The sequence below is a fragment of the Salminus brasiliensis genome, chromosome 2 (assembly GCF_030463535.1).
Source record: "Salminus brasiliensis chromosome 2, fSalBra1.hap2, whole genome shotgun sequence".
In the NCBI taxonomy this organism is placed as follows: domain Eukaryota; kingdom Metazoa; phylum Chordata; class Actinopteri; order Characiformes; family Bryconidae; genus Salminus; species Salminus brasiliensis.
Window position 1 is genome coordinate 45,384,490 of NC_132879.1, and position 250,104 is coordinate 45,634,593.

A 250,104-nucleotide genomic window follows, 5' to 3' on the forward strand; every position below is an offset into this window, starting at 1 on the left:
GCTGCTGTCGTCCCAGCGCAGGGCCTCCTTAAAAGGCCTATGGAACATGGCTGCCATAGCATGAGTCAGAAAGAGAGAGGGAGGGAGGGAGAGAAAGAGAGAGAGGACCACACACACACACACACACACACACACAGCCCTGAACGGGAGGCCCACTACCTCCCTTACTCTCCCTCCCTCTCCTTCTATGAATTTAAGGAATGAATGTTAAGGACTGAAGTGATCCCTCACAGAGTATTAGGTCTTCCCCTGCAAAGAGACTTTTTCCATTTTTATTTTTCTGGAATTTCCAGAAAATTAGAAACTACATTTGCTACAAGTGTATGGTTGTAATGGCACACACAGTGTAAAGAAACACTATGTAGCATTTTTACCTTACAATAACAGCTTAAAAATCATTGTGATGCTCTTCTGACCTATAATAAGGAGAATAGCGTGGCTGTCATTGCTACTCCAGGCTTGGTACACTGATAACTGCACATGTAAGTAACTTCGGTTAAGTGAGCAGGAGTCATACTTGTCCTGTAACATGACTGAACTACGTCAGCCCAAATGCTTCTTTCACTTTTAGTGATGGGTCTGCATCTCTCAGCTTGCCCATAAAAAAAGAAAACGTGTACTTTAGTGTTGGCTCAAAGCACTAATTCCACCTCCCCACTGTAGGGGGAGTCCAGGAGTAAGAAATGCCAATTTTCCATAGTGTTGCTTTAATGTATTTGCATAGTGCACACAGCTTGCAAACTCAATACACTTACATTTATGGGATTTGCCTGATGCTCTTCTTCTCCAGAGCATCTTACATTTGAGTCATAATTACACAGATATGTTATTGGTGTTTGCGCCAGGAAAGGCTGTGCCATTATGCTACACCAATCAAAAGGATAACGTGTGTATGTATCTTCATGTTTTATTCGAAGTGCAGATCTTAATATTTATATTTATTTGAATTTAAAAATGTTCAAAATAGCTTTCTAATTCCATGCGACACAGTTTAGTGTGTCTTAGATCAATAAAGGTTCTCTAAAGCCACCCTTAACAAAATAATCCCCATTATTCACAGCCTCTAAAATCCATGCCCATATTTGGAACTCATTGACAAAGCAAGGTTTTTGTTTTTTTTAAGTTGTCCCTACTGTTTTTACTGTTTAATGTTGTAAACCTGATTCATTTGACCCGTGTATGTTTTTTTGACAACCTCATCAGAAATACCCTCAAAGAAGCCAAAAATCCTCATCAGGTGAGGCTACTCAAGATTCTTTAGGTAGCTAGAATGAGTTTCTTTAAGTAGCTGGTGTCATTATAGTGTTAAAGTTTAGTAGCAGGTGTAATTACAGCACCTGTTAACCTGCTTGAAGCATGAAAGCAGCAACATTCATATTTCAACTACTTTCAACTTTAGAGTTCAGACAATCTGGTGGCATTTGAGATAAAAAAAAAATACATTTTAGGCAGGACAGTAAGTAATGAGTTTGGAATGGTTTGTTAACCAGAGTGTATGACTGTGGTGATTTTCAAGAAAAGACAAAAACAAACAAACAACAAACTTTTTGCAATACCGAAATCCAACCTAGTTAGTCCCCCCTATTATGGCCATAACTACAGAATCACAGCAACTTCAGAGGCCTGCTGATTAATTAACAGCCCTGTTATGTGAGTGTGGATGCATGCATATCATAAGCTCTGCCCCATCCTTACCTGCTTTACTCATAAAAGTAGTGAATGGACATCAAGCACTCTTAGAGGTACAGGCAATGACAGTACTGTAGTTTGATGCACTGTTCAAAGGTAGTCATAAACAATGGGGACAGCTCTCTAGCCAAGTCAAGCGCTGTGACTGTGTTTTTATTGTGGACTGTGTTTACATTGGGGAGCCCCAGTATGAGAACTGCATTGCCAAAAGCCAGTGTGTAAATGAGGAGAGAATACAGACCAGCATGCCATTTTATTGGGTCATTGGGTATACTAGTCAAAATGTGGTGTTAAGAGGTTATTTATTATATACATATTATTTCTTTCATATTTCCAGCAAATACAGATACCAGTAAGTAAATACAGTAAGACAGTTTTAAAGGACCCATATCCTACATGCTTGTGGGTACTTTATTTATCCCCCATCCTGAGTTTTACTTATGACGTTTGTGTGGATTATTTACTTGATTGGCAAAGATGTAACATTAGTTAGTGAATAGCCAGAGCTAAACTGCTACGCTGAGTGGGGCAGATATATGTAAATGCGCTGGTTTGTTTCAACAGCTTAGTTTCTATATGGAATGTATAAAGTGGGGAGCTTTGATAGTTTTATAGTATTTAATATTATTTACATCAAACTCTTTTATGAAAAATAGGAAAATTCAGTTTTTCATGATATGTGCCCTTTAAATGCATGAGGGCTTTAATGCTCTGTTCAGTCATGTTATACAAAAATCTTAAATCGAATCCCTGACGTGTACAAAAACAACAGGTTGTAAGTTCATATTAAGAGCACAAATACAAATGTAGAAACTTAAATTCTGTACAGCCATGATATCCAAGTTCTCCATATAGTGGCACTGCACAGCTGATTTGAGTGGCAGTGTCACCATATGGAGAGCAACAGCCAGTGAATTTAAAGCAGCAAGCACTTTCCTTTCCACGTTCATAAAATCCAGTGTTGTCTGTCCTTTAAAGAAAACTTGTCCTCAAGACCTCTCTTGTTGGAAATGGAGAAATATAATATTACAGTAATCAAGACCTTTACTCAAACGATGCCATGCCCTGTAAAGATGTCATCACCCTCAGAATCGCTACTCCGCTGTAAGAGGATACTGTTCTTTTTATTTTTTACACAGTGAGTCCACTGCCAAACACATTTGTCTTAGACAATGAAGAGATGTTTCCCACTTATCCCACCAAACAGTGGCACCAGGCATTATTCAAGTGGCTTTGAATGTGACAGACTATGTTTCATTACACATCCCGATTACATGAGAGCCCCATTCTCTCAATAGGACCTCAGGGCACGTCGCTGACAAATCTAAGATATAAAAAGAAGTCTGAAGCTGAAGCTTGTGAGCATGGCAGATTGAGGCTTATTAGGCACCAGTCCAATGCCTATTGACTTGTTTGCCTATTGAGTTGTGCTTAGCTCCAGAACATTTCCAGTAGGCTTCAGTGGTTCCAGTAGGCTCAGCTCCACGGGTCTGAGCGGTGCTGCTGGTTGTAGTTCTGAAGTTTAATCTGATCCTGGATCTGGTTAATCAGGACCTGAGAGAGCAGAATTCCCACCAGCTGTGAAAGAAGAGTGAACTCAGTTATTTTGGCTGAGATACTAGTCATTGAGAGAATACACAGGGGGCCTAAGCTTGGACTATAAATTCAGACAGAACTATTAAAATTATTACAATTTTACTATTTACTATTTTCCTATAGGTTTATAACCTAACAGTAATGTAATTACTATATAATTACCAATTGGACTGGCTTCTAATATTACCTAATAATAAATAGTGATAACTGTATTATGAATGTAACATGGTTTACATTCATTGGTATCTCTACTGAACAGTAGATTGCATGCAATCCCGCGATCATTATTAGATTAATAGTCTATGATATACATTTTCCAAGTGTTGCTTGTTCAGTTAATGAATTGGTGATGTTTGTAGAGCCTGGAAGTGGCATCTTTTCTATTGTATACATGATTGAACAAACTGTAGATCCATAGAATGATTGTGCAAAAGAATAGTTAAATCAATAAAAAAGGTATGTGCATGTGAAAGTGAAAAAATAACAATAATTTCTGTAATACAGTAAAGTCAATACGCGTTTGGACAGTGACACAATTTTCAACCCTTCAGTTTTAAATCAAGGGGGTTAATATAAATATTGCAATAACTCTTTAGGAATTCCAACCATTTTTACATATTTCCTCTTTTTTCACAGGCAGAAAAGTAATTGGACTATTTACTGATATGTAATTTAATAGCCAGGTATGGTCTGTTCCTTTGTTATTTCATGAAAAAATGAAGGAGACAAAGGTCTGAAGCGCTGAACGTATTTGGTAGAGTGTTGAGAGGTGTTGCTACATGTGAGGGAGGTCATTATTAGGCCAAAAAACAACCCTATCAGAGTGATAGCACAACTTTCTGGAATGACCAAATCAATAATTCGGTACATTCAGAAAAATAAAAAAGGTACTAGCGATCTCAGCAAAACTAGAGACCTGGAGGAAACCAGAAGACAACTAAAGTAGACAAACTAAAGTAGACAAAAAAAATCCCTTCATAACATCCAGTCAAGTCAAGGGAGTAGGCATATCACGGTTACAGTCTACAATCAAGAAACACATTAATAAATATAAATACAGAATGTTTACCTGATTGCAAAGCAATGTTAACACTCAAGAACAAGAAAGGTAAGACTAGACTGATAGAAGACATCTTCAAAAACCTGCCCAGTTCTGGATCAAGATAGTTTGGATAGATGAAAGCCAGATTAACTTGAATATGTGGGAGTAATATGTAGAGGTTACTTATCTGAAGCATACCACATCATCTGTTAAACATGGTGAAGACACTGTTATGGCATGGGCATGTATGGCTGCCACTGGAACTTTGGAGTCACTGATGTTTATTCATAATAAGACTGTTAATACACTGTGTGCACAATTATTAGGCAAGTCTTCTTTTTGAGGATTATTGTTATTAATCACCAACTACAGTGCTCTCGGTTAATCCAAAATGTTAATAAACCTCAAATATGAATGTTTAAGAAAGAAAAAGTGAGGTTTTGGTTTTCTTAGGAGAATATCTATATGTGCACAATTTTTGGGCAACTATTATTATGCAGCTAAATGCACACATTTTCCCATCTCACTTAATTTTCATCTGTTCAAGTGAGAATTATAAAGAAACAACTTAAAACTTTCCAACAAACATTAAAATCAGTGACCGATATAGCCACCCTTCTTTTCAATAACAGTGACAAGCCTTCCATTCATGGAGTCAGCAACCACAGCCTCCCAGACACTGTTCAGAGAGATGTACTGTTTTTCTTCACTGTAAATCTCCCATTTTAGAATTGCCCACAAGTTCTCAATGGGGTTCAGGTCAGGTGAGGAAGGGGGCCATGTCATATGTTTTTCATCTTTAATGCCTTTATTTTCTAGCCATGCAGAGGAGTACTTGGATGCATGTGATGAAGCATTGTCCTGCATAAAAATCATTGTCTTTTTGAAAGATGCAGACTTCGTCCTGTACCACTGCTTAAAGAAAGTGCCCATCCTCAACCCGAAAAGGTCCCACCAGCTCATCTTTAATAATACCAGCCCATACCAGTACCCCACCTCCATATTGCTGGGGTCTGACACAAAATGGAGCTCTGTGCCCGTTACTGATCCAGCCACGAGCCCATCCACCTGGTCCGTCCATTTCATCAGTCCATAAAATCTGTCTCTGAGCCCTGAACATCTTGTACTTCTTGGTACTCCAGGTAGGTTGCAGTTCTGGAATATGACAGAACTGGAAGATAACGGGTTCCTGGTAGCTTCATGCTTGATTCTTCTCAAATCCTTGGCAGTTAATTTGCGTCTTTTTTCTGAACATGTTTCTTGCGAGCCTTATGACTATTTGCAACAAAACAATTGATGGTTCTGTGATCTCGCCCCAATATCTTAACAATTTTAAAAGTGTTGCATCCCTCTGAGAAACGTTTGGTAACTTTTCATAGTCAGTTAAATCTCTTTTTTGACCCATTTTGCCTAAAGAAAAAAACTGCCTAATAATCGTGCACACCTTGATATAGGGTGTTGACCTCTTTAGGCCACACCCTCTCTCATTACACAGACACCATTAAGCATTCAAGTTTATCCAGCTTGGAGTTTAATATGCCTAAGAAAAATAATATGGTCAAAATACCCACTTGCCCAATAATTGTGCACACAGTGTAGAAGTAGTGGAAGGAATTCTGAAGTGTGTAGAGATATAGACGTTCTGCTCAGATACAGTCAAATTCTGCAAAACTTACAGGGCAGCTCTTCACAGTACAGATGGATAATGATTTAAAACATATCCCAAAAGCAACCCAAGAGCTGCTTTAAGGAACGTGAATGGAAAGTTCTTAAATGGCAGCTTGATTCAGATATCTGACCTCAAGCCAAATGAGCAGCTTTTCACTTACTGAAGAAAAAACTGAAGTCAGTTGAGTTGAGTCAGTTTGAGCAGCACCTGAGGGCCTGCTCAAAAAGCATCTCAAGGTAAGGAACTTGGGTTGCCCATGTCACTTCAGACAGTCATTGACTGTGAATGATTAAAAATACTTATATATAAATACTTATAATGATTTGTTTGTCCAATTAATTCTGTGCATGAAAAAATGAAGGATTGGAAAAATTCCTAAAGAGTTAATGCAATATTTCATGAACACCTTACTTTATAGTTAAGACTTAGGGCAGCGGTGAGGAACTCCAGTCCTGGAGGGCCAGATTCCCACACAGTTTTGTGCTTTTCCTGATCAGTTACACCTGATTCAACTAGTAGGTGTGCTAAAGCAGGAAAGTCAGCAGTCAAATATGCTGAACTCCGGAAACTCAACAAGTTTAGTAAATGTATTTGTATTTTCATGTTTTTGTTTTCCACTTGAAGACATCTTACCTGAGGAATGGCCAGGCCCAGTGCTACGCCTCCCAACAGAAACAGGTTGCTGTGAATCCAGTTGACTAGTTTGTCGATGCAGCCATTGGTGTTGATGAAGGCGTCAGCTTGAAGGTGATCTAACGCCTGCATCCCATGCCCACACATGGTGTTTATAACGTTCTGTGACCAGAAAGACAATAAAGAGTGTAAAACAACATGATCACTCTTAAATACCAAATACATCCTTAAATACAATATGCTGTAGAGGTAACTGAGGTAACTGTGGAGTTCCTACACCTAATAGTGGCATAATAGTGGTTTTAGGATGTTTAGTTTTTTTTTAAATCTACAGTTAATATACAGTACAGAAAATAATATATGCAACTATTTGTCTAGGAAGTAGGGGTTTATAAACAATACATTATGATATGAAGTGTATTAGCTTAATAAAAGCTCTCCTTTACAGTATCCTTTCAATATCCAGTTTAGACACTTCCTTCATTAAAGTAAACCAGTGGGGCTGCTAGTAGAATAGCACAGATCCAAACAGAATTCAGCAACCAAACCTGCGTTCTACTGAAATCAGTTGTTCTTTTTAAACAATATACCTGTTTATTTGCATTAATAATAATAATTAAAATAGTATTCACAGAAACACACTTACTGCAGGTTCAATATTTCCGGACAATTGAGTATTAAGGAGTAGTATTAAAGTATTAAAGAGTCAAATAAAAAACAAACAAACTGTCTATTCACTCCAAAATCCACACAGTTCACATATGAAATATAATAAATGTATCATTTTTATGATGGCACTTATTTTATTTATATTTCCACCTATCCTGTCTGCAACAACTTAGCCCCACTCATTCACACCTAAGTTAGGAGAAGTGTTTCAGCCTGGACCAGTGGTCCCCAAACTTGCTGCTGGAAAGCTTTCTTAACCTAGACGTTGTATCCAACCCTAATTCACCCCCTACAACTAATGACGGCCTTCTGAAGTTCTTGACTGGCTAAATGGGGTGTGTTTAATTTGGGTTGGAACTGAAACCTGCAGGAAGGTAGCTCGCCAGAAGGCAGGGTGGAGAACATTTGGCCTAGACTGCTTTTTAAATAAAATGGCAAGCAGAACAGGGCTCATTTACATATAAATAAAAAGTCTTAAAAGCACAGTAGTAATAAAAAAAAGCCATGTTGTAAAATGGTCACGTATAAAAATGAATCACGTGACTATTTTTCTGTTTAGACAAAATCCTTGTATCTCCATTTTTGCTGTTTTTCACTTTTTGGCACAGTTTGAATTTGGTAATTGATATTTACATTGTGTTAAAACTGTATAATGAATGGACCAATTGAAATGCTCCCAGAAATTGTTTTACATTGACTTCCACTAAACATTAAGAAGGTTGCCATTTTGGAGGGATGAGGTTTTTGCATGATAGCGACTATAAACTCACAAAAACATCCTAAAAGAACAAAATAAAATACAAGAACCGTGAAGGTCATGGGCACTTTAGAATGTAATCTAGGCTTTTCTGCATAACACAGTTAAACTAAGGCCTTGTCCCTCATAACACAGTATCACAGTATTTCCAGACATTACCACGAGAAAGCAGGCTTAGTCAAGACTAATCAGACCACAGAAAAATGTTTGGCCTGCTATTGCTTACCTCATCTTTAGAGATCAGACAGCAGGAGAAAGGCACAGCACAGCGCTCTCTGCTCGGGTTGTCATCGGTGCAGTTAAAATATATGTTTCGTGACCAGTCCTTGTATGAAGTGCCACCACAGCAGGCAAACTAATCACACATAACAAGACAGGAGGAGGTCCCCATTGTTTTCACTAGTTATGGACAATGTAATGACACATTCATTGACTAAAGCCATAAAAAGAACAAAGAAAGCACAAAGACTGAGACTCAACCTCTTTTTGTCCAAAATCAATGAGGTTTTGAAGGTCCAGATCATCTCTGTAATGCAGGATTGCATTGTTAATCATTTCGGTCACTTTATGGCGTACCTGCAAAACATGGGAACAATATATATATATAATGCACATTGCAATGCAATCCTGCATGAATGTCTGCATCCCAGTATAGTGTTGTGGTTGCACAGCTATGCTAAATTAATATAGACAGCAGGGGGCGCTTTTTTAACATAAGATTTATTTGAGAGGATTTATTTTTACACCCCCCCCCCAAAAAAAGGGTTGTTCAAGTATTCTTTAGTAAAGTTAATGGTTCTTTATACAATTATAACACCATTAATAAATTGTCAGATTTCATAACATAATAAAATCGGAAACTTTAAAAATGTAGCTTCTAAAAATAGTTATGAACAACATATGACAGCATTTTTTTATGAGGATATACAATATGCTGTTCTAAGTATATTGTGAATATCTTTAGTGCTTTAAGAACAATTTCTTTGTAGTGAGTGTAATTAGATGAAGAGCCACAGATTTTGAATATAAATCACTGTATGTCCTACATGTTTCAGTATGGGAGAGTATATGAAAGGCCGTTTTTTTAAGAATCTACTGCTACCAGTACATTTTGTCTTCATGTCAAAATATTGTAATAAATAACATGTATTGTGAAATGGTCTTTAATTTTGCGATTTAACATTATTACCATATCGCCCCCCATTATTAGAAAGCACTCTATTTTTTTGTTGTTTTTGTAATACATTTATTTGTTGTTTTGTTTTCCTTTTTCTTCCATTTTGGTACTGCCAATTAACTTCCCCTAGCACTAGCAATGCTCCCGACACTAGGAGTGTCTCCTCTGAAACATGTAAAGCCAGGCACCGCCTCTTTTCGAACATAGCTGGACAGCCAACACACTCAGAGGATAGCACCAAGTCCCCAGCTCCACCGCACAAGCTAACAGATGCCTGTGCTGACAAACATTGCTTAAGAATGATGACGGGAGAGAGCGCCATCTACCCACTCAGAGAGAGCACAGCCTTTGTGCTCTCTCTAAATCTGCTGATGGCAAAGAGGCATGGCTCAGGATTTGAACTCGCAACTCCGGGGCCATAGTGGTAGCGCATTAGACTGAGCCACTAAGCCACTAAATTTTCCACTGAGCCACTAAATTTTCAGATCTACTTTCAAAACATCCTCTGGGGATCAGCAGGCAAACACAGAACACAGACTTGTCAGAGCCAGTTTTCAGTTTTCTGTAATTGTTCTTAGACTATTAAGGTGCATTTATACTTGTAGTTTGGTTCTCTTGTCCAGACCAAAGCAAAAAATCATACATTGTTGAATTTGGTTCAATCTGGTTTAATTAGCATTCACACTGACACAAGCGAGAAGATGTGAACAGAAGTGAATTGGATCAATTTTAGGATTTTCTGACAACTGCACGTTCTGACTATGTCTTATTATGGCTTGTGGGTTATATGTGTCCCTTTTTGCTAAAAAAAAAATGCATAAAGTGTATAGGTAATAAATTACTTGATCATATATTTGACTGTAAACACTGCGAATACATTTGACACTGATTACTGCACAGAGAGTCAAAAGTTCTGTAGAAGCATATATTTTACCTTGTCTGAAAAGACAAAACCCAAAATTCCAGCAGCCAGTTGCAGCAGAAAGAGGATCGTCAAGCAGATGCAGAACTGCAGGGAGAGGAGAGATGTTCACACATAACTTCCAATTCAGTTTTCAGACACCTAAGCATCAACTTGGATTTACAATTCGTCCACAACTCTAAGAAGCATCAAGCTGACAGCTGATTTTTTTTTGGTTGTCGAGGCTTTATTTAAGGTCGGTCTCGTTCTTATGCTTTGGTTCATAAAGCCTGACTGTTTTCCTGGGAACTAAAACGGACCGTTTGCAGGAGGCAGATGTTTTCTCGGAGAGAACCCACGCAGCCGCAGAAAGTGAGGAAGAACATGAGAACTCCAACAATCATCAGCAGGATGGAGGGGTCCACAGTCAAACAGGCCATAGCCGTCTCTGCACAAAATAAAGAAAGGCTGATGTTAGCATTCAGCGGTGGCTTAGACTTCAGTGGTGGTGAAAGGCATTATGACAGGGCACTTACATAACATAAGAAATGAAACCACAAAAACATGGTGGGAAAATACCAAACTATTCATTCTCTGTGAAACTGAAAGAGAGTTACAGGACTGGGACTTCTTTAGACTGAAGTTTAAAACAACCATGTTTTCAAACTTAGTGGCATTAACTGCTTACTGCCAAGCAGACATGTTGTTTCCTACACTTCAGGGAATGAAGACAGAACTTCCATTACTGGGGAAAAATAAGCATTAATACAATTATTGGCCCATTTAAGTAATAAGTAAGTAAGTCAGCAATTTCATACTGGTGATTTTAATCTGCAGGGATGAAACGAACACAACCGAACACATTTTGAAATTTTATGTTAATATGTTTTTAATAGTTGGAGCCAAATTAAAAAAAAATTAATAGAGGAAACCTAACATTTCCGCTAAAAATTAAACTGTAGACTAAGGCTCTGCTGCTTGCCAATAATTCAGCTGAAAGTGGAGTAAGTTACTTACAGTTTACAGTTCACTATTTACAATTTAATGGTGTTTGGACAAATTAACTAAGCGTAATTTAAATACATGAAAATATTTGCACCAAAATAAATATGTATAAGTATTAAGTAAGACTGCTAGAAACTCTGGCAATGCAATTTTTGGCGATAAAACAAAACAGCAAATATCAGCACAATACGATTTCTATAAAAAAAATATTTCTATAACATCTATTGTCATTTTAACTGAGTGTGTGAGTAAAATGCACCACAAAGTGAGCCTGTCTGGAATAATATATGTGGGGTAAAACTAACCCTACTAAGTCCTTTACAGTCTGGCTAGCTCTCACTGTGAGCACTTTATGTACAGCACTATATAACAGCCAATAACAGGGTGATTAAAATATATATATTTTTATTTTATAAAGCTACAGTACTTTACAGTACTTCCACAGGGTGGCAGACTAGGCAAACACTGCACAATTCGATATCAATCATTCAATAAATGTTAAACCTCCAGTCTAAAACCAACTGCAAATGTTAAACTGCTGTGAATCAGGACAGAGAAGCATTAGCAGGTTAGCATTAGCACAGCACAAATACAAAGTATGGCTGACTGAAATGCCACAAATTCCAGCTTGGCTACCAGTCCACCGAGTATCAGACAGCCTGCTGAGCTAACTGCTGAGCTCCCGACACAAGTGGGCGAAGTCGGGCGATTGGTATTGGAGTAAAACAAAGGCAAAATAAGACCATGAGGCCATATTTGGACTCATATTCAGCTATATAGGCTTAGATAAGTTCTTGCTAGCTAAACACCACACCACAACCACCAAGACCACCGTATTCGACACAGATCGAATTTGGCCTTTAACCCATCTGTGCAATGAACACACACTTACACAGTAGTGATCAAACAGAGAGCACACTTGCCCAGAGAGGTGGGCAGCCATTGCTGCGGCACCCGGGGAGTAGAGAGGGCGAAGGGCCTTGTTCAAGGGCCCACCAGTGGCATCGAGCCCACAACCCTGTCATTAATAGCACAGTGCTCTAACCGCTGAGCCACTGCTGCCCAAACACACCATATTCTAGCTAATGGAGTTGCTAAACTGTCAACTATGGTGGCCTCTCTCCCCCCCACCTGTTGTCAGAGTGTGACATCACCAATCAGTGAGCACCCACAGCGTCCCCTACCTTGTGTCTCTCTTAATTGCACATGGGGGAATGAGCTTAATTGGCCATGTACTAGATAGAAAATAATGTGACTGATATACCACCCTCATTTTGAGATACCATCAATATTAAATACTGCAGTATATAGTATAGTATGGTAAAAAAAAATCTGCATGTAATCATGCTACGGTAATGTCAGAAACTAAAAAGCATGTTTTACTTAAATCTCCTTAACTATATAAAAATGTTACTCTCCCCTTCGATGAAAATAACCCCTAGTTCACCTCAATCTGCTTGCCTCAAAAATAAATCACAGGTCTGTTCCCTCTACTGTCTACTGTATCCTCAAAAAAATCCAAAAAATAAGCACAGCTGATGTATATAATTGACTCTTTTGGTGGTATGCATGTGTTTACACTAATCAAAGATGAGTTTAATAGCAGCTCTTATAATGGTACAGTATTATGACTATGAGTTCATCATATCAGCTCACCATGTTTAGTTATCCTGGCGAACACACCAATGGACATCAGCACCAGTGAGATAATCTGTTATGAAATGGAGAGAGAGAAAGAGAGACAGACATTAATTAGGCAGGCTGTATTAGGAGGCTTATCAGAAAAAGAAAAATACCCTTTACTGATTTACAGGTTGTACACTTAAAGGTTGTTTGTGATTAAAAGTGGAACTAAAAGTGGTTCTTTTATGGCCTCACTTAAAAAAAACCCTTTACAGCACCTTTATTTTTAGGAGTGTACATTTGTAGGAGTATAAATATACTGTCACCTCATAAACTGGATATAATGCACTAGTCCGGATGCAGATGCTGTGATTGCTGTGACTGGATTTAAATGCATATACAATTCTCATATTAATAAGATATATTGCATCAATTAAAAAAACTTGTTGGAATTGTGTTGCAATGAGGAAATGAGTAGTGTATGAAATCTCCCAGGTAGTACATTTGGACACAGTTAACATGAATTGCAGTGAATAACAGGACATTGCACAACATCATTTGTATCTTCTTCATAGCTTTCCAGGGAGTGGTAAGCTTTGTTGCAATATGTTGTTTATGTGTGCTCTCACAATGTCAAACACACAGTTTCTGGCATCTGTGTGTAACCTCTGAACCGTGTTGGGTTTGTCTTTTACTGCGTGTTTCAGTACTGGTTTTGACATGCCCCCTGTCGACTAGACTATTCAGTTCTCTCTGGAAAATCCATAAGCCATCCTAAAGGCTGTTTCATTCCCCTAATGGCTCAAGTGAAGTTTCATAGTTTGGCGAATCGTGTGAACACACATGCTGACTTGGTCAGTAAAACTTTCTCAGAAATCACTGGGACGTGAAGCTTTTCAAACCCAAACAAACAGTGGATAAAGCTGTCCAGAAAATGATAACATTTAAATTAAATAACATTATTTTTACATATAAATTAAATAACATTATCCCAGTGTGACCACATTTGCTGTGGTCACACTGGGACCTAGATGTGGGCATTTTGCTTAAATTGCAGGTTGCCTAGTTGAGAAAACAGGGAAAGCCAATATTTCGATTTTACAAAAGCAGAGTTTCTAAAAGCAGCAAGTCAAAATTGCCCTGAGTTTGTTTTTGTGTAAAAAAATTACGGCAGACAGAAGAGCATGAAAACTAACTGTCCCATGAGTGTATACTGATCCTGTAGCTGGACTTGAGCAGCTGGAAATCTAAGGTAAGTACAGCAAAGAGAGAAAGAGAAAGACATATATATATATATATATATATAGAGAGAGAGAGAGAGAGAGAGATGAGTATGCACCACAGGACAGTAAGCGAGCGAGAGAGTGAAAGTGTGACGAGGTGAGAGAACAAGCAAAATATGTGAACTCAAGGTGGAGTAAACATTATCTAGTTAGTGCAAACAGGAACAACTAAAAGAATAGCTAATAGAAGTGATGAAAACAGGTGGTGGCTCATTATCATTTAAAGGACCGTTCTGAACAGAGCTCATACTCCGCAATGACAAGGAAGCAGTTTAGAGGAGCGTGTTTGGTTAACACAGGAAGTGTTACTTTCACAGCCTTGGACGTAATTTTGAGATCTCACTGAAACACAAAGTCCTGAATTATAGCTAATAAAACAAGGCGAGGTAACTTTACTTTGACACTGTGAACCTCTCACCGACACAGAACAGAGAGCGGTAAACCTAGATGCATCCATGTTTCAATTCACCCTATAAAATGGCCAAGTTCCTTAACACAAGGCAGTGCTCACAGCCATGGCTTCCTAACTCAGCTCTCAGGTTACTAAGGCTTTTCTTTTGGTGAAAAAGCTGGGAATGAGATCTCGGCCTAGCACAAGGTGCTGCATGTAGTGTAGTGTCTAACACCATTCTTACAGTGATTTCACTCATTTCTGACTGTACTCTGACTGCAGGGTTTAATTTCTGCAGGACGTTTTAGTTTACGTATGCTGTAAGTGCCTGTATTTGGAACATTCATTTTGTGTTAACCTGTTTATTTGTGTCACTGTGCACTATTTTCGGATTCTGTGGTCTAGTTTCGTGTCAGAGAGTCAATTCTATCATCATTTCGAATGCATTTTACACATGACAGACTCCAGGTCAGATTAAATGGGAAGAAAAATTCCTTGAGGGCTTGTCCAGTAGGTTTTCACAAGCTTCAGCTTGTCCTGTTTCCAAAAAAGGTACATACCACTGCGTATCACATTATTATTTAGTGTCAGCTTATTCAGACAGTTCAGAGAAGTTAATTACTGAATTAGTAAATCTCATTTGTTCAGTCTTCTGCTACATGATAGGCTCTGTTACGCATTATTAAGATTAAATATCTCAGTTCTTTGATATCATTGCCATTTTTTTTTCGAACTTTCCTCTAGAAAATATAATTTGGATGATCAAATCCCACCCATAGTCTATCTAAGTCAACTCAAGTGAAGGAAATCACTGGCTACAATAGCTAGCCTATTCATGTGGATTTCAATGTGAAATCGTCATTTGTGTTCCTGTAAAGCCACCCAAACGTTTAAGCAGAAAGCATTCACACCACACTGATTTGCCATTTTTCACTTGCACAAGGTTTCTCTTTACTGTCCACAGTTTTACAAGCATGAGTAAAATGAGCCTTGGCCTTTTACTAGTAGCTAACTGTTTCAAACTAATATATAATAACCAGTAAATTTATAAAGGTCTCTGCGTTTAGTTTTTCTATCCTTTTATTTTTCACATTGTGGGTTGAATTCTCTCACTGAGGAGGCATTATTCATCTGGACCCTTTATTTGTGAACTACAGAATAAAAAGTGAAAGGCCGCATGGGGCCCACTCCCCCCCTTCCACCCCCAAAAAACTCAGTGTTGCACTATCAGCATATGAATAAATGAGACTTGCTGCTTAGCAACAGCAACAAGTTCAAAAAGAGGTTGTTAAAAGCAGACTGGCAGAATCCACAGCCAAGAGAAAAGGAGTTTTGTTCTAGGATGCCAGTGTAAGTTCATTACGATTCTAACGAGATAAACTCCATCTTATACAGCGCACATAGTGTCATAGGTTGACTTCAAAGTCCAAGCAGATCCAGGTCAAGGCCTGGTCAACATCCCTCACGATAAATACTTGGACGAGGCCTTTGCAGGTCTTTGGTTATCAGCCACACAAAGCAGTGCAAGTTCCAGATGTCCTGTGGCAGCATATCTGACTCCATAAGAAGCAGGCTTGGTGCTGGCAGGCCAGGCTGATGACTGTAGTTACTGCAGATTAGTACACATTTAAAAAGACCTTCATAACAGGCACGTACAAGACTGTACACGCTCGGCAGGTTCAGTATCTTAACTTCACTGTCTGGTGCACTCCAGAGGAGGATGGGTTTCTCTTTCAAGATCTGATTGCTCACACAGTTTCTTTCTTATGCTCTAAAAATTGCATTTTTTCACTGGATGGGCAATTTTTATGATGTAAATATAATACTATGATATACAATATGTCATATACAGATGATTAAAGTTGAGTTCAATTGATTTTTTTGTACTGTGACATACTATGATGTCATTTATAATAACAGAACTACCTAGCACGCATGCAGGCCTGATCAATAACAATAACACGGTATCTGCCTTTTATGCATTTTACTGTGTTTCTAACCCTACAGACATCAATGTTATATTCCTTTGCGATGACAATCTAGGTATTTACAGCATACAGAATACAGTGCTAGAATGGGTCTTTGACTCATAACAGTGGAGGAACCGTTTTGGTGCTATATAGAACTCTTTTTAAGGGGTCTGTTAAAGAAGAACCTACAAGTGGTTTTCAATAAACTAATGCATCCAAATTAGATGTTATATGAACGACTGCCATTAATAAAGAACACTTAAGGAGCCCTTTTTGTCAGAGTGTAGAAAGGCGTCATTACTTTATCATGTAAACAAGGAGATTCCTTAAAGATTCTTACATATTTTCCTCACTTGTATATGATGGTTTGTCAATTTTTATGTATCGTATGGCATTGGAAAATGTTCCTGTATTGGTTCATCCATCGTAATAGGCCTCCATGTCAAAGGGGTGGGCAATATGACAATATATTTTTTTGTAATGTGATCAATTTATGTTTTTATTGCTTATCTGAGCATTGTGGATTAAAGAGCACTGACCAATCGCATGATTCATCACAAAAAAATGTATTAGTCCTGTTTAATTAGACAGCAGTGGTACAGCAGACTCACTCACTATAAATCACTGTACTCAGTATGGGAAGGTACTTGAATGGCAGCTTATAAGAATCGGACACTTCTGGTGCTTTTTGTCTATATGTTGAAATATTGCGAAAAAATGTTAAGGTAAGGTGAAACAGTCTTTAAATATAGTGATATTATGTTTTATCCTGTTGCCCACTCCTATTACATAGCACTAAAACATTCCTTGACCCTTTTTGGTGCTACATAGAACCATTTTACCAAGGGTTCTCTAACAAACCATATACAACTGGTCCATTTAACCAGGCAAAGACTGATTTAAGCATTTAAATGGTTCTTTTTATATAAAGAACCCTTAAAGAAGCCCTCTTTTAATGTAGCTACACAATCTGCATGTAAATGACACGGGACAGTAGCAGTGGCTTTGAAAGCAGCCCTTGACACTGAACCTGCCTAACACGTACCTGGTCTTTTCCCAATCACCCAGACATTCAGCAAATAATGCCTAATGCCAAAAGCCCACTACACCTTCAAATCTGCTGCTCTCTGGAAGTCTATGGGCATTAATGATTATCCGGAGAGCACGAGGAAAAGCTCAATCTTTAACCCAAACCGTGCTGTTCGGGTCATTTGAGAGGGCCACGACCTACTTTACTAGCACCACCACGGAACTCCAAAGCTAGATAATGAGGTAAGCGGGAAAGTTCTGCTCAGCTAACTAACTAACCTACTCACCCAGAAGATCGTGTTAAAGAAGAAGAGCAGATACTTCACAGCCGGACTGACGAAGTTGAACTCTTCGTCGTTCTGCGGCACTCTAGCTGTTCTCCCCATGATGAACCGAGCCGCTTATCTTCAGGTGAAAGGCTCTTCTGTCAAAGTCAAGCGCGAACCCGAGCCTGTAGATCTCCAGTCTTCTCATCCCTTTCGTTCCTCCACTTGTCGGAGACACACGGCGGTGGCGCGCCCTCCCCCGCAGCTATGCATTTTCTCTGTGAGAGACTGAAGTGAACAGAGGGAGTCTCAGCTCAGTGCGACTGCGGGTTAAAAAAAAAGGAGCGTTTCCTGCTTGGCTGAGGTTGAGTTCGAGCATTGATGTGGGCGTTTCTGCACTTTTGGGCGCTTGAGATCAAACGCAGCATCTTCTGCCTCTCTGTCTGTCTGTCTGTCTGTCTGTCTGCAAGTGCAGTGTGCTTACTTACTTACTCACTCTACTCTTAGTCCACTGTTGCATTAACTTTTGTGAATTAACTTAAAACTTAAACTTAAAAAATACAATTAATCTACACTTTTGCTCCCTTTTAGTATTTAGGATCCAATTGACTTGACTTGTTTGTTGTCTTTGACAATGCAGGACACACCCTCTATATCTGAAAGAGCAGGAACTCGCTCTGCAAGGCCGGGAGGGGGGGGGGGGGGGGTAGGGGTGAATGGGTATGGGAGGGTGTGAAGGGGTGGGGGTTGTCAAGTAAGAGCCACTAGTGGGCCTTAATCCCCTCAGCACAATAATATTATTTAAAAAGGAAGTAATCAATATGAATTAATGCTTCATTCGTTTTAATCAGTGAAACTGGGGGGATACAGCAAAACAACTGGATAGAAGCAAGAGTTAAAGAAGTCAGTTACTGCATTGTCACTGAATAATGAATGGACCAATAGAAATGCTCCAAAAAGATCCAAAAGGATCATATATATATATATATATATATACTCACAGTACTTGTGGACCTTCTCCAGGCTTTCATTCCCTAAGCAACTGCTTATACCATGAAAAAATGGCCTCGCTGCACAATTATACAGTGTCATACACTGTTAGTGATGTGTCTCCATACCAAACTATTTAGACAAATACCTGACTTACATGTCATCTTTTTTAACACCATTTATCTGAAGTGAATGGTTTACTGAACACTCAGATGTACAGCTTTCTCCTATCCCAAACACAGACAGTCAACCCAGACATGCTTGGTGTCAAGTTTTCTTTTTTGGTTGTCCACTGCCACCACGAGGCTAAATTAATAGAAGTCCATCAATGGAATGAGGTTTTGGGTGACACAGACTGTCTGTCCAGCCTACATCCTATATACTTCTGTACTAAATAGTTCACTATCTTTAGAAATGCATTCTTCCATTAGAATTGTAGTACAGAGCACAGCATGGTACAGCATAGCGAATACTTTTGCAGGCAAACAGGGTTTTCTATTTGCAAGAAACCGCTACCTGAAAACACTTTGCTACCTACTTAAGCCTTCTCTTGCTTTGTAGACATTCATTATTTTAATAGTAGAGTACTAGGCAGCTGCCTAGAGGAGCCCATGGTTGTGGACTGTTGGGACAGGATTGTTTGAGTTTGTTGAGTATTTCCAAAGCTTTGGAATTTGCCCTTTCCTAACAATGTTAGTATAATGAAGTATAGTATAGTAGTATGCAGTTTTGGAGGCAATTATATGATAGATCTGAAAAGAACAGGTTGCTCATCCATGCTCTGGGCTGCTTTGCTTCGTCTGGCACTGAAACCTGCAGCGTGTGCAGGGCAAGATGGACTCAATTAAGTATCAGGAAATCCTAGGAGAAAACATTATGCCTTCTATGAGGAAGCTGAACATTGGCTGTCAATGAACCTTTCAACAGGACAGTGATTTTAAGCATACCTCAATGTCCACCAAGGCTTGGTTTCAGAAGAAGTCCTGGAAGATTCTTTCATCACAGTTGCCTGACCTGAACCCCATAGAACATCTGAGGTGATATTTGATATTTGAAGAAGGTGGTTGCAGCATGCAAAAACCCAAGAATGTAAGTTCTTCTATACAGCTTTCATTATGTGTTAGCTACATCAGCCTCATACTTTTATTGAATCACTAAAGAAACTAACATTGGACAACAAATGTGTGTATAAAAATTCTGTTAACACAATGGTTCCTTTAAGGGAACATGTCACTCATCATAAATGGTGTGATAGAGACTGAATAAACTCATAAAGAGGGCCGGCTCTGTCCTGGGGTGCTTCTTAGACCCAGTGCAGGTGGTGGGAGACAGGAGGATGGACATGCTGAAGAACAGCTCCCACCCCATACACAAGACTCTGGCAGCCCTGGGCAGCTCCTTTAGTGACAGGCTGCTTTAAGTGTTCCCCAAAGTGTGTGAAGGAGCGGTATCGCAGGTCCTTCCTTCCTGGTGCCGTCAGACTCCACAACCAGCACTGCTTCCAGCGGACCACATACACACACACTTAAACTAGGTCCCTCAATGTAAAAATAAAATGTGCAATTAAGAGTCATTTGCAATTACCTGTAAATAATCTGTAAATAATATTGTTATTGTTTTTTACTTCTATTATTTATATTATGTATATATTGGTAATTTATCTATGTTTTTGCATCTGAGTGTCTTGCTATCCCTTTTCTGCTGTGACACTGAGAATTTCCCCACTGTGGGACTAGGGGAATAAGGATTATCTTATCTTATCTTAGTTTTTTTTGTGTTTACTTGGCCTGTAATTAATTAATGGATTAATAATCAACATATCAATGGTAATTAATCAGTGGATATCTAGTTTACAAGTTACATGTTAGGATATACAATTTTTTCAGTGCCCCCTAAATGGCCTTGAGTTTACCCTTGACATCATGATTTAGGTCACTAACGCTTAGTGCGCACAAGTCCTGCAGACAGGACTGAATTCAATAATGAAAGGTGCAGGAATAAATGAAGAAGCATTTTCTGAAAGCATGGCAATTTCATTGAATATAAGCCTCAGAAAAGAGGGCCCTCTTGAGGCCAAGGACTTTCACAAGTTGGACCCATTTTGCAAGGCCATCTGATCGCCAGCTGGCTATCCTTCACTGGTCTGATGAGGCTACTGCTGGACAGAGTGCCTGTGGAAGAATGAGCTCCTTGTTGCACTTTGTGTGTCTTTGTGTGGCACTCCCAAAGCAGCCCATTGTGTACCTGCTGGGGTTCTTTGGTTGCTCGTCTCTCTCTTTCTCCTTCCTTTCTCTTAGCACCGGGAGTAATGAAATGTAAAAAGGCAACAACCTCACTACTGTTATTGATGAGGATTTTGTGCGCTGTTGGCTAAATGTTGCATTGTGGTTTGAGAGGCTAATGCTGCTTTGTCCAGCTGTATAGATAATATATCATACACAATATGTGCAAAAGTACATACTACACCTTAAAAATATCTGAATTTTATGGAAGTTTTTTTTGTATAGAAAATCATGTAAAATTACAGAGATACAGAAAATGAACAACCTGAACGTTATTGTATGTTTTTTGCCAATAATACAAATAATTATTTTTTCTTTTTTAGTACAATTTATTTATTATTATTATTATTATTATTATTATTATTAACACATTTTTCTAAAATGAAAATAATGATCTGTAATTAAACAGGCAGGTAACAATATAAAGATGTATTGTCCATACTAAAAATTGCTTTTCTTTTGGGTAAATATTCTAATTCAATTTCAATTCAGCGAAAAAACAATATTTTTAAAAAATTATTATTTCTGCAGAGGAATAAATAATATAAAATAAAAACAAAATAAAATAAAAATAAAAATGCGTGCCAGTGTTCCCTCTCATGCTATCACAGAATTATTCTGTCAGTGTTTGATAGGTAGTTCATTTGGTTGCAGAACATTTAGCCCTGTCACTTTATTAAAGGTGGTTGCCTGTAATAATTCACAAAAACATCTGTAAAATAAAGGCATTCTGCAGAAAAGTCAGCAAATTGTTTTTAAAATTGGTTTTTCTACTGATTTTGAATTAGAAGATCTTCAATTATGCAGCCGTTGCTGACACAGCCGTACAAAACCACAGCGAATATAATGTGACAAATTTATAAAATAAGTCAAATGCCATCTTGAGGGACATAACATCCCAAACATCAGCCTTTGGGGCAGAAGAATTGTGTTCTCTAGAGTGTCTCTGATCCAAAACTAACCATCCAAAATCAATACCTGACCTCAAAAATGCTCTTGTGGCTTTAATGCAATCAGATCCTCTCAGCAATGTTCCAACATTTTGCTTCTCAAAAAAGTACAGGATGTTATTGCAGCGAAAGGGGGCGAATTTATTAAATGTCCTCGACTGCAGAAGAACCTTTAGTTTAGTTTTCTCCTAATTTTGGAGTAAAGAGTGATGGAGTAGCAAGGTTTGGGAGGGGGGGCATGCCTGAAGCTCCTTCTCCAACCAATGTAACATCCTATACATTTACATCTCTACCTTTTATGTCCTGTGATGAAATTCCAGCATCGTACCACCACCCCATTTCCACCCTGTTCCTCATTCTCCTCTGTCAGTCCTACTTCTGTTTGTTTGACTTTCTGGTAGTTCCATCATCCATCATAAGCTGTAGTACTACTACATCTAATGCTCTCTAGGAACTTCCAGGTGAAAGTACAGACCATCTGTTGCTTAAATACCATAATGCTTACTAATGTTGTGGTTGGGGTGTGGTAGGTGAAGAACAGACACAACAGGCAACAATACAAACTTCTCAACTGGCAATTTATTAGATAAAAGAAAACACAATGCTCACATAGTTGCTTTTGATGACACTTCATTGTAGCACCAACTGAAGAGCATCGGTTGTTCTAGATTAATTAGTTTATTTTATGCTTTGAAACACAGTAGGCAAAGGTGAATCGGTCTTACAACTTCTGGTTACACCATTGCTACAGTACTTTGAGTCCAACCAGTCACTTCTGTGAGTAGTTTTAGTCCCATTTGAATCTTGGAGAAACTTAGGAGTACACAACATAGAACTGCTGCTTTACAGTTGAGCTAAATCGTATATATACTTGATGTTTTGGTCAGATCTCATGTTGAATGCACTTCAGTACTAGTACATTTTACTACAGGTAACTGTCAATTAAATTTTGTTAGTTAGTGTTAGGAATGTTTAAGAAATTGGGGAAAAACTACATGTCTTAAATTGCTGTTCTAAAAGCCTTTCAGAAGCTGCCAAACAGCATCTAAACGGTCCTGTTACCCACAGTTTTCATATTCTCATGGTCCTTTCTTTACTGTTTATAATAAATGAGCCTGTGCGGATTGCAAGTCTCACTGTTTGAGGACAGGTAGCTCATTGGGTTTGAAGAAGGCTTGAGACATTCCCATGGCATAAATGTATACTTTGGAATCCACCACTATTTTCTCTTTCTTCAGCAGCTCTAAAAACCATAGAAGACAGAATGATAAAAAGGTAAATCATTAAAGTGATACAGAGAGAGACCAAGCTGAGGTTAATAAATCAAGTACTGCCTCTGATTAATACCTCTGAACTATTAAACACAGAACTACAGTGCCATGCAAAAGTATTAATTTAAAAGCCAAAGTTTTAGTCTGGATTGAAATAAATACTTATTGATAGATTATTACACTTTTTCACTATATCCTATAAAACAAACTGAAAAAGCATGCTTGCTTAGTATTCTAAGCACTCTCAAATACATAAGTACGCATCCAGGAACGATTCTGGGCTTGTTATCACTAGTTTACTTGCACACCGAGGAATTCCATACGAACTATGGTTCGATTGACTGCAGACAAGGAGCTGTTCTCATAGGAGAAGGTTTTTGGTCATGTAGGTGACAAGTTGAGGCGGTCATGTGACAAAATTATCCAATCACACAACCATACACACACACACACACACAGCACCAGGAGCAGACAGCTTCCACACACACACTGCACCAAAGTCTACTTGAAGCAAACCCCAGACAACCCAATTTCGGGGAAACCAGAGATTGGTTCTCTTGGCCGCTCTATGGCTTAAAAACAGCTTTTACACTTGACCAAACCAACCAAACCTTCAGTGCAGGTACTCCCAGGTCCAAAAAAAAAAGTAGTGTGAAAACACAATAAGACTGTTTGAGAGAGGGATGTTTCTAACCGCTTTGCACTGTTTGCTCCAGGTTGGTCAGATGACATTTTCAAGCATTGCCACAGATTCTTAACAGGACAGATATCTGGACTTTGACTTGGCTATTGCCAAACGTTCACCTCTTTGTTGTTTAACCACTCTTCTGTTGCATTGACCTAGTGCTTGATTGCAACGAACCTGTGCGGATTGCAAGTACATTTTCACGCTTGTGCAAAAATGTGAAATTTTTCAAAGCCTTTTTTTTTTTTTAGAATGTATTTTGCACCATTCTGCAGTCATAAAATTTGAACAAAATGCCCAGTCCCCACTGAGGCAATGCATCCCCACAGAATGATGCAGTCACCAGAATACTTCACTTTTAGGCTGATTCTTGTTGAAGAATAAGCAGAATCAGGTTTGCATCATATGCAGTGTTTGTTTTTTGGCCATAAAACATTTTGGTAAACTCTTCTTCAGTAATATCTTTTTTCTTCCTTTCCAATATTCAGGGTTTTTTCTAGAACAGGTGATTACTAAAAGGGGGTTGTATATTTGCAAGGCACTATGCGCTAAATCTGAATTGTATAAGTTAATGCAACTTATAGAGCAGAAGGGAAAAAGAAGGATACTCACCATCAATTTTCCTCTGAAATTCATCTAAAGGTAAAAGAATTACTTCCACAAACTCTAAAAACAGAAGTAAAAGTGAAATATTACATCAGCAGGGTTATTTCATACATATTTATGTATATTTAAGATGAATAAAACTTACCTCCATCACCTTAAAAATAAACAAAAAAAAAAATTGAGAGAATGAGTGAGGCTGTGGTCACAATCACTGAATAAACATTCATAAATGATAAAAATCAAGAAAATATTAATAAAAAATATAAATTGTATGAAAGTAGGTTTGAATATAAATAGTCAAGGCCTCACCCAGCTGCTGGGTGGGATTTATGTTTTCCATATCATCACCATTGATGTTCACCATCACAATGTGTGTGGTACAGTTAGAAAGGCCTGGATCAAGACATGTGACTGGTGGAGCAAGATAAAGACAGAAAGAGTCAAAACATAAACAAACAGATACTTTTCATTTTCAATTAATACAATCATTAATTCCCTACAACAGGCTAAATACCTGGAGTGACTCCCACAACCTCTCCTGTGTAACCTGTTTCCTCCTTCAGCTCTCTCAATGCAGCAGTCTCAGCATTCTCATTATCATCAACAAGACCTGAAAACATGCACAATAAATCACAGGGTTGACATGAAAAAACATGCTTTGTATAATCATTACTTTTTCAATAGGAGTTGAAGGTCTAATGACAGATATATACACTGCTTTTCTGACCTGCAGGAAACTCCAGAGTATGGCATCCCATTGGTGGTCTGAACTGCTTCACCAGGACAACGCAGTCTTTGTGCAGGGTCCTTTTCAGTAGTGCGATGATCCCCACACCTTTAGATCAACACAACATGTCACAAACATGCATCACATGAATCTTTCATGTAAGTGGCTTTGGAGAAAACGAAAGCACGAACCATCTGCAGCACTATTGGTTGGTCTTGTCGTTCTCTTTGCTGTCTCCCATGTTCTGGAGGCAGAGAATCGAGAAAACTATCATTAAAGAAATAGCTTGACCAAATATTTTATTAACATGATTAATCACTTGGCCCAGATTCAGTCGATCAACTCATACATGTCTAATATCTTGAATTTGCTTTTTGAGTTAAGAACTCAAAGAAGATACTTTGCTAATGCTCCTAACAAACACTGGACTTAGACTGTCACCAATCTCATCTCCAAAAGTACACGCCCGAAAATGCAGCTTAATAACATATCTAGAGCTCCATTTGTTTGGTGCTTTGGAACAGTATGACTTACTTTAGTCTATAAACACAATAACAAACTTCTTTGCACAGAGGTTTATTGTTGTTTTTACAGACTAATGTAAGCCAAAATAAAGAAGCACTCGTCAGACACCAAAAATGTCTTGGCTAATCAGCTGCATCTGGGGTACATAATAAATCATGTTCATTTGACTTTTCATCAAATTACAAAGAGAGTTTGGTAAATGATGGTAAAAAACACTAACTATGACCACTTTTACTAGATAAAACCAAACGTTTAATAAGTAGACCTCAAGAACAGAAGTAAAATATATGAAATAAATCAAACAACAAAAATACAAAACAAGAAACACATAAAACGTAGAAAAATGTCACTTTTAAATGGGATGATCAACTACCTACATATATTACTGTTCGGACGCAAGAACATAAGCAGGGTTTCATGCAGAATTTTCTTACAGAGATCTCTGCTATTTTAATATAGTTTAATTTCAGATTTTAACTATGATTAGTTATGATATATATTTGAATATAAGTAATAATATCAGATCTACAAGTCCATTCTGATTAGTCGTATTGATGAAACTACATATCCTTAATCTAATCTATAGACATTGTACTGTCTAGTACAATGTAGAACTGTACTGATCTGTACTGATCTGTATTCATGGATATGTGGACCTGAACTTTTTTTCTAATCATAATTACAGTGTAGATATTTCTTAGTCTTGTACTTACAAGTTAAATATCTTTAACTGGACTTCTTCTAGTAAAAATGTAACTATAGATAAGAGAGTGAGATTCCATAGAAACCAATCAATGATAACACACGATTAGTTAAATTACCTGTAGAAGATGTGATCCTGGCTAGTTAGTACAGCTTCATAGGTTAGTAGATCTGATATCATTACTAGTAATGGTTAGTTAGCTATAGCTAGCTTGCATCGTTGGTGGGCTGTATGCTAGGAAAAGGACTTGCCAAAGGGAGCAGAGTAAGTGAAAGTGATTGCAGATCGATACCTTGTACTTCCAGACGGGTCCACATATGTGGTCTTCTCGAGCTTCACCCATTTCCCAGTCGCGATTACCTAACAGCAGCACATTCATATAGTCAATTAGAGCAGTCCTGAAACATGTAGCACTAGCTAAATATTTCATACAGTCAGTCGGACACTGGAATATGTGTGGATGTCATCGTTACCTCCTCTTTGGTTACATGCGGTTCTACCGTTTCTTTCTTCGGACAACTCATCCTGTCTCTGCGCTCTGGAGAGTCCTGACACTGCAAACACGGGCCTAACTCTGGACGTACAACACAGAATTAAGTCATTAGGAAACCTGGCTATGGGTTAGTGACCCCTTCGCCACAGTAACTTAGGATAGATAACTTGCAGGTCCACACTGTGGAGGGGTAGTTAGCTAAATACATGGGCGGCAGCTTTAAAACAACAAGGCCATTTTACCATACCCCAAAAGCCGAACCACTCAAAACACAACAGCACTACACGGCGAGCCTTTAAAAACGCAATGAAATCGCAGCGGAATGAGAGAAAAATGAGTGTAAATGAAAACCCTGCTGTCACTCACATGTACTCACTGCAGTCTACCGCCCAGTCACAAGTTGGAGTGTAATTTGAAGCGTCCGCCCTCGTGTGTATCCTGAAAATACTTCCCCACATGAGCCAAACTCCTTACAGTTTTCCTCTCTAAGCGAATATGTTGGCGTCCAGACTTATTTTAGGACTAAATGTCTGTAGTCAACCCGTACGTATAGCTTACGTGCTTTTTAAATATTAATAATAGAAATATAGGAACGATTGATTTGGGACTGCTAGACCCGCTTTAACGGTGCACACGTTAACCCGTTTGTGTAGCCGTTAGCAGCATGAAGAAAGAGCAGGTTGTAAATAGCCAGTTCTCTGTTTGGTACCCTTTATTTAAGAAGCACACCATTAAAAGGTAAGGTCTTTTTGTTGTGATTGTTGCTAACGCTATGTAGATTAGCTTAGTTGTTTTTTCTGGAAGAAGAAAAAAAGGAAAGGCTTAGTTAAACTTAGCTAGCCTCCTTAGCACGCGCCGGTGAGATGCGTGGGTTTGAGTTTATGAGTGGAAGTGCTGAATAAAAGTCTGGGGTCTGATGATAGTGTCGCACTTGCATACCAAGCAATATGCCTGACATGTAAAGCAGGCTCTAATGTACTGTTTTGTGTGTTTTCTAGCCTGATTCTCCCTCTTCCCCAGAATGTAATTGACTATCTCTTGGATGACGGGACTCTTGTGGTTTCTGGAAGGTGAGTGCTTTCGAGATCATGCTGTTAGTGTGGAGTTTATTCATTGATCTGTTGTGCAACCTGTTACACTGTAGTCCACACATGTCAACATACGTCAAGCTCAGGTTTTCTTGCTGTACGTGCTGTGTGTGTGTGTGTGTGTGTGTGTGTATATAGCTAGAGTACTGAAGAGTGCAGAAGTGTTAGACACCTTTTAGCTCATTACTTAAAAGCATTTGTTTCAGCAGTAAGAGTGTTTTTGCATGCAAGAACTTCACATCACACTAGGACGACAGACACTGTTACTGTAACCTCTCATTTTAAAGAAAGTCCCCCAATTCCAAAACCAGCTTACAAGATCAGACATTCTTATACACTGATTTGTTGAACCAGGTATTGGATAATAATTAATGTAAATAATCATAGACTCTCATGAAAAGAGCACATCGATGTACAACCACTACTTTTTTGTATCTTTTACTTTTTCTAATAAATAATTTGTATTTATTGTAATATTAGTGGTTTACTAAGCAAATAAGCACATACTGCCTTCATAAGGAGCTTTATCCATTTAAATGACATTGTCCTTGTACTGTTATCTTTATTTAACCTTTTGATCTAATTTGCAGTTGTGAGAACAACAATCAGTGTTCACAGACCAACAACAGTGACTCTGAAGAAGAAGAAGATATTCAGGTAAAGGTTGAGAATTTCCCCACTGCGGGACTAATAAAGGACTATCTTATCTTATCTAATTATTCAGATGCCCATAACTAATTATTTTTGCCAAGGGTACTCAGTGGGTTTTCACAAAATTAAAAAAAACATTAGAATTGAGATGCCTGTTGCTTTAAGATTAATAAATGTAAATAATCGTTCTCATTGGCTGTTCTGTTTTGCATATTATTCAAAAAGCAGCTTAGAGAGTTAAGCTGCTGTAGGCAGGATAGGTGCATAAATGCACATACATTTGTTTTTGTGAATCATTAAAACAACAAATTCAGCAGGCAGTTATGTGTGCTAAATGTATGTGTAACTTAAAACTGTTTACATCATCAGAAGCATTATTGTACAACAAAGGTTTTTAATTAAATTGCTATCTTAATATGAATGGAATTAGTTTTTATCCCCCAAGAATGGACATTTTTCATGAGCACTGATGTAAATTGAAAGATATTGCAGAATTACTTTTCATTTAGAAAAGGGCGATGTATTTAAGTAGTCGTCTTTACAGCCACACAAGTAAAAACCTTGACAGAGTTGGGGGAAATGAGCAGAACTATGTTATTGGAACAAATAACTAGCTTGTTACTTGCTAATTTCTGACTGTAGAGTAGAAAAAATATTAAGGTTTTGCTTAGCTCAGTTTATTTTTTCCAGTGGCATGAATTCTTTCTCCTTTTTCAGTGGTCTGATGATGAGACAACTACAGTTGCCACGGTAAGTGTTACCCTGCCACCCCATTATCCAGGACTGAGCTCTGTATCATGCCAGGCTTAAAGCAACACAGCATTTTCACCTTGAAATAACAGCCTCAAAATAATGTTAATGCTCCACTCACCTGTAACGGGGAGAATGAGGCTGCTATTGCTGCCACACCGGGCTCAGCATACTGCTATGCTTCGCTATGAAGCTTGGAGAAGAGTGGGACAACGCTTGCAAGAATGACATGACTTTAAGTAACCCAAGTCATCTTTGTGTTAAATCTTGTTGTATTACTCAGTCCACCTAATTCTTTAACTTCCGATGCCAGTTCTGTATCTCTCAAATGCATACAGTTCTGCAGTTCTGTCAACAAATGCATGTGTAAAGCATGAATATATCCTGGCTGTTGGGGGAGCCCAAGAGCAGGACATCAATTCTTGCATCATGTTGCTTTAACAAAAAACACACAGGCCTAGTCTTCTGTTTAAACGTTGGAAAAGACAGATCTGTTGTTTTGTGGTGTGTGTGTGTGTGTGTGTGTGTGTGTGTGTGTGTGTGTGTGTGTGTGTGTGTGTGTGTGTGTGTGTGTGTGTGTATATATAGTTTACTAAGCATTATCTCTCCTAGTACTTACTAAGTGGTTTTCTTTGCCTTTTCACAGGCACCAGAATTCCCAGAATTTACCATAAAGGTGCAGGAAGCAATAAACACACTGGGTGGACGCATCTTTCCCAAACTGAACTGGAGTGCACCACGGGTGAGCAGATCATACCATCATTTTAACAAAGCATTTTCATTTTTTCACTGCGTTACCGCAGACCATAATAAAGCAGATAACCCTTATGTCTCTCTGTCCTCGTTCACTCCTGTAGGATGCCAACTGGATTGCCTTGAACAGCTCTTTGCAGTGTCAGAGTCTCAGTGACATCTTCCTTCTTTTTAAAAGTTCAGACTTCATCACGCATGACCTCACACAGCCGTAAGTGAACAAAGCCAGGGTCTTTCTGCGGCTTAGCAACCTACACTATAAGGCTATTAAAAAATTATCCTGCGTTTGTTGTCTCTATTGTCCAGAGAAGGCTGGTGACCGCCCACCTCATCCCCAATTCCCCCAACTCATCATAATAGTATTAGATGGAGCTCCAAAATCCCAATGTTCAATTCTGGGCTGGTGGGCTTTATACCCCACTAGCCCATTTGCTCCAGAGAGTCCTATACTATTGGCAGTACTTCTCTACATGAACTGGACAAGGCAATGCTGTAATCCTTGCCATTGTGTACAGTGGTTCATTAACACTTGTGATGCTAACTACATTTCTCCTTTCTTTGACAGGTTTCTCCACTGCAGCGATGACTCCCCAGACCCTGTCATAAACTATGAGGTGCAGCTCACACACATGCACATTGTGGAATTGTTTTCTCAGTAGTATCCACTAAAGCATAGTCAGGTTCTTCATAGTCCTGAGGTGTATAGGTTAAAACCCTTGGGGTCCAGGGTCTATGGTTGTGTGTGATAACTACATGGTCTATTAGTTACATTAACCTTTAAATTAATTACCAATGCCAAAAATTCCAAACTAGGACTATAACCAGTGAGGCTACACTGCCATATCAAAATAGAGTGCTGAGTTATTAATCACATGATTGTGGGTTGTGGTAATACACATAAGGTTACCATCTCACAGCAGCTTTTATTTACAATTGTAATAGGACTGCAATGTGTGTGGTGTCCACTAGAGGCCAGTAGATACTTTTAATAAGTACATAAACAAGTTGTGGAAAGTTTCGTTGCAATGTTTGTGAATGGAGCTCTTAAATCGTATTAGTGCTGACACAGGTTATTAGAGAAGAGTATAGAGTAAACGCAAGGATGTCTTCTACTAGTTTCTGAAAGGCAGAATTTTAAGTCAAAGGTGCACTGTTCCTGAAATGCACAAAGAAGTGACTCAGTTGCTGGCAATTGTGGACTCTAAAGTCCAAACATTCATGGATTGATCGCTTTAGGGGATCTGTAAGAGAATAGAGCATACTGAAAGAGTTTGAGACGCCCTGTTCTATAAAAATGTGACTCAATGATTTTAATTGCAGGACTGTATTTACTTTCATGACATCTTGCAACAAATAATCTTTTTTTATTGACTGCATTCTGGTGATAAGCCATGGCAAGGAAATAAATATGATAATAGAACTGCTGACAGAGATATTCTTCCCTTCATAATTATGCTGAAGAATGTTGTAAATATTTATCTGGGTTGTTATTGGGTGAGGGAGATCCACAAACCTATAGAAGCCATTGTAATGGTTGGCTTGGGTTGCAATACTTGTATGAATGTTAGTCATGTATTTAACTCTATATGCAAGTACACAATTTCAACATGCATATTTTGTATAAGCATTTCCATCATTTTGGCCATGTTTGTAGAATCATTTTTTTTCCTCCACTGGACTCTGGACAATTGGAGTAACTTTTGTCCACTCTTTTCTAGCTGGTGCTAAGAAAATGGAGCGAGCTTATTCCAGGAGGGGAGTTCCGCTGCTTTGTGAAGGAGAACAAGCTTATTGGTAGGAGGTCTACACTATATCTATATCTATATCTATATATATATATATATATATATATATATATATATATATATATATATATTTTTTTTTTTTTTTTTTTTTTTTTTTTTTTTTTTTTTTTTGTCCCATGATTTTAATGGTGCCCTAGAATGGAAAGCTGTATTTACCTTGAGTGATGAAAGGTCTGTACATGGAAACCTTAAACACTGCTGTCTCTTTATTAACAAAAAAATCAAAAAATCAAGACTGACCAATTCCAAAACCCCAACACTGTTTTACTGTATTACAACTTTTGACACCTTATATTTATGCCCCCAAAATGAACATACACCCAGCCCACTAGCGGAAAACCTGCTAGCTCTAGTGAATGCTGATGAATGTAAGGTTTATTATAAAGCGGTAGCCAGAAGCTAATTTGTTAGCCTAGAGTTCATATACGCTTAAGGCTCATTTATGCTTAATGGTTAAATACAGATGTGGATGGAGCCTTCTATTCGTGCTCATTTAGTCTGTATTTGTGCACGTTCTCTGAAAGCTTACAGATCTGAATGGAATGGAGCAATACCACAAGATATTGTAGGGGCAGTGTAGCAAAAAAGCGAAAGACGCCCACTGTCAACAAGAACAAGAAACCTTTTACACCATTTTCAAATTTGTGCATGTGCATTGTACAATGCTGTATGATGTAGTGTAAGTCAGTTTTTTCGAACTGTCAGTGTAACATTGCAGAGCAGCCAACATGCTCTAAAGAAAAGGGTCCCCAGCTCTGTCGCACCAGCTGACACACACCTGTGCTGACAAACACCGCTTAAGAATAATAAGGGGAGAGGGTGTGATCTACTCATTGCCAACTGTGCTCTCTTAGACTGGCAGTGCAGTAGACTGAGTGATTCTGTAGCCATGTTAACTTCAGAGCTTCTTGATTAGTCTGTTAAAAGAAAGCGTCAGAATGATCTGGGTGTGCTTTCAGAGTTCTAATAGCACTACTGATCTCAGTATTGGAACCATTTCTACGATAACTATGTAAAATCTTCTTAGCCATATGGATGTACTCATGCTGAGCTGTATCTGTGGTTTGCTATTGTTCATAGGCATCTCTCAGAGAGACTACACCCAACATTACCAGCACATCTCCAAACAAGAAGCAAGTATTTCATCCTCCATACTGCAGTTCTTCAGGGACCACATTCAGCACCAGTTTCCTGACGAGGACTGTGAGTTACCTTTGTTGGATTAGAGATGGGGAATGGGCAAATCATGAAAATGTTTGGCAAGTTTTGCAAAAGTAGTAATGTTTTTTTGTTTTTTGTTTTTTTTTTTGTTTTTTCCCCAATTATTTTGCAGTTGTCCTGGATGTTTACAGAGACAGCATGGTGAGGACCAAAACATAAATGCATTTGTCATAAAATATGAATCACAATTGTCTGTCTTATTGTGTGCTGGACAGTTGAGGAAAGTCTTGCTGTGCTTGTGTTTCTTCTTACAGGGGCGTGTGTGGCTGATTGACTTTAACCCATTTGGTGAGGTTACAGACTCTCTGCTCTTCACCTGGGAGGAGCTAACATCTGGAAACAACCTTACAGCAAGTGACACAGAAGCACTACAGGTACAAGATACCTATTTAACTAGTTACCTGCACATCAACCTTATCATGCACGCGCTGAACACAACTACGTCACATTGTGTAGGTATATCTGTGGGTGATCAAAAAGCGCATACTGAGAAAAGGAAACATCAACATCAGTGTGTTTTGGGATGACTTGGATGGAAAGAAAATCAAAAATGGAATCTATGTGAAATTTGTTGTTAAAGCATAGTTCTATAGTGTACAGAATGAGGTTGTTGAGCATGTTCTGAGGGTGAATTGTATGATCTCAGGATGGTCCCGCTTTCCGGTACACCACCAGTGAAGTGACTGTCCAGCCAAGTCCGTGTTTGTCCTACAGAATCCCACGAGACTTCTTGGATCTGTCCACTGGAGAAGACTCATATAAGCTGATTGATTTCCTCAAATTGGTGAGTGAGACTGAAAGCAGGAGAAAGGAAAACAGGTGGCAACAGCACAAGATGACTTACATGTACAAAAAGGCAATTCTGCACATGAAGTTTTGGTCTTCGCCAGTGAAGATGCTCTTTTTATATAGTTAAATATATTTCTATCTATTATTCCTCCACTGAAAACCTCCCTCCCTCACCCATTTTCCTCTTTCCTCTGCATGCGTTTATAAGAAATGTCGAGTTGGATTGACGTAAAAGTCCTGATCTGACTTGTCAGACTGACTGGCATTGCTGTGTGTCGGATATGTGTCAGACTTCAAAAACAACATGGCCCAAATTGGAACCAAAATTTATTTCTTTATTTTGGCCATTCTCACTGCCACACAAATAACCTATCTATGACACGTATTGATGACCGGGTTATTGATGACAGGGTTGTGGGTTCGACACCCGGGCTCAACAAGCTCCTTGAGCAAGGCCCCTTAACCCTCTCTGCTCGGTGATGCAGCAATGGCTGCCCACCGCTCTTGGCATGTGTGGTAGTGTTTGATCTTTTGTGTGTGTGTGTGTTCACTGCACGGATGGGTTAAAAGTGGAGGCCAAATTCCATCTCTCTTGTCTTGGTGTTTTTCTAGTCATGCTGTGTTAACATGCTATCAGAATTATGGTAAATGTGAGTTCCTGACTTGGACGTTGCACATGAACACCACATCTCTTTTTAACAGTGCTGCTGCTGTTAATAGTTGTTTAATCAGATTATTTTAATCTGTAATTTGTGTGCATTTAACTTGATATACAACAATGTTTAGTTTTCTATCTATAGCAAATTAACTACTCTGCTATTGTTGTGCAAGTTATATCAGCCGCCATTTTTCATGTTGCTTCAACAACAAAACACTTGGACATGAACGCAGCATTATTCCATCTAATTGTACATAAAAAACAGGCTGTTCTTCAGTGAATGACCTTTCCATCATACTTTTCTCTTCATTGCAGAAAAAGGGTCAGCAAGAGGAGGAGGAGGAGTCTGATAGTGAGGCTGAGCCTCATGTGGACACTACATGAGTTGAAGGAGCAGTGGTACAAGTGACCAACTGATTTCCCATGGTTTACACAGCGCTTATTCTTTTCCCAACATAGATTTTCTGCTCTGTATGTTCATTAGGGACATGTAGTCACTTTTTTCAAATCAAATTATGAACAATACTGTAGACCTGCATGGCTTAAAGTAAAGAGGGAACTTACCTGAAGTGTGTAGCCTATCAAAATGTCCTACAATGCTGCAATGTTACTCGAGTGGTTCTTGTATAAGGTTGTAACTGTGCATTTCAAGGATGAAGGACAAGACTAGGAATCTTGTGTCTCTGAGACAAAGAGGAATTTCTGACCATTATGTCAGATTCTATTTCTCTGCTGGACTTCTTAAGCAGCCCACAGGAACATGAGCTGGGCCTTGTTGCAGACAGTTGTGTGTCCCATGCTTTTGGGACTGTGTTAAGAAAGTAAATTATGAAGTAATATTAGTGAGATGATTATGATATTTAATCAGCACGGCCCAAACAATTTTGTTTATAGACTGTATACTTGTACATTTAATGATTTGCCCATTTGTTTCAAATAAAAGTCATATTTGCATAATTAAATGCTGTAATATTGTCACCTCACTGAACGATCACACCTCAAACACACTCGCTTGGAACTGTTTGTAGTAGAGCTGCTCCAAGTCACATTTTAGCACATCAGAATTTTATTTATGAATCATTTTTGTCTATAAAAAATACAGATTTATCTATTTCTCTATCTATCTATCTATCTATCTATCTACCTACATATAAACGCACACAAAGATCAGCCATTACATTAGGACCACTGACAGGTAAAATGAAACCTTGATTCTCTTCATCTACAGTGGCATCTGTCAAGGGGGTGGGGAGATTTTTATTTTTAGGACAGCTGGTGAACTGATGACAGGGACGCAGGCACCTAAGGCTCGTTGAACTGATCCATGGAGGCTCCACCTTACAACTTACAGGGCTTAAAGTTTCTGCCGCTAATGTCTTGGTGCTAGATACCAAAGGATGCCTTCAGAGGTCTTGTGGAGTCCATGTCTCTAATGGTCTACTCAAGATCAACTCAATATTAGGCAGGTGGTGTAGTTAAAGAATATTTTCTTGGGCAGAAGGAATTGTGATCAAGCAAAAAGAAACAGAAATAAATTTTATATAAGTTGTGATTTTTAAAAATCATCTTAAGGACACCCATTATCATTTGAAGTATTTATTTTATACCAAATATCTAGTTTCTTCAAAGCTTTTGCACAATCACAGCCTTTGGGAAAGTGGAGCAAAGTTGCTGAAGTTTAAGCACTTCTAGGTCTTTTCCCCAATTTAATATTTAGATTTTTACAATTTCTTGATTGTTTCTATTTCAATAGTTTCATATGTTTTGAAATTTAGTTAAAAGCTTGTTTTTAATGTTTATAAAAAAAATTCTATTTACTGCTACATTGCTGAATGCTACATTTCAAGCCCCAATGTTGGGTTTTAAATTGCTTAGCCTTAAAAAATAAAATAAAATAAAATAAATAAACAACAACAACAAAAATTATACATTTATTTTGTACACTTATTTACTTGGGGACCAATGATGTGATTCATTGCAAGATATTCACTTAACCCCTATAACCCATAACAGGGTTAACATGTGAACACAAAAAAAGACATTAAGATTTTTAATGTATTTTAATATTTTAATGTCTATTTAATGATGAAGCAGAAATAACAAAATATATATTACAATAAAAAAAAAACGTTTTCAAAATCAGAGATGTTTTTAGCCAATGTTATAGCTTTAATATGACCACTTAGAAGATTATTAATTGGAGTGGATTACAGGTTTGTGTGCTAAAGAAATGAAGTGTTTGTTACTTATTTATATAAAATGCCTCCATCCTCTTAACCCCTGCCCCCCATCCTCTGCGTGTCCAGCCTCCCGTCACAAGAACGGTCTTCAGAAATCTCCACATTGAGGAGCGTTTTGGAAAAGCTCAGTTTTTAGTGACCAAAAGTGGCATTTTCATGTGAACTGGAGGTGAAAAGTATCCGGATAACTGTGAACCGTGAATGCCTCCTCCCTACATAGTGAACTACAGTAGTGCTAAAAGTGTGTCTACACGCAGACAGCAGTATGTAGACACTGTTCTGTTATAAATACACAATCTGATGACTCGTACTCTACACTAAAGAGGGACTAGTGTGTAATTTGGGACCAAAGCTCAGTTTTCTTCCTCCGTGGTGTTTAGGTGTCTCTCTGGATGGGAGCCCTGTGTGCTGCCACACATGCAAGCGTTTTCACCTCAACTGTGTGGACGGGGATAGAAATATCTGGATACGTGTGATCAGGGATTCGTGTTGTAAACAGTTACATTTTTAACTTCATCACATGCAAATTTGGAAAATAGGTCCTCAGGGCTTATTCGGCTGTTCCTGATTTTTTTTATATATATATATTTTTTTTGGCGATTTTTCTTCGGAGAAATTCGGAAAGTGTCTTATAAAGTGTGTAGAAGCGTACATGTTCAATAGATTTGCATTTTTTTTTATGAAACGTGAGCAACTTCGTTATGGTAAAATAATGTAATTTAATGAGGCTGTGTCGCATTTCACCGTAAACGGAGCAATTAGTATGTCTAGCATTAGCATATCCTTCCGCCAAATTACAGCTCCTTATCAGTCAGCTCTCGTTAGATCACAGTAACGAGCTCCACTCAGTCTGCATTTCCCTCTCCAGATTTATTTCTGGTCCGTTTGTTTTTGTTATTGTATTTCCTATTCTTTATAGCGACGGCGTTCAGCGGAGTGATGCAGTGTTTGTTATCAGAGAGCTGGTAGAGGAGAGTTACCGCTTAAGAATGTCCACCGGGTTTGTCAGACACCAGAGGGCGCTCCTGAGCGAGCCCACTCACCAGGAATAGGTTATTATGGAGCATTTCAGCAACATCATAGTTTCTTCTTAAGTGTTTAATAATTTTTATAATGAACTAAAAAAAAAACAACTTCATCAAATGCTTCAACACTGCGGACACTTTAAAAAAAAAAGCTTTACAACTGCAGGTATAAGACCAGTTATAGAGTCAGCCCAAAATGCCAAAACACGTTTGCTGTAGAAAAATGAAATAACCCAAGTATGTGTTCTTTGCTTTTCTTTTTTTAGTGAAATACATAATTCTACTTTCCAAAATTAGAGAAAAATCCTGTACAAGTAGTAGACTATTTTAACGTTTTGGGCCCTATCTTAGACCCTGCTCACCCTGGTCGCGATGCTCATTGCTATCTTACACCACCAGTCTATTTTCACGCCTTCCGCCTGCACTGTTTAAACAGCAACAGGGTCAAAAACAACCAAAAATATTTACTTATTAATATTTAATTTAATTCAACCTGGTCAACAAACTCTTCTCAGTTAGCCAACTGTCTCTGTGAGATAGCTCTATGTTATCTCATCCCTCGACAACAGTCATTTTTAGGCCCTTCCACCTGCGTCTTAAATAGCAATGGGGCTTGCAGATTTATCTACGCCAATCGGTGTAGTGGTCTCGAAAGTATGTGTTGTTCAGGTAAATTTCTGGTTGTATTGCTATCTTGGCGGAAAACACTGGTGCACCACTGACTGAAAACAACCTAGGCAGACATAAACAGTCAGACGTTCATTGCTGTCATGGCAGTGTATCAACACAGGCGCGTGCCCAACGTGTACACACCCTACTTTACACTATTGAAATAGCAATCCTCTATAGACCGCATCTGGCTCTCTGGCTTCCAGAGACACGCTGGTTGGTTAATTGCACATTCCACCCAAAACACACCTATGATTAATGAATAGACCTAATAAATAACTTTTGTGCGTTTTGAGCCATGGAAGCCTACTTTTCTTGTTGTTCTGACAGCAAAGACACACAGACACTGACCCTAAATCAAGCTGTGTGGTGCATGGTTGGCATCTTGCCTAAAGATTGCTAAAATAGGGCCCTTGAAGATTTTAGTTTCTCTCTATTTACCCACATTTATTAAGGACTCGCTCGCAGGCTCCCTCTGCCGCTTTGCAGGCCTTAAACCCTCTCTGCTGTTATCACAATATAACACTGTTATAATGCTTCTCAACCAATTAGCTTGCATTACCTAGTGCATGATACCTTATATAATAATTTACTGAACATATGTCACTGTAGAAATTCAGGAATGCATTCATGCCATCTGAGGAAGAAAAGGAAAACAAAATCCACACAGGGAACTTGAGAAAATGAGAATTCAAAAACCTTTTATTAGAACAACAGCAGATATAAAGGTTCTACTGCAGACACTCATAACGTGTGCTTCAACGACAAATAGTATGCACCTCTCACACATCAATAATAAATTAATCTTAAAAGAAGAACAACAACAACAACAACAAAACAAAAGAAATAAACCCCCTCGAAACAAATTCGACTTATTACGCAGTGGATCAAGGCCTGGTGGTGGTGGTACAAATTGGGGCCCAGAGCTGTGGACGTGACCAGTCTGCTGGTGTAGTCAGCATGAGGACTAGAGGACGTCACAAAGAAGACACTCGTGTCTCTGATGAAGAAGTGACGCTGAAGAGTGTGCGAAGCCGATCCCCGAGTTTTTCAACTTTGAATGTCTTGCTCTTTACTCTTTTGCATCTGAGGAGTACATTTCAGCCCCCCCCCACTCTCGAACAGAGCCTGAAATGCAGGTTGGGGAACCAAAGGGGATTTTAAAATGTTTGGATGTGTAACAAACAAGAGGAGGAGCGGATATGGCAGTCTACTGCTCACCATGTCCCCTTATGGCCTTTGATCTTATAAAACATCATCATAAAGACACCCGCCCCATCCCAAAGTGGGTTGCCCTGCCAAAGTTTTTTTTATTTTTTATTTTAATTCCCCTGCAGACAGAAAACCCACATTACCCAGAGTTCATGTTTGTGTGACCGGTACAGGGCGAGGTTCCATAAACAGGTCCCTATCCACCCAAGCTGTGGCAAGAGTCTCATGTTTGGTGATGCCTAGTAATCGCTAACCACAGTGCCAGTTTAATGGATCTGTAAAATTCGACCCAAATGTCCTCTGTGTTCACCTTGTCAGGAAGAGGGAGGCAGCCAGTGAAAGCCACACTGAAACAAACAACCTAATAGTCCTTTTTTTTAGCACTGTGAGAGCAAGGTGATGAAAAGAACAAAGCAATCTGAAGTTTAAAAATCAACAGAATAATCAAACGGCTAAAGAAAACAAACAAAAACAAACTAAAGCATTGATGTATACTGTAGATCATGAAGCAAAACACAGATTATGAGACTAGTCTTCAAATCTGAATGCCAGAATCAAACAGAAGGGCCGGCTTTTCCATGGTTAAAAACAGGAAGGCCGGAACCCCTTGCATGTAGGGAGTACATGTTAATGAAAACGTAAGAGGTAAGAAAGTGAGCCAGAATGGATATATCTTAAGGCCTGTGTAGTGAGTCTGTGTCCTGGCCTTTGTTCCTGTGAACCCGGCCTCTGAACTCCGGCCTATGGCTTTGCCAGAAACACTCTGCCAGTGGCTCGCCCTGCCAATGGCTACTCCTGTGGAGACTAGCGGAATGAGGCCTTTTCTGTTAGCAGCTGATCCAGAGACCTAGATCTATACTACAATCCAGAGTGTGTTCCCCAGAAGCATCATCGCATTACCAGCATGGTAGTTGAATCACTCATACAAGGTTCTCTGATGTTCCGGTAAAGAAAAACAAACAAACAAACAAAAAAAAGCCCTTGCCGTGCACCTCCATGTGACACTGCAAACACTGTATGGAGCAATATATGTAGTTCAGGCTACATTGTGTTTGAGGAACCTAACCTTAGGTCGCTCAATCCACTCCAAACCCTGTTTCCTCTCAAGATTTTCTGCTTACTTTTTCTCTTATTTTCCCCCCTTGTTCTTTATTTTCCCAACAAGGTCTTATTAAGCAGACCCACAATCCTTTGCTCTTTATCAATACTATTATATAATTATTTATTTTTTTGTTTTTTTTTTATGTTTGTATAAATCTATATAACCCAAATTTAGAAATCTTATTTACATGAGGAAAAAAACCTTTTTATAACAGTTACAACCATATGCACCTTTAAACTGGAAAAAAGCCCTCACAACTGCCTTCAACCCCTATGGTCTTTTTTTCTTTCTTTTGCAAGTTAATTCAAACAGCATGTGATCAAACCAAAGTGTCTCTTTACAAATCTTAAGAAGGAAACTGTGTTTCAATATTTCTGCCTATCTATCCTCAACCTGTGTCCACTGAATCATGTGATGCATTTTATTTAAAGATGTGGGAAAATAAAGAGAGAAGAAATAAGGAAAAACGAACAGAAAATCAAAGCAAATGACACAAACGGAAACCATAGAGAAAATGGTGAAAACCTTGTCCTTCAGTGTTGCCCTCTGTGCTTGAGCGAGGCAGGCGAGAAGGGCAGAGTTGTTACTGGCGGTGGTGGTGGTAAGGGAGGGGAGTCTCTTGTTCCCCCCCACTGGTGCGCGTTGGCACTGCGGCGCAAGCTCACAGGGCGCCTTCTTCTGCACAGCCTCCTCCAGCCGTGTAACGGAACTCCTGAAGGTTGGACACGCCGTGGAAATGCACAAAGGCCCCTGCTACCACCAAGATATGGAACAGCTGGTGCGAGTGAAACTGTGGAACAGGAGAACAGGAACAAGATGAAATCCCACTATATTTTTATATAATTCATATGAAACCACAATTACAGTCTACACCTTTATCCAGTTTTTATATGAGGTCATATAAGGCCCACATTATAGTAAATACTAATGTACATTTTATATATATGGCCATATTAGTACTTATAGCCAGTTTTAATATACAGCCATATAATTCCCATTTTATAGTTTTAATATACAGCCACATAAACCCCATTTTATAGTCTACACCTTTATACAGTTTTTAAGGCAATATAAGCCCACGTTTAAATTATATTTTCTGGTTTAATATATGGCAATTAGAGGCCCATATTTACTACATACTTTTGTCATTTTATTTTAACATAAGGCCATCTATAAGGCTAGGCCCAAGACAAGGAGAGGTAGTATATAAATATACAAGTATGTATGTATGTATGTATATCATACAGACACACATTCTACTGTTTACCAGCCTGCAGCAGAGCAGGAGATACAGAGTCATTTATTAACAACAGATTTGTTAGCAGCCATTTCTTCTACCTTCATAATTAACAAGCTGAAAGTCATTAGGCCTCTTCATTTTGACAGGATTAGCGGTTATAATTACTTAACCTAACTCTCATTAATGACATTTGGAAAAAAATCCTGCTGCTACGCCTCTGTACTGTTTGGATTACTTTGTAAGCCATGTATCATCGAGTCTATGTGCACTCACCCAAATGTCACATTTGCCAGGAAAGAATCTCTCTGGAATGCGTGCGGCGTAAAGGCAGGCCCCGGTGATGTAGAGAGCAGCCATGAGGAGGAGCCAGCCCATCTGGCCCATGGTGGTGGCCCTCAGGAAGCCCTCAGTGATCACAAAGTGCAGGGTAGGAACTACTCCACTCAACCCCAGACCTACAAACACACCTTAAATACACAGCAAAGATCAGAAATTAGAGTCATGCACTCTCTCACAGCTGACCTATGGTATTGGTCTATGACTAAAGACAAGTCAATGCTTTATCCACAGACAAGCTTAACCCGACAGACAGATCATCTGAGACTAAACTAAAGGAGATTCTGCTGTCCTAAGAGTAGATCACAGATTCTAAAACAAAAGTTTTAGAACATAGTTATAGAAATCAGAGAGCTTACCCGCCCTGACTCCTCGATACTGTGGCGTGGCAAAGAAGTCACACTGTGAAACTGTGATGGCTGCGAGGCCCAGGACACACACTACTATTAGGTAGATGAAGCAGGGCTGAGGGGAGCAGTAGAAGGAATAGTAGAGCCAAGGGACAAAACTACCCATGATCAGGAACGCTATACCAGAGTAGTCCAACCTAAAGCAAAACAGAGAGGCAGGCTATGAAGGTCATGTTCTGTTTCTCCACCATTATAAAAAGAATACATTTATGCATTTAAAAAAAATAAATAAAATAGGGCTAGTTAAACTGCTGGATTTCATATATTGCACATGGCATAATGGCTAAACATGACGACGTGATGAAGAGGTCAAGACTGGGTGAGATACACTCTTCCAGTGTATGGCAATGAAACCTTTTTGCATGTAATAAACACAATATTTCACTAGTTTTATACTAGATACTAATTTGTATCTTCTTAATGACCACATTTTAGGGACAAGACCGAAGATACAATGCTCAGGAGATTGTACTAAGAAGTTCATTCCACAATCATTGCAAAACGGTTCCCATACACAGTGTACAACAGAGTTCCTTTAACTGTTTTACATTTTATACAGACGTTACACGTTTTTCCAAAGATACTGCGAACGGTTCCGAATTTGATTCAGCTTAAATGGAATTCGCTTAGAGCGAGGGCGTCTTTGTGTGTGTGGCTGCAAAATATACAGTGGATACTAACTTTGAGAATATACGGGAGACGCCCTCTGAATGGCAGTACACGGTGTGGAACAGCCAAGAGAAAGACAGGCAGAGGATTGCTCCCAGGAAGAACATGCCAATCACGATCTTCTCCTGAAACGGCGCCACGAACGACATGTTGGGTCTGAACATGTAAACTATGCCCAGACACAGAAAGAACAGGCATCCTAAAACACAAAAAGAAAGCAAGGTTAGGAGTGAGTGAGTGAGGGAAGACCGAACAAACACATTTTGAGTGGTGTGTGGCTGTGAGAATTGATTCATTGATTTTGTGTGCATGTGAGTAATGGCAATTGTGTGCAGGCAATGTTTAGAGTGCTTATGGAGAGTATTGAGTTGCTGAATGAATAGAAGATCAGTCACTATAGTGATCGACGAGTGTCTGGCTTGGATGAATAAATAAAGACATACTTCCCACTACCTTTAGAGTGTAAACACGGCTCATGACATTTGTATCTAAATTAGATCAGCCTTTAAGTGTCACGGAGACAGATGAACATTTGGTCATCACAGTTTTGTTGCAGCTACACTACTACTATGTCTAAATGTCTGTAGACACCCCTTCTAATGAATACATTTAGATACTTTTTAAGGTTGCAGCCATTGCTGACACAGATGTGTAAATACACACAGACACAGACAGCTCGTCTAATCCCTGTTTTACTAATAGAACAGGAACTCTCTGGAGCAGATAAATAAGAACCTATTGGCACCATGCCTAATGCCAGGCGTGGGCTAGAGGGGTATAAAGCCCCCCAGCATTGAGCTGTGGAGCAGTGCAACTGTGTTCTCTGGAATGATGGATGCTGCTCCATCCTATACTTTTGGGATGAGTTGGGGAGGTGGGGTGGAGACCATCCAATATCCTGACCTCACTAAAGCTTTTGTCATTGAATGCAACCAGATCCTCACAGCAGTGTTCCAAAATCTAGTCAAAAGCCATCCTTGTACAGTACAGACAGTTACGCCAACAAAAGCAGGATAAACTGTAAACTTTTTTTTAAACCCCCTTGATTATAGAAGAAACAATGAATTAGCATGTGTCCCAATACTTTTGTCACACAGTGTATGTGATTAACTAAAGGACTTTTGAAGCGCAAAGTGTAGATCAATATCTGCATGATGCCATGATAATACATTATCTATCTAATCTCTCTATCGTCCACTAGATGGCAGCTGTGCCTCAAGTGACACAGATATGAATACTTTTGACTTTTAATATATTATTTCAACTCATGAAATCATGGCGGATTTGACGAGGATGGCGTGTCAGCGGTTTTAGGTGTGCATGTGTGTAAACAAATTAAACATGCTAACATTTACACTTTACTGCTTAACACGCACTATAGGCTGTTTTAACTATAGTTGTACTACCTTAAGGGGGACTATAAGGAAAACAAACTGTAACTTGCATGACTGTCTGTTCAAATTAAATAAAAACAAATCTGGGTTAGCCTTAAGTCCTGAAAACGTCTATCAAAATATCACATGATTCACAAACAGCACAAATTCTAAAGCCAGTGAGCGTGACGAGAATTTCACATATCCTTTCTCGTTTCCAGGGTTTTAAACACACACTGCTGTTTAATGGTCATCCTCTGTATGTAAACAGAGCTTTTAATTGTCAAGCTCCACAACAATGTCCCAAAGAGCATCACAACACAGCACGCCCCATTAAATTCATTACTGGTGATTACAGCGAAGACGCAGCTTTGTGTCTTGATTGAGTGTACGTGAGAGCAAGTCACTGCATCCTGCAGAGGAAGGCTGTTTACTCTAGAGTGGGACGTTAAACAGCTGGGCCACTATGCCACCACCAAGTCCTGGTGCTTCACGTACTTAAGAGTCAGAACATGTCCAAAATCTGCAAGGTAAGGTGTACTGTGTTCAGGGCTATGCACATGTGTCTTACCCAGCAGGTGGGTCCAGATGTTGCCCGTTTCTGTGTGGATTCTGAAGATGCTCTTGAAGCACGCTCTGAATGAGGGCATTGGTGGCCTGTGCCCGTGCAAGAGGAAATCGTTGTCCTTCAGCCAGTCCGGCAGCACGTCGTGAGGAATGACACGCCATCTGCCCTCCCACATCTTGGTCAAAGAAAAAACAGAAAAAGGTCATTTCCAGTGCAGAATAGTACCATGACCTGAAACAAGTAAGATACAGTGGTCAGTGGAACCAATATGATCAACAAGCAAGGAGATGGTGTTAATGTTATGACTGATCAGTGTAAGACAAGAAATAAAGGAACAAATAAAGAACAATAAGTGAGTGAGTGAGGGAATTGAAGAGTGGAAACGAGAGGGATATGTATGCTGCAGTAATCAGTGTGAAGGCCTTGGCAAACTTTAAATATCTTACAAACCATAGGCAATTCTTAATGAACAGGCTGTTCTCTGCATAAGCTGGCGTGAATTCTCACAGAATAAAGAGTACAATCAGCCTCACATGCTGTAAACTGCACCAAGAAAGCGTTCCGCTTCTCTTCTCCCCTGAACATATCCATAAAAACAGAATGTTCTCTTATGGGAACACCGGTCTGAATGTTCAGTGACCGACCAATAACAGCCAGTGCCCCATGTTGTTTGGTTTCTTTGAGATTAACAGCAAAATTGATACAAGTCTCTGGCAGCATGTGAAAGGGTGAGGACAAAAAGTTTCTTTGTGTGCAAAAGTTGAACAAATCTGCAATATGTTCCACAGTCTGCTGACCTGAAGAAGTAGGGAAAAGGTGGTAAATGGTACTTCTGAACTTCAACAGCTCACTGATGTTAAAGTCTGAAGTTTTAGTAGTTCTAAATTGAAGGTGGGAAATATGGTGATATTATCATATTGTGATCAATTTTATCATCAAAAAACAAAAATTATGAACGTTTCATGAAAATGTCTTTACATATCATAATATTTTGACCATATTGTCCACCCAACTCAATATCTCTGCACTAAATGTGTTCTAAAAAGGTCACTGAAGTTATTAAGGATCTACACCAGGCATATTTTACTGGCTTGAGTGTTGGTGGTTTTTAAGGCCCAATAAATAAATAAATACATTTTCAAATGTTTTTTTTTGTACTTTAAAAAAGTTAAGATAAAAAAAATAAAAAAATAATAATAATTAAATATTTTCTCCCTAATGGCGGCTGTAATATAATACTCCTCTGCTATTTTGCAGGGAAAGCTGACCAGGCAAAAGGTACAGCCCCCACACTTTGGGGTTAGCTGCTATGCAGTGTTACAACTAAGCCAAGAAAAACAATCAGGAAAGTCCAAATAAAAAAAAAAAAGTATTAATTTTTTTTTTAGGACATGTTTACCCATAGACTCATCGCAATCTTCGCAATATATTTCCAGGGTTTTAAACACACACTGCTTGTAATTCTGAAGCTCCATAGCAATGTTCTAAAGAGCATTACAACAGAGCACACCCTATTAAGTTCACTACTGGTGATCACAGCAGGACGTGATTTGGTCTTGATTGAGTATACGTGAGCGCAGAGTCACTGCACATTGCAGAGGCAGGCTGTTTACTCTGGAGTGGTACTATGGATGAAAACACAAATATAAGAATTTGCATTAATTGTCTTGATATTAGATTTTCTACTTCATCGAAAATAAATGTACCACGTTCGACAGAGCCGGTTTTCACTAATTATATATGCATGGTTTTATGTTGGAAAGCTCATTTATCTCAAACAACACAGAACTGTAGGGAACCAATTGTGCATGTATAAATTAACCACTTTGTACAGACTCTCAAAACTAGCCCGGTTGTAGCTTGGAGGCAAGTTGGGTAATGTTTGTACACACTTACACTTACTGTGGAATTGTCCTACTTTGTTTCCAGCATCTACCGTTTATCAACAAGGTCACAGTAAGCAGAAGAATCGGTTTAAAGGGGACTATGCTGGTTGCTTTTATATATATAAAAAAAATTGTATAGGTTGTGCCTTGCTCTCCACTACCTAAGTTTAAAAAAAAAAAAAAAAAAAAGCTCGCCATGTCATACCATGGCGGACCTCTTAGTATATATCATTTTTGTCTAGCACAGTGTGCCACAGTGACATGATTTTCTTTCTTTTTTTTTTTTATAGTTATCAGAAAAAGGAAAGCACAGAAGTTGCTGAACAAGTGTGAGTCATCATCGGGAGTGATTAATGTGGTAATTGAAGGCCTGCGGAGAGCAATTTGAGCACAAGCGCTGGCTCGCTGGAAACCGGGTTTCTCACAGGCGCATGTCTCAACAGTATAGTCTTTAATAGACCAGAGTTCAGATGGCACGGAGTGAATCTTCCCCAAAGAGTTTGCTTTTAACGCCGAATCACTTTTCCTTCAGACGAGGGGAAAAGTCTGAAAAAAAGAGGAAGCTTTTCACAAGCACAAAGCAGAAGGAAAAGTCCCTCCCTACAGCTCGCCTATCGATAGAACCGTGAGGCGCTTGCAGACGAGAGACGAGTCTTTGTTGGCTAGGGTTTAAAGCCTGCTCTCCATGCTGGTAGACTCCAGCTCCAGCTGTCTGGCTGCAACTGATATATGGCTTCGATGCATGCTTGTGATGAGGTCTTAGTATCTGTAGTTATGAGTGTGCCATTTGGGCTCCCTGCAGTGGAGTAGTGCATGTGTGTTTGTTTATAAAACACGCTTAAAAGTGAGAAGCACACTTGGGCTTGTTCAGAGAGCAGCCTGCATGTTAACAAGGCCTCAGCTGTTGAGAAGAGTGTAGCATACTGTATGTGCATGCAAAGCCTTTAACAAGCATGCTGTGTTTTTTTGTGTGACATGCTGACAAACCTTGTGCACAAACTCCTCCATCTTTTCCATGGCGTGGTGGGCTTGCAGCAGCGGAGTCATCCCCATGAAGCCTTCGTCCGAGCTCTTCTCCTCCCCTTCTGCACCCTCTTTTCTCTCCTTGCCATCATTATGTACCGTTCTTCGAACAGGAACGCTCTGAAAAGACAGACACACACAAGAAGGAAGAGTCAGTTCTGTACTTGTGAAGAACATCACATGGTCTGGCTATGGTACACTCTTAAAGAAATGGTACTACAAATGCTTCTTTGAATGATGCCATAGAAGAAACAGCTTTGGATCCATAGAGAAGCGTGTTTGTAAGTGTAGATGTGTGGAGTAGGGGTGTAGGAAAGCATGGATATCAAAATTTTGCATATCAATTCTCTGAAACACAGTATTGATTATTAATGTATATATATATATATATATATATATATATATATATATATATATATATATATATATATATATATATATATATATATATATTCACAATCTATGTCCTTGCTGACAGTATCACAATATACGGAATCGGAACCCCTGTCTCAAAATGCATATCGCATCTCCAGGTCTTTGCCAAAACACAGCCAGGAGGCACGTGCATGGATGCTGGCCTGCATGCACACACACAAAACCACTAATTAATATTGCATTGATTGGGATGACCTCGCCTTATGGCATTTTCCAGACACCCTGTGCTTTAAAGGCAATGGTATCCCAGCTCCCTCTAGTTTATCTCCCAGCAACAGCTACTGCACACTATTACAGTACCAATTAACACTGGAACAGCACAAACGGGCAAATAAACTGCATATCTATGTTACATACACAAAGCAGTTGGGCACACACGCATCACTGTCCACGAGCTGATATCGGTTTATGGAGGAAGCCTGTGTGAAGAGGCCCTTTGTTTTGTTGGCTCTGCTGGTGTGCTGGACAAAGCACAGTGCAACACGCTGAGCATTCTCACAGAGATCTCAGGTGAATAAATAGTAAGTAGGTTGCCTGTAGCAGATCTGGGGCGTAAGAAGCTGTCCACAGTTGGTGGACAATGGCACCTCTGCACTCCTGTTCTGCTACGAAAGTAGCTGGTGGTAAAACTAGAGTGAGTGAGGGACAGTGAGAAAGCATGGGAGAGAGAGGGGGGAGCGAGAGAGAGGAGATAGATGAGTGAAAGTAGGTGTTGTGGAGTGGGACAGGTTAATGAGGTGTTCTTAAGCAGATCAGGCTTGGCCTGCAGGCTGTGGTGCATCTTATTAATCAGGGTTGACAGAAGTAATTCTTTAGTGCTGGAAAGTACCTCCTACCACCAATTAAACTTGCAAACACACACCCACAGAAACACACAACGGGCCTGGGCCCAGGACGTTCCATCCCCAATAAACACATACTACAAACTGTAGGGTCATTATTTAGTGGATCTTACTGATCAAATGCTGTGGGGTTTATTGTAGAGATGGAAAAATCAGTTGGATATGTATTAGTATCGGGCCATCAGCCAAAATATGCGATCTGCAACCTGCAGATATTGCTCTAACTAGCCAATCAGATCACATTAATGAGTTAAAGAATTACAGCAGCTCTATGCAAGGATCATTGGGCACAGGGCACTGAAGCTTAAACGCTAGACAGAACTATGGCCACACCAACAACTATGTACGTGGTTGGTGTGGCGCAACAGATAACACCACTGAGCTAAAACACCATGTGGGAGACTGGGGTTCGATTCCCGGTCTGGGTGACTGTGCTGCGCTACACCAATAGGAGTCCTTGGAGTCCTAACACTACACTGTCCCACCTCTGTAAGTCGCTCTGGATAAGGGCGTCTGCTAAATGCCATAAATGTAAATGTAACTATGGTGCTCGCTGAGTAAAGACTAGTACTCTGCGGGTAGTGGTCCATCACTCAGCCCAGTACAGTAAGAAGTAGGACACAGCAAAGACAACAAACACCACTTACCACCCAAAACAGCACTGCAGAGCAGACCACATTTAACCACCACCAGAAGTACAGCAGCAACAGCAAACCAATGGTGTCCAAAGCGATGGCGCTGCACTTTAAGCTCCACTGTATAGTTTTGTATGTGAATGCACAGACATTCACACAATTTTAAAATGTAGTACTTTATGATTCCATAAAGTACTGATTGTACTGAAAGATGACCGGTAAGAAATATTGCACCAATAAACACTGATCGGTCCAGCACTAGTTAAAGGCATGTTTGTTTATGTCTTTAATGTAAAGTTTTGGTTGGAAACAAAAGGTTTAGATTCTTAAAAGTTACCAAACAATTATCCAATTTTGCTTTTTCGTTTGAACTGTTGCATAGTTAAAAAGATCATCTTCCACCTACATGATATTCCCAAACAGCATAATGTACTCTGCTTACAAGACGCAGAGAAGCTGGTGCATGCATTCATAACATCAAGATTGCATTACTGTAATGCCCTACTGGTTGGAAGTTGCAAAAAAGTTCCAACTACTTACAAATGCAGCTGCTAGCGTGCTTATTAGGGCTCAAACATTTTACCACATTAGTCCTTGTGTTTTCCCCTTCCTTTCTGTTTTAAAGGCTCTTCTTTGCATCGATTCATCCTCACCTCACTGCATGACTATGCTTGTGACTGCATATCTGCATGGAATTCATCGTCTTTATTTTTCTTGATTCAGCATTGTTTTATCGTTGTTATTTCTTGTTTTGCTTATTATTGTGCTGTCCGGTGCAGACCAGAGGAGGATAGGTTCCCCTTTTGAGTCTTGGTTCCTCTCAAGGTTTCTTGCTGAGGGAGTTCTGAGGGTGTTTTTCCTTGCCACTGTTGCCACTAGCTTCCTTAAAAGACACTCGGACCATCTTGCCATCTTGGCAGAGCCAAGTAAACAATCCTATTTGTTGGGACTTCATAAGAAGGACTCGAAAACCTTGTATGTTATTAGGACCTCTAACGTAATTAGAGCATCACTGCAGGCCCTATTGATGATGTGATAATGAGCACAACGATATTAGCTTTTTGATAACTTTAACATTAGAATTTAATGTGTTTCTTAATATTCATGCTAATTGTTGTTGCTGCAAATGTGTTACAAAATTATGTCTTATGTTTAAATAAAAATAAAAAAAGACCGTATTAGTAAAAAGGGTGGGAGGTGGATAAGCAATAAGCCAGTAGGTGGTTATCATCTTCACCAGTGACTTCTCTACACATAAACCTTGCTTGCATTTGGTTGGTCCCGATATTGTAGGTTAACCCAGTTTCCCTGCAAAGTGAGAACGTTTTTGTCGTCCCCCCCCACCACACACCTGCATCTGCAAGATTATATCTCCAAAAGAGCCATAAAAACAAAGCTGTAGCTAAGAGAATGACACTGTTGACCTTGAAAGTCTCCTATGCTGGAAATGCTGGAAGTGGTCAGTATTTCAGTCCCAACACAAGCTGCAGGGTTACAACTGAATGAGCAGGCAAGCTCAGCACCTTCATTGGACAGAGACCACTGAGCCGGACACCACAGAGAGGGGAAAATAAACAATACCCCCCAAAAAACAACACAGGACAAAGCAATGACAGTACATTACAAATGCTTCTGTTTATAGCTCGATCAAATGGACTCCTTACGGGAACACTCTTCCGTCAGCCACAGCGCGGCCCAGTCATCTAATTATAACCACAACACGCCGATAGACAGCCAAGCACACCCACCCTCAATACAACAACAACAACAAAAAAAAAGTGCTTCAGTGTCCTTCTTAATGCTTTTCAGTGGGCTCGGTAATGCTGAACACTATTCCATAAATAGACCCACTTGAAGGGGTCCTCAGAAGCAATCTATGAATAGTCCAGTGTACAACAACACAATCGCACAACTGTGGATGGATTTCTGGAGCCAGGGGGAGCGTGGTAATGGACTGTATTATTCATGAGGAGGGGTCACATGTGGTGAACTTTTAGGAAAGGGCCACAACTTTTCCATTTTAGTTCCCAAAAGAGTTTGAAACGTCCGCGTTTAGTGCTGGCGAGGATCATGTACACGTCCTTCTCAAAATAGAGCTGCACAACCAGCCACTGTTTTACAAGTGCAGAGTCAGACTAAATCGCTCAGCGTTTCAACCCCAGCAGTTATAGTATAGCCATCTGTGGTCTGGACTCGCAGTTGGCCATGATCTAAGTGGGTGGGAAAGATGGCTTAGTTCTTTGGCACTGTTGAGATTACAGGGCAATGGCACTGAACTGAGGGTGCATATTAGAGTAATGCTATCCAGCTGAGGGTCTCTTTAAGTCAAGAATAGAGAGCTGAGGAGTTACTGCTCTTCTAAAACTTGGCTACATGTCATATAGAAGCTCTCCCTGGTCTGCATCAAGTAACAACACAACAGAAGGAAAAATAGGCATTTCTCACAAAAAGTGCTGATGTAAGATTTGCTTTTACCTCACCTCTAAATACCTATATGGCCAGGGGGAGGTGATCTCTGGGGCTTTGTGAGGTCACTGTGTCTATGCTCACAACAGCGGTTATAAGTGCTAAGAAAGTAATCTTTTAGTAAAAAGCAATTTACAACACCTTCAGTGGAGCCCTAAAGACCTGAATCCTTCAGTAGTCAGCAGTACTCAATTTAACTACTTAATTTCCCTAGGACACTGCCATTTCCACTGTGGCAACTCAGCAAGTTTTGTCCTGTGTACATTTTAGTCCTGCAGGTCACTGAAGCTTCTTAAATGTGAAGTCAAAAATATATGTAATAAATAAATTAAAAAAATAAAAACCTCAGAAGTCGAAGCTGGGAATGATGTCACACCTGAGTTGACTGTGTCCCACTTACACATTCAGATCACTCAGAGTTCAGAGTTTTCCAAAACTGGTCCGACAATCTTTTACAGGTGCTTTATGGTGAATCTCATCAAAACAGGTCTTACTTTCAACGTCCCAGGTTAGCATTGTTGGCGATACCAGTTGACAAATGCATTATGCAGTATTTTGCACCTCCAAACACCATAGAAATATGCCCCCAGATAGAAGCTGGCGACTTCCAACTGAGACAAATACACAGACGTGCTAATAAACTGTATAGCTTTTATAATACTACTGCTTTCAGTACTGCTGACGTGCAATGCGGCCATCTTGTCTATCCCAGTTCAAATGAAACGCAGCAGAAGTCTGCTATAAAACTATTATACAACTTTACCAACTACTCAAACTGTACTCTGCTACTGTCCAAGAAGCTTAACTGACCTCATTAGACAAAGCCTTTTGAGTTGTTTAGGGCATTTTGTTGAGGTAGCCACTCTAGGATTCGTGTTCTTACTTTACTAACGACCCTGTATGTTTTGGGTATGAAACACTTGTAAGACCACAGGACGGGATCTGAAAATTAGCCCCATTAGGCTGGTTGAAATAGTCTCAAACAAGGAAAGGTTTTTTTTTAACACAGAGAACTATACAACTCTTCATTTGCCTTACTGAATGGAAGAGTCTGAGACCTGGGCTGGAAAGGAGTCCACATCAATATTTTAAGCTGACGCAACGTTTTAACATGTTTTTTTTTTTCTTCATTTTTGGTCTCCAAAAAGGTATTTTAGGTCACGCTTTTCCACATTACCACTTCGTAACTGTCCATGGGGTCAGTCTATTCTGCTCCATTCAAAGCCACAGTTTAAAAAAAAAAACAAGTCAAGACTACTGACCAAATGCACCGAAAGTATGAGAGAACCTGGAATAATCACGAAACAAAAAGGGTGGTTTGTACACTAGGCAAAATTTCAGAGGCATACCACAGCGTGTGTGTAATATATAATATATATATATATATATATATATATATATATATATATATATATAAATGCAATCAAATGTGACAAATAGAGTCAGTTTGCATAGATGTGACTTCACAAGCATTTTTGCATGCACCCATTGTTTCGAAATTTAATCACTGAATCATCCTGAATTAGCTTAAGCTTTCTTCTGGCAACGGCAGCCAATCACCACACCACACCACACAGGAAACGCAATATACACAGACCACAAAAAAAAGGCCATTGTTTAGTCATGTTAAAAACACAGAGCTGAAGCCAGCACTCATGCTGCAGTGGCCAGCGTGTCAGGTTTACTGGCCAAGCAACGCATGAGGTGTGGCTCTCAATTTGAGGGGACCTTACCAGTCAGTAAGAGGAGCTGGCCAGGCTCTGAGGAAAGACTAGGTCAGGATCTATAATGCATGACTAACCCATTTCCCATGGCCGCCAGCAAAACACTGCTCTGCGTAGAAGTGTTCTGTGTATGTACGAGTCTGCAAGTCTCCGACAGCACAGCGTTTAAGTGTCTCAGGGGTCTGCTTGAGAGCTCAAACCTTGCTGCTCTACAGTATGTATGCGTACATTAAATGTGTCGGATTAGATGTGTGATGCCATGGCTAACTTCTTTAAATTATATCGCAGTGCTAATATATGGGGCTATCTATAGCTCAAGTATTCATCATGCCCTCTTCCTCAGTGTTGTGGTGCGTGGTGTGTGCGCGCTTGTGTGTGTGCATGCAAGCAGCTGTGGATTCTGTCGAGACTCCTCGTGCCTCAGAGGATCAGCAGATGGACGGCTCTTTGAGAAAAGAAGTTCAATTTGCCAACAAGGAGGCCACTGTGGGGAAATGGAGGGGCGCTAGCTAGATAAAGCATATGTGCTGGTGAAGGAAAGACCCAGACCTATAAGGCCCTTCGTATCTGTGTGTAAAAAGCGTGTGTATTAAAGATAATGCATGTTTATGAGTCGAGGATGTTCAAGTATGAGTTGCGCCTTATCACTGTCCTAACTAAAACTGGTGAGTCACCTGAAAGCATAAAGCCATGAAGATATAGGGTTTCCAAAAAAAAAAAAAAAAAAAAAAAAAAAGCTTCTAAGCATAGACTGTGACCTTTGTCCTGTCTCGTAAGATCACAGCATACACATTGAACTGACTAGAATAACTCCTTCCAGTCTCAAAATGGGTAAAAAGTCAGAAAGCAGTGCAAGAATAAACATTTCAAAACAAACAGTACTGGAATCCGCAAGCTAACTCTCCAGCATGTTTAATACATACCGGCAAAAGTGTTATTTAAATTAAAAAATTTAAATAAAAAAAAATTTAAAAATTTAAAATCATGTATACATTTTTTTTGCATGAGATCAGAATTCTAGGGATACAGATAAACCGGTCGTTTGGCCACGTGTTCGCGTAGATAAATGAAACGTAACTGTTCACATACTTGCCTATATGCTACGCATGTTACTGGAGGCTTCCACTAGAGGGCGGAACAGAGAACACTAATCTGGACATCCCTACTGTGACACTTTACTAAGGGATCAGTATTAAGTCTATGTGGTGACCTGGCCAGTACCTTAGTACCCTTGAACTTTAATGGCTGTTTACCACAAATACAGCCCGTGCTGTATGAGATACAAAAAAAAAAAAAAAGAAAAAAAAAGCCATGACCCAATTATCAAGAGGCAGCAGATTCAAGGCTGGGACAATCGTCCTTGTTCTCTCTGGGTGGGTAGAACGGCCCTCCTTCTTCCTCAATTACAGAAACGCTAGCAGGTGTGTATTTCCATCAGCCAATGTAACAGAACCAATGTTTTCCTCCAAGCGCGTTCAGTGGAAGCCTGCTGTGGGCCATGCTATTTATTCGCTGCGCAAGCACATTGTCCAGTTGCCCTGTAGGCTTCAGTAGATAAACCTCAGAAATCAATAAAAGAACCTTATAAGCAACTTAAAAATCAATTATTTTGCCCCGACAACCAAACTGTTTTAATGACCTCCTGAAAGACCAGACAAAATGACACTGTACTGGGTGTAGATCAGCAAAGTGTAGTAAAGAAATGCATTCAAGCAAGAATGTAAGTGAACCTTTTGAGTGTTGTTTTTTTCAGTGTATATCTGCTTATTGGAGCTACATTAATACACAATGGCTTTAAGTCAGTCTGTTGCACTCATTGGCTTCTGCATGACTCAGCTTTAATACTCTGGCCACCTGTTCTAGAGAGACTTCCAAGGCATCCAAACAGTATTAAAAGACATACTAGGAGCCTTATTGGCTTTGCTTAATCCTTTCTTTTTGTTGTTAAATTGTTTTAGATGATATAAACTGAATAGAAAACACAACTAAAACAGAAACCTCACACTGTTTCCCATCACAGCCATTTTGTACAGTAAGGACAGAAAAACTGTAATTGGACAGTCAGGTCAGGCATTAAAATAGCAATAAGGCCTCGGTAGGGGACCAGTACGAGACTCATCTGTCCAGGGGTCCGTTGTAAGATTAGCTTGAGTACAGGTCATATTATGGGGGAACGTGGAGGGCAGATTAGAATCAGACTTCTTAATGATGATCACCTGTATCAGCTATAAGCTACTTTACACTGAAACACTCCATACTGCTCAAAGTCAAGGCTAGAACACATCCGGGTGTGATGTGCTGACTGAAAAGAACTGCAGTGTTTAGAATTGTGACATCAGTGGGGAAAGGAAAATGCTTACAGGGTGACGCACTCTCTTTAGCTAAATTAGGGAAGCACTGATGAGGGAATTGAAATGATGATGCCAATATATCCATTTATGTACGCATCTGCAGATACATAAACACCCCTACACATTTTGCTCTTCCTTTATAATATGGCTCAAATATAAAGAGCTGTCCAATGCTGATTATTGCTAACTTAAGCAAACGTTTGGCAACACTGATCCTGGAGCCTCCCCGGGATCATTCAGCACAAGGCAGGAACACCTCTGGACAGGGTGCCAGTCAATTGCAGGGTATCACACAACCTAGGGCAATTTAGCACAAGGAACCAGAGCACGGACACAGGGAGAACACACCAAACCTACAAAGCGACCAGAGTGAGGATCGAACCTACAACCCCAGGCCTTTGGAGCTGTGCGACATACTCACTAAACATGGTGCGACCCTGCTGCCCCATTTTAATATCTTTTCATAATAAGAGAACTTTGGATGCTCCTTAACTTCGCCAGAGTTTAACTACTAAAAATTTTAAAATGGGGATTTACATTATAATATGTTTAGGAACCGATAACCAAATATTCTGAGACGTGGTTAGCTAATTTAGCAAGCTAGATCAAAAGAACAAACAAAATGAAATGAAACACTGGAACAAACGCTAGAGGTGCTGCACCAAGCTAAACACTCTGAAACAGAAAGAAACAAATGATATTCAGGCACACCCTAACCACCACAGTGTAAATCTTCATCGTGCCATGCTCCAGTCCATGGTAAAACATATAGGATAAGTCCCTGGTAACCTGCTGCAACAAAGTAACCATTGGGACTTTTTACATATTACTGCAGTATCTTTAACGCCACTATTATTCAGGTGCTGCACCGCTTGTACCCATAACATCTCAGCACAAATCTCAGCCTCTCAATGAAAACGAGCGCAGAGTACTGCTCTCAAGGTTCTAGGTTTTTCCACAGCCTGTAACAGCACACCTCATGTTGCTAACCAGCTAACCAGTTCAGTGTTCCTCTGACACAAGCTGCTTTTCCTAAATCAAATAAGAAAACTTGGAGAGCTTTGTCCTTCACCTTCAGCACCACAAACCACAAAGTAGAGACCCAAGTCAGAATGGGAATGTGTAGACTTTTTGGCAAAGAAAAGTAAGTCATTGGAAACTGAGGGTGATCTCAGTTAGCATGCATGAATGCATAAAGATTATAATTTGGATAAATAAATTAAAATAAATTGGATTAAAATTAAAATAAAATAAAAAAGGAGGGTCAGAAAAACTGTTAACAAGAGCTTACAGTGCATTGTGCAACATCTGATATCCCTCAATATTTTTATTTATTTTTTATTAAGGACAAAGCTAAATATACTTTCTGTGACTAGACACCGCAGGCAGAGCACATGCTTGTTGACGACATACTTAATGGAACCCATGTGCACAAGCACAGGATACATATAGGGAATGGCAAGTGTTCAATGACAAGTAATAGTAGAGTATGAGTGGGAGAGCTAGTGTAGTGTGGATGGAAGGGCGAGTAGGGGTGGGACATAGCTCCATCCACTGCCTTTCCTGGAAAGCTGGGGGCAATTTGTTCTGGGCCTTTTGAAAGGCATGCCAACTGGATGGAAAGTTAATGGTGAAGGACACACAGTTCACTTGTGTGTTCTTCAGTAACCAAGCGGAGTTTCATCAATTACAATAGTGACAGCAGAGCTAGGGTATCTAAGTGATATAGGTAGAATACTCCCACACTTCTAACTGCTCTGGTGTGCCTTGTGCGGTAGACACATTTTATACCTCTCTTCATAGGCTGGTTAAGAGGCTAGGATTTCACCATTAACAAGGCCACACCGTCTTGACCTCTGAGCAGTATGTATGGCGACCTTATTAGTCTGTCCTTACAAAGAGCCCATCAGGGCCCATAGGATTTAGACAGTACTCTCTTCAAGTTACCCTTCTGTGATTAGACAAAAGCACTCAACGACAAACTAGGACTTTGAGAATGGACTGAGAACATAATCATGAACTACAACCACTACCTTACACTCAATTATGCCAATTCCACCCCAGTCAGTTTCCAAAAACACCTCATGTCCTTCAATGATCTCCAAGAACACCGGGCCCATAATGGTGTTGCTCCACTGTGGACTGCATCAATAATTCCTTATCGCTGTCCCTCAGCATTACAACATGCTGAGCACAGAAGGCCTGAAGGTCAGCTATAAATCACCAGGCATGTGGGTGACCAGGTGCAGCTTTCTCTCTGCCATTCAATGAAGAAAAATTCACTGCCACAGAGATCTAGGATAAGCCTCAGAGTTCAGTGTTGTACTAATAATTGCCTAATTATGCAGAGTTGCAAGCTTGCTTGACATGGACTTATTTTTTTGAACAGACCCTTGTGAGCCACAACAGCACTGGTGAACCTACAACCTATGCAACCTTCACACCGAACAGCCACAGCGATAAAAGCACTGACGTAGACTAAAGTGAATAACACTGACTATCTAGTTCCAGTGGCACCCGTCAAGGGGTGGGATAAACTAGACAGATAATTCTTGAAGGTGGTGTGTTGGAAGCAGGGAAACTGGGCAAGCATAAAAAGCCATTCCGACAAGGGCCAGATGACTGGGTGAGAGCAGGTCTTGTGGGGTGTTCCCGGTAAGCGGTGGTTAATACCTACCAAGACTGGTTCCAAGGAAGTACAAATGATCCTTCCTTGGGTGTCCGAGGCTCACTGAAGCACATGGGGAGCGAAAGCTAGCCCACTTGGTCTGAACCCACAGAAAAGCTACTGTAGAACAAACTGATGAATGTTGTAAATGTTGGCTATGTCTTGTAGCTGCGACGAGTCAGAACCATTTTAGTGGCACAAGAGGAGCCTACACAATATTATAACCATAAGGCAGGTGGTTTTAATGTTATGGCTGATCACTAAAATCACTGCTATTAAAAAGACAGTGGTTACACTCTTCAGGTTCGACCAATAACCATGTTCCTAATAGAGGTCTTCAGATCTTTTTCACACTCCTACATCTCTTAGAACAAGCATGGTTCTTTACAGAGCCAAACATGGTTACTCTATTGCATTCCTCAAAGAACCATTAGAAAGCCCTTTATTTTTAGAAGAGTGTCACCATGTACAGATTTCAACAGCCTTCATTACAATGTCCTCATGGAAGGCAAAAGATAACAGGGCACTGGAAAACAGCTCAGATTTCCTAAGCATGAAGTCTGGATTACGTTATCGATGTTAGGGAGTACAGAGGCCAATGCCAGCTAAGTTTATCTACCATGGATGGCCAAGGCATGCACACATAGTGGGGCAGTTGTGGCTCTAGTGGGGCAGTGGTGGCTCAACAGCTCAGCGGTTAGAGCGCCGGGATATCGAAAACAGGGTTGTGGGTTCGATTCCCGGGCTCGGCAAGCTGCCACTGTTGGGCCCTTGAGCAAGGCCCTTTACCCTCTCTGCTCCCCGGGCGCTGGAGTTGGCTGCCCACCGCTTTTTTTTTTTTTTAATGTTTTGTGTATTTGATTAACATTTGGCAGTTCACTTCAAAGGCCCTCCAACACACTCCGAAGAAACATGTGGCGCGATCTGGGAGAGAGCAGGCATTTGAAATTAAAGAGTTCTTTAACTCGACACCCTCTCAGGGGAGTCCAGTCTCTGACCACGCATCCCTCTGCCTCTCTGGAGTAATAGTACTGAAACCCTGCCATTCATGAGGGTCTCTCACTATCTCTCTACAACACCTCTCTGAGTCACACGTTCAGCAGCACAGCACAGAGCTGTTCTACTCCAGTCTAGTTCTGACCTCAGGGAATTGTCTGAATGGAAGGGAGGAGTGATAACACCAAGCTGTACTATTTACATGTTCCGAGTTCGAAAGACTCACTGTGCTCGCCAACAAGGATCACTACCTTCACCCCTGTTCCAGCCCACTTCCCAGCTTCCCATTTCTTGGCTTTCACCAGTGAAAGAGAAATGGTCATACGTTCCACTAAGATTCTGACCAATCAGGAAGTAACCTTTGTACAGCATAACCTCTGTACACAGAAGCTCAGACATGTGACACACACACTCGCTCTCCCCAACACACACATATACATTGGCTCTTAAAAGTATGTCAGGCAATAATTCTTCTCTACCTTTGAGGGGAAAAAAATAAAAAATAATTAAAAAAAAAAACTTTTCAGAACATAGTTAAATAAATAAATAAATAAATAAATAAATAAATAAATAAAACAATATCAGAATGCTCTTTAAACACTGTTTCAAAAGGGCCCAATTTCATAGAAAACCAAAACGTTCACATTTTCAAATGAACACATTTATTTATGTCTATATGTCGACATTCCATTTTTAATTACTTTATTCTGACATGATGTGAATCTGGCAGTTGTTCTTTACACTGTATCAGAATTTCATGATGAATGGAGCAATAGAAATAATCCAAAATTACTTGAAAAATGAAATAAAAAAAATATTTTAAAAATATTTTAATATTACTCGGATACAAACATTTTGCATCATTTCAGTGGTCCGCCCTGGGGCCCCCATTAAACAACCACCCACATTTCTCAAACTTGCCGAACAAATTCAGGTCAACACACTGAGAGACATTAGAAAACCCTGTTTATCGGAAGAGTTGGAGAGGCAAAGAGAGCAGAGGCAGAACTGATAGGATACACTTAAATAATCTGAAGAAAGGAAACACACCGGGGACTGCAGCAGCAGTTACAAAAAAGTCCCTGAGGAACAGATGAAGAACGTCTCATACACACCTGCACACACAGCCTGAAATTGCTCACTGATGGCGAGACGCTGGTTGGCACATCTATGGCCTTTGCTTTTCATTGGCCTACAGAGCCAGATTACCTAAAGGCTAAGAGATGTGCCTGATCCACTCAAGCGTGTTGGTTTGAGAGGGGACAATAAATGTAGTTTCTCAAGAGACTGAATTGAAATCATATGGCCCAGCTTCTATGCATGCTGCATTTATTCTTACAAAAACAATTATGGAATTTAGCATTTCAGAGATGTGTGATTTTGTTATGACAGATTTTTATAATTTTCTGATATGGCTGGACAAAATGACAATATTTGGATAATTATTGTGATCTATTACACCACAATGAGCCTCTCTGAGCTAATGGTGGATATTGTCAGTACATAAAACTGAACAACTGCAATTACATTACAAAAGAAGAGCATAATTAGGCCTGTTTAGTTGTATTTAAGCCATATATTTGAAGAAAGTTTTTTGTATCACATCCCGAGCAACGTTTCTAAACATTTTACCGTCCACACAAGAAAACAGACCCAAATACCACAAAAGGTTGAAAGGTTGAAGCACCCCTACAGGACCTACCAGTCAGTCAATCAGTGGTCGTTAGGCAGGTAAAAGCATGTGCAAGTTACCATTGCAACATCAGCATCTTACTTTAAGGAGTGTTTGGTCCAATACATTTATTTTAAAAAATTAATAAATAAAATAAAAAGAAAAGTGGGGCCTTGAGTGTAAAACTGATAAAGACGCCATTTTAAAACACTACAGAGCAGTTTTGGTTTGCCACATCACCTACCTCTACTTCCATTAAACCCTAGAAGGACTGAACCATTTAGAGAAATGAGCAGGTCTAATGAGGCCAGACAACACAGGATGTGTTGTCTGTAAAGAGTGCACACCCCATAATCACTACATAGACTGAACACTCAATAGTCTAAAATGTAATTACACAAATGCGGGTATGTCTGCCTCACTAGCGTGCATTATGACCAACACTAGGACAGCATTAGGACTTCAGTGCAAGTGGCTCATACCAATACCCATAATTTAACAAAACACACATTGTGCTGGTTCAAAAGCTCTATAGCTCTAGAGCTCCTCTGCATCTGTTTTTCACTTCTTCACTCCAAGTTTTCATGGATAGTCCATCACAAGCCAAACAAGCTCTGCAGCTAACCAGCTGACACAGAAAGTATCTCATTAACATCAAAATGCACCAAGAAACGCCTAGCTGAGTTACCGAGCGAGCTCAACCACAGACCCACGTCCAAAGACACCTGGCCTGGTGGGATGGAAAAGGCCAGCGAAGCACCAGCAAAACCCACCAGGAGGAGTCATTAGGAGAACGGGTGAGTCATGATTTTACTGATTAAGTGTGATTCAAGTGCGCTTGGGTTCATGAGATAGTCATTGACTAAATATGGTCAGAGAGGAACAGTGAATGAACAAGATCAACAGTTGCATCTCTTGGTGAGAAGCTGTTCCACTGAAGTCACTCGTGGATGCAGTTAGATCTTAATAAGGATACCTGCTCAGTACAACTCAGGGTGACATTGCTGTAATACGTTCTTATGAAGCCCGTGTGACACACATTCGATGACATAACCCAGTTTTGAAGGGGGTATTTCCACAGGCTTAACCAGCTTCACTGCAGGCCTTGCAAAATTTGGCTTGACAGGTCTGACACGGCTCGCGGTCTGTTGCGTGAGCACAGTGTTGTGAGACTCACACTGAGGTATGGCACACACACTGTCCTGCCGAGGACAAAGAATCTCTTAAAATACTTTTTTAAGAAGATACACTGATTAGCTGATATCTAATGCTCTTAACTATTAGCAAACACTGCACATTGGCAATTTGCGAGGTTGCTGAGCTTCCAAGGTAGTAAAAATGCTGCGCTCATAATTTTTAAAGAATGTAGACAGACCACAAAATACCACAAACTGAAACTGGAGCTTCCTGCTGAGGACATGACAAACACGTGAAACATTGCAGATGACTTCCTTGGAATTCTCAAACAACTTTTTAAAAGAAAATAGGTGGCAAATAGGTCACTATTTCCCAACTTCACCATAAAAGAATACATTTGATTCAATCTCTGAGAGCACAGGAAAAAAAGGGGGACAGTGAAACCCAAACAATGTATCCAGCCACAACACCTGTACCATGTCTACCAGACACACAATGCAAATAAGCCCCAGCCAGCATCTGTTACCGAACACTGGGGTCTGTTTAAAGTTTCATCGGTCTGGTCATATTGCTGACTATCCATCTGTACTCAGAGTCAGCAAGGCGTCTGCTCCTTCCAACAGGCTGGGATAGTTTTACACCTGCTGCATTATGAGCACACCACGCCACGGCCTCCGCAGCCAACCACCAATAGCTCGACACGCTAATGTACACCCCAGAATCTGGTTACGTACAAAACAAGCAGCCCAACAACTTCTTGCTTGCTATTGGATGTTTGGCTGAACGTGACTGTGAAATTCTCTCCAAAATATTATACACCTAAGACACAAACCAGTCTGGACTGGAGTGGTGTAGCCAACATTAACTGTCATTTTTGCTGCACATTTGATAGTAAAATAAGTGGTCCAGCTGTGGTTTTGTTAGCTAACAATACGCTAATGCACACAAATTCAAACAGCATAGATATATGTCTGACCTTTTCTGAGGCAAATGTTAAGACTAACCTAGGACAAATCAGCCATTTGTTACAGGTCAGGTTTCTAGTAGAAAACAGACACAGACAGCATAGTTATGTTGCCTGTAAGGAGTTCACCTCACTGCCTTAGCATAGATTATAATGCAGAATATTGATCATTTGTTTTGTCAAATTTACACCTATAGTAATTAGTATAAAGTAATTGTTTTAATAGGTGAACAACTTAAATATGAGCCTAATGTTCTATTCAGTGACTGTGGAAGAGTTATCTGAACCATCAATAAAGTCGACGTGAACCAGAAAACTACAAATACAATTTTCCTTCCATACCCAGACGAATACTCAGGCTCATTTATGCTCAAGGATAAGTATCCTAATAGATACGGATGGAACAAAGCAGTGCCACTGGAAACCGTTGGGGTAGTATAGCCAATAATGTGAGCAAGGTACGACCACTGCCATATGAATACGACAAATAATTTCTTCTCTGGCAGAAAAGAAACTTATGCTGGACCTTTTCTATTTTAATAATGCTCATTTGTTTGGTGTGTAATTGGTCAGCTCTTTAATGCACGCAGAAAATAGAGCAGGCTCTAACCGAAAAAAAAAATATATATATATATATATATATATATATATATATATATATATATATATATATATATATATATATATATATATATATATATGCAGTGTCGCAGTCCATCAGTTTTGGACTCTGTGTAAATGACATCATAAATATATGTGGGTTTATTTTTTAAAAACATGGCATGCTTTTTTCTCCTCAAAAAAACAAAAAAATAATAAAAAAAAGGACTGGGTGTGAATTAGCCTTAAATCTAACAAATGGACTACAGAAATTGAAATTGCACACTACAGAAATTGAAATTGAACTTCGACTGCAACCTACACTAACCACTATGTTCTCACAGAATCATGGAAGTCAGATACACTTTACTGGTATGTTTTTTGTTTGATAAAGGCAAGTGCAGAAGTTAGTGCAGTACTCACTCCATTCCGTGTAGTGCCTCCTGAGCAAGAGTCTGAGCTGCTTGAGGATGTGCCTGGGCTCATGACGTCCTGACTGTCTGAGGTGGAGTGGTCGGTACTAGTGCTGGTGCTGCTATCGGTGCAGACTCGATGTCTGAGGACAAAGGCTGGGCTTTCGCCCTCCCTCAACTCTGCTCCGTCCAGTTTGTCTTCTTGCGCACTCCCTTTTCCTTTTACTGGTGCAAAGTGCTGGACTGATCCAGACTGAATAGGAACACAACTTCAAAACGGACCTCTCCTCCCACTGATGCACCACAGGGCACTGGAAACACTGCTGAACCTGAGAAAGGAGACAGATATGCTAGTTAATATAAACAGTTCTTCCTACGTAGTTGGTTGGTTAGTCTAACTTAGTCAACATGTGCTAACCTGGCTTTAATGGTCTGATGTGCCCTATAGCCAACTATCCACAGTACTATACATGAGCCAAAGGCAACCCAATTCATTGCCAATAATGTTGGCCATGAGGACTCTTAAACAAAAACTTTAATGCCATAATCTGGTCACAGAATCAGAATGAGTAAAGTCTAAACTCTGGGCAGTCAGTTATTTGGGCAGTCATTGGTTTTCTCTCAGTCACTGTGCAGTCTTTGTGAAATGCCCAATAATTTTGGTCCCCCCACAAGACGGACTTTGGCTTTGGTTAATCAGGTTACATATCTTTAGGATCATTGAGCGAGAACGCACCCACACTGTCTGCTAAGGGAGTTGTTAAGGTACCACCAATTAAAGCACATGTAAATTACAGTGATCGTTCCCAATGAAATAGTGGCAATTACATTCCTCAGGCCTTTAGCCAGCACCAGCTGAACTTCAGGCCTCGAGCCAGTAAGAATTTCAAGGTGAGCTGAACGCAAAGCAATGAAAGATTTTCCTTGTTCTACATATTTCTCAAGACAAACAAACTATAGCTATAGAATTGCAGTACCCAGGGGAACAGACATTCGTGAGATAAAGAAACAGCAGTTTTCCTCCAATTTTCAGACATGCATTTCTGGACCACTCCAGACCATACAGTTGGGAAAAAAACTAAAATAAACAAATAAATAAGCAAACAAACAAACCTTAATGACACTGACGAAGACAAGCAAAAGCCACCGGGAACAGCAGAAAAATGTATCTGAATTCAAACAGATGGTACTTTTGACAGACCCTACAGGGACAACACCTAGAGCACAAACATGCAAGATTGTTGATTGTCAAACAGAAAGAAAGAGGGCAGGGAGAGGAAGTAGGTAGCCTACATATTCATCAAATAAACAAGTTAACGGTTTTCTCCACCCTTCGCAACCAAGCTCCCGATTTATCTTAAGCAACTCCCATTGGCTGAGAAACACATTTGCTTGGACCCTTCCAGCATGTAGATTAAGAAACCTCTGTGGGATTTCTTCAAAGGAAATAAAGCCCAAAAGTTCATAAGAACATTAACCAATTTCATAAACAATAATTTGGTATTGTTGTGAATAAAGTAGCTTAACTAAAAGTCCTGCCTCAGTACGGCCAGAATCATGGGGGTGAATGACCAAACGCTTTGGGGCGGACAACATGAGACTGTTCCACTGTGCCGCTGAGTGATAAGACCCATATTGGGAGGCACATGCTTGCCACGTTTTAATGCTGCCCTCCCCAGTCTTGGGCCATGCCAATTTCCCAATGCAAGAGTTTCAACAGGCCATTTGAGGCAAAGCATTTCTAAAGCTCTGACCGGGTGCCAGAGTGCTAATATGGTGCTTGAGACAGGAGATAACGAGGGCAATTTAATCAAGAACTTCTGGGGCAATCATTTTCCTCTGTGAAAGAACTGGTCCAGCTTGGCTTGCCACATCTGAATCGCTTGCTAAATAGGCATATGGTTTGCTAGAGACCTCTGCAACACTCAGCGTATAAATGTGAGCCATCAACAGAGGCATTGTTGCAGTAGAATGCAGATGTATAGCCACAGCTGCAAAACTGGCTTCTTCCGTCTTCTCATAGACACTAGAGATTTGCTCTCATTTTAAATCAAAAGCATGGCCACAGCTGTGTTCACAAAACATCCATCAGAATCTGCTCCCTCATTCTGTCATTTAGTGCATGATTTGTATTATATTTGCCATGTTTTTTCCCCTCTGTTAGGGACGGCACAATCGTGAAGTGTACTGGGGTCATGTAAAGCTCTGCCAGTATCATTAAGACTAGCACAATGTTTTGAAGCAGGACTGCAAAGGCGAACGCAGCTATCCTGACTAGCACACAGCTACAAGCACATCCAGGCTGGGTGATCCACCAAACTGATCAGCTAGCCATAGGCCGCCAATGAAAACCAGGTGCTTTGGTAGTTGATCCTGGTCATTACAAACTACACTACATACCTGGGACGGATGACCCAGTTAAAGTATCTATATCTGAAGAGCTATAAGTAAATAAGTAACTTATTTAGAAATAAAATATGCAAAGATACAAATGGTATGAAGATATATATTTTGATATGGCTGAGATGCTGTTTGAGGCAGTGATAAAACCTGACTCTCAAATAGATCCCTACTATAGTGCAGTATGGGAGTCATGAAATATCAGCTTCTACACCCAATTAACTGTCCAAAAGAAAGCCATATACATTTACTCACAGGTAGCACAACTCACTAAATAACATTTAGCACACTATTAGGGTGCAGAAGCCATAGCTTGATGACTTGCATTGTGTGCTATGTGAGCAGCAAGTCTCTCACCTTTATGCCACACAGACAAGCTGTGTCAGCAATGAGTGCAACTCAAAACAGGGATGTCTAAAGATTCCCAATAAAAGCATAAATAATAACTGCCCCCACAAAAAAGGTAAGTAACACCACAATCTCAAGTGTTGCAGTGGTTGCTGTGGAAAAACCGCTGAGAAAAAACATCCCAGCAGGGTCCATACAGTTACTCAGCAGTGCAGGAACCATAAGGACAGACTGAAAGATAGCCACTCTGAACCATTACAAGAGCAAACAGAGCATCTCTCTCTCTCTCTGTCTCTCCAAGGTTTTTAAAAAAAAAAAAAGGGGGGGGGGGGTAGAAGGTGAAAGGGTCAGCGTGCGAATGTGACTGAAAAAGTGATCAGAGGAAGGCCAGTGTCAGTGAGAAGTGGTCTTTGTGCTCACAGTGAGAAAAGCACTTGACTCCTGTTGTAATTTGGAGCGTCAGTCAGTGGTTGAGAGGGAACTGAGGGCAATCAAGCTATGAGGCAGTAGCTACACTTCCATCCAAATCATTTATTACGACAAACCTTTTTAACACTTCCAAAAAAAGTTTGCAGATGTAGGTTAAGGATGCAGACCACAGAAACAGAAACTGTCTGTAATATTTAATAACTGTTGGCAAAACATTTTTTCCAGTTCCACTTATACTTCCACTGATAAACGGTTTGTCAATACCAAAATATAGAGAAAATACATAGGAATTTAGTAGCTAGATGATGTTCCCTCACGTGCACAAACACAAAGGCTACACACACACACACACACACACACACACACACACACACACACACACACACACACACACACACACACACACACACACACACACACACAGAGAGAGAGAGAGAGAGAGAGAGCATATTCATTAGTGCAGTAAGTCATGTGTAGTAGTGTGCGGTTTGGGATTTAGAGAACAAACACAGCGGAGAAAAGGCTGCAGGAGCTCCAAATGGAAAGTTATCAAACAGTTCAGAGAGATGTGATCTCTGGCCGAATTGCTCTGATGGAGAAAAGTGTAATAAAATGAACAGAATGTCCTGATCAGTAGATTACGGAGCCGTCAGGGAAGCCAACTGTATGGAATTGCAGCCAACTGTATGAAATGCATTAAATTATGAGGGGACAATACACCAAAGAACTATTTGCAACATTTCTCAACTGCAGGAAATGACAATTTTGTACAGTGTTTTTAAATCACAAACAAATTTGTTTTTGATAGAAACAAACAGCTAAAAATCTATACTTTATTGCATTATTATTATTTATTATTATTATTGAAATGCACATAAAGTCGATGGAAGCCAATGTAGTTACTGACAGTAGACAGACAGACAGACAGAAATTGCATACGCAGATCCATACATTCAGTAAACTACTAATATCAATGCACTGGACACAGCTGAATGTGGATGTGATTTACTGGGTCTTCTCAGATGACTGGCTAAATTGAATTAGAAACTGCCTATGTAAAATCTATACAGGGTCCAACGACCAGCATACACACCAGGGACGGATGATCAGAATCAGTACTACAGACTTTCACTCCATCATCACATCCATCTTTATTGAAGTAGGCTGCTAAAATGTTTATAGCAACATGCAGATTAAACAAACACATTTTGTGTGGGAAAAGGCTATTAGACATGATCCCTAGACTAAATACCAATCAGGAAATACATTCGAATGCATTATGAATCCTGGTAACAAGAATATTGATTTTTTTTTTATATTTTAGTACTGACAATGCATTAGATTTCATGAGAATGTGGTAATTCTTGTTCGCCCATATCTATATACATATAGCTTTATACTGCCTGTTTCAGTATTTCAGCTTCAGGTTTTTATAAAAATAAATAAATAAATAAATAAAATAAAAAAAGAAAGGAAAAAAAACCCATTAGCCTGTTTGGCTGTAAAGTAATCAAATTCAACCGTAAAAATCCATGGTCAGCACACTTCCAGTGCACATGGATGAATGTGTTAGCTGGCGTGTTACCCCTTAGAACTGTGGAGCTTGGCTAAAATGCCACTTATCTTGGCATGGTTGAATAATGGGAGTTTCTCATTACAAACAGTAAGTATAATGTTCTTGTTACAGTGCTTAAAACTAAGCTATGCCATACTATGCTAGTCACCCCCCCCCCCCACCCCCTATAAGACAAAAGCAGCACAATTCACTCAGAGCCAAAATAACAGGGTGGTAAACAGGCGAGAGAAACGTATGTCATGACTAACCAGCTGTTAGCTCCGACAGGAAGGGTATTGCATCTTTCTGCTAGGCTGCCCACAACTTAATGTAGAGCACTACCAACGACCACCATCCATGTACAAAGCCAGGGTTCTTAGATCCACCACACATTTGGACATATGCTTCATGTTTCAAAGCAGCCATCGCTCAGCCCCAGCAGGGTACAGTTACTTTCTCTATGATGGGGTTGCATCAGCCGCTATCAGCGTAGCAAGCACCACTTTAGCCCTAATGAATGAATGTACATTTTCTAGTAGAGAACTTGGCAATGCCAATCTGATGCAAAAAGACTTATTGTAATTTGAGAAAATAAATCTGCGTATTTCCAATTATCATCCAAGGAGGGGAAAAAAAGGATTCATTGGATCATATTGTGGGTTTGGAATAATTGGCAGATGCTTCAATTTAGCATCCAAGTGCATAAAAAGATTTGGACAGCTTTTTCAGTCCCTCCCGGATAGGCCAAATACATGCGACTAAGCAAATCATTATGTGCAACAACTCTTTCTGTGAACTGCTTGAATTAAATGAATTCCAAAAGCATTATAGGAGCTCAAGGAAAAAAAAAAAACATTTCAACTGCAAAGAACCTAATTTGGCACTTATTAACTGTCCAGTAACTATCAGACATCCATTCAGGGTGAAAAAACAAAACAAAAAAATCTAAGTGATTTTTAACAAAAGCAAAACAAAACATTTCATTGTGTTCGGCAAGTCCCGAAAGGCCAGAAATATTCTTTGTGTGACCCAGCAGTCACCGGCGCAAGCGGACGACATCTCGACCGGTTGCATAAATCTAACATCTGACCGTCCCTGTTTTGGGGGGGGGGGGGGAGGGTGCAATCAGAAAACAAAACAAACTAGAGAATGGGTGAGACCAAACAAAAGCAGATCTTGGAGCCGGTCCTGGGTGTGTATGCCATGTGACTGGGCTGAGAGGATGAGAGGCTGAGTGAGGGGGTTAGAGGGCCGACCCTGCCCTCACTAAAGGCCTTTGTCCTTTCTCTCACTCGGTCATAAGACCTGGTGTTAACAACCAACAGCACTGCACTGGCTGGGTGCGCGAGAGGAGCAGGCCTCTCTGCAAGAGGACGAAATATGAAACACAACCGCTATAGCAGAGAGAGGAGCATTGCGCAAGATCCGACTGTTGTGAGAAAGGAGGGGCACTGGCTGGACTCACTGTTACCCACTCTATGGTCACTTGTATTGCATTGTTGTGCAAGGAGTTATCTGGCTCTATATTCAAACCTGAGGAGCATGTGTTACAGGAAAGTTCCGATGAAATAACTAGATGAGATGTGGTGAAAGAGGGAAAGTACCAATTGTGCACCAAAGGCTGAGCAGATTCTAGGACTAGCCATCCGTTTCACTACTGGTTTTAACAACCCCTCGTCCACTAGGCCTTATCATTTCCCCTCAGGGGAATCCCAGACGTCATCTTGAGGGTCGTTCCATTACTTTATTAGCCGGTGAAGTTGATTAGATGAGTCATCAGAGCGGTGAGGAATCGAGCGAACTCAAGGGGGTCGAGCAGCAGAACTGGTCCAGAAATCACTGCGACCTGGTGCACTTCCACTTCCAAATGTAAAAAGAATAGCGGCTGAAGCTGTTTCTAATCCAGAGCAGCAAACTACTTCAAAATGCTTAATATTTTAAATAATAGAACATTCGATTTGCCAAGCTTTATGTTGTAAACTGCTCTGTCTGCTGATACAGCATGCAAGGACTGAGCTACAGAACTAAGAAGAAGAAAATAATAAAGACAAAACACCACACTTCACATCAAAGCTTATTACCAGACCATTCACCAGGTTTATGCAGGTTATGTATAAAAACTTCTCAAAAAACGTTCTTCATTTACAAAGTGGAAGTTGATGGTGATGGGATGCCTGAGATAGTAGTACAAGTTACACTCCAATCAGCTTGATCCAAGTTTTGCTTTGCTAACGGCTTACAGCATATATTTTCTGGATGGAACTTGTGCTTGAGAAATTTGGTTCTGCACTATACTTTTTTTTTGCTTGTTTGTTTGTTTTTAACTTAATTTCCTCCCCAATTTTAGATAGCCAAAAACCTAACCCACTGGGATGGTGAGGACTGACATGTGCAACCAGCCACCGCCTCTTTTTGAGCTGCCGCCAACGCAATGTCAATGGGCAATTAACTCCCTCAGAGGAAAGTGCCTAGTACCAATCTCTGATGCATCGGCTAGCAGACGCCCAACTAGCATCGCAATGAAGTGATCTGTGGAGCGAGAGACCAAGGCCAATTGTGCTCTCTCAGGCTCCGGCTACTGATCGGGTTCCACATTACGTTGATTAATCTTTGCACATAAGCTCTTGTGTATCCTCGGTATGGCTGTATGAAAATCCACCTATAGTTACACCTCTACTCCCTTCCCTTTTCAGTCTCATCAAATCTGTAACAGCAAATCATCTCTTGTCCAACCCTCCTGCATTAAGTACGAAGCATGTCCAGCACTGTAAACTGCTCTGTACAGTCAGCCATCATAAATAACCAGTCAGGTTTCATTATTTCTCAGTATATAAACGCACACAGGTTACATACACATATGCTCTCAGGAGCGAAGAGCCACAATCAGATTAACTTGTCCTTCACTCCAGGAGTACCACCGTCCTTACAGTTTGTCTAATGCTCCATTTACTGTGACGCATGTCCAAACTCATGTGCCTAGCCAAGGTCAAAATGAGCTTTTTACCTGCATGGCTGGCTTCCGATAATGGGTTGCGGGAACTGCCAGGGTAATCAGAAACTGATGCGAGCTAAACGACATGGACCACCAAACAGCTCCCCAGTACACAACAGCCCCGCACAACACTGCGCCACCTACGGCGTTAGGCCAACCGGATGTGAGGAATTGCATGGTGAGCCAATCAAGTGTTACTTGAGAGTGACATACAGAACTGAGATCCCACATCTATCACACAGTACTCCATTCTTGGGGTGTATGTACTCCTCATGCCATGAGTCTCGGGTTCTGACAAAACAAGAAGAGGGGGGAAAGGAGAGGAAAAAAAAAAAAAAAGAAAAAAAAAAAAAAAAAAAAAAAAAAAAAAAACACAGGACAGGACAGGCTAAACTACATGAACAAGGCTGTATCATCACGATTGAACCCCTTACATCTCTCCCAGTTATTGTTTCGCAGAAAAAAATCTTAATCTTAACATCTGTGGTTTTCCGTTTAAACATTTTGGTGAGCGCATCCTGCTTATTTATATAAAAAAAAAGAAAAACACACAGCAACGCTCACCTACACTTTAAACGACTTGTACTGCGCACAGTTTCCCTAGCGGGTAAGGATAGGCTAAATCAAAGTACACTTCTGACTCTAAGGAAGAAAGCTAATCCCCATTAAGAGAGCACCTGTGCCTCACGAGTTGGGCAGCCGCACAGAGAGAAGACGTCATGAAATGGCAAGGGTCCGGGCATAAGACGCTTAGGCTATCTGGGGGCAGGCAGCTTTGCGAAACACTGGGTCTATTTAAAGATGTGGAAAAAGAAGGTGCACGTTTCTTGGCAGGACAAATGCAAAATGTGATGTCTGAAATCTGGCCAAATCTGGTTTTAATAATGACAATATCATGTGATATAACATTAATCACTGCCATGGGTGAAGAGCGGTGAGGGTTATTAGAGGTGACTGGGCCTGACACAGGCAGGACACCCCTCCCATAATTTCCCTTCATTTTATACACTACAAGTTGATAAGCCATGATAACCAAACTGATATCTCTAAAAAATAAGGTCTGTCGTACTTGGAACAGACTTGTACCTTGAAATGTACCTTCAACAAATGGGCATCACGTAAGTGATGTAAAAGGCTGTACGATAAGACCACATGTGATAAGAACCGTGGAATAAAGTTCATCACATCAGTTTCACTACTTTATCAGTACTTGAAAGATTGGAAGGTTAAGATTAGTATTATCTGATAATGCCAACAACGTCCTGCCCAGCCAGGCACACCTGCTTTAAAGCCCTCTCTGCCAGGCTTCTTCTACTATGCAGGCACACCACAGATCCAAAAGGTCAACGTTCCTTCTAAAATTGGGGGAATTATTAGTAGTGAGTTTGCTATATTAATATAGCCATTTGCTGCAGACCCCAGAGGTACTGGATGGAGCTCAATCACCCCAGAGAAGGCATGTCCACTGCTCCACAGCTCGATGCTGGAGGGATTTGTACCCATCTAGCCAACACTTGGCACTGGGCAGGGTGACCTTAGGCTCATGTGCAGCTGTTCCACAGCGTCCCATCCTAGCAGCAATGTTTTTCAATCAGCAATGGGCCCATCTTAAAGTAGCTGAATTCGTTTATTAATAGGGGGGGCAATAGTTTTGGACACATTATGTACACATCTGAGCCAGAAACAATAATAAAAAAATAAAATAAATAAATAAATAAAAAAAATCACACACTTAGTTAGCTTTAATGACTGCTAGGAGTTAGACAAGATAACTAGCTAAAACCAACACTCCTCATGACAAACGATCCAGCATCAGAAAACACGAAATGTCAAAATAGCCCTGGAGTCGAGATGACAGCTCGGTAAACATCGGAGCCTCCGTCTACCATCAGCCGAGCCTCCGCAAAAGCAGAACCGAGACAAAGAAACCATAATGTTATTATTTTTTCTAGCTAGCTAACGATTTCCCTGCGATATATAGCTCCTGAATTTTTAAGTAAGTATTTAGCTACAAACGCTGGGTTTAACAGTGGAAACAGTGGAAACAGTGGTCTAATTATTCCAGCTGTCATTTCTCACCACGCTAGCCGAGCTGAGATGCACTGTGAGGACGATGCGTGCGGGTTTGTTTACAGTGCAGTTAGCTGTAGCAAGTTAGCTCGTCCTCTATGAAGAGCGAATATGGACAATGTCTGAAGCACTGTTTGGGTCTACAATTACGAGCCCAGACGGTTATAAAGCACGACGTGACTTCGTGAGAGCCATCCATGTGTCTGACTTCCTAATTAACCAAAAACAACAAGCGCTCATCGAGACATGCACGCCAGCCACTGTCAAAGTAGCTAAGTGGGCAAGAAAAGTGACGAAGTGTAATTTCAGAGAACTGCAGCTACGTAGATACACGTTAAATGATCCACGCTGTTCCCGTCGGATTTGGCGTTAATCTAGTTGTCTTTGTACTCGACAACAGTACAGCGGAAAGCAAAGGGGGAAGCTAGCTAAGCTAGCAAGTTTAGCGAGAGAGGCCAGTGAGCGGATCTGTCTGTGAGTCAACTGAAAAGTAGCCGAACCCGACTCACTTCACTACAACTGCCTGGCCGTCGGATGATTCAGTGTTAAAAACTAAACTAAACTAAGACGCCGACCCGCTAAAAACACACTACGTTAGAGTAAGACAGGTTTACCTTCACGGCTGACGATGAAAGGTGTCCGTTAAAGCTCTTAATCGCGGAGTTGCTGTGACTCTGCTGAACCCCGTCACTTGGGCTCCTCTCTCCGCTCGGACTGACTCGTCGCTACCAGCTGGATCTCTTGATGTCGTCGGGTTCTGCGTGACGCCCCTCGCGTGAGGGCCTCCTGGCCAATCACAGCGCAGCCTGGGAGAGGAGAGCTTCATGGGATTTGTAGTTGAAATAGTTGTTTTTGTCTTTTACGTCCAATAAAAGCGAATATTACGTTGCATCACTACAGAACAATGAGTACTGTACATTTCATAACGCCAAGCAGAGCCCGCCTAATAGCCTGTTAGCACCAAATCCATTGATGTTTTTAATAACGATTTCGAGAGGTAGGCTTTGAGTGGAAAGCTGTCTGGTCTAATTCGTATGGTATAAAAGGTGACACATTTAATAATAAAAAAATGTGATATGTCTGTTTTTACAAAACTTTTGAGAGGCACTCGCCACTTGGTCTTATCTTTTGAAAGACCCATCTCCTAGATTTTATTAGATTTTTCTCTTTGAGGCCAAATGAATGCGCGCGCGTGTGTGTGTGTGTGTGTGTGTGTTTATAATGATTTATAATGATCACCCTGTGTGCATGCATTTGTCCCATGTGTCGTTTTAAGAAAAAACCTTTGAGGTCAAATGGATATGCATTTGTGTGGGTGTATGTACAAAACGTCAGTCATAGTTTTTACCATTTTATACCATTTCAACCTGTCTTTGGAGTTAAATAGGCCGTCTGGTTATATGATTTTAACACTGATTTATTTACATGACCTCTCTTCTGATTGGCTGCACTGCACTGCGCCTCAATCAAACAAAGAATATTAGATTTTAGTCATTTTTGAGGAAAAGTGGTTTTCATTATTTGGGCCCTTTCATTTTTAGCAGTACAAAAACAACAGGTTTGGCCACAGTGATTGAAAATCTACATACACTTACCATGGGCATGAATGTCAAAGCAATATTGGGCTTTCAATTAATATTTTGAACTTTTCTTTTTTGTGGAAGAATGCGTAACAACATACATCTTTAAAAGATAAAAACAAGAATTTGGTGTACAGGTTTTCTGGGGGCGGGGGGTCTCTAAAATCAGCAAAGTGTCAAAACGATCCACACACATAAAAAAATATGCATACAACAATCTTCTAGCTGAATCCTGGTTAAATATTTGACCACTCTTCTAGGTAGAATTCAATAACATTTGTTGTTTTCATGGTAAAGATCAGACCTTTAAGCAGAGTTTACGTACTTTCGACAGGGTTAAAGGTCAGGAGCAAAAATCCATATGGAATATTTTGGGAAATAATCCATTACAAAAGCTCAATGTTGACTTGCTTTATCCATTCCACAACCACGTGTACTGTGTGTTTGGGGTCATTGTCTCTTTTAAACTCCCATTTGTGTTCAAGCGAGCATCTAGCTGATATTTAACAGTACCAGAGCATGAGGCTACCATCATGTTCTGGCCAAAAGCACCTACCTACCATCATGCTTTCCTGTTCCTGGGATTGAAGGCCTCAGTTCGCAGCTGTAGACGATCATGATCACTACCAGGAAGTTAGGAGGCCTTGGCTTTGGTACGTTAAATGACATTTAGAGCTTTCAGCACTAGAATTAATAATGTGGGTATATTTATATTGATCACCCTGTACCCTGTAAATCTGTCCCATGTGTTGATTTAAGAAAAAAACTAAAAATGTAAAATTTGTGCACTATCTATTTAAGATGTGTGTTGTCCCTCATTTTCCCCTCAGAAAAAAAAGTTAACAGTTTAAAGAAATCACAGAAAGCTCAATGTTGTCATGACAGGAATGTGCATGATGAGTGCATGTCAATATCCAAACCACAACTGTAGGGCGAACTGCCACAATAGTAAGGAGTGAACAGGAGTGAAACCAATCAGGTCTGGTTAACAAAGAACAGGGTGTTAACAGTGAACAGTTCAACCACTTTAAATCATGAATCTGAAATATGTGTTCGGGTAGGGCGAGATTTCTTGAAGGGTGGGACCTGTGTGAAAGTTTTTTTTTCCTTTGGGCACATCTGTCCACAATGTTACACAATGTTTCTCTACCTAGAGTGACTACTCCTAACATTCTTAAGCCATAGTGTGATTCGCTGTTTTTTTTTTGTGTTTTTTTTTGGGGGGGGAGGGGGGGTTATGGCGCTAGGCTGGCTAACAAAATACATTTATAAACAGTTTGAATAATTTTCCTTACCGTAATAATCTCTTCAGCACTCTTCCTCCAGTCAGATCATACTCACCATCACCTTTGTCATTTTTTTTTATCAGGGGCAAACATGGCCAAGGCAAGCAAAGGAGATGTACTGACTATGAGTTTGTCCTGCTGACTTACTCAAAGTATATAATCAATATATGACTGGTTACAAAGTCAACCTTAGTCCAATATCTCTATGAATAAAGGGGATTTCAACAGATTTTTCAAAGCATAAACAAAATTATTTAAAGTGTATTGGTGTGAAATGCAGCTTTTACAGAAACGTACAGACTTGAAATAAACCAGATGTCTGAGAAGTTTAATGTTTCTAAAAGTTAATGTTAATGTTTCTAATGTTTTTTTTATTTGTTCATAGACTTTTTCTACTAATCCAAACTCCCTTTTCTACTAATTTGCTACTACCAGTTAACTCACTCATTCATAGCTCCCCAACTCCGGCACACCAGCTAACAGGCGCCAACATTACTTGATCAGTAACGAGGGAAAAGAGCCCCGTCTACCCATGGCCAGATGTGCTTTCTTGAACTCAGTATGACTTGGGATTCAAACTCTCGATCCCTGGGCTGTAGTGGCAGAGCCACTGTACTCTGACCATCACTGCCATGACTATATTAAGTTATACTACACCATGATTAATATATTATGATTATGATCAGAGCAGTTCAACAGTATAGAGGTATAGGTATAGGTTTGGTAACTTTTATCAATAATTTAATAAATATTTTTAATCAGAGGAGGATGGGTCGGTCCCCCTTGTGAGTTTTGGTTCCTCCCAAGGTTATTTCCTCCAGCTCTGAGGGAGTTTTTCCTTGCCACTGTCGCTGTTGGCTTGCTCACTGGGGGTCTTGGATCCATCATGTCTTCTTATGTTATTTATTTATTTTTTTCATTTTTAGTCTTTTACTAATTACTAATTATGTAAAGCTGCTTTGTGACAACAGTTGTAAAAAGCTATACAAATAGATTTGACTTGACCGTTGAGATACTGAGAGTCCCACATGAGTGTGTTAAAGCCTAATGCCATTGTTGTACTGTAGTTTTAAAAGGGCTTGTCTTTAATCATCATTTTAAAACCAGTTCCTGACAGAGATACACATGTAGGGCCTTGTGAGACTAAATACATATTTCCAGATTTACCACTATTTTACCACCATTACATTACATTTACATTTACCAGCATTACATATACACAAACTCTGAAGACATAAAGGGTTACTGGTGGGTTTGGATTGTAAATAAAATGGCTATATTTGTGTTGTAGACATTGTGAGCTTTAGACTTCTTTAGAACACTGAGCAAAATAGTGAAATTCCCCTTTCCCCAGGTGGTGCTGAGAACAAAGGTGAGTAAAGGTGTGGAAGGACATACATGTTCTGTAGCAATGTAGCATGTGTTGGTATGTCTCAATATAGACTTTAAGATTTCACCACTTAAAATAATTAAACTATATTAAAAAATAAATCAAAATACAGCATGTAAAAGTGACTTTATACAGCACATATGTTTTTAATATTACTGGTTTGAATGATGGGGGAAATACATATACACAACAAGCATACGGTCATAGGGCAGCAAACAATTTGGATTAACATGTGAAGTCATGGAAATCGTAATCACAATGTGTAGTTTTCATACATAGACTGTTATTTACAAGTTTAGTATTCTCTCTCTCTCGCAACTCATCGACTGACAGAGGCCATGGCCTCTCTTTGGCCTGACAATGGGAGACGCTGACAAGAATAGAACCCATTCCGTCCAGTGGCAATAATATCGCCTCTGCTAAAAATAAAACTCAACAGTAGAAGCCTCTGTATCAAAAAATAATATTCAGAACAATACATATGATGTTTAACATGAGAAGCAATTAATAAAATATAATCTGAACAACTATTGCTTGACTACAATAGTATTGTGCAGTCCTTATTGTATAGCCTTGTCTCTTCCCCCCCATTCCTTTCAAAATGAGCAGACTCACATTCATTTCTGTGAAGCTCAGTGTACTGAGCTATCGCAGTTGTCTGTTCGAGAACAACAACATGACATTCATTGGACATCAGCCCGGGGTGAGATGGAATTCCTTGATCTGATGCGTGGAAGACCCTGAAAGACTCATACCAGAGAGCTCATAACAGCTAATAGTGAGCCAGGCTAAAAGCTCCTTTCCATCAGGCCCAGAAGGCTGGTGGCTATTTAAATCATTGAGAGTAGACAAGATGTTACTTGAAGTTAAAATGCTTTGGAGAACAGTCCCCTAACACACTTGACACACTGTCTTTTGACAGGAATCTCTTCTTGAAATCCCTTCTCGTCTTGAGGAGATCTCCGCGGCTCTGGAAGGAAGCATTCTTGGACCTCAAAGGGCGCAGCAACACACATTTCACAGGTCGACATTACATCATCGAACATCCCACTGTTCCAAATTCCACCGTGCTCGCCCGAGGTCACTGTGCGGCGCAAGGGTTTTAAGAGCTCTAATACAGGAAAGGTGGAGAGAGTCCACGGGAGGGGAGCAGGCAGGGCAGCACGCGCTATGAGAGTTCAAAAGGTCATCTCCAGTTTCTCAAGAGAAGAATCATCAAGAGCAGAGTGTCAAACTGATTATGCGATCAGCTGAGCTGGGCCCACGTGAGACGCTACCGAGGGAAAGAGGACAAACAACACCACCACATTCACACTCCTCTGACCCCTTCTAGAAGTTCTAGACGTTCCACCTCTTTTTCGGTTCTCGAGTGAACTTCATTAAATTACCATTCACCACACGCTTATACATAATTACATATTTTAAATTTTCTTAATATTTATTATCACAGTCTTAGTACATTTTGCTCAGTCCTTTTTTTCTGAGCCCAAGAAGGTCCTGCCCCCACCTCCCCCCCCCCCACCAACTCCTTGTTTAGTGCGTCCCTAGGGCCCTGAGGGCCTCTGGGGCTACTTGCAGACGAACTGGTCGACCAGCGACGTGCAGCGCTTGCACTTGACGTAGCAGCACCAGTGGAACTTGCAGTGGCAGCGCTCGTGCTTGTAGGTCTTGAACTGGTCGTAGCCGCGGCCGCAGCACATCAGCTCGCAGCCGTCCATGCCCTCTGAGGTCTTGTTGCAGAGACGACCTTGAGTGCCCAGCGAGCCGGTGCTCTCGTTGCGCAGGCAGTAGTCCGGGCTCGGGTCGATGTACACCAGGTCCTCGCTCGTGGGAGGGTTGAAGCGGTTGTTGACCTGCTCCAGCTTGCCACGACGGTTGATGCGCATGGCGGCTGCACTGTCATACTTCTCCTTGAGGAACTCGCCCACACGCCGGAAGTCAGCCAGCTGCAGCCAGCACGTCTTCAGGCTGCAGGAGCCTGACACGCCATGGCACTTGCATGCCACATTCGCCAGGTTGTAAACCGCCTGGAGGGGAGAGATGAAGAACATGGAGATATGCTGCAAATTTCATTCAGCATTCTACATTTTTCTCAGAACCTCTTGTTTTCCCTGTATGGCGACCAGCTTGTTAGCTGCCTGCTAGAGAATTAAACTGGGATACTATAAATGATCAGACATTACATATAAATAGTAATTAATGTAAGTCACAGTTTCAGATACTCTGAACAGATCACTGTATTCTATCTAATCAAATTCTAAATATTGTCAACCATGGGGGCAGCCGAGGCCTAAAGGTAAGAGAATTAGGCTTGAGACTAGAAGGTCACCAGTTTGATCCGCTAGACTGGCATGAAAGAAAGTCAACATTTATGGCTGAGGTGCCCTGGAGCAAGGCCTTGTGCTCACTGGGTGCTGAGGTATGTGTGTGTGCTCACAGTGTCTTTAGTGTTTGTGTGTGGGAGCTATAATTGCTCACTAATGTATGTGTGCACTGCCATGGATGGGTTAAATGTAGATCACTGCTGTGCTGTGTCAATAAAGTGGTGACTTTATTTTAAAATTATACCCCTTATTTATGTGACCATTCTCCACCCACTCCTTATACCTTAAATTAGAGAGACTTTTTTGTTGCTTTGCCTTTAACTATGACTGACTCTTTTGATTGGCTGCCTGGTACTGTTGCTCGCCTGACTCCTCAAACTCATTACTCAGCATGAATGTGAGGACTAACCTGTTGTAATATAAATAGGAATGTGTGTTTGTTTTTGTCACTGTTTTTGCAGCCTAGTTTCCATATATATAAATATCTCTATTAACACACTGCAATGATGTCATATGGTTGCACTGGACTGCAGCTGTACAGACAATAAGACCATCAGGTGTCTTTTTGTTTTAAAAAAGTTGTATATTCTTACAATATAAATAAAAGTATTTTACTTGCTTTATTTTTTTTACTTTATTAATGTTAACCAAGTGTTTAATATATTGTCCTGTAGCGTCAAAAGCGCACCCAGATACAGGGTACCGGCCCAAGATGGATACACCAGGTTCAAGTGTGCTGATCATCGTCTTAAAAAAACATTTGATCCAAATGCTAAGGTGAAAACAGGACACTGGTATGTCGTGGCTGGTGGTTTCAAATAGGCCCAAGTTGTAAGTTGAACTGAAAGGAGATCATTTGGTTATACAGGCTATTAAGGCTACGACTTAGGCCTACTTGAACCCCCTCTGACTGCAGCATCCAATCTCCAGTGGATACCAGTGTGTTCCCAGTGTCCTATTTTTAAAAAACAGACATATGATGACCCTGGCATCTGGATCAACTGTTTTTAAGAGGATTGACTGGTACTGTAGCTTGTGTAGCCTATGCAACAAAAAAAAATCTGCCCACAACCACCAAACATGAAATGTATCAGAGATGCTAAAACAAGTGAAAGGAACTACATGGACTTTGTAAAAGACCAAGGAGAGATTTGCACACTTGGTTGAAGTTGGAAGAACAGCAACAACAAAAAAAAAACCCCACAAGGCTCAGGGAACCGAAATTGCTTTTCTTGAACAGCGCTGCCCTCTAGAGGCCATGGAGCTTCACTACACTGGTTCTGTAGGTAGCGGAGTCGTTTTTGAAGCTGGCAGAGCCCTCCAGGGGCCTTTGGAGTTTACAGTCTCTTAACAAACAGAGGGTGGCAATGAGAGCATTTGGAGAACAATGGGATGAATAGTCATTCTGTTCTAGAACACACAGTGAGCCCCACGTGTGCCGAGAGTGAACTTCCTGCCAATTATATTCACGGAAACCCCAGCTGAATCAATAGAGAGACATTTCAAGTATTGCTGCGCTTAACTAATAGTTGATAACTAATGTATAGATTGTGTATTTTCTTCTATCACTTTAACTGCATTTATCAACAAGGGGCTGCCCAAATCAAAGGCTTGCTTTTACAGCTAACTCTGGCATGGTAATGAGGTGGAAAAACGTCCCCCCCCATGTATAAATCCTGCTCACATGCCATGAACCAGGCCGCCAGAGTACTGCAGTAGAAAACATCAGTTGAACGCACACCTGTTGAACAAAAGTTTCATCTGTTTTCCATACTTAAAGCCTTCCCGGCCTTCAACACACACACACATACATGGCACAGAGCACATGCTTAACGCTCCTTTACTGTGTCTTTGTGACTCTGCAGTCTCCCGAACATTGGAATATCAAAGGGATCTCTCTCTCTCCCCCTGTCTTTCAATCATTTGCAGTCTCTTTCTTCACCAGGGCCCCTGGCCTAGCACCTCCCTTTAACACCTCATGCGAGACGGTGGTTTAACAGGCGCCTTTTTACAGAGGTGCTGCGACCCCCTCCCCACCGACTGACAGCTGCTGATGCCACTCCCTCTTACCTGCTTGCCGAAAGAGAGTGAAGACTGAGTTTTAGCACTTTGTAATACATTCTCTGTCAAAACACCGTCCTACCTGCATACCAGTCTGCCCACCTGCCATAGGCACGCACATATACATGTACATACCCACACCACGCACATACATCCATTAACTCCAGTACATTCCATCAGACCCTGCTGAACCAGAACTGTGTGAAAATAGCAGATTTTCCTCACGATTCCCTCTTTCACTTTTTTCGATCTGTCTCTTCCTTGTTCCTTTCTCACCCCTCCACCTCCCCCTCCAACCCCCCACCCCTCATTCTCATGGTGTGACAGACAGTCAGGCTCATTGGTGCAGAGAAAGGACACGGTCTTGGGCATTGGCACAATGGAGCATGCTCAGACAGGGCTGGGGCCGGCTGGGGTGGGGGACCGGCAGGGGTAAACAAACGGCCCTAAAGGTGCGCAGATAAGAGCAGCCCGGGAAAGTGGAGCTCAAATAAACAAACCCAGGTCTTCCTCTCTTACAACCGAATTGCATGTCTCTCGCAATTCCTCAGGCTTCTTTATGCTTTGGGTGTTCAAGTCCAAGATAGTCCACAGTCGTATCATTACCTATCTACCAGAAAAAGTACATTTACACTTCCAATTTTTTTCTTTTACACTGACTGTTAACAGAAATGGTACGAAAGATGCTTGATGGGAATATTCTGTACTTCTCATATCTCGTAAGAAGCCCATCAATGGAAACTGAAAACTAAGTTGAAGGCTAGATAAAGCAAAAGAGATTTTTGTTTGTTAATATTATGAATGATCTGTCCACTATTTTTGGGGTCCCACAGGGTTCTATTATAGGGTTTGTGAAATTGATGCTAATTGTGCTGTTTAGTTTAGTTATGAGAGTAAAAGAAGTATAGATACTATGCAGAGAGATTTAAAGGGTTAGCAGCTGTATAAAGACATTTTAAGCACTGGATGTTTTATAGTATTTATTTATAGTATGGTGAAAAACAGCTCGTCACATAACCATAATTATAAAGCAGATCCTGAATTAGATCTTTCTGTCATTTTTACAGGCTTGTTAAAGGGATGTTTTGACAGAGATGATCTGCCAAATCCACACGGAATAAAGTGATACGTTGAATTTGCTTGATTCAAACATCTCTATGATTCCTAAATGAATAAAATATATATACAAAATTATTGCTATTAGTAAGTTAACTGAACAGCAAATTTTATTCAAGCGCACTTGAATTAGCTCGATTCAGTCTATCGAACATTTCTCATTTATTTATTTATTTTTATTTATAATATTTTTGTCTAATTAATTTCAGGCAAACTATAGCTATTATATCCTATATTATAAAACTGTAGTATACTCAAAACTATCCCAATTACAATACTGTGAATACTTTACAGCACGTTAATATTGCTATTATTATTAGAATTTTGTTTGACAGTCACTGTGATACTGATATTTTACACAGCTGCACATAACCACAACACAGGTCTGCAGTGCTACTCTTTCCCCTTGCTGTGCAATCTAGCTTGTGTGTGCAAAACTATGCAGGTATAAAAGTGAGGATGTTTGCTTAGTATGCATGAGTGTGTGTGTGTATGTTTTGCTGTTGGTGTGTAACAGCTCTGCTCCACTTGATTTGTGTGGCAGTGGCCTAACCTTCGCCAGCGGCTTTTGTGACCCACGGAGCCGTAACCGCACACTATCTACACACACTATCCCTTGCCGATGCACCCCCCCCAACCCTCCTAGCTATGAGCTGAGAGGCATCAGGGAGGCTATATCTATTCCCCACGATACGCTTCTGTCACCTGCACAAAAGCCTGCCAGCACTAAGCCTCTCCACGCAAGACAAATCTCTGGCAAACAAGCCCAGCAAAAAAAAGAGCCGCCAGCAAAGAGCGGAGGGGGTCGCCTGGGGCAACGGGCGCATGAAACGGCGCCGCACCACGCCCTCTCCACGCCCGCCCTGGGGTCACCCTCTTCCTCCACTGAGGGTGAGGGCAGCCCAAGAAAGAAAAAAAGAGGGAAAAAAGACAACAATAAAAGCTTCTCTTCATCGACCCGGCAGCCAATAACTCTTCACAGAGAAGAAAAGCAAAGGGTTGGAGAGAGGTCACGCGTAGATGTGCGTAGATGTATCCGTACTCTTAATTGTTCACTGATTCAGTATTGTTTTGCTATTCTAGGCTCTTTTCCATTAAACTCACAAAAATAATGCAGTTAAGCCTAAAAAACACATTGACTTCTAACTTTACAAATACCCTCTCAAAGAACTCTTTGTAGCACCTCTATTTTTAAGGGTGTAAAAACACTTCCTTTGGTGTCTTTTAAATGAAACCTTGAAATATGTGTTACGTCCTACAGTATTATGTCCATAAACATGCTGAAATGGTGTCTCAGACCACTAAACACTTATTTTTATACAATAAACATATTAACACTGTATGACATGATGCTGGTCTATCTGTCCACATGACAAACTGACAATAAACAGGTCATCATCAGCTAAAATATGCAATCTTAGTGGCTCAATAGCTCACCTTTTTCTAGAATCTTACTAATATTTCCAAGACATTTTTGCGTTTTTCTCACTTTCCAGGAGTTTCCATGACTAGACAAAAAATCTCTACATTTTCAAGCTTTACAGAATTTCCAGACTTAGTGGTTAGCAAATATGTTTCTTATTCACCATAAGTGACTCTTGTATGTAGATGAACACCTTTCAAGTTGTTAGAGAGTGTGTGCTCCACCCTCCATGCAAAGAGAGTGAGAGACAGACAGACACAGAAAGTCGGACACAGTTTCTCCAGCACTATAAGCAGAACCCTTAACATTAGGCCTTACTGATACTTCGGTCTATACTAGTTTAAAATGGTTCCTATTCAGAATCAGACATCAGGGGGCATCCCCCCGCCTCCCTCCACAGGACTCGTCCAGGCCTTGACCTCCTCACCTGGAGAGCCGGAGCTGCTGGGGAGTGCCATAACCTGGAGAGAGGCCTTCTCTTCTGTAAACACCTTAAACAAGCTCATCTGGCTAAAAACAAACACAGGGAGCTCCGCCGCAGTCCGCACCCACATCAGCAGGCAAATGGACTTTTTATGACGCTGTGTGTCACTGTGAAAAGCACTCGGGATCGCACTGACGGCCATCGGGGCGCAGCCTGCCCGTTAGCGCAGGACAACCCAGAGCGCATTCCTGGCTGGCCTGGAGCTGCGGCAGCAACCGCTGACATTCTGCAGTGGGACTCAGCAAAGACCATAAGGACAGCCCTGTGCTTTTACACCCACCTGAGAGCATCAAAAGGCTGTAGTTGCCTCTGGTCAGGCACCCCTACACGCAGACACACAAAGAGACTGGCCAGGGAATTCAGAGACTTTTCTTCCTCTGACATGCAGTAGATCAAAGAAATCAACAAACAGGGGCTACTTGTAACAAAGGACATACAGTCGTCTCATTGAGCCTATTCAGTAGCAGCAGGTCTAAAATGACTTTCCCCTAACTTGAGGCTTAAGGTTAATTACCTTGTTAGGATCTTCTATGAAACTAGTATGGAAGGTACACAGACTGAAAATATGGTTAGTGATTTTACAGGGTTTTTAAGGTTAAACACTGTAAAACACTGGTGCTCGTGTATGCTAGTGTATGTATGTGTCCAGGATCTCACTACTATTACCAGGACCTTTCAGGACATGTGGGAACCCTGAGCTTAGTACCTGTTGATCATTTTGATAATCATAACTGAGATGTGTTCAATTCAGTGTTCAATAATTTGTAATATTGATTTGAGGTCATATCGCCCAACTAACCCCTCTACTCTTACATGAATACATGTAATAAATATGAATAAACTGTCCACATTACCATTACATAAATACAGTTATTGCTAAAAGTAAGACGTACTGCACATGAATTTGCACACTTTATACCATCAATATAATTTTGTCTTTCTGTTATATTTCTGTTAAATATGTTATATACTGTGATGTAATAGGTTTCACTGACATGGAAAGGACCCTCAGTTAATCCAGTTCTTTACTAAACAAAGTCTGAGAGGTGTAATTACAGGGAAGAGGGAGATGCTTCATGTTGAAAGTGTCCTGGCTAAATCTGGGTAAAGAGCCTGGCCGTGGACTCGTAACGGAATGTGCTTTGACCTCCTGACCCTGACCAGACTCCAAGGGCATTAGCTTGGTGCAGAGGCCATTTGGTCACTTCCAGTAAATTATTTCTCCCTCTGGCTCAGGCTAATAGGCCACTACTCACACACACACACACTCACATAAACACAAGACACAAACAAACACATTCCATAGCTAGAGTGTTGATGTGCCTGTCCTGGGCTATAAGAGACGTGTGGGCTGACCGTCGGCTTCAGTCACACTTGAAAACGTACACCAAACAAACTAGTTTGTGTTTAAACCCCACTCAGGTTTCTAAGCCCAGCATCTTTCCCCCATAAAACTGAAACACCACTGAGTCTCTGGCAGTGCTGTGCCTAGGACCAGTGTGTATTTGGGACGTCCTCCTGGGTCAATAGAGGATAGATGCTATTGTTCCTGCTTACTCTAACATACGGTTCTTTCAAGGGCTAAAACATATGCAGAAAATATATGATTGTGATTTCTTGCATATGATGGTGTGTTTTTATACTATTTTTTTTATACTATTATACTATAAAAATTGAAAAATTGCAATATATGACCTATATACAGTGTTGCAATATATATACATATTGTATTGCCAAGTTCTTGCCAATACAAAGACCCAGTTGTACTTTGTATGACTATGTATGTGACAAATATACTTCGATATATTATATATTATAGAAATATATTAAAAATGTCACTATCATACATTTGTCAATGTGTGCATAGATGAGTTCAATCGCTTACCATCCTCCCAGCTTCATTGTTCTGCAGGTTCATAAGCGTGCGTGCATGCTCTATGGAGCCTCGGGGATAGTTCTTCTCCCGCTCTCGTGCGTCGACAAATTCCCTAGCGAAACGGTAGCCATAGTTGACATTGTCTCCGCAGCCACCCCACAGCCAGTCCCGGGGCAAGTCTCTGGGCCGGGCCGCTCTGCTGCAGCCGCAGGTGGACAGCTCACCCTCCCGGCACGCCCGGCTCACTGCGTTCACGACTCCCGCAGCGCTGATGGCGTAGGTGAATGCAGTTTCTCTGCTGCCTGGAGAACACAGCAAAACACACATTAGCCATAAAGTCACTGTGACCAGAGAGGGTTTTTTGAGTTGACTCAACTTAGTTTAGACAAAGGTTCTCCTAACTCCCAGTATTTAGTTCTGCATCTTGTTGAGCCTCAAAACTCCTGTAAATGTCCTATGGCTGAAATTGCTTAATTCTTCGACAAGATGTTTAGTCAGTGTTTCTCCGCTTTAATCTGTTTACTGTTTATTCCCATCTGTAGGTTAGAACTCCTCCTATTACATAATGTCCCCAGACTGGGAGGCTTTAAACAATGGAGCGCTGAGCCCTTGCTGGGATTTGAACTTATGATCTCCTCACACTGGATGCGGCTAAGTTAAAAAAAACACTAACCAATATCTGCAACAAGCCTACTCATTGTGCCTGTCTTACTCCATTCACAGTCGTTACACAGCTGTATTACTTATATTCCCTCTAGCCCCGAAGAACATAGAGATCTATACGCCACATGTATCCATCTGCACATGATCACAAGGCTTGGTGTAGTTGTCAAAGACAGCAGAGAGCCAGATTTCTTTGGCTTATTAAAAACTCAACAATGAACAATGCATTTTTCACCAATTAAGTATTTACCAGTATCACATTGGATTAGTGGTGGCCATCGGAACATTCTCAAAATGTGGAAAAAAGAGCATGTGCGGAGTCCGCTATATGGCGCAATCTGAAGTCTTCAATTAGATGAGTCATGGGAGAGTAAGTACGAAGGGCCGACAGGTTAGTAGTCTTCATATGAGGCGAGGAAAACAGCGACACGGTCTGCAGGGGTTTCCTGCCACAGAGGCGTGAGCTTTATATAAATCCGCTCTCGCATATTTTCACATCTGCCACGCACATGCTACCTGGTGCGTTTCCATCCGTGTATCAAGCATCTGGAATGCAGCTTTCACATAACTCAACGGCACATGCACAACTGTATTTAAGCACTTCCTACAAGTGCCTAACAGCTCGGCATTAATAACGGAAGTCTGTCCTGCACGGGCCTTTTAATGCCACATCGCTATACGCAAGATGTCCAAACCATCATGGTCTCCAAGTAAAGGGATTATGGGCCATTAGGTAAAATTAGCGCCCCTTTAAGAAAGTCTAGTTTATTTTCATTTGAGTTGATTTTTACCAGTGGATTCTTTTTAACATTTATAAACAGGTGTAAGATATGTGATATACCCATATTTTATATGCTGTGACCCCCTTTTACTTAAATTGAAGTTTAAGGAGATAATATATTTTGTCTGCCTTAAGATCAAACACTCTGTCCCACAATTTCACAATACACTCACTATATCAAACACTCTCCCGTATGACCTAATGCATGATCCTACAAGGGCTGGCTACATCGTACCTAGATGCAAACTTAATTGCAGTGTGTTTTACCATAAAACGTCTGGTGAATTCTGGTTCACACTGAGCCAAAATGACATGGCTAATTGCTAAGTGCTATTCAGAACGCTGTAGTTCAACGTCTATGCAAATTTAGGTCATGTCCAAAAATTCAAAAAGCATTACCCATCACTTGTGCTCTGCTGGCTCAATAACGGTGCATAGTGCTTGGACCCTAATTATTGCCACTTAATATCATATCATATATTATATTAATATAAAATCTGCAAAATTCTCATTAATAGCATATTTATCATTCATTTGCATATAATAGATAACGCACTATGCCATATGTCCTGCGCTGTCCCATTCACAGGGTCTCACATACACCTGAGACACTTACCTGTAATATCTAACACACTGATCCCCTACAGGTAGTAGTATCTAACACACCACCTGATCCCCTACAGGTACACATAAAGAAGTCCAGACAATCTACTCTGTAAGCTTTCATTGAAATTCAAAAGCACTGGTCAACTTGGTACCCAAACACACTAATCTCGCCCCCCATAAACCGACTATGTGTGTGTGTGCGCGCGCCCACATTCCTCCGCTGCGCCTCCTCGACGCACAGGGCCGTTTTTATTGGCCTTTGGTGCGAGACTTCAAACAGAAAGCCCGGATCTGCCGAGCCCGTGTCATGGCGGGGCTGCATTTGAAAAGGACAATGGCTCGCCTAGCACCTCCACACCAAGAGCCCTGAGCTGAGGGGGGGCTGTGGGGCAGAGGGGGCTCTCTTACACCTCATTGCACTGCCGAGCGGAACTCACACTCAATTGCTGCTGTAAGCGAAGATGGCCCTTTGTCTGCGCGCAATTCTACATTCCCTTATCGATTCAGAAATCGAGAGAGAGATAGATAGATAGTGAGAAATGACCAGCCGCGGTGGCTCGGCCGGCGACCCCGCTCGATCCTGTAGAAGTGAGCTTGACCTCAGCATCCCTCACTCACCTATCTGCATGACCCGGCCGAACACGGACGTGTTGTCCACCGTGCTGCAGTTCCACCGCCTCTGTCTGAACTGGTACTGGCACTCCTTGATGCCAGTCTTGGCCCCCTCGCCGATGTACACCATGTGGTCCTGGTAGAGCTGGCACAGCTTCCTCTGGCCCTGGGACAGGCCCGTGAGCTGGCTGCACAGCGGCTGGGCTCCGATGATGTACATCTCCGGCCTCTGGATGGGGTTCATGGCTAAAGACCTGCGCCATGACACAGCATTTTAGCGGCTTAGCTTTCAAACAACACCTTAATGAGGCTACAGCTCAACTATTTTCAACTGTTAACCAACAAAATACACGATTAACTCCCCACAATCCACACATGTAGCATATAACAATGTTTACATTCAGCCTAACGGGTCTTTTTTTAACCTTTTAACACTTTCAAAAGTTGTATTACGTTTGCTGCTTATTTTATATGCAAATAAAGCTACAGACCGAGAGTTTTAATTGGCCAATTAAAATCTTTTTTTTTTTTTTTACTTATTTATGGTTAATATCAAGCATTTTTGTAATCTTAAAAAAAATAATCACGTAGTTTTCTTTCTTTTTTATTTTCAATATTAACGAGAAATATTAAGGATGTTTTTATGCAAATGTACGCACTAAAATGAGACTTTTCATTGGCTATTGAAACCAGCGTCGGTTTTAATATTCTCCATAAGCAGAGGTGGACAGTGACTTTTTTATTTTAATTTTTTTAATCTATTTGTAATTCTTCTGTGTGTTTTAAATACGTATCTCACGTTTTCTTAAATGTTTATGAGACAATATAATGTACAGTAATTTTTTCTCACTTCCAGCAGTCTAAAGAAATGAGAAAATACGACATAAACAAACCCAGATGCACTATTCATTTTTTTAAGATCTCTTCTAAAGACTACTTTGACCTGAAGATGCTTTTAGGCTTCTCTACACACCTAGCCGCCTAACCTCACCTCCAACTGTGAGCGCAGCTCTTCCTAAAGTCCACACGCAAGGTCAAGACGCGTCCTGTTGGGTGCTGCTGCTGTCCTTATTTACAAACAGGCTGACCATTTGGGCCGCAGGGTAAATATTGTGACAAAAGCCTCCACATTTGTTCTCAGTGCCTCTAAAGCAGAGTTTCACTCGCAGCCACGGGCCAACGGGCCAGAACAGAAGTCTTATCACACGTGAAAGCAAACCCTTCATGCAATCTTGTCTAGCTTGTGTTTGACTGATAGAAGCGTGCGTGCATGATCTTACCACCACGAGTTCGCGTGCGCCAGTCTCTGAGAGCTGCAGGCGAGGAGTGTGATGGTGAGGATGAAGCGCAGGCTCTGGCTCGCATCCATCCCTCTCCGTCCAGCTCAAGGCGATCCTCTGGGGGGGAACAGGCAGGACGTTATAGACCACCGGTTCACTGGGGGATCAGCCTCCAGACTTGACTACAGTCAACAAAACTTCTGCTGGTGCAGCATCGATGTAGGGTTAGCTCTCGGACTAACTTTGCTACCAAAATACAGACTTGCTGTGCAGCACTTAAACACTCAGAGGCCGTGCCATCTGATCTCAAACAAAAATAAAGCCAAAAAATAAGGAAATAAATTAGTAAAAGTGCAGATCCTTGGAAGTTAGAGTGCTCTTTGAAACGGAGTGACAGAAGTGTTAAAAACGCAGGCGATTAAAAAGCTAAGCGCTGCATTAACATGGGGATTAGCACTCCTGACACTTCAGCCTCACGCTGCTCTGATCCCGTCTCCCAGTAACTCACTTCTACTCTCCTCTCTGCACATGCTTTTACGCGCTGGCTTTGTTTATCCCACCCGTATTTAGACAAGCCCCGCCCCTCCGAGCGATACACTGGCCAGGACTGTCACGCTGCCTTCGCCCTGATTGGCCAGCAGAGTTCTGATTCTCATTCTAGAATCCCTGTTTGCGTTGTTACGTCCCGTGTTCTGATTGGTTAGCGGTTTATACACACAAACCGTCCGCCAATCCTAGCGCAGCCGCGTGAACCGTCAGCCAATCTTAGCACTGGAGGCGGGTTTTTTAAATCGGAAAACAGGTGGGAAGCAAAATAGGTCTACTTTAACAGGGTGGAGCTGAAGTTTAGAATGAAAGTGTAGCGGAAAGAAAGCAGGGAAAGCCGTGTGGAGGGAAACAGAGGGCAGCACACGAGAGCAGGCTGGAGCTGAGAAACTGGGGGGGTGATAATGTCCTCCTCAGTGGATTAGGATGTTTGTCAGTGTAGAAAAAGCCGGATACGTTTGTGCGTTAAATATTCATTCATCTGGGGATTCTTGCAGAACAAAAAGCCACAGCCTTGATAGCATGAGAGAGAGAGAGAGAGAGGGAGGGAGAGAGAGAGAGAGCATAAAGGAGTTAACGACTTGGAAAAAGTAATTTCCATCGAAGTTCACACGCGTAAAATCCGCTTTTCACTCTGTTCTATGCTTTATTGCAATAAACCAGAACGGGGGCTGGGTTGGTTGGTGTGGAGGGGGGGGGGGGTGTCTTCATTTGAATAAAGGAATAAAGGGGGCTTTACATATGATCTCTGACAGTTCCACTCCTCCTACCTTTATACATCTCCTCAAAGCTTCAGCACAGATATTACACATAACAATATATATCATCAAACCACATCATTATATAATAACATGAATCAAATGCAGGCAGTTTATGCCTTACACACACACACACACACACACACACACCACTTTCACACCAACCACACACAGCCAGTGCTCGGTATTAGATAAAAAAAATAAAACCCTTCAGTACTCTGTATGGTGTCCTGAGAGCTGGGCTGTAATTCGCCTCCAAACTGTTTTACAGCATCAATCACTGCGCCTCCGCACGGTTTTATCTGAGGGCTCTGTCGCTCAGTGCTCGGCTCCGAGCTGCTGCACAGACGCCACTCGATTTCCGAGCAGTCTGTGCATGATAAAGCAGCCGCTCCAAACTCTTTCATCTGTGGGAATCCACACGCCCAGCCATCACCTTTTCACACGGCCAGGGGACTCCAGTAACACACCCCCCAGGACCCGCACGAGGACACTCAATCCACAATGCGGTACAACCGGAGGAGCATTTCCCCACTGAAACTAGTCATAAGGACGACATGTAGCCTACATGAAAGACTAACCGGGGGACAGGGGCGAGTGGTCGAGGAGCCCAGTCTGTTCTCATGTAAAAGGATGTAAAAGGAAGTAAACGCAGCTATAAACACCAACAAGAATAACGGGAGTGAGAAGAGTCAAGCCAGAACACTCCTCAAGGACTGAGTGACTCAGTGAACTGTAATAAATATTATTAATACACTTATACACAATAATAACCATAAAAACAATGAAACGATAGAGCTCGAATGCTTTTGTAACCCCCCCCCCCCAACTAAATGTAAAGTCCCAAACTAGATCACTAATACACTTCAGGACAGTTAAAAAGGCTGATTTACTTAATTGCAATTGGGGAACTGTAATTAGTTAAGCTAGTATAGTGAAATTAACACTTAACAATTAACGTTTATTATTATTATTATTATTATTATTATTATTATTATCAGAGAAAGAGCGCTGTAACAATTGTTTATATACCTGACTCTTAATTTTAGCTCATAAATAAATAAATTAGCTCATATAAATGTATAAATGTCGATATTTTTAAAGGAAAAAAACTCTAAAATACGCTTGAATTATTTCCCATTAGACGTACGACTCCCTCGTGTGGCCGCAATCGGCAAGTACACTTTCTTCAAGAGTTATTACCAAAAAAGAGCAGCTCCTCGTCTGCCCCTGCTGTGTAACACAGTATTACTAAGCATGTTTTCAGACACGTCAAAAAATATAAAAAATGTTTAAAAAGCATAAGCTAAAACGGATATGCTTTTATTTATTAGTATTCAATGGTATCAGTATAATACGGATAATAGCAGAGTGATAATATTTTGTGGTGTAAAAGATGTCTAGTGAGTTGAAACTCACTAGACATAAAAAGATTTTATTTTATTTATATAAGTATTCTATTATTTTAACTGTATAACATTATTAACATGTACACATTATTAACACTCTTCACCGTCTTCATTGTCAGTGCTGCCGCGATTCGCCACGAGGGGGCGCACTTTAGCAAAAAATGAACAAAGGCCATCAAGTCCGAGAAGCCCATTTTCTTCTGAGATGTGTGCAATAGCAGCGCAACCAAACGCAATGCCTGTGTAATACAAGGAGGAACCTTAGCCTTGGACTATTGAAGATGATCAGAAATGAGAATAAAACACGCCACCGTTTTTAACTTAAAAGAAGGAGTTTTCTGGAAAGCGCGCCCAGTCCGAACAAGCCTGGTTCAGGCATCAGCTCTTATGAAAGTGAATGCCAGTCATCTGTTGGTGGGCACATGCTTTCAGATTTTGCTCTAAAGTGCGGAGCGCATCTCGTGCTGCATCCTTTGAGGGGTTTTTGCTCCTCAGGTGATGGCGGCGTGCAACATCATGACCTGACAGATTCTCTCCAGCAGCAGGAGCAGCAGCAGCAGCTCTCTGACTGTCAGCTAGGAATTATGCACCGACACCCAGAGCTGCCTACAACACACTCACACATTCCAATCACACAGACGAGAGCTCACCTCATCTGAGGACTAGATCATCTGGGTGATCTGTGTGTGTCGTGTGTTTGAGTGCGTTTAGCGAGTGGGTGTACATCTTCCACCATCGCGGCTTGTGCCTAAGCCTTCAGTGTTTCATTGATGCTGGTGAGGATGTTATGTATTCTATACCTTTAGCACCCAGTCAGCTACAGTATATGCACCAGCAGTGCAGCCCAACTGCAGCTTATAGGGAATATGAATGAAGGCCAAGTCCTGAAGAAAGGACCAGTTTTAGAGCTTGGTTTGGCCATACTGAGGCCTCTAGATGACTGGCTGGACCGACTAGAGCCTGGGGTGAGGCTTCATTCCCTTAGGCCCGTGCAGAGGCCAAATGGATCAACTCCAGAACATCCCAGGCTTAATCCATCCCAAAGCTTATTGTTCAGTAACTACAATGACTGCCATGCAAACTAGTCCACTTATTCTCTAAGTATAGAAATGTACAGTAGATGTTTGGAGCCATAGGTAGGTAATGCCAAGGGAAGGGGAGTTTAACTTTAATGGGGTTAATCTACACTTATTATTTATCATAAGATTCATATTGTTAGCTTATTCGTCTGATGCTGGGCTGCCACATCATATCCTGATTGCAAATTCTTTAAAAAAAAAATCACAGTGAATTGCTATATAGTTCCAAAAGGAAGGCAGACTGGAAATTTGGGCCCAGGTGTTAGATCTATCTGGGTGCAGCACACCAGCCCAACACCAACAAAACCCAAACGCGTGGTTGATGCGCTGAACCTGTGTGTGATTTTCCTGGGAGAATCTAGAACGGACGGAAACATGTAACTAGAACATTAAATTACAAAGTAAGTTGAGTACTAGAACTGTGTGAATATGAGAAATATTAAAGGACAGTGTAAACAGAGGACATTCTAGAACAGTTTGACTGAGAAGAGGACATTCTAGAACAGTGAGGAGATGGGTAGAGTGTTCTAGAACTGTCAATGCAGGCTAACAATCTGAAACAGTGTGAATTAAACAGAACACTAAATAAAGGAGGACATTCTAGAGCAGTGTTACAGGTGGAGGACATTCTAGTGCAGCATGACTGGTGGAGAACATTCTAGAGCAGTGTTACAGGTGGAGGACATTCTAGAGCAGTGTGACTGGTGGAGAACATTCTAGAGCATTGTGACTGGTGGAGAACATTCTAGAGCAGTGTTACAGGTGGAGGATATTCTAGAGCAGTGTTACAGGTGGAGGACATTCTAGAGCATTGTGACTGGTGGAGAACATTCTAGAGCATTGTGACTGGTGGAGAACATTCTAGAGCAGTGTGACTGGTCAAGGACATTCTAGAGCAGTGTTACAGGTGGAGGACATTCTAGAGCAGTGTGACTGGTGAAGAACATTCTAGAGCAATGTGACTGGTGAACATTGACATTCTAGAGCAATGTGACTGGTGAAGGACATTCTAGAGCATTGTGACTGGTGGAGGACATTCTAGAGCATTGTGACTGGTGGAGGACATTCTAGAGCAATGTGACTGGTGGAGGACATTCTAGAGCAATGTGACTGGTGAAGGACATTCTAGAGCAATGTGACTGGTGAAGGACATTCTAGAGCATTGTGACTGGTGGAGGACATTCTAGAGCAGTGTGACTGGTGGAGGACATTCTAGAGCATTGTGACTGGTGGAGGACATTCTAGAGCAGTGTGAATAGTGGAGAACATTCTAGAGCATTGTGACTGGTGGAGGACATTCTAGTACATTGTGAATAAGGGAGAACACGATAGACTCTTCCTTCAATCACACACGAATGCAGCACTCAAAGTAAGCGCTTGGTTTGTAGAAGAAGGGTGGAGAAGTTTGGGGCTCTGGTCTTTACTCAGATTCAGCACGACTGGCTTTAGCTCTGACTGAGCTTCACTGAGAGGACCAAACTAACAGCAGTGAGTGCAGACTGAAGCTGAGGGTATGTGTTCCTCTCCTTCTGGCTGTGTGTGCGTGGGTGAGACTGGAGGGTTCAGGCCGAGGACTAGAGGGACCGTCTCTCCCTCCCTCCCTCTCTCTCTCTCTCTCTCTCTGTCTTTCTTTCGCACACACACATACATATGTAGCCTAGGCCCCAGAAGGAGCAGAATGTGTGTGTGTGTGTGTGTGTGTGTGTGAAGAAGGGAGACACACGGCTCAAAGCATTGCAGCAGAGAAGCCTTCTCCCCTCAAAGCACACACTCTGACGTGCATCAAACAGCCGTTTGACTGATTTAATGAAGACAATCTGCAGCACAGGCTCTCAGCCTCTCTCTCTCTCTCTCTCTCTCTCTCTCTCACTCTCTCTCACACATGCACACATATGGCACAAAAAGGGAGAGAAGAAGAGAAGAGAGCGCCAGCCCGCAAAGCAACAAACAGCCATATGTGGAGTGTGTTTTTAGCTGGCTGTGAACTTGCAGCACTTATCAGAAGCGCTGCGTTCACAAGACCATAAAAGCACCTCTCAGATCCCACGAAGGATGAGGCGAGAGCACCAAGGGTGGACAAGACGATAAAAATATAAGATCACAATAAACAATTCATTGTTGGCCTTTCTGTACAAGCAAACTCTCATCTGGTTGGAGTGTGCGTTGGGATCCAGGTGTCTTTAGCGGATCTGATATCAGCTACTTTAAGCCTGATCTAGTTCCGATCCTTTGTTTTTACCACTTGTTCTAACAATGCACCCTCTTACGTTTTCTAGGCACCATTAACAAACATTATTTGCAGCCCTGTGAGGACAGTTCTCAGAAGGTCACAAAACAGTTTTAAGACTACAGTGGGAACCTATTTTACAGTGGAACATTAATATGTAACACGCTGAGGCGTCTTTTCCTCCAGACGTCTATTTTCTGCTCATTTGTCAGCAGAGGGAGCAGTCCACTCGCTGTTCAATCTGACACTCTGCCTATGAGAATAATCACTGGCTCATGGGTTGCTGAATACTTTCTTTGTATTGGCTCACTATGGAAATATCAGCATTAAAAACTGGGTGTGGTTCATGTAAAAGATGAGAGTAGGTTAATGAGGAAACTGTGTTTAAGGACGCTTGTTTCCAAGCACAGAAGCAGATTTATCAATTGCGCTCAAGTCTCTGCTCGTTATAATGACGAAGCAGTTTGTGCATCTCTCTACACCCTTATTCATCAATCGGAAACAGGAAGAATCAACCTGAGTATCAGGATTATATCTGGATAAGGCCAAGACACATGAAAATGCAAAGAGTCATTTCAACCAGATACCAAATCCCATCACTCAAACCACCATATACCACCCGCCATCTACCCACCCAGAGAGAGCATGGACAGTTGTGCTCTCTCAGGATCTGGCTGCTGATGGCAAAGTCAAACTCATGTAATTTGAACACGCAATCCTTGAGCCATGGTGTTAGGGTATTAGTCTACTGAGCCACTCTGAGCCCTACATACACTTTTAAGTGGGAATTTACTGGTAAGAGGTTAAGTGTGAATGTAAGCTCACTACAGTTGACAAGACAAAACACAGAGCAATCCAGCGTAACCAGGAGGCCTTATGTGTGAAGAGAAGCTGAGAATCAGTGACATACTATTATATTAACTATTATATTAGACATTTCTGTGAGTAGCTTGTTTAACAGTTGAGTGTTATTTTATTCAGTTTTGCGAGTGAAAACACTACGGAAGTGTTTTTTTTTTCATATAGACTCTAGAGAGAAGTGGGAAAATCTGCCCTGCTTGTGTGAGTGGCCACTTCTGTATAAAAGCATTGCAAAACGCTGTGATTGTGTGCTGTTACTTCTTTTGTTTTACAGTCAGCTTTAGTTTTTTCATGTTTTTTTGCAAGAGAAAAAGTTGCGAAAGAGCATTTTTTGAACATGATTTAGGAATGAAGGAGCTACTGACTTGATCTAGCTGCTTGCTAGAGGTGAAAATGATACAACTGATTACAGGAGATAATCTTTAACCCCTGTGTGTGTGTGTGTGTGTGTGTGTGTGTGTGAGAGAGAGGTAGCTGGTGGCTGTGGTCTGGTCTGTGTATGTGTGCGAGGTGGCTGTTTGTAAGTGTTCTGTACGTGCGTGTGGGTGGGTGGGTGTGTATATGAGGTGGCTGTGGGGCGGTAAGCGGTCCAGCTGTGTGTCCCAGCATGCTTTGCGGCAGGTTGCTGGGAGATCAATGGCGAGGCAGCTCTGACAGATCCGTGCGCTGAGGTGTCTGAGCGAGCAGCCTGCTGTATATCATTACCACTGCTGCCTGCTGCTTGTGACTAACACACACACACACACACATACACTCCCAAATCAAAGACATGTGCGCTAACCCCCCCCCCCAAACACACATGCCTCTCTTTCTCTTTCACTGTCATGTCCATAACTCTCCTTCTCTTCCCATGTTGGTTTCATTCCTTCCGTTATTTCTCCACTCCGTCATTCTCTCTCTCTCTCTCTCTCTCTCTCTCTTTCTGTCGTTCTCCCTTTTGTCTGTACTTCCTCTTCTTTCCTCTGACCTCCACACTTCCTCTCCCACTTCATTTCCTCTACATTGCTGTCTTCCAACTGTCTCTCACTGTTTCTGCCTGTCTCTCTCTCGTTCTGTATCTTTTTCTCTTTCTTTCTTTTCCTCTCCCTTTCACTCCATCTCTCTCAATCTGTTTCTCTCCCTCTCTATTTCTCTCTTCTCTTGCTGCTTCTGTCTCCCTGTCTGTCTCTCTTCATCATTCTGTCTTACTCTCTTTCTCTCCTTCTCCCACTGTGTCTCTCACTTCGTTCTGTCTTTCTCTCCCTCCCTATTTCTCTCCTCTCGCTCTTTCTATCCTCCAGTCTATCTCTCTCTGTCATTCGGCCCTGTCTCTGCTTCCTGTCTCTCTCTTTCTCTCTCTTCTCACCCCGTCTCTATTTCTGTTGCTCGGCCTTGTTTTCATCTCTCTCTCTCTCTCTCTCCTTCCTCTGTGTGTGTGCAGGCCTCTGAGATGTTTTCTACTCTTCCGCCAGTCACTCGCTCACTCATCTCACTCTCTCTCTCTTTTCTGTCTCGTTCACCATTGCTGCCTCCCTCTGTGTCCTCTTGTCTGCTTCTCTCTACCCAACTTTTTCAGCACACAGCATTCTCTCTCTCTCATGCGCGCGCTCTCTCAGACAGGCAGTGGATGACTCATGCGAACAGCTCTTGCTGTGAAGCAGTGAACTGGTGGCAACTCTCTCTCTTTCTATCTCTGCCCCCCCCCCCCCCCCCTCTCTCTCTCTCTCTCTCTCCCTCCCACCTCCCTCCTCCCCTCCCAGCCCATATGGCTTTCTGCACCGACTGCTCAGGAAACCAGACGTAGGCCAAACTGGCCGCACATCACTCACTCCCTCCGTTTGCTGCACGCCTGAGACGCCCTCTCCCCTCTGCCTCCCTCCCTCCATCCCTCCCTCCCACTCTGTCAATTTGTTCTCAGTAAGAAGTCTGATAGGGCAGGGTGTAGTGTGGAGAAGCAGCGGGGGAGGCCGCTATAAAAGCGCTGCGGCTGCTTAGAGCTACTTTACTCTCTAATAAATACATACATCTCGGCCTGGCCTTACGGAAAGGCTGCGTATTGCACTCATTCTGCCAGGCCCTTCCCCTCTGGCACAGGCCTGGCAGGCAGCAGGTCGTCCGAGCGCACGGCACATGTTATTGATTTGTAAGCTCCTCGGAGCGATGGTTGTGTTAGGAGATGCGCGGCAGGAGCTGGTATTATGTCCTGGACTTGGCAGGACAACATATCCAACAATGACCCTCCTCTATGATCCATATGCCTGTGAAAGACTGCTGCCTTTTCCACATTTGTACTGCTGCTAATGAGCTTTGTAGAGCTTCAAAGGAAAAGTAAGGGCTGAAACCTTGCAGTAAGGGGTTTTATATGACACTGCTGGTGGTCTTGGGTCTCTTTGGTGTCTCTGATCCCTTGGCTTTGCTGGTGAGACAATGATAGTTGTCGCCTGGCCAGTACAGCAAGAAACAAAAACAGTAGCCAGTGGCGTCACACTCATGGGGGGTGGTGGTGGTGAGGGGGGTGCTTGCTCCCACACCCCCAATCACCCAACCCCCAAACCAACCCCCCAATTCCGCATATCCCGGATTGTAGCTCTACTATTTGCCATGCATGTCACACACACAAGTTAAGGAGTGTTAAGGTACAGTGAAGGTGAGAAATTGTAAATGTGAGCGCTACTGCAGCTTCTTCTGCTACTGTGCTTTAAACCCACCTAACCTCATCCCCAGCTCCCCAACTCATCATAAAAGTATTGGACCGAGCATTCCAGAGAACACAGTTCCACTGCTCCACAGCTCAGTGTTGGGGGACTTTATACCCCTCTAGCCCCATGCCTGGCTTGGGGAGGCATGGTGTCTATAGGTTCATGTTTATCAGCTCCTGAGAGTCATATTCTATTGACAATATCGGCACCTAGTCTAAACATTTTCTAATATTTCAAATTTTTCAAATACATGTCATACATGTTACTCATATCATAATAATGCACAATCCAATTTGCATGTGCGCTGACGAATGTACAAATCAGGGCGTCATATGCAGGCAGTCTGGGGCTCGGAGTGAGTGTCTCAGCTGGAGATATAGGTCAACGTCGTAGTTGTGGCTGCTTCCCGCTCCCTTCCTCCCTCCCTCTGCTTCTCTCTTTCTCTTTCTCTCACTCTCTCCCCCTCCCTCCTTCCCTCCTCACAGCAGAAAGCAAGAGGAGGGGTGCATGCTCTCTCCCCGGGCGGCTCACAGAGGAGGTCATCCGACTGGGCTCAGTGCCCGCTCCTGCCCTGGCGAGCCCACAGGCCACTGGCCACCCATCAGTCCTGCTGCAGTGCCCCGCAGAGCCCTTGAGTCCTCAGCCACCCTCTCTGCCTCTCTCTCTTTCTCCCTCACTCTCTCTTTCTCTCTGTCCAGGGAGCACAGACTGAATGTCACCCTCAGAAGCAGCGCAGGGGCCTGGGGAGCAGGACCACAACAGTGGAGGCTTTAGCACACATCAAAGGCTAGAGCTCTACAATAGTACAGCGCACAGGGAATACAGGGCACAGACGCTGAGTTCAGATACACAAACATGTCCCTGCTTACACTCCCACACCAACACATTACCACGCATGTTCACAAACTGTGTTACAGAAAGCAAGATGAGGGAGTTTGAGGGGTATAGCTAAACTGAAGCTGCTGCAGTCTGGCTGAATGGGAATATAGGAATTCAGCCTAATTAGGTCCATAAAATGCCTGTAAGCAACTTAAAGGCATATCAGAATGAGACAGAGAGAGAGAGAGAGAGAGAGAGAGGTCAAAAGAAAGAACGGTGAGCCCTAAGGTGTGACCGCTCATTCAAACTGGGTGGCTGAGGGGGAGGAGGGCTTTCTGAAGGTTTGACCGTCCACCGTCCTGGCCTGATTAACACCCCCCCCCCACACACACACACACACACTCTCCCCACACCCCCAGCCATTGCTCCTTATTGATTAAACTCAGAGAGAACCACAGGCAAGCTGAAAGGCCCTAAAACAGCCTTAAAACTGCAGAAAATATTGAGAGCTACTGTACAAGTCACACACCATTTATATATTTTGTTTCTAGTCAAAACAGCTATAAGCGAGTAAGGTCCAGCTTCTGCAATAGCCAAAAGATTTTTTTTACATATTAAGTATGTGTATTTAATCAATTTAAAATGGATATAATAATTAAAATAACAGCGGCCATGAGCCACTGTTCCATGTGTAGCACCACACTGTTAAGAACAGGAACTAAGCCAATAGGAACCAAAAGTTTAGAGAGCAGAAACTGGGGACCTTGGTCCCCCGTGTCTATTATTGGTCCCTAGAATGTTGGAATACATTATTTCTAATTTTACGTTACCGTTTCATAATATATTTACACAAAGTTGAGAAAATATGTTGCTTGTCGCTCTGCAGCCGTACCGCTTGCTGATTATCGCTTAATTGTGGCTACAAATGACATACTTCCATAGGAAACGACTGGCTGCCTGATGCTATGTCGCCTGCTAGAAATCTGCAGAAGCTTTCCCCACATCTCCAAAGTTCAGTCTTAGAAGTTGAAGCCTTTGTTGCTTCTCATCATGCAAGTTCTCCCAACACATTCAATGATGTTGAGGTCTGGATTCTGGGGTAGTTAGTCCAGTGTTCTGAGAACACCAGCAGTTTGGTTTGATCAGGTCCATCCATCCATCAATCCTTAAATTTTGGAATAAGGTGGAGTGGTAATCATCGAACATCCTAACCTCATTAACGCTCTTGTTTCTGAATGCAATCAAATCCTCATAGCAATGGTCCAAAGTCTTCTAAGAAGTCTTCTATTAATGAGCAGGTGTCCCAATTAAATGTCAATATTTTATATTTCATGAAAGAAATGAATTTTGGGAGTGGGGACATGTCTGAAGCCTCTCCTTCTCCCAATTTAACATTCTATAAATTCCATCACCCCTTTGGTCACGTGTTCATAGCAAGGTTTGTGCAACCCATATCCTCCCTTCACCTCAGTCATATCTCGCAGCCTCTCTAGCCCCACTTCATCACAGGGGGAACTGGCCCAAAAAATGTCCTCTCTCTTTCTTACAGCCTCTTCCCACATTATCATATACTGATGGCATGTTATAGATACAGTATAGAAAGAGAGAATGTATGAGAAAGAGACAGTAAGAAAGGGCACAGTGAGGGCAATGAAAAAGTGAAGGGAGGGAGAGGGCCATTGTGGGTTACGTCAACACACAAGTCAGTTCATCATATAGCTCATTCTCTCGCACTATCTCCCCCTCTCTCTGATGCACACACACACGCACGCCATTTGAATTTTGTGGAAGTTCTGCACATTACGGCATAGTTTCCTCTCCCAAAGCTCAGCGCGGCTGCTTGTAATGTTTAATTCAAATGCAAACAATGCATTTCTGCAAGAATGTATCAATTATTCAGCTTTTCATTATTGTTCTGATGAGGGCTGCACAGCTGCGGCGAGGCTGCGGCGGCCTGTCTCTCAGGCACAGCGCTCAGACACAAACACAGCGCCTTTCTTCTCCACAATCAACACACTCTAAAGGAGATGTTCCCTGACAGCTACGGAGGAACCAAAAATAACACAGGCGCACAGACACACAGACACACACACGCACACGCCGGCTGAGTCTCACTTATTTGCCTACTTTTAGCCGAACAGTAATACCTGCGAGTCACTTTTGAAACACAGGAGATCAAAGGGTTGTATTCCAGTGTTTTTTAGCACTGGAAATACGCTTGAGTGGCGGCTGCTGCCGTGGAATTTGCAGGAAGTCGCGTCAGTCGGTCTCAAGTGAGAGGCACGCTGAAGCAAATGTAGAAGTAAGTGTGTTTGTGATTAAGAACAGTCTAACCTGAGGAACGAGCACTCAGTCACTTTATATAACTTCCTTGAGCAAAAGTGGCAACAGAAATGCTTAAAAACAATGATTCAGCTACAAGCAATGAGTCTGAAGGCTACTATAGCCATGGCTGCTGTAGCCAACGGGCAGGCAAGGCCGTTTCTGAACATGTGAGTGCCCAATTGACCCTTCTACCCACCTCAATTAATGGATTAATGATTTATTGATTTGAATCAAGAAACAATGCTAATTCATACTCAATAAAACAATAACTGAAGTACACTAATCAGCCATTACATTAAAACCACCATTGATTATCTTGTTACAGTGGCATCTGGCAAGGGATGAGATATACATATTAAGCTGCAAGTAAACTGCCATTTTTTTTTCTAGTATGCAGTGGTAAGTACCTACCAATAGGACAATCACCCAGCTAACATGTTGATGTGGGGCCTAAATGGGTGTCCCAACTGGGAACCAGAAAGTTTTCTCCTAGGGTTCCACGTTGGCCGCACATATGGATAGCCACCAGGGAAAGTGATGGGACCAGGAGGGGTTAAACATGGGCCCCATCTGGGTTGAACACTGCATATGGACCTAGATGGGACGCATGTGAGATTAAGGTGGACCGTAACAAAACTGGGTCCCAGTAAAAATGCATGTATAGACCCACTCAGAGCCCATGCCCACCTGGAACCCAGCTAGCCCATGTTCCACCCATGTGAGCCCCACATAAGCATGTTGGCTGGGCAGTAAATCAGCAACCTACACCCAAGGCTCATTGATGTAAGCCATGGAGGCCCCAACTTGCAACCTACAGGACCTAAAGGATCTAAAAGACTCCATTTACACCTGGCCAGTTTATATGACTAGTATCTGGACTGTATCCTCATGAGATTTTAGCCATATGCATTTTTACATTGTCAAACGTGCCTCTATTCAGTCGGTTAGTCTGAGACGGATGTTTACACTGCTATAATATGGCTCAAATGCATCTCAGACCACCCCCTGAAGTAACTTGAGTGATGGGATTATCTGGGGTATCTGGTTTAAATTCTCTAAAGTCTCTCCGGTGTGTTTACGCTAGCAATTTATGTGGCTTGGCCTTATGCATATCTAATCCTGATAATCAGGACGCATGAAGTGACCAGTTGTAAATGGAGTATTAGCACCAGATACCACAGGACACCTTCAGAGATCTTGTAGAGTCCATGTTTTAGGGGCTCCGAGCTAAAGGGAGCACAAGGGGGGCCTGCACAATATTAGGCAGGTGGTTTTAATGTTATGGCTGATCAATGTATATATGTATACACTGTATATAAACTGTTCTTCAAGCAGGCTTCAAGTGCCTACTGCTAGCTTCTATGCAGTGTACATTAACAGTATGTTATATACTTTTGCAAGTCTGATTCCCAACTCGTCATGGTAACAATGCACCCTTGGTCCAAAGTGGTTATTTCTTACATATTTTTGGACACAGGTCAAAAGGAGTCGTTAAACACACTCAATAGTACTATTGCGTTATTTGGATGAACCCAATTAGCTGAATTTAAATAGCAAGGTGCTGTGCTTTACAGGTCACATTCTGACCTCTTGGCATTGAACCTCTCCCTCTGGGCGTGGACTCTGTTTGCGATCCTGAGAGCTGCTGGCATTGTGGACCTGGCCAGCTGGGTGGCTGATGTGTTGACTCTGCAGCCCTGAGTGGCCCCTGCATTCATCCTGCTGTTTGCAGAGCACCTGGTTCCTCCCTTTTTCCAGGCCCAGACATGCAAGCAGACTATTTCAGTCATCACTTGCACCTTCTCTCTCTCTTTTTCTGTCTTTCTCTCTCAAGGTCACGGTAACTTGGCCATTGAGCACCCAAATGCCTTGTTATTTGCGCCTGATACTCAGAGGGGGCTGGCAAACATGTGTGTGTGTGTGTGTGTGTATGTGTGCGCAAGTGTTGCGGTGTGTTGTGAAGTGGTGTGGCCGAGGCGCTCCCTCTCCAGCACATTAGCCAGGCTGCTCCCTGCCTTCGCTTTGATGGTGAGTGCCGCGGGGCTCTGATCACTGTTTGGGGTTGTAATTACTCTCTGGAGGGGCCTCACCTGGTTGAGCGCTCCAGACACGCCATGGAGGCCGAGAGACATACAGAGACGGGGGGAGAGAGAGAGAGAGAGAGAGAGAAATACAGAGTGTACATATGTGTGTGGAGGAAAGGTGTGTGTGTGGGGGAATAAGACAGAGAAATATGGAGAGAATAATGAGAGAGAGAGAGAGAAGGGAGAGATAAAGAAAGAAGGAAAGAGTGAATGAGAGAGAGACAGATGGAGAAAGGAAGAGATACAGAGAGAGAGAGAGAGAGAGAGAGAGAGAGAGAGACAGGAGAAAAGATACGGAGAGAGAGAGAGCAAATGAGAGAGGGAGATACACAGAGAAAGAGAGGAAGGAAGAGATACAAAGAGATAAAGCGGGAGAGGGAGCGATACAGAGCGAGAGAGAATGAGAGAGAGAGAGAGAGAAAGAAAAAGTGCATGGAAAAGAATAGGGCAAAAAAGGACGGGAGATGTAAAGGAATAAAAAGTGGGAGAGAGAGCATAAAAGGTGGAGGAGAGAGAAAATGAGACGACGTGTCATTACAAAAACTGTATAAGTAAAATGAAAGCAAATGAGAATGAGATTCATCATCTTAGCTTCTGAGTCCAAGCTGAGGTACTGTATAAAACTCCCCCAGTTAATTCACCGCCCTGCAACTTGTACTCTGCGTTTCATAAAACCTGCACCTTTCCGATAGACATACAGGCGTCAGGAAACAACAATCTCAATTCATCTCTGTGAAGATGAAAGATAAGGTCCGTGCAACTGTGAAATCAGAGCGTTGTGCCAAACCCAGCATGGAAATGCTAGGCAAATATCAAGTGTTCTGGCTATAGGGCACTAACATGCTCACACAGATGAGCGGCAATGTGTGAAAACACAGACTTGCAGGCGTGCCGCCCAGCAGAGGTACGGCGTGAGGGAGACTCTACCTGATTTGGATGGCTTATTGTGGTGAGGAGCTTGAAAAGAGCCATTTAGTGTCCTATGTGGCAAAGCAAATACACTTAAAAAAAGAGTCCCTGTGCAGAAGCCTGGCAGCAGAAAGTGGAGTCGTACAGAAATCCATGAAGGAAGGAGCAAGAAAGGGGAATAGGGTTTTTTTGGGGTGGGGTGGGATGGGGTGGTTGAGTGGGAGGGGGGACATAAAGTAGCCTAAAATCTATTCATGAGGTGTCAGCTTTCAACAGCGTGTTGACACATGCCTGCGTCTCCTAGGAAACGGGTGCCCCGAGCGCAGTTATCAACGCACTTCCACGGCACGCAATTATCCAATTATCTCCCTAGCCTGAATCAGCACATCAAATCACATGACAAGGTTTTTTTTTTTTTTTTTTTTTTGCCAGGCCCTACAACACCTCCACAATTTGCATGTACCACTTGTCTTTCCAGTTCTCACCCTGTCTCTCTCCTTCGCTCCTGTCATATTTTTCTTTTTTTTTCCATTTTTTTCCGCTCAGTCTCGACCTGTCTCGTGCTCTACTTCAATTTCCTCCTCCTGTAACCGCCGCCGCTTTGGGTTCAGCTTACAATACGTGCAGGGAACATTCGGCATGTTCTGCATTTCTCTTTATGCGGCCTACTGTTTTATCTCTCTACTGTTAATGTGGTTGCTTTTTAATTAGCCTTCTGTTCCTCTCCACACACATACATACACACACACACACACACACACACTGTTTATTTCCAGGAGGGGTGTGAGTTCAGCCTTCGGCTTGGTGGGCCTGGGTAGAGGCGTTTTGACTCACGCCGGTGTGTTCTGGCCGTGGCCGTAAGACCAGCTGGAGGAGCCAGAGAGAGACAGAGAGGGTCAATGACCCCCTCCGCACTGTCTGGGCTTATGAAGCTCATACACATCCCTGACCTAACCACTGACCACAGAACAGGCCTACACTCTAAAATGAAAGGAGCTACCAAGGGTTCTTTTAGCGAAGATGTCATCAAGAACTATTTTTGTAAAAGAGACATATGAGTGAGGAACATTTTACAGGTGTAAAGAAGTTGGGGTAAAGGTTCTTTACCAATGCCAAGGTTCTTCACATTCACACATCTTCATAAAGAAAATAAGACTCTTTATAAGACCGTGGAGATTTCATGTTATAGAGAAGCCAGGTTCACATAGTTATGGGATTTGGTAGGCAAATTCAGTGTTGGCAGTCTTGCCCAAGGACTTGGACAAGGATTGTGTAGTATGGTGAGCTTGTGCAGCCACGGAATTGAACCTGACTAATAGAAAAGATACACAATGACTAAAACCTCGCTACTTCACACACATTAAAGTCCAAAGCATTGTTTTCTTTTCCTGTAAATTTACCTTCTTGGAGATAAGGTTCTGAGCAATGGCTACACTGTGAAAACAACTAGTATCAATTTATAGTCTAATGCGCTGCTAGTTGCACTATGGGTTGCAAGTTCAAATCCTGAGCCATGCTGCTTTGCCATCAGCAGCCAGAGTCCAAGAGAGCACAACTGGTCATGCCAATTGGGGTGGGTAGATGGCGCTCTCACACTTATCACTCTTGAGGCGATATTGGCAGGCATCTGTTAGTTGGCGCGGTGGAGCTGGAGACCCGGAGCTTGGCAGCCCTGAACTCTGAAACGAGGCTTATATATATAATCACAAATATCCACAATCTTTTTGTCTGCACATTAATCCATGATGATTTTCAACAAGATCAACAAGATTAAAAAATATGATGTTTTACATAATAATCTCAACTATAATAGGCAGCGCCACTACAGTGAAGAGGAAGGGCTGCAACCCACGGGTTGAAAACCATTGTAAAGAATTATGCCTTTTTGGATTCAGAATAATTAGCTGGGAAAATGAGCAGGACTTTGTGGAGTCTAGAGTAGCTTGCCTCTGAGTACTGCAGTCACGGGGTGGAGCCTACCAGCATTTCTTGCCGTTATTTATTTATTTAACATCTAATTATTATCCCAAAATAGAGTATGCATTGTAACCAGGATGGTGTCTAGTGTCTCGGTTCACTAAGTCCATCCCATAGTGTACTATATTAGAACAGGCAGCTATGTATGTAGGAAGTGCATGTAACTGCCATACTATCTTCTGTATAAGAAGCATTTGATACACAGTTTACCTCTGTTATAATTAATAGCCTGAATTCAGTGATGGGAGTATTATGTAATTACAGTAGAAATCTGGAAAATGGGAATTGCTGTACAGTACAGTGGCTGTGTATATAAACAATATACAATTACCTTTGTAAATAATAAAATAGTGTAATAACTTGCTTATTTGCATTACAGTAATATGAGCTGGGATTTGCACTGCAACCTACAACCTACTACACCAGACCTACACTGGAGTTATTTATGGGGAAACATGATGCATTTATGCATAAATGCAGTGTCATGTGACAGATTTCCCTTGTGTTCCTCTTACAACAAACAGAAACAGCATCATATAGCAGAGACATGTTATCTCTTGCCTAGATGGCTCAGGTGGAAAAAAATTAAGTACAATAAAGTACAAAATAAAAAAATAAAATGCATGTCCTTGCTATGTTTTCGGAGGGAGGACAGGGACGCTAAAGGTACAAAGGTTGTGACATGCAACCTCTGTACAACAATCTTTTATTGGCATCGTTAGTTAGTTAGATAAATATCAAAGGTTCCCCTTTTTGGTACTGCCAATTAACCCACCCCTTTCGTAGCTCCCCCTGCACCCTGTGCAGACCAACACTGTGTAAAATGTGATGAAGGTATGCTAAATTGTGTTCTCTCAGACTCCGGCCGCTGATGGCAAAGCGGCATGGCTTGGGATTTAAACATATGACTCCCAGGCCATAGTGGAAGCCTATTAGACCACCAAGCCACTCAGAGCTTCTTTTTAAATGGATTATGCTTTTATTGCTTCAAATTTGCTAAACAGCTACTGATAACTCTTATAGTCTTATAAACTAAAGGCTTGTATGTGTATGGGTTCACATACCAAAACAGCTATAATCAAATTTTAATGTTGAAGTTTCAACCTGTTTTCATCCATTATAATTAAATACGTTTTTTTGGGAGCGTCAAGAGTGTACGCCAAATGCCTTAAATGTAAATATTACATTTTTGAAGACATAAATGTCTATTATATTAGCTTCATAGCTCCAGTGCTACGCTACAGAAGCAACCTACACATGCCAAATGTGTCTGGGCTCCATTTGGGACCAGGGAAAAAAAAATTCAAAAATTAGATTTTGCTGGTGAACCACACCTTCAAGATTCCTGACTGAATAATCAGACCTTCTTTTAAGGGGTTAATGTAGTGCAGTCAACATAACTGATATGAGTGACACAGCGTTAGTTTATTAAAATGCCTGTAACTAGTAGAAGGTGAGGTGAAAAGTGACTAAAAGTGAATGGGTGGGTGCTCTCCTACATTTTTCTGAAGACAGAAAATGACACTCCGAGGAGGTAGAGACACACAGAGGCAGAGCGAGAGAGAGTGTTGGACTTGTGCTGTCAGTTGTGCTGTGTTGCATTTTCTCCTGTAAACATGAACGTGTTTCTGCTGCTCTTCTTCCTCCCTTCCTCTGCCGCTCCGACACACTCCAGTAGTTTCTGCAAACGCTCCCCTGTCATATCAGCTAACAATGCCAGCACACCAGCAAAAGGGAGGCAGGGGGGTGTGGAGGCCCAATGCCGGGGAATTATGCAAAAGGTGGAATCAAAAAAACCTTACATAACCTTTTGAAGGCAGGAATGGCGTTAACTGCTCAGGCTTAAGTTGACTGTTATCAAAGGCAACACTACTTTCCCTGAGTTTAGTCATACGAAACTGTTGTGAAGGGGTGTCATGGGCTATACCAAGAGACAAGATGGGAGGATTCTCCTTACAGTACTATTGTTTACCTACAGCCCTAAAAACAGGCTATTTGAGGGTTCTTCTGAACCCTTAGAACTTAAGAGAACCATCTAAAGGCTGGTTATTAGTTATAAGTGGTTGAATATCGTCACTGTCACTCAAAAAACTTGTATTGTCAAAATAGCTGGCATCTTTACAGGAGTAGAAAAAAAACCAATTCATTTCAATGGAAGTAAATTTTGGAGCATTTCTATTGGTCCATTCATCTTAATTTGGATACAACATAAACAGCTGCCAGATTTACATTATGTTCAAAAAATTAAAAATAGCAAAATGGAGATACAAAGTTTTTGCAGGACAACGATATATGATTCTACATAGCTAGCACCCAATCCAGCTTCCAAGTCAAAAACTATATATATATATATATATATTTTTTTTTGTGTGTATTTGAAATAATTTTACTAACTGTTTAATTTTGAGATGTATTTAGTAATAATAAAGTCAATAAATAATAATTTAAAATTAAATAAATAAGCTAAGTTTATGTGAGTGTTGGGGGAGGGGCTGGGGTGTACAAAAATCCCCCACGACGACCGGAACCAGAACCCTCAGCGCCAGTTAACTGTTATAGGCGGTTCATCAACTTTAATACCAGTAACCCTGCACGAGGACGTCGGTCACACAGTGAGTCCAGGCGGCGTAACCTTCGCCGAGCGTGTAATCCACCGTTGAGTGAACGTTACATCTCCATTGTGTGTCGCCTGTCATTTAAAACGGCCATCGCTTTTCACGGAGACTCTGAAATGAAAGCGTCGCCTCGCAAAGTAAGTCCGGGCTGAGCAGCAGGCAGGCCGCGCGCGCAGCAGCGGAAGGGTTAAGAGTAAAGTGAACTGAATTGTAAGAAGTTGGTTTCCAGGGGAACTATTCTTACTGTTCCAGCTGAGCTGGGCGAAACCATTCGCGGGACGGAAAAGGGGGGAGGACCACAACACAGCACACGCGTTAGCTCGAGCTAAGCGCTGCTAAAAACGGGCACGAACAAACATGATAAAATGGTGGAGTTGACATGTACAGATACACGCTGTAAAGTGTCGCTCCACTCGTCAACGTTTATCTGAGTTTTACACACGCGTCCCTTCCCCCCCGCTTCAGCCCGGTGCGGGCGGCCCTGCCAAGTCAGTTTGAAAAGATCAGACAAAGGCAGCAGGAAGCCCCTCGGCTTGGCAATGCGTGCGAGCGGAGCGCCAACGCGAAGCGAAACCTCCTTCTCTCCCTCTCCTTCTTCTCTGCTCGCGGACTGAACCGGACGATCACATCGCACTTTAGCTCCTGCTTACGGTTTACGGCGCTTTTGGAGATATATTTTTTTCTTTCTTTTTTTTTTTTCCTCGGGGGGAAATGCACGACCGTCTGGATCCTCGGCTCCGGAGAGGGCGATCATGTGAAGGCGGAGCGGGCAGCGCTGTGTGACCGCCAGCGTTCCCCCCCATCGCTGCTGCGCCGCCACCGCCGCCGCCGCCGCTGCTGCTGATTTTGGATTGGAACAAGCTTCAAGCTTTTTTCTTTGGGGGGTGGTGGGGGGGGAAGGGGGCTTTTGTATTTGAATACTACTGCGCAGGCAGACGGATCACGTGGACGTGGAGTTGATCGATTTACAACAGTTAAATGTGAAGAGGAAAGCAAGTGAAGGGTTTGGAAAATCCAAATTTTTACATTTACTTTTTCATTTCCCCCCCAGAAGCTCTGTACTTGGCAGTGAACGGAACACGTGAGTGGATTATCCTAGTTTTTTTTCTTGTTTTTCTCTTGTGTTTTTGTTTTCTAAAATGGAAACGCACATTTCATGCCTGTTCCCGGAGATCCTGGCCATGATCTTTAGTTACCTGGACGTGCGGGACAAGGGCCGAGTGGCCCAGGTATGCGCAGCGTGGCGGGACGCTTCCTACCACAAGTCTGTGTGGCGGGGCGTGGAGGCCAAGCTGCACCTGAGGAGGGCCAACCCGTCCCTGTTCCCCAGCCTGCAAGCGCGGGGCATCCGGCGGGTGCAGATCCTGAGCTTGCGGCGCAGCCTGAGCTATGTGATCCAGGGGATGCCCAACATCGAGAGCTTGAACCTGAGCGGCTGCTACAACCTGACGGACAACGGCCTGGGCCATGCCTTCGTGCAGGAGATCCCCTCGCTGCGCGTGCTGAACCTGAGCCTGTGCAAGCAGATCACAGACTCCAGCCTGGGCCGCATTGCCCAGTACCTCAAGAACCTGGAGGTGCTGGAGCTGGGTGGCTGCAGCAACATCACCAACACAGGACTCCTGCTGATCGCATGGGGCCTGCACCGGCTCAAGAGCCTGAACCTGCGTAGCTGCCGGCATGTGTCGGACGTGGGTATCGGCCACCTGGCCGGCATGACCCGGAGCGCGGCGGAGGGCTGCCTCAGTCTGGAGTATGTGACGCTACAGGACTGCCAGAAACTGACGGACCTGTCACTCAAGCACATGTCCAAGGGCCTGGCCAAGCTGCGCGTACTCAACCTGAGCTTCTGCGGTGGTATTTCAGACGCCGGCATGCTGCACCTGTCGCACATGGGCAGCCTGCGCATGCTCAACCTGCGCTCGTGCGACAACATTAGCGACACGGGCATCATGCACTTGGCCATGGGCTCGCTGCGCTTGGCCGGCCTGGATGTGTCCTTCTGCGACAAGGTGGGCGACCAGAGCCTGGCGTACGTGGCACAAGGCCTGTATGGCCTGCAGTCGCTGTCTCTCTGCTCGTGCCACATCAGTGACGATGGGCTGAACCGCATGGTGCGGCAGATGCACGAGTTGCGGACGCTCAATATCGGCCAGTGCGTGCGCATCACGGACAAGGGCCTGGAGCTGATCGCTGACCACCTGACGCAACTGGCCGGCATTGACCTGTACGGCTGCACCAAGATCACCAAGCGTGGCCTGGAGCGCATTACGCAGCTGCCCTGCCTAAAGGTGCTCAACCTGGGCCTGTGGCAGATGACCGAGAGTGAGAAAGTGCGGTGAAACTTGCCGGTGGGGGAGGAGGAGGAAAAGGAGGAGGAGGAGGAGGGGTAGTATGTGGGCGGGGAGTTTTCATTATTCAAAAAAAAAAGGCTGTTTGCACGCTGTCGTACTTGCAGTTCAAAGTGGTGAAACAGCCTGAATCAAGACTTCTGTTGTTGTTCATGCAAAAATCTCTATTAAAGCAGTATTCCATCCTAAAGCAAGTTTATTAACCCATTTCTATCAGCCAGTGTGGTGAGACACTAAAAAAAAAACCAAGAAGTTTGGTTTAATTCCTAACCAGTCGCAATATTAAACCTCCTCCTTCACACGTCATGGCGCCTAAATTGGTTTGGCTACCTCGTAGATGTAGTAGAAACTTGTATTCTTTTAAAAAAGAAAAAAGGAGAAAAAAAAAATCAGAGAAAGAAATGGAGATCAATTGTGCCTGGAAATACACTCCCCCTCCCCCATCTTGTGTTTCTTTTTTTTTGCTTGAGAACAGCAGAAATGAAGCACTGGGCTCTAACTACCTTTGTTAATTTGGCCAACAAAAGACTGAAAGGGGATGAGACTGATGAGACTGGCTCGAAGAACCGAACCAAGTTTATGCAAAGACGGACAGAAAAATACAAAACTGCTGGTTTGTATACGAGAGCTTTTCTATTTTTCCTTCCGATTTCCGTTTCGATTTTTTTGGAGCTCGACTCGCAGGGGGCCTCAAGGAAAAAGCCTTTTTTATTATTATTATAATTTTTTTGAATCCGGTGTCCCCACTGCCGGCGTGTTTATGCTTACGGAAAGCAGATATTAGGTTAGTTAACTGCTGTTATTCAGAGCATTGTACTTCAAATTGAAGTGAATTTGTTTTGCCCACAGATGTCCCTTCTCCCAACCAGATCCGTCAGTAGCCATTCCGTTTTCATTGACCTTTTCGTTTTTTTGTTTTTTGTTTTTCCTTTCCGCTTCCTTGTAGATGACCGGTCACACCTAACGTTTTTTTTTTTTAGGTTTAAATTCAGACAAAAAGGACATTTATTCAAATGAAGAGTAGCGGATTTCTTTATTTCTCTCTCTCTCTCTCTCTCTCTCTCTCTCTCTGGGGTAAGAATCAAACTCATGTGAGGCCTGTGTAATATGATGATGTTATCGACCTGCAAACATGTACTGAGTCCTGCTGAGAAGCTACTGTGTTTTAAATGTACTGTATGTATTTGTAAAAAAAAAAAAGAATCTCAAATTGTTTTATATTCTTACAGTAAACATTAAAGTTGATATTTATATAATTACCAAAAGGACACAACTCTTTTCACAACCATCTTTAGCTTTCAAAGCATGGAGAAGCATGTGTTTTTTTTTTTGGTTTTTTTTTTGGAGGGGGGGGGGGGTTACGTAGGGACTAACATGGCATGGAGCTTTGCAAGGTCTAGGATCTGGTGTGCTGGAAGCAGGAAACAGTTGCTTCGGATGAGCAGATGCGGGTACATTTTAAGGACTCCCAGAATATTTCTCTCTCCTTTGCGGTCGTTTATCATCCTGTGGTGTTGTGCCGTGTTTACGAGGTGCTACAAAATGGATGCTACTGCCTGATTAGGCTGCTTAGGGTGCTCGGATAATAAGGGACAGGGGTTTTCGTCACAGCCACAGCCGGTGTTTCGTGGCCCTTGGCTTGGATTATAGAACTGGCAGCATGTCAGGAGGTTGAGATCGTGACTGTGTGTTTCTGTTTGGGGCTCCAAAGCATGGCACATCGAGAAGTGAGTGCTTTTGCATTGATGATTTTGATGTCTTGTAGAGCTCAGTCCTAGATAAAATCCCCACGTTTGCTATTGTCTCCTGAAGTTAAGCAGCCAGGTCTGAATTTCTCTCGCTCTTTCTTTCTCTCTCTGTCTCTCTCTTGCTCAGTCACGCATACCACATCTGAGAGATGGGGTTTGTCCCGCGGGAGTCTTCCTCCCCCTCAGCAAATCCCCACCACCACCACCCTCTTCTTTCTTTCTCTCTCCTCTCTCTCTCGTTCACACACACACTTTTAAGCATTCCTTACCATCATTCAAAGCGTTTAGGCTTTCTTCTTTTCTCCCCACACCCCAGTCCTCCCCAGCACACAGTGCAGAGGAGGGGTCAGACGAGACGGAGGCTGCTTGACCAGTGAGGGAGAGAGAGAATTCACAACCCAAAGGTCACTCTGATCTCTCTTTTAAAAAGCTCTGCTGAGTTTATAGAGCTTAGTTTATGAGCCGTTCCTTACTGGGGTGTTTTACCGTCGCGGTGGAGTTATCTGTGCTGTTGTATGACATCTAAGATGATGCATCTGCTTAAACAACAGTTGGTGAACCTGTTTTTTGCTGCTAAGTATTTCTTGCTTGTTGTATCGCACAAGAAACTCCTGTTCATGCTCCATTCATTGAAACATGATGATGTGCTTGCTTTTTTTTTTTTTTTTTTTTTAAGCACATTTAAATTCCTACTATTACTAAAGCAATGTAGGGCCTTCTTTACTGTTCGTCACATTAAGACTTCCAGCATAGAATCAGCCGTCCGCAGCATAGCAGTGTTGGTTGATAGGGAGAAACGTTTAGAAGATGTTACTCCTGTGCAAAATCTCGAGCCATGATTCTTTATTGGCGTCGTAATACAGGTCGTAAAAAGAGCACCGTTAGGGAGCGGGAGCGTTCTAACAAAAGAGTGGGCACATTCGCAGCAACCTGCAAGGCTTCTTTTTTTTACGGGATTTGCGGCTGAAGGTGTCATGGGTTCGCAGTGAGAGGCTTTGAAGTTTCAGATGAATCTAGGTCAAGGTGTGAGGGGTTAAGCCTGGAGCATGCAGACGGTTCCATTTCGAAAGATGTAGTTAGTCTAGTGAAGGCTCATTTGTAGTTCCTTCACGTATGGAAATTAATATGTCCGTTTCAAGCGCTGTAACCTTCACTGCCTACATGCGTCTATTATGCTTGCGTGGAAGTTACGCAATAGAGCACTAGAGGGCAGTTCAGAGTCCAAAGTTTCTGGCCAGAACAAACATGGCGACGGTGGCGGCGCTTGCGATAATGTACTTACTACAGAAAAAAAAGTTCCGCCATAAGTTTCTTTTCTAAGGTTTTTTTTTGCCGTGTGCAAAGGGCGACTTTTGACTACACTGCCCCCATGAGTTCCAGTGGTACTGCTCTGTTCCGTCCGTATCCACAAGCTTCAGAGAACGCAACTACAGACAAAAGGAAAGCAGAGTGTGGACAGCAGGCCCTGTCCGTATCAGTATGCGTGTTTATCGCAGAACATAAATGAGCCTGAAGAGTTGCGGCGATGGGTGATGGCATAGTCTGCATTATTAAAAAGCAGGAAGAAGCCAACAGAAAGCTTTGTCGGGTGGTGTTGTAGAAAGATCACTTTTGGTTCCCTCAAGAAGAACTTCTCAAACCGGTCCATGGAGTCTACATTTTTTCTCCAATCCAACTCAAAACACTCAGGGATCGACAAAATATGTCTGGGAAGGCCCTGAGGACCAGTTTGAGAACCAAAGCCATGAAGAACGTTTCAGAGGATGCTTCACTAAGGATCTTAAAACCTTTTTAAAGTTATTAAAAAGCCTACTCCATAGCAAAAAAATGTTTATACGTCCGCCCGAGCCTTTATTTTAGGAGTGTAGAAAGCTTAAAGAAAGTAGCTTGGATAGTAGAAAGAAAGAAAGAAAGAGAGAGAGAGAGAGAGAGAGAGAAGGTGCAGAGACGTACTGCCAGCCACAGATGCCTGGAAAACGGGGAGGAATTTGTGAGTCACCGTTTGACTTTGCTCTGTGAAAAGTGAGTGTGCAGTGCGAGGGCCCTGTCTGACTCTAGCAGACGGGCACACGCGCCGCCTTAGCAAACACACCACAGCACACATCAGGGGTGGGTTCTGTGGAAACGTTTCTCTGTCTGCGTTTTGCTTTGCTTTTAAAATGCTGCTCTAGTCGGTTTAGAGTCGAGTCTATTTTTTTAAATAAAGGACACAAGATTCTTTGAAGCAATTCTGGATCCATGAAGAAGATTTAATTGCATGGTTCTTTAAAGAAGCATTTCTGGAAATGAGATGTGCAAGGGTGAGGAAAGTCAAGTTTTCAAAACTTCTAGGACATGCCAGTGGTTTCACACTTGCATTTCTCACTCTTGAAATTTCAGAATGACTCCAGTTTTGCATTGTTTTCTGAATAATTGATGCTATCTATGCTCTAGCCTGTGCCAGTGGCCTATGTGAGCGTTGGTGCATCTGCATCCCTCTGCAATTACAATGCCAAACCACTAGTCTGGCAAGTGTGTTGATTTTCTTGGAGTATTACAAATGATGGTGTCTGAAACTGAGGGGACATCGAAGGAGATGGTCCGTACAGCCATTTAAGCTGAAGGAGGTGGAATTTTCTGAGCTTGCCTGGCCATGTGCAACCATATGTCTCACATGAGTGTATGCATAATGTTTGTCCAACCGAATTTAAAAGTGGCGGCAACGGAGGAAATTCAAGGTTACCAAGTCTACTGGTTATTGTAGTCTGTGTCCCCATGAAGCATAATTACACTGGGGAGGTGCGTGTCAGGCTACTGTGTAGGGTAAAGTGTGGGGTACATGGCTTTGCATAGGCTACAGCGTAGGCTGCGCAGAAGTGTAAATTGGCCTTGCACTGAAAGTCAGGGGGCTTCGAGGGGAAGCCCGCCAATATTGAAACACTTCTTTAGAGTGTTTTAATGTGCAGTGGTGCATTGTTGAGGAACTTACCGACTTGGCTGTCTTCGCAGTGGTGGTGATGAAAAACAGCGGTCACAGTGTCTACAAAGCAAAGATAGACACTTTATTTACTATCCAAAACCAACCAAAGAACAGCATGTGTATCTTCTTCACTTTTTTATATTGTCCCTGTCCATTTTGCACAAAATGCTCCAAAATGACAATAAAATCTTTGTACATTGACTCCCATTGACAGTTAAGCAGGTTTAGAGATACGGTTGCAGTAAACTAGTGTGAAATGCAACCATAAGGCACTATGGTTCAAGGATCGCAGCAGCCGGAGTCTGGCCTTGCTCTCTCAGGAGTGGGTTTAATGGCACTCCTAGTGTGATGTGTTAGCTGTTGTGTCGGAGCTGGGGAGCGCACTGACTGCCTAGCAATGCTGCATCAGCAGCTGTTAAAAAAGAGGCAGTGGTTGGCATCACATGTGTTGGACAAGACCTGTGCTAGTCTTCACCCTCTTAGTGTTGGGGACATTGCTAGTGTGGGGGGGGGGGATTCGCATGAACGGGGATTGGGTAATTGGCCTTTAAATTGGGTGTGTAAAAAAGTAGTGGGGAAATCCAAGTTAGGTTTTGAGTACTGTTTTGCTATGGACTACAGGCAGGGTGCATATATTTAAAGTCAAAATCTCACTACAAAAGTATTGTCTCAGGAATCATCAGTGTATTTATAAGCAGTAGCTTTTAGAGGCATTAAACTCTAATTTACCACTAATTTATTTACCACTGTAAATAATTCATACTCTGATGGTTCCTCTAAGGAGATCATTTCAGATGAAACCACTTTAAATATCTTTTAAATGGGCAAATTATGCACAAGTTTTGGAAAACAGGTTAAATCCATAGAACAAGGCTAAATCCATAGAATGCTGTAGAAGGTTAAATATCAATTGATTGCTATAGAAAGTTTTCCTACTTTGTTTGCTATGTGTTCAAAATGAAAGCTTGTTCTAATGCCACAAAAAAGGCCATTTTTAACACTCTAATAAGAAAATATCAAGGTTAGAAAGAGGCTGCCTGAAGTCCGTACAGTTGTGTAAGGCCGTAAATATAGCTGGGCGTACTGTTACCTGGCTCCCAGGCCTTATACATCTGCGTGAGTGTGTGTTTGTGAGGTGCAAGTTCGTGGCTGCTAGGTGCCAGCTATCCTCGGCGAGGTTGTGACAGAGTTTGACTGGTGTCATGTGACCTTGCTGGGAGTGTGAGGGCTCGGGGCTGGAGCCAGGAGGCCCAAGCTGTCGACCTTACACACCCACGAACACACATACACGCACGCAAATATCCAGAGAGGGAAGGAGCCAAGCCGTCAAAACACCCCGCAGCATAAACATGCACGCTTCGGCTCACGCACACACACTCGCAGCCCATCCAGAAATCCAAAAAACAAAAAGCAGCAAAGCTCGAGCACTCTGTGTCGTGGCTCATGGGACATTTATGAGAGTTTATGTATACGTTTTAACTCGACCGTTTTCCAACCTCTCTCACTATTAAACAGGCTGTTATATGACCGGTATATGTAAATTACCTCTGTCCTGATTGGTTGCCCAATCGGGAGAAAACACTCTTTGTGACGTCAAGATGAATGGGCGGGACTAGGCGTAGGCTGAAAATTCTGAACATAGTGAATAGTTTCTACCGACATAAAAAAAGTACATCCTGCTTTTGTTGGAGTGATTGTCTCTACTGCTTAGTGAAGGCTTTCTACTAGATCATAGAGCATTGCTGTGAGGATTTGATTGCGTTCAGTGACAAGGGCATTAGTGAGGTCACTAACTCATCCCAAAAGTACTGGATTGAGCACCATCCATCATTTCAGAGAACACAGTTCCACTGTTCCACAGCTCACAGCTGGGAGCTTTATACCCCTCTAGCCTACACCTGGCATTAGGCATGGTGCCAATAGGTTCATGTTTATCTGCTCCTAAGAGTCCTAATCTATTGACAGTACTTCTCTACAAGGACTAGACAAGCTGTGTGTGTGTGCATCAACTTGAGTTGCTGAGTGCATTCATTGGAAAGGTTGTCCACAAATATTTGGACATATGTATGTATGTATGTATGTAGGTATGTAAATGTGACATCACAAAAAAAAACTACAGTTTAGTGAAGCTGGGACATTTTAGCAGTGTTTACACCTTTTGTCAGACTCTTTTGAAAAAGTCACAAAAATCTGACTGTCCAAGGGCCCTTTAATAAATCTGTGGTTAGCTGTAGATCACCTCTGCTCGAACATTGGCTCTTCATATCTAGGCAATGAAAGTATCTTCAGTGTAGAAAATATAACTCATATTTTAATAATAACTACTTCAGACAGATGTGTTGGATATGCCTGATATTTTAAAACTGATATTTAATGACCTAATGATTGGATTGTGGAAGACTAATACACAAATTTCACATTTTATAAATGTTATTATGTATTAATATACATAATGTTATTAATGTTATTAATATGTATTGACATCGGTATCGTCCTGGTGTTTCATTCAAGAAATCGCATCAGCCCTTAAATCCCATATCGGCATATCCCTTATTTACCCTATTCCAAATAATATTCAGTGATCTGTCCTCACTAACCAAACTCTCCAGAAATAGGACGAGACTCTTTTACTGGTCAACATATCGGTTTTTGCTAGCGCACACACGCATGCGTGCACACACACACACACACACACACACACACACACACACACACACACACACACACACACACACACTACACGCACATGCAATTCCATTCGATTAACTCATCTTTCTTCCTGTTTTATTTCCTCTTCTCTTTTTTTCCATGTCGAAAGCGCAGAGCTTCAGCCAGCCTTGCACTGGTTTTACCCCATTGTGCGGAATGGATTAAGTGACGGGTACACATGTACCCTGCCGTATCCACTTTCATATGCGGCGTAACGCTACACCTGTGCAGTGCTCAGGAGGTCCACGCATGAAAGAAACTTAAGTGCTGGATTCAAAATCCCACAACATAACAATGGCTGTTTTTTTTAAAGAAAAAAAGACAACCTGTAATTGGAAGCTTCTCTTTAAACTAGCCATTTCTATCTTAATCCCTGACCTGAAATGGTCATGCTGACTGACTATAGTGCCTGAACAGGGAGAGGGGAAAAAAAGGAGCTGTTTCAATAGCAGCTATATAATTTCAGAGTAGTGTTACCTTTCTTGAAAAAGGCCTCTGAGAGGGAGGTGGCTTCCTTTGCCATTCACAGTGTTTTCTTTTCCCAAGGACTCTCTTTATTTGTTATATATATGTATATGGACACGCATAGTCATATCAGCACCACATAGTGGCATAACCACCCTTGGCTATGATTTAAATAGTTCCCAGTACTCTATTATCATGCCCTTTTGGAGATCGGTCAAATTGCGTCCTTTGCCCATGACGATAATTGTGCATCTTTGACGTCCCAGTCCAAGTTCACTCCAAACCAAGGTTGGTCATAATATTGACCATAATATATGACTGTTACAGTGGGCGAGATATGGTAGCATTTTAAACACTTCGGGGGTGTACTAGAGCCATTGTACTGAAGGTGTACAGAGAATTAACTTCTTGTGCATGGAGTGCCTCCCAATGGCGTAACAGTGGTGCCCCATGGGCCACTGATGCAAGAGGGGAATGCTGACTTGGCGAGTGTTACAGAAGAATCAATGACCCACCGTGGACCAGTTAACCTCTACAATGAACACCTTCCATCCCCTGATATAGTTCATGCCATGACGTCTCACTTGTGTAATTTGAGCCAAGGGTGGTTATTCCCACTATTAGGGTAGATGGTCATAATATTGTAATATGACTGTGTGTCATGTGTATGTGTGTGTGTGTGTGTGTGTGTGTATGTGTGTGTGTGTGTGTATATATGTGTATATATATATATATATATATATATATATATATATATATATATATATATATATATATATAGAGATATACAGTTACAATACTTACTGAGCTGTAATGCAGTGTAGATGTTTAAAATGAACTCTTTATATCCTGTTACCGAATAATTATAAACAGTTTTTCAGATTCACTGTAGCTATAGCAGTGCCAGATTTAGATATGGGCGACATGGGCAGCCACCAGACGGCATGTTTCTGGGGAGTGATACAGGATCCACACAAAAAGACCAGAACAGTGAAGTTCTTTTTTCACATCAATGACTTTATAGTGCTCTACAGTGCTCTACAGGAAACAGGCTATATGAGGCTCTATCTCTGCTTAGTTGACATCATGACAGTGATTACTCAGAACTCCCTGGAAACGGCAACCGACCACACCAACCGTCTCTTAGAATGTACAATAACACAAACCACAGTGCTTAACATAACTACTACTAAACATCCTTATTTACCAACCAAATACAAATCCCAAACAAACCCCAGAGTATCATGGAAGCACTACTATGCCACAAGACACAGAGTGGGTCAGAGTGTTGTATTTTGACTGGTTTGTGTGAAACCAGGCGGCATGGTGGCGCAGCAGGTAGTGCGTGTGTGGTACAGCTCCGGGGGACTGGGGTTGTGGCTTCCATCTTTGCTCCAGTCTCTGTTTGTGAGGTTTGATGTGTTCTCCCCATGTCCATGCGGGTTTCCACTGGGTGCTCCGGTTTCCTCCCGCCTCCCAAAACCACACATGGTAGGTGTATTGGCTATGCTAAATTGTTAAATATGCTAAATTGTCTACAGAAGTGAATGACTGTGTGTGGCACCCTGTGATGCACTTGGACCCTGTCTAGGGGGTTTTCCTCCCTTGCACCCAGTGATCCCGGGGTAGGCTCTGGACAGGAGTCTGTCCAACAAGTGTGCACACAGCATGCATCCCAGGTAATGTTTAATATAATCACACATATAATCACAACGAACAGACTAATCAATAACTTTTTTGTTATGTTGTTGGAATGGGGGGGATGCTGACGTCTGCCCAGGGCCTGCGGAAGCTCAAACCGCCACTGAGTTGTAACTGAACTACCATTATTCAGCTAGATCGTGTGGAAAGGTCTGTTTCGCTCTCTCCCCTATCTCTTATTCAAGGTAGCTTGTTGTGAGTGTATCGAGTGTACTGTTGCCACAGCACAGTAAGTGTAACTGGTTTAACAGAGGTAAAGACTAGAGTTTAGACCAATAACAGTAATGGTAACGAATGCTACAGCGCTGTGTGCCCTTCACCAAGGGTCATTTATACTGGAATTGTTATTGTGTGCAATTTGAATTGTTGAAATGCTGTTTTGACCGCACTGTAAATGGCCGTTTGTTTGTAGACTGTGGTCATGGGGTCTCTCTCGATGTGTGCTTAAGAGATAAGTGACGGACAGATACAGTGAAACATTCAGCCATTAGTTATGGCATGTTCAAATAGCTCCAGAGATGCAGGACCAAACATACTGTTCAGAGGGTGGCAGTTGGGAATAGGGAGGCCTTTAGTTTCATGTTAAGGGTGTGTTATAACCCCTGAACAGCCATAACCTTAGCACCACCTGCCTAATAATGAGTAGGTCCCCATTGTGCCGCCACAACAGCTCTGACCATTCGAGGCACTAGCTCCACAAGACAGACTGAAGGCACCTTTTGGTTGCTGGCCACAAGGCTTAAGCAGCAGATCCTTTAAGTACTGTAAGATCCTGTTGCCGGTTCACTGGTTGTCCTTTCTTGAACCACTTTTGGCAGATACTGACCACTGCATACCAGAAAAACTCCACAAGACCCACCTGATGTTATGGAGATGGTCTGACCCAGTTGTCTAGCCATCATAATTTGGCTCAGATGGTCAAACGCTTGCTTATTTCTCCTGATTTTAACATCTTCAAGAACTGACTGTTCTTATGCTGCCTAAAATATCCACCCCTTGACAGATGCCACTGTAGATTGAGATAATATTATGGCTGATGTGTACATGCCCAGTGTCCTATTAAAAACAAAAAGGCCGGAAAAGTGTGTATGTGCGTTCCATGTTAATATAGGAGTGAGAGGAGCCTGCAGCATGAGGCTAAACCCCTCCCATCATGTGTGTGTATGTGCATGTTGTTGCTGAGTGTTGGTGTGTGTGTGTGGGAGGCGTAGAGGGGCGTGAGTGCTGTGTGTGTGTGGCATCCACTCAGCCACAGAAAGAGGTAGAGAGAGTGAAAGGGAGGGAAAAAAGAGGGGATGAGAGATGGATGACAGGAGGCGGCGCGCTGCAATCTCTCCACACAAATGCATTAGCCTCTTTACCACATCTGTCCGGCCCTCGGGGGCCACAGGCCAGCCGCTCTCAGCGCAGGTTACGCACAGCCTGAGCGCTGCACCGAACCGCCTGAGAGGTTAATGGAATGTTTTGGAGGCTGGATGCTCATGTGGGGACACAGTTTCAAGCATATATTTAAAGTACCATAGATCCAGAGGCCCTCTCGGCATCCTGCGCAAACTGTACGCTGATCAGAGTTCAAATAAACACGCGCTTTGAAAAAATGTGTGGAAAAGGTGCGTTAAAGGACTCATGTCCTGGAAAACCTCACTGATTTGAAATAGAACTGATTTGAGATGCACTATGTGGACAAAGAACGCCTGCTTATTGATTGTTTCTTCTGAAATTAAGGACATTAAAAAGGCTTTTTATTAGATTTTGGAGCACTGCTGTGAGGATTTGATGGCTAAGAGCATTAATGAGGTCAGGATGTTGAATGATCACCACTCTACCTCATCCCCAACTCATCCCAAAAGTATGTGAATGGAAGGAGCACCACCATTCCAGAGAGCACACTTCTACTGCTCCACAGTTCAATGCTGGGAGGCTTTATGCCTCGTTCGCTACAGGGGCGATATGATAAAAAAATCACGATATTATATTGGCATGATGCACAATATTTCTCACAATGTTTTTGTCATGCATACAAAATTCACCAGTACCTGCAGAATTTAAAATCTCCCCCCATACAGGGAATTCTAATCATTTTTTATCCTGCTCCGTCCAATTAAACCAGGCCAAATTGCACTCTCTGTAATGAAACGCCCACCAACGCCCACCAAGAGGTGCATGTTCATCTTCTCTACAGGGACTAGACCAGCTGTGTGTGTGTGTGTGTGTGCCTTTGCACATCTGTGTCAGCAATGGGTGTAATGTAAAGTAGCAGAATGCATTCATTAGAAGCGGTGTCCACAAACATTTGGACTTCTAGTGTAGCTGTTTTTGTAAACACTGATATGGAAAACTGGCTTAGTCTCAGTTTTGATGGGGAGAGGGTTTTGAGAACACATCTGAATATTTGCTGAACTTCTGGCGTATCAGCAGTTTGCCTCCAGCTTTCTTCAAAAAGCAGATTTCTGAACAACCTCAGGGTTTGGAGATGGAAAAAAAGGAAAAGGAACATTCTAGAAAGAGCAGAGGACAGCAGCATAGTTTAAAAGGAATGTGCCATGTGCCAACAGAATGCAGTTTTCTTCCCTCCCTCTCTTTCTCTCTGTCCTTATCTCTCTCTCTCTCTCTCTCTCTCTCTCTCTCTCTCTCTCCTTTTCCTTATCTCTCTCTCCTTTTCCTTTTCTCTCTCGCTCCCTTTCCTGGTCTCTCTCTCTCTTTTTCTTCTCAAAGTTGAACCCCTCATTTTCCTTATCTTTCTCTCTTTCCATCTCCCTCTCTCAGAATCTATCTCTCTCCTTCTCTCACTAGACTGGAGGTTGCTATCTTTCCCTCCCTTGCTCTCTCAATCTCGCTCTTCCCTTCTTGCTCCTTTTCTCTTTAGGTTGGAGGCCTCCTCTCTCTTCCACCCCTCTCTCTTGCGCTCTCTCTCTCTCTCTCTCTCTCTCTTTCTCTCTTCCTCTCCCTCTCCCTGCTCAGTGTCAGAGACTGTGGAACAGGCAGAATTACACAACAGGAAGTGAGGCAGGTCCCGGGAGCTTTAAGACAAATAGACCGGTTTGATCAAGTTTAGCGCCGGCTCCCCAGAGCCTGCCTCTCAATAGCGGCGCCGCTTCACAAACACACAGGAGGGAAAGAGAGAGTGCTTACGGCTTCATCCAGCCAGCCTCTGCGCTCTCCGCTGTATCCCCTTCTCTCTGAGCACTGGGGGAAATGGCTGATGGCGGCTCAGGGTCACGGGGAACAATACAGCCTCGGCCGTCAGAGGAGCAGTTCAGAAACCCAACAGAACACTGATACAAACAGATCAATAATTCAGTGTTTGGAGCTCTAGAAAAATACACCAGGAAATGCACACTGTTTTTAAACGGTGGTGGTCAGTGTAATCACCGCTCTCTTGTTAAGACAAATGGAAAGCCAAACTGTTCTCCGTAAAGGAATGAGCTGCTTGGGGTATGAAACTAAACGTTTAAACAACCACTAAAAGCCAGTCATAAATACTTATTACCATTAAACAGCACTTTTTGTTTCCATGTGGTGTTTCAACCAGAAGTTGAGTTTAAGCAGCTTGTTTAAAGGCCACACACTGTTTAGCACATTTTTACGTGTACCTGAATGTGAAATTGCTGCATAAGCTCTTTTTGTTTCTCAACTGGCATTTTTTTCACTATTCTAAAATGTGAATTTTAAACCCCAATTAAAAAGATGTTTGTTCAAGCTAATCTTCCCTACTTGCACGTGTTTCTGCATTGTGGCAATTTTTCTTTTTCATTTATTTTTTCATTTTCATAGCTCTAAAACTTTTAAAATGTACAGTTCTTCAACCAGTAAATGCTGTTCTTTCAAGCTCATCATATGTTATATATATATATATAATCCTATTTTTTTATGTGTGTGTATATATATATATATATATATATATATATATATATATATATATATATATATATATATATATATATATATATATATATATATATAAATAAACCTAAAAAAAAGTGGAGCACTATAAACAACAAGACTTATAGCCATCTATTGAGTATTTAGGTCAGAGTTGGTATTGCTATCGATTTTCTGTATCGGCAGAAAATCTGGTATCGAAAGGGATAAAGTGATATCTAAAAACAGACTGATTCCTGAGACTGAGACCATTTGTTTTACTACCAGATTTGGAAAAGAGTACTACAATGCATTAAATAGTTTTGGAAATCATAATTAAAAAAACAAAGGCCTGAAAACTGAATAGCAACTATGCAGAAACTTCATAAAATTAGCCAGCAATGTATTTTTGGATAATTTTTGCATTGTTGGAATGTGTTTTGAAACCAACCCCTTCATATATTGTTGCTTTTTGAGCTTTCTGTACTTGTGCTGAGATTTGTGATTACTCACCAAGCACATTATGTGATGCAACACTGAAACACTTTCCAGAATATGTCTGAATCACTCCAGGAATGCTGGTTAAAGAATAACTAAAAACAGGATGGAGCACTGGCAGTCGGGCCTTATGGGGTAGCCAGTCTCAGCTGTTCATTAATGCGCGCACACACGGACACACGGACACACGGACACACACACACACACAGGGCTACATTCATAATGGTTATCTGCATACTGTCCAGACCCACAATCTCAAACAGCACGAAGAGGGGGGGGGAAATCTACCGTCAGCAAAAGCAAGCTGGCGTCGTTTCAGCTTGTCAAAAGCGGCCACTGAGGAAAGGACGTTCCAGCTCGCCGAGAAGGTGGGAGGGAAGCAGAGAGAGTAGACTGTGTCCACACACACTCACATACACGAATAGCAATTCCTAGCCATGTGTATGGTAGGCTGGCACTGCACACTAGCTCAAGCCATCACAAAGCCCACACTGTGAGGTTATTAAAGGTTTATAAGCTATAACGTGGCGCTTTTACTTGTTTATAAGCGTATATTGTGGCAAACACAGACGCCACTGACTATGAATCTTTCTTATTGTCTGTCTAGCTGTGCTAAACATAAACAGAACACCATGCCAAAGAAGCTGGGCGTGCATCAGCCGGGTAAAGTGACTGCAGATGTTAAAAAGAGCCCTCGAATAGCATTGGAGACAGCTGAGGTACTGGATGTGCAAGGCCTAGAACAAAGCAATTTAAAGGAACATTGCAGCTTTTTTCTGCTATTCTCTATCTGATGTATCTGTAGCATACAGTCCGTTACCACAGATTAATATTCATGTCCGTTCAGTTTGAGTCGCTGGACTTAGAAAAGAGCAGAAAAACGGAGACTCAAAAGACGTGTCTAATAGAAGCCAATGGGCAGTAAACATTTATGTAAAGCTGTAGTTCTGTAGGGCACTTTTCATTATTTCTACAGAGATTTGTAACACTATAAATTCTGCAAATAGAGATTAGGCTGTATAACACTAGAATACTCCTTTAAAGAGAAACATTTCAATATTTTTGCAAATTCAAATTAAAGGGGACATATGTAATCAAAGTCATTCAGAACGGTTTGGTGTGAAATCTCTGCATTCTCTGGATTACAACGGTCACGTCATGCATCTTGAGTTTCAGGATTATATCTGGAAAAGGCCAAGTTGCATAAAATCTTTAAAAAAGCCTCTTAGTTATAGCAGCGTAAATCCTTTCCAGGGACCTGTTTACACCACGTTTTGTATCCTATATACCTTGATATAGTTTACACTTGTCATTTAATTGCATTTCCTTCTCCAAATGTGGTTTCAATGATCCAATCTTTTGGGGGGTATTTACACCTGGCTTTTTATGCGGACAAGTGAAATGTGAATGTGATCCAGTTATCAAAAACGCATGTTAATGGCAGCTCCAAGACGCATCTGACAACCAAAACTCCTCCCAGTACAACGCATGTAATAACTGCCACGCAACGAGCAAATTAGCATATCAGTCCCACACAGCATTTCAGTCTGTAAATTACTCTACCACCTCAGTACACATGTTTCTTCCATCTCCCAAAAAGCCCAGAAATTCATGTGTAAAGTGTGTCCTTTTTGACTGGTGAATACCGCCTCCTGACTGTAGGGGGAGCCCAGGAGCAAAAAATGCTAATTATCACATACTGCTGCTTTAACTAAGATCATGTAGTCTTACACTAATGCCAATAAAGTATTTCTGCTTTTTATGACTGTATTCTGCAGAGCAGAAACTTGGAAATGGTTTAAATTCTTGCATTTTTTTTCATTTTTGCACTTAGTTTCAATCACTATTTCATACTCATCGTCTGACAACAGAAACCAAAAGATATGTAAATGAGAGCAGCTTATGGGGATTTCAGTTGTATTCAAGAGTAGGAGAGATGGTAGACTAGGCAGACTAAAAGATATGGCACAATTACGCCAAAAAAATACGCTATTTAGCTTAAGATGTCATTTAGTGACATTTAGCTTTCCAACATTTATTTGACATGTAACAAATATGTAACATTCTTATTGATAAAATAGGCTCAATCACAGTGCATCCAACAATAAAGACAGCATCCTGTGTCTTTTATACAGGTATGTAAAATATGGTATCACACTTGGAACCCACCTAACCCTAGGTTTAAATGAGTTAAACCGGCATTCTGTGAGGATTGGTATTTTCTGCTCCCCCTGCAGGTGTGGAGTGGAATCTCACTTTTCCTTCACTGCTAAATACAAATCACACTTTGAGCTCTCCCGATCACGGACATGCTTTACACATGCATTTCTGGACAAGCTGAGGGATACAGATTTCGGATCTGACATAAAAAGGAGCATGTCAACTGTCACTGCAGAGTGATATTACATGATTTCACAAAAATATGACTGCCTTGTGGTGGCTCATGCAGCCTCACCAAAGTAATACAGTGCAGTAGCACTCTGAGCCTGGAGAGGCAATGACAGAGACGCCATTCTCCCCAAAGTGGAGCATCAACAGGATTTTGAAGCTGTCATTTTAAGGTAAAATTGCTACATAATGTTACGATTAACTGAAATGAGTGGTGGAAAGGTCGAAAGGTAGTAAATGCTCATTACTTTCTATAGAAAAAGATGCAGTGCATTGCTCACACCCTTCCTTTCCACACTTCTTTCACTCGTACTTTCTTTAGCATTCTATCTTAATACACTGTTTACCCCCCTCTATCCCCTCTTCCCCTTCTCTCTCTTTCTCAGTCAGTTGTAGAGGCTCTCACTATGACATGGTGAAGTGCTGCTCATGTCTGCCTCAAGGCCTCAGTTGAAAGCAGCCACTGAAAGTTATAAAGCATCTGACATTATCACTGCATGCTATTCAGACTATTCACCCCCCTCCATCTCTCTCTCTCTCTCTCTCTCTCTCTCTCTCTGTCCTGCTGTCTTTCTTTCAGTCTCTACATCTCCATTCCATTTTACCCTTCTGACAACATCGGCCTTTCTCTCCCACAGCCAACGATTTCTCCTTCCCAGCCGGATACAGCCTAACCCTTCATACGTGCAATCATATAGACTACTGTATATGATCCACATGAACACATCTCTCTCCCTCTATGCTACCTTATTCCTTACATACACATACTTACATATCTGCCATTTTTAGCCTCCTATTTCCATCTTGCTTTAAGCTCTTTCTATCCTCCCTCTCTCTCTCTCTCTCTCTCTCTCTCTCTCTCTCTCTCTCTCTGCTGTGAGGCTAGCTGCTGGGAGACTGTAGAGAGCGGTTCACTTTTGTGCTGCCACTTTTTTTTCACAGGCTTTTTTTTCAGCTTTGTCACTCAACGCGACATGTCCTGTCACATGGTCCATTCGCTCCGACAGACACAGGGCCAGAAAGGGCTGCTTTCCTCCCTCTCCCTCTCTCTCCCCACACAGTCTTTTCCTCTCTCCTTCTCTTTCCCACTCTCTCTTTCTTTTCTCTCCCTCTCTCCACATTCTGACACTTTCTCCTTTTTCTGTATTTCTCTGTCTTTGTCTCCACCACTGTCTCTCTCTCTCTTTGCCTCTTTCTCAATGGCCCTTGTCCCTCTCCCCTCCCTCCCTTTCTTCCTTGTTATCCCCTTATCTCCTTCCCTCTTTCTTTCGTTCCTTTATCTCTCAATTTGCCTTTTTTATTATTTCCCCCCTATCTCTATTTCCCTCCTTCCCTCATTCCTTCCTTCCTTTCTTCCCTTTATCTCTCCTTTCTCTCTCAGTTTCTTACTTTTTCTCTTTTTTCTCCCCTTTCTTCTCTTTCATGTTCTGCCCTTATCTCCCCCCTTTATTCCCCTCTCTCACTCTTTCTCCCCCTTTTATTTGTCCTCTTGTTTCTGTCTCTCCCTCTCTTTATCATCCCTGTCCCTCTTTCTTTCTCTCCCTTTATGCCTCCTTTCCCCTTCACTATCTTTTCTATTTTCTCCCTTTCCCAATCTATCTTTCCTTCAGTCAGTCTCTCGCTACCTCTTTCCCTTTTCCTCGCTCTCGCTCCCTCTGAAGCAGGAATGGGTTGCAGTCCTCTGTCGATGTGTATCTGCTTTTTCAGTCGTGTCTGAGAGCGGGAGCGCCGCTATCTGAGGGTAAATCAGAGTCGCTGCCTCTGGATAACTGTTATTAATGTGGTTCTGTTTATGGAAGCATTTGGTGCTGTGAGTAAAGCGAGAGCACACATCCACAGCAGACACTGTGAACGCTCTTCCTCATGGCAGCAAAGGCCGTCACATGAATGATCGCACATGTCTGGATGTGTATGTGTCTGTATGTAACTTAGTGTGTGAGTGAGTGTGTCTGTGTGTGTGTGTGCTTGTGTGTCTCTTGAGTCCGAGAGGTGCCAGAGAGAGGACGTGGTCCAGTCCAGGCCGACCCCATTACGACACCCGTGTTAATTCCCTTGAACAACATCTAGCAGCTTGTGTTCTCACAGTGATGACACAAGACTTCAATTAAAGGCAGGCCAGGCAGGGAATACGCCACGGCCCCACAGCACCAAACACCATTGATTTACTCTGCAGCACACGCAGGCCAGGTCGTGGCCGTCTTCGGCGAGAAACTACCTGATCTGACTGCTCAAAAACGCATGCATGCACACGAGGACCCAAACAATAATACGACAGTGTTATCACTATCTATCTATGTAACTGTATATCTGTCTGTCTATCTATATGTCTAGCTGCATATCTGTCTGTCTGTTTGTCTGCATATCCGTCTATCTATCTTTCTATGTAACTATCTATCTATCTATCTATCTATCAGCTATCTATCTAGATATGTATCTAGCAAGCTAGCTGTATATCTATATGATATGTTTATCTATCTACCTGTATATCTATCTATCTAAGTTCCCAGAAAAAAGAATAGCCTTACATGTTTAAGGTGGCATTGCACGAGGATATTCGGTAATCGATAATAGCTGTGCAGTGTTTAACAGAATTCATAGTATATTTGGTACAATGCAGTGAATGTCTTGTTTGTTGTGTTAAAATGGATTAAGGATTGCCTGCATTTGGGCATGCCAAAGGCCAGAGTGTAAAGGAAGTGGCTGAATTTGCAGGTGTATCGCGACGTACGGTCATATGGGTCTACCAGCAGTGGCAAAAATCTACAGGAAATGTGAAATGTTTGGATATGACTTAAAAGTTATATAATAACTTTGAAATGGACATTGGCTTTATCAGTAGATAGTCTTAATAAATGGAGCATTAATATCAGCTGATTTTATCTGCCAGCCTCTATATCGGTTGGCCCCTCCCCCCCCAACACCCTCACTGTGCCATACATGTGTTAATGTCGCTGATAGCTGCACTCGCCTGCTCTCCCTCCTCCTGGAAAGGCGCTGCTTGGCTGGATTAGAGCAGACATGATTAAAGATTTGGTTGCAGATGTGTGTTTTGTTTAGGAGCACTAAGTGACTTCTGAGAAAGAACTGCGGCTCAGAGAGCTTTTCCCCACGACTCCTCAGAGACCCACAGCCATGCTTTTGAGACTGAGAGAAAGACAGAGGGAATGAGAGGGAGAGAGAGAGACAGAAAGGGGAAGGGGGGGTGGTTGGGATTTGGAGTAGTATTTGTAAAATGCTGAATATTCGACACTGGGATGAGAGAAAAACTGTATCTCGCAATAAAAAGAGATAAAAAAAAAAACCCTTAATAATAAAATAGGGCAAAACCCAGTGTGTCTGGCTTTAATTCAAAGCATTGAGGCTGCAGAAGACCCAGTGCTTTTTTCTCCGACCATCTTATTCATATTTAAAGGATAAGACCTCAGCGCAATAAGTGAAAGCAGCTTTGCATACTAGATCACAGCCAATTAAATTGACAGTTTCTCATTTAAGGAGGGGTTTGGGGGGGGGGGGGGGGTTAGTCAAGCCAAGAATTTTTTAAAAGTTGTCTCTGACAAAGGAATAAAAAATATGGTTTTCATAGCGTAAAATATGGTCTGTCCAGAGAAAGAGAGAGAGGCAAAAAGGGAGAGAGCATAAGAGCAAAAGAGGGAGAGAGAGTCTGAAGGTCTAAAAGTAATTGCTGTGACTGTTATTGTGCGTTGTCTGAGAATTACGACACAGGTCTTTGAGCACACAGGCCGCAGACGTTATTTCATCTGTTAAAAGCTTTCTGCTCAAATAAGCACGTCGTTCTCTGCCTTTTGTCGTGCAGGCAAAAACAAGGTAGCGCTTTCCAATATCTGTGTGTTAAAAGAATAGTTCACAGCAAAATCAAATTTACACGCTGGTTTTACTCTTTATCTCAAATTTGCCACGAGGGTTCGAAAATGTCCTGGGCTGCGTAGGTGGCATACTACACACATATACCGTAAGGTATTGACTATATACTCTATAGACTATATTAATCTTAATAGTGCAGGTATGACAGATTAGTACCCAAAATATTAACATACTAAGCTGTTTTTTGTACCAACAGGAAGTAATGAAGCGTTGCTATGGCAACCTACTTCAATATGTGCATTGTGGAAGAATAGTGTCCGTCGTAACCACACACAATTGACGCCTGGTTCTGAGTATGTATCTTAGTTCACAAAAACACACCTATGTTTTTCTGTATATATATATATATATATATATATATATATATACACACACACACACACACACGTCACTTGATTGGCGGACCCTTAACTGCCCCCTGACTTCCTAACTGTTTCTCAAACTTGATCCTGGTGTCCACTCTTCCTCAGTGTCAGAAGGAATGACCCTAATTGCCAGATCAAATTCCTTTCTCCTATTAAAAATAATTGTAGTAATTATGAATCCCATGATTCAATGATCCATGCTCTCAAGCTTTTAGCATAGTGATCCTCAATCCTGGTCCCTGCTTCATCATACTTGATTCACATGCATTAACTGCTACAACTGCTTGATTACAAGCTGATCATTTGAATCAGGTGTGTTGGAGCAGGGAAGCACCTAAAACATACACGGCAGGTGGTCCCCAGGACCAGATATGAGAACCACTGCTTTAGCATGACTGCCTGAACAAAAGTGGTCTGCATAAGTGTATAAGGTTATGCTGACGCAACAAATGCTTATGGAAAAACTAAAGTGAATGAAAACAAAATGTCGTTTACAAGCCAAATATACTTTCTTTATTTTTATTTATGAAATTATTTTAAGTAAAAAAAAAAAAATAATAATAATTAAATAAATAAAATCCCATGTGGCTTCTGTTACAGACAGCATTGCTCCACCCTCTGGGTGACATTCGTGACAGTGCACGAAACCACATTTAAGGCAAGTGTGTTCACGTGTGTAAATGGTGCTATGGTAATGCAGCTAGCATTTCTGATGGACAAATGTGTGGGAAAAACTATCCTCTGACATTTCCAGAATGATCAACATCTGATATATCCCACTGCTGGGGTTGATGGTATCAAATAGTTGGCAAAACTGAAGACTCATTTTTCATTTCTTTTGCCGTTTGACTGCAAAAAAATAAGAAACATCCAGTCTGTTGCTTTCCAGCTACCGTTCTAATTAGGAGTGTAGTGGTACATGTATTCATACGGAACTGTCACAGTACAGAATACATGCAATCAAATCCTCACAGCGATGCTCCAGAATCTAGTATACAAAGCCTTTCCTGGACAGTACATTTACATTTACATTTATGGCATTTAGCAGACGCTCTTATCCAGAGCGACTTACAAGGTAACTCATATTACAGAGGAGGGCCAATGTAGTGTTAGGAGTCTTGCCCAAGGACTCTTATTGGTGTAGCGCAGCATAGTCACCCAGACTGGGAATCGAACCCCAGTCTCCCACGTGGTGTGGTAGCTCAGTGGCAGGTAGTGGTGTTATCTGTTGCGCCACACCAACCACAGTAGAGTAGAGACAGTTACTGCGACAAAAGCAGTATAAGCTCTTTTTTAACCCCCTTGATTTCAGACGAAACAACGGATGACCGGCTGTCCCAATACTTTTGCCCATACCGTTTATATTAGCCTTGTAGTTGCAGTGCAAATTGAAAAAAAGCTCCCTTTAAACACCAAACATGTTCTAACTGATGGACCACATTTGGGGTTAAGGTCTGTCCGAAACGTGCCTTTTACTGACCCTCTGGACATGCTGATCTGTGGAGTTCAGCATGTCTGGAGCCCCTGCAGTCTTACAGACAGGCTCCATGGTGGAGGTGATGGCTGATAAGGCAACTTCGAACAATGGTGCGTGTTTGGAAGGACGCTGCGGATGGCAAACAAGGAGAGGAAAGATGAAATAAATGAAATAACAATCTTGTGACTGTCAGGCCTTGGAACGGCGCCAGCAGGAGCAGCAGCCTGAGCTGGAGGAGGCAGCTGCCTGGCTTGGAACAGAGAGAGAAAGAGAGAGCGAGAGAGAGGGAGGGAGAGAGGGAGGGAGAGAGGGAGGGAGGGAGGGAGGGAGGGAGGGGGTGGTCTGAAGTGTGAGGAAGGATAAAATGTAGAAGCAGAGCCTGAGAGTCTGGGTCGGATACAGACGGAATGTTATAATGGACGGAATACAGTGAAAACGACGAGTAGACGAGTAGAATGGAGAAAGTAGGAGAGCATGAGTGCAGTAAATGGGCAGGGATATGAGGATGGGAAAGATGGCAGAGGGATATAGGCTGGTCTCTGAGAAACAGAAAGGTTTTGTGCAAATGTGTGGAGAGGATGTGTGTGTGTGTGTGTGTGTGTCTGTGCTGGTCAGCGCTCAGCAGTGGTCCCGCTCTCCGCCGCCCAGCAGGAAAAATCCCATCATTCTCCACATTCCGCACACATTCCAGATCTGCTTTCACCTTGTGGCCGCTGCTCAGCCCCTCCCTCTCTGTCTCTCTCTCCCTCTCAGCAGGCTGGCGTTGAGGGTTGGTTAGGTGGGAGGGCAGCCTCAACTCTTTCTCCCCCACCTCCCTCTGCCTGGCCCCCATCTACCTCTCCAGCTCTAGCACCAGACTCTGCTCCTGCGGCTCAGTAGCAGGTCTAAATTAAGGCCCCCAAATAAAGGCCTGCAAAGTTACAGTTCCCTTAGTATTTCATTTTAATTTACGCAATTTAAAAGATCAACATAAATTGGCTGTAAACAGAAATGAGCTCCTGCGGAAATAGCCCTCATTGGAGAGTTGGCTGGCTTAGCTGGTTGTAAAATTTTATTTAAAAAAAAAAAGGGGCTACAAGACACCTCTGGTGCACTCCCAGAAATCTCTAACCTATATCAAGAAAGGTGAACAGTATATCTGTTACACAATGCACCACCAACACCAGCCATAACATTAGCACCACCTGCCTCATATTGAGTAGGTCCCCCTTGTGATGCCACAGCACATCTGACCATTCAAGGCATGGACTCCACAAGACCTCTGAAGGTGTCTTTTGGTATCTGGCACTAAGACGTTCCAGCAGCAGGTCCTGTAAGTCCTCAGTGAGTCCCAGAGGTGCCCATGACCCCGTCAGCGGCTCACTGGTTGTCTTTTCTTGGAGCACTTTTGGTAGGTACCGGCCACTGCATACCAGAAACACCCCACAAGACCTGCCCGCCATTTTGGGGATGCTCTGAGCCAGTCAATCATCTAGCTATCACAATTCGGCTCTTGTCAAAGTGGCTCAGATCCTTAAGTATGCCTATTTTGCCTGATTTTAACACATTGCCTTTAAGAACTGACTGTTCACTTGCTGCCTAATATATCTGTTCCACTCCTCGGCAGCTGTAGATTAAGATAATTAATGTTTTACCCCAAGAAACAAACAAAAAACAAACAAGATTTAAGCATCCAAAGAGATATTTGAACGGTCATGGTTCTATGTAAAAACTGCTGAAGGAACCTTTAAAAATTTAAAGCTTAAATAGAAAAGACTCTGTTGTGTAACGTAACTCTGTTTAGTATATTTGAAGCTATTTTAGCTGTAGGAGAAATTATATCATACAGTCAGCCATGTAAGTTAGAAGTGCACAGTAGAACATCTTAAAAATGTCCAGACTAAAGGTTTTTGTATCCTAAGATTTAGTGTTGATGGGGAAATATTGGCCAGTCATCTGGCAACTGAATTCCAGTAATACAGTAATATGATACAGTAATGTCAGTAAAGCACAGTTGAGTCTCAGCTCTTCAGCAAACCAGCACAGCCCAGAAATGTAAGATTTAAGATTCAACTTCTCGCGACCATTTTTTTACATTTACAATCCCATTCACAACCTCTCATCGTTTCGAAAATCCCGATACCTTTCACATACTCCTGATGAACCCTCAATGATATTGATTGAGTCACTTAGCAGGATAAAACTGTAACTCCCCCCATTATTATCTCTACTTATTTTGCATGTAACCTCATCCAGGGTGACTTGAAAAGCTGTGGTGCTTCAGCCTTGATAAAACTTGCATGGAAAGCATGAAAGACTCTTTCATGTTTCTGGCTACATTAGGCCAGAGCTGCGAGTGTGATGAAACGAGAAAGGAATCACAGAGGGAGAGTTCATTACGACCTGACTGCAGGAGAAAACTTCATGTCCACTTCAGCTCTTCTCTCCCTTTCTCCTCCCTGTTCCACATTCTCATTCCTCCACTTCTTTTCTATCCCCATCCCATTCCTCCTCTTCTCTACCATTCCCACCTTTCTTGATGTTGTTTTTTCCAGACTTTCCCTTCCCATTCCTTCTCTTCTGCTTTCTTTTTGTCTCCTCTCTCCTCCCTACTTTTCTTCTTTTGTCTTTCTCACTTTGTTGCTCCTCTCCTTCAGGCTATTCTCCTCTTCCCCCTTTACATTTTTACTTCTCTCTAATGCTCCACTTAATTTCCCCCTCTCCTCTCATTTACTTCTCCTGTCTTCTGCTTTGGTCACCTCTCCTTCTCTGCTTTTTGTTCTCCTTCACAGCTCCCATCCCATCTTCTCCTCTCTATTAGTGTTCCCCTCTAGGACGAGAGGAGAGGAGAGAAAATAGGGACAGAGGAGAGGAGAGAAAATAGGGAGAGTAAAGGGGAGAAAGTAGGGAGAGGAGAGAAAATAGGAAGAGTAGAGAGGAGAGAAAATGGGAAGAGAGGAGAGAAAATAGGGAGAGTAGAGAGGAAAGAAAATAGGGAGAGAGGAGAGGAGAGAAAATAGGGAGAGTAAAGGGGAGAAAGTAGGGAGAGGAGAGAAAATAGGAAGAGTAGAGAGGAGAGAAAATGGGAAGAGAGGAGAGAAAATAGGGAGAGAAGAGAGGAAAGAAAATAGGGAGAGAGGAGAGGAGAGAAAATAGGGAGAGTAAAGGGGAGAAAGTAGGGAGAGGAGAGAAAATAGGAAGAGTAGAGAGGAGAGAAAATGGGAAGAGAGGAGAGAAAATAGGGAGAGTAAGGGGGAGAAAGTAGGGAGAGGAGAGAAAATAGGAAGAGAGGAGAGAAAATAGGGAGAGAGGAGAGGAGAGAAAATAGGAAGAGAGGAGATGAGAGGAGAGAAAATAGGAAGAGAGGAGAGAAAATAGGGAGAGAGGAGAGGAGAGAAGAGAAAAAATAGGAAGAGTAGAGAGGAGAGAAAATGGGAAGAGAGGAGAGAAAATAGGGAGAGTAGAGAGGAGAGAAATTAGGGAGAGAGGAGAGGAGAGAAAATAGGGAGAGAGGAGATGAGAGGAGAGAAAATGGGAAGAGAGAAGAGAAAATAGGGAGAGAGGAGAGAAAATAGGGAGAGAGGAGAGAAAATAGGGAGAGAGGAGAGGAGAGAAAATAGGGAGAGAGGAGAGGAGAGAAAATAGGGAGAGAGGAGAGAAAATGAGAGGAGAGGAGAGAAAATAGGGAGAGAGGAGAGAAAATAGGGAGAGAGGAGAGGAGAGAAAATAGGGAGAGAGGAGAGGAGAGGAGAGAAAATAGGGAGAGAGGAGAGAAAATAGGGAGAGAGGAGAGAAATTAGGGAGAGAGGAGAGGAGAGAAATTAGGGAGAGAGGAGAGGAGAGAAAATAGGGAGAGGAGAGAAAATAGGGAGAGAGGAGAGGATAGACAATAGGGAGAGAGGAGAGGACAGAAAATATGGAGAGAGGAGAGAAAATAGGGAGAGAGGAGAGGAGAGAAAATAGGCAGAGAGGAGAGGAGAGAAAATAGGGAGAGAGGAGAGGAGAGAAATAGGAAGAGAGGAGAGGAGAGGAGAGAAAATAGGGAGAGAGGAGAGAAATTAGGGAGAGAGGAGAGGAGAGAAAATAGGGAGAGAGGAGAGAAAATAGGGAGAGAGGAGAGAAAATAGGGAGAGAGGAGAGAAATTAGGGAGAGAGGAGAGGAGAGAAAATAGGGAGAGAGGAGAGGAGAGAAATAGGAAGAGAGGAGAGAAGAGAAAATAGGGGGAGAGGAGAGAAAATAGGAAGAGAGGAGAGGAGAAAAGAGAAAATAGGAAGAGAGGAGAGAAAATAGTAAGAGAGGAGAGGAGAGAAAATAGGAAGAGAGGAGAGAAAATAGGGAGAGAGGAGAGAAATTAGGGAGAGAGGAGAGAAATTAGGGAGAGAGGAGAGGAGAGAAAATAGGGAGAGAGGAGAGGAGAGAAAATAGGGAGAGAGGAGAAAAAATAGGAAGAGAGGAGAGGAGAGGAGAGAAAATAGGAAGAGAGGAGAGGAGAGAAGAGAAAATATGGAGAGAGGAGAGGAGAGAAAATAGGGAGAGAGGAGAGAAGAGAAAATAGGGAGAGAGGAGAGGAGAGAAAATAGGGAGAGAGGAGAAAAAATAGGAAGAGAGGAGAGGAGAGGAGAGAAAATAGGAAGAGAGGAGAGGAGAGAAGAGAAAATATGGAGAGAGGAGAGGAGAGAAAATAGGGAGAGAGGAGAGAAGAGAAAATAGGGAGAGAGGAGAGAAAATAGGAAGAGAGGAGAGGAGAGAAAATAGGGAGAGAGGAGAAAAAATAGGAAGAGAGGAGAGGAGAGGAGAGAAAATAGGAAGAGAGGAGAGGAGAGAAAATAGGAAGAGAGGAGAGGAGAGAAGAGAAAATATGGAGAGAGGAGAGGAGAGAAAATAGGGAGAGAGGAGAGAAGAGAAAATAGGGAGAGAGGAGAGAAAATAGGAAGAGAGGAGAGGAGAGAAGAGAAAATAGGAAGAGAGGAGAGAGGAGAGAAAATAGGAAGAGAGGAGAGGAGAGAAGAGAAAATAGGAAGAGAGGAGAGAGGAGAGAAAATAGGAAGAGAGGAGAGGAGAGAAGAGAAATAGGAAGAGAGGAGAGGAAAACACAGGGCTTGTTTTGTGCCTCTCTCAGGGCCTCCCAAGATGCCACTCAGGGAGAGGCTATTAATCATTGACGAGCCCCCGTGGCTCTGTGTGTGTGTGTGTGTGTGTGCAAGAGAAAGAGAAGGAGAGAGGGAGCGAGAGACAGAGAGAGAGGGAGGCAGGAGGGCAGCACAACAGGAGCCATTGAGAGCAGCGGCTGTGTAGAGCAGCACAGGGTGAGGAACATTAGCAGCATTCTCTCTCTCTGCTGTAAAGCCTCCACTAAGACCCACAGCCTGTATCTACAGCAGGTGGAAAAACTCCATATAACACCAGAAAGAGAGAGAGAGAGAGAGAAATGTAGGCCCTACGGTGGTACACACACACACACACACACACACACACACACAGCTGAAAACCGATCTCCCACTGGATCCCCTTACAGCCCTGGCTGCTGCCTCTCACACAGACTGCCAACAATGTTACACCCAGGAGAGAAAGAGAGAAGGGGGGCAGGGAGAGAGAGAGAGACACACACACACATACAGGGAAGGAGAAGAGAAGGAAAATAAAATGGGGAGAGAGAGAGAGAGAGAGAGAGAGAGAGAGAGAGAGAGAGAGGGCAGGAACAGGCCAGCGACAAAATGAGAGGGTGTGTGTGTCCACTAGAAACAAAGGGAGGAGAGGTGATGAAGAAAGTGTAGAGAGAGAGAGAGAGAGAGAGAGAGAGAGAGAGAGAGAGAGAGAGACAGACAGACAGACAGACAGACAGACAGAAAGAGACTTAAACAGACCTACGAAAAGTGAAACAGTAAGAGTGGGATGAGTGTGAGAGAAAGTAAAAAGCAGTAGACAGACAGTGAGATAAAGAGAGACGGAAAGAGAGAGTCAGACAAACACAGTGTGAGAGATAAAGAGAGAGAGAGAGAGAGAGAGAGAGAGACAGGCAGAGTACAGAGCAGACATAGTAGAAGAGACATGGAAACAGGCCCGAGTTTAATGTAGATTTAATCTGGTATTTCCTTTTTGCAGAGCGAGGGATATTCCTGGGGAAGGGTGGGAGACTCTAATCCTGCGCCTAACGGACACACGCACTCACACACACACACACACACACACACACACACACACACACACCGTCTCCAGGCCTCTCGGTCACAGTGCAAAAACCTAACGACCAGCTGCAAGGCTATGCTGCTTACTGGGTCTTAACGAGGTTCATATCTAGGCTCTTCCTGTTACACATACACACACACACACACACACACACACACACACATATGCATGCATGCAGGTACAACTCCCTGTTCTGCACCTCTTCCCCTTTCCTACCTATGAGTATATATATATATATATATATATATATATATATATGTAAGTGTGTGTAAAAATATTAATAGACAAAATAACACATTTTGTCTTTTTTCTTTTAATTAAGGAATAGTAAACTATAGTAACAGCATCTGAAGCTAATTAAACATAAGACTCAATATTTTCAGTAATTGTCCTTTATACATTTTCGGACTTTTCAACCCGTGTATTAAGACTCATCCCTCACGTGCTGCTCTAAGCAACTGTCTAAAGATCTAAAAATGAATGTAATCAATGCCCACAAGGCTGTCTATAAGTCTACTGTGTGGAATGTTATTAAGAAATGGCAGTTCGGGGGAAGCGTGGAGGTCAACTCAAACCCCACACATAACTGTCAAGAACCTACAGGAAGGCTTTTAAGAGTGGGGGTGCACTGTTCATCTGTACATCTAGAGAAGTCTAGAGAATAATGAAGAATGATGAAAGATGAAGCCGCTGTGGACTGATGAAGGCAAAATAGGACTTAATGCCCACAATCAGCAATGGACTGTTTGGGGAAATAAAGGAGCTGCAGTTCATGAAAAGAACACCCTGACAACTATAAAGCGCGTGCGTGAATCTATCACGCTTTGGGGTTGTGTTGGCAATATTGGCAATATTGCATGGGTGGAGAGAAGAATGAACTTCTGGATGTAGATGTCAAGCCATTTGTTAAAAGCAGAAAAGAGAATGGCTGACTAATGATCTAAAAAATACCTCAGATCTACCACAGCTAAAAAGACACAAACTGAGACTCAGGACTTTCATCCCAGAGGTTTCAAACTCATACTGGACTAACACCAAGAGACTAAGACAAGAGACTGAGAGAGCTTCGAGATCTAGCTCAAAGGTAACTAATGTATTTTGCAGCTAAAGATTGGCTAAAGCCATTCACTGCACACCTAGTGCAGTGTAGATGTTCATGAGTATGCAACTATGTGTGTGTACTATACAATATACACACATGCACAGTGAAGCCACACAAGACCTGGGTTACAGCCTTATCCCAAAATGCAACCGTAGATCACAGAAGGTCTTTCTGCTCTGTTACAGAAGCTGTAGGGAATATTTTGGCCAACACAGTTCACAATCAGGCTAGCTTACAGGCTACCAAAAGACCTTTTGTTACTGCCGTCAGTTGTAATATCAACATTATAACATACGGGTCTGCTGGGATCACTAAGTTAAAAAAAAAAAGTAGGGTATGCTGTTACAAAAACACTTCAACACTGAGGGGCTACATGTTGGCCCACATTCAAATATTCCCACTTGTAGTTATATAAGTTACATATTAGCTTCTCTTTACTTATTAAAACAATTATAGTATGTCTTAAATAATAAGTAACTACTTACTGCTTACTTACCGTTGTTATCTAGATAATAAGCCTACACTTTAAACTCCCAGTGAACACTGTATAAAATGTTTTTAATAATTGAATTACACTAAAATTGGTTGCAAAATCCAGTAAAAAAGTGATAGAAATATGATTAAAACACTGCTTAAAAACTGCAACTGGTGGCCTACTGGAGAACTGTGGGCATGGTCTTAATAATCTAATGAGCATGACTGCTTGACATTACTCTGTCCAGCATTCCCACAACAGCATGCGGGGCTGGGGAAGTGAGAAATGAACGAAACAGGTTCTACTATTACAGGTTGTGTTGTAGAGCCTACTGTGTTCCCTACTGAAAACGTTATCCAGATGTTAATGAACAAAGCCTTAGAGAAGGTAAGGCTCTCATTAACTTAATTGCTTGGTCTGCAAGCATTTAAGCATCTGACAGACCAGCACAGAGAAACAGATATTAGCTAGTCAGCTTTTGGTCATGCTGGTTTGGTTAGCGTTAGCTTGTGAGTTTTGTTAGTAATTTTTTTTCAACAATCCACATTAAACTTGTGATTGGTGGAGGTGCAGTTTAGGAGTTTGGGACTAGGATTAGGACCATCCAGTTTACACTGAAAAAGATGAAATATGGCTAACTATATTGGCCATTTCTTGGTTGTTGGAATGTTATTCATGGGGCCTTTGTGTAGCTAATCATAACTAGACATGAAACGCTAGCCTTATTTCAATAACATTTAAAAAACTACACCTTATCTACCCTAATAGTGTGGTTATTCACATGAATCACCTGCCTAATACTGAGTAAAACCTCCTTGTCCCGCCATAACACATCTGACCATTGAAGGCATGGGCTCCGCAAGACCTCTTAAGGTTTCCTGTGGTATCTGGCACCAGGTCATTAGCAGCAGATCATTTAAGTCCAGTAAGTTGTGAGGTGGAGCCTCCATAATTCACATCAGTCAGCCTTATGTACCTATGACCCTGTCACTGGTCCACCAGTTGTTGGATTGTTGAATGCAGTGTGTCTGCACACACAGTCTACTTAGGTTGAAATGGTGGCTTTTTGCCATTTTTCTTGTCCAACCTCGCAACAGTTGCTATGAAAGAACACATCTGTGGGCGGAGCATGGATCGTTTAATTACACAGAAAGGCAATCTAAAGGACGGTCCACTGAATTTTGAAAAACTAGGTATTCCATCCCGTTTTTCCTCTGGCATGAGGAACAGAAGAGGGGTAAAGTGACCTGAGCAGATGCCAGGTAACAGGGTCAGGGGTCAGGGCTTGGAAGGTCTTTACACTCTCCACAAGGGGAGTTCAGTGAAGGGCTAGAGCTCAGGCCCTGCAGCCAGAATCTGGATCCAATTCCATTGAGTGTGTGTATGTGTGTGTGTGTATGTTTCCATGGGACAGCCATGCACTGGTTAGAGCGCATAACAGCATAGGAAAACTGAAAGAAATAATCCAGGGAAATAAAAAGTGTTCACAATTTACAAGAAGCATGTACTCATTCGCGAAAGCCAGCAGTTTGGGTTCAGAGATGATGATGTGTTAAAAAGAATCTCTGACCTCATAACAATTCAGTGCTGCAGGACACATTTTTGTATTATTTTTCTTCCTTTTTTTGATGAAAATCAAAAAATCCCTGAGATTTAGCTAATACAGCACAAATACCACTCCTCATTGGAGTCATTACAGCAATCAATCAATCAACAAATTACAGTTTTTTTTCAGAATACTTTTTTGTACAGATCTGCACCATTCAAGTCATCCCAAACACATTACGTGATGTTAAGGTCTGGTATAGCCAGAGTGTTTTAAGAACACCAGGACAGAAATGCGTGTGGACTTTCAGAGGGAGCTTGTTTTTATCCAAGAACAGTTTTGGTGGTCTACCAGATCTGCCACTGTTGTTATGGCTTCCATTTCTTTTTTAAACTTAGGTTTGTGAATCAATTTCTTGCTTTTTTTTAACCTATTCACCCTTCACTTTCCTTGTCCTTATGCAAGTGGATCATCTTCTGTCTAATCTCTTTAAAAACACCTCCTAAAAATTACCTTTTACTGGTATTAAAAGGATTAGAGGGATGAAGGGTGGTCTCTGATTCACAAAATATTGGTAATAATTGAATTCAGGTGGTTTACTCAGACCCAAAATCAAGCACTTAGCCATGCAGTCTTTACACACATTAGTAAAAGAATGAATTATTCTAAAGAGCGTTTAAGAAGTTACAGAGCGAGGTCGCAGAGTGCTGAAGCGCATAGTGCATAACAGTCGCCAATGCTCGGCTGACTCAATAACGAGTTCCAGACCTGCTGATAGAGCTGCAAAGTGGGAACCAATCCCATATTAATGCCTTTGAATTTAGAATGGAATGTCATAAAAGCTCCTGTAGGTGTAAAGTGTAGGTGTCCCAATACTTTTGCCCATTAAAAAAAAATATATAAATATGTACGGTGGTGTATAAATGTATGGTATTTTATTGTATAAGGAACAGCTACAACATGCACACACACCTATATAACTGGGCATGCATCCACCTAAAGCCCCAGCTGTTCAGTCCATGTTCTAGCCCCACCCCTAGGTCGGAGTCACAACCTTCAAGATACCAAACACAAAACAGACGGGGCGGAGCCGGGCCCCAATGAATGTAAACACCCTACAGTCAAACAAGAGCCACTACTGTTCTGACCACTGCTTTCAGGTGTGGAACTGCAGACGCTGCCTTGTCCTCCATCAGTCAAGCAGCTTGAGCTGCTGGAAGCTCCAAATAGTGTGGAGATGCAGCTGCTAAGTGCTCTCTTTCAGCGTTTCCTTTTTCTGTAAAAAACGCTGTAGTTCTGTCATAAACACATACACACTCTCTCTCACACACATTCTCTGTCTCTTTCTCTCGCTGGCTGCCTCAGTGCAGTGCCTGACAGCTGTAAGCCGGATTCCGTTCCAAACAGGGTGCTGCTGCATCTCAGGGGATTAACGTGGCATGGTGCCACAAAATAAAAGATGCCACCTAATAAAACAATGCAGGAGGGGGTGAAGAGAGAGAGAGAGAGAGAGAGAGAGAGAGAGAGAGAGAGAACAGAACAGCACAAAGAAAGAGCTGGTTGGATATGGATCACAATGCCACCCGCCCACTCACCCTCTCACACTCCATCCCTCCCCCACTCTCTCTAGCTCAGCTGAAGTCAACTGAAGAAGCTCAAAGAAGCATTATTAGCGTGACCACATTAGGTTACAGTGTTGTATTTTAGTATTTAAATCTGCTCATCATTAGGGGTGATAAATAATAAATAATATGATAATAATACAATAAATAGACTAAATTGGACTATTTATGTCTGTAAATAGACCAGGACTTTTATTTTGCCAAAAGAATATGGCAGATATAGATATTAGCGTCGCATCTTGCTGTAAGTACTGAACTAAATGAATGCTTAGGATCCCTGAACCACCGATTTTTATATTCTTTTGGCAGAAAAATATCTTGTAAAGCTATCAGGAGAAAATGATGACTTTGCTTACAAAAACGAAATTACCGGTAAAAATGCACACACTCTTTAAACAAGCACTGTAATTAATTTGTATTTATTCATTAATTTACTTTTGTGTTTAGCATTTTATATACATATATGCTAAACATATATGCTGTGGAGTCCTGTACAGTAATGCCTATGCCACTGGCAGCAACACAACCCTGCTAATGCATGGTAAATACACCCTGGCTGCTTCACAGTTGGCAAGGTGTTCTTTCCATGAAATGCAGTTCATGTTTCTTCAATCAAACCTTTGCTGATTGGAGACAAATCAGGCTACAGCACTTGTTTCCATCAGAGTTCTGAAGCACCAATTTTAGGAAAACCTTCATGCAGGTTCCTGGCAGTCATAATGGGGTTTGATTTGCCTTTCTTGCCAACAAACAAACAGTTGTCTATGAGAGTTTTCTTTATCTGCTAGATCTCATCTTGACCCCACAGTTCCCTTAAATATATATATATATATACTGATTAGCCATAACATTAAAACCACTGAAGTTAAGTGACGAGAATAGCACTATTTCTTTATTTACAGTGGTTTCTGTCAAGGGGTGGGATATACATTTCACTGTCTGAATCTGACCCACTTTGATAAATTGTGATGGATTGGCAACTGGCCCAACTGGCAGCTCTTGGTATTCTCTGTATGCAATGGTCAGTAAGGACCAAAGCGGTCGAAGGACGGACAACCGAGAGAGGGTCAAGTGTGCCTAAGGCTTAGTGTAAAGAGTGAAGGCTCTTCTCCTACCTGGTCCGATCCTTCAGATGAGCTACTGTAGCACAAACTACTGAAAAAAGCTTATGCTGGCTGGGTCCTGTGGAGTCCATACCTTAGTGGGGCTGTTTTTTTTTTTTTTCAACATGTAACACGAGAGAGACCAATTTAGGGCAGGTGGTTTTATTGTTATAGGTGATGGGTATGTGGTGTGTGTGTGTATATATATAATATATATATATATATATATATATATATATATATATATATATATATATATATATATATATATATATATATTCACACTTAAAATTAATCCCTCAGTGTATATTATACTGAAAGCCAGCCTCTCCTGCTTTCTCTTTCTATCACCTGCCTTTTGGCTCATCACCTGCTGCAGTGGGTCCTGCAGACAGGCAGGCAGCTGGCCAGTTTAGAGGGCGTTTGGGGGCCGGGCTGGGCAGGACCAGGCTGGGAGTGTGTCCCTGGCCCTTCGGAGAAGGAGGAGGAGAGCCGCTGGCTGGAGCTGCTTTCATCCTCCCAACAGAATTAATCACCAAAAGCCTTCAAGCTGCCAACCAGGAGAGGAGCCTGTCAGCCAAGAGGGGTTCTGGCACAGGCCCAGGCCTTTCTCCCTGCAGGGCCTTTACTCACACATCAAAGCCAGCCACCGCCACATCCCTCCCTGCTTCTCTTAAACAGCTCTCTTTCTTTCTCTTAGTGGAAGTGGGGACGAGAGATTATAGAAAATCTGCAAGATAGCTGCAATCATTAGCACAGTACATATGTTTCGCTGCAGAGACGGAGTCCAGTATGTAGATGTGTGATGTGTTTTTCTTCATCAACGAAAGTAGAAGTCCACTCCATCCATTGCCACCTCAGCCAACACACATTCCCATGACAACCGGTAGCCAATGAGACAGCCGGCGCGCGGGTCACACCGGTTTCCCACAGCAGTGGACAAACAACTCTCGGAGAGGAGAGCGATGGAGCTGCTATGTCTGCATTTGGCCATAAACTGCTGCACACCAGTTGGTGTAGATTTGTGTGGGTGACTAAAGTCATCTATAATCAAAAGAGGAGACATAAACACTACTGCTCACACTTATAATACATCCATATGACTATACACATGTATAAGGTATATACATATTGTTGTTCAAATGCTCGAAAAATACTAACATAACACTTATAGAATAATAACTTATTACATTAACTTTCACCACTGAAAGACTACTTTAGGAGGTGGTCTGAGACACATTTGACCCACGTCAAAGCAGTGCAAACAAATCTGTCTCTCCAAGACGCATCAGACAACCAAAACTCCTCCCAGTACAACCAAAACACAGGTACTAACTGCCACGCAGTGTACATGCATGTGGCTAAAATCCAGATACTAGTCACATGAAGGTGACGAGGTGTAAACAGGGTTTTATGCACCTATTCACACTATTAAAAAACATTAATAGAGGTGTTTGTGCTTGTAAAAGCACCATATCTCATTTAAAAGCATAAATACAGTAAAGAGTAACAAGAATTTCTCATTGTGTGAACAAGCTTGGAGAACAAAGCTTGGTTCCAGATTTCTCCTGGACCCTCCGCCAGCTCAAGGATTTGTCCAATTCCATCACCAGCTGATTTAACTTCATTAGGCACTGATTTACCCAACCAGGTGTTGGATGAGTATGCTGAGTCATTTCCAAGGCCCACCTCAAATAAGACCAGTATTTACAGTTAGTATCCAACTACTATCCCAAGCTGTTTCTGAAATTGATCACTATATAGAGCACTATTATAGGGAACAGAATTCATCAAGGTAGTGACCGATTTCACACACATCGTTATGCGTGTTACCTCACTGCTGTGCGACAGCAGATGGCGTCTGCCTTCCTCAGAGAAGCGCTGTGCGAATCTTTAAACCAAACAACGCAATGGATTATGGGTCTTCCATGGCTATTTAGTGTACAACATTTGTACAGTATATATTACGATGTACTGTGGGATTGTTACAGTGCACTGAAAATTCGTTTTCAGACACCACTGGAAAATGGCAGAACCCCCCAAAGTAGTGCCCTATTTCGTGAATAGGGCAGGTTTTGGACGCTGTAGTTTTCATTTAAGTAAATCAGATAAACTGCTGTTAAAACTGAACAAACCCATACAGTTTCAAGTCCTTTTATGTGTATTATTATGTTTTAGAGAACTATTACTTATATATATATATATATATATATATATATATATATATATATATATATATATAATATTTATCATTAATTATATTTATATATTTATAATTTATAATTATTATATAGGGTATATAATTTTTGCCCTAATTTTTTAATTTAGCAGTGCATCTACATCTAACAAACACAGTCTGATAGCACCAGTGCAATCCTGTTGGCCAGTCGTGACTCATCAGAAAAGGTCATTTTTAGCAAGTGTTACCTCAGCTGAATGCCCGGATATCATCCCATATTCTCTCTCTCTCTCTCTCTCCTCTCTTCCCTCTTTCTCTCATCCAACATACGGCATCAGGACTCCCCCCTCCCCCCTTGTTCCCCCCTCAGGACCAGCACTGCTTTAATTGATTACGGGCTGGCACAAGGCCAGACAAACATGCAGATTTGGCATCTTGGCACAGGGGCTGCCGCTCATCCCCTCAGCACTCTCCCTCAAACGCACACACACACTCACACACGCATTTGACAGAGCGTTTTGTCAGGGGGCTGGGGGGGTGCTGTTGGTGGGCCAGGGAGCCATCGTTGGGTTTCTGGAGGGACTCCGCCCAGCTCACGGCAGCAGGCAGCGGGGCTACTTATAGCTGCACCATAAATCAAGCTGTCAGTCTCAGTCATGCTCTCCGGCACGCTCCCGCTCGCAGCCAATCCAAAAAGTCACACACACACACACACACCCTGCACACTAAACTTTCTCCCTCAGAAACCCGGCGCAGCATGTCCTGAGTGGACGTCACCAGAGAATGAGTTTCAGAACGAACAAGAACTTTTGGGGCTGAGAGGGACAAGGTAGCGCAGGTATTAAATATATGGCAGCTTGTATTATAAGGCTGACTGGCTTTTCGAGTAACACCTTTTACCTTCAGAATAAGAATGCTTCAGTCCCCTAATGTGGAGACGTTTGTGAGCAGACTTTTAGATGGTATGCAGTACCAGGCAAAATTATTTTTCCAAATCTTAAAGACATTGATCTCCAAAGGCTTATGCGTAAATGCATGACATTTGCTTCTAGGACAAACTGAGATTTTGAAGCAGAGATGGACTGGGGGGGGGGGGGGGGGGGGGGGTCCTAGTCCTTAAAGAAGACTAAATAGGCCATCTATAAGTGAGAGAAAACATGGAGGGTTTGTTAGTGAAGAGCGTATCTCAATTGCTAAGTGCATGATGTTAGGCTGCTCTCAATAGCACAGCCAGCTAAGCTTTAGCCCTACCGCCTGGAGACTGCTGGAGTTTTTAACGCCTCATCAAATATGTTACTCATTAAATGTATATTAATGCATGTCCTTAGAAAAGATGATCAGCAATGGAGTAGTATGGGCGGATAAAGGCAGAAGCCTGACTTGCCTGTTTGATTTCAAACTGTACAAATCCCACACCTGCTCCAGTGGTTGATCACTCAGTTCTTGCATAGCAAGTGTAAGCATGCCTAGCGTTCCTCTCCAAGCTGTCAAATGATGTGGCGATGGGAAACTTTTGAGAAGATGCAGTGGTCAGCTTTGTTGGCCTTCATGTGTCTCGGAGGAAGCACTTGCTAGCCTTCACACTCATAGCTTGGGTAGCACTGTGTGGGTGGAACTGGCCACTACTAAATTTTGAGAAAAGGTAGAAACATCTAAGTGTTTGTCTGAATAGTGTTGTGAACATTTGCAGTATTTGGTTCCCTGCTTCTACCTGTGATGTAATGAATAAAATACTTATAGTCAACCCCTCCATCAGAGGACCCTCTAAAGACCTCTACCACAGTGAAGCCGCAGCCTCAAACAGGACATTTTCGGCAGCCAACAGGTGCCAAGACTGCTGCAATATTATCCCAGGAGGCTCCTCAAGATGCTGTTTGAGAAAATACAATAAAGTTTGGTCGCTGCTGAATTCCAGTAAGTGTTACTTAATAGTTTTGATATCTTCTCAATTATTCTGAAATGTAGAACAAATAAAGCTCTTCATGGGTAGCCCTTCTTTTGGCTGGTAGTTTATTTCAGCTCTGTTCAGTGCAGTGAAATGCCCAACATTAAAGCAACAATGCCTGACATTAGGCCGTCATATTGAATACATGCTCATTTGAAACCCTGCTTTCCTTGTGGACGGCCACTATAAGAGGTAAAAGGCAGTCCGTTACTGTAATCTTACTGATGAACAACTACTGTACAACTTACTGATGAAAGATATGCGAATCGGCCCTGAGTGGCTCAGTGATCTAATGCACCACTTTGCCATCAGCATTTAGAGTATGAGAGAGCACAGTTGACCGTGCTCTCTTCAGGTGGGTATATGTATTTCCATATATTTACATGTAGGTATGTATTTTCATTAGATAATACAGATATATTACACAATATACAAAATAAATGTGACAAAAAGTATTGTGTATTGCAGCACTGTACCAGGCTGTGCTCTTCTGTGGCCAGGAGTAAAGAACACAATGCCAGAAGGATTTCAGAAAAGTGTGTTTTATGAGTTATGCATAGATTTTACTAGCCAAGCCTGCTGATGACTAATAAAGAATGACTGAAGGAGCTTCAGGTTGGCCTTAGAGTCACATCTCAGAGTGATGGACATGACCCCCCAAACCAGCTCTCTGTCCATTGAGGAGGCACCAAAGCCCCATCCAGAAACCTGAACCACTCGGCCTCAGCACACACACACACACTACCACACACGCACAAACACAGATGCAGAAAGAGAGAAGGAGTTTGAATAATGGAGAGCGTGTGGCAGGATCATCCACCTGTTCTCCTCTCCACATGGCTTTAGCCTTGCACTGTCCCTTCTACAAGCCACTGAAACAACAGCATGTCTCTCTCTCTCTCTCTCTCACACACACACACACACACACACACATACATGTGTCTAATATTTTTACACAGATCATGTCCAAAAGTATCCAAATAGCATTTCTATCTAGTATTTCCATCTACTTTAAAATACATTCACTGCTGTGTGTGATAAAAAAGCAAGGGGCCAAGAATAGAGCCTTGGGGAACACCCTGAGTAATATTATAAGTATTTGATTTGTGCCTTTCAGTAGAAACGAATTGACACCTATCTGTTATGTAGAATCTGAACCAGGATAGGACAGTGACAGTAAGGCCAATACTGAGTCCTGAGATGAGTATGTTATGAATGAAATGAATGAAATGAATGAAATTAAAGGCTGTGCTAAGGTCTAGCAGAAGTGGAATAGACGAAAACCAGCATCAGGAAAGAAAAGGATGCCATCAAGAATCATTCTTTTATATACATAACCATTCTTTGAAATATACCATGTCACCATCTGGAAATGCCAGGTGCCCTTTGGACTGTGTAGATATATCATGATGAATGGACCATTTAAAATTCTCCTTAATCACTCATGAGAAGAATAGTCTTTTTCATGAATGTATATTATAATTAAAAGGATTGTTCCTTCTCTTTTAAAGTTCCCCTACAAGATGCACTGTTATTTTTACACATATTTAATAACTTCCCATGTATAATAGGAATAATCCTAACACTACCTTAACCTTACTTACTAAAAAGAGATCAGTTTAAAATAAATAAATAAAGCTTCCATTTTGCTGCTCTTGACAAGTTTCCCTCCATAGTCACATTTTCGCCTCACACACATACATAGACGTTTGCGCTCCTCATCCCACCGTGACCAATCCCACAGCCCCGACGGAGTCCCTCGATTTCACGGTGCTAGAGTGGACGTGAGATATGCAGGGACACCTGTCTGTGCTCGTGGCTGTGCACTGCCATTAGCCCTCAACATGAACTCAGCGTATGGGACAAGGCCAGCAGAGAAATAACATTCTGGGAGGGAGGATACAGCCCATGCAGCCTGGACAGGGACAAGCACTTGGGGCCATCGCCCACTAAGAGAAGAAGAACGCACAGAGGGCAGCTGAGCAGCAGCTGGAGAGGCAGAACGGAACAATCTGACCTGGAATCCCCAAAAGCTACACACATTTAAAAAAAAAAAAAGATGAATCTATCAACTATTATTTAATGAATCAACATATAGACATTTGTGTTACAATGACCTTGTGTATTTAGGGATGCCATCCACTCAGGATTTTTATGGCTCGCCCAGCATTTTGATTGTCTGTTTAGGATTTTCAGGATGCTTAATTGACCTTTAATATGGAGCGCCGGGTCCCCAGCTACACCACCACACCAGTTAACAGACACATGTGCCAGCCAACATCACTGGCATCGAGTGATGAGAGGAGAGAGCGCCATCTACCCACCCAGAGAAAGCACACCCAATTGTGCTCTCTCAGACTCTGGCCGCTGATGGCAAAGTGGCATGGCTCGGGATTCGTTTGTGCTAAGAAAAACACAGCCAAGTCGTGCCATTGAAACAAACTTGAGCCTGTTTATTCACTAACTTTGTAATTAACTGTGGTAAAATGTTCAATGCGGTAATTAACACGGTTGCAGATGTGCAGCTCTTTTAGACACAAAAGGATTCCATCATTGTGCATCTCTGCAGCTGTGCATTTGAACAGCTGAAGTGTACTGAGTAGGCCCATATTCTGACCAGCATCTGCAGGCCCTGTCCTTTACATGTGTCACCCTTGTACTGCTGTACCACCTCAGAACACAACACACTGCAGGGACGAGAACATTGGCAGTCTCTCTCACTCCGTCTCTCTCTCTCTTTCTCACACACACACACACACACAGCCCCTTGTGTTGTTCCAGCTGTGCACTCTCTGTGAAAACTATTAGACGAAAGCTGCTCAATACCCAAGGTCCTCCACATGTACCTTCTTAAATAGAGCCATCAAGGTGACTTTTCACAAAACACCCACTCCCGCTGTTTCTCATCCCTTCTCTTTCTCTTATTTTCTCTTCCCATTATATGCAAACATACAGCACACACTACTCTGTGCTGGTAGGTAAGCTAGTTAAGTTGGCTAATGCCAGTATTGCGTATGTTTTCATTTAAGACTGATGGACTAGCTGGAGGACACTAGCAAATTCACCAAGATGGTCGATCAGTTTGGTCAAGCTGGTCATACTGGTAGACCAGTGTAGTTAGGCTGGTTATGCTGGTCAGCCAGCATGGTCATAACAGCTCTTGAGTCATACTAGTTGACTTAAATGAAAACATAAGCTATGCTGGTCAACCAACTTAACCAGCTTGAGCTGTCAGGCTGTTTTTTAGAAGTGATAGCAAGCTTCAAATGGGTGACATCACGACCGTACAATTCCATAATTATGCTAGCGTCACATTACCACTGTTAAACATTCAGAATGCTAAAGGGCCAAACATTTTCAGGATTAGTCTTTACTGAGAAAGCAGTGCATAGACCAGTTAACCATAGACCAGTGTTGTCCTTTGCCAAGAAGATCTCAGTCCAGTCCGGTCAATTATGTTGAATCAGGTGTGTTTGAGCAGGGAAATTACTAATCTGTGCTGGACTTCAGCCCCTCCACCATCAGAGCTGCATGCCACTAGACTGAAGCTCCTGCCCCCACCCCCTTCTGCTCTCCCATTCGGCCCTAGTTTCTTGACCTGAAGATCATCACCAGCATTGTGTTGCTGTAATGAAGCCAATGCTGCTCGGTCACTGAGAGGGTCTGGAAGAAAGAGTGTGGATGGGAAAGGCAGAGAGTCAGGATAGAGATAGGAATAAAGAAAAAACAGCAGAGGGAAGGTCAGGAGACTAAGAGAGTTGTCCTTCTTTACTGTGCCAGACACTTTTGGTGCAAGTAGTAGGTTTGCACTGGAAAATAGGACATAGTGTGCTACTAGAATCCAGTTTAATGTTTACACTGTTAACACTGCAGGCTACTACATGAATGTGGAAGGCTATGAGACGTTAGAGATCACAAGAGAGTTTGAAATCATCATGTTCTTTGAGCAATGCCATAGAAGGCATTTGAACCAAGAGCTGTTCTTCTATAACATTGCTCAAAGCACCCTATATAACATCTTTATTTTTAAGAGTGTAGACGTACAAGAGCCTTTCCAGCAAAACTAATTACAGTCAACATAGTAGCCAGTGGTTTTAGAGGTGACAAAAGTCATTATAGGTCTTTAAATGACATGTGATATGATTAATGATGTTTAAAGTGACCAGGGATATGACCAAGGCTTCTCGCTCCTCAGTGTAATATGTTTCACCTGGTTCTCATTGTTTACATCATTGCTATTTTAATATGTATCCCCTGTAGCTGCAGCTTTCCAGGCTGAATCTCGACCAGCTCTCATTAAATAGTGCACTATACATAGGCTTCCTTGTCCAAGTACTGCACTATATGTCCAGTAGTGAGCCATCTGGGACCTGGTCTCACTTTTTGTTTCCTCTGTTGGATTTCAGTTGGGTATTTTTTGTTGTTGACTATTTTGCAAGGAATTTAGGCCAGCATTTCTCCCTGCTTGACTTTTCTTTTTTGCCTAATTTACTCCTCCTGCCTTTAATTAGCTTACTTTAAACACTTTCTGTGTCAGTCTGGCATGATATAGTCACTACTGAAGTGGTGTTCAGGTTTGGGCCAAGTTTAGAAAGAATTTCATCAGATTCAGGTTTGGACTTTAAGCTAAGGGTCCTGAGTGGAGTTGAGTTAAACAGTTAAAGGCAGAATGTGATTGGGCTGTATGTTGGGTTTAAACCAGGTTTACAGGCCTAATAAGAGTGTTAGATGTTTAGATTTGACTGATAGTTCAATTCAGTATTTGATTTGACACGTATTTGACACGTCTCCTCCAACACATGCAAAGCCTCAGATGCCCAAAATGCTGGGCAGCCGACATGCTCGGAGGAAACCACTGGGTCCCCAGCTCCACCTCTCCAGCAGATGCTTGAGGGGAAAAAAAGCATAGCTAGCTGTGCTTTCTCAGACAGTTTATGTTTAGACATTGGCAGATATGTACATTAAAAATATCCAGAATTCCCAAATCAGTGTACAGCTACAAACGATTATATGACTGAGTGAATAATGAACCTGGAGTGTAAGGGGTTAATACAGGTAATACATGGGCAATGCAATTACAATCTAATATCCTTACAATGTGTTAGACAGCAAGGCTTGGGAAGACAGAGAGAAAATGAAACATGCTAAAGGCAGAAGAAACAGGGTCAGAAGGAAACTCTCTCTCTCTCTCTCTCTCTCTCTTTCTCTTCATCTATCTGAGCAGGTAAAAGAGAGGAAGAGAAAAGCTCGAGGCAGCGGCTGGCCTGAGCTGCCCGACTCCCCGGAGCACTCTTAATTCTGACGCCCATTCATCACGCTCTCTCACACTTCATCACGCGCACTCCCGAAAGCGCACTCAGACTGATGAGTTCACTCCACTCCTCCTACATGCTGCTCATCCTCAGCTCAGACCTTCCTATATATCCTTTACACGGCCACAGACAAAGAATTACTGACAATTAAACAGACTACAAGCCCTGAAACAAGCCCTGATTTCATTACACATTGCTCAACTGGAATGTGGAAAACAGGCGCATGCCACCTTGGGCAGGGATGGAAAAACACACACACACACGCAAGGTCATGCAGCCTTTCCACACTAGCACATACAGTCTGCAGGCCACAATCAAAACGAGTCAGCCCAGCAGAATCAGAGCGAAGCTGAAGGCTCCACCCGTTTCCTCTGATGGGCACAACCCATTAACTCTCACTCTGTTCTGTTTTCCATTGCTACCCTTATCCACAGCTACTTGCAGGTACAATGTCAGTGTCAGCTGAACCCAGTTGTTTAATGCTTGAGGTCAGTAATACAGGTATTAACAAAAGGGTTTGACTAAAGGTCTGCATTGATAGTGTATAAATCACACTGAGTTAAGAACTGCTCAATGTTAAGTGCTATAGTGTTAAAGTGAACAGATGAAAATGTATGATGTATAGCAGGCTAACACAAAGATAGCCACAATTTCTTTGCTGCGGCACCCAGGTAGCAGAAAAGGTTTAGGGCCTTGCTCAAGGCCACAACCCTGTCATCAAGCCACTACTGCCCCAAAAACCTGCTTGCCTGCTATTATCAGCACCAACCTACAGGTGAACGTAAAAACGTTGAAGAAACTGATTACAAACATTTTTGAGTAACTCAATTTAAGTTTAGTCAAAACCTTACATTTATATTATTTATTTATTTGTAAGATGTTGGGTCAGTGTTACTCCTCCTTAATCTGTTTACTGTTTACTTCCATCTGTGGGCGTTTGCTGAAACTTTTAACAATCAAACTCTTAGCCCTTGCTGGGATTTGAGTTCATGAGCTCCTCACACTTAATAAGCAGGCAGTTAGACTGTTGTGCCACCCTATGGCTGAGAAATTGCACTACATAACAACACAGTTCTGAATAAATTTACCTTTCCACTCTTTACTGGACACAGATATATGCATGGTTTCACAGCTGTAGGGTGGCCTAACTGTCTAACTGCTTATCGAGAGACAGGGGATCATAAGTTTGAAAACCTTTTAAAACCATGGCCAGCATTTCAACTGTCTTATTGTAGTTATTTGGGAAATTTCCTCTTAACTTTTAAGCTCTTTTAGTTCATGTATCTGGTCTTATTAAGCATGATGCCCTATATGATTTAAACGACCAATGTTTTGTTTTCCCATAATGTTCTATCATAATGGAACAACATTTATCTGCCTCTAAGACATCTTCTGATTTCAGAGTTCAGAGATTTCTCTTGCATTCAGTGTTTCGCTCAGAAAAACATCACAGTATAAAATATTATGATTATGATTTTATATTTACTTTAAACAAATAGTAAACATGATCTGGCTGTTAGCAGATCGAGATACATGTAAAATAGGCTTAAATACTGCTTAACCCCATACTTTTGAACACACTTTTAAATATAAGGTTTGTGCTAGTGTTTCAAAAAAGCTGTTTATTTGGTTAGTAATATCAGAAAAGGCTGCGTAAATTCAAGGCCTAAGGCATTGTGGTTAAATCAAACATGGGCTCTGCAGGCCTTGATGAACAGGTGCCTCAATTATTTGTTTATATTATATATTTAGGCATGCATATTATTATTATTTAGGCCTTATTAATGAAGAGCCGGTACACTGTGGAGAATTCGGTGCTACATAATGTGGAATGCGGTCTCTCAGGTTCAACAGTGCAGCGGTTCACATGTTTGCCTCCTCATGTGTCATGTATCTGTTACTCCCTCCAGAGAGGGGCTTATATACAGCAAGCATTGACACAAGAACTGACTGGACACACACACACACATACACTTAACATTTCTATATAAAAGTATATGCAGTGCAGCTACATGACAGCAGCAGTCTAGGAGAGTTAATGAAATGCAGTAACTCTGCATAAATGTACTGGATGTACATGGTAAGTACAAGACCCTTTACTCCACATGCACTGCTTCCAGTACTATAAAGACTATCAGAATTATATCAGAATATGTAGAGTAATAACATTAATAACAGGCCTTAATAATATATTAATACACAAATACTATAACAAATACCAAAATCCAATAGCAACATAACATTCTTGGTTTCTGCCTCCAGAAAAGGCTTAGATATAATAAACATACCTTGCAAACAAAAAGGGCACTTCAACCAACAGTAAATAAAGTGCAACCAAAAGATACTTTATGACTTTATGCTACATGTATGGTATCAGAAAAATCCCATTTTTGCCTCTAAAGTAATCATTTAAACCAGCAATTGCCTATGAATATTCATGATTATGCAAATTACACCCCTGCCCCATCCCTTTAGTACCTCATCTTCGCTATGCTATGCTATTACCTTTGGCAAGAAGCAACATCTGGGAAATATAACCCCATATAACTGACCCTGAGACTGACTCATCTGAAGAGCAGACATCTGTTCACCAAAACTGGGGAATCGTGTATCAGAACAGTAAGTGCGATACCTCCCCGCTGCTGTGGTATAACTACAGTCTTTTTCACTTTTACTGTAATTAGCCAGCTAGCCAATTATCTACTTTACATGTTGAGTATGCCACCTTCATGTAACTGTTCGATTGCTAACTGCACTGCCCAGAGAATACCACCATTAGATACGCTTAGCTAGCTAGCTAAGTTTCCAATTACCACCTTGTTGGTATCCAAATCAGCTTATTTTAATAAATTAGACCATGAAGGGTTCAATCCATTTTGTGACATTAACAAAAAAATGATCTCTTATGAAGTGCTCCCATAAATCATCAGTTTTAAACATTAAAGTACAAATCCAGATTCATTTACATTTATGGCATTTAGCAGATGCTCATATCCAGAGCGACTTACAAGGTTACTCGTATTACAGAGGTGGGCCAATGTAGTGTTAGGAGTCTTGCCCAAGGACTCTTATTGGTGTAGTACAGCATAGTCACCCAGACTGGGAATCAAACCCCAGTCTCCCACGTGGTGTGGTAGCTCACTGGCAGGTAGTGGTGTTACCTGTTGTGCCAAACCACTATTCATACTGCTTTGCCGCCAGTAGCCGGAGCCTGAGAGAGCACAATTCGTCATGCTCTCTCCGGGAGGGTAGATGGCGCTCTCTCCACGCATTAGTCCCATTGTGATGCTGGCTGGCACAGGCGTCTGTTGGCTGATGTTTGAGAGCTGGGGATCTGCGTGGGCTGCCTGGGGCTGCTGCATTGGCGGCAGTTTAAAAAAAGGCGGTGACCGACTTCACATGTATCTAAGTAGGCATGCGCTTGTCCCCACCCTCCTAGTTTCGGGAGCATTGCTAGTGATAGAGGGAGTCCTAGTGCGTGGGTGGGTTAATTGGCTTAGCTAAATTTGGAAGAAAATTGGGTACAAATGAAAAATGATCAAATAAAGTATTCAGAAAAGCTCATTTCCTATTGTAGAACGAAAAATTGATGCAACAACTGACCCAAATTCCAGTCTATACAATCATGTGATGCTCATATTTGAGTGCAGTGGTCTTTATCAAAGTACTGTTTATTTGGACTGATTTTAATGTTGTATAGAGGTCTGTCTGAGCCCTCCAGTGGCCTAAGACTTGCACAGTGCATAGCAGTATATGAGTGTGTTTCTAACCCTGCACTTACACTCATATCCTCCAGCCCCTCTCACTGCCTAACACTCAGAGGATTTAGAGTGAGCCCCATACTCACTCTCTCTCTCTCTCTCTTTCCCTAGCACAGGCAGATTGGAGTGTGTACTACCTGTTCCGGCAACGGCTTCACTCATCAGCCCCCTCTCACACCCCCCGGAGCCCACACACTCACACACTCAAAGCCATTTCAAGTGCTCCCTTTACTGTAGAAAGCACTTTTCCATCCCTCCCTTTCTCTCCCTCTCTCGATCTCTCTCTCTCCCACAGTCAGTGTCAGAGTGTTTGTTGGTGTTCTCTGCAGCGTTGCGCTCCAATACCCTTCTCTTCCTCCTCCTCCTCCTCCTCTGCTCTGGCTCTGTTTTCTCTGCCCCTGCCGGCGTCTGTCCGGCTCGGACCTCTCACAGTCAGGCCGGGATGGCTCCTCTCCCCCTCACCAACACACCAACACACCTGGCAAGCTTCCAGAACTCAGCTCACCCTACTGCTCTACCTCCTTTACACCAGTGTTAGAGGGAGAGGGAGAAAGAGAGAGAAAGAAAAGAGACAGACCGAGAGAAAGAGACAGGAGGAAAAGAAAGGATGCAAGAGAGAAAGACAGAGGGGGAGAAAAGAGGAAGCAGGTGATAGAGACAGAGGGGAAGAAAGACGGGAGAAGAGAGGAAGCAAGAGTGAACAAGACAAAGGAGGGAGAGAGATTTAGGGAAGAGAGACAGGGATAAGCAAGAGAGAGAGAGAGAGAGACAGAAGAAGAGAGAGAAATGGAGGAGAAGAGAGGAAAGCAAGTGAAAGAGAGACAGAGAGAGAGACAGACAATGGGGGAAAGAGAAAGAGAGAGACAGAGAGAGAGAAGAGAGGGAGTGAGTGAGAGAGAGATAGAAAGAGATAGATGGGAGTAAAGAGGGAGCAAGCAAGACAGAGACATAGACAGAGCAAGAGAAAAAATGAGGGGGAGAAGAGAGGAAGCAAATGAGAGAGAGACAGAGAGAGAGAGAGACAGAGAGAGAGAGAGAGAGAGAGAGAGATAGAGGGATATAGAATGAGAGCAAAAAAATTGAAAGAGAAAAAAAATAAAGGGAGAAGAAAGAGAGGTAGAGACAAAGAGGAGGGAAACTGCCTGGGCTGAAATGGTCTTCATAACGTGACCACAAACAGGTGAATATACTGCAAACACGCTGACTTTAGTGACATCGCAAAATGATGAATATGGCAAGCAAATCTAAACTTTAGAATGACTGAGCAAAAAGAGGGAGAAAGGTGGAGAGAGACAGGTTGTGGAGGAGGACGGGGTGTATGGTAAAAGCACAGGCGTTTTTGTTTTTCCTCCATTAGCTAAGCACTTCGCTCCCCACACTCCACAGTCCAGCCCACAGCACCACTTCACCATCCATCTGCCATTCAACAACAGCGGCATATCAGTACAGGCCAGAGCAAAACAGCAAAATGAACCTTAATTGATCAAATAGAAAGTCATTAAGCAAGCTGGCAGAAGTGTGTATCTGTGTTTGTGTGTGGGTGTGTGCATGTGTGTGAGTGTGCGGGGCCTACTTTGGTGGTGGGGGGTGGGGGGTGGGGGGGTTGGTGGTGGTGCTTTTCCAGATTGATGAGTGCCTTTTTCAGTGGAGGCAGCGCCTGGTAAATGCCTGCATGTGGAGAACACTGACCCCCCCCACTGCTCACTAATGGTATGGTCCAGATTGGCATTTTGGATCGGAACCAAGAGCAAGAACGCTCCAGCCATGCAGATCCAGGGAGGAGGCAGCGGGGCATGGCCACCTATTGATCCGCCTGCCTTTGGGTAGGCATGGAGTGTATGGAGAGAGAGAGAGAGAGTGAGAGAGAGAAAGAGAGAGATTGGAGACAGAAGGAGGGAGATGGGCCGTGACCACAGCGAAAAAAGCAGCAGCTTTAAAGAGACGCATCTCTCAACACTGTCTCAGTGCAGAGGCAGAAACACTGTCCCACTCACATTACTACTGAAACACTGACAGCACACACACACACACACACACACACACACACAGAGAGAGAGAGAGAGAGAGAGAGAGAGAGAGAGAGAGAGAGAGAGCATGAACCTTGTTTATGAAGGTATCAGTTTAATATGACATAAAGTGAACAAACACCATATCACTCTTTTTGTAATGAAAGAGTAGCTTGATGTAATATGTAAGCATTATTAAAGTTTTGGACAGACATAAAAAACAACAACATATTCAGCAGGTTAGCTCAACTCATTCACGTTGAAGTAATAATGAATGGTCACCCTGGACTGCTTTATGTATAAGGCACAGTACAGTCCAGACAATCACAGCAGAGGTCATTTACATGGATCAGTCTTAAAGGTACAGTATGAAAACCAGCCTGTCTCATTATAGAGGTTGCAATGGTATAACAATGGTGTAAAAATAAATCCTGACACAGGACATAAACCCTTTAATGGTAGCACTACAGATGATTCCTCACCAGAAGAAAAATATAGAATGTTGGCACATTAAAAGTCAAATTCCAAATGATTCATTATGAGAAAAAAATGTATACTGTATATAACACACACACTATATACTACAGGAAGTGTAAAATTCCTAACTATTTTAGGGACTGTATGAATGCCTTTTTTGATCACTGATTCACTGCCAAAACTGACTTGACTTTCACTCTCTCTTTCTCTCTCTCTCGCTCTCTACATTCACAGCAGGACTGAATCTGCTGCTGTTTCTTAGCATGAGAAGGGTCTCCTGTCCCTCTCCCCTCTCACCTGCCTGAATCTCCTACCTGCAGTGACACAAGGTGCCTTCAATCCCCTCTCTTTTTCTCTGCTGTTAATTTGAATCCCCCTGGTGCTGGATCTCGCTCTCCCTCTCGCGCAGGCTCTCAGGGCTAGTTAGCAGTCCTCAGAGCACCGCTGGGATCCTGCCCGCCTGCCCGCTGTCACTCTAATTGCTGCGAGCGTGGCCGGCTCCCTGGGGAGAGGCCGTGTGAAATCCTGATATGATATGTACCATTAACTAAAATGAAAAAATCCCCGTGCACTGCCCCTGCTGCTGAACAGCCGCAGCCTGAGCATGAGCCTTAGCTGGCGTGGCCTATAACTCCAGCACACACTGTCAGCCTTTTAGCCAAAGTCGAAATTACAGCCCAGAGAGAAAAAGTTACAAATGTTGAGTTGCTTGGATTCTTTTTTTATTATTATTGTTATTATTGTTATTATTATTATTATTATTATTATTATTTGCATCAGTATTATTTTGAAACATAAGCATTTATGTGGTGTTAGAAATTGTCACTGTCACACAAAAACCTTGTATCTTCAGGTTTTTCACTTTTTGACATATGTTTAAAGCAACGATATGTAGCATTTTTACCTGAAACCTGAAATCATTGTGATTCTCCCCTGACATGCACTACATAACTCTGCTGAAGCAGACAGGACAACACTCCTGAGCAGAGGGGCCAAATTAGGACGATGCTGAGGGCCTGTGACTGACAGGAGTCCTAAAAAATATAGCAATTAAATATTTTGGTAGAATTGTTGGCTGAAGAGTTGTGCGGCCCAGTGTAGCATCTTTTCATGAGGCCTCAAAATCCTTGGCAGCGCCCCCTGCTCGTCAAAACTGTGTAATGCTGCGTAACCCGAGTCGTATTTGTGTACGATCCTGTAATATTACTGCACTGCATCAGCCCACATACTTCTTTCACTTCCAGTGCCGGTTCTGTATTTCTTAGCTTGTCCAGAAAAACGTGTTCTTTATGTGGCTCAAAAGGCAAATTTCCTTTTCTGACTGTAGGGGGAGCCCAGGAGCAAGAAATACCAGTTCTTGCATAATGCTGCTTTAAATCTGGCAGTTGTACTTTGTGCATTATGTTGAAATTTTATGATGAATAGATAAATAAACCTTTAAAATCTTTTAAAAAATGACTTCTTGTGCCACCTATACTACATTCTATTTTGGAGTACAACACATGCATCATCGAATCTAAACATCTATCTGTTGCTGATCCGTTTTTTCAAGAGATTATCGGACAATATTATTATTGAGTCTGACAATATCATGACGACAATTGAAAGCACCAAAGAGATCTCAATACTAGAACATTTCAGCCTTAGAACAAACACTGATCAGCCATAACATTAAAACCATCTGCCTAATACTGAGTAGGTCCCCCTAGTGCCATCAAAACAGCTTTGATTTGATGAGGCATGAACTCTACAAGACCTTTGAGACCTCTGTGTCCTGTGGTATCTGCCACCAAGACATTAGCAGCGAATCCAAAAAACTGTTCAGTTGAGCTAGCCTTTGCTCCCTACGCACTACTTTCGGTAGAAGCTGACCACTGCTTACTGGAAACACCTCACAAGACGTACCTGATGTTTTGGAGATTCTCTGACCCAGTTGTCTAGCCATCACAGTTTGGCTCTTGTTAAAGTGGCTCAGATTCGTATGCTTGCCCATTTTTCTGCTTCCAACACATCCCCTTCAAGAACGGACTGTTTACTTGCTGCCTAATATGTACTTCACCTGTAAGATGTCCTCACCTGTACTTCACTTGCCAGTGGTTTTAATGTTATGGCTGATGGGTGCATGCTTCAACTGAGTATGTTCATATATACACCAAAAAAGCGCACCACTCTCTCTTTACGCTCTGCATGTCTATTACTTTCTCTCATTTACAGCTGAAGACTCTGACATGTCTTGCTTCACCCGTATCACTCTCTCTCTTTACCCTCTGCTCTATGACTGGGCCCTCACTAACTCTGCTCCTTTCTCCCATCCCTTCCACCCCTTCCTGCCTCATCTGTGACTGTACACTCTCTCTTTTTCCCCTGTGGGTAATTTCTCTCTCTTGCTGTCTCACTGCCTTTCTCTCCCTTTCACAGCTGTTCTCCACACGCTCCTGTGTTTTCTCTAAAGGAGAGGGCGCCCTCTGTCTGTGGCTGCCGGAAGGGTCCAGTGTCTTGAGCACCCACAGGCTTCAGAAACGAGAGAGTCGATGCATAGAGCACATGCCAATGCATGCACCAATAGTCTCTGCATGTGTGTGTGTGTGTTGGTTAAGTGCACCACAAATCTGCGATGCACTGGCATTTGTGTCCATGGCAGAGAGCAGACATTTAAAAGTGTATTCCTCAGATTTATGTAGAGTCAGACTATGGGAAGCATTTGGCTAAGCAGAGGGTGGGCTGTATAATATGGGAGAGGATGTATGCTCACACTTAAAGAAACATCAACTGTTTTAACTTATGCTTGGACGTGCTGAAGATGTGCAGCGATGCTGAAAGCAGGAGATCACTGAACAGGCTGTAGCAAAAAATAACAGCAGCTTTACAAGAGGAGGAAAAAGCCTTCCTAACTTTCAATGGAAGTCAATGTAAAAACAGCTTACTCTGGATAATTTAGGAGCATTTCTATTAGTCCATTCATCATAACATTTTGGTACAATGTAAAGAACAACCACCAGATTCAAACTGTGCCAAAACATGAAAAAGTACAAAAATAGTGATACAAGACTTTTGTGGGACATAAATGATACGATTCTTGTTGAAATGCATGATCTGTGCTTACAAGCAAGAAAACAGGGGAAAAACAGACTAACCAGGAGAGCAGAGAGAGAAAGTGAGAGAGAGAGAGAGAGAGAGAGAGAGAGAGAGAGAAAGAGAAGCAAAAAATAATGAATGTAGGACTGATGTAATGAGAGTATCTCAAGGTCTCCTCTCCTCCACTGCCGCTGCCGCTGCTTCCTGGGCTTTGAGTGTCTCACTCCGGATCAATACAAGTGCTTATACATCCTACACTCGTTTCTCTCCAAACATCTATCCATCCTCTTGCTGTCGTATAAACCCCACTAACCCTGCTACTCAACACCATCGGCGCCAAGATCTATGGCACCCAGTGACAAAAGTGAAAAGCCAGCAGATCAATACTGCTTTTCATCTTCTTAATAATTTCATCTTTTGTCTGACGTCTAGAGAAAGAGAGAGAGAGAGAGAGAGAGAGAAAGAGGAGAGGTAGAGTGAGAAAGTGTGATGAGAGAGAGCAGACTGACACCAAAGGAGAGAGTTAGACAGAGATAGATAGACAAAACAAAGACAGAAAGAACTGTGAGGGAGGGAGAGAGACACAGAAGAAGTGAAGAGAAATAGCAAAGAGAGAGAGAGAGAGAGAGAGAGAGAGAGAGAGAGAGAGAGAGAGAGAGAGAGAGGAGAGAGAGAGAGAGAAGAGAGAGAGAGAAAGAGAAAGAGAAAGAGAGCATGGAGAGTGAGATAGAGAGAGAGAATGCAGAGAGACAATGTGAAGAGAGGTAAAGAGAGATAGAGAGAGAGAGGGAGACAGGGAGAGGTGAGATACAGGCATACAGAGAGAGAGTGAGAGAGAAGCTTAGAAATAGAAAGCAGAGAGAGAGAGAGAGAGAGAGAGAGATAGCACACAAACTGAGAGAATAAGAGACAGTTCAAGAATGTTCAGAAAGACAAATCAGAGAAAGACAGGAGTTAGCGGAGACAGGGAAATAGTGAAAAGAGAGAGAACATAAGACAGAGAGAGAATGTGTGTGTTAGGAGAGCCTGCTTCACAATCCTGTGTAAAGTATGAGGTGTTAAAGCTTGTGTGAACTGTAGTTTGCTGTTTTTCATGAGTGTTCTCTCTTCAGAAACCTGATCGCTTCTCCTCCTGCATGAAGAACGGCCTGCAGTGGCACCGAGCTGCCATAGAGGGGCAACATTTCCCTCCAGATATGACTGATGTCCATCTCTCTCCCTCTGTCCCTCAACCCCCCCACCCCCACCTCCCACCCCTCTCTACTTCTCTGTCCCTCACCCCGCCCTGCCTGTCCTTATCCGAGCTGTGTGGAGTGTGCAACATTCCTAAGCAGCAATTTAGTTAGCGGTGCGCGCACACACACACACACACACACACACACACACACACACGCACACACACACCAACACTGACTGCTGTGCCAGGTGCCCTGAGGGCAGAGAGTTGCAGCAGAGAGCAGTCAGGCTGTGAGAGAAGCCTGCAGGCCAGTGTCACACACACACACACACTCAGACATACACACACTCAGAACTCCCACGGGCTTTACCCATCACACCTCCACTGCTGCTATCAGCATGGTCTATCTGCCTGCTGGCCTGTCTATGCATCTATCCATCCATCTATCCGTCTGTCCATCAGTTTGTCTGCACTTTTACTAGAGTTTCTACCATTTACCTGCTGTCTGTCTGTTTGTCTCTCTTGGCCTTGAATTGCTCTCTGTTAAAGGGGAATTCCTCACACACAAATAAATTCTTCCAAATTCAACAAAAAGTCTGTAGAATTCTATACAATTCAATCACTGAAATGCAAGTCATTCAGACTGGCTTGGTGTAAATGGTTTACTGTGTAGAAATTTGATTATTTGTCTACAACTCAAATATGGTGGTCCTATGGTGGTCCTTCTCTACTAAAATATGGGCAGAAGTTTTCGGACAGATGGGCTTCAGATGAGCTACAGTCTACATCATCTAAAAATGTGCATCTCTATAGCATGTGTGCCTGATAAAATGACCAGCGAGTGTAGGTTTGAGGTAGATCTAATAAATTGGTGATTCTGGACACTAGACACCACCTGTTGCTTACAGGATGCTGTCTTTCTTCCTTCTTGACTTTATTTTGGTGCGGCGGCTTGAAGCTTGAGGCTTGTGCCTGCTCTAAATGGCAAGTCAAAAACAGAGAAGCCCAATGGATGTGGAAGCAAATAAGCACAAGACCACACCAGCAGTCAAAAGAGCGCCATTCACAGGCCTCTGTTTGGCTTGGCTGCCTTAAGGAGGCATGATTTACAATGGATCAACACGGCCGTCTGGCCTAAAACACAGTGCGGCCTCTGCACCGTGTCATCTGGGGTCATATGGACCAGCAGCAGCTCTCTAACGACTGGTAGGCGCTCTCTGCTCCCAACCTAACAAACACTAACTTTAAACCATCTTAAACACATAATTACACCACATTCTGGTTCCGTAACAGAGCGGCATGACTCATCCATGCATTTTGACCATCGCTGTTTAAAATGTGAAATTATACAGTATATTAACAAACAACTACTGTGCTCGTGTCTAGCTGAACGAATACCAGAAGGTGTATAAGGTGTAAAACACACTGCCATAAAAAAGAAAAGTACTAATGTATTTGAAGAAGAATTATATGAACTGGTATTTTTTGCTCCTGGGCTCCCCCTACAGTTTGGGAGTGTAATTCACCTTTGCACCATTGTCGGTAATACACATCACGCTATGAGCACCTCCTTGTGGACAGCTCCAAGCATACATTTGCTGACAAGTTAAGAGTATAAGATCTGTGAGGAAGGTTTGGAGGTTTCTCAATTTAAAAAAAGAGGTTGCTTGAAGGTTCTTCAAAGCTCTTTAGGAGGTACCTCCACAGTTTCAAAATTTGTATATATACTTTTAACAGTGTGACAATCGTTTTGCGCTCTGCTACAACTGACTGGTGTGCTCGCTTATTTATATGTGCAGCCAACCAAGTCATGTGGCATATGTGACTCTCTGGGCCAAGTTTACTCCAAACCAGAGGTGCACATCATATTCCGATATGACTGTGACAGGAGGCGATGGGTGGTAGCATCCCGGAAATTGCTAACGTTGTGGGATGTTTCAGAGTTGCTGTACTGAAGGTCTATCAAGAATGGACCTCTCGCACATTAAGTGCCTCCCAATGACATACCAGTGGTGCCCCCTTGGCCATTAAAGCAAGAGGGGAACGAGTGGTGAGTGGTACAGAGCAATCGACACATCACTGTGGATCAGTTTTCTAACCTCTATAGTGAACAGCTTCCCTCACCTAATACAGTCCATGCCATGATGTCTTAATAGTGTCATCTGAGCCAAGGGTGGTTATAGTAGGTAGGTGTTCATAATATTCTGATATGAATGAGTATATAATGGGGGCATTGAGGAGATCCTATGATATCCACCAATGTTTTAAAGATGTCTGCATAATTCAGTGGTTGAAATGTAAACGCAGTAAATGGAGCACTGTGGTGGAATTTAGCAACTTGGCTATCTTTACAGTGGGGGTGATATCCGCAGTATCAGGGATTTAGCAGAGTTTCTGCCTCTCTGGCTGCCATCTTTGATCTGCCTGGCCTTTTGACAAACATTCTCTACCTCACTAATCCACATTAATGGCTGGGTTAGATTCCATCTTTTCACCGTAACAGAGGGAGCGGGAGAAAGTGAGGAGCGGATGAGTGAGGAGAGGTGGTGAGAGCAGGAGGGGGAGATGGAGAAACTCAAAGGGTGAGGAAGAGAGGAAGAGAGAGAGAGAGAGAGAGAGATAGTGACAATGTGGAATATAAAAGTTATTTTTAGTGGCCGTCTCTTTTCCATTTTGATGGCACCCCAAAAACCTCCTAGTCATCTGGAGATGGTGGTGAAGTGGGCATGTTTCAGTAAACTAGCTCACAATGAAGGGTAATCAGCCATGAAATGTGCCTAAGGCAAGAGCTTTAGGCCTTAACTTTACTCTTCAGAGAGGGAGAGAGAGAGCGGGGGAAAGGGGAGAGAGAGAGAGAGAGAATGCAGGGGATTAGAAATGTCATGAGAACAAGCAAGAAAATAACAAGATGTGTATAGCTATGACGAAGCTACTGCAAGGGGAAAAAAAACAAAGATGGAAAACAGGGGCACAAGCAAAGGAGGGAAAGAGAGCAAGAAAACATGGAAAACTCAGACAATCCTCATGTCAGATGCAAGTTGCAATGGAAGAGTTAATGAAAGAGAAGAAGCATTTGGAATGAGAAGTCCATGGGGATGCTGTATTAAAAGCTGTAAGGTTGTGGCAGTGGAGTTAGAAGCCTGGCGCTGAAGAAAGCAGTGGAACAAAGCACCCTCTGCCACTCACTCAAAACATCCTGCAGCCCCCATACAACCGGCCTGATTCTGTCTGTTCTGTGAATGAGAACAGGCCACACGCGGAGCCCCCCGCTCTCGTTTTTCCACTCAGGAGAGTTCTAAACCTGTAGTTATACTTTCCAATGATATGAGCTTCAGTTAACTCTATTACACATGAGCTTTAAAGGAATAGACAAGAGTGGACAGAAGTACAAGTTGGCTACTTTCAAATTGGCTGCTAATTTTTTTTGGATTTTATATGTTGTCCAAAACCACATAAGTAAGCCTATTTGAAACGATTCAGCATGCCACAGTTTGAGTGATAACTGTTTGAGTACAAGGTTCCATTACTTGATAGCTAAATTAGCCTTGAGTTCATAAGAAAGGTGACCATGTTCTGGTTTTTAAAAAAGAGGACACTGGGGTCCGTTGTGGTTAGGATGTCGTGGCTGCAAGGCTTAAAGTAGGCCTAAGTTGTAGGACCATGCCAGTGTGTGTGTGTGTAATAGTGGGATGGAGTTCAGTTCCTTTCAAATAATGCAGCTGTTAAGAAATAGCCTTAGACTTATAAATAGCCTTAATAGCATTTGTTGCTAAATCCTCTCCTTTCATTTCAACTTGTCCCACAAGTAAAATGATTTTTAAAAAGTTATATAATGTTTTTCACGCCAATGTAAAAAAAAAATATGAATAAAAACATCAACAAAATAAAAAGTCAGAGGCTGTGGTCAACCGTCGGTGGTGGGAAGCAGTTTGACCAATTGCTGATATAGATGCAGTTACATGTAGACCAATATTAGCCGTAAAAAGGCGGAACTTTGGCAGTTTGACCAATGGCAGAGGCAGGTGCAGATTCAAGTACACCAATAGTGCTCGTAAGAAGGCAGGACTTAAGCAGTTTGACCAATGGCTGAGGTAGCTGCAGATACAAGTAGACCAATAGAGGTGGTGAGAAGGCGGGACTTAAAGAGACAGATTAAAGCTGTAAAAAAGGCATGCAGTTGGCAAGATGCTAATCACTAGTAATTTTCATTATCTGTTAGCTACATTAGCTTTATCTCCAGTGCAAAACTAAGTAGATACATCTTCACTTTCTGACTACATTTAAAATTCTGGAAATAGCAAGCTAACAATTCACAAGATTCTAAACCCAGTTCGATACCATACAGTATTGCCAATTCACAGTTTTTCAATACAGCAGAAATAATGGAGAAGTTGAAAATGTGCCTTACAATAATATGTTATGGTCTCAACCTTCAGTTTATTAGAGAATTCAGCATTATTACTAATATGGGACTCATAGCTTTATTAAAAACTAAATTAATGAAACTAGTTACAACACAAGCTGTAATGCCATGTACTGAAGAGCACATGGGGTCTCAAATGTCCAATCTAACATTAGGGTGGAGCTGTCTTGAAACAGGAATGTCCCACATGTTTCTAATTCACCCTACAATTTAAAATCTATTTTGAAAGCTGTGCTTATTAGTGACACAGTCTTTACACTTTAGCCATAAGCTAACACACTCATCGCAGTACAACCATACAATATGATATGTTCAATACTGTTTCATACAATACCCTGTATTGTTGCGTCTCTATATGGAGAACCACAATGTTTCCAGTGTTATCAGGTTTAAAAACCACATGGAATATAATCACAGAACCGAATGCAACTGCAAAAGAGTGCTCTGTGGTTTGCGGGTGGCGGTACCCGACAGAGGGAGCACCCTGCACCTGTTTAAAAAGAGAGTTTAAGAGAGAAACCCCCCCACCTGTCCCGCACCGGCCTGCTTCCCAGGACTCCCCTGGCCCTCTCCCCATCACGTTGTTAAATGACTCCATTGAAGTCCTGTTTGCTCAAGTGGGCCAGGCCAATTATCTCCCTGCTTTCAGAGCTCCTAATGACACCAATTAAGGCTGCTGTGAGGGCCAGGGCAGCAGGGTCATTCACTTGAAGTGTGTGTAAGGCTGAAATAAGGGGGGAGAAATGTAAGGGAGTGTTTTGCTAAAGAGAGTTTGCGTGAGGGCAAGAGACAGGAACGAGAAAGAGAGGGAGTGAATGTGTGTGTGTGTGTGTGTGCGAGTTGGCTCAACAGGGATTTACTTGGCTATTATACCAGTCTATTACTGGTGCTCTGTTAGTGCCCTCTCAATCTCCTTAGCTCACACTCTAACCCCCTGCTCACTCAATATGTGTGAATTCGAGGAGTGGATATTCCTCCCCTCTTTTTTTTTTCCTCTGCTGCTCCGTACACTGCTCTGAGCTCACACAGCTGTCAGAATGCACCACTAGCGCATGGAATACACCTCTGGCAGAAATGGATCAGTGTCAGATGTTAAAAAGAGCACGCTGGAATGTGTAAATGCAAAACCCATAAAGGAGCTCAGCATAATCACGCTATTAGAGTAGCAGATACATAATGAATGGCTGTAGAATGGCTGGACGAAGTGAACCTACAGCATCCAGACGAAAGAGCTGATGAAAACGGAGACACCTGGATGCATCTAGCAGATTTTGTTAATGACTGGTATTTTAGCTATAAGTATTGGGACACATGCTCGTTCATTGTTTCTTCTGAAATTAAGGGTATTAAAAAAAGATTTTAGCATGCTTTTGTTGAAGCAACTACATCTTGGAGCATTGCTGTGAGGGAGTCCTGTTCTATTGGCAATACTTCTCTACAGGGACTGGACAATCTGTGTGTGCATGCACATTTGCACATCCATGTCAGCAATGGGTGCAACTTAAAGTAGCTGAATTCATTCATTAGAAGGGGTGTCCACAAACATTTGGACATATGATTTATCAGTGCGGACCTCATATTATTAAGGTGTTAAGCAGTGAAATTTACATGGTAGCAGCATGCTGGTGTGTTCTGCTATGAGTGTATCAGCAATAGCCGCGTTGCTGGGTAGAGAACAGTCCATCATCCAAGACATATCCAGCTAATAGTGGTCCTTAATAAATACTCAAGGAGCAGTGGAAGCAAATTCTGTCTTTGACAACCCTGCAAGGTTTCAGTCCTTGCCTGCTGCCCTGACCTTAATCTAGATGCAATATCAAGTCACTCTGCATTACCAGATCACTATCTAACAGTGAAGGAAGGAAATTTGCTTCCTTACTATGGCATACAAATGTCACACCTGGCACGGTCTGGCACACACCTGTCCATCAAGCTATAAAAAAGTACAGCGAAAACAACGAGGCAAATTCTTAAGCATAAAACCTCCATGATAGAGCACAATTTTCACTCTTTTACAAGCACTGCTTAACAGATTAATGCAGCCTGGGCTTCGTTAAAGAGAAGCGAGGGAGAAAACACACACACACATTAACAGCTGGCCAGAAGAGTCATTTACAGCTGTGTTTACACTGGGCTGAAGCCATAGAATACTGACAATGCACTACAGACGAGAGAGAACGTATATGAGCGTATATGAGCTACTGCCTTTGGGTCAGTTTCCATTTGTCACCACCTTCAATAGCAAAACAATCAGTCAATGCTGTTAAACCTCTTCTTTTTAATTAGAGATTGAGGTCAGGCTTTTTACTACTCAGTTATTAATGTACTTGATACAATTAATCAGGTATATTAATCAGGATTCAGTCAGGTGTGGACAGAACTTTATCAGAACTTAATCAGATTTTAGTCAGATGTGGACAAAACTTTGTCAGGACTTAATCAGGTTTTAGTCAGATATGGACCAAACTTTGTCAGGACTTAATCAGGTTTTAGTCAGATGTGGACCAAACTTTGTCAGGACTTAATCGGGTTTTAGTCAGATGTGGACAAACCTTTGTCAGGACTTAATCAGGTTTTAGTCAGATGTGGACAGAATTTTGTCAGGATTTAATCAGGTTTTAGTCCGATGTGGACATAACTTTGTCAGGACTTAATCAGGTTTTAGTCAGGTATGGACAGAACTTTGTCAGGACTTAATCAGGTTTTAGTCAGATGTGGACAGAACTTTGTCAGAACTTAATCGGGTTTTAGTCAGATGTGGACAAAACTTTGTCAGGACTTAATAGGGTTTTAGTCAGATGTGGACAGAACTCTGTCAGGACTTAATCAGGTTTTAGTCAGATGTGGACATAACTTTGTCAGAACTTAATCAGGTTTCGGTCAGGTATGGACAGAACTTTGTCAGGACTTAATCAGGTTTCGGTCAGGTATGGACAGAACTTTGTCAGGACATAATCAGGTTTTGGTCAGGTATGGACAGAACTTTAGCAGAACTTAATCAGGTTTTGGTCAGGTATGGACAGAACTTTGTCAGACCTTAATCAGGTTTTAGTCAGATGTGGACAGAACTTTGTCAGACCTTAATCAGGTTTTAGTCAGATGTGGACAAAACTTTGTCAGGACTTAATCAGGTTTTGGTCAGGAATGGACAGAACTTTGTCAGGACTTAATCAGGTTTCGGTCAGGTATGGACAGAACTTTAGCAGAACTTAATCAGGTTTTAGTCAGGTATGGACAGAACTTTGTCACATTTTAGTCTGGTTTCAGGTAGGTCAGGTAGGCCAGTATTTATTCAGGGATTAGGTGCCAGCTTTTAATAAGCGTCCATCCGTCACCAGCTTTAGCAGCAAGATAACTGACAAACACTGTAAAAACTCTTCTTGCTTAATTAGATATTAAAGTTCAGGATTTTACTCTGCAGTTATGCTTGCTGTAATATACTTGCTGTAATATACTTGCTGTAAGAAACTGAATGAGAAACACTGGATACAGTTGCTGTCAGGACACAACCTTGCATCTCCATTTTTGGCAGGTAAAATGTTTGGTGCCATTTTACATTTTTGTCTGTAATAACTGTGTAGTTACACGTTAACAATCCACACAACAATCAGTGGCGTATTCACTGTTGCAAATGCATTGCATTGCAAACCTGTTGCATTAGTACATTTATGTAATTACACATGTACTCTCTTTCAGTTTTGACTCATGCAACTACACAAGTGCATCTCAATAAATATAACAATAAAAGCACAGTTCATATAAATACAGTTATCCTCATCTTATTACCATGTATGATCAAGTTAGAGAAAATATGCTTCTACACTGAAGTCAGTACACATTGTTTTACTCAAGCTGTACTACTGTAGTGAATCTGTAATACTTATTAGATCACCAGTCACTAGATTGTTGTTGCTTGGGTTATTAATGTGTAACTACACGGTTATTAGAGGCACAAAGTGGGACCATTTTTTTTCACACCTTGCTAATAATCACACATTGCTTGAAGTGCACAGAGGTCATCCTAGCAATGAAGTGGTGTCTGTGTGTGTGTGTGTGTGTATGTCCTTAGACATGCTGGTCCATGTGTAAATGGCTGTTATTAAGGTAATTGTAGAGGCAGAAGTGGCTCTCTGGTTTCCACTCACAGAGACGTGTGAAAAGGTTGTATCCTTTAAGAGGACAGAAACAGGACATGCCTCTGCAGCGCTAAACACTAACATACCACAGCCGGCAACATTTTGCAACTACTGAACATACACTTTGCAGGCGACCATTACTCACCCATGTGCTAAAGCCATCACCGAGACAATTAATGCAGTCCCGGCCCCTTGACTGCTAAATGGAGCCAAGGGGCCGTAGATTAGGCATTTGTTTGATCCTCATTTTCACCATCTTTGACAATTTGACTGATGAATTAGTGAGGAACTGCTGACTGAAAAGCATATGGAACAAATGTTTTCTGTCCATATAACAGAGCACCTGCTAGTCTGTGAAAACGTCTTGCAGGGTTCTCGGTGTCCACAGTAGAGCTTGAAATATATTTGGTCAGGTTCAGAAATCATTTCTTAAATACCTGTCGGGCTCAGGTCAGGTTCATGTTTCATATTCAGGGTCCTCGTAGTCCATCTTGCACCTTTAATGAATTCTGCCCTGCATTTATTCCTGCTTCTCCTTTATTTTTCATTCCTACTTTTATTACCATAATCTATTTTTAATCTGACATGCTGGAGTCACTCCTCACTCCTGTCTGGCCTCAAGGTTCACATGGGTTGTGCAAAAATGGATGTAAATTCAGGAAACATGGAATTAATGGAAATTACTGTTTAAACATGTTCAAACAGCAGAAATTGCATAAAAGTTTATCAAATTTTAATATAGTTTGTAATGAGTTTAATCAGAATTCAGTCAGGTGTGGATGGACATTGTCAGGACTTAATCAGATATCAGTCTGGTTTGGACAGAACATTGTCAGGGTTTAGCTGAGTTCTGGTCTGGTTTGGAAAGAACATTGTCAGGGTTTAGCTGAGTTCTGGTCTGGTTTGGACAGAACATTGTCAGGGTTTAGCTGAGTTCTGGCCCGGTTTGGACAGAACATTGTCAGGGTTTAGCTGAGTTCTGGTCTGGTTTGGACAGAACATTGTCAGGTGTAGATGGAATTTTGTCAGATTTTAGTCAAATTTCAATCAGGTATGTACTGCACCTTGATAGGTTTTTATCAGATTTGGACAAATTTATGACAGGAGAAGTTCGTTTAGGCCAGTACTTTGTTTAGAAACACCCAGGTTTGGACCATTTTGATGGGCAACAGTCAGGTATGAACAGAACTGCGTCAGAAACAGAAGTTTCAGTCGAATTTAAAGGCTGTCAGATTTCAGTTAGGCTCCTGTTGGTATATTTGAATATTGGCACAGTGGGTCGGTTCAGGTTAGCCCAAGACAAAATGTTCTTGTAGACATCACAGGCCTAATTAAAGCTCTAATCCATGGTAGTAACACTTCGTCCGCAGTTGCAGCAGTACTTCAAAACCTCCCACACACGCTCATGACCTCTGAACCTAGTGCTTTCACACAGCTTTCAGGCCCCAGGCTGCGCTGTCGGTCTGTCAGTGCTGAGATAACAGGGCTTGTCTGCAGGCCTCCAACACACTGCAGGATTTGCTGTCCATCACTGCATGAGCTCCATAAAAGGACCATCTCCACACAAGCTCGTCATCATCCATCAGTATTCCCTGCCTAATTTGTACTGCGCATGCGCAAACCTAATCACATTTTCCAGCACTACCCGTTCCATACTGCACATTGGTGAGCATTTTATGGCAGCCTTCCATGTTGTATTAGCATTAGTGTGGTGCTTGCTATCATCGACATATGTAGCTTTATGGCTTATTTAACTACCTGAGTGTTTTTTAAAACTGCAAGATTTTATAAGGATATTACATTATTAAGATTGTTAAAATGGAGAACATGGACTCAAATTTTCAGAAGGAACAGGTGAAATGTTCAATAAAATAAGCTAAGAGCCTAATAGTGTGATGTCCAATCAGATCTTATTACTATGAAGTTACTACACTCTGATTTTATTTGGTCTAATTTTGTTTATAGGGGCTGTAATTGGTTAGTGTTGTTTAGTATCGCAGAAGTACTAATGAGACACTACATGTGTAAATGTAATAAGTTTGTGGACACCTCTTCTAATAAATGCATTCAGCCACTGCACCAAAGCTGCACCCATTTCTGACACAGATGTGCAAATGCACACACACACACACACACACAGCTTGTCTAGACCCTGTAGAGAAGTATTGACAATAGAATTGGACTCTCTGGAGAGAGATGAACATGAACCTATTTGCACCATGGCTAATGTGGGCTAGAGGGGTAAAAAAAAAACTCCCCAGCATTGAGCTGTGGAGCAGTGGAACTTTGTTCTCTGGAATGATGGATGATGCTCCATACAATGCTTTTGGGATCATTTAGGGAGTTGGGGATAAGGTGGTGTGGGGATCATTTGACATCCTGACCTTACTACCGCTCTTGCTGCTGAATGCAATCAAATCCTCAAAGCAGTGTTCTGAAAACTAGTAAAAAAGCCTTCTTCCCTGGACAGTAGACACAGGTACATCAACAAAAGCAGGATAAGCTCTTTATTAATACCCTTGATTTCAGAAAAGACAATGAATGTGCAGGTGTCCCGATACTTTTGTCCGCATAGTGTTTCATGATATTGTTCCCCTTACAAGTGAAAGTAGTGTGCATACATTGTGTCAGTGAGTAGACAGATTAAGATGTGACAAAGCCAGGCACAAATGATTACTGCCCTTTGAGCGCTCTCAGATAGAGGGGATTGTTGGTGCCTAGGTAACTGTGTGGTCCCTGCTGCGTCTGTCTGTGAATGGGGTCTCCGATTAGCACCCCAGAGTCTGAATGGATGGCAAACCCATGCATGGCGGGCTGTGGAGTTTTGGTGGGGCGTCTGGTTCGCGCTGATTAGGTTTAATACTGATGCTCAGATGATTGTCGCCATACTCAAGCTCACAGAGGGAGGACAATGTAATCTCAATGGCAAAGCAGTCAAGTGAGGAGGAGGATTACTTTCCATCAGCATGCAGTTTAAAGACGGCCTTCATACCTGTGGCTTCAAAACCTAGAGGAGGAGAATGATTTTTGCCAGTAAATTCAGGGGGAGGAAAGAGAGAGACTGATTTTCTGTGCTTGTGCGTGTGTGTGTGTGTGTTCACACACTCCTGCAAGGCAAGTTGGCTTGTGCAGGTGCGCTGCTGACGGTTTTATCTCTCTGAATCAGCTGAGGACAGCTTTCCCAGAGCCCAGCCAATGTCTGCAGCTCCTCATTCCTTTTCAGAACTTCAACATTTCATTAAATTAATCAATGTCCTAATCGACCAGCCACATTCCGAACTTCACAGGAACACACACACACACACACACACACACACACACCGAAAAAAGAACTGCATTGGGTTTCCCTGAATCAAATGTCAACATTTCCACATGAATCAAATATTCGACAACCAAAACAAACTAAAGCCAAGTGTAAACAAGTATAAACATCTCCAAAGCTCTAGTCTAGAATTATTTATACTTCTCATCCAACACCTGGTTTGGTAAATCAATGCTAAATGAGGTGAAATCAGGTGAGCTAATGATGGAATTGAACACGTTCCAGGCTCTGGAACCAAGCTCTGCTCTTCAAACTAGCTCCCAAGATCTCCACTACTTTCTTCACAATGATAAATTCATCACAATGTTTACTGTATTTATGTTCTAATATGATTTACAAGCAAAACCACTCTTACTGCTGATATATGAGCTAAGATGAATTCTTACACAGTGTGCTTATGTGCCTAAAACCTCTGCACAGTACTTTAAAATATACAAATTTCTTACATTAAAAAAATGAAGTCCCCTGAAACACTCGGATCAACTAGAAACGACACACCGCATTCCTGCTCCACATCGTCTTCAGGACTCTCATAAATACAAATAGGTAGGTGCACCTCTAGAAATTCATAACCTTTGCACAAATATGTTTTGTACATATTTTAGGATTCACGAGGAGCTCCTGTCCACTGGTGTGGTTGTTTTTCCAAAAAATACACACACAATCCAGCCTGTCATGTAGTGAGCTTTCTGCCACAGAATTCTGATGTTCTTAAGTTATGAATCTTATAGAAAAGGGATTAATAGACGGAAACTCAGGGATTAATGGACAGAAATGGGTAGAAACGATAAGAATTTCCTATTCTATTATGTTTAGGCTACGATTAAGGTTAGGATAAGGTTAGGTAAAGTTTAGGTTATGGCTAAAGCTTAGAGTTAGGTTAGGTTTCGGTTGTGATTAAAGCTAAAGGTTAGGGTTAGGGTTAGGGTAAGGGTTAGGTTAAGTTTAAGTTTAAGTTTAAGTTATGATTTAAGCTTAGAGTTTGGGTAAGGGTTCGGTTAAGTTATGGTAAAGCTAAGGTTTAGCCTACATTTAGGTTAGACTTAGGTTTATGTGTAGTAGGTTAGTTTAGTATTTAGTCATTGTGTGAATTCTGAAATGGTCTTTTAGTCACATATGCACAAATTCTTCTTGAGACCAGACTGGGCATAAGTCCATAGGCGATACCTTCTTTTTTTTTTACATTGGCATAAAAAAATTAAAAGCACATTTAAGTAAATGTATGTTTTTTACTTATAAAGTGAAATAATTCCATGTTTAAGTCCACATGTTCCAAAAAGACACTTAAGTGTAGTAATGAAGTGCAATAGTATGCTGAACATCTGTTTTCCAGTGTATGCACACAGGGTAAAAGGACAAGGCCTTGCGTGAAGTATGTCATCACTGTCACGCAAAAACCTTGTATCTCCATTTTTACTTTTTAGTATAACATGAGTCTGGCAGTTCTTTACATTGTGTAAACAAATGTCATGATTAATGGACCAATAGAAATGCTTCAAAATAAGTCTTTTTACATTCATTTTTCATTGAAAGTAAAGTTAAGATTTTTTCTTCCACCTTAAAGTCAGAAATCACCCCACCCATCATTTACAACTGACTCCTCTCTTCACACGCCACACTCTACCTCCCAAACCTTTCTCATGGAGAAAGCTGTCTGTTTCCACACTAAGCAGACACCTACTGACCTTCTTCCTCCATAAATCTGCATTATGTGCACTATAGGTCTTCATGCACCTTGACTGTTACACACCCTCCAAGAGACATTCTGACACATGCCAGTTCCTCTCACCAACACATAATGTATTAAGTAATGTGTTTTCCAGCTCTGAATCCGATCAGCCTCACCACTCTCATTCTCTGGAATGCCGGATAATTGCGTAATACCATCCAACAGCCCCCTGACATACAGCTGAGGTGAGGTGAGCGGTAGTGGACATCAGACACTACAGCTCAATCAGACAAGCAGAAAAAAAGACACATCTCCAGATGGACACAAGGTGGAGGCTGTCAGCTGTCAGTCAGGAATGGGAAATGGACCTGAAGGTCAGGAGAAGCCACACTTCAGCACTGCCGACTTGTGGTGGGGGTGGAGGAGGGTGCCTAGACAAGTGCATGGAATACCTGGATTCCTTCATAATTGTGTCCTGAGCACTGATACAGGAGCTCTTAACTTTGTGTACACTTTTAAGAAGAGCTCTTAAGAGTGGCAGTGGCCGAGGGGCAAGAAGGTGGTGTGTGGATGGGGTCTGAACCGAACAATGCGCTTCAATGGACACCTTCACTCCTACATTACACCCTGCAGACACGCTTGAGGATTAGAAGGATGACAACTACTGGCCTCTGACCTTTAATGAAGACGGTGGACAAACTGCCATTATTTGGACTGTATTTCTGGGTATCTTGACTGTTTTCTGTGGTGTCCAAATGTCTGACACTGCACTGGAAACATGGGATTTAGACATTTTAACACTTTGGAAATTTGCAAAGAAGCACCAGTTTAAAATCTAGCATGTTTTTGAAACACTGACCATCTTAACACTTTTACACAAAAGGATCAGAGGCTGTTTTGAGACAACTCTCAGGTCTGAACTGCTTATCTGAGCCCTTAACACAAACCAGTAAAGTCCATCCAGCACCAGTGCACACTGCCATTAAAGCAGCAGTGGAACACACTAACAAATACTTTGAAATCCTGAAATTTATGGTCAGATGCTGCAAAATGTAGCATTACATTAAAAAAGGAGTAAAAAAATGAAGGATTTTCAGTGGTCTGAGACAGTTTGGATCCCACTGAACATTAAAAACGCATGGATAACGACTGGCCTGCATTATTTTCACAATTATTTTCGATTATGAAAGTCCACTGATTCACAAACATCCACAGGAGGGGGGAAAAGACAGTGTGATTGATTAGAGGCCTGCTTGGCCTATTGAGGCCTGCAAAAGGCCAGCATCACAACAATGATTAGGAAACAGTGTATTGTTCTGATCCACTGTCAACACAGGCAAGTAGATCTGACTACACACCCAAACACACCGACAGAACTTCACAGCACATACGACATCCAACAGTGAGTCACTCATATAGGTCTTTATAGGGCTAAACACTGTGCACATACCATCCCCCCCCTGTACGGCTTCTGCCTTCTCTAATAAGCCTGAAAACTATACTCTGTCAGGACATATAGATATTACCCAGAATAGACACTATTAGTACCAACCTAATGAGAGGAAAAGCAATGAAGACGAGAAAAGTGTGGAGTATTACCAGTACACTCAAATACTCAAATACGGTTCTATAACGTATTGTAAAGGGGTCCTTTGACTTTTCTGTACTATACAGAACCATTTCGTGAATTAAGTAGTTTTCCATAATAGAAAAGAGCCAAGTGCTCAAATGACTTTACTAAAGAACCCTAGAAGAACCCGCTCTCCTTAAGGCTGGTAACAGACAATAGCAGAACCATTTTTTCAAGGATTATTTAACAGACCACACACATGGTGAACCGTTTAACTAGGTAAAGAACCATTAAGGCACTCAAATGGTTCTTTCAGCTTTACAGTTCCATACCGCATCACTGCCTTTACTAAAGAAGCTCACTCTTTTTAAGACTTAAGACTTGGTGCTATGTGGGACCTCATACACGGTGAGCTGTTCCAGCGGGAACCATTCTAAAGGACCCTTGAAGAAGCACAGTTTAATAGGAAAATTGTTCTAACACAGGGACATAATTTCAGGAAAATTGTCCAGTTCTGTCCAGCCTCACAGAAAGGCCACCAAGACAAGCAGTTACTACGTATAATGGGGAGTAATGGGGGGTATTAATTCCCTCCACAGTTGCTGGAGCAGAAGTAAGGCTAACCAGTGCGCTACATGCCCGTAAAGCTGCAAACTCATCAGACTGTATCAGAAATCTCTCACAAAGAACCACACAGCTACTCACAGCAGAGCTATTTACAGGGTCTGTAGAGTTCTATAGAGTTCTAGGTGTATATAGCTGATGAGTCAGAGTAGAAGAGTAGGTCCTTCAAACACACAACATTGGCCCGCTTTGACAAAAATGATGAAAAGACTATTCGCCCTTTCATTTTTGGGGTTCTCCAGGAAGCTTTAGCTCCCTTAACTCTAACACCGACTTTAGTTGTGAGTGTCTGCAGAGTCTGAACTCTCCTCCTACATAAAGCCAGTGAGCCGATGTCACTTTTGTCCCTCCAGCTGAAGAAGTTAGATGTTACGCTCGGCAGCAGTGCATGAAGCTGCAGTGATAGGAAGATGTGGATTACAGAACATTATGGCAGAGCACAAACCCTCAGCACACCAAAGCCAGTCTCGGAGTGTGTACAACCAGGTCTGACTTTGCTCAACTTTCCTGAAGTTGTGTTGGAGCGCATTCAGGGTTGAAAGAAGCTGTGAATAATAAATATAAGGCATGTGTGGAAAGCACAGAGCCGAGAACAGAGAGGAAGCGGGTCTTACTGGTGTGCCGCTGCGCTGATCTTCTGCTCCAAAAGTTTCCAAAAGTTTGTGTGAAGTTCCAGAGCTAATCTGGAGCTGCTGCTGCTGCTGCTGCTGCTGCTGCACTTGGAGTCTCAGTGACTGCTCTGTCGGAAGTTCTCGTGAGGAAAAGTGTACAAATTCCACCGCGGTTGAAACGGAATCGGCCTCCGCGGAGCGGCGCGGTGTTCCTGCGGGAGCGGACTGGAGCCCTGCGCGGATCTTCGCTTCTGTGACCGAGCGCAGACTTATCTCGCCATACGGAGCAGAGCGGGCTGCCTCGTCTCTCTCTCTCTCTCTCTCTCTCTCTCTCTCTGTCTCTCTCTCTCTCTCTCTCTCTGCTTTTACACAGTTCCCCCAAACGTTCTCCAAACTCTCAAACTTCACCCGCTCTCAGCAGAGCGCAACAGGTGGGACTGAAACTCTTTGGTGGTGGGCTTTCAGCGACACCGCCGGTCCTACCGGACTGCACACAGTGCGAGGGGGGTCCCGGTCTGATGCTCTCGCAGAGTTTCACAGCTCGCAGCACACGGGCACAAGCACACGCACACGCGCGCGCACGTCCGCTCCGCGCTCCTGAGCGAAAGTAACAACCAAAGAAAAGTGATTCGAAAGTTTCTCTGCAGACTCGAACAACAGGCGCGAGAGCGCTCCCACAACACACACTCGAACACACACAGACACACACTTACATGCACATGCACATACGCGTACACACACACACACACACGCAGAGCGCTGCAGTGCTGTCCCACTCTCAGGCTGAATGGGGTTGGAGGTGTGTGTGCGGGGCTTTACCCTCACAGGCCTGCCCTCCTCTCGTGGGAGGGAAAGAGGCATGAGCGGGAGCGCGCATTTCCACTGGATCAGGACTGGAGCCCCGCGAGCGCGCATTCCATTTGAATCAGGAGTAGAGCAGCGGGAGCGCGCGTTCAACTCTAAATCAAGAGTGGAGCCGCGGGAGCGCGCATTCCCACTGGATCAAGATTGAAGCAGAGGGAACGCGCATTCAAGCTGGAGTCTGTAGTGAAACGAGGGAGCGCGCATTTCCTCTGAATCAAGAGTGGAGCCGCGGGAGCGCGCATTCCCTGCAGCAGTAGCCATACAATAGTAGACGTAATTTTCTTATACTGGGAAAACCTACACCTACAGCTGAGCCACTGTGGACACACACACACACACACACACACACACACACACACACACACACACACACACAGAGCATGAATCAACAGTAATGATGCTGATAATAGAGCACTCAGTCGCACTCTATCAGACAGCTTTTGCTTCTGGCAACTAGATCAGTTTAACAGGTGCAGACGACCAGACGGCTGAGACTGTCCACTCACCTGTGAGTCACAAGCCCACAAGTCACCCTGATCCATCACTTCCTGCCCATATCTCACATCTGCAGCTCTGTTTAGGTCCCTCTTGCCTCCACAACTGCAGCGAGGAACACACCCCATACACTGCTGTGAGGACATTACATTAGATTTATTCCACACTGATGAGGTGAGAACCTATTCATGACCACAGGCGTTCTGAAAAAAAAAACATGAGTTTCATCCATGGAATGTGTTCTGTGTGCGCTCCTGCTTCTCACAGGAATGCCTTCCTCTGGTAATTGAAGGCTGTGGCGCGTAGATCATCAGAACATCAGAACACTACTCTTCACAAATGGTCATGGATAAGAGCTGCTTTTCTCTCACTTTCTCAATATACATAAACTCAAGGTACATAGTGACATAGTGGAGAAGTAAAATAGCCAAGCCTCAACACCCTGAGTAGACAAGTAAAGGTGCACGTATTTGTCACTGTACAGTGTACACTGTACAGCGAAATGTGTCCTCCGCATTTAACCCATCTGTGGTAGTGAACACACACTCACACACACACACTAGTGAGATAGGGGCAGTGAGTACACACACACACCCAGAGCGGTGGGCAGCCAACTCCAGCGCCCGGGGAGCAGAGAGGGTAAAGGGCCTTGCTCAAGGGCCCAGCAGTGGCAGCTTTCCAAGCCCGGGAATCGAACCCACAACCCTGTTATCGATAACCCGGCGCTCTAACCGCTGAGCCACCACCGCCCAAGTATCAGGTCAATCTGCTTACTCCCTACAGACCTAGCTATGCTACATGCTCAGGTGGGGCTTACATGGGTGGAGCATGGGCTAGGTGGGTTCCAGGTGTGCATGAGCTCTAAGTGGGTTTATACATACTTTGTTACTGAGACAAATGGGCCTCATCGTTACAGCATACCTTAATCTCACATAGGTCCCATCTTGGCCCACTATGCAGTGTACAACCCAGATAGGCCCATGTTTAACCCCTCCTGATCCCATCACTGACCCCGGCAGGCATCCATATGTGAACTCGAAGACTTTCAGGCCCCACACGAACATGTTAGCTGGGGAACTATAGTTCAATTTCATATATACATATATATATATATATATATATATATATATATATATATATATATACATACATACATTTTTTTTATCACACTATATGTCCAAATGTATGTGGACACCCCTTCTAATGACTGCATTCGGGTACTTTAAGTTGCCCCCATTGCTGACATCGATATGCAAATGCACAAACACAGCTTGTCTGGGTCTACTTTTTTGGGATGGAGTGGGGTGGTGATCATCCAACATTCTGACCTCACTAAAGCTCTTGTCGCTGAACACAATCAAATCCTCACAGCAGTGTTTCAATATCTATTAGAAAGTCTTCTTCCATGGACAGCAGAGACAGTAGAAACAGCAAATGAGCTGGTGTCCTAATACTTTTTTTTTTACCATATAGTGTAAAATAATGCTTTGATAAAAAAAAATACGTATAAGATACATATAAGCTACACAATTTGACCTTAATGACCTTACTGTGCCTTTGAGGGTATGTTTACAGTGTTTGTACCTTGGGAGACAAAAAGGTAGCTGTGCTCTAGGCTTTGTTTCCTGACAGTGTACCCACAGCTGCTAACATCTCCAGCACACCGCACACTGCTTCATTCACACACCATGCACTTACAGTCACCCAAGAATGCACATTAATATTTGTGGTCTTCCAGAACAAGTCTAGTCTCTGCTTTGCCTCAGTGGAATCTGCTGCTCTTCATCTTTGATGAGGACATGCACTTGTTCCTGTGAGGCAGCTTCTGCTGCTCTATGTCTCAGCTGTGGTTGTAGCTCCAGGTAAGTTCCTCCTCCAAAACCTGTTAGAGCCTGTAATGGTTTTATGAGTCTGCATCTTTCTTCTGCCACGTGTGTGATTGTACGTGTGGTAATGGTGTTGTAATTAGCTGTCTAGCTCTTTGTAATCTCACAGATCTACAGCACTGAGGGGAGGCAGCTAATTCCTGCTTCTGTTGTTTAGCAAAAACAAAGACAACCGAAATTCACCATTTCATGTTGGACACAGATGGAATTTGGCCTCGGTCTTCAACCCATCCATGCAGTAAGCACTCACATATGTGCTAGTGGGCACTTACAGCGATAAAGTGAGCACACATGCCTGAAGCTGTGGGCAGCCATTGCTGCGACACCTGAGGAGCTTTAAGGGCTTTAAGGGCTTTGCTCAAGGGCTCAACCGTGGCAGCTTGGCAAACCTGGGTATCAAACTCAGGCAGAAACCCCTAAAAAATGGCAGCAGAAAAAGGTTTAGACACTGAATAATTTTTCATAATCTGTAGGTTTGTTAAAATGTCTGAAACCTGTTTTTAACAGAAGTAAGAATACTGAAGTCAATATGAATTCCAGGAGGCTTTTCATGAAGCTGCTTGAGAAAAGGCCTGGTCCACAAACTTCCACAATTCCACTTGGGTAAAGTCCTATAGAAAAAGTTGTAACTTTTTTTTAAGATCTGAGTGATTAGACATTGTTGCTTTGGAGCAAATGCCTTGTATGTCCATTTTTGAGTTTTTTTTATGTATTGTGAATCTGGCAGATGCTCTTTACATTGCGCTAAAATTTCACAATGAACAGACCAACAGAAATACTCCAAAATGACCTGGACTAAAAACATTTTCATCGACTTCCATTAAAAGTTCCAAAGATTTTTCTCTCTCCTGTAATAGTGCACACACACTGCTTGTCTAGGCCCTGTAGAGAAGTGTTGCCAGAAGAATAGGATTCTCTGGAGCAGGGCTTGATGGGTGTAAAGCTGTGAACTGTGTTTTCTGAAATGACGATTGGTGCTCCATCCATGCTTTTGGGATGAGTTGGGGAGCTGGGGATGAGGTGAGGTGATCATCCAACATCCTGACCACACTAACGCTCTTTACGCTGAGTTAAAATTTTATAATGAATAAATTAATAGAAATACTCCAGAGTGACCATCAAAAGTTCCAAAAGTTTTTACCTCCTCCAGGAAAGTTGCCAAAGTTTTCATGTCACCCCAGCACTGTATGTTTGATGTCCTCACTTTTACTATTTTTTGTAGAACCCATGGGGAGGTGTGTCTGAATGTGTGACCAACCTTCTCTCTTGTTCTGCTGACTGCAGTGAAAGGCTTATGGGTGCAGAAATACAGAGAAACTGTACTTAAGTGCTGGTGCAAGTTGTTTGCAACAGTATAATGCCGAATATCTGCCATCCAGAACATTGTCCATCACCATGGAACCACCTACAGATGCTTCCAACTCTCCAGTTTTTGCCCCTTCAGCATGCTCACCCACTCACCTTCCCACAGAGATAAAAAGCTCTCTACTGGAGGACACTGGAAACTGTAATAATTGGTCCCCTGTCGAAATTTCTAAATCTTCTGTGTGACTCTGTCAGGATCTGTGACTGCTTTAGCCAGCATGGACACACTCCTACAACATACTAACATGTCCTACATACCCCTCTTTCTCCCATTCTTATTCTCTCTACATAAGCCATGACTTGTGTTCATGTATTACTCGTAGTGCTGGCTGGTGACGACCAGAAAAAGATGAAAAAAGATTCATCTTTTAAGTTTTAAAATTCTTTTACAGTATTATTGTTCTCTCTTCTCTTGTTTCGCTGTTGGATTGTTTCCATCCAACAGCATAAACCAGTGGACCCCACCTGCCTTGTGTCAATGGTCCAAGCTGGTTGAGGTGGGATAATGGTGTAGGGAATGTTTCCCAGTGTTCTTTCGTGGTCTTTCCAGTCAACTGAGCTAAGTCCAACAGAAGACCTTTGGGATGTGGTAGAACAGGAGATTCACAGCATGAAAACGCTCCTTAAAAAATCTGCAGGCTCTGTATGATGCAACCCAACAACACGGTCCGAAGAAATCCGAAGAAACTTTTCTAACATCTTGAGGAATGTTGAGGCTGTTTTGAGAGTAATGGAAGGCCATGCCCAGCATTGGTACAGTGTTCCTAATAAAGTGTTCAGTGGGTGTTGAGCTGCGTTCTGACGCCTAGGCTGTGGTGCAGTGAACACACACACAAACACACACATAGTGACAGCGAGCACACATGCCCAGAGTCCATTGCTCTGGCACCTGGGGAGCAGAAAGGATGAAGGGTTTTGCATAAAGGTCCGAAAGTGGCAGCTTGCCGAGCCAACGTATTGTATAATAAATATATTATATAGTTTTGATAGTTATAATTAATTGCTCTGTATGCTTTCTTTTCTGATATTTTCATTGTGCTGTTTTTTTTCCTTCCGCCCCCACTGTCGGTAACAAAGGGACAGAAGGGGTACATCAGTTTTGTCCTCCTAATCATATGCACGTGGGCTGTATGTCTGTAAAAGCAGACACGTTCTAAATGATGCGACCCACCACTGGTTGAAATATGAATTGGAGTTTGCTTAGCACTCAACATGGTGTCTGTCCATGGCTAAAGTCCTGCAGCTTGCTTGTTAAGGATAACGAGCATAACGAGCAACGTGAATGTAGGAAAAGGCCCCATGGAGATATGCACAGTAGCCAGAACAGGCTTTGTGTATTATTGAGCCATACGCTACAAACTACTCACCAAGTCGTGGTCAGATTTAGGCAAGAATTTAAAATATGGAAATGGTAAAATATGGTAAAATGTGGTAATTTGACCTTCAGTTTAGAATATTTTGGTCTGTCCCCATTTATTGAGATGGGAGACTGGTCTGGAAATTATAGCCAGGTGCGTGGCAAAGATGGTGGCTGAGTGAACAGACTTACCTAGAAGTAAAATTACAGATTTTTTTTTATCTGTGTCCAAACAAATACTTTTTTTTTTTTTGCTTGGTGATGCAGTCACTGAGTTCAGGCATTAGTTCTTGCAGACAAATAAGAATAACTGAGTTTGTTATGGTTTTATTTTCAATTCACACTGTATGTCCAAATCTAATCTAGTGAATGCATTCAGCCACTTTAGCTTGCACCTATTGTTGATACTGACGTACAAATGCACACACACGCACTGCTTGTCTAGTCCCTGTGGAGAAGTACTGTATCAGCAACAGAATAGGACTCTCTGGAACAGGGCTAGATGGGTGTAAAGCAGCACAGCATTGAGCTCTGGAGCAGTGGCACGGTGTTCTCTGAAATAATGGTTGGTGCTCCATCCAATACTTTTGGGATGAGTTGAGGAAGACGTGAGGTGATGACCATCCAACATCCTGACCTTACTAAAGCTCTTATCGCTGAACGCTGTCAGATTATCATAACAATACTCTGGCATAAAGCCTTCCCTGGACAGTTACTCCAACAAAAGCTGGAGAAACTCTAGAAGAACTAAAAAAAAAAAAAGAAACTTTAATTGAATATTTTGGAATAAACAATGAACTGGCTGTTTTTTTTAAGTCCCCATTAAACAGCTCTGGAGCTGTGGAATTTTCTTTAGAGAATTCCCACAAACTTCCTGAAGGTCTAAATAAAAATGTTAGGAGCATAAGTATGTTTTTCCTCTTGGAAATGTACAAACGCAAGCATTCAAGCTCCGTAATGTGTGAATAAAGAGCAAATCCTCCAAAATAACACTTACAGTAACAAAGTAGAGTTACGTAAGTATTTTCCACCCTTGGAAATGCCATCCACCAACATTAGACATTCGTTTCCAACGCATGACCCTCTGTAACCCCCGCTCTCCCTGCAGACTGCCTCAGTTGTGGGGAAAAAAAGCAAGCGAAAACTGTCCATTAAAGTCATCTGCATGCCTAGTGTCAACTTTGGTGAACTTTATATACATTTAAACCACAACAGCAGTTCCAAATCATGTAGCGCGATCCTTGGCCTGCGACCTGTAAGAAAGCCCATATAATCCCTTACATTCATGAGGGCATGTTTTCCTTATGACATTTATGAAGTCAGTGATGTGAAAAAACTTTAAGAAGCATAACTTTTCCATGGTTTCTATGGACAGACTGTTATTTTAGGGTCTCTTTTTTTCCCCTTTTCACTCTCTCCTCCCTCCTTTCTCGCAATCAGTGTGTTTTTGGCTGCCATGGCTGAAACCACATCATTTCCACGCCCACACACGGTCCTCCTTATCCCCTCTCTCTCGCTCTCTCTTGCTCGCTCGCTCTGTGAAAACCAGATGCAGAAATGCACTTCTATATATACACACACTTTAAACAGAAGGACCTCTACAGTCCACTCCTGTTTGGTTACAGCGCTCTGCGGGGCCATGCTGAATGCCAATCAGTGAATGGTTAGTGTGGGCATCTCGGATCCCCAGGACGCTTAGCCGAGAGGCACCGACGACGGAACACCTCTCTCTCTCTCTCTCTCTCTCTCTCTACTTCCCTTTGTGTCTCCATCATTACCCGCAAGCAGCACGACTGCATTTAGACTGTGTTTTCAGGACATGGAGCTGGACTGCTAAACTTGACATGCTCCTCTCACATTTAAGTAAAGCAGGCTTGGTATTTCTTAATGTTCCTTATCTTTAGGCCCACAGCAGGCTAAAAGTATAGAAGCAAGCTTAAGCTTTCAAGACTACTTAAAAGTGGAATTCCACAAAAAAAAGCATTTCAATGATTGATATCTAAATAAAATCATTCACAGTGTTTTGGTGCGAGACAGCAAATTACATACATAAAAAAAACTAACCAAGTCAAGATTTCTTTGCAGTGATAATGAGAAACCAAGAGGTCTCACACAGTCTACATCATTTAATTTACTATCCAAAATGATCAGTGAACCTACGTGTGTCTGTCTTGTGAAGAAACCTTTAAAGTCTTAAAGAGTCTTTAACGATGAAAAGGTTCTTTATCTATTTAAATTATTCTTATTCTTAAATTAAACTATCATCGCCATCACACTCACGAACAGCTGAACATTACAACACTACTTTCTGAATACAGTCTACTACATACATACATCCGATCCAGATGTTCTCTCACTCTCCTTTCTCTGTACTGCACTTTATTTATCTGATAGTGTCTCAGAACAATCTGTACTACCGTCTCAACGAGTGACTCCTCTGTTCTCCATATTTATATCTATTTAATCCAGCCTGCACTGTTCTCTACTGCTGCACTTAGCACTTTACTTTAAATATACAACTCTGCACATGTTAAGTTTACAGGTGTGTCTGTGCGTGTATGTCACTGTGTTTGTGTGTAGGTTGGGTGTGTTTGTTACTTCTGTAATGTCAGTTATTGTGCACTGGGACCTACTGTAACCAAAAACAAATTCCTTGTATGTGTAAGCATACTTGGCCAATAAAGTCCAATTCTGATTCTGATTAAGGCTCTGTATGCGATTTTAACACAATACATTTTCTGTTTCCTCGCGGTTCGTTGGCTCCCTGGTCTGTTTGCATACTCTGAAAAGTCTGTTGTTCTCTGCAAATGGGAAAGTGTCTGCAGTCAGGCCACAGAACACTCTTTCAGCAAATCATCAGCACAGGATGGACGGGAAACTGGGTATCTGGTACTTGCCAGCTATGTGTTGAACTATGTGTTGAACTTTTTTTAAGGAGAGATGGCAGAGAAACAGCCTAGCTTAGATTAGGTGATGGCGAAGACGCAGGCGGTAGTGAAACCTCTGAACGTTGAAAGGCATGAAAAGGGGTGAGGATGTTGCTCCATTCATGCTGGATTGGGGAGGGGGGGGGGTGTTGGTGGGTGAGACTCACGTATTGCTGCAGTTTCACAGATATAGCTCAGTATTTTGTCCCATCTGTAAATGTCTGTGACAGATAATTACAACTGGTTTGCTTAGCAGCAGTAACCATAGCAACAGTTTGCTAATGCTAACCTAGCTAAGGGTAGTTAGTACCTGCCATGACATTGTCGTTTTTTGACATATGAAGGGTTTTATGGCCATGAAGATCTGAAAAGATGTTTGTCAGCACAGTGGGATTATTTAAATCTAAGCGTAATTTGAAAAACTATGCTAGGTCACATTAGTTGGACGGGGTCGTTAGCCAGCGAGCCAACATTGTGGTAGCGGTTTTGGACGAGCCAGTTAGCTGGCGCGCTACCACAGCGGTAGTGATGTTTGACGAGGCCGTTTTGGTCTGCAAGCCCAGGGTCGCTACCTTGGCGCATTGCCAAGGTAACAACCCTGAGCTTGCGGACCAAAATGGCCTCGTCCAACATCGCAGCTTCTGAAGGAGCACTGAAGGGAGAGGTGTGTTTGTTTTGCTGTGGAGTTCAAATATCAGCAGTCGTTTTCCAGAATCGTGCCCAGTGCCTTTAAAAAGGTTCATCACAGTTCTTTATAGAACCAAAAGTGGTCTCAAACCCATCAGAGCTTGTCTTAAACCTATCATAAAACATAGTCTTGGACATCAGGCACCAATGTTTTCACCAATCAGCTGCAGTTAAACAATACAGCAGATTACAGGATGTCCACAGCTTAGGTGTACAGTACATTCTTCAACACTGCACTTACCAACAGCTGATACATGTTTATTTAGACCCAGAATTTAATCAAAGAAGCTGGCAGTAATTTATCATATGTAGGGCAGGAAAAAATCTGGCTCATTGTCGATAACAGCCTCTTACATCGCAGTCTGCAATTCCTCCCCTACAAAATCTTGCTTTTTCACGTAGCGCATTGTCAGTTTCAGTTTATCAGCCTTCTGGAGAACCCGATTGTGAGAACTGAGTGCAGGATTTGCAGCAAACCTCTACAGAGGAACCACCAGGAGCAAACTAATGAAATACCAGCTTGTTACACCATGTTGATAAGCTATTTTTTTTTTAATGACCAGTAGTCAGTGCGGCTTCCAGATTTCTGGCCTGCACTGTACAAAACTTTCCATTTCCAGCATGGATAGTTTGCTGCTCTTTCCTTCTCTGGGTGTTTTCCTCTTCATACTATCGTGCTGGCTCACACTGATCTTGGCACAGACGGTGGAGACGTGGGTATAATGCAGGCCTCTCCTGTTATCAGTGCAATGATTTATTGCATGCCATATAATCCACTGTGAGATGAGTGCTACGATAGAAAGGCTGGAAGTGGGTGGCTATTCTGGTGCTGTGCTATCAGTAGCTGATCTAGCATCAGGGGGTCCACACATTAAAGTGGCTGGGGGGGAAGATGAAGAAGAAGAGGAGGAAGCTCAAGGACATCTCTGCAGACCACCCGGATGCCTTTTCTGCTCTGAAGGGCCTACAGCACAACAGCTACATCATCTTGTCTTATCTTCTCTGAGAAAGGTGGGGAGCGATGAAGGGAGCGATAGGCCTGTGGAGGCAACAAACACAAGCGACACAATACAGGCCACACAGCCTAAAACAGACATGGTCATGCTGATGATCTTTCACTTATAGATTTTCCATCCTTTACAGTTGCCACATTTTTGTGATCTCTTGATAACAAAAGAAAGAGACTCGACTTAAATATGTTACATATGCTGAAAAAGAAAGGTCTTCCACAGGGTTCTTTGAGTGATGCCACAGGAAAAGCATTTGAAGTGAGAAGTGAATGTTATTTAAACCTTTTAAAGGTTCTTCCCACTCACACTCACAATTTCTGTTACAAACAAGGTTCTTTATGGAACCAAAATTGGGTCTATGGCAGAGGTGCATGACACCAGTCCTGAAGTGCTCGCTAATTTTGGTAGTTTGCTCATTTAGACACACCAACTTTATCTGGTAATTGACTGTCTTAGCTGTGCTTGAGAAGAGCAATTCCCAAACTTTTTTGTGCAGGCCCTCCAGGACTGGAATTGTGCCCCCTGTTCTATGCCATCGCTCATAGAACCATTGTAGCACCTTTATTTACTTTCTTAAGAGAGCAGAAAAAGGATGTAGATGAATTTAAAGGTCATTTGTTACATCACATTATTACTATGTAATTAACTATGCACTTAAAAATGTTTTAAATATGATTGGGAAAACGATAATGCAATAACTCTACACTTGAAAGGGTTAAATATGGGAACAGGGCTTCACATGAGGGAGTAGTATGATAACACATCACTAAAGGGAGGACAGCAGACCATGGTGACTAGAAGGCCATATTCTGCATCGTGACTTGTGTATCAGTGTGCTGGTATGGCAACCTTACACAACACACAAAAACAACAAAAGACACAGCGTGACAAGGCTGATAATGAAGTGTTTATATATATATACAAAGGCAAAAAGATGATGAATACAATGTGCCTTTTTCTCTGTAGCGTTTCCTTTTTTTTTGTACAGAAATCTTCGGCGTTTTCACAAACGGAGAAAAGGCAGTACGTTTCTCTTAAACATGAAACCAAAAAGAAAAAAAAAGAAAGACAAAAGAAATATCAGTTTGTAGTCAAAGTCCATTCTTTTTTTTTTTAGTCTTTTACTCTTTATTAAATTAAAGTGGATGGGGTGAGCACCCTCCCTGACTGTGTCTCAGCATGCTGTAGAAAATAGCGTGGAGCTTGTAGAAAAGCTGGACCCACTGTGTGGTGGAAGAAGGCAGGGTTTGCTGGGGTACTGAAGAAAGTGAACGAAAGCTAAGCCACACCTAAGCCAGGTCTATGGGAACGCAATGATCGATAGCTCTGACAGAAACACCTGAAGCCAAAAGCTCTCTTAAAAAAGCTGATATTATTTTAACCTGCTGCCGTTAGGCAGGCGCTATTGTAGTATTGATGAGGTGGATCCAAACTTTTTTTTTTTCCTTTTCTAAACAGTCAAGCAATTTACTGTGAGAGAGATTAGGCCCTCGCTTCTAATGCAACTCTGCTCAACTCATAAAAAACTAGCCCTATTCAATACGTATCTACGTATTTCAATCGCAACTCTTGCTCTCCAGCATGAGAACAAGGTCCCCAACGTAGTTGGACTGGCGAGAGGACACCCAGCTCCATATCTTTGGTTTGACCTCTATCAACACACTTCGATGAGTCCTTCCGGACTCGAGTGGAACGTAACGTAATATAAATGCAGTGCAACTCATGACTAGGGTGGTTTAGGGGAAGCTTTGGGCTGCTGACGGATGGGCGGGCTTTAACAGTGGCACGTCACGGCACAGACGAACATCAATTGGCACTGATTCATTCAGACTAAAATACCAAGTCAGACATAAACTGGCCCGATCCCTCAGCAGATGTTTAATGTGGTTTAGTCCCGTAAACAGTCTCGACCCATCAAACGCAGCGGAGGGAAGAGACGCATGAGAAATGCAGACGTGTCAACTGAGTGCCCGGGTAAATAATGCCAATTGAAGGCGAGTGAATAAGTAAACCGTTTAATGGAGCTCTACTTAAGAGATCATAAAGCACGAGTGTCTTTCTAAACCTGGGTAAACAAGCTCGGAGAGTGAGTGATGATTCCACAGTCGAACGAGAGCTAAGTCGACCCATCTGCATGAGATGCGTGTGATGCTGACTAAACCAAACTCTGACCAGCAACCCCGGGCAGTGCTGTGAGCTCACAGTCTCTGCGTAACGGCCTCCGAATCATCGCCAGCACCTGGGAGCGCACAGTCACGGAGGGACGCCTTCGCAGCCCCACAACACGGGTCAGATTTTGCATGTTTGCTGATAGAAAAACACGCTGAAGTTCCACATTGCAATTTCTCTCTCTCTCTCACACACACACACACACACACACACACACACACACACGTATCAACAGGCTGCAAAATAATAAGAAGAACAACAGAACAGAAAAGAACCCATACATGTAAGAAGAGTAAGAATCAAAGTATCGGAGTACATCGCAACAGTACATTACCAACCACACAGTAACGATTTCAAGAATCTTTGTGTTAACAGCTTTTGATTTGACACGTAAAAATGATTTCAGAGACACACGTTAGCCTTTTGCTGTTTAGCTTTTTCGCTTCTTGGCCATTTTGTTCAGACGGACATCTCCCCTCCCTCTTAGACACTGTGCAAAACATTGAGTTCAACAACATTTATCTCCATCTATCAGCTGTTATATATATAAATACAGATATGTGTAAATGCGTGAGTGTGTATGTATGTACTTGAAATGGGTCCAGGCGCAGAGTTCTGGCAGTGTTCTCACAGCTGTCCAAAGCTTTTCTAATCCTCACTCAGAAGGCAAAGCAATACCAAATAAATCAGGCTGTTCAAAGGCAAGAGCTGACCTCCAGCAGAGCAGAGCAGAGCAGAGCACAGTAGAGCAAAGCTCGCACGGACACACAAGAGGATGGTTGTCATGTCACCTATCAAGGAACACACAAACACAACACGACTAGAGGAAACAGTCAGGAACTATGTTCTAATGATCCTGAAAGACATGCCTCCTCCTCAAACCTCAACCCAATAAAGGATTCGGTCACAGATGAGGACGAAGTACCCAAAGACATGTGGAGAATGAAAAAAATGGGGTTGGCAGAGCAATGTAAACCCAACACTAAAGTCTGGCTCCATACACAGGCTGCTGAACCTTCTCCTGCTCTTTATCTTCACCTCAAGCCACTGGAGAAGCTGCACTCAGATTACTGACAAAAATAAATGTCCAAACTGGAATATAATACGCATACTCACACAAGCAGTTCAATATGCAGAATGTAAAGGAACACTCTGACATTTCTAAACAAGACCTCGCTCATCTGCATCTGTCAGATACCACAGACAACCATTCTCATGTGTTTCCTACACCTAGAAATGCAAGACACTTACAACAGAAGTCAGTGGACAGCCGGTTAGCATTACTGGTGTTTTTGTGGAGGGAAATCTCATCAATTCTTCAGTAAAACATATTAATAAGGATGTAAATATGTCTTTAAGTGATGTGACTAGTTGTTTTTAGATTAATAAATGGGGGTAATAAAGAGTTTTCACCTGATTGTGCACACAATCCTGCCTGATTGTGCATGAATAGCAGAAAACCCTTAGGAAAAGAGGCTGGAACTGGAATTGCTTGTTTACTGTGGCGCTCCAGTGTTTGAAAGCTGGCTACATTACAGATTCGTTAGACATTCTCTCATGTTTGTCACAGCTGTGGCTATGAACTGATGTTATAGAGTCACTACAGGAAAGAATAAGTCACCAAACTCATACAGTGGTTTCTCAATATGATTTTCTAATGCAGCAAGTGTCTGAAAATGTCCTTTGTTAATCTGTTAAATGTTCCAATTTCCAGCTTATTAGAGCAATCAGCTTGATTAAAGCACAATATTTTATAATAATGCACTACCCACAAGCTAATATGCTAAAGAGGAGTGTGCTTTTCTTCTCTGCTCTTGATTTAGAGTTAAGGAAAAAGAATTACTGTGTGAGTGGAGGGACAGTCTGCCCTCATTGTGAGCTTGCTAATTGAATTTTCATCGCATCACAAGTATTTCATCTATTCAGTGTACTGTTTGATTCCTGTGTGTATTGAACCGAGTGGCACTTGCTGAATGATACAACGTGATATGCGTGATATGGGTATTATTCCACTCTCTCTCGTCACGTATTCCAAGCATTTATTCCTGGAATGAAACAACTGTCCTGTGGCTTCTGTTGGAAGTGAGTATCGAGTCAACAGACAAAGCTGGAACTAGGTAAAACGGAACAAAGGCTAAAAATGGATGAGCCAAATGGAGGACACCACAATCTACAGTGGCCTCTTTAAAGACAGAAAAGTCGACCTTCATGACTGCTTGAGAGCAGGAAGAGAAAGTTTGTTTTGGGACAGTGTGCAGAAAACCAGGGAGAGGACGTTTGCTCCTCAAGAGACTCCCCACAGAGCGAGTCATCCAAAGCCTGCAGGGAATTTCCACACTGCTCCGTTCCCCTGTGTGATTAGCTCTGCCCATAACCGGCAATCACACAAATACCAGAGCAAGAAAGACGGCGAGAATCACTACCTCTGACATGTGGATTGATGGACACACACAGACACCCAGAGTTATTCTCTCGCTCTGCCTCTCTGATCTGGTTCTAGTTATCGCTGCTTTTTTTTTTTGGTCTTGTTTGGGAATTCTCAGAGGTATCCAGAGTTGAACAGAGGCAAGGACCCGGCTCCTAAAGTGTGGATTATAAATCCTAAGGGTGTGTGGGGGTGTGAGCGCATGTACATGTGAGCCTGTGTGTGAGAGGCCTGTGTTTAGTCTAAGTTCGGATATTCAGGCAGAGCCTTGATAACTGAGCCCCATATTTCAGAGACCTGGGAGTGCCAAGCCAAAACACTGTAACAGTGTGGAAGAGACAGTGAGAAAGACTAGATATAGTATGAACTTCGCTCCAGTGTTACAGCTGTTACAGATTTCTCAGGGTGGATCAGGCCTGAGTACGTTTCTCGCTAAAGGAACCCCACCAGGAGCAATTGTGACAATAAAACAATGTAATAAAATCATTTATGGACAGGCTGTGTAGTCCCTGTAATAACATCTCTGGTGCCAAGGGTGAGAATGGCACGCGAATGGGTGTTCCCTTGATATCACCGGCAAAAAGTGAGGGACTATGGCCACTGTGTCATCACACCATTAAACACTGGCACAATATGAATCTCACTGCCCTTTGAATCATCAAACATAGACAACTTAACACGAAGCAGCTCAGGGCTTCAGACAATTTACAATTCATTGGCAATGTTCAACGCTGTAAACCTTCTATGACTCAGGCCAAGCTGTGAGTAAACCAAATGACTGGCACCAAGACAACCGGACGCTTCAAATGATTCTTTGAGCAATGCTACAGAATAACCACTTTTGGTTCCTTTAAGATCAATGTTTGTAGAAGAAATGTGCGAGAACCTTTACATCAACTTCCACTAATACAAACATAGTTCTTTATGAAGCCGAAAGTGTTTTTTCTACGGCATGGTGAACTTCTGAACAACTCCTGAACTGCTTCTGAAGAACCTTTATTTTTAAGATAGTGTGGAGTTATGGCATCTAGTGTGCCAGATCTGGAGGCGTGGCTTTGTGCATGTGATTGAAAGGAAGACACTTGTAAAGATAACAGCTGCCCACCTTATCACAGCAGAGAAGTGCTGTTAAGACTGACTAACAGCTCAGCTATAGTTCTGAACCTCACGGTCAGAAACGTGTTGCGAGAAGATGCAAGAGAAAGGAAAGAGAGAGCAGAGGGCAGGCTACGCCTAGTGTCATCTACAGGCAATCAACCAACTGTTGGACTTTAAAGCAACGGCTAAACCGGGCATGTCATGAGGCAATATTTATTATGAGTTGAACAAGGTTACGCCTTATCATGCTAACGTCCAGAGCTCAACAGGATGGACACACTTGGCCTGCAGATAGAGCCTCATATAGTCATAAAAGGTGATCTGTGTGGTAACAGAGGGGTCCGAGTTTGAGACAGGGAAAGAAAACAGGGATAAGCTCACTGATAGACGTGTCGTACAACAGCCGACCTCAGAATTAAGCTGAGAAAGTGCACTGAAACCAATACTCTACATCTCTACTGCTTTAGTTGCCAAGTTACTGTGTTGGAGCCTACACAACAACCAATAAAGCAAACCCTCTGCCAACCCCAATTGCCTATGTAAGATGTCCTAATGTGGTATATGAACACAGTTTACCTACACTTCAGGCACCACTGCTAAAAGCTTTGTTGATTAAGTTAAATAAGTGAGCAAATCTTAGGAGTAATAAAGGCAAATAAAACAAGTACTTTTTACTCGCTGATTTTCACTTATTAAATCAACAAAGCATGTCATTTGTCCCGAGGTATGCAAACGACAAGGTGATATGAAGACACTGCAGTCTAATGAAGTGAGCCTTTATGAGTGGCTGACAGTCAGGTCAATGACGCCACACCAATTTATGCCTCTCCAACATTAGAGCTACCCTCAAACACAACACAAAGCTAGACCATAACAAAGACACATGGTAGCAGCAATAAACCTACAAAACCAAAGGCAGCTCAAAATCATCTCCCCTGCTCTTGTAGACACACATTTATCATATCAACAATATGGACAGTTAACAGTATCCACATTATCCCTTCTGTAACTGGAAAAAGCACACCACATCCAATAAATTGGGTTAGAAATCATGTGACCTGAAGTGCTAAAAAAAAAAAAAAAACAACCCAAAAAAAAAGCAACCAAAAAAACCTGTAACCTACTAAGTGTCAGTGATGGAAGTGCATCAGGAGCCCCTGTGAGGGTCATCTAAAGGCAGGAAGAATTCAAAGAGGCTTTGAGTGATTGCTAACAATTCATAACTGATCCAAAATCAGTGTGATATTAAAAGGTGTGACAAAAAAGGAAAAAAAAAAGAACATGTGAAGCTCTCTACCATATGTGCAGATTTATGAGGCTGAGGCTTCAGCAAAGAGCAAATGTTGGGGAGCAAGACTTTTTTTTTTTTTTATACTGCAAGATAATGGGCCTCTCCTTTAATACTGCACCCAATACTGTTTGTCTAAGCCTCTTCCTCCAGGTGTTTATGTGTGTAAGTAAGCTGTAAACACATACAAGATAAACCAGCAGATGAACAGAAGCACAGGAAGGACTTAAAAAGTGTGGGTGGTGATTTACAGAGCAGGGAGAAGAGCGAGAAAGCTCCAGTCCAGGTGCTGATGCTGACCCCCCCCCCCAAGAGGGCTGTTCGGCAGTCCCCTGCTGAACACTTCTGCCAGCGGACGCTCTGCTCCTTTACACTGTGCTCCTTTCTGTCGGCTGTTTGAAGGTGTGTGGATGTGCACTGGTGTCCTTGAGCTTCTAAACGAGGTGTGTAGCTAGAAGGAAGCCTGTGAGAGGAGGCCAAAAATTTGGCTTTGGTGAGGAGGTTTTCCAGAAGAGCTGGTTAGGGGGAAGGTGGCCCGCTGCGGTCAGCACGACTCTTCCAGCGCATTGACCACCTGCTCCAGGATGTCGGGGCAGTGGTCCGCGATCTGCTGCAGGACCGAGTTGGCATACTCCTGCAGCTCGGCGCTCTCCCTCTCGCACTGCTCCAGCTCTGACTCCAGCTGCAGGGGGAAAGGAAGACGAGGTCAGCGTCAGTTCATTCAGGTCCATTTAGTTGGGCAAGTGAATACGTAATGAATTACTATCAGTTCATTTTTCATCCGTTTCAGTGTTAAACAATGACAGGCTAGGCCAAATAAATGCTATAAACTGACTGATAATTGATTTATAATTGATACAACATTTTTTCCCTTATTGCCAGAGATACCTGCAACTGCTTAGGGTTAACTCTGTGGTCTGGTTTCAGCTGCTATTGTTAGCTAGGAGGTAACAACACGGTTTGGTGCTGTTCAGTCAGCAATTCTTTTAATTAGTAGTCAAGCAGCTCTTGGTGGCATGTGAGAGAAGAAGGATTTTCAGCAAAGCTTAATTTAGCAAAGGCCATCCTTTTGTTCAGTCTCTTTCATATTCCACCAGGTCCACTTGGGCTAAAGAGCTCAGAAAATGAGGCCTGTACACTATAAAGTTCTCATCTCAGAAAAGACGACTGTAAGAAGAAGGAGAAGGAGAGTGTGCTAAAAGGCAGAGGAGTGCAAATGACTAAGGGGAAGAAAGAGTTCACAGAGGTGTGAAGCAGCAGTGAGCCAGTGGAGGTTAACCACCACTCCCCCTATTCACATGCTCCAAATGGATAGATGGAACACATACGCACACACTTTCGCCTACCTTCCAGTTAACACAGCCATTAAAATCCTGCTGGAATGGATCACCTCTTCAAAAAGTGCCTCTTTTTAGGTCATTACAGAAAATCTCTGCGCTTGGAATTCATCTGAAGGGTTTAATTTTCCGCTCATTAAAAGAAAGTTATACTAAAACAGGGATTTACATTTTTTTTTTTTTTTTTTTTACTGCACCTCAGGCTAATGATAATCACAGGTGGGGTTATCTTTAATGCTAAGATCCTTTTTCCACACCGTTTCTATGAAGACTCAGGGGCCAGAAGGGAAATGAGAGAAGAAAGAGGTGATGCCCAGGTTCAAGCAGTGCCAAGCTGGGGAGGAAACCTGCCAAAACAGCAGCAGGTGCCTCTTGATTCTCTCTTACCACTCACATTCACACATGCCCAAACACAACGAGCACACAGAAAGACCAAGCAATGCTAGGAAGAACAGATTTCCTTGGTTTTCTGAAGATGACAGCAGAAGATCCCTTTGAGTGTTAATCATCAATGCTCCCAGTGAGTAACTAAGCACTTTAGAGATACACATTCAATCAAACAAAAAAAATAAGAAATAAAAACAAACAAAAACAAAACCCCAAAAAAAGAAATTATGACAAGCTGTATATCATCGTTGTCTAAAATAAATCCTGTGTTTTTATTTGGTGACTTTGTAGCAAAAAAAAAGAAAGAAGAAAGCATTACTTCCGTGTTTTGCTGTTCATAACAGAGCACTGGTTAAAAAAATAACAAGTCAACAAGAATCCATTGTGGATAAGACTGTTTTCTACAACATTCCATCCTTTTATTTGCTATGTATAGGCAATGTGTTTAGGGAAATTAACATCTGTGCCGTATTTCATAAACCATGGACAACATTTCCCCTAAATTCCAAAAAAATCTAGATATTGCTATTTAGAGCATTTATTTACAGAAATGACACCTGCTCAAAAACAGCAGCTCAAATAATGCAAAGAAATGATTATAATAATAATAACGCAAAGAAGAATCCAAAAACACAACTTTGCAGGAGAAGAAACTTTCAATTCAGGTCAATGTAAAACAATTTCATTCCAGGCTGTTTCCAGAACAAATTTTCTTAAATTTGCATTTCTGTTGGTCCATTCATCATGAAATTCTGACACAATATAAAGAACAACAGCCAGATACAAACTGTCAAATTATATATGTTTCTTCCAAATTGAAGGTTAATAAAAGAGTTTATCCAGCTTTTGTTGGAGTAACTGGATTCACTGTCCAGGGAAGTCTTTCTACTAGATTGTGGAGCATTACATTCAGTGAAAAGAGCATTAGTGAGGTCAGGATGTGGATGATCACCACCCCACCTCAGCTCATCCCAAACTCCTCCAAAAAGCACTGGATGGGGCTGCACAGGGTGCAACCTAAAGTAGCCGAATGCATTCATTAGAAGGGGTGTCCACAAACATTTGGGCATACTGTGTATGGGGCAGGTTTTGATCTGTTTGGATATATAATTTTAATACTGTAGCTGCAGTTGTAGGAGTACATGAGCAGTACCTACCTTCCTAAGATTTCAGAACACATTGCAGAATTTTGTTCACAGTACAAGAAAAAAATTATAATACTATAAAACTATAATTAGTGTTTTGATAGGATTATGCTGCTCTGTCATGATTTATAAGACAAATTATAGTCAGCATCTATATACAACCATGCTATTGTTCATACAGTTTTTGTCCAATGCTGAAACTGCACGCACTGTGAACATTCTACTTCTTTTTTTTGTCTTATTTTTTATGTATTGACCTTGAACTGAATATTTTTATTAACATAACTTTTACTTTTGCCCAAAACTCAGTAGCTTTTGAGTTTCTTTACTACAAACTGACCTTGATTAATAAATCTGCTCCAAAGTATGTTTATAGAACAAGAGTTAATCATACTTTAGAGCAGCTGGTGTTTCCAAATATGGGCAGCAAGTTCTTACATGGTTTTAAGTTACAAGGTTTTGATATGTCAGCAACTCTAAAGATCTTAAGATTTTAAATGATCTTTATCTATACTTTCCAGAGCCACCAATCTCACCTCTTCATTTGTAAGATGAAAGCCCTGATATGACAGCTGTACAATCACGACACCCAGCTAGGCCTACCGGTCATGCACTCCTCTCTTCTCAGAGGTGGTCGGAGGTCACTCTTCTGCTGCTTGCGCCTCTCTGAACGGGCAGCATTGTGCTGCACTGCAAAAACTTTAACTAGCTGTTCAGATTTGAGAGCGAGCCAGAGATCCAAAGCCCATAGTTCTTCGGCCATAGAAAGCGGAATATTTTGCGAAAATCCCACAGAGCTGTTTTCTTTGGCTCTCACCGTGCAAAAATGTCAAATTTAACAAGGTTAATGATAAAGACATCTGTAACAATAACTAGAGGTCATATTCATACATCATAAAATATGCTTCTCTTTTATGTGTGTCCTTATGTAAGCCGGGATAGTGTAGCTGTTTCATAATTAATAAAACAAAACACTGTGGTTCATATAGGGTGGGCAGAGCTAGTTGTCGGAGCAGTGTTTGTACAACTGCAGGGCAAACACGCCTGGCCAACGCAGAGAATGACTAGCTCCTATTACAGACACACACAGAGCTAGTGCTAATGCTCTGTTCAGTTTGTTCAGGCTATGGAGGGGGGTGGGGGTGGGAGGGGAGCTTGTGATGGATATGCCCACAAAAGTCTTTCCATATCTGGGCTTTTGCACCAAGATCATGTAGGGAAAATTAGGCCATGACTAAAGTGGGCCAGGGAACCCATTGTGAAAGCACCAACATCAGGTTATAATAGGTAGGTAGATACATTTACTCAGGTACAGACTATGTACCTGAGAAAATCTTAAGGCATGGTCTGTGTGTTTCACATGGAAAGCAAAGCACACTTTTATAGCTATTGTGTAGCATTGCAAAGGAACTCCGCATTTAACCAGTCCCTGGCAGTAAACACACAACAGTGAACAAGGGGAGTGAGTAACACCCAGAGTGGTGGGCAGCCACCTCAGCTGTCAGGGAGCAACTAGGGGTTACTCCTTGCTCAAAGGTACCTTGGCCGTGAAGCTGTCGGTCCAGTGGATTCAACTGGTGACCTTGTGATATTCCAGCTTAGAATGCTGGGGTCAGAGCACAGGGTCAACCATTCTACACCATGCCTGGAGTATAGAGGGTTATAGACCTTGCTTGAGGGCCCAACAGTGGCAGCTTAGCAGACCCGGGTATCAAACTCTCAACCTTGAAATCAAAAATCCAGAGCTTTGACTGCTGTACTGCCACAGCTCATTTTTAAGCAATTGCAAGCAAACGTATCTACTTTTAGTGTTAATAAAATGCTAGACAAAAAAACGAAAACCGCTGGTAAAGGGAACTCAACACTTGTTTTTAGACCTCAAATGCTTTTATTGCTACTCTAATTAATATTAATATTTTCTGTCCATATTTACACTCAAGGTGCCCACAACCTGCCATCAGTACTGACTGTATAGCTGCAGGATTTCTGCACTGGCTCTGGATCTGATGTATCTGATGTGCCATTGATGCCCCAAGCTCCAGGGCACTTGAGTTCCATGTGTATGGTGTTTGCTGTGTAGCCCAGATTTAGCCTTGAGCTTTAGGCCTCGTCACCTATGACGGCCCACCTGGGAACCAGGGCTCTGACACATCTGCCATCAGAAAATAAAGAGACGAAAGAGGGAAGTGGGTGCGATGGAGAAAGAGAGTATTGAGTCATGCGAGTAGGGTTAATGAGGCTCATTGGAGGCTGATATATGGCGCCCCATGTGAGGTGGAGGGGTGCAGTCGGGCAGAGTGTGCTGCCTTTCTAAGCTCCATTAAGAGCAGACAGTGGGGAACTGGAATGAAGCAAAGACCTAGGCTGGCTTAGAGGTTTAAGAAGAAAAGAAGAAAGAAAAGAGGCTCTCACCTTACACAACTCAAAAGCTGGGCTTGTGGAGTTGAAACGGATACAAAATATGAGCTAAAGTGTCACTTTATTACTTTGTACTGTTACAGTAATGTAATTACTTTGTACTGTTACAGTAATAGATTTATTTTCTACAGTGTTACCGTAACTTTGCACTGTGTTACAGTAGCTATTGCACTGCCCTGTGTTATAGTCATTACTTTTTTCTTTAACAAACTAGTGTAACATTACAGTTTAAGCTCTTTTAATCACAGATTTGTGTTACTGACTGAATTTTGTTACTTGGGTTACTCATAGGTATTTACCACCAATAATCACTCTGCATGATACATTTCATAAAAGCAAAGAATAATTCAATATGAATATTTTTTCACTTAGAGCTAACTGAAACAAATGCTATCTTTAAACTTTCAATCAATTCTATGTTTTACTACTAGATATTTTCTCTTCTCATTTACAAACTAAAGCATTAAGTCAGCTGCTACTGACAGGGTAAAAATCCCAAGAAATCTAAATCTCTGTTTATTTTGTAATTAAACAAACAGGCCACAGTGCTAATTACTGCTGTACATGTGTAAGATAAAAATCTACTGGCCATTTTTATAGACACTAATTAAAGACAAGAAAGAGGCATAAAGAATCACCATGACTAACATCTAAATGCAACTCTCTAATGAACCTAAAGTGAAGAAGCTCTGTGGTAGGACCAGAGCATACCAGAGGTAACTGCTGCTTCTTCCTACTTTACAATGTGTATTTAGCAAAAATCCTCTGTAAAAACAGAGCAGTAAAGATAACATTTAAAGCTTTAGATAAAGAGGAGGTATCTGTCTTGCTATCTGTCTCCAAACTGGTTTCCTCTCTTAGCCTTGACCTAAAAATGGGAGGGGAGAGCAAGAGAGAAAATAGGCAGCGAGATGGGAAAGAGAAGAGTACTGAGAATGTTTTCCTTGTGCATTAGACTCCGTTATCACGGTGGATTGTTATCAGGTGTTATCACACCTATACCGCAAGGGTCTTCTCTGCACTGCACAGCCGCAGATAAACAGCTGCTGGATTAATGAGGGCAGGAAGACCTCAACTCTAGGCTATATCAGAGGAAGAGCAAGCGCCAGAGTGAGACTACCTCTATCACTCAAACACGCAATCATAAAAATAAGAAAACACAGACATCTATGCCTGTGCTAAACCTGTGCTATAATCGTACACCCTTTTTTAAGGATGGGAATAAACACTCTTGGCTCAGATGACTGGCAAGTACACCTTCACTACGTCGGCTCTAGAACATCCCATGAAGGTAATGGTTTCCGAGATGCTACCACCCTTCCCCTGGTACTCAAACATGCACTTGTAGACATCAGTCAGACCGCGTCCTTCGCCCATGATGATCGTTTTGGACTCTGCTACAACTGACTGGTGTGCTCGCTTATTTATACATGCAACAAACCCAATCACTTGGCATCTGTGAGGTCCCAGTCAAAGTTCAGCCCAAACCAGAGATGGTCACAATATCATGACCGTGGGCAACGGTTGGTAGCTTTTTTAGAAACTTCATGGGATGTTATAGATCCGCCATAGTGAAGGTGTACAGAGAATGGACTTCCCATACCCTGAGTGCCTCCCAATGGCATAACAATGGCCACAGTCCACTGATGCCAGAAGAGAACATCTCCGCCGAGTGGCACAGAGGAATTGATGCGCTACTATGGACCAGCTAACCTCTACAATGAACACCTTCCATCACCTGATACAGTCCACGCCACGACGTCTCACTAGTGTCATCTGAGCCAAGGGTGCTTATTCCCACTATTAGGTAGGTGATCATGATCATTTTATATGGCTGTGTGTAATATATAGATAGATGAGAGCCCTATTTGGATTGGACAGATTTATCAGGGGGACTTATCTGTAATACGATTAGATATCTCCAACTGGACACCAATGAACTCACCACAGGACAATCCAAATACCACACCACAGGTGAGTTCAATACCAATTTTTTAGTATCATGTGGTCACGATCCCATTTCAGTTTTTTTTCCAACATGAGGCGAAATCTGAGTGGAAAATCACAGAGATGTGTATCCGGACAGGTAATCAGGTAATTTGGCCTGTAAATTTTTCAGAAGATAAGGAAGAAAATTCTGACCTGGAACAAAATCTGACACTCTAATGATTAAAGGGTCCTCTGCATGAGCAATAAGGACATTTCTGACATGAGGGGTTCTTTCCGCTCCTAAAGCTCCTGTCCCCTAGTTGCTCATCACACTTTTCACCTCTGAACCCTGCATCACTCTTGTTGGTATTGACTTACGGTTCCTCTTCCACCTCTCAGCCTTTCATATCACCCCAGAGAGAGCGACAGAAAGGAGGAGAGACAGACAGAGCTGAGTGCTCCCCTGGCAGCGTGGTTAAGTTAGAGGGATAAAGATGGCGGCTGCGGACAGCCCTGGCCTTGGCTGGGTCCAGACTGAGTTTCCATCAGTGCCAGGACACAGAGAGAGTCAGAGAGAGAGAGAGGGGATGGGGGTGTAACTAAGGGGCTTGGTGTAAATCTGCTGAAGCAATCAGGCGCCTTTCAATAAATCTGAATAAAAAAAATTAAAAAAAAAACAACAGGCTGTCTTCTAAATGTGACACTGTTAGGATTCTTGAAGAGAAATGAAAGAGCAGGGCTTATTTTGCGGGCACCATACCACATAAACTGCTTGTTTTAAGAAAATCCACCCCAAAACATTTGGGTCCCCTCTTAAACCCCCAGCAATAAACAGAGATGAGGTCACTTCTTTGAGTTCTGTTGAAATTCCCTCTCCCCAGGCCAGAGCTCTAACTCTTCCCCCTGGTGTTCCTTCACTGCTCCTTATGGGTCATTCTCCCCTACAGCCTGTCTTACAGTCTGACACACTTCTCCCCAGCGACTGCTCTCCACTAACCTTTTTAGCTCCCTCCAAAGTGCCAAGGTCAGGCCAGGTTGAGTAGAAAGGTTAAGGGTGCAGGGTTCAGAAGAGCACCTAAATGAAATAAGCAGGTTTTTGATATATGATGCAGGAGAATGAAAGCAGGAAGGACAGGGACTGTGCTAGGGGTGAGCAGTGTGACGGGATGTTGATATAACTACAGGTATGAAAAACTGTCCCTGTGCTCTTTGCTAAATACAGCATTGGTGATGTCAGTACTTCTAAAACATTGAATAAAAACGCAGACTGAAGACCCACCTCTTCCAAGAATACTTGGGCGAATAGTAGAGTCGTCACCTTAGTGACTTGTGTTTAGTAGGGTCTAAACTTAGAGGTATCTTTGAATTTTAGTCTGTTCAAACTAGCTGAGGTTTTTCTTGGGTTTTCTTTTGTAAGTCGCTCTGTATAAGAGTGTCTGCTAAATGCTTTAAATGTAAATGCAACTAGTAAACACGCATCAGGACCATGGGCGCCAAAGACCCACTGTTTCGTTCCACCTCTCAATTTACAGGATTTAATGATCTGCTGCCTCTTGCTCTTAGTTCCAGATACCACAGGACAACTTTCAGGTCTGTTTCAGGTCTGGTGTGGTGGCACAAGGGGGACCGACACAATACCAGGCAGGTAGTTTAATGTTATGGCTGATCATGTGCAATTTTCCTCCTCAATTTTATCATAACCAACTCCAAATCTCTAGCTAGAACTTTCCCCATCACACAATGTCACCAGACTGGTAAAGTAAAGGCTAGCAAATACTTCCTGCTGGGTCACATGAAGCTTGCAAAGCACATTTCTGCCATTGATGAAGTATCACTGGACAGGTCAACAAGCATGTAGGAGAGCACCAACTACCGAACAGAAGAATGCACTGTAAAATGGGAAGACTGGCCATCCCAAGCAATCAGCGAGAACCCTCCAACAATAAGGCCAACATTTAGATAGTTGTGCTACTCATGAGAACTAAAAACAGAATTTAATTAATAATGTAACTACAGTAGAAACAGGGTTTACGCTCTCGCTGGATGAGGGAGTAGGGGTTAGGGTAACTTTCTGGTGGGCCAAATAAAGCATCTGCAGATGACAACATAGGCCTCTGGGTCAGGTTTTGGGCAGCCCATGATCTAGTTCCTTCTTGATTTATAATATTGCCATGCACATCCTTCCTTTCACCAACACAGCGGTGGGTCTGGAGCTCATTCAAGCTCACAGGGAGTTTTTCCACGTACTGTATGGACACTTCCTCCTTCTTAAAGCCGGCAGTCTTTGTGGCTTTGCTAAGAGGTTCATGGAGATGGATCCCCCACCCTTCTCCCTCCCTCAATTCTACATGCAGTTGCATCCTCTATTTCTCAATTATGCAACTGAGAGGTCTGAAGCGATCTCAATGACACTCCCCATAAGAATGGGGGGCTGTTTCTAAACAGGACCAACCACATCTGATTAAAAATGCCCCGGAGAAGGAGTTGCGGGCAAATCTGTGCAGGCCATCAGTCAAGTCTAATTGAGTTTCTGGGTTAATGTGGCCAAGGGTGGACACACAAGTTGCACTCCTCAACCGCAACTCTGAATGAGGTCAGGGCACTTTGGTGGAGGGGAGCTCCCTCAGAAACTAGTGGGAGTGCTCTATTACTAGCAGCGTGTGGTAAATCTGGAATGCAATCATGATCAAAAGCTAGTTTGAAATATCCTTAGTACAAACTCACCACAGAATGATGAAAGCCCAGTTTTGATTTTCTACTCTTTAGATATTTTAAGGTCCCCCCCAAAGAGTTATCAAGTGGCTCAGGGCCTTCAGGCTGTGTAGAGACCTTTCCTTGGTTCACTTCTCCTCGAGTCTTTCTTTATGGGCAGCAATATTGTATTTTTTAGGTTCTTGACTGTCTCATCACAGATTGAACTGGGAATATAAACACCACGGAATATAAATGGCAATGAATAGTACCTTCTCCGATCACCAGCGACTTCAGTCAATGGAGCAGCAGGCTGGAGCGCTGCTCCACCCTAAACAAGCCTTCCCCACACTGTTAGTCAGAAGGCGCCAGGCCTTTTAAAGGACTTAACAGGCCACTAAACATGTGTAAAAATCCCTCTCTCAACCATTGAGGTTTGTAAAAGTCCCTTCTGAAGTGCACTTAATGGCTTTTATTAATCTGATAGGCCCTATGTGTGCTTTGACACAGTTATTAGAACTACTGACAAGCTAAGCCAGTGACACTGAAACTGAGACTGCAAGAAGCAGCAGCAGTAAGAACACTTAATAGAAATGAATGGATTCGGGGTGTCTTTGTGTTTGGTGTGACCACAGCTGTAGTGGTCAGATGTAATGTGGATGCTGAGTTTGTTGAGCACACCAGATTGACAGCTTCGTCTGTAGCCAAACGAATTACCCAATTTGCCTGCACAATTTTAGAATTTTAACCAATTACCCAACCCACTTGGTGAGAACTGACATATGCCTCCTCAGGCACATGCTTGGGACTGGAAGGTCATCGTTCCAATCCTCAGGATCGACAGGAAGTGGGGGGGGGGGGGGGGGGGGGTTAAAGAGTTGTGCTTCAACATCCTTAACAGCCACAGCTGAGGTGTCCTGGAACAAGGCATCTAACCTCCAAATGCTCCCCAGGCACTGAGGGGTCTGCCCGCCACTCCAGATGTGTTCACTGCCCCTGATGGGTGAATTCCATTGTACCGCTGTGCAATACCTATAAAGGGTGCTTCTAATTCCAAACTATTTACAGGAGCATGACAATTTTTGCCCAGGGACCACTGACTCATGCAGCCACTGAGGGAAGGCACTTGAGTTACTGTGGCTACTTTAACGTTTATAAAAACATTTCAGCTTTGCACATTTAAAAGTAACCTCTGTGGTTTACACAGCTAAAGTGGTATCCTTATAATACATAAACAGAGCCGGTGATAAAGGAAGTGTTTTGAGGCTGTGGCTTGATGGAAGTACTTTGTTAGGTTTGCACATTCACAAACAGAGGAATAATAATAATAAATACATACACAATGTAACAGTTAACAAGGAGCTTTAGGATCAAATGTACATGAATAATACATCTGATATGAATTAAATGTCTTAAAAAAAACTAACACTAGAAATAAATATATATAATACCAGAATGTTCCAATTCAACAAAGCACAACATCCCAATAAACCTACTACTATCGCGTCTGGTAGTTTCCAGTTGTTGAACTTGAACCTGCTTATTGTTTTATTGCTTGGAAGTAATTTTTAAATATATTATTCTTACACTTTTTACGAAGTCAAAAGCTCTGGCCAAACAGGCCTCATTCTTCAGTCTGGAATCTGAGGACCTTTCACACAAATGACTGGCTGTTAAAAAGGAGGCAAGGTAGCAGAGGAAGGAGGACTCACCTAATAAACCTAACAGGGGTGTCTATGAGGTTTTGAAGCACTAACCACTTTAACTAACTATTTAGTATTACCACTCACTAAAATGAGCTATTACTACAAAATATAAATATTTTTCATAGCAGGAAGGAAATGAGGACATGAAAGAGTACTGGTGAGCTCACTATTAGAAACCTGACTTTCCCTAGCTCATGTCAAGTTAGACGATGATTTATTTTCTAAATAAAAAACTGACTGAGAAAGGTATCAGGCGTCTGTCTTGCACATTTCTTGATGTGTTTGCTTTATGGGAGAGTCCTCTGATTCACTGATTCATTCATACCCATTAAAGTTTCTGACTAGAACTGCTTAACGTCACTTGCCGCATATCACTGTCTGTCTGCCACCTTATCTTGATTGCTACTCCAACCATCTGTCTGTTGACTTGTCTCGTCTTATTCACATTATGAAGCAACTGCTACTTCTCTGATCAATAACATAAATAGAGATGGAAGCAGTCCAATACCAAGGAAAGCTACTGAGCTCATATCAGCAGAAGATGCTTTGCTGAATATTGAAGGGAACGGCCACCCCAGTGCATACAGTCCATATATGGAAACAGAGCTACAACAGCAGCCTAAACTATTTAAATAAAGGGGCTGGGACCACTTTTGTTTCCATAAGGAAGCATGAATGTTAAGAAAGGAGTGAGAAGTTGACAAAGGTTCTAAAGGTTCTTCACACACAAATCTTGATGGCAAGCATGGTTCTTTCTAAACCTAAAAGTCGTTCTTATACAGCATCACTTTACCATTTTAGGCATCAGAAGTCATTTATACATATCCACATGTTTGTGGACACTCATTCGAATGAGTGCATTCAGCTAATTTAGGCTGCACCCATATCTGACAGATGTGCAAATACACACTGCTTGTCTAGTTCCTGTAGAGAAGTATCTCCAATAGAATCAGACTACTGGCACCACATCTAATGCCAGGAGTGGGCTAGAGCGGTGCAAACCCTCCAGCATTGAACTGTGCATGTCCCAATATTTTGTCCAAATAGTGAATTTCGTCCTGTAGGAGCGATTGATCGGATTAAGCAGGATCCTTTTATGTCATCCTCTTAAGTGAATTTCGTCAAGTGTGTAACAGAGTTTTAGTATCAATACTGGAAGGAGAAAAGTGTCATCAAGCCATTTCTAAACGTAACCATCCATATGACTTGGATCTCCCTTATGTCAGAAAATGATGGAAAGGAAGAACAAAAGAAGTAAAAAAAAAAAAAGAAAAGTGAAAGACAGAATATCGAGAGAGGACACACAAAACAAAGGACACAAAGAATGCACTTGAGTGCAAAGGCTTGACTTCCAGCAGACAAATGCGCAGACTTTATAGGATTCCATTAATCGTGGCTGAGTGGGCTCCAGGTTTGTTCCGCCATGTTTACTCCCATTTCCTGCCTCTTTAAATTACCCTACACTTACGCCACCCAGGATTCATGGGCCTGTCAGGCTGCAGCTCAGGGCTGCTGCAGCTGCAACCACCCTGCGGGAACAGTCAAGCGTCCACTGCTGGAACTTTCACACCGCTTCTATAATGGACTTCATTCAAATAACAGCAGCCTATTAGCACGGCTTTCTGGTCCCGTTTGACAGCTCAAGCATTTGGTCCAGAAAAAATGCTTGAGGAACGCTTGTAGCATGTAGAGGGAAACGGTACAAGCTGTAACTCTTCACCGTGTTGTTTAGCATACATCAGCGTTAAATGTACTTGCCAGGCAGAGGGAATGGCGACGTGAGCCTTCAGCCACAGAAGGAAGGGCCTGCAAGTAAAAATGCAGCGAAACGGACAGCAGGACATTCTGATAGGAGAAACAGACATCTGTGACACTGATATCCACAAGAAGAAATCTCAGATCTACTTAAGCTCACTGTATACATGGGCACAGACAAACACACTATGACTCTTAAGAAGAGACCTCGCTGACCTCACTAAAGAAGAGGCCTCTCTCACTTCATGTAGACTAAAAAACATCAGGCCAGATGGGTGTTCATGTTTCGCAGGATTGGCTTGATTTAACTGCAGGCTTAAGATATTTAACGCAACGACACACTGTACAACGCACAGTCGTCTTTGGTGTGCGCAAAATATGAATTCCTGAAGCCGTTTTGACCCATGGATGCAAGATAACGTCCTCATTAGCTCTGAGCTGGTGATTACAGTGTGAATAGTTTTGGTTTTAATACAAGGCTAAATTATATTACATAATTTAATGAGCCTTTTCAAAATAATTTAATGAGAACTTTCAAAATAAGTAAAAACCCACTTGAAGCTGTGTTTTACTCAGAGGACACAGCCTCTTACAAGATACTTCAGGATTATCACAAGACACATGAAACAACATAATACACAGCAGTGGTAGTAGTACAATTATTAGTTAGTGGTATTTACAGTGATACTAGCAGTAGTAATATTACTAGTAGTAGAACCGGTAGTATTGGTAGTGGTAGTAGTAGCAGTACTAGCAGTATTGTGGTAGTAGCATTTATAGTAGCAGACCTACCAGTAGTAGTAGTTGTGGTAATATCAGTACAACTAGTAGTAATAGTAGTATTAAATCATAGTAGTACTAGAAGTCATAGTAATACTAGCATCAGTTGTACTAATAGTAGCAGTACTAGCAGTAGTATTGTGTTGTAGGAGTAGCAGTTGTAGTATTGCTAGTAGTACCACTGATACACACAGTTGCATTAGCAGTAGTAGTAGCAAATGTAGTAACAGTAACATGTATACTACCAGTAGTAGCAGAAGCCAGTAGTAGCAGAAGCACTAAAACCAGCAATACTGCCAGTACTACAGGTGCAGTAAGAATAGCAGTTGTAGTATTTGTAGTAGCAGACGTAGTACTAGTGGCAGTACCAGTAGTAGTAGTAGCAGTAGAGTTAGTAACCGTAGTTGTTGTAGAAATAGTTGTAAAAGTAAGATCAGAGTAAGGTGGATGCTGCAACATACCATAAATCAGTATAAATGTCCAAATAGTTGTGACATTTTATCCATATGTTGTTTGCATCTTTTGGGTCAATGTCAAAATTGCCAGTGTGAACAATAATCAAAGCAGCTGTATAAACCACCATTCTAAGCATTTCTGGCTAGTATTTGTATACACCATTTTAATGAAATCTTTTAAGGCCACCCCCCAATAAGGGTATCACGCTGATCATTTAATTATTCATGTATCCGATAGTGCCAGACCCTACAAAACAGTTTGTCTAATTTCTGCAACTTAAAGCTGAGTCTATGTGTCCGAGTGAGAGCAAGCATGCAAGCAAGAGAGAGAGATAGCCTGACTCAAGGACAGTGGCCTAATGGATTATTTCTACAGCACAGGGGTCATTAATAATCAATCCACTGAATCATGTTTTATTCAGAATGAGCCACAGAGCAGGCGAGACTGTCGGTTTATACAGCTTTGCTTTGTGCTGAGAGATCACAGCCAGATGCCTTTGGCTAAGAATATCGTGCTCTTCCTTCTAGACCAGAAATGTCACATTCTCATCTGAGATCATTCTCCTTTTTCATCCATGCAGACTCAACCTAAAGCTGACTGTGGAACAATATCTCACTGATGGCAACTGTTTTGTTAATGCCATGCATGATGAATGGACCAACAGAATTGCTCCGAAATGACTTTGAACTTATTTCTTTTTACACTGGCTTTCATTGAAAGTCAAGAAGTTGCCATTTTGGAGATATGAGGTTTTCATGCGATTGCGACGATATGAATCAATTGCTTAGACAGCATTGTTATGAATGAACAGAAGGTTCAGAGGTTAGTAGGCTTTGTTGGCTTTTAGTAGAGGGGAACATCACTTAGAACTAAGCTCACTTTTTTGTCTCTGCATATATAAACTTTCATGCTAATTTGATAAGAAGCCTATTTGTGAGCTTGCTGTTTTTGCAGGCCCTGAGAGTCCTGTATGAGTGAAAGTCTCTTTCAGTGGGGCCTTAATCACTTTCCTGTGTGCCAGTCGTTTAAACAAAGATGCAACATCCTGTGAACAGCTCAAACCAAATAAAACAACATTTACGCCACGAGGGGAGAGAAAAAACAGGCGGGGGAACGGGTCATAAAAGCAGTGCTGACCACAACAGAGGATGAGCTGGCAGCCTAACCTAATAGGGTGGTCTGGCACAGTGTGCAATAAATAGAGAAGCGTGAACTCAGTGTGTGTGTTTGCGTAAATGGGAGGCTTCAGATGCATACAGTTAGTACCCTATATGCACACATTCATTTGTATGCAGTATGCGCAGACATATGATGACGTTTAATGTGTTTTCATGCATGCGCGAGTGCGCATATGTGGAGTGTTTTAGAGTTTTGGCTGTGCTACAGCCTGGGCTAAGGGTACCCTGTGAGGACATAAGGGCTGGGGGAAGAGGAAGGACTAAAACTATGGCGCCTAATGGCTGTGGAGTCTGGATGACGGGGGACAGGGGGCAAAGAACAGAGCGTTCAAGGGCGAGAGAGACTGAGACAAAGAGAAAAAGACAGAAAGAGAGAGAGAGGCCCTGCACAGCACGGAGTTCTGAATTACCCTCCTCTCTGCCAGTCTAGAGTGCCAGGCCTGTAAAACGCAGCCCATAAAAAGCTGTTAATTAGGAGATCAATAAGCAATATCAAAGAGAGGGCAGAAGCTCAAATAGCGCACGCCCTCTCATAAATACTGGGGCATTAAGACCGCAGGCCTGAGGAATGCTGCTGCTGGGACTGGGTACCAGCTCTAATGCTCTATGGACAAGCCTGCCACTGCATACAGTCCAGCTATTAAGCAGAACGGAGTTCAACTCTAATATGCAGCTTTATAAGAAGTTAACTGGTGACTAAAAAAAAAACAAAAAAACAACCTCCGATATGAGCTACATGATTTTCATTAATGACGTTATTTAAGCTGATGCTAAAGAGTAAAACAGACGTCCGGTTTTCAAAGTCTGATTAGCTCGGCTAATGTTTAGAATCATACTTTATGGAATGATCTTTGACCATATTGTTGCTTGGAAACTAACAGTTTACTGTAAGCAAACTACACTTTAAATTTGAAACAACGGGTACAGGAAGTGGAGACGTCATGATGGTCAACCCAGTATTCCCATCTCTACGCATTCGACAAGAGGGTAAGGGCAGAAGAACGAAGTTAGATTTGCAGCATTGTGACAACACTACCACGGAAAGCCACAGTAGACAACATGGGAATCTTAAATTTACATAGAGAAAGGAAGCCAGTCTTTTGGTAAACAAACAATGCTAAGTGGCAAGTAACCTTCAGCTAAAGTTACTATCCTAGCCATGCACAGCTCACAACTCCTCTTTCAGCTCGCAAACAGAGTAAACTGATAGCAAGCGTGATAAGTGATGCTGAACTCTTTATTTCATTACATTTTTATAAAAACTGTGTAAAAATGAACCTAATCGTGGCATTTTTCATCTCTTCCTGCTGGCATTCTGTATAGCGGCACTCTAATACGTCTGCTAAACTGATTTACAGGCTTCTTTAGGGTCTGGCATTTCCAGTAAAATCAATTTTAACATCAATTTTAGACAAAAGCAAAATATTACATGAATATGTTGGCAGCTAAAATTGATTATTGACACCAGTGAACCTTTCAATGCTCTCAACTAACCCCACTGTATGGAGGCTGTACTTTAGCCTTGCTATCTCTAACTGAGTTGTTTACATGCTTTAAATCTGTGCTATTTAGCTCCCGATTGGTGAAGCCCTGGCGATGCCACAGCCATCTAAAGCCAGGAGTCCAAGATGACCCCCTCTTTCCCATCAACATAGCTGGAAGCCGCGTTAGCAGCAGCAGTCGAAAAGAAGCAGTTGGCTGGCTTCATGTGACTCAATAGCATCCCCCCACCAAACACTGGTAGCATCATGTAACAGGGGAGGTCTAGCAACTGAGCTACTAGGTGGAAACTGAAAATGATTAAAAACAGGTGGGAAATGGAAATTATTAGAATTGAGGAGGGGGCACACAGACACATATTATATATATATATATTTAACCCTGCGGTAGTCTGTGCCCTGCTCTCTCCTAGGTCACAAAAGGCCATGTATTACAGTACCATTAACATGGTAAAAAGGAAAAAAAAGGTTACTCATGACAACCACTTTAATGCATGGCATTTCACTGATTATTATTATATATTTTTTTCTTTTGTCTATCCAGAGTCTAGCAGGTCTATCCATCTGGAATTCTGTTACCTGGCACAGCACACAGAAATCTGTGGAATACAGTCATCGCTCTCAGTCCAGAAGAGCAGCAACTTAACAAAGACAAGTGCTGAATTCCAAATGCGCAGAAGATGAGCAAGGTCAAGAAAGATATCAGTCAAACACGCCTTTGAAAGCCAGCATCTCCTGCAACCCCACAGCTGACACTCATTCTGCTGTCAGAGGAAGACCACAGCATCCAACAGCGGAAACTTGCTCTCTTACATGCATGTAAGTGAAGTCTGGGCTGGATATCGTGCATGTGCATGTGCATACCACATGCATTCAAATAGGTGAATGTCTCAGAGCTGTTTGATATACAGTAACAAAGCCTGGACGTATGCGCTCATTTTAAAGAGGTGCAGCTGAGTGGGCCGAATCTAAAATATTCATGATCTCCCTTTTGCATTTTTATACTTGAAAACAACTCCCAGACTCTGTGTCAACTGGGCCAAATGAGACCTGGCAAGCATGCCTGAGGGGCGAGGTGGGAGCACCTCTGCTTTCTGGCACATTCCAGCACCCTTGAACAGCGTTTTCATATACAGACAAGACCAGAACAATGAGAGAGAGAAGGAGAAAATGAGACAGAGATGGCAAAGTCACTGAGGAGCTCTGAAACCATGGACCTTCACTGAAATCCCAATTCACTAAAAACCAGTACCAGTTGGAACAGAGAAAGCCTAGCAAGTACCACACCACTCAGCATTACTCTGACCGTTCAAAACGGCAGCTGGGGCTCAGTGGGTGTTTCAGTAAACACAGTCTAGTCTGTTTATCCACAGGAGGATCCATCAGAGGCACGTTGGCAGGAATCACCCTTCAAGCAATAACAGCAGAAGCTTGGGCATGATGGCGGGCTGGAGCAGGTAGCTTCTGCTCCGTCTGCATGCTTTGACACCATCCTCTGCCTGCATCTCTCTGATTATTACTCCAGCAGGTCTCCCGCAGCTCTGGCCTGGCCTCCGTCTCAATTAAATCACCGCCAATAATTCAATTTCAAAACGACTCCAGAGAATCAAGGCCGGCTGTGTTTTTGTAGCGCGGCAGCCTCCGATGACCGATGCGCAGTCTTGGAAAGGTTGGAAAGGCTTTCCCCTCGGTGCGGATGCCTGCTGATGAAAGCGGTCTCTCTCAAAGGAAAATCAAATGCGCAGACATTTCTCCTCCCTATTCCATATTAAACAAGTCAAAGAAAAAAAAAAAACACACGGAAAAGGTGCCAAATTTTGGCAAAAAAGTTTTCTTGCAGAAAACCTAAAAAACTTAAACATTATTTGTTCTCAGGCCAAAGGGATGTCGTCAAGTAGCTCACACAAAAAACGCCTTTCAATAATGTTATGGCAAGCCAAAAACCTGCCAAGCAGACAGTTCACCGTGCTAGGAAACACATGAGCATTGTACAGGCTTTGGCAAAAGTACCGCAGATCAGGCTCTCACTGAGGGATGGGGCAGATTTAACATGTGTGTGATGCACAGATAGACGTCCAGACAATTTATTTCTCTGGTTCAAAACTGATGCAAAACCTAAGAAATCTAACTCAGAAGCTAAACCTGCTGTCTGTCTGCAGACGATTTACTGCTACGGTACAGGTAAAGCAGCAGCTTCAAAGTGGGGAAAATAATGGATGCACTTATGTATTCCTGAGCAGAGATTTATCACAGTGAAAAAATTCATCTACCTCTTGGACTGTCCCTTTCTCACCATGCTCTCGTACAGTTCCTTCTCCTTCTCCTCTCTCTCAAAATCCCCTTCTTAAACCCTGTCTCCCCGCTGCTCCCTCGCTTTCTTGGCTTCGCCTCCAGCTTTAAAGAGAGACCTGGGTAGCGTTTGGGTTTCTTTTGTTAAAGTAACAGAAAATGAGGCTAATAAAAAACAATATATTGGACTATTTATTTTCTGTAGGAACACATTCCAGTCTATAAAGAGGCCTAATGGCATTTACACAGGGAGCCTGATTCACAAAAGCCAATAGGAGATTTATGGGCAGTGTGCTTCAGCGTCAGCTAGGGGCTCACACAGGGGCCAGGCCAGATGGCTCCAATAATCAGTGGGTGACAAATCCAAGTACCCAAGAAACCTTTACAGTACCTGGCTCTCGCACACACTTCAGCTCCACTCTTTTGCGCATGCTTACACACACACACACACACACACACACACACACACACACACACACACACACACACACAGTGCTGAAAGAGGTTGTGGGAGAGTTTGAGACTGTAAAGCTAAAGCTATTTAAAGCATAATCTAGCATGTGTTACTATTCTCTGCTACTTAAACATAATGTCGCCTTCATATCAAACTCATTTCATTTCTTTTGCCCCAGTTGACAATGTCTGCTGCCCTCAAACTGTGAGAACATTATTTAACAAGAAATGAATCAATAAGAATGGAATAAAATCTTGATCAGGGTACCGGGCCAAACTCTTATGCCTCTGACAAATGATGCAAAACTCTTTATCTGGGGAGGAAGTGCTAATATATTGTAAATATTAATATTAGAATTTTTTTTAGGGGTATGTCAGCTTAACATTTTCTAAAGCTCCCATTAAGTAAGTCCAGTACTTCCAGTTTCCATCTAACATATAATTTGCCTAACAAAGCCAACAATTCTTTTTATTTGTTGTCTTTTTGCCTTTTTCTCCCAATTGGGTACCCACTCATAACTCCCCCTAGCACTAGCAATGCTCCCGACACTAGAAAGATAAGGACACGTCTCCTCCAATACATGCGAAGCCAACCACTGCCTCTTTTTGAGCAACCAACATGCTCCGAGGAAATCGCCAGGTTCTCAGCTCCACCACAACAGCCATAACGCCTGTGCTGGCCGACGTCACTTCAGATTTGACCAGAAGAGAGCACAGTCAATTGTGCTGCTTCAGATTTCGGCTGCTGATGGCTCAGGATTCAAACTTATGACCTAATCAATCCTTCATTTAAGTAAATCAAACCAAATCTGTGTTCTCCTAATCAATATATCGGTACGTTTCCTAAACACATTCTGATTACTCACTACTGCATTTATGCTTATAGCATTTACAGTATCTATATAATATGCTATATAATATTTGTACATTTATAGGACAATTTTTCTCATTACTGTCTATTAAGTGTACACATTTTGTAGATTTTCACAGTTAAAGTAAGTAGCCACATCCTAAACTAGCTTACTAGTAAACTAGCTTAAAGCAGCATTATGTGATAATTTATATGTTCTGCTCCTGGGCTCCCCCTACAGTTGTGGTGTGTAATGCCTTTCTACACTGCTGCTGTAAATACAAATCGTGCTTCGAGCTTCACGTCACTAACAGCTATAAGCATACATTTAATAATAAAGCATTAACAAAGCAGCATTACTGATGATGGTTTTTATGAAAGATGACTCAATATGACAAATATTAAACAGCGTTCTTGTGAGTTCTCGAGCATCTCCACCAATGTTACATAGCGCAGTGGTCACGTTCCATGACCAGGGGGGCGATGACAGACGCTATTCCATCAAAATGAAAAAAAGTTGCAACATAAAACTGCTACATAATGTTGCTTTAATAAAGAATTTTAAACAAAACATAAAATATGCCCTAACTTTTGCACATGCCATGTTTTATTTCCCCCTACATATGTTGAATTAGGTGCACAAACAGTAACTGTGCATTAGCACAGCCAATGTGTGAACAGGTCTAATAGCTAAAAGTGGTGACCGGCTCACCTGCTCAAGGCTCATCTTCTGCAGCTCCTCCTCCCAGGCGTCCTGTTGGCTGCGGTGGTAAGCGGAGGGCGGGGCTAGGTCCTGCAGGATGTGGGGGTCTCTCTCATGGCAAAGGGCCATCAGGTGACCAATGTAGAGCTTCAACTTACTGCGGTTCTGATTGAGGTCTATGAGTGGGGGAATGATCTGTACAGGGCAGAGGAAAAAAAAGAGGACGTGTTAACAGCAGACACCTCCTACTCCCTCCATTTAGGTGAAGTTTGAATGGAGGAGTGTTACTTCGAACCATTGGGACGTGGAAGACAAAACGTTATCTGCACAGCATGCTTAAGAAGCCAAAGCCGAAAGTACAGCACACATTTTCTGTTATCATGTGTGACTGATTTGGAGGAACTGATTTTTTTTAATCTGAAACAGAAACACATGGTGACAGAAAGTAAATGATTTCAGAGGAAGGGAAGAAATTGTAATACAGAACACATTAGAAGATTATAAATCACAATCAAATAATGTCATAATCAGAATTCTTCATCAGAACAGGGCAGGACTCCGAGACGTTCCCTGGCCAGGAATTTGAGCATACTCAATCTTCCTTAAGACTGAACTGTTCTTTCCCCTTTCTAGCCCATTCAGCTTACCTCCATATACATAGGAACGACCAGCCATTTCATTAAACGAACCTCCTTTTTTCTATGCGCACTGTTCATTATATCAGCTCCACCACAGGAGAACATGTAGTTCTATAAATCCAGACTGTTGTCCAGACTGCTGGCTTCCTTTCACCCTGTTCTTCAACAGTCAGGACCCCACAGGACCACCACCAGAGCAGGTATTATTCGGGTGGTGGGTCATTCTCAGCACTTCAGTAACACTGACATGGTGGTGGTGTGTTGACCAACCAGAAATATCCAGCCAACAGCGTGATGAAGGTCTAGCAGCAGCTGAGATCTGTTTCAGACTTTACATCTATAACCAAGGAGGACCAAGGAGGTAGGAGTGTCTTATAGAGTGGACAGTGAGTGGACAGAGTTTGCAAGCTCTGACGGCACTGCTGTGTCTGATCCACTCGTACCAGCGCAACACACACCAACGCGACACTACCACGTCAGTGTCACTGGATAATGCCACTGCTCTGCGTGGTCCTGACCACTGACAAACAGGGGGAAAGGAGGTTAACAAAAGTAGGCAGAGAAACAGATGAACTACAAAGTGCTCCTGAATGATAAGTGGAGCTGAAAAAATGGACATTGAGTAGACTACTGATCAGCGAAAGCCATATTACGTTTTGCAGCCGTTTCACACACTACTGAACTGTGTTCCAATTTAAATGTCCATCTCCAATATTTACACCCATGTGGTGTTCGCCAATGCCACTGTACACACTCCGTAAGAGATGCACACACTCACTCAGACCATACGTGCCTTGAAGAGCCTGTGAGCTCTTATGAAAAGTGAGGTTTGTGTACGAAAGAGGAGCTTGGCCCAACACATTCTTCCTCCCCAAATGCTTTTGATCGTATAGCAGAGCGTGAGAAGGAGGGATGAATAGAAACATAGGGAGTGAAGGGAGAGAGGAAAGGTGTGGGCAGACAGTAGATGCAGCCATGGATAGCAGAGTAACAGGATAGGTGTGCTGAGGTGATTCAAACCCGGGACCGTCACCCCCCCAATCCCACCCCGCACCCCATCCCCCACCACCCCGCACCCCATCCCCCACCACCCCCTTTACCGTCGTCTGCACTCTTAACAGATCGAGTGTCGAATGTGCTACAACGTTCACTATTGCTCTTGGACTGCGATGCTCGACCCGAAAGCTGCATTCTGAGGGCAGAGTTTCTCCAAAACGTGCAAGAAGAGAAGATCGATTGAAGCTTTCCTACATAAATAATCTCACAGAGGGAGCTGAAAACAAAAAGGGCTTAAGGAGTCAAGCAAACGCTCCCCACTGTTTGGACTGCATACAAGAGCTCCAAAACAGAAAGCATTCACAGTTACCTGAGTGCGGTACGGAGCGGTGGGGGGAGGAAAAAAGAAAAACACAGGGGGAAAAGGCAGAGTAAGTGAGCGAGTGAGTGATGAGAGGACGGCAGAGATGGAAGGATAGAGAATCTGTTTTCGCCTGAGGTCTGCTGCGCCGCAGCGCGCAAACACAAGAAGAGACATTTGTGTCTGCACACTTTATTAATTCCTATTACCCCATGTATCTTTTCCAGGGCAGAATGTTATTTTGTTTTAGTTGGCCCGGGACGGGCTCTCGAAGCTCCACTGGGTGGGTCCTGGCTACAGAGAGGCACTGAACTAAAGCATGACAGAGGAGAAGGGAAGAGTTACTGGTGGAGGATAGAAAGATAGATGGAAAGAATGAAAAGGCCAAATGCCTCAATAATTGGGTCCTCTTTGAAGTGCATTTGCTATATATTTATATGACCATATGAGGGGGCAAGCATCATCTTCTTCTATTAATAGCAGGGACTCTCCAAGTCCAATACCATACATGCGCTGACGCAGGAAAAAAACATGTTTGACTTCCATCTGCTCCATCTGCGCAGCTGCCCTCAAAATGATATCATACACCATTTAAGACCAAATAAGTGGCAGCGAGGGTATCACCAACTTAAGCATCTCCATCAAGAGGGTCCAGGTGGACTCTCAGAGGGTATTTGGGGCTGCTGGCTGCAGCCACATGAAGCAAGTGATGAGGTTTTAAAAAGAAGACTGATAGAAGGCTTCTAAACCACTGTGACCAAATGGCCTTCGTCCACAAGCTGGGAGATTTCCCTCAGAAAACATCTGGATTCAAATATCTTTATTTTAGTAATGGTGCCATCTTCTCAATTAGATTATGTAGCTCGTCCTCCTCATCTCCCTTTCAGAAATGACTGTTAAAATAGCAATCCTTTGAATGGTTTTTCAGTGACCAAAAAAGTGGTTTTTCTATAAAACTGGACCAAACAATGTTAGGGCCTCTATTTTTTCGGAGTCAGCATCTGCTGTTGACTGGGAGCATATGATGATTAAAGGAATGGTAAAAAAAATCAAATCTACAAAGCAGGGTAAAGTGGTCAGTACCTAGAAAGGAACCACTGGTGAACCGGAAACAGGATCATAGGCACCTAAGACTTATTGATGTGATCCATGGAGGCCCTATCTCAGAACTCACAGGACTTAAAGGATCTGCTGCTAACGTCTTTGTGCAAGACACCACATGATGTCTTTAGAGCTCTTGTGGAGTCCCTGCCTCAAATCCTCAGATCAATTGTGGTGGCACAAGGGCACAAAGACCTACTCAATATTAAGCAATTTTAGTGTTAATGTTATGGCAAATTGATGCCAAAATATCAAACACTCTGTGGTACCATATATGCCTGGAGAGTCATAAAAACCAAACATGTATTGGCTGCTCAACAACATCTGATGTAAGTTGATGAAAATTCAGCACATTACATTTTCCACTGAATCTGCCACCCACCTCCACTGGGTTGCTGCATTGTTGCTGCTGAAGACACACATCCTACAGATCGCTGCACTATCCATCTAGCAGTGCACTCAACAACCAAGTTAACACACCTCTCCTGATCTCCATTTTCAGTTCAATGATGAACCATCCCAACTTTTGCTGTACTCTAGTGTAGCAGGACGCACAGTACATGGTGTGGACCATTCAACGAATGGTCTACCAGGGCAAGTGATTACTATGCTTGAGAATGTTGGCGGTTAATTTAGCATTTAGCATCAATCTCTGCAGTCGGTGGGTTTTTCTGTTGACTGTGTTCCATCATCAGAGTCTTGCTACGGCTGTGTTATTCTGTCGTCTTCAAATGTTTCTGCGGCAGAGCGAGGTGTCCGAGGTCATAAATAATACAACAATAACAACAAACATTATGGGGAGGTGACAGATTTACGACAAGGGGCTTTTTCGACTCAAAGCACTGGTTTGTCGCCTCAGTGTTGGTGTATGCTATGGACAGTACAGGCTTGTGTGCATGTGTGTGTGTTTGTCTATTTAGGTTGAGGACGTCGTCATGGAAAGGTGACGATGTAACAGGTCTTCCACCCAGTCTGAACTGCATCTATTTTTATTCTTTGCTGCCATTTATTTCCCTGAAAGAGCTCTGTTAGCACAGTGTCCATTAGGCTTTAGTTGAAGAGGGCAGTCGGGAAAAGTCCTGAGTGGCTACAGTGTTCGGCATGCGTGCCTGCACTCTATCCTGTAGATAGAGGAGGAAAAGAGGCACAGATGAGTGGAGAAGTGGGAAGATAAGTTCTCCAACTTAATTTCCATTTCCTGTCACGGTCATTGGGGGAAGGAAGGAAAAAAAACATGAACACTGACACTAAAGACACTGCTATTTAAACAATGTGCCAACAGTATTCTTTGCCACAGATGCCACAGAAGATCCACTTCTGGAGTTCCTGTTCAATAGATGAGAGATCAGAAGTCAGAAGAACCTTTTTCATTGTTTAAAGACCCTTTAAACAATGAAATCACATTTAGGAACATTCATTTTTGACGTATGGTCTTTTAGTTCTTGTGTGGTTGTTCTTAAACTGGGCCTTGTGTACCCTTAGAAGGTCAATATTTGAAAAGCTGGGTTCAAGCAAATATCTGGACCATTTCGGGGGGTCCCAGAGGGCTGGTTTGAGAACTGCTGATCCTCTGGTGATCCAGATCTACATCCAGGAGGAGGGGTATTGGCTACTGAACGAACTCTCCACAGCTGCTCCCAAGGTTTCTCAAATCTCACAGTTTGGCCCTCATCTATAGTCAGTGCACTGGAAGAGCTCCTCCTTGGAATCTGCTTCATTATGACCTCTCTAAAAGAAGCTGTCTTCGCTGAAGGCCGGACTGAAGTGCGTGCCTATGCATACCTGGCACCGCTGTACCTCAAGCTTCCAATGGCCATGAGGGAAAAGAGTAGACCCCTCAACAAAAGCTCGGCCTCTCCATTCTCTTCCCCTCTCATCAATCACCCATCAGTTCATCGAGCGCCATTCGATACCTATGCTGAGCAGAGGGTGTCCGGATCAATGCTGTCAGTCAGACGGTCCATCAGAGAGAAGGCACTGGCTCCCTCTTCCTGTGGCCCCCAGCGGCCCAGAGCAAAGGGAGACCCAGAACCGCAGCAAGTGATTCAGACCTGTGTGGGGGAGGATCTGTGGATCAGGGGCCTTCAAACTTCTTTCTCGCAGATTCCAAGCCTCAGTGCACATCCGTTCCCTATGGCTGTGATTTTTATTGGGCTATCCACTTACAGCCACACAGTGCTACTTGGATGGGGGGCAGGGGGGCTTGAGGGGGGTGTTTGAAGACAAAAGATAAACGGAGGGGGGACTGCAAAGCCTCAAACCTGCAGGCCCCTGACAAGGCTGGTGGGACCACCAGCATAAAATGCTTTTCAAGAAAGAGACAGATCTGCTACTCGTAAAAGGAAAAAAAACTGACATGAGGAAGAAAAAAAAATGGCTGCCAAATAAATGGCAGAAGGTATGCACACGCACATAATGCTCTCTCCCCTCTCTACCCCCTCACACGCACTCAGCAATTTGAGTACAGAGCACAGATGCAGAGTGGAGATTAAGAGCAGGTGAGTTTGCCTGTCTTCCGATGCTGTCATATCAAATGTGACTGCCTCTACCTTTCTGCAGTGCCTCTCTCCACAGCTCTCAATATCCCTCTGTAACCCACACACACACACCACTCCCTCACTTGCATGCTTTCTACACTAAAAAAATAACAGCAGTGCTCGTTTAAGAGATGCAAGATTTATGTGCATTACGGCTCCACGGCTGTAGCATTTTATGAACTTAGAGCCTCGTCACCTATTTATGCAGGCATTTTATATGAATGCCATTAGATTTATACACTGGGGGGAGTTTATGGCCATTGACGTGCTCAGGCTGGAGTTCTCAGTCAGTGATTGGCTAATAGAAAGAGCAGGTCTTTAATAGCTCAGGGAGAGCAAAGAGAATGCCAGGACAGGTCTGTGTTGACTCTGGAGAAGCAAAGGGGGGAAATTTTACACTAACTAACTCCCAATGTCACCTCCATAGCGCCATTTAAACAGACCATGAAGTCTGCAGTCTGGGACGGAGTTCCATTCATGGACGTAACAATTAGTAGAAGGAGTCAGAGTCTGCCAAAATGAAATTAGGCCCATGAAAGAGGAAAGAAGGCTGTTTGGAGTTAGGTTCTGACCCCAGGAGGAGGTTAAGTGGCAATGAGGGTTATGACCTGGGAGGTGTTGGAGGTTAGGGGTGAAAAGGTCTGAAGCTGCTCCAGCTGAGGGGGCCTGAAGTGGGGTATTACAGGAGCAAGGCTGCCAACAGTTTAACCGAAGCAGGACTGTCTTACTCACATATACAACATTAGGTACATCTACATTGTACAAAAGCTTGGTAGATCCATCCATCAATGGAAAGGAACCAGCACAAGAACAAAGCTAAGCACATTCTGGACCAGTGACACAAACATGGTAGTACCAAGGAATCATGGTAGTACTTTGGAATACATCTCTGATTTGTTCACTCGAGAATTTGTTCAAACGACTCTTTGAAGCTTCTTTCATGGTTAGGTCTTCTTTGCACGAGACAATTTCATCATTTAGTCCCGTCTTTTTCCTTCCACCCACTCCTCCATGTTCCGTGTGTCAGCTCTTGCAGATACTCCCTATTGTGTCTGTCCACCCTAGTGCTGCAAGACCCTAATGACTCATGTTCACACGGAGATCCCAAGAGCTCTTCACAAGCAGTGGCTTCTGAAACGTAACATGACGGAAAGGGGAAACAGAAAAGTAGGATGGGACAAGCTTTCTTCCTGGGGTTAGAGAGGCTTTCCCCAGTGTAGCACTCATCATCGCAAGACTTCTGTGGAGAAGCAGAGGAAAGAACACGAAGACGAACCTTTGAGATGCATGTAACAGACTCTTAGGGGCTCAGAGGGCATAAAACATGCCCTTCCTTTTCGCTGTGCACTGTCGCCAGAGACAGGGAGAATTTAGGTTCTGAAGAAGTGTGTGAAAAGTTCAGTCCACACACACACTCCAGCATGGCTTAATACAAACTCACACACATTTATATATGTATATCCTGTTGAGTGGCAAGGCCTCTGCCAACTGTAAACCACACATGGCAGATTTAGCTGAGCCCAGTCAAGGAGCTGTTGATAACAGCGATATACTCTTAGGACTTCAATGAAGAAACTGGGGCATTACAGCCAGAGAGAGAGAGAGAGAGAGAGAGAGAGAGGAAGAGAAGATATACCTCGTCTCCCTCTACCTCCAACCATTCTTCTTCATCTGCAGTGCTTACACTGTCCATGGATGGTTAAGTGTTAAATGAGCTGGGAGATTTTAAATGGCTGTTGGACAGCAGAGGCAGGGCGCTCCATCTGAGCCAGATCATTCCTATCTGCCCTAAATCAGGCCAGAAGAGTCCGCAGGGGGCCATAGGGACCTGACCTGCCCCGGGCCTCCCATGCATAAGCATGGAAGGCATTAGAGCTGACTCACGTGCCACTGAGAGTTTATTAGCACATTTTAAATGATGTTGAGGGGAGAAAGAGTGCAGCAAAGTACATTCACAGTAGTGTTACAGCAAAAAACAGTGTCCTAGTCCTAGTGCAACTGCCTTTGTCTCTTATTCATACATTTCAAAGTGAACAATTTGGTTAAAATGCTGTATTGTTTATTGGCTAACTCTGAAAATCTAAACAAATCCATATACTGCCTTATTACAACCCCAACTCTGGCTCCAACTCTACTGTGGATAGTTTTGTTCTGTATTCCCAGTTGGTGAGACTCCTTTTTAGATGTGAATTTGAAGAATGTGTATAAGTAGATAGCTGTGGATAGACCTTCTCTGTCGTATGTAAGTTTAAGGGGGGTTGGTGGGTTAATGTGTCATTATCTCCAAATGGCAAAACACAGCAGACAAGTTTCCCTAGATATGGCCGGCTTGCCATAATTTCACCAGAAGCATAGAAATGACTCGTCCAGGACATCACAAGACTAAGATCTAAGAGCTGTGGGACTAGCTTGTCCCAGATAAGGTTAGCGTTATGATTCCATAGGAACCAAGGAACTAAGAAAAAAATGCTATCCATTAAGCACCATATGCTGAAAACCACTGCTAACCTGAGAAACTATTGTCTCAAATTTGTCAAAACACATCTGGATGACCCCCCAGACCTCTTTTGGAATAATGCAGTCACACTTGTTCACTGCATGCTTCTGGAGTATCACGATTATATCTGGATAAGGCCAAGCCACATTAAAATGCAAAAGTAAACACACCCAAAGATGCATTTAAACCAGATACAAATCTGATGGACTGACCCACATTTAAGCCAATTAATCATCTTTCCAAGACGCATTTTAGAACTGAAATCCCTTCCTGTAAACCAAAAGGACCCTATGGAGAATGACCCGTTGAAACAGCTGTTTACTCATGAGCACGGACTGCTAAAACAGTTTGAAGTTTGAAGAAATGGACAGCATGCATGTACAAATGCGAATTTCAAGGCAGCAACCATCTTTAGCACAGCACAGGAACAGGCTGAACAAATAAATAACTGGTTGCTGCACAACGACCGGATTTGCAGATTTCTGTCCGACTAACTGGAGATGCATTTGGCTACAAAGTGTAAATGAATGCATGTGGTCAAAATCTTATCAGGATACAACCCAGATACTAGTCACCTTAAAGCAACAAGGTGTAAACAGGGTCTGACTTGCAACTGGAACTTTATCTGGAATAGAGCTAGGAGAGATTCCACTATGACCATATCATTCCTGCAGTCACACATGGTGGTGGTTGCATGATGGTGAGGAGATCCTTTGCTGCTTCAGGGCCTGAGCAACTTAACATAATTGTAAATAATTGCTCTCTAGCAATATTATAGCCATATGTTTTATATGGAAATGTTCAGAACCATCTCAGCTCCTCCTATAATGAGACCCCATGTGAGGTAGAGAACAGTGTGAAGAGGTACTCAGACCCTAAACCTTTTGATTTTAGAACTTCTTCAGATTTCTTGTGAAAACACCGCTTTACTCCTATGAAATAGTTTTGGCACTTGAAATGGGTTTACTAGAGCCTTAACTTCACAAAAGCAGTGGAATGTATGAATAAAAAAAAAGTTTATAAACGGTACGAGGCAGAAGATGAAGTGTCCATTGGTTAGGACACACAAATCCACCTATTACAGATGAGAGACATGACTGGCACACCAGTCAGGCACGGCAAAACAGAGGCGGAGAGTAGTATCGTGACTCGTCATTACAGCCTCGCAACTCTGGCTGTGAGTCACATACGATGAGATTCAATGGAAAGTGTGTGCTCTACAGATTCAGGTAATGTTTGAACCATATTTCTGTGCTGTATTATGGCAAAGATATTAACAGAAACGACAGAAGATGGCGCATTTGACATGACGGCACGTTTGTAGGTTCATGTATGGTCATCAGCCAATGATCTGAAGCTGAGCACAACAGACCACCTCAGAATGGCTCAATAGAAAGACAATGGTTTTTGCAGTGGTCTAGTCAAAGTGCTGACTTGCACCTCCTCGAGATGCTGTGGTTGGGTGATGAGTATGATGAGCCTTAGGTTGCAGTTATTGCTGCTAAAACTGGCACCTTCACTTTGTATGCCGCCCCAAATAATATCTGCTTAGCAGTGGCCCTCTGGTGGTCCCTTTCCACTGATGGGAGGGTGAGGTACTGCGTGGCTGACAAACTGTGATAAACTGTATACCAATGGGAAAAAGCATCTACACAGTAAGTGTACACGATAAAGAAAGGCCAGCCAATGTAAGAAACAAGGAAAGGGTACCTAATAAGATTGTGTTTACAGTGCTAAAGAGTCTACCCATGTTTGCTTCATTACAGTCTACAGTGAAACAGCTGGAACAAACCTCAGACAATTCCATTATCAGATACTGTGCCTCCCACACTGCCCAAATTTGTGAGGATTTTCCACTGCTTATGGTTATGGCCTATTATTTAATCACATTACGAGCACTTTCTCTCCCTAACCTGGAGAAAGAGAGCTGGTGGGCGACGTGCCCGGGAAAGGGCTCCAATGTCCGCCCGTTAACGCGTCCAGCAGCGGCGCCCTGGGCCAGGGGGCCAGAACGTTCCGACCACACAAACCCCACCACAATGAGCCTCAAACTTTACTGGTTCGGCAGCCCACTCTGCTCTGCGTGTGCACGGAAGCGCCATCTCCACCAGGCCCGTCGCCCGCACTCAGTTCACAGAGTTTGAGGGGAGGAGCGGCCAGCATTTGTTTTGATAGGATTACTTCTAACGTAAGATTTCACAATCATCAAGGTCTTTGGGGGCCAAAAAAAATCATCAATCTGCACGTCTCGGTCCAAAACCACAGTTGGTCCCCCTCCCCGCCTCTCTTGCCTGTAACACATTTCTAAAATCGTAGCTATGTATTTCTGTGCTCGACTGGCCAACCATGACTGCATGGATACAGTGGTAGTGCAAAGCTAACAAGGAAGGAAACCAAAGGGTTTTTTCTCTCTCAAACCCCCCCACAAGATCCAGTGAATGTAATGTGCATGTGTGTTTTCTCTACAAAGAACACCAGTAAGGCAGTGGCTCCCTGGCATCTCCGGCATATTTTCTTAGTTTACCCCTCCGTCACAGAGCAGGCAAGCGAAATACAGCTGGCAAGCACGTCCTTGAATTGCTGACGTCCAAGAGGGAAACCAGAAGCATAGATGCGCCATTAAAATGTATTTTTCTTGAGTGATGCATCCTGAGAGAGCGAGCCAAGTGGTGTGGTTTGCTGAGACCTTAAAAAAAAAAAAAAAAAAAAAAAAAAAAAAAAAAGCAGGACACTCGGGCAAACAATTCCACAGAAAAGCGTCTTTATACCAAAGGGTGAGAGAGGGCAACACGCTCAGACTGAGATAGACAGAGAAAGAGGCAGATGGTGGGTGAGGTGAGGCCGGAGAGAAATAGAGAAGGAGGAAAGAAGATGCACATCAAAGAGTTGAACCCTAATATCTAAAGTCAGGAAAAAAAAAGAAGCTAGAAGGGCCTTCAGAAGTGAGCAAAGCAAATCTTGCTCCACTTTGCCATGTGATTAGGGAGATAAAAATCAGCCTGGGAGGTTTCGAATGGATCGCTCTGCTATTTATAGATGCAGGAGGAGTCGGGCTGGAAATCCGAACAGCGTGAAAGCAGAATGTTGGGAGAGATAAAAATGAACCCCTAAAACGAAATGACAAGTGTACATGCAGCCACCCACACACACCGCCGCGCACACAATCTCTAACCAACTTGGCAGAGGACCGTACACTTTCCCCCTGGGGAAGACACATAAGTTGCCGGAGAGGCAGTTTCGCTAAAGCAGAAGTGACAGGGCAAGCCATCGCGAATGTGTCTGATGTTAAGCAGGGGTCCTTTCCCAGGGTCTCGCAGAGAACGGTGAGGCCAGGCGCTGACAGAAGAAAGAGAGAGAATCATTGTGTTCTCACGGTATTCTCTCCAGCCCACTCAGGTGAACTCATTCTATGTGACGTCATTGTTGCATTAAGATTGTGCAATAAGGCTGCAAGATGTGTAGAAAACACTAGTGATGTGATTACAATGCTATTCACTGTGACTGCAATACAAGGCAATGTTAGAAAATTAAAAAAAACTCTCAAATGGTGCTGTTTAAGCACTGGTCCTATTGTTGGGAGATTGCAAGTTCAATCCCCTGCAATGCCACAACTGTCTGTGGGCAGCAGTACAAGAGAACAAAATTGGCTTCCCTCTTTCTGGGTGGTTAGGATGCATCCTCCCCCATCCCTCAGGCGTAGTTTTGCCTGTTAACCCATGGAATTGTTAGTTTGTGATCATCTTCAAGAGCGCTGAGCTGTCCAATGAGGTTGCGCTAGAAGCACTTGGGAAAAACATAGATGCAATGACTGGCTTCATGTGTCTTGTAGGAAGCATGGCTGGCCTTCAACTTCCCAGTGTTGGTAGCGTTGTATTATAGGGCGAGATCTAGCTAGTGGGTAGACTATGGGGGTAACTGAGGAAAAATTCAAAGATTTAAAGACATTACTAGCCAAAATAATTTGGATCACACAAATACCCTAAATCACTCAAAACACACACAGAAACACTCCTCTGGAACTATGACTAGTAAAGCTGCTTACAGTTTGAGGGTTCCTTTGCATATCACCTTCTGCCAAAGGTCACTATTGCAGTAACCAACATATGATGCACTACACAGTCCTGCTACACACGGCCACATAAGCTTACCCATTTACACCCTGTATGGAAACCCACACTTAATCACTCTAATAACTACATTACTGCCATAATTAACACAAGTACAATAGGCCCCAAAATTGAGCCCTGTGGGACACCACAAGATATGCTCGACCAAACAGTTACCAAATAATTCACAATAGGGATTATTCTGCACTGGGATTAATTGCTGAATAATAATCCTAGGGTTCAAGGGGTTAACTGAGGGCTTATTCATCTTCTACTGCTAGGAAAAGATCGCTGACCACACAGTGGCCCATCTGATTCAATTTGAATTGTCATCAATCTGTCATGAGTGAGGCTTGAGAGGTTCAGATTACAAGTTGGATAAAGCACCCTGTGCATTTAGGTCAGCTTTATTGATGTCTGGCAACTACCTGGACTGTGCTATTTTGTTCTCTTGGTCTTTGTCCTTATAGGACGTCCCACGTAATGCTGTGTCAGTCCAAAATTATGTTATACAGTTTGATGTCGTACACAGTAGCACTGGAAACGACTAATTCAAGAACAAGAAGAGCCAGTCTTCTTCAAATGAGGCTCCCATCTCTGCGTCACAGCAGAGAAAGGAAGGCAAAGTCTGTGCGTCACCAAACTACACCCCCTCCAAAAAGCCCAGACTCAGGGCCCCAGCACTGTCTACCCTACTGTCTACAACAGGCAACCGGAGCCAGCGGACAGTTTTCTTTTTTAAATATTGAAATCATATGGAAGCAGGAATGTTTTAACAATGACCCCCTGCAATTGTTCCCAACAACACATGTTTCCAATTTGAATTTAATTATACACATTTGGACTGGAATCAGATGGAAATGACAAAGAGGGAAAAAGAGAAAAGGAGTCAAATTGGAATATGCAATGCAACTACAAATGCGAATCAGAAGCAAACATGCGCTTTCAAGTTCACATTAATGACTAAAACAGAGCTGTTGAAATGTTCCCCTTCTAACCACTGGGCCATTTTCTGATTCAAAAAAATTAAACACCAAGTCAGCAGAGGGGCCTGTCTTCTTCCATAGCCGGGCGGGAATTGTTTTAATAATGCGGGCAAGTGGTGAGTGGCTGCGCTCATGGGACGAGTTCAGCAGAGGGTAAACGTCGACCAGTCCGGAGGGACGAGTACCCACTGACCCTAACAACAATGACCGATGGCCAAACTTTGCTTCACAGTTTTTCCATGGGACTGCACTGTCCAAGCCGTTAGTAATGTCTGGGGTCGCCAGAGAGAGGTGACATGCCGACAGAGTCTTCATTACTTTTCTATTTTGTGCGACTGCATGCTTTTTGGCTGCATCGCGGCTGTGAGTCACTTGCGAGCCCGGTGACAAAAGGAACTGCTGACTGTACGTGGACGTGAAGCGGGGCCTGGAAAGAAGTCTAACAACGGACGAAGCCTCTTTAGGAAGGAAATGGAAACCATGACCCATGACCCTCTTGTTTCTCTCTCGGCCCCTTATTAGGCAAGTGTCTCCTGAATTAGCTGAGCGGTCAACATTTATTGGGGTTCGCAAAATTGAAGCTTCTTCCTTTGGATTCGATTTTGTGGTATTTTGTGAGGCAATAAGTTAAATAACATTCAGGATTCATAAAGTCCCAAAGATGAGCTGAGAATGAGGTGAAAGCCCTTTTACAAAATGACATGAGTGAATAATACTGGGTGATTATGAGTCTCCAATGGGTTGTTGAATCATAGGCTTCTTAGTCCAAGTCATTACTTTCGGTATTCTCATTGGTAAAACCAGTCAAAGGCTAGGGGTGGTGTAATAAAAGTTGATAGGTAGCAAAACCATACCGTATGTTAATCAGACGCCTTATCTACAGAATAGCATGAACAAACAAAACCACAATGGCTGCCAGAAGGTAGAAGATTACAGCAAAAGAAAACAAAAGAACAGAAAGTCACAGTGTCCAACAGGGTTTAAAATAAGTTACTGATGATATCACATCAGAGCTGATTCCAGGGATGTCTGGAGACAGTATAAGTTATTGAGCTCAATGAACAGTAATTAAAAAGCACTCAACCACCGGTAATCCAATATAAAGTAGACTCGAGTCAAGTGAGATGACATTTCTCTATTCATGCATTGGTACAAGAAACCGTGATCTCCACATTGAGCATATTCATTCATCCATCCTTCTTCTTGCTCAGGGTTATGGTTGGTCCGGAGCCTATTCTGAAATAAATGAATGAATGAATGATTTCATCCATCCATCTTCTTTGTCAGGGTTATAGTGGGTCTGGAGTTCATGCCGAAATCATCTTTCCTTCCATCCATAACTTCCTTCCATGCATCCGCCCATTTTTAACTCATTATTCTTCATTGCTCACACCAAGTTCCTTGTATGTGTAACATACATGGCGAAATAGAGATTACGATTCTGATCCATCCATCCATCCTTCTTTTTGGTCAGGGTTATGGTGGGTCCAGAGCTTATTCTGGAATCATCCATCCATTCATCCTTCCATCCAATCATCCTTACATCCATTCATCCTTCCATCCATCCTTCTTCTTGGTCAGGGTTATGGTGGGTCCAGAGCCTATTCCGGAATCATCCATCCATCCATCGCTCCATCCATCCATCCATCCATCCATCCATCCATCCTTTCATCCATCCTTTCATCCATCCTTTCATCCATCCATCCTTCCATCCATCCTTCTTCTTGGTCAGGGTTATGGCGGATCCAGAGCTATTCCGGAATCATCCTTCCATTCATCGCTCCATCCTTCCATCCATCCATTCATCCTACCATCCATTCATCCTTCCATCCATTCATCCTTCCATCCATCCTTCTTCTTGGTCAGGGTTATGGTGGGTCCAGAGCCTATTGTGGAATCATCCATCCATTCATCCTTCCATACTTTTTCTTGGTCAGGGTTATGGTGGGTCCAGAGCCTATTCTGAAATCAAGGAGCGCGAAGCAGCAATACCCCCTGGACAGGGCGCACACCCGTTCACTCACACCAAGGAGGCAATTCAGCATAGCCAATTCACCTACCGGGTGTGTTTTTGGAAGGTGGGAGGAAACTGGAGTACTGGAAGAAACCCACACAGATACTGGAAGAACACACTTAAATCCTTACAGACAGAGATCGGAGAGAACCCACACACACACAAGCACACACACCAGTCCTTCCCTTCATTTTCATTTTAAACACTTTCCATGATGAACTAGAGGCTTTATCTAATCGATGGCTGGACGTCCGAGGAGAGAAAGAAATTCCACTCTGAATGTCATTAGACCAGCAACCTCAGCAGTTTTCTCTGTGACACATTAAGACGGCCGGATTCAAGTAAAAACATTGGTAAAGGGGCCCATTTGTTAAGTGAACTAGAACACAGACAACCTGAGCATTCATTTTGGTCCCAAGAAAAAGCAAAAAGAACCTTACAGCATTCCATTCACACCATGGATGAACTCTGTCCAGAGCCCACACAATCCTGCTCTGTTCTCCAGCCATTTGTAACGGCTAACTGCACGTGCCATGCGGGAACATTACTGCACACAACTGGTCATGCAATGGATGGCGACTTCGCTTGCTGGCTATTCGAAGGCTGCTGCAGCAGGAGGCAGGCAGGCACAGGACTTCTAAGTGAATGCTGTTATGGTGGTAGCAGATTTAGCACCAAGCAACGTCATCCAGTGATGGCTCAGCTGGGTGGGCGCAGTGAGGGGTTTGGGTGTGCAGAACAGTCAATCTGCCTCCTCAAAACTATCCATCAACATTGTCAGAGCTAAAACGAACGAGAGCGCTGTTTTATTAGCAGGCAGTGGAGAAAAGGGCTAGCTAAAAGTGAGATAGACTAATCTGCACCGAGGAAAACTCCTGAGCTGCCTTGTCTAATGATGCATTACACTTGCATTGCTTTCAAAAAATCAAGACACTGTTGACAGGCTAATCAGTTTGACCAGTTGTCTCAAAACAATTGAAAGTGGGGGAAAAAATGGATTTTGTTTTTTTAATCTAGTTAGCGTCTTAGGGCTGTGGATTATTCATTGTCCTTTAGCCAGGTAATGCAAATTTTAAACATTCTAAATTCAGTCTTGATCTTGTCTAAACAGCGGTCTAAAACACTTGTCACCAAGCAGGAGAACTAAGTAAACAGCCTAGTGTTTTCAGGTAGCCTTCATAATGTAATTAACGGTATAAAATGGCAGGTAACAGGACATTCAAGGACGTTCAAAGAGAACTGCAGGCAAATCAAATCCCTTGTTTGACAGAAAATGATCTTCAGGAAGACCTTCATGCCATCAGAGTCATCAGAAGAGAGTCTTTCCCACATTCTCACCATAAAATTCAGCATCAGAAGTTTAGGTTGAAAAGAGCATCCAAACAAGCATGATGCACTTTGGAAACAAGTCCATTAGACTGATGAAACTGAACTTATTGGTCGCAATGAGCAAATGTTATGGTGGAGAAAGAAGGGTGCTAAATTTCATGAGCACGGGAGTGGATCAATCCTGCCTTGGGGCTACGCTGCAGCCAGTAGCTTAGGGAACATTTCACTGGTAGGAGGAAAATGCAGCTGCACAAATCCTAACTAAAGCAATAAAATACAACAACAACAACAACAATAATAATAATAAAAGAAAAATCCTACCAAAAAAGTAAGAAATCATGCAAGAAACAGAACTCTTCTAAAAATAAAAAATGGAATACAGCATGTTTTGCTTGTCCGTAATAACAAAATGACAGCATATTTACAAACTCAATCACACAGAGAAAAGCACTGAGAACAATAACATTTACACCAACCTCAGGAACAAACTCAAGACCGGATGAAAATAAGAAGATGCGGTTGCATGACAAGGATGAAAGCAAACAACACAGGATAGCCACAAAAATGATCTCAATGCACAAATGAAGGGGAAAAAAAGCAGATGGACAAACGGGAGTCGACGATTATGCTGGAGAGAAGGCAAGAAAGGAAGAAACGTGGAACAACAGTAAAAAAAGAAGAACGAAAGAAGGACGAAACAGATCAAGTGATGGCATTTCAGCTGCCACAGAAGTTGTTTCTCACCCGTCTGAACAAAATGGCTGAAAGAGGGCATCTGATTGGCTATGCCCAAATGCCCTCCTCATCGTCCTATTGGTTGAAAACCAAGTGGCAATCCAAGGCAGCATGGGATTGGAAGGAAGAGTTAGGTTAGTAGGTGAGACAAAAGACAAAAGTCGAGCTGATGAGTTCAGAGCTTAATTGGGTTCCTAACTGACCATGACCTACCATGACCTGTAACATGGAATAAGCAGCACAATCATTTCTGTGGACGAACCGTGGAAAAATACAGCTACAAAACCCCACAATCCTTTAAACTGTTAAACACAGCCATGCTCACCTCTGCCTTTATACATTTTCCCCTATAAAACCATTCAACTGTGTGTGAAAGTGAGGAAAGATGCCTCTAACTTTGCCTGGAAACCCTCTGGGAAGAAAGAGGGAATGGATACAGTAGCTGGGGGGAAATGGTCCAAACTGTAGAACTATGACAGCATGTTTTTCCCTGCTCCTCTGAAGATGGCTATGGAAATACCTGTAATGAATGGTGTCTGAACTTTCTAGCTGGGCTTCTAAGCTGTGTTGTCTGTGTGTTTCTATGTTAACGCTGTGATGGAAGGGATTGGAGCAGTCTCTGGTGCTGAAGTGTGATGCTGCTCTTATTTGAGTTGGACATGTGGAGGTGAAAAACGAGGCCCAGCAGGCCAAGCTCGCAGGAAGGCCTGCTGTAAGTGTTCTCTTGGCAATCAGAGATGAGCAAATGAGAAAGATCCGTGACAAGGATGACCCTGTCTGAACGGGGGTTTGTGTGTGTGTGCGTGTTCCCAGTGTTTTCTGACATTCCTTTTCGCTGGCTGTTCCCTAGGCTCAGTAATCCTGACAGTAAGCAGTCTCTGCTAAGTAGCAGAAGCAGCTGTACGTTGTGCTAGTTGGGACCTGGGAAATGCATCGTTTGCTTGATAATTGATCCTTAAAATCAGTTCTACAGGATAATTGGCATGACTCGACATTTTCATTGCTTGTAAATCTCCAATCACATAAAGCAGATTTGTTAAGTTGAAGTTTGACGATTTAGTCAGAATGTAACTTTTGTCTAATATGCCATTGCACACTACACATGACAACCGCTCGGTTTTGCTAATTCACGAGTTTGCCTATTCCAGATTGTTGAGTTGTCCTGATATTTAAAAAAAAAAAAATATATATATATATATATTTTTTTTTTTTGAGTGATTAATTCTCTACAACCTCCAGCAGGAACAACTAGGAGCAAAGCCTGGTTATGGTCTTAAACTAATGTTTAGAAGAAAGGATGAGTGAACAGTGATTGAGGCTGCTGTTCTTCGGCACCGATTTGATCCTTTGGAGTGAATGTTCACTGCGTCTTTGTCCCCTGTGCCGGCTACACGTAATGCATGGACGTTGAATGGTTTAAGGAATCCTAAAAAGGTAAAAAGGTAAAGGTGCATGTATTTGTCACTGTACAGTGTGTCCTCCGCATTTAACCCATCTGTGGCAGTGAACATACACACACACACACTAGTGAACTAGGGGCAGTGAGCACACACACACACACACAGAGCGGTGGGCAGCCAACTCCAGCGCCCGGGGAGCAGAGAGGGTAAAGGGCCCGGGAATCGAAACCTACAACTCTATTATCGATAGCCCGGCGCTCTAACCGCTGAGCCACTGCCACTGCTTATCCTTCTCTTCCTCTACTATTGAGCACAGAGTTTAGTACTATTTAGTTCTCTGCTTTCTGCTTAGCATGTGATACACATTTCTCTCATTTTTTATGAGACACTGGGCTTCTGGGATCTCCAGGTGAAATATTGCTTGGTTTGCAGTCTCACATGTGCCCGGTTACGTAGTGTGAGCAGTACAGCGATTGAAATTTGGAAAGTCATGTAGTGTCCAGCAGTGCAACCTGTCCTGTACAGCCCGTCTGGCTCTCGTCTTCGGACAAGTTAGTACGGTTAGTGGAATGTCCCTTCAAGAGTTCTTTTTTTCCCCCTTCTAATCTCGCAGTCAGCCACAGGAAAGGAATAAACTGGATGCTTATTTTCTTGGAAACGCGAATGCGGAACAATTGCAGTGGAAGTCCAGACATCACTGGTCTTCGTGGTTCAAAACTGTGAGTGTTTATGTTTATTTTTAAGGTTATAAATTATTAGGTTATGTATGAGTGGTTTATTTAATGGTCATGAGATTTTGTTGTTTATTTGACAAACCACACTGTAAAACATTTTTCCCCTTGCTGTTACCAAGCTGGGAAGGTGAAGGCTAACATACAAGCCACCCCACCGTTTTCAAACTGGCAATTCTATTAAAGATAGCATCACAATAAGTGATGAGGCGGAAAAGGAAGGACCAGTCTACCCACTCAGAGAGCGCTAAACAAATGATGCTTAGTAATGTTTGTAATGCTTATTTTTCTATAAGTTTATATTGGGCTTCATACCAATTTGGAAGTATGGCCCCACTGGTGGGACTTGCTGTTGGCTGATCCCTGGTTTGTACTTTTCCAACCGTGGGATTCAAACGCTCTAAATACACTTGACGTCTTTTTCTATTACTCTCTTAAAGAAAATAATGGAAATGATTCTCTCTGCTGGCCAGGCTTCAGGTATTGTTATCATCGCATCACATAATTTTAATAGTTCTGCCAATTCTATTTAAAATGCAGTGATTTACCCAAAGGCCTTTATAGGAGGACAGGAGTAACAGGCCCCAGAACGTAGCTGTGCAACGATTACATTCTAGGGAAAAACTCTGGCGGACGGTTACAGACAGTCTTGGGAAAAGTTAAAAGGTATGACAAATATCATATATGCTGGGCCCTATTAATGAATTCTATGAGACGTGAGGGTGACTGATGCACTTCCTTCTAGATGAGGACTAGGACCTAAGGACTAGTTTTCTTAGTGGCTACAGAAATGAATCTCATGTAAGAGGGGGCACTAAAATGGATTAGAACGCTTTGTGCTTATTAGGACAGTGTGAAATTAGAGAAAAGAAACCCTTTACTCTATCTCCTTTTCTCTCCGTCTCCAGTGCTCATCTCGTCATACAGCCATGCGATAGGAAGGGCTTAATACTAGAGCATTTACTGTTTAAAACAACAAAAAAGCAGAGCACGGCAAATCCTGAAGATCCATCCAGTGATTATGGAGGAGCTAAACAGATGAGGCTGCACACATGTGTGTGCCTGCCCTCAGCTGGGTGTATGTGGTGTGTGTGTGTGTGTGCGCGTTTGCGCGCATTTGCGCATGGACACATGCGCTCCAATGCTTTTAGGTGCCCTAATATGAAATAATAGGAGAGATTAGAGTTGAGGAGCTGTGTTTTATTGGATGTGAAAGATGTAATTTCCTGTTGCTTATGCTTGGCTGTAATGACTCTCCCTTGTAAAGCAGGACAGGGCCTTCAGGGATAAATTAAACATTATGGCCAGACGGGGCTAAAGAAAGAGTGTGATAGAGGAGAGAAAGAACGAAACTGTGTGAGAGAGAGTGCAGAGAGCAAAAAAAAAAAGTTAACACACAGAAATATAAAACCAGGGGAGGAAAGCACTGACAATATTAGTGCATATGTGTGTGTGTGTGTGTGTGTGTTGTACAGGGTGCATGTTCCTGACTCACCTGATCTGGAGATGGTTTGTGATTAGTCTGGTCCGAATGCGAGGAGGCCTTCAGATGGTCATCCTCATAATTATCGGCCATTAGCTTCATCCGGTTCTGCGTCTGAAAACAGGGACAGATGGTTGAAGGGCAGGGTGTACGATACCACAAGACACAAGCGCACGTCAGCACACAGAAAGATCGTCTCTGCTTATACTTAGGGAACATAAACCAAATCTGACTCGATGTCTTCTACACTTTGGATCCCTACAGAGTCATGCAGCATGCATTAAGCTCTGCGTGTTGATTTATGATAAGGATTTGGCGGCCATATCCCAAAGAATAAACTTGATGTGGATCCAACACCAATTGTCTTATTTTGTAAGGGTCTAGACCTCATTCTGTTGACAGTGGAAAATGTAACAGCACTGATTCAATTACTACAACTACAAAGCCCATTTCTGACTGAAGACCCCTGAGCAGCTGGGGCTGTTTTAGCAGAGTGAGGCAAGATCACTGATGTCATTCGAGGTGGTTGTGAAAGTTTCTATACAATTCAATCATTCAGGTGTAAATAAAGTCATTCAGAGGGGTTTGATGTGAAATGGTACATTACAGATTTCTTCATAGTGGTGGTGACGGGAACCATGGGTTTACAAGCTCCACTCTAGCAACATTATTTAGTAGCCAAAACAGGCCGTGGACAGATATACATAATCTTCATATAAGTTTTATATGTAATGTTGAAAAGTAACCTGGAGCTAAAAGGCTGCTTATCTGTACAGTAAGTGTGTATTTATTTGTGCAGTAAAACACACATTTGATCATAAATACAAATAACATTCATATGAAAAGTACTCACTGTATCCATTATAACATCTCCAAAGCTCTTCTCAAGGATGTCTAGTATTATTATATTAGTATTATATAGTATTATAGAGTTATCATCCAACACCTGGTTTGCTAAATCAGAATCCAGAAATCTAGAACCAAGCTTAGTAGCTTAGCTCTGGCTCTACTACTCTCTTACTATATATATATTAAATTATATATATTATAAATATATATTATATTATTTTTAAAGAGTGTAATAATGTGTATAGTGCATGTATAAGTATTAGTGTGTATATATTCTGCATTTGTATTTTGTATATATTAGCTTTTACTACTTTGAGGGACAGGTGTATAAAAACAAGCACCTAGCAATGATGCAGTCTGCCTTTCCACACATCAGTGAAAGAATTAGCTATTCTAAAGAGCTCACCGAATTCCAGCATGGTGGTGTATGTAATAGGATGCCACCATTCCAACAAGTCAGTTCATGAAATTTCATCCCTCCTAGATACTGCATGATCAGCTGTGAGTGGAAGGAGTCAGCCACAAAATGGCAGACCATGTGAAGTTACAGAACCAGGTCGTCGAGTGCTGAAGTGCATAAAAGTCGCCAAAGCTCTGATGACCATAACTGCAGAGCTCCAAACCTGCTGGTAGAGCTTCAAAGGGGGACCAACTCCATATTAATGCCTATGGATTTCGAATGGGATGTCTTAAAAGTTCCTGTAGGTGTAATGTGTAGGTGTCCCAACACATTTGTCCAAATATCGTACGTCTGCATTCGCCCATTTCTTCAAACGTCCTCCTTCTCTGGAACTGAGAAGACGAATGAGCAGCAGATGGGTTCGTGTCTGACCCCCTCTAAGAACCTTCAGATGTACCATTTAGAGAGCCTGTTTACACTAGAGTGACAGTGACGCAGGGTTTGTGTACATTTCAGACATCCTCTGACTATTCCCTCTAGATGAAGTTCATATGAGTCAGGTTTGTAGCGCTGCCAAAGAGGGGCACGCATGCAGACACTCGCAGACACCACTAACAGAGTACGGGATTTACATTGGCAAGCCAACCATCACCCCTGCCTCTCCGGCACACGGACATGATCAAGAAATGACATGAATCAATGAGACGTTGAAGGCAAATGAAAGTCAGGCCACGCCCTTCCCCTTCAGGCTCCCCACAGGGCTAGACGGCTCAACCCCACCCACAATGTGATGGTTGGGCTCCTTCTGTTTAGTTTTCTCGCCCTTTTCCCTCTTTGCCCATCGTCTCCTGCCCTCTCGTCTGCTCCCCCCCCCCCCCTCAGTGTTCCTGTAAAGAGGCTGGTTTTAAATGTTGGTGAACCCCAGGGTCAGTTATGCGGGCCTTCCACTCATCCCCACAATCCATAAGGTCAGAGAGTTATTTTACTGAAGCTGGCCTGAGTGAAAGCGAGAGGCCCAGATGCGGGCAAACTGGCTGCAGTGAAGAGAGCAGAAACAGCCTAAAGGAAGGCTGAAGGAAGGGGTAATTGGGCCCCAGGCAGGGGTTGGGGCCAATTTAAGGAAATAAAAGATTGGAGACTTGCCAGTCAGCCTTTTCTCAGTGGCACGGGCGCAGTGGAGACAGAAGGGGTGAAGAAGGAGTAGAGGTGAAGAGACAACTACAGTTAGCTACTCTGGCACCCATTTCAGTCAGTAGACGGTTTACGAGTTTATTCTGGGGATCCATTCCAGAGAAAGACTGGGTCATTTGTGAGCCTCGTCCGTGTAGCATGCAAACCACCACGTTGAAGAGGCTACAGATTGCAAGTTATGGACGTAAAACACAACGCTAAGGGCTGCGATGACAAAAGGGATCAAACTAAATTACATGGCCAGTGTGAGAGTGATGTAATTACACTGCTTTATTTGGAATGCAGTGTTAGAAGCATGACATGTGCTTCCCCAGTGGCCCCACCATTCAGCTAAACACATTCGGATATCATTAACAATACTCCTAAAGAAAAGAGGCTTCTCCAAGAGTCGGGAAATGCTTGTAGCAACGGCTTTGGAAAGCAGTTGTGGTGTAACACTTTGCTTGAGGCTTGCTACATAACATGGGCATACCCATTCCACAAGGCACTGACATTACTGGACATAATCAGTCATAATCAGTCATAACTGGTAACAGCATATAGCATCTGTCAATGTTTTCGGCATGGTTAAGAGTCATTTAACTATTTTAAGTAAATCTGGAGCATTTCTACTGGCTTATTCTTCTTGAAACTGTGATGCAGTGTAAAGAACAACTGCCAGCCTCTTCCATCTTCATATTCACATTTCGCTGGTTAGGGACGCCATGGCTCAAGGAAGGAATGCTCCCTGTACATAGCGCCAGTCCATCGCAGGGCACCACACCCCTGAATTACTCACTCACTCACACCTAGGGGCAATTTAGCATGGCCAATTCACCTACCATGTGTTTTTGGGTGGTGAAAGGAAACTGGAGCACCTAGAGGAAACCCAAGTGGAAGAATAGGGAGAACACTAAATTCCTCGTGGACAGTAACATGAGCGAGGACTGAATTGGAAACCTCAGGCTCTTGGAGCTGTGCACAATGTGACACCAGCCTGTCGTTCTCAGCTAGATTCAAATGATGTCAAAAAGTCTTAACTGGCATAAAAAACTAAACAAAAACAAATGTAGTTCATTTAATCAGATCATCGTGAGCATCCATGACTTTGACCACGCACAGCATCTGAACACAGAATGTGACCATTTTCACTACATTTTATTCATATTTTATTGTGTGTTGCACACGTTTGTAGACCTTCGGTCAAACAGGCTAACGAGTGAGTCTAATATAAGTGTATATAATTGGGTTAAGGCAGATGATCATACATCAGATGGACACTGATCCTGTCCCACACCCTCACATGCATGTGTGTACAGCACATTTGTTAAAGGTGAATCCAGGCTGGAAGTAGGGGAAGTTCACTGCAGTTTTCTACAGTTTTTGAGATACTGACACTGTTCCAACTGAGATGCGGGATTATGACAGATTTACCCCATAGGAATGAAAGGGGTGCAAAGCCTATGCACCATTCTTGAGGGCAGATAGTACAAATACACTACTAACACCCAACCAACCACATAGGGTACCTCAGCAACTCCGTAGCAACAGCTGATACATCATAGCAACCACCACAGAAACTACCTATAGGGCAGTGATCAACACCAGAGCAACCACCACTGCCTGGAAATGGGAAAAGCGCTTTTCTAATTGGTACTGTTCTTCATTGTGCTTGTACAGGAATTCTGTATTATGGTTAGTAAGTTTTCAAGTGTAATTTAAGGCCTATGCCCTTTAATTACTAATGAAATCATGCCTTTAAAGAAATGAAATGATCTCAAAATGATATTATTCTTGTTCAACTATGGGACAAGAATAATCAATATTCAATACATATGGGACAAAATAGAGCTTGTTTCTTATTTTGACTATAACAAACTTATGATCTCAGGCCTACAAGTTATAAATACTGAATAGAAACCTAAAACTTGTTAACAAGAACTTAAGCTGATAAACCGATCTGAACATTAGGTGATAATTAGCTATAATAGGCCGCTCATTTTTGATCGGAAACACAAAGTTAGTTACCATGAAATGAACCCAACAGGACAAG

At 42.4% G+C, this 250,104-nt stretch overlaps 7 protein-coding genes across 18 annotated transcripts in view; 2 read left to right on the top strand and 5 right to left on the bottom strand.

The window, feature by feature from the left end:
* Window positions 1–1,879: 1,879 nt before the first annotated feature.
* tspan33a (tetraspanin 33a) lies at window positions 1,880–18,017 on the bottom strand. The gene is made up of 8 exons (XM_072672907.1): window positions 17,722–18,017; window positions 12,795–12,849; window positions 10,454–10,581; window positions 10,167–10,241; window positions 8,536–8,631; window positions 8,282–8,410; window positions 6,630–6,791; window positions 1,880–3,267 (listed from the first exon to the last, which is right to left on the bottom strand). Exons 1-8 carry the CDS (start codon window positions 17,818–17,820, stop codon window positions 3,166–3,168), a joined length of 846 nt encoding a protein of 281 aa, XP_072529008.1. The 5' UTR covers window positions 17,821–18,017; the 3' UTR covers window positions 1,880–3,165.
* A 4,464-nt stretch (window positions 18,018–22,481) lies between these two features.
* Window positions 22,482–27,363, bottom strand: nudt5 (nudix (nucleoside diphosphate linked moiety X)-type motif 5). 3 transcript variants are annotated; one of them, XM_072673913.1, is made up of 10 exons: window positions 27,299–27,363; window positions 26,913–27,013; window positions 26,732–26,799; window positions 25,403–25,455; window positions 25,212–25,319; window positions 24,999–25,094; window positions 24,794–24,895; window positions 24,630–24,638; window positions 24,491–24,544; window positions 22,482–23,165 (listed from the first exon to the last, which is right to left on the bottom strand). In XM_072673913.1, the coding sequence occupies exons 2-10, from the start codon at window positions 26,961–26,963 to the stop codon at window positions 23,056–23,058; spliced, it is 651 nt and encodes a 216-aa protein (XP_072530014.1). In that variant the 5' UTR covers window positions 26,964–27,013; window positions 27,299–27,363; the 3' UTR covers window positions 22,482–23,055. The 3 variants fall into 3 exon arrangements, with proteins under 3 accessions (XP_072530014.1, XP_072530013.1, XP_072530012.1); XM_072673912.1 differs by lacking the exons at window positions 22,482–23,165; window positions 24,491–24,544; window positions 24,630–24,638 and having other exon boundaries at window positions 24,720–24,895; window positions 27,309–27,319; XM_072673911.1 differs by lacking the exons at window positions 22,482–23,165; window positions 24,491–24,544; window positions 24,630–24,638; window positions 27,299–27,363 and adding an exon at window positions 27,180–27,225 and having other exon boundaries at window positions 24,720–24,895.
* Window positions 27,364–27,544: 181 nt separating this feature from the next.
* Window positions 27,545–35,609, top strand: cdc123 (cell division cycle 123 homolog (S. cerevisiae)). The gene is made up of 13 exons (XM_072673914.1): window positions 27,545–27,670; window positions 27,931–28,002; window positions 28,611–28,677; window positions 29,389–29,421; window positions 30,068–30,163; window positions 30,279–30,385; window positions 30,740–30,788; window positions 31,893–31,968; window positions 33,060–33,182; window positions 33,313–33,341; window positions 33,455–33,574; window positions 33,847–33,984; window positions 34,963–35,609. The coding sequence occupies exons 1-13, from the start codon at window positions 27,597–27,599 to the stop codon at window positions 35,029–35,031; spliced, it is 1,053 nt and encodes a 350-aa protein (XP_072530015.1). The 5' UTR covers window positions 27,545–27,596; the 3' UTR covers window positions 35,032–35,609.
* A 3,652-nt stretch (window positions 35,610–39,261) lies between these two features.
* adipor2 (adiponectin receptor 2) lies at window positions 39,262–75,801 on the bottom strand. The gene is made up of 8 exons (XM_072672909.1): window positions 75,712–75,801; window positions 65,314–65,632; window positions 48,365–48,520; window positions 45,495–45,666; window positions 43,563–43,749; window positions 42,831–43,018; window positions 42,409–42,602; window positions 39,262–41,685 (listed from the first exon to the last, which is right to left on the bottom strand). Exons 2-8 carry the CDS (start codon window positions 65,374–65,376, stop codon window positions 41,557–41,559), a joined length of 1,089 nt encoding a protein of 362 aa, XP_072529010.1. The 5' UTR covers window positions 65,377–65,632; window positions 75,712–75,801; the 3' UTR covers window positions 39,262–41,556.
* A 5,120-nt stretch (window positions 75,802–80,921) lies between these two features.
* wnt5b (wingless-type MMTV integration site family, member 5b) lies at window positions 80,922–185,665 on the bottom strand. 2 transcript variants are annotated; one of them, XM_072673916.1, is made up of 6 exons: window positions 185,575–185,665; window positions 119,934–119,984; window positions 92,580–92,696; window positions 91,306–91,553; window positions 88,647–88,939; window positions 80,922–81,380 (listed from the first exon to the last, which is right to left on the bottom strand). In XM_072673916.1, exons 3-6 carry the CDS (start codon window positions 92,666–92,668, stop codon window positions 80,922–80,924), a joined length of 1,089 nt encoding a protein of 362 aa, XP_072530017.1. In that variant the 5' UTR covers window positions 92,669–92,696; window positions 119,934–119,984; window positions 185,575–185,665. The 2 variants fall into 2 exon arrangements, with proteins under 2 accessions (XP_072530017.1, XP_072530018.1); XM_072673917.1 differs by lacking the exon at window positions 185,575–185,665 and adding an exon at window positions 132,319–132,371.
* fbxl14b (F-box and leucine-rich repeat protein 14b) lies at window positions 113,102–115,252 on the top strand. The gene has a single exon (XM_072673915.1). It carries the CDS (start codon window positions 114,006–114,008, stop codon window positions 115,206–115,208), a length of 1,203 nt encoding a protein of 400 aa, XP_072530016.1. The 5' UTR covers window positions 113,102–114,005; the 3' UTR covers window positions 115,209–115,252.
* Window positions 185,666–197,050: 11,385 nt separating the features above from the next.
* The window catches only part of erc1b (ELKS/RAB6-interacting/CAST family member 1b), a 276,578-nt gene continuing 223,524 nt past the window's right edge, over window positions 197,051–250,104 (bottom strand). For 6 of the 9 annotated variants that reach the window (XM_072672916.1, XM_072672915.1, XM_072672914.1 and 3 more), the window contains 3 exons: window positions 245,645–245,746; window positions 224,728–224,913; window positions 197,051–203,824 (listed from right to left, as the gene is read on the bottom strand). In XM_072672916.1, coding sequence (XP_072529017.1) covers window positions 203,687–203,824; window positions 224,728–224,913; window positions 245,645–245,746 — 426 coding nt within the window. In that variant the 3' untranslated portion in view covers window positions 197,051–203,686. Of the gene's footprint in view, window positions 203,825–224,727; window positions 224,914–242,027; window positions 242,094–245,644; window positions 245,747–250,104 lie in introns of those variants that run through there. The other 3 variants (XM_072672920.1, XM_072672918.1, XM_072672917.1) reach the window with 1 other exon arrangement.

Bases quoted from the DNA above. Each gene is read 5' to 3' on its own strand.
- fbxl14b (XM_072673915.1), top strand. From the start codon at position 114,006: ATGGAAACGCACATTTCATGCCTGTTCCCGGAGATCCTGGCCATGATC.
- adipor2 (XM_072672909.1), bottom strand. From the start codon at position 65,376: ATGAGCCCAGGCACATCCTCAAGCAGCTCAGACTCTTGCTCAGGAGGC. The intron at 48,521-65,313 runs GTGAGTACTGCA...CTGTCTTTTCAG, and splicing joins GAGGCACTACACGGAATGGA to AGCGTTCCTGTTCGAAGAAC. The intron at 43,019-43,562 runs GTTAGTATCCAC...GTTTTGCTTTAG, and splicing joins GTCTCCCGTATATTCTCAAA to GTTGGACTACTCTGGTATAG.
- nudt5 (XM_072673913.1), bottom strand. From the start codon at position 26,963: ATGAGTTGTCCGAAGAAAGAAACGGTAGAACCGCATGTAACCAAAGAG. The intron at 26,800-26,912 runs GTAACGATGACA...TGCTGCTGTTAG, and splicing joins CGCATGTAACCAAAGAGGAG to GTAATCGCGACTGGGAAATG. The intron at 25,320-25,402 runs GTTCGTGCTTTC...GTTGATCTAAAG, and splicing joins AACCAATAGTGCTGCAGATG to GTGTGGGGATCATCGCACTA.
- tspan33a (XM_072672907.1), bottom strand. From the start codon at position 17,820: ATGGGGAGAACAGCTAGAGTGCCGCAGAACGACGAAGAGTTCAACTTC. The intron at 10,582-12,794 runs GTGAGCTGATAT...TATTTTGTGCAG, and splicing joins CGCCAGGATAACTAAACATG to AGACGGCTATGGCCTGTTTG. The intron at 8,632-10,166 runs GTAAAATATATG...CATGTTTTGCAG, and splicing joins GTTTTGTCTTTTCAGACAAG to GTACGCCATAAAGTGACCGA.
- wnt5b (XM_072673916.1), bottom strand. From the start codon at position 92,668: ATGGATGCGAGCCAGAGCCTGCGCTTCATCCTCACCATCACACTCCTC. The intron at 88,940-91,305 runs GTGAGTGAGGGA...TGTGTTCTCCAG, and splicing joins CGGCCGGGTCATGCAGATAG to GCAGCAGAGAAACTGCATTC. The intron at 81,381-88,646 runs GTAAGCGATTGA...TCTCCCCTCCAG, and splicing joins ACAATGAAGCTGGGAGGATG to GCGGTTTACAACCTGGCGAA.
- cdc123 (XM_072673914.1), top strand. From the start codon at position 27,597: ATGAAGAAAGAGCAGGTTGTAAATAGCCAGTTCTCTGTTTGGTACCCT. The intron at 33,342-33,454 runs GTGAGGACCAAA...TTCTTCTTACAG, and splicing joins ATGTTTACAGAGACAGCATG to GGGCGTGTGTGGCTGATTGA. The intron at 33,985-34,962 runs GTGAGTGAGACT...TCTTCATTGCAG, and splicing joins TGATTGATTTCCTCAAATTG to AAAAAGGGTCAGCAAGAGGA.